This window comes from Neodiprion pinetum, chromosome 6 (genome assembly GCF_021155775.2).
Source record: "Neodiprion pinetum isolate iyNeoPine1 chromosome 6, iyNeoPine1.2, whole genome shotgun sequence".
In the NCBI taxonomy this organism is placed as follows: domain Eukaryota; kingdom Metazoa; phylum Arthropoda; class Insecta; order Hymenoptera; family Diprionidae; genus Neodiprion; species Neodiprion pinetum.
The window spans coordinates 28,544,303-28,832,660 of NC_060237.1; the positions used below are offsets into that span (position 1 = coordinate 28,544,303).

General features: G+C 45.4%; 6 protein-coding genes across 11 annotated transcripts; 4 read left to right on the top strand and 2 right to left on the bottom strand.

The window, feature by feature from the left end:
- Positions 1 to 963: 963 nt before the first annotated feature.
- On the bottom strand, positions 964 to 96,343 carry LOC124221759 (A-type potassium channel modulatory protein KCNIP1). The gene is made up of 7 exons (XM_046632043.2): positions 96,145 to 96,343; positions 95,895 to 96,051; positions 95,737 to 95,811; positions 19,686 to 19,874; positions 16,554 to 16,627; positions 6,120 to 6,332; positions 964 to 1,408 (listed from the first exon to the last, which is right to left on the bottom strand). The coding sequence occupies exons 1-7, from the start codon at positions 96,175 to 96,177 to the stop codon at positions 1,298 to 1,300; spliced, it is 852 nt and encodes a 283-aa protein (XP_046487999.1). The 5' UTR covers positions 96,178 to 96,343; the 3' UTR covers positions 964 to 1,297.
- A 17,919-nt stretch (positions 96,344 to 114,262) lies between these two features.
- LOC124221492 (uncharacterized) lies at positions 114,263 to 155,770 on the top strand. Of its 6 annotated transcripts, none has more exons than XM_046631563.2 (6): positions 114,263 to 114,884; positions 130,642 to 130,689; positions 147,777 to 148,009; positions 151,461 to 151,601; positions 151,707 to 151,844; positions 151,975 to 155,770. In XM_046631563.2, exons 3-6 carry the CDS (start codon positions 147,833 to 147,835, stop codon positions 152,182 to 152,184), a joined length of 666 nt encoding a protein of 221 aa, XP_046487519.1. In that variant the 5' UTR covers positions 114,263 to 114,884; positions 130,642 to 130,689; positions 147,777 to 147,832; the 3' UTR covers positions 152,185 to 155,770. The 6 variants fall into 6 exon arrangements, with proteins under 6 accessions (XP_046487519.1, XP_046487520.1, XP_046487514.1 ...); XM_046631560.1 differs by lacking the exons at positions 114,263 to 114,884; positions 130,642 to 130,689 and adding exons at positions 134,720 to 134,818; positions 135,411 to 136,254; XM_046631562.2 differs by lacking the exons at positions 114,263 to 114,884; positions 130,642 to 130,689 and adding exons at positions 134,864 to 134,898; positions 135,411 to 136,254.
- A 41,289-nt stretch (positions 155,771 to 197,059) lies between these two features.
- On the top strand, positions 197,060 to 207,639 carry LOC124221755 (uncharacterized). The gene is made up of 4 exons (XM_046632038.2): positions 197,060 to 197,773; positions 204,489 to 204,751; positions 205,091 to 205,348; positions 205,470 to 207,639. Exons 1-4 carry the CDS (start codon positions 197,719 to 197,721, stop codon positions 205,872 to 205,874), a joined length of 981 nt encoding a protein of 326 aa, XP_046487994.1. The 5' UTR covers positions 197,060 to 197,718; the 3' UTR covers positions 205,875 to 207,639.
- Positions 207,640 to 210,343: 2,704 nt separating this feature from the next.
- Positions 210,344 to 212,139, top strand: LOC124221209 (uncharacterized). The gene is made up of 2 exons (XM_046630971.1): positions 210,344 to 210,755; positions 211,152 to 212,139. Exons 1-2 carry the CDS (start codon positions 210,399 to 210,401, stop codon positions 211,470 to 211,472), a joined length of 678 nt encoding a protein of 225 aa, XP_046486927.1. The 5' UTR covers positions 210,344 to 210,398; the 3' UTR covers positions 211,473 to 212,139.
- A 17,998-nt stretch (positions 212,140 to 230,137) lies between these two features.
- On the top strand, positions 230,138 to 270,298 carry LOC124221409 (uncharacterized). The gene is made up of 3 exons (XM_046631385.2): positions 230,138 to 230,412; positions 267,521 to 267,558; positions 269,088 to 270,298. Exons 1-3 carry the CDS (start codon positions 230,322 to 230,324, stop codon positions 269,985 to 269,987), a joined length of 1,029 nt encoding a protein of 342 aa, XP_046487341.1. The 5' UTR covers positions 230,138 to 230,321; the 3' UTR covers positions 269,988 to 270,298.
- Positions 270,299 to 270,792: 494 nt separating this feature from the next.
- Positions 270,793 to 272,906, bottom strand: LOC124222341 (glutamine amidotransferase-like class 1 domain-containing protein 3, mitochondrial). The gene is made up of 4 exons (XM_046633162.2): positions 272,775 to 272,906; positions 271,681 to 271,970; positions 271,450 to 271,613; positions 270,793 to 271,336 (listed from the first exon to the last, which is right to left on the bottom strand). The coding sequence occupies exons 1-4, from the start codon at positions 272,904 to 272,906 to the stop codon at positions 271,128 to 271,130; spliced, it is 795 nt and encodes a 264-aa protein (XP_046489118.1). The 3' UTR covers positions 270,793 to 271,127.
- Positions 272,907 to 288,358: the final 15,452 nt, after the last annotated feature.

Consider the following 288,358-nt stretch of genomic DNA (forward strand, 5'->3'; position numbering starts at 1 on the left):
GTGTCGCGTTTCCTGTTGTACAAATTCCATGTGTTAATTTGAACTAAGCAACCCCTGGAGGCGGAGATGTTCACAGAATAATTTGCGGTGTGTACTTGTGTACCTTTGTGTACGCATGAGGGTGTTTACCATTTGATGCATCAAGAGTTCTGAGGACTCCGTCTGACGTCATTTCCGACTGTGAAATTTTGTGACTATATGAATCAGATAGACTATCGCCTGTTTACTGTTTTTGCAATTCGATAACCGGTCATTTCGTTCAATCCAACCCCGTTCAATAGAAAATTGCGACCAGATTCTACGGTTTGAAAACTATGTTTCGACTGTTTCATAGTAATTTATTGTTATGAAATGATAATCGCTGATCCTTGCACAATTAGGACTGCACAAATAAACAAAATAAAAAAAAAAAAAAAACAATTCGCAGTTCATGCGAAACGGATATAAATTGCAAACTATAAAGATATAGAGGTACGAGTGAATCTTTGATAGCGTGTTGCACGTGTCTTTGTGTTTGCTTGTCGGCATAAAGTGTGCGGCATGTTAATTTATTAATGAATCCCATCCATCCGTTATTCACCCTACACGTATATCCTCCTTACAACCGTGATACCGTAATACTAGACTTAAATAAATATACATAATACACGTAAAATATTTGGCACCGTCGTTTTCTCATCAAAACATTCGTGAATACCTTACACCTATATACTCGTATATGTATAACGTGTGCCCGTACCGTGCGTATTATACAGTCACAATACAACCATAATACACCTACAAAACACGTTTCCTGATTCTATATGTATAACATTCACCGTCATCGAAGGAAAAAATCATCCAGAATTCCATCTTGCGCAACTCTCGCGTCTGTAAATTCAAACTCACGCCCCCGGTCCCAAATTTAATATAACATCCAGATCAGAAATTTCTCCCCCCCCCCCCCCCCCCTCCCTCCCCAACTCACATCAATTAGCTTCGGAATCAACCTTCCTCGATACAGCATTTTTCACTTTCGAAGGAATTTGCGGCCAGGCTCGAATGATTTTAAATCGGACTGTCCGGGGGACGGAGAACGGAAAATCACACCGTTTTTCCCCATCGCCTCGCGGTCGCTGCACCCTTCCACAGCTCGAACCCGAGGGCCCGAGGACTTCCGGTAATGGGTCACTTCCGCCACGGGCTTGTCCGGCTCCTCGACCGCCTCGGCGAGGCGCAATCGTCGGGCTCGATTCCACGATTCTCGTTGACGGAGCGACGTTCAAGTCCAGGGCGCGTAGCGGGGCCGCACCGAGTGTCAGAAGGCCGTGTCCAGGGCTGCCATGCTCGCCGAAATGTCCGGGTCCTCGCGACACGCGTCCAGGAACTCGTTAAGCGTCACCACTCCGTCCCTGTTGCCGTCCATTTTCTGAAATACAAACGCGAGGGAGTCGTCAGAATCGCTCATCCTCTCGGACTGACACAAATTTCCCAGAGTTTTATCCCATGCACAGTTTAGATCAATCGAAGTTGCCTTATAATAAATCAAGAGGTCAATCGGTATATGCATCGAAACCGTCGATTAATCGATTAATCGCACAGCGCTAGTTTGCGCAGAGTTTCAGTTCGGTAATTTCTGTGTATGAAATGAATTCAGAACTAAACGGATTCTCTTAGAAGTTCATCGAATGCGTGAGTGTAAATCTTGAAAACACTCAATTCCCGGACAAAATAAATGAAATTGAAGAGAAAGTGCGATCATTCCGAGAAAAGTACGTGAAACTTTGGGGTTTTGTCTCATTAATGACATTCAGGGGTCAATTTGACCGTCTAAATCGGAGTATTGTTATCGGATATCCCAGTTCCTATTGTTGGCTTAGGTATAGTCAACTTTCGGAAATCACCAGGTCGGTGAATATGGTGAATTAATTTAGGAATATACTCACATTAATTTACCAGTTTGTGTGTATAGGTATATTACGACTAGCGATAAGCATCCGATTCCCCGATATGCACTGTCATACTTCAGACATAAATGCAAATGTATTACTACATTATATCCGTATGATAACGCTGCATCCTAGCAGAAGGATAATTGCGGATGTAAAGGACTTTAACGATCATGTAATCAACAAATCGCTACGCGACTTCCTTTCACTCGTTAGATTTTCACCTAGCAAGGAAGGTATTCGGTCGATTTTTCCGAATTGATTTCATTTGTAATATATCATGGTAGATTAAAAACTAAGCGACACATATTTTTTCTTATCTGCCATTAAACACTTTAAGGGGATGAAACCACCCTCCAAAGTAAGACGCGTCAAGGGGCAATTTGGCAGTTTCACTGACAAGAACGTAATATTTTTTAACCAGTCAAACTGGAAAAGTTTTCTCACAACGAGAAATGAAAAATGTAATTTTCTCAATAAAAAAAAAAAAAAAAAAAAAACTACAACAAGCTGCCAAATCGTCCCTTGACATATCTTATTTCGCTGAGTGTTTTCACCCCCTTGAGGTATTTGATGGCAGATAAAAAAAATACGTGCTGCTTAATTCTTAGTCTACTATAACATGTTACAAAATATCTGGGATGCCTTGCTAGAAGCAAAAACGAATGGATCACAGAGTTTGAAGGATTTCTTCTTTTTATCGAACTGCACGTTGTAGAAGTAGAAAAAAAATAATTGTAATGAATTTTTTTACTGCCAATTCTTGGATCGCAGTTTTTTGTACCACTGCAGACTTCGAACCGTGAACAATAATATTCCTGAATATTCGAGCACACCGTTACAGCTGAAAACACGTGTCTAGCTCCAGGTTAGAGTTCGAGTTCTAAGTTTGAATCGCTTCTCAGGAACATAATGAAGTTTCAGCGACTATTCAGCCTGTACTACGATCCGTTAATGATTTTCTCGAGTGAATACCTCGACGTTCACTCTTGCGTGAAATTTATACGGAACATTACGAGATAGTAATTAACGCACAGGCATGAGCAATGAAGTAAAAGCAGACTTTGAATATGAGTAGTAGAACAAAGGTCATAGGTCTACGCGTGTGGTTGTTACAATACCCGCAGCTAGAATTTTCACCGTGTTCAATTTTGGCCCAGCTGGTTATTTCGTCCCCTGCATCGGTCAGTTCGCCTCGGTCGTTTTGTCGCGTAATTAAATTGCGGCCACCTGAAGGGACGGACGAGTTTGCCGCGGAACAAGGGAGATGCGGATAATTTAAATTAAACCGAGGTCGCCACCACGGCCTATATTTAGATGCATTTCAACGTTGAACCGCTGATGACCCTTGGGCGTGTCTTCATCAGGAGTCAGGCAACAGTCGAAAGCCTGAAGATGTTAGGGAATCTGAAATTGAGTGCACCGAGTTCAGGCTAAACTTCATCAGAACTCGATGATATTACCCGTGACATCCTGGATATTACAGTCAACCCAAATTTGGAAGCACAAGGAAATTCCAAAGTTTATATTTGTCTGGAATTTAAAGTCGACCGAGGGCATTTTTCACCCCGGTCCATCGCGTCCGATGAAATCCTGTCGGGGTTTTCGAGGCGGCAGATTTTCCCGAGTAATTAGCAACCCTGTTGCAAGCAAAGCTTCTAGCTCGTCAAACATAATTAGGGAAAGCAGGTCCGCTAATGCATCTTCGGCTCTTCGCCGTTACTCCGTGGCACTTGATGACGCTCGAAGCACGCGTTAGTTCGTCTTTTTAAAAATGTGTCAGACAGCGAGGCTGTTTCTTTTCCATTACGTTATTACGTCATTACTTGTCGAACGCTAAAATTTATGAACCAACGTCCTTATTTCCATATCGAATTTTACCACCTTCTGGATGCCAATTTTATCTTCAGGGAACCGCGACACTCCCCGCTTCTCTCAAACTCTTCTTAGGAGTCGGTGGGACCCTTAAAACTTTTCAATTGCATACGCATCAAATGATATTCTGGTTTTTTTTATAGAACGTCGTACGACGCGTCCCAAGAGAAACGAAACTTGATCAGTCCATTCAATTTAAATCCACTTATGCAAATTTCCGGGTCCGTTGGAGGTTACTTCTCCAGGTTGACTAAATGAAATAAAAGTGAGTTCGAAAGTTTAAATATTCTATGGAGTAGGTAATTGCTTGTAATGATTCGTAATGTCGCATCTGACACTTTGGGATTTGTAAACCTACGAAAATATTGTGCAGTTGAACAGCTGATCATTGCATGGTAACTTGACCGTCTGCGGGATAAAAACAACTGTCCGTCTGCTTATCTTATCAGCGGGACTTTTTTGGGGGGAAAGATCCATATCACGAAAGCTGTGAAATTAAAGCACCGGGTTATTCGATTCCTAGCAATAGCTTCACTCCGACAGAACGTCTAAATGCGAAAGGTTGAGTCGTTTCAGAAATCTTTCCGCACACGTGATTCGGCTTGAAAAGACTGGCTGATGGGTGTAATAAAATCGCATTATCGAGAGCTTTTCTCTGGGCACTTCAGCCTCCGAAGATCGCTTTTCCTTACTCCATGCTTATCCGAAAATTCTACCGAACGATCATGCCGTTATACATAAATTACATTAAAATAATGACAAAACTTCTCGATATATTTTATTTTCAATGAAAATCTTAGCGCTCCGTTGCCTTTTTCCATACTTACATATATGAGGATTAATCTCGAGACCTTCGGCTTTTCCCGCGATCCTGCGGGGTTGAGTGTCGCCCTTTAAGTGACGGAGGTGGAAAGATTTATGGATCGCGATTCTCCGGCTGGCGGATATGGAAAGAAGACATGTGCATGTGCGCGAGCTAGGTTCTTTCATCCAGATGCGGGGGCGGCTTGATCGATGGCTGCGGTGTAGCGAGTCGAGCCAGTTAATTCCGTCATGGACTGGCTAACTAGCTGCAAATACTCGCATAATCACCGCGCTCATGGAAGAGAGACACACTAGACTCGTTTCTAATTGTCGAGACCTAGGTTCGCTGCCGGGATAAAACACGCGCCGCAAACTTCCAAGCACCGTTCTATCCTCCTCCCCCGGAACGCTAATTGGCCAACCTTGCCGAAGGCTACCCTTAACCGATTGACTCGCCCTCGTTTCACCCTGTGGTTTCTACGACATTGAGATGCGGAAAGCGTGTCTTTGTTGTTACCTCATTTCAAGAGCTTGTATCATCCCCGCAAGGTTTCAACATTCGGGTGAACGGCTGAGTCGAAAATCAACCGAACGGATCTGACACCCTTTCGGAACATGCTTCTATCCTTGACCGTTGATCATCGCGGTATCGACGTTTCTCTACCTACTGAGGATAAGACGAAGAAGTTTGGTGTGATTGAAAAAGTACGAATAACTCGACTAGGTGATGAGAAAGCGAGTGATGTAAGGAGACGGTGGAAGCCGGAGATTTAAAAGTTGAGCGTCTGGAGGAGAAGTGTACCGCTGGTACCTCGAGTTAAAGTAATTTATATACCGGGGCGACGAGAATCCATTTCCTGTAACCGGCTCCCCCTCCCTCCCATACAACGAAACCTATTTCGACGGTATCGTTTTAGTCCTGTTGGCCAAGCCTCGCGAGGAGAGGATAGAAAGAGAGACGCTGCGGGTCCGTCTGGTTTCATCTCGCCACCGAAACACGACGGAAGGATATGGCCGGCGTGTTTGTTTGGCAGAGTAAACCGCTCTACTTATCCAAAGCAAACACCGCGTTGTTCTGTCCCTCGGTATCCCGGAACCCGCAGCGCGTTCCGGGCGAAAGAAAACGGTGAATAAATACACAGCTATGTAAAACCAGTATCAATTCACGGAATAATCTCTTTTTTCACACACATCCTGCAGCTCGGACCTGCGAACTGTTAGACCGAAAATGCGAGCTTGTGGATCGGCTGAAAAAGCTTTTTCAAGAACTTTGAACATCACTCACACCACAGGGACCGATGACATCAGGGTGCGGGATATTTTCCGCATTGCGGGATTCTCCTCGCTCTCTTACGCGGCATCAAAATTTGTCTTCCACCTTTTTGACGTCTGTCTTTTTTCGAGCTTTTGTCGTGTGCATGTAACTCGGTGATTTATGAATATACTTGTACAAATGAATCGCGAGATGGGGCGGAACTCGTATCACGAGCCAAGAGCGGAGATAAATCATACCTGGAACATCCGGTCAACCTTGTCTCGTATTCCCTCGTGATCCAGGTTCGGGTCGGCGAATTTTCCCATCAGATCGTAAACTGCTGTGACGATGTCAGTCATCTCGTCCCGCGTTATGCAGCCGTCACCGTTTATGTCGTACAGCGAGAACGTCCAGCGAAGTTTTTCGTCCATCGAACCCCTCGACAGTATGCTCAGACCGGTGACAAAGTCCTGCGTGTGTACAAGGTGGAACAATTTAATCACGTTGCAGAGCTAAGTGGGAAAAAGGGTGTGTAAAAATGGCTGAGAAAGTAAGAAAGATGGAAACAAACAACGGTTCTCGGCGCAATGAATAGAGAAGTTTGGAATCTCCGTGTCTACGGGGTTTTAATCCAAAGCATGATTAATGAATAGAATACTAGGAGTTATCATCCTGACAATTAGGATCAGACATTTTCAATCCAATCGTAAGTCAAACCAAGGAATTAACTTGCACAGTCCGCGTCTAATCGGTGATCCAATTTCCTGAAAGATTTTCAAAAGAATAGTAAATTAGCAGTTAAAAGCTCGTCCTTACTCGTCCTAGTCAGCTGCATGCGTATGTATACATAATCTGGACCCACAACACGATCCCGGGTAAATCATCGGCGAAACCCTTGGTTTTACGGGCACATATAGCGAATTAGTAAGGATTATCGCTATGCTCCGGGTAATGAGCGGCGGGTAATCTAATCTAGTTAGGTGATTACAGCTTCGTAGATCGAGGTGGGAGGCGGTGACGGTGACTAGTAACGAGTGAGTGAGTGAGCGAGCGAATTTGAGCTTGAGCTTTCACTGGGTGTCTGCCTCGCCGACACGCAAAGTTTGAAAACCGCGGCGTCGCGTGACGCGATGCGGTTCTAAGCACGCCGAGAGAATTAGTCGAAACAATCGGGCCCGAACGGCCACGTTGGCACTAATTCATGCCGAATGGAAAACACTTTTCAACAGCATATTTATACGTGTTTGTGCCCTCGTCACGACAGGCGTTGAAGCTTGGTTAAAAGTCTTAAGCCCAAGTAAATTGCACAGTGCATAAAAGATACAAGAACGTGCGCGCAAAATATTCAGGACTTCGTCTCGTGTCTGGTCCTTATTTAGAATACGTGTCCTCGATTTTAATGCAAAAGAATTCCGCGCCTGTCTCGGAAGCCGTTCGAGACCTTCGGAGCTGTTTTATTTCACAGCCACTAACAAGCGCGAGGGATGATTTTCCGAGTAAAATATATTCCAAAGAGATATTACTTGTGCTCTGGACTAGTTGCAGTGCGGGGTGAAATAATAATTAAAAAAAAAAAAAAAGAAACAAACTGTTTATAATTTTTTATTCGTTATTTTTACTGTCAGCGCGACGGTAATGCTAGGTCTAAATTCAAATTGAAATTCGCGACGTTCGCGTCACTGTCTCAGCGTGGCGTGACGTTGAAATATCTCGAAATTGTGAGAACTGTTGCAGGTTACGATGCCAGGAGACCCTTGTTCCGCGGAATGAATCGTCCAATCTTAAGAGAATCACCGCTGTTCGAGATAATTGATTCTCTCACGCTCATTCAGCTTCCTCGACGCACTTTGCGCGCGATCCCAACGACCCCCTTCGCTGCAGTGTATTATACTATTAATTTTCTTACTCCCTTTCCCTTCCGCCGTTCATTCCCCCTGCTCCTCCCCCTCTGCTTTTCCTCCTCGCCCTATATTTTCCTGACGGTTCGGCGCGATTCGGTTTCACGGTTCGATTTTGCACGTGCGATTTGATCGGGGGTTGAAAGCACCGATGCGGATTGCCGCGCTTGCGTTCGATATAGGCGCAAGGGGTTGCGGCGATATACGCACGGAAATGGTCCAGAAGCAGTGGAAACAAAACAAGACCGTAACTGAAGGTAATAACTCCGAGTACGTCGAGCGACGAACGACGGACGAGAGGAACGAGATCGATATCGCGATCCCCATGGCAACGACTTCTGTCAGTTCGAGTACTTTTCTCCAAGCTTTAACCGTGAATACACATCGTGAATATACCGATACTTGCATTATATATCCGCCCCTCACCGCCAGCAGATAGACGTCAGCCGGTGCTACGTTTATTACTTCGTCGCACGTTTACGCATTTTCACTTTCGCTCGCTACGATCGTTATCCGTTTATTCTCAGACAAACTGGAACTTGGCCGAAATTAATAGAGCGGTTGCAAAGTCCACCCCGACACTCTTACCTTCATACTGTTCGAGCGAGGCACGTCATTTATTTTTATTCAAATTTCCCTTTTCCTCTACTCCGAATGCCTGAAACGTTTCACAGGCAGATAGCTGGCGATCGGTACTTCCCGCCAAAGTTACCGCTCATGACTGTCTTACAATCGAGTCGGAATGAGAGGAAGCGGTTACTTTGTACTAACTTTAACGCGGTGGAAAACCGGTCGTTATCTAATTTTCGAAGAAAAAATAACTCGCGATTATTCGGGCAGATGCGAATGAAAGAATTCTTGATATCAAATTTTGCAAGTGAATAAAGATGCCATTGAAACGGGTTTTCGATAGTTGACAAAAGCCGTTCGAAGCAAACAATGCGACATCCTAGCAACTCGGATTCAAGGTAAAACGATTTCGGTGTTCATGAATTATTTTCTTTTTCCCTTCTCGTGTTTTTCTATCAAGTCACGCTGGAAGCTTGCCCTTTTTCTTTCATCCTGGGAATCCTTTCAGACCGGGAAACTTCTTTCACAGGAGTCGAAGCTTTGACACGCGTGGTTGTCTTATTTTGTTTTCATACACATTCACGTCCACGTTATGATGTTTGTTTGCCAATTTTCATTCGCATATTTATTCTTCTTCTTATTCCATTTCGTCTTTTTTAGCTCGCACTCCGAAGCTCGTATATTTCCGTACGCCTTTCAACTTCTCGCAAAGATTCGCAATGCAGGCAGCGGATCTCTTCTCTCAACTGTTTTATGTACCCATCTCTAACACAGTCGATTGACTTGGCAAGGACTTCCTCTGAACTGAGTCTACTCGTCGACACCTCCTTGGATTCAACTCACAGTTTCGGTATAACTATGCAGTGAGGTGGGTAAAGTACGCGAGTTGTGTAACGGTGTCTATACAAGGGTATACATATAGTGTAACCTAGGGTAAATGGCCTTGAGAAACTTATTGCCGTACTCATTTTCTCGGTAACTACTCGTTCAATCTCTCCTCCCGTCTGATTTATGGCCGGCGCTGAAGTGAGCTTTTGACGCGAGGTTGTAATTTTTGAAGTAAGGGAAAAAAGCTCTCCAAAGTTGTAGCAAAAATTGTAGGAAATCAAACAGGAGTAAAGCTGTGGAAAGGTGGGGAAAAAACTGTCATTTATCCGTCCCGGCTCGAGGATGTCGAGCCTCCTGAAATAAAAAAGCTCGATCCTTAATCATCATAAAATATGGTCTCCGATTTATGGTGTCGCCGTCGCGATTCTTCCGCGAGGATTAAGCCCAAGAAGACTGGAAAAGCGAATCCTTGGAAAAATGGCCCGAGTTCTGCCCGAGTACAATATACGAGGGAGTGACCACCGCATCACCCTCGAAGCGGCGAGGGAGACAATTTCATTTTTGCGTCATAAATCCCGGCGAGGAAGCTCTCGGGTCTGTCGGATGAGCGGGCAAAATAATTGCGGAGAAAATTACAGGGTAGAGTGAACAGTGAGAGGATTTTCAAGAAAAACGAGAAGTATCAAAAATGGGACTCCGAGTGGTCTTTGAATGCAGCCAGCGGGGAGACGCTCGATGCTTCGGTACAGGACCCTAATTATAGAAAATTTATCATTGTTGTAATAACATGAGATTGTTCGTTATTGTTATAATCAACGCTACCACTGTTACTCATCTATTTCCTTGGCAAAATTAATTTTTCTTGATGTGGTAACGGAATGTCACGCAAGTTTTCAAGCAATAAAGTGGAAGGAGAAAGTTGGAGAAAGCGAGGGTGGGATTGTTTCGGAATAGCTGACGGGAAGCCTCGGCCTCTTGTATAAATTTTCGCTCAACAGTAAATCCGCGACATACGTCCTTACCCGACGTCTGTACTTAATCTTGCTTAACATCCGGAGGATCCGAACTCCGGCCCTTCCTGCCACAATTCTAGGCTCCTTCGAGCACTTGATCTCGCACCCCTTTCTGGCTTCTCACCACCAGCGAGAGTCTAGAGGTGAGCCGATGTTACTAGCACGAGTCCGTCAGCCCGCGTTTTGCAATGCGTCTTATTACCCAAGGTAAGGTGGCCAAGAAGGCAGACGCCTTGTACTTGCTGGGACGCCGTTACCCGTTTATCCGTTTCTCATACCGGGGCTCGTATAAATTTATGTGCGCTTCGTATTCCCGAGGGAAATCGGATTAAGATATTTTATCAAATTTTTTTCCCAAGAGTGAAAGGTTGTAGGTACATAAGTCGCGAGGCGTAAGGCCGGCTTTTTTCTTTCGGAGAATCTTTTTCTTCTTCATTGTTTTTCTTTTTCTTTTTCTTGTTATTTTTTTTATTTTATCTTTGTCTTGGCAGACCGGCGTAGCTGCTCGGATAACGAATCTTGAAGGATATAATGTCCGGAATGATAAAAGATTTCCATTATTTCTTCACGTACCCACTTGTCGTTCGCGATTTTTCATTGTCTTCAAAATTCCGACGAAAAACTCATTAGCCTTTACAAGAAGCGGAACATCTGCTGATGTAACAAGTTTCCGCAGTGCGTATGGGGCGGTGGTGCCAAAGTTATGAAATTTTTTACCGAGCTTATAACAAAGCTTTTTTTCACAATTGACGAGCTCGTGAAATATTCAGCAATCCCTGAACCGTTGAAAATCGTAAATTATTTCCGCTCATCCCCCCCCCCCCCCCCCTCACATAATTCGAATACTTAGACAACGATTTACGATGCTCCCGTAAAATTTTTTTCGTACGTACTTTTGCGAGAAAAAAATACGTCCGCTGCATCGAAACGGTGGGATCGATCGCTCCCGTTTCACGCTGATAGAGTTCGACGGACGGTTAATTCTTGATGAGAGGCTTTGAAATTGGAGTGAAAAAACAACGAACGATCAAATATAAAGCCGGAGGTCCTCGGGGGCTGAAACTACCCCCGATGACTAGGCTAGCCAAAGCCACCGCAACGGCGTGTGTGCTCAGGTAACACGACGGGGTGCCACAAACCGCAGCCGCAATCTTTCCCTACGGTAATCGCCGCTCTAAACTTGCAGTGGTTAAAGCCTTCTCTCATGTAAAAGCAGTCCGGGTCTGTACGCCAGCACGTGCTTGTTCGAAGACTGGAACGGATTCAAGGCGAAAGTAGAAAAGAGTTGAGTAACAATTCCTGGAGCAGTGACCTGTGTGTAAAGCAGTAGCAGTTATCCTTCATCTTTCAGATTTCATAGCGAAAATCCCAGGTCAAGGTGATCGCTGTCTATGAGGCTGATTACACGCGAAAGGGTTCGGGAGCTAATATTTAAAGATAGTCGTACGTCACTAAGATATTGGCGAATATACAAAATATTGGAATTATGAACTAGAGCTTAGATATCAGTAGAGCTGAGATTCGATTCAATTTATTTGATGATGGTTCGATTCATTGACAAGATTTATCGTTTCTATAAATTCACTGAAGCGTTTTTTTGTCATCGATCAGTTGATGTTGTTGAACGTCAAATATTGTAACATTGCACCGATAACGATTATGCTCGACAAATCGCAACAATGAATTGACTACTGAAAAAAACGAAAATATATAATATTTCAACGACTTTGTTATAGAAACAGATATTCTTAGTAAAATGAGCCATCGTTGGGTGAAATCCAGCAAATGTACCAGGCTTTGACAATTTGGATTGGATTTGAAATGAAGCATAGATATCCAAGCTTTTATTTACAACGCCACTATTTTCTATCTCAGTATTTTCAAAGAGATCGTCGTAGCTTACGAACGTAATAAATTGATAAAAATCCATTGCACGACTATCTCTTAATAGAATTAATAAAAAGTATCGGTTTTCGGCAAACCAGCTTCGCTGAGAATGAAATATTTTTCGATAAAACAATTTTCAATCAGGTCGTGAAGAATTGACTTTTTCATCACGATCCTATTTTCACAGACCAAATTCGGCGCCCAACTAATGGCGCGACAATTCGGCCTGGGGATAGTTCACCGACGGATAAAGCGCACGCAGCAAAGTCCCCCCATCCGTTTGATTTGGATTAGAGAGAAGTCGGGATCGACGAGTTGAAATCCCGGTCGTAATTCGGGTGTTCAATTGCGGGTGGAGCGAGGTTTCGATCATGTCCATTGCCGAGCTCAGGCCCTCCCGACTCCGCGTAAAATCCGGATGTTTGGTTTGATCACGTTGTAGATTGCGGTGGAGGGTGAAAGAGAGAGATGCCTGCCACCCTCCAGCTGCTTGTCACACCCGCAGACCCAGGCGTGACCGATTAGCCGTCAAGCAGTGGTCGAAAGTTGAGGGGTTTGCTCCGAGAGAGGATCACGGGGGTCAAACTTTGACCCATTTCCTGCGTCATTTGCGGCCGGAGGAATTACCGATAGGCTTAAGACGGATATGCGTCGACCTTCGAAGATGGGAGACACTGATCGAGCCGCCTGAGAATCTTCCTCCGAAATTCGTGATAGAAATTGACGACGATCACTGTACAGAAATAGCAAATTGATAATGGTTCACGAAAAGACTTTGGCACTTCCGCTTTGCGGATAGACTTTAGGACGTTCCTATATATGGTCCTCGGTACGAAGACAGAATATTCCAAGTCCATCCTTGGTTGGATTGCGTTAGTTCCGCCCGGACAAAGGGGGCGGAAAAAACGGGATCAGGCTTCTTCTTATGGAAGACCTGTCGAGGGGCACCGAACTGATAACTTTGGGTTTGAAATTGTTCGTGCAAGCGAGCGACATTGGCTTGGGTCTGTGGGGGAGGAACTTTGACGCTGAACGACCCTGTCCCTTATTCACCCCCGGTCGGTATTCCCGAGGCAAATTATTCCGCAGTAGGCAATCCGACGGTCGCGTTTGCTGCCCGGGTCAAGCCGGGTGAACCAACTACACGAAAAGGCTCTCAGGTCTCGGCTGACGATGCAACGTAGGATGATGCTCCACAGGTATCCGAGTAACTCGTTCCCCAAGAATACCGCATTCCCGTTCCAATTTCACCCTCCGTTTTCGAGCCAAAGTGCAGCCCGCCCGGCTCTCTCCTCATTTGACTTCTAAAATCAGGGTGACGAACGAACCGGTTGCTCTCCGAGTTCCTGGACGTTCGTTGCGAGCTTATCCTGGCGAGTGTTTTCCCTGCTGACTGTGCGAATTGCGAACGGTTTTGTGACTTCTTCTTCGGGGATAAGAGCAGCGGAACATGAGGGAAAGCTCGGAGCTTCTCTGTTTATCCCGGTGTCAATATATAAGCCAGTCTTTATTCGAGGAGATTTTACTCGGACTTTGGGCTCTTTGTTATTTATATCGCGTCGTTGGAGCGTGGCTCGAATGGCGGAAGGGCGATATGTATATACGGGTTTCCCAATTTCGACGCTGGTCCTTGGGTAAAGGGTGGGCGGGACATTCGGGGTTTGCACCCTTGTGGATATATAATTTGGCGTGTTCCTATACCGAAAAAAAATATAGTCATTTTGTCAGATTATGAGTATCTCGGGAGTTGGGAGGTATAAATTCGCAAAAATTATGCTTATCTCGATTCGACAGAATATTAAAGCTTTTGAGGTTTCTTCATTCTGGAAACATTTCCCGTCGATGGTTTAACTGCGTGAAAATGTCAAAGAACTGACGTTTCATTACGGATGTAACAACGGTAAAACAAATTGCAAACATTCGTCTAGATTATACCAAAGAAAAAAACAACTTTTGCAATTGCACGTGTTAATTTTAAATACAATTTTCAGCACGTGTATCGTAGACTCAATAATTGTAGGTTCGTTTTGTTACCGAGTCAATTATTCTGAACTGATACAATTATCGTGACGTATATCTGAATTATTTAGCGACGAATTCCGGTCAGTGGTATTGTTCATAAATTTTTAGGCGACACATTGCTCGCAGACTTTCAAATTGTATTTCCAGGGGAGGTCGAACATCCAGGGTGAATGTTTGAGGGGTTAAATTTGGTCCGGTCAGTTTCACCGAGAGGGATAAAATCGGCATTCCTTTATTCGGCTTTCGCGCCCCGTCCGGCGCTGCATCTTTTATTTATTTATTTATTTATTTCTTGGCAGCGCTGGCCCCGCAAGTGCAAATTCCTTCGGCCCTTCGGAGTGGCTTGGACGCGCGAGGGAGATGGGATGGGACGAAATGAATGGAAATAAAAAACCACCCCTCTACGCGTAACCAAAGTCACGTTCAATCATTTCAAACGAGGTACCGAAGTGCTCGCCCTGCCTCGAAAAGAGCCTAGGCCGCGCTTTTGAAGGGATTTATTAACGTCGGGCTTTGGAACGCAGGCAAGTTTAGAAAAAGTAAGATTACCCGCAGCCATGTTCGTCTGGAACTAACAACCGGGAATTAAATTGAAGCGAGTATTCAAATGCAAGAACGGCAATCCCCATCGCATATATGTAAATACACAATCGCGTATTCGAGCAACGTTATTGCTTCGCACAAAGTCTCGGAGATAAATTGATGCCAGCAGCTGGTCCTTTCGCAAATTTCGCGACACACTTCCTTCCCCACCCTTTTATCTCGGGAGTTCTTTGTTATTTCACGTACTGGCAGAATGCGTTTGACATTCGTCGAGGTAAGATTGCCCGAAATTATTCTCCTCGAATTTTTTTTTGCTCTCTCACAAAATTGACAATTAATATCGTGTGTCATACAAGACCGTGATCTATGGCGTAATTGCTATCGTACACCTGAGTAATTTTCTGCTGTAATATTTGGCTGGTGATTTCAACCAAGGCTCCGTTTTATTTCTCATCCAAGAGTTGAGCTAGCTTATTTCCATCGGTTCCAGAAACAAATTTTCGTCCGATTCAATCTTCTTCGGCTGTGGCGTGATTGAAAATAAATCGCGAGCACAGCTACGGGATACATAATACACACAAATGCGTATGGAATTAGAGAAGGATCCATTGGAAGCAGGGTACTCGCGTGAAACAATGAATTATAAATAAGACAGATAGATTAGTACCTAATATCGTAAAAGGTAAAGCTGTCTCGTGTCGGGCGTCGCAGGCGCGGAACTCCGGTGTTCAAAAGTTAGAAGATAAAAGCAAAAAACACGAGGCGTCGAGTTTTCCCGGATCCGCAGTAATGCAACTAGGAGTCTAGGGTCCATTTTTAGTGTTACGGAAAACCCGCTGCAAGCCGGAGCCCATAAATTGCTACGAAACTGTCAGCCCAATTATCCGCTTGTCCGAAGCCGTTTGTGTACATGTCCCCGTTTCCAAGATTCTGCAGTAGCAACTAGCCGAAGCACCTCGCCTATTATTATATTCACATCTACTCGGTTGTGCCAGTCGTAACGGAATCCACAAACTTGCGACCACAGTTCGGTAATTCAATGCTGGATTTCTTTCGTGCATCGATAATTCACTCTGCAATTACCGCGAAGCGAGTGTTCTTGACGAACAAACGTGCGAAAAATTCACCCTCTACCGAGTTTCGCGGTTCGGAGGGGTGGTGGTCAGTTTCACGGTGCACGAAGCTCGGCTGAGGATCAAATCTTCCTCTCTGGAAACTGAAATAGGGAACGTGGCTGAAGTATTGGAACGGTTTTCCATTACCCGGGCTGTCAATACTCCGTTTCAACGTTTCGCTGACGAATTATGTGCGCGGCCAGTCTCTTTGTCGAAGGTTCCGATGAATCGTTCCTCGTTACTGAAACGTCGGTAGTGCCGAGGCGTGAAGAGACCGAGAGTATAGAATGGGAAATCAAACGCGAGAATCGTGGAGTACTCAGCGTCACGTCACGCGATAAAATAGAGCTTGCGGTTGTTGTTTCGTCGCGATCTCGCTTCTCTGGCTTCTGGCTTTGGCTTTAATCGGGAATCACACCACAAACCGCGTTGCGTTCACGTCGCTGTTTTTACCGATCAACAGCAGTCGTATGAGGGCAGCGATTTCTTGTTAGATAAATAAACCCAGAGCGGCTTGAGCGTAAAAGGTATGACATCGAAGGGTGAGCTTCCGATTTTAGGGAAGGAAATTTCGAAGAGCTGGGTTATCCACCCATCCGGAAAGCAGGCGCACTGTTCCTTGGATTTTTCGATTTAGATCAGGCGAGATAAGCTTTTAGGGTGCACAGTTTTGTGATCACTTTTCATAAAGTGTAGGAATATTCAAGATACAGGGGAAAAGAAATGCGGCCTGCAGTTTTCGGATACAGTCTACGAGGACTTGTCCGCATTTCTCGCGGTAAAAAGGCATCGTAACGTTGTGTAAAAGTACTCACCTCGAAACTGAGTAGACCGCTGTGATCCTGGTCCAGGGTATTGAATACGTAGTGGGCATATTGGCTCGTGTTGGCTATAAAAAGAAAAGAACAAGAGGAAAATGTTGAGTCAAGATCGTCGTGCAATTGCAGTCTGGAAATTGAGTAATTCAAGCTCACGTGGAGGGTGGAGTTTCTGTATTTTCAGAGTCGAAACTTTCCCAGAAATTTCAGCGCTTTTTGTCGGGAAAAACTACTATATTCTACTCGACTCCCACGAGACTGGATTACAGTGCCAGCACTCGTTCCGATAAGACGTACTTTCTAGGTTTTCTTTCAACAAGTTATCGGAGAACGGCAGCGTCTACATAACGTCTCTTTAACTTACCCTTAGCGACGATAGTTTCTTGTTGGCCGAAAATCGAAGCCAGGATAAAAGAAAAACCACTAGGAAACTAAAAATGTAAAACTTCTCGCTAGTTGACAGTTGAGGTTGAACGAGACTTGCAAAAGTACCAAGAACGAAACTTTATCCTTTCATTAATTGGAAGTCAACGATACCAGTAGTGACGTACATCAAAGTGAATCAATAGTCGAACACGTTATTCTAGAGTCTCACAAAAACATGAAAGAGGTTTTAAAATGGGAAAATACGACCTGTTGCAAATATATAGACTTTTGATTTTCCGTCGGTATTGTTACTAACGTTGCGTCGTTCGCCTCGGGCGAATCGGAGATTGACCTCACAGAAACAGAACTAAAGCGCCACGTACGCATGGTTAGAGAAACCTTTGGGCCATGACAGTTTTTACCTGGATCAAAGGAGTTCGGCCTATGCGAGAGAAGTAAATGTATGAATTTTCCTGACGATCCAATACCACTACTGTGTCTAGGGAGTACCTAATTACGAGAATTCAACACATGGGTTGCATCAGCACTTTGACCAGCAGGATATGCGTTTGTTAACGTTGTTTAAATAGCGGCGTTTGTCCGTACGGCGCACCTGGGACAGAGGAATTTAGTCTATTCCGCATAAAAGTTTTAACTTCGCTTTTATTCTTTCGCCGAGTAGGTATCCGAAGTTCCCCCTTTGATGCCGCGACTAAAAGAGAATCCCGAATGAAAGGGACTCTGTACAGTTACGCCTGCAGGTTGTTAAATGCAATGAATTCCGGTACATCGCACACGCGATTAATTGTTCAGTTGACTCGTTGCGAATACTCGAAACTGGCGCTTCCAGAGCGGGAATTTGGACAGGGGAACCATCCTGAAGTACTTCAATGGTCGGAATGACTGGCTCTTCGGGAAAAGGAGAGTAACCGTGACTTTCTTGCCCAAGGAGATGGGAACCACGTTCAATTTTTAACACCGCCTTCAATCTTCGAGCCCCGAATTAAGGGGGATCGCATTTTATCGACCCTGGTGAACGCTTCATTGACTCTTGATGAGAGGCATTCAAACGCACTTGCCGATGCCCGGATTTTGGACGATCGGCTAGACCGACACGTGCGTAAAACGTGGAAAGTCCGTCGCATCTTCGATCGGTGCTTCAGGTTCATTGCTTTTTCCGGGTTCACGAGATACGGCGGCTTGGCAACAGCCGATGACAAACGTGGATGGAGAAAAAGGCGAGGGATAGAACGGGAAGAAAGAACGGAGCGAGCGACCTTCTCAAGAATTAGTTCCTTAATCCTTCGGTTTGTAGGATCAAACGCTTATCCAGCAGCCGTGGACACGGGTCAGTCCCGGAATCAACCTTAATGTGAGGTGGTTTGACCGGACCATCGCAGGGAAGCAATCTAAGATGGGATGTGAAAGTGGCTTGAGAATAAGGTAGCATTAATTTGAGAAAATGAGATACGCGGTAAGCGGCTGTCCCCTTCTTTCCAAATATTGTCAAATTGCAAATTTCGATTCGTAGCTTCGGTGCGTCGATCAACTTATAATGCGTATATAATTTGTAACGCGAATAAAACGATTAACCCGCCTGCGCTGTGTCTCTCTGGTTTTTTTCCCACAATATATCCATAATACCTATCGCAAATCCTCATTTATGCCAGATTCGGATATCATCACGTTGAGCAGAGAGGATTTGCTGATGATTCGATTCCCAATGCGCGTGCTAGTGCCATTGCACACGTAAAAACGAACTCACACGCGCACACTCACGTTTCACACTTTGTTTTATTAGACTGTTCGTTAGTTGATTCGATCAACGGATTTGTGTCTATCGAACTACGCCACCATTACTGGCTCAATTAAGAACATAAAAATTCTCCACTATAACAACGGTGCGTCAAATAAATCCAGCAATTCAATCAAGTGAAACAAGTTGTCCAGTATAAAAGGGCCCGATCATAATTCACCTTAATGGTTCGGAAAAAATGTACTCACTTAAAAAATGTTCTACAAAAAACTCCCAAAATTCCGATTTCCACAAGTCACTACGTACGAAATTTTATCTTCGTATTTTCGCTTGCCTGCTGTTGTTGTTTTTTTTTCTTCTCATTTCCCATTTACTGATTTGGAAAACGTGATTGCGCATTTCATGCGAATACTTGGAATAACAGAGAGTTAATGGAATTGAATTCGAATACTCGATGACAGTGTATATTGTCGATTAATAGAGAGATCAATCATACGGCAGAACCGCTGCCGGAATGATTTGTAAAAATGGATCGACGGTGCCAGCTGCCAGCCGGGAAGTAAATCTATACTGTGGTAACGTGACGTGACTCGAGTTCCGGTCGAAAGTATCGAAAATCGTCGAACGCGAATGGTTTTTCGTATACAAGCCTGCAGCAGCGGACTTCCCTCGACCTTTATTAGTTTCCGAATTGGTCAGTTTGTCGGGGATCCCCCGGCGACGAAACGGTGCCAGAAGCGGACCGTCCGGCCAGCCGCGAAACTCGGAGATTCCCGGTCTTCCAGTGCCTACAGAGTCCTTCGACCCATTGGTAACGATCAATGTCGAAGTGGTCGTTGATCCCGCGACCTTCCATCTCTCAAACTGGGTAAACAATTTTCCCATCCCATCTGGTGATATTTCCCCGTTTCGTTTCGAGACTGAATAAACATCCCCAAAGTCGACAGCCGGCTCGTCAATGCGTGGCGCATGAATTTTAACGAGATCCAACATGGTGACCGACTTACCGCCCTGCGGGAAGAACTGGGAGTATATGCACTTGAAGGTCTCCTCCCGGACGACACCCGTGGGACACTCAGCCTTGAAGCCCCGATATATGCGCTTCAGCTCAGCTTCCGTGAACCGTGTCGCCCGACAGAGACTGGCCAAGGAGTCGGGCCGGTACCTGGGAGTCTGTTCCTCCTCGTACTCTGAGTCTGGAAAACCAAATGGAATATTAAAGCGGGTCAATTTGTCGGTATCTCTGTTCGAGAACTAGGTCAAAGGTTCGGAGTTGCCGCAAACCGGAAACCTAGCCGCCACGACGCACTTTTCGCCTTGGGCAATTAGGGGTGGTTGACCCGTTGCGATGAAACAAGAATCGAAAGGTGACCTCGGTCCAAGAGGGGGTTGTACTTTAAACCGGATCAATCAATGCCGAGTCAGGTTTTCATGGAGCTTTATTCAGGTTATCCGGGATTTTAATACGCCCCTGTCTGTCAACGAGGTTTCAGACCCTGATCCCGATCAATCATGTTCAGTCCTAGGAGCGCAGTTCGTAAGTCTTACGTTCGATAGATGAAGAAGCTCGATCTCTTTTCGAGTTTGATCCGCAGGGGTTGGAATGCTGAATGCCGAATGCTGAACTGCGGATGCGGTAACTAAGAACACGCAAGAAAGGGAGGGGGGATAAAGTTAACAGGTGAAACATCGAAGGGGTGAAAGCCTTCGATTGATGATATATGTCTACATCTTTGATTTGGAAGCGCGGGCTGCACCCGAGGAGTCTTTCACGTTGCTAGGGGAGCCTCGAGTGGACTTCTACATCAAAGTGACTCTTGTGTGTATAAGGACATCTGGGCGCATTGCACAGACTCTCGTCGAAGTTGCGAGCCCTCGGGGCTGCTTTTCATATATCCTTCGCTTCCCCTGGAGGAAAATATTCTTCCGTCATATATCCACCGAAGGTCAACCTCCTACCCGCCTCAGTACTCGACTCCTCGAGAGACAACCGTGGGCAAAACGTCCTAGGAATAATTTAGGTACAAGAGTTTAACATTCTCCGATATTTGGGCCACGGCTAAATACGAGTCGAGTCCTCGTTTCGTGAACAGGAAAGCGTTTCCACATCGTATTTGAGATTGGGCCGTCTTGAGGAATCAGCAGAGTGAACCGGAGGAAGCCTTTGAACTCTTTGGTCGTGTCCGTGGAATAAAGAGTGTCCAAATTGCGGATTTTACTGAAAGGGTCGTGTACCATTCTTTTCCTCTTGACTTTCTCGTTTACGTTTAGCCTTGTTTTTCACCGACCTTGTCGTCGCAGCAATTAGCGATATTACCGAGAGGATCGCGGGCGAGAGCTGCTTCAATGGATACCATGGACCGGAGGAACTTTTCCGAAGCATATAATGATGCCTTGAGGTGAGTCTAGACCGAGATGAACGACGACCAATGGACCGAGAGGTGGGAATATTTACTCTTGAGATTGAACCCAGTACAGAGATGTCAAGTTTTGCGCACGGCGAGAGCCGAGGGGTATTTTCATCCTGTGAAAGTGAGGATTAAGTAATTGCCACCGTTGTTGAATGGCTCCGTGATTACTGATTTCATTTATCGAGAATCCTTCGTTATATACGCGAGTTCTAATTTGCAAATTGATCTACCAGTTGCAGCCCCTCCTACCGTGTCCCGCGGTCTGTTGCTTGTTTTCAGTTTGTAATTTGTGTTCCATTGTTCTGCCCCGCGGGGAAAACTGAGAGACCGAATCACGGCTGCACTTTAAAAGTTGCATGGAACCGTGTAACGAGATAATTAAAGGGTCAAGCAGTCTAGCTATTTCCACGAATTACGGAAAGATGTTACTCTGATACACTGCGTGTCTTGGTTCCCTTATAGATGACTCAGGGTACAGATGGAGCCTCGTTTGCACAGCGATGTCATTTCTGTAACGGATCAAGTGGGACTTGACGAGCTCACGTTACTTTGACGCACATTTTGAACAGTGGTAAATCAAACGGTGTTAAAGTAGGATGAGCTTTTACAAAGTTCAAAATACATTATACATTCGATGTTGCCAATATGCTTCATGGCGTGACGATGATCGGTGAAAAATCAGGGTTGAGTTTATGGTGTTTACGAGTTTAGTTCGTTAGCAGATATTGTCCGTGGTGGAAATATAGTGTGTGTAAATCGGTGGAGTTGAAAACTAATTCGAACAGTAAGCGTGCAAAAGAAAACGGCTCATTAGAAAGGAATTGGTAGCAATAGGTAGTCGTGACAGTATTTATCGGCGAACAGTCATCCCCTTTTGTCTCTCTCCTTGAGGGGTTTATTTACCGCTTCAGCAGAACAAATCCCGTCCCTTGTCAACTTTTTAGCGGATTTTCACAAGGCGGCGGGTCCAACGCGTTCGAAACAATGCGCTGCACCCTTTTTGTCCCGGGTCTGACGCTAGCCACTGCAGAAGTAAGTGTAGGTAGACGACATGGGGTGCAATTAGGTAAGGGTAGGTACCGCCTGCTTTAACAATGAGTGGATACAGCCACCCAGCGCGATACGACGGACGTGTCACGACCCGGGGATGAATCGGGCTCCTTTACAAACAGTCCCAGTGCTCCATACACATCGGGCACTTAACGTGAGACGTATTCCACCGGAGCGACGCAATCTCGGTAAATATGCCTTGAATGTGTACGTGTATAGCTAACCTGCTGCTGTGGAGGTAGACGTACAGTAAATAACTTGGCTCGAATAAACATGCGCGAATCTTCCTGCACCTAAGCACCATATATTATTTCGCAGAGTTGTAGCATTGCTCTACTAACGGATAACTACAGGTTGGCTGAGTGGACGCATTAATCAGAAAATAAGGCAGCTAACCACGCTGAACTTGAGGATGTTGGAAGTAATCGGCGTGTGAACGTGAGGGGATGATTTACATACAGAAAGAACTTGTCAGTTTTACCAAATATGGCGATAATATATGGAGGAACGAATGGGTTTTTTTTGTAATCAAAGAAACGTCATTTGATTCAAGAAAAATAAGGCCGATCAATGTTATACGTATTCAATTCATTTAGTCGAATCGACAATACGTTTCTTTTGCCATATTTGATAAATTCAACAAGTTTTCTTCATTGCTTGTACCTCGTATTGTTTACTGACGTATTGAACGAATACGGGTTAAGGATGAATCGGTCGGACCACCTGAATCAGAAGTTAGGAAAAGACAAAAAAACAGTTTGATAAATCTTTATCCATATTATTCTTGCCAACTATGGTGAATACGAATGAACCAACGTAACTGCTGTGAATAAGACAGAAATCTGTGCAAATTCGAATAACTCAAGCCAATATATCAGCAATTTAGGACAAGGTTTTACAGTTAGAATTTTCAAAATGGTTAAGCTCTGGTATTTTTGATCCGATTCTAGTGTTTGTGGGCTCATTTCACATGTTGACTAAAGTCCCACATATTGTCCGAAAAACCTTCAAGAAATCTCATGTTATAATACATTTAACTTTGCCATTGTTGGCCCCAAGCCTGGGTATGAAAGGAGGAGGGTTGGGTATGGAACCAACGATCCTACCTCATAAAAACTTCACTATTAGGATACTTTACGAAAAAGTCTCGGAACGCAGCTGAAATTGTTGATATCTTAGCCAGTGTTATTCGAATTTGCCCGGAATAATATCTATCAGTTGGAAGGAACGTTGTTTTACTCTCGCTTCCCTATGATTGGTGCCAAATAACGTTGTTGGGCAATTTCTTCATCTCTCTCATCAACTTTTGATTCAAATGTCCTACCGACGATTGTCCCTCATAATCGGAAGGTCGAATTAGATACCTAGAGCAAACTTGACTCCCGTCCAGGCCTGCCGAACATAGTTGAAGAGCCTCCTGTAGAGCGGTCTCGGTGGTCTCTTAGGCGAGGTTCCCTCTTCCTCGTCGTCGATGTCCTCAGGGTCCGAGGAGCCCGGCACCGGGCCAACGCCGGTCAAAGTACCGGCCTGATTTCTCTCCCCGAGAATGTTCACGACCTCGCGGAGGCCAGGACCGACGCCCTGAAGTCCCGGGGGGTAAGAACCGGGGGCGGCGTTGGGCCCGAGGATGATTCCACCCCCTGCGCCACCTCCCAGGCCCCCCCGTCCGCGCCCCCGGCCCCGACCCCCGCGGCCCCAGGCGGTCGCATTTCCCTGCCGCTTTTTGTAGGAGGGGAGACCCACCACCGGGCCGCAACCCCCCGCACTTCCGGCGACAGAGGAGCTGATGGTGGCGAGGCAGGTGGAGCCCCTGCCGCCCCCACCGCGCTCCAAGTCACGCCGTCGGCACACACCCTCACCTCCGTCAACGGCTCCGCCGCTGCAACCCCCGGTGGACAACACCACGGCAGGCCCGAAGATACGCCCTTCACCGGGACGAGAGGCGGCCGCCTTTCACTCGACGTTGGAGAAGGATCGCTTTTCGTCGATGCGGAGTCTCGTTTCGGGGCTGATCGCCAAACTGGAAGGCGGGGGTAGAGAACGGGATGAGCGGAGATCGGGATTTGGAAGAATGTACACTGAGTCCCGAAGGACAGCGGGAGAAAGGTGGACTGAAAGACGGGGCCCGGGCAGTTAGTGCCTCAGGCATTGGCCGCCATCTCGAGACGAGGAACTCGTTGCAGGGACTGCACGTTGAGACGCGCGTTAGATGGATCCGATCTCGAGGACCCAATGTTCATCCCCGGTTTTCCCGGACTCGAATTTGTCTCTTCACTTAACGGATTACGGAACTTCCAAATCCGAAAGCGTGCGCCGAACGCCGGGCTCAGGCTCAATCGACGATGACGAGGACGACGACTGAGCGAAGACGGGGATTTTAGGGCTTGAGGCGGTGCGGCTTCCGTGGCAATGACATAGTGTGACACGGCCCTCCGCCCCACTCCCCGGTCTGGTTAGTCTGTTAGTATCTGAAACAGGCAAAGAGGAAAGCTTGCGTTAGAAGGAGTTACCGAAGGCGGGATGTGGTAATGATCGTCGGCTGGTGTCCCTTCGACTGTCGCTTACGAGGAATGTACTCCGGGTGTATCTCACCGATTTTCTTCATTTTCTAATATGTTGTAGTATATGCAAAACTATCAGTTACCGATCTTTTTCTATCAGCCAATTTAGTCGTTCAAGGCTAAAAAATACCTCCGAAGTTCACTTTAAGTCTTAATGATGGTTTTTACCCGTTAAGCAGCTACATTGGCACTTAAGAAAAGGACGTGTTGAATAATTTTTGATTTACTACAACATATCGCAGAATGAAAAAAGTCGGTAGGATACACGTTGGACACTTTCCTAGTCAGGAAGGCTATTTTAGTGGTTAGAAATTAATTTTAACCTTGCAAGAACTTCCAAGTTCAGTATCACTAACTGAAAGTACAGTCATAACGGGTCGATACAGCGACAATTTAGGGAAACTGAGGTGCAGTCGCACCGATGAATCAGTAGGTAGAGTGAGTAGTGTCTCTGCAATGACGAAGAAGTTCAGCTAGGGCTTCTGACAATAAAATGATGGGAATTTCGGAGAGTTTTCGGAGGTTGTCCAGCTGCGAGAAACGTGACCGATTAATCACGAAGCGAAGCTGACTGCTTGCAGGGAATGGGGTGAATATATTCGCACGTCCGTAGGTGTTACATATTTCCACGATTGACTGACGAGTAGTTTGAAATTTATTTAAGGCAAGGGTGCGATTTTTCATCCTCAAAATAGCTTGCAGTTAGGGTTTCAAGTAGATTGCCGTCTCGGGGGTGGGAAGAATAATAGGAGGCGAGAAGGATTTATTGGCTCGGTGGCGTCGTGGTGGAGGCTTGAACCTGCGTTGTCGCTTATCGAACTCGGTCATAACCAGTCTCAAGACTCTTCCCAGACCTCCTCGAGTTCGTCTCGGTGGCATAAAACAAACGCGTCTCTACCGTTCGTCGAAAGTTCCTTTTTCCTCCCTTCCTCTGTTACTTCTCCCTCTTCACCGTCCTTCATCGCTGACGGAACAATGCTGACCTCATCCAACCTCCGCGATGTTGCTCCTGGTCCTTCGACCATGCTCGTCGCTGCAAGATCCCGGTATTATAGGAAATGCGTGGCGGTAAAATGGGCTTCGGGATTTTCGTTTCCTGGGTCATTTTTATCGGCAAGAAAGAAGCACCCGCCTCCGATGCCGCCCCTTTTTATCACCGCTCTTCTCCCTCCCGTTCAACCTCCTCAGCAATTTCAACACTCCCTTATGGAATGGCCGGTTATTTTCCTGCACTCGAACATCACGGAGGATATAATTACACGTCACGACCTCTGCAGGTTGCGTTTGTGATTGACGATATTGGTGTGTAATCGACACGGCGTTGCAGTTTCATCGGAAAAGTGCGCCACGCTGTTCGTGACTGATTGAAGTGACAGGTTTCTCTCTGTTTGTGGAGAGGCAGAAGCGAGCCTGTGTTTGTCCATATGATCGACCGAATGTTTGGCAATTAGTCAAGCTTTCAATATTGGTACAAGTCCGGCACCAAGCAGTTGGAATCGGTAAATCGAGGGCAGTCATGATGTTAACTCGTTACCAACTCCACCGCGTTGCCCAGACAACGAGTCTCGCGAGGGAGGGAATTATCACTGGCTAAGCGTCGGGTGATTCTCACGTTGAATTGTTGGCACGTTGCCGAAAACGATACAATCCTCTAATTTCTTTCTCCTCGTTTCTCGGGGTTCTTTTTTTCTCCTTATTCTTTTTTCGGAGAAGGTGAGGGGCTAAAAGGAAAGCCTACCCCGCAGAGTTCGAAGCGCAAGAAAGAATCGCGAATAGCTTTCTCTCACCCCCGCGTCGCGCAGATGCGAACTATAGCGGCAAACGTAAGCTGACGGAATATTCTTTCTGATCTGGAAACAAGGATTTTCCACCTTGTATATATATATATACATATATAATACAAAGGGATAAAGTCAACCGTGGAAAGAGCGGGGAACATCGAAATCGGAAAAGTTTGTAGAAAAACAAGTTTGAGCTTGTAGTTTATAAGTCTTATTTATTTTCATGTATCGCTTTTTTCACTCTCGAGATCAAGTCGCGGAGCTGGACGGAAACTCTATCTGCCACTGAGCCGGAAGCAGAAACGGACCCGGATGGATTACTGCCGGGAGGCCGGGGAAAAGACGGGTTCCAGACCAAGTGGCTAACGATAAGAGATCCCTCGGGCCAAAGTAACCGTTACTCATCGCCAGATCAGGGGGAATGGGATCCTTACCTGTAGGAAAGTAGGAAAACGTGTGCAAGACGCGGAAGAAAATTTCTCAGTGATTTTTCCCGGTACATAAATTGTACGTAAATGACCGCGTCGAAGTTGCTTGACTGTCAACAATTTTCCCTTGATTTATATTCGGCGATAGATTTTATCCCCCGCTTTTTTTTCAATTCTGGACGGATACACAACACGTTTCCAGTTTCCCCCGCAGCTTCAGATCGTGAAAGAGTCACCTGCTACCCTGGGAAAATACAAGTATTTTACACAACAACTTCGGCCGCATCTCGTCTCCGTGTTTACTATTTTTTGAGGATAGAGTTGAATATATTATATACGCTTCGAAACTTTGTTCACTTATCACGCGTATTGTTTTCTTCAAAAGTTAATATTGAAAATACGACTCGACCGAGTGTATACGTATTCTTTGTGAGAAAATTCATATTTCTTTTTCAAATTTTTGCATTTTTATCTCAAAAGTTTATACTTGTATCGATGATTCAATCGGATAGAGGTTTCTATTCGAGCCAGTGAATAGTTTCAACTTTTTTGAAAACCGATTCATCCTGCTCGAATCATGCGCATTAGGTATGCGCTGATTAAAATAATTAGTTTAAAAAATCAACTTTGACGAACTAGAAATTTGTGTTTCTTTTCCGTTTTTCGAAGCTGACAACATAAACACGAAATAAAAAAACATAAAATTGGGCTGAAACTAATTATCGTCACTGCAATCTGCGTTCATTTTGTCCGTGTTATTCTATCGCACGTGTAGATTGATGAGCGTTTTTCATCAGTGCATGGGAGTGAAAAAGAAAAAAGAAAAAAGAAACATACATTACCTTTGCACAAGAAACGAAGGGCGAACAGCATATTGGACCGGAGGATTTGACGTTGACGTTATTATCCCGGAGTTAACGCGTAACTATCGAGGTGTTAAAACGACACGTCGAGCTCGGCAGCCGTACAGCGGCACAAATTTTCATCACCTGTATGCAGCCGCGAAGCGACGCAGCGGGGGTGTTAAATTCGGGCTGCTGCCATACTCGTCGAAAATTGACGAAAACTGTTCGCGGTTGGAAATTTTCCGGCAACACAGCTATCGGCCTGCGGGGTTTGAAATTTCGAATATTTTCACGCTGCAATAACAAAACGACCAGTTTCACGCAGCACCCGCCTGTCCTGCTTATTTAAACAAATGGGTCGCTGGTAACGCCCTGCTGAGCCCGCTATTTTGTTCCTACTAACCAACGGCCCATCCATATTTTCCCCAATTCTCTCCTCCACCCGTCGAGTCTGTATTTCTATATCCTTCGTCGGGCCAATTTATGTGGACAATTCGAAAGGTCGAATTTTTGTCAAAGGTTTTTCACGTGTGACATTTGATCTGGAAATTTCACCCCCGTTACGAAACTTCGTTTACGTACAAGGCGAAACGTTGCTACAGCGTTGATTTGCAGTATAAACTGGTATTTTTACCGATATTTCGATCTTTTATTTGCCTACGGAAAATGTATTTGCATTTATTTCATCCTTTGTTCTTCAGCATATTTTTTAACCTGCAGCTTACAATAAAAAATTTGACGCGTATGTCTAACTTCTTTCAGACACTTTGATCTGTCCAAAAAAAAGGCACTCTGTTCTTCGGAGATGGAGGCAAAAAAAAAAAAAAATAAGCAGACAAGAAAAAATTACAGTCTTGGAGAATCGGTAAAAATATTAACAAGATTTTCTTGTCTCGGGAGAATGTAATTCGTTTTTCGTAATATCACGAAGGGGACTTTGTATCGACAATACAATTTATATCGAAGTAATGATCCTTGGAGGAATAAACTCCCCGGCGCTTAAATAAAAAAAATGAGGCCGGTGCTACTCAACCGAAGCGAAATAAGGGCTTGATCACGATGTCGAACGTCGCGTCGAGGGCTGGTCCTGTATCGAGGGTGGAACGGAGTTATTAAATTAGATGCATCCGTTCGTGACCCGCTGGATCGATCCGAGAATCCGATTCCATGTTCATACGCATTTACGCGAGGGCGTGACGTACAGCTGGTGTAAATATGCGTGCGCGGTTTTTGTCCGTTCATTCTGAGCCGGGCGACTTGAAATGGCAAAAGAAAAGCCCCCGGTTCAACTTTGACACGCATCGATTTCACCCGGAATCCGAAAAAAGATCAGCTCGCGGTTTGTCATCCGCGATAAAGCTCATCCATGTGAAATTGTTGTTCGGAATTGGATTGATCATGGAAGATGCGAAACTAACTTCTTACACTTTAAAAAATGTCGCATAGATTTGTAAAGTTGTACTTTAAGAGATCACATGGGCGGGTGAAAATTTTACTCAAACTTGTGCAAGTTGTAATCAGCTCGTAAAAAATCATACGAATTTCATTCTGAACTGGAATATTTCCGCCAACTTTACATAGCTTGGTGAAAATTTTGAACGAATTTGTACGGAATGTAAATTGAATCGGAGAAGTTGCCAGTCTTACGCTAAAACGTGTGAAATTTTACACCAGTAATTGATTCACGTTTTTGACAGTTTGAATCTTGATCATTGATCTAGAGCGATAATCGGTACTGTTGGAGATGAGATTAAATTGAGATTTTGAAATGGAATGAAAAAAGAGGGTCAAGTAGCTGACTGCACCCATCGAATTACTTCAGACGCAAAAAACCGTGGTATTAAATTTTTGCAGATAACCTGTACAGCCGAAAAATCATCCTTCGGGGAGAAAGTTAATCCGATTTTCGTACAAATAGTGTGCATCTATAGGATCGCGGCTTATTTCTGAAAACTGCAGAATGTGGCCTTCGAGTTGAAGACGAATTTCGAATCCTTTTCCCGGGGAATGTTGATTAAACTTTGATTAGAGTGCGGGAATATAATTGAAGCGAAAGGGAGACGCGTGAAAGCACCGAAGTTGAAATTCTCTCGCAGATCGCAGAGCTTCCAATTAATTAATTTCCCGTTTCATTCGCAGCCTAGCTGCCTGCAGAGATATCTCGAGAGATTTTTCCCCCCTCTTAAGCCATCGCTCGTGAAACCTTGTCGTGAAAATCAAATTTTTTCTCTTCCTCTTTTCCGTTTACCCGTCGATCGATCGCAAGCTGCAACTTCGCGGTTGTCTTTGTACGTACTTGCCCTCATTTCTTCCGCGATATCTGAGCACCAGCTTTGCACGTTTTACCGCTGCAGGCTGTTATTACGGAAAAGATGAAGTTCGTCGAAAGTTCAAGCTGCTTAAACGATTCTGCAACCAACGCGGAGCTTTTTCGAGCCAAGACACGCGGCTCGCTCGGGGAAAGCGACAGGTGTAAATAATGATCGATTCGCAATTTCCTCGCAGAAGTTCTCTGGCGTTCAATTCAAGTTCGCGAAGTTCGCGCGGCCGTCTGACTGCAGAGCCGATCAGGCTGGATTTTAAAGTCGGCAAATTGAGGGGCTTTTTCGGTGGGCCGGATCTGAGCGAGCTCCGAGAGTACTTTCCAGATTGCGGAAAGGATACGCCGCGGCCTCTCGGCGTGATTAATGAAAAGGGGGAAAAGCCCGAGGCTTGCTCACCGTTACGGCAGGTTAATTTTATGATCTTAGCCTCGGCGGCAAATCCACCCGAAATCGGCGTAACTTCGTTCCGTTTAATATCACTCTTCATAAAAGAATAAAGGAAGAGAGAGAAAAAAAAAAAATGTTAAAAATTAAAAAACGAAAGGGAAGAGAAAAAAAGAATCGCATGAATTAATTAAACGTTTTTCAACGCGTCAAAGAAAAATTCTCATTCTCTTCCTCTCTTGCCGCTGTATTCAAAGAAACGACCGCATTATGCTTTCCTCGGCTCTGTATACTCGCGGTGGTAAAAAGTCGCGATCGTTACCTCGTATCTTCATTTGTACCACGCTTCGAATTCGAGGTTTTGATGCCCGTTGGATCGAGTTCGGCATACAACGCTTCGCCGGGTGTGCAACCCTCATAAATATCCGAGAAACAGCCCTGGTCGCGTCCGCGTAGGTATTTATCAGGCTCCGAACGAATTTCTTTTCCTCGTATCGCGCTCCCTACGACATACATTTGCTCTCACGGCTCGCTTCGGCTCTGTATTCCATTTGAAACGGAGGGAGAACGAAGATAAAAGAAGAAGAATAAGACTATCAAGGCCAGCGTCGGTTTGCCATTTGCAGAATACCGACGTGATTTCGTTTTTATCGCGAAGAAAGGTGTATAATAAATATTGGTGTGATAAATATGGCAAATGGCGTAAATTACACGGGCCAAGAAAGAAAAATATATCTATTTTTTTTTCGAGTTTGTATTTAAACAGATGAATTTTGATTCTATACATCGAATAATAACCAAAATCATCATTTATTAGTTATAAAGTTTGATTTTGTCTTTTTAACGTTGACAAATACCACCGGTCACTCGGTTTTCGAGTCTGAATTCTAGATGTCGAACTTTGATCACTTGTATTGAAAAATTTAATTGCGAAACTGAATTTTGTTTAATTCTTATTTACAATACATGTTTGAGAAAATGGACAATTTTTTTTTAAATCCTAAAGATTGTTCTGGTTACTTACAAAAGCAAACTTTATCTACTAAAACAATTATATTTCTTATTACTTATGTGAAAGAAATCAAAATTTGATATTTAGAACCCATACTCAAAATTCGTTTTGCTCGGTGTTATAGATAGAAGTGCAATCTAGAAAGTCACGTCGGTGTTATTTTATCAGAAATTCAGGAACTAAACGAGGTACTTAGACTCGTCTTTTCGACGGAAGCACTCGCTGCTCGCGTGTCTATAACACGGGAGACAGGAATGAATAATTTATCGAAGTGAGGAAATAACGCCCCACAACACGACACGGACATTCTTTCACGAGAGAAGATATATTCGAATAAATGAGATAATGGAAACACACACACACACACACACACTCTCTCTCTCTCTTTCTCTGAGAGTCGAGGATCTAGAAACGGCGATGAGTTAAACGGTACTCCGGGTTGATAAACGCACCGAGTTACACAATTCGGGTAGCTAATTTACCAGGCATGAGGGGAGAGTTTTAAAAGGGGTCCTTTACCCGACGGCCTTGGCTTCCTTGTAATCCTTCCTTCTTCGAGGGTCAATGAGGTCTGCGAGGCGCAGGGTCCTTCTTTAAGGAATTTGGGCATGGCTCTTATCTTTTTATAGAATAAAGAAGAAGGTAATGAAACCGAGTTCAGAAATATAATGTAAGTGAATTCAGGCAGAAAAACAGAGCATATGCTCATCGGATAAATGAATCGCACAGTTGCGATTCTGGAGAAGAAGTGCCGGGGATTCATCTCGATAAAAATACATGAAACGGTAAATTTTATATTTGAAAATATCCGGTTGATTGAGATATTCTGAAACGGAAATGCAACTCGGCTTTCGTTGCAAAAACTGGTGAAACATATTTAATTATTTCTCTTACGATTTCTTGAAATTCTTATTTTTCTACCGATCTAAATAAAGTTTTATGATACGTGACCAGAAAAGTATTTCGTTTCGAATTAAATAACCGAGCCAGGAGCTTTTTATACGATTTCCGGTCGAATCGTCTTAACCGAAAGCTCGAAAAAGGGACAAAAATAGTAGGAACGTTGTTTCATTATTGGAGATTTTCTAAACGTTATCTTCTATTTCCTCGATTCTTGATTTGGACGGTTCTGCCAATACATCCTTAACAATGATCCCAGCCATTAACTAAGTTTCCAAAGTTTTATGAATGCGTTTAGCGCGAGACAAAAGGGATCTGATGTGACGAAGGCGATCGATGCAGCCTCCCGGGGCTGCTGATTACGTTAATATAGATCTGCGAAGAAAGGGAGAGAGAGACGCGAGCTGGAGCCAATTACGAAACAACCTGGTTAAATCTTCGCCGGTTTATCGTCCAATTATCGCGTACACGCGCCGCCACGCACATCAACCGCGTATCTGACACGCGTTGGGCTAACCGCTGAGGCATGTGTCGATTAAAAGCAACACAAGCCGCCAGAAACAATACGCATGACGGTGGCTTTCGGTGCCCACGAGTGGTTAACTCCCCAATCAATTAGCCCGCTGCAAGCTCCGGATCTTCCTTCAATTTATACCGGAAGCACTTAACAGTTACAGGAAATTTCGCCCAGATCCTCGATCTGCGAGATATTGATCCAAGAACGAGATGCGGTGCTTTATTATTATTATCGGATGGCATTGATTTTTAATCGCATCGTTATTGCGCGTTGGTTGCAGCTGTTTGTGAAAAAAGTCTCTGGAAATCGATCGCGGAGTAATTACGTGTACGCTTGGAAAATTGAAAGACCCAATCATAATATTTATATCTATACATTGATCGGGAATATTTTTTTTTAAAACGACTCGCCATTCTCCGGCTGCGAATTTCTTAATAACGCAGTTTCATTACAGCGGCTTTATATCTGTGCAGGTCTTTCGATGTCTTATAATCGGTTGACGAGGAGGATTAAACTCGTCGGGAGAAAAGTTTTTCAATTTAAACGACCAAGTTGTACCTCACTCATTGATTTACCTCTCGTTGCTCTTTTTCTTTCCTTTTTCATTCCGTGCATTTATTCCTGGCAGCGTGTAAAAAAAACAAAAAAAATAATTTCCCGTGCGTACATCACCTGTCGGGATGAAAGGGGTGAATTTTCATCCTCGAAAATTGGATTCACTTTCATTTGTCTCTCGTTCGTGTGAGTGGGAAATAAGAAAGAGCAGAATTAGAGGAAAAAACGAGACGGCAAGATAAGGAGACTTGGAAACATTGAGTTCGGTTGTTTTCCGACACGGATAGGTGGTTCCTTATTTTCAATCCAATTTTCCCCGATGAAGGTTGTACCAGATGCTGCAAAACAGCAACGAATTTCAGAATAATCCTCGGCATGACAGAGAGAGAGTCGAAACTTCGACGTTCTGATCTATTGTGCGAAATATTCGCCAACCTTATTCAGTCGTCATCCGTCTCCGGGTTTTCCGATTTCTGTTTTCCAGCCCGCGACGCCGCGAAAGGTTGTGAAAGGATTCGGTCGATTAACACGAAGCAATGCCGAGCTCCATGCAGTGGTCCCTGCTCTTCGATCTGCTGCACGTATTGTTCGACATTCAGATTTCAAAATATCTCGCTTGAGAGCGTCAGCGTTCAGCGGAATTATTCACCAGTCTGTGTACAGATTTGCTTCAGCAGCTTGATAAATGCACGCTCGCTTAGATTCCATCCACATGTATACAAACGATGCAATTCAATCCCGCGTAGGATGAATCGTCAAGTCTGGCATGCACGGAAAGCGGGATTGAATATAACACACAGTCATACTCAGATACCGTATCTTTGATCGGGGAAAACGACTCGACTGTAAAATCGAATCTCATCTCAACCGAACGTCAGTTTCAGCATCACGTGCACGACGCCTCAGTTCTAAAATCAGTCCCATACTGATTCAACTCCGAGTGATTGGACTCGAGCTGTAATGCCTGCTCGTGACATTTTACGACCTAATTTTCCAAGATGGGATCATCCGGGCTCGACAAATACAAGGTGCACTTTCACCTGATCCTCATCGTTACGAAACCTTCTCCTCCATTTCCTTCATAAAACCCCAGGAACTTTGCTTCTCTCTGGAATCTCGCTAGTGGAACCTCCGAAGGTTGTCAAATTGCAGGTGTCACACATACTCACGCATTTGCCGAGGCGTTAGTGCGGGCCTTGAGCACCCTTTAACGAAGGACCGTGAAAAACTCGAGTCTTAGAGGAAGAGGAAGCGGCCTCGTTCACCGGGTGAACCGGGGGGGTGTCCCTGTAGTGCGAGTGTTAATTTTGCTCGGAGGTGCGAGGAGCAGAGCTTGAAGCCGAGCGGCCGGGTGGCGCAAAACGCGAAATTAATAGGCCGGCTTCCGCAGGTAAACGTTCATGACGCCGGTGGCAACAGGTAGGGGATGCATTACTTATGTAACCCCGTCTGCGGCTCAGGCCGCCCCTTTCAGCCTACCGGTGGACTTTCGAGGTGTAACCAAGCCCTCGAAACGGTCCTCGAGAGTTTTCGCTGTCGCGATTCCTCGAATATCGCGATAATTAATAGCGCGGGATAATTCTTGCAGGCCCCCGAGTTATTCCCTTGGGTATTTTTAATCGTCGTCCGAAAGCTCGGCCGCCTCTCCAACTTCGTTTCATCGTCATCTTCCTCGCCACGTGATCTACGGCTACGGTTCACTTACATTAAAATAATTGCTCGCCGGGTTGTATAGCGAAGCTTATGAAGGAAAGTGGAGCTTGTAAAGCACGGTAATTAGAGCTGCTATTATTATCGAGAACAGGGCAAGGTTGTCTTTCGGGATAATTACTCATCGGATCACACGCCGTTCCTGCATCGACGTCACGCTGCTTCGTGTAAACAGCAATTTACCTTTTCGATCAACCGTATGTTGACAGTGTGAAATTACTGTTACTCAAGTGTCCAGGATCGAGAAACTGCTTGGCTTTCGAGTCTCTGTCAGCTGTAGAGCAGCTCGACTATCGCAGCTATTACGATAACCCCCGTTCTTTGAAGTCCCTTTCGAAAGGGTTTCGGTACAGGTATCTTTTTCAACGAAATACACACATTCGAAACGATAAGATAACTTGTACGAAATATTTTATACGGGCTAATTATCGCTACCGCTTCGCTGCAGATTCGATTATTGTCTGACCTACATTACATTGTATTCGCCACGCGTTATCCGGGCCGCTAAATTCTCCTATATATGTATGTTTAATGGGCAGATAGGTACTTGGACGTTAGTAAGCGCTCCGTTTGATCCGCGTCCTCTGCTTCATCATCTGAAAATTCCCTGAATATTCATGGGCTCGTCGCTCCACCGTCATGCTTCACTTCATTCACGCATACTTCCGCCGGTTGCACGCTAGGCTCGCCTTTCCACCGGTTATAGATCGAAATTCCAAACTGATGTATCGCGCGAGCGATCCACGTATACGTATATACATGTATATAGTCAATTTCCGATGATGACACGATAGCATTTGACACTTTTTCGAACGCAACCACTTTGCGGCCGTCTCTCTCTCTCTCTCTCTATCTCTCTCTCTCCTCTCGAATTATCCGATACTCCGTGAAGCGGATATTCTCGTCTCATTGATCTACTTACAATATCAGAATTTTAATTCGATTCGGACCAAGTATCAAAATTTTTTGTATCAATTCGTCAAGAAATTTCGAAAGTATAAAACATTCTTAATCATTCTCGTTTCAAAATTACAAGCATCGTCTTTCGACGTAACAAACGCTTTCGTAAAACAGTTTCTTACCAATTAGTGTAAGCAACTTCCAACGAGGAGGTTTCTTCAACCGTGCTAATAATTCCAGCAGTCAACGATAATGAGAGAAAAAGCTCATCCTTTGGACCCAGTTTTTTTTGCTCAACCAACGATCTGACAAAAATCCATATCATCGAAGCAAATGAATCCGTGCAATTCACGTTTTATACACTCTCACATATTCAGGCGGCAACATGAGCCAGCTGTTAACGAGGGGTGGGTTATTCGTTCTTCTCGCTTCCTCGCAGCTTCGACGCATACCTGTAAATACAGGATCACACCTGTGTGTTGTGTTTTCGTAGAGCGCCTGGCTCTACCAGGGACCATGAAACTTGTGCCTGTTGTGAGTATATTTGGCTGCGTGGGGTGCGAATTCTGCGAGCTTCTGTACGCTAGAGCCCCTGAATCCCTCGAGCGTGTTTCGAAGGGTTGAAGGTCGAGCACTCAGGGGGCGTATCTGGGCTCGAATAACGGTGAAAATTAATATCTGACATTTTGCGAAATGACGGCTCCCACTCGAACAGACCGAAATATACACCGTGTTGTTTCCATGTTGTGCGAAAGCGTTACGTGCTGCAACGTAGATATCGTTCTTTAAAATATCTCGAACTAAGTAATTTGGTGCCTGGAAAAATTTAATCGGTCGCACAATCGGTGCGATTGAAAAACGCTGGATCAGGCTCTAGATTTTTCAATATTTCGATTAAACGTTGAAACGAAATCTATTCTTCAGTGAGCCGCGTGGTGTGAGAGGAGAATAAAGGACCGACAGGGTTTTTAATCCAAAAGAGTGTCAAGTTCGCGGGTGAAATAGGGGAAACAAAATTCCGCCCTTCGTTCTTGACTGAGTGAAGAGAAAGAGAGAGAGAGAGAGAGAGAAAGGGAAATAAAACATTGATTGTCTTACGAGGCTCAGAGTAGTACTAGTACACTCAGTTCAGGGTCCCTCAAGTACCAGTGGAAAAATAATTCAATTCACCATCTGACACTTAAAAAATATCGTTCAGACTTAGCGCGCGAAGAAAAACAAAGGAAAAATATTCCCCCTCGCACGGTTCTTCAAACCCGTGAGCAGAATACGCGCGTGTATAACACACGAAATATTTCTCAGAGGTTATATCGCACGGAGGCAAGGTGGGGTGAAACAAAACTTTTTACCCCCCCCAATTCTTATGATTCTTTTTTAACTACGTTTTTCGATCGGTAAGATATTATAAATCGACGCTCTTTTTTTTACTAGTTTCAAATAATACGGGTCTGCAGACTTTGCTCGACTTCGACAGGATTCAATAACAGTTTGTTTTTCAAATCACCAAGCTCCAAAGCTCCAACTGCAACAAAGAAACTTCTGATTCGAGAACATTCTAAGAGAAACAGCGGCGGTGGGGCTCGGTTACGTCGAGTTAGTTAGCGAAGTTCGTTGTGGATAGGACGAAAAAACAGTGCTAGCCAACATTTGAGGGTTGTAGTTTCATCTGAGGGGGTGTCGAGGGAACCGAACGGTTGCCAAGGACAGGAGATCCCGGCTCGAGGAGTATCGTGCGGCGAGCGAGTCACGCGTGATCAATACCAAAGGACCAGAGGAGCCGGAGTAGGACAGGGGTAGTAATCGCGAAAGCTCTCGTTCGTGAAACCAGAGCCACGTCGCGATAGTTGGCCCGGATTCATGTCCTGTGGCGTCGAAGTCGAGCCTGGAATCATCCCTAACACCGGCTATTCACTACTCGGAGTACCGGATGCGTTTCGCACTCAACAATTTCGGGCTTCCGGCTGGTTGAGGTTACGGTCACTCCATGGTTCCACGGCACGGTGGAGGATGTCAGAATTCGGATCAGAGGCGGGAGATAAATCTACGAGAGGGAAAATGGTCTGTGAAATGTTGGAGAATCGATCATTACGATTTCAAGTATAAATTTATTGGAAACAGAGCGAAGACTGGAAATACTGAATCCCGTCGAAGTAGGTCGAATCAGCCGAGGTCGTTCGTCAGGGTTGTTGATTGCAGCGGGACCGCAGGATGGATTGAGGGACGCGTAAATTATGCTGCAACTGCCGCCATCGGGTTAAATTTACGATCGACCGTTTCGAGTCTGGAAATGCAGGGAGGGTGACCGGAGTGCCGAAGAATGAAAATACGAGGTTCTCAGGGAACGGAGAAGACAGGAGGTGTACAAATAATAATTGGAACTCGGGGAATATTGCAGGAAGTCGGGAGTTCGCGAGTGGATATTGATTGGTAGAGAAATGAGGTTCATCTAGCAGCGAACCGACTGTTGAAGGAGTACAAAAGAGGAGGAGGAGGAAGAGAAAAAAAATATAATAATAATAATAAACGGAGTGAAGAAATAAGTCGAGAGTACGAGGAGAACGGAAAAATGTAAAAAACTGTCTGGTGAAAATATTTCTTCCTCGTCGTTATCGGACTTGGAATTATCCTCGGTTCAGACAAAGAGAACTAAGGCTGTATCGAAAGGGTTCAATCCAGTATTAGGTGAAAAGGACATGGTGATGCAATTCTCACAGTTTTGTTACTTGCAATACGGTCCGATTTACTCATCGTCATATAATTTTTAGCTTAGGAACAACGGATGAACAACGGCGACTGTATTGAATAGACGAGATCGAATTGTGCCGTTTATTACACAGGTTACAGTTTTGCTAATTTTTTTGTTTGAATATAACTTGATAGGAGGCCAATTGTTTGTGACTGTACTCACTGTTAGGCTTGAATAAATAAATAAATAAATGTAATAGACGTTATTTCCATCACAGTGGACAAGGATTTGCGAAAAGAGAACGAATACCGAATTGAGGTCGAGAAGGGTTCAAGAATTCAAACAAGACACACGAGATTATAACTCGGTTTATTACAATTTATTTCGAATATTTCTCAGGACTATGATTAAATTCCAGGATGTAAGAATCATTGAAGAAAACGTACCTAAATTCGTGGACAAGCGGAGTATTATAGAAGGGTAGAAAGATGGACGAGAAGTTGTTTTTAAAAGAAGCAGAAACAAAAACAGAGAGATGAAAAAGGAAACGATATAATATAACATATTTCTTCATTTTGCGCGAGGCAGCAAAAGACGTGAGAAAATCATCGTCCCCTATACTTTTTGATGAGAAACTTTTTTATCAGAGCGTCGAAACTTGGATCTTCCATTAAAAGAATGAGACTCGATTTATCAACTGCTCAAACTTTTTTCCCCGACCCTCAAATCATTTTCTCGGGGCCACAGAGCCGTCGGGGGTCGCGTCCCGCCTGAGGTTTTCGAGCTTGCAGCAGCTTGAGCTTCCGCGAATTTGTAGCCTTAATATCGGCGGCGTCAAGGCCGCTCCGAATTAGCCCCGAGACTCATTTTAAAGTACAAAGGAAAGGTGCGAGGAGAACAAAGGCGGAGGACACGGCGAGACGTATCGTGGGAGGTTTTTATCCCTGGGGATGAGCCGGGAATCCTTTGTATCGGCAAGACGGGAGACGAATGCTGCAGGATACTCGAGTCCATATTTGCATTTTAACGAGACGAATCGTGGCGGGGGAAAAGCGCGATGGCCACCCTCCTGTATTATTCAAAGACGTCATACGCCGCGGCGGCGGCGGCGGCGACCATGTAATTTTTAAACCCAAAGCTTCCGCAAGCTCTGCGTCCGATAAACAGATTGGCTCGCTCTTACTTTCGACTGCAGGATAATAAATGGGCAGCGCGGTGTGAATCGAGATCTTAGGAAGAGTGAAAAAACCGATTGAAAATTTTCCAGCAGTGTTATTGGATATTTTCGTTTCATTCGCGTTCACTTTCATTGGGGAAAATCACACTGATAGTGATTTTTTTAACGGCTTTTTCTCCTTTTCCAACTTTTGATTAGACTCATTTATCCTTGAGGACATGCTGTCGAATCCCGTTTACACTGTAGTTTTGCTCACGAATATTACAATTGTAAGTACTACAATTTCTTATTGGGTTAACATTCGAATGATGGAATGGAAAACTTGTAAAACACAAGTTTCCAGTAGAGTTTCTAGTCGTATATCCGCATTTGAACTTCTTTCATTTCCGAGACCCAATGAATTCCCACAAAGCAAGGTTAACTGACGTATTTTCTCCTCGTTTTGATACCCAAACGAGTGGAATCGTACGAAAAATTCGTGGAGTTAGAGATGCTCTTCAATTAACCGGGGTAACGGCCTTGGGCTCATTCTGCGGCAGAAATTTGTCGGTTTTTTCCCAAAGGAATGAAACTTTTCTCCCTTTCTTGAGGCAAAAAAAAAAAATCGCGTCCGGAATTATTGCTTTTAAAATTCGAAAAAATGAAAGGCTACAAGGATACTTCAGCTGATATGTGAAATTGTTTTCACTCCGACAGTTTGTTATTTTGTGAAAACAGCTATTGCGATTGAAAATGTAGACAAAAGACGCGTTTCTTGATGGAATAAAAATGAAGCTATTGCAGGTTAAGTTTCTTGCTAAATTTCGGTATTCAAAGGGCTATCATTTGTAGTCCGTAAGTGATGGTGGCCTGTCTCGAAAAGACGTCCACGTACTTAGCGAAAACTCAAGAGGCGGAGTAGCCCTTAACCGTGTCCTCGGAACAAAGGACGAAACGCTCCTCCAGGAAAGAAACTCGAGATTAAAACGAGGAGGCCTACTCTGATAATTGTGAGTTTTTGGTCAAAGAAACACGGTAAAATTCTGGCAAAAGCGTATTCGGGTCAAACTATCAATCAGTCGTAGCGGTTTTTCTCGGGTCAAACGAAGACGAAGCCGCCCAGCGATCCAGGCTGCGTTATTGTCCTTGTGCCGAGCTGAGACGCAACAAAAACCCTCTTTGAAGATCGGAGCTTAGATGCGAAGCCGAGAGCTAAGGAGGAAGGCTCCTCCCCTCTAATTTCTTACCGGAGTAATTAATTGCTCTCGAGTAGTGATCTGGCAATGAGAGAATCCGTTAAAGCCTCTTGTTCTCCGGCTTGGAACCGATCCTTGTTTCGAGGAATAAGCCCTCTTCTCATTCTCGGTTCTCCTTTTCCACTGCAGGGTGGTGACAATTGCCATCGAATTATCGGACTTTCAAAGGTATCGAGCAGCCAACTTTTCCCAGGAGTTTGGAAAGCTTCTTGTACTGATTTTTAAACTTCACCACCCAGCCATTGAACGTGTCTGTCGACTGCAGTCACAGATATCCATCGACGCTTTGGACGATTTTGACGCACAAAGGCCAGACAATTTAACTTTCGTAACGGGGCAACTTAGATTGGCACATTTCAATGAAAGCCACCCTCTCTTCGATTCCGTCAATCATCACCAGTGGGATGGAGGGCCGAGTACCAATCGGACAATACTCATCGTCACTCTACGTTATTGCAAATTCTCTGGAACTGACTTGACGGCCAATCTCATCCTCTGGGTATCCCGATCACCGATCGAGTGACCATTGCTGTAGAAATCTGGATTCCAAGTTTCTGAATTAAAGAACAAACTCTATGCCAGTCCCGGATTTTGTTAATTATTGCTTGACGGCCAAAAATATGCACCGATTCTCACGTCGAGGAAATGCGCAGGACTCCGATGTTTCGATTGAACGTCAGTTAAGAAATAATATCACATGAAAAATTTAACCATTTCAACGTGACGGTGGCTGTCTTGACTTTCCACCGAGCGTTCGTCCTTGTTCCGTTTTTAGAATCCGTCCTGCCGTCTGAAGTTGAGTGTGAAACAATCACTGAAATCGATGAATAAACCCCACAAGAGGTGATTTATCGTCCGTCGCCAGTTGAACGCTGCACATCAGATAACGAGAAGGTATACACGAATCCCAGCAGTGGTAGCATTGATGCGGGCTGAATTCACGGCATTATCGGCTACTCGGTTGATCCCACACCTGAAGAAGTTATTGCCTCTGTCACGAAGCACTTTGGTATCCGAGAATCTTCTCCTTTCTTTAAGAAGGCGGCACTTCAAGATCACTTCTGATTGCAGAAGTAGAGGTCGTGGGACCCACATTCGAGAAAAACGAGACCAGAGAGTCGGGGATGTTTTCGGACCGGATGACAATGGCAATCTCATTTCGGACCGAACGGAGGACAGGAACACTTTCACCAAAATGGGCACTTCGACAACGGAATGGTTCTTCGGTGTGAAAACAGAAATTTGGACCTTGAAGTGGAGAAGCATAGCCGGTAGAACACGCGCCAGAAAGTACGAGAAGAGATAATTCGAATCCGGGCACAATCAGCGGCGCGAATCGTTGGCCAAATTGCGTGCAGCAGTCGCGTCGGTGATTATGAACGTATAGATTCTACTTAACCGAAGTTCGTACACACGCGTTTCCGAAGCACGCACATTCGTGCCGAGGAACTTTTACGCAGGTCCAATGTACCTGAGTTACAAAAGTGATTGGTATAAATAACGGGCAGTAATACCACGGGGGCCCTTGAGGCACCTTCGCGCTGGGGTTGCCATATTCCTCCCCTTGTATGTAGCCCCGTAGCCATGGCAACAGGTGGCGAGAAAGATCCCTGGCTCGACGGAGCCTCAAACCCTGTACCGTGCTTTCTACGCTCATCTCTCTCGTACACTTTTACGACGCTGCTTTTTTACACTCCTGCCGCTCAGTACTGACCCATTATAGAGCTTTGAAAGTGAGTCAGAAAAGTCCGATCAATTACCAACAGGAATCTCGACTAAGTGGTCCTTCACTTCTTCGAGCCTCGAATCTTGACAATTGACCTTCACGATGAGCTTTTACTCAAACGCGTTTCCAGAGCTGTGGGGTATGAGTGATAGAAAGTGAACGATTCGGGAGTTCTGGTCCATGAACGTGAGGCTTAGACGAGAAAGTGGTTCATACAGCGTACTAGTTGGTCAACAGTCAACGGGAAGATCAGACGTTGTTGCAAAATTGATCAACGAGGGGCTCGGGAAGCCGGACAAGAGCTGTGGGAAGAGCATCAAGTTCAGGTTTGGCTGATTGCTCTGCGGATTGAAGGATTACGAATGTATCGTCGGGTCGACCGGTGTTCGAGCCGGGGAATCGATGGTTTTAGGGTCCTCGTCGTAACGGGATTGGGAGTAGTCGATGCGGTGAGTCCGGGTAAAAGTTCCAAATTTTCAGAGTTCAGTCTGATCGTTGCATCTAATATGGAAATTCCGAATTTTTGAAACTCCGGATGGTCCAAATTCTGACCAGGTCGAAGTCTTGACTGTTTCAAACTTCAAGATATTCGGAGTGTTGACCGTTTGAAATTTTGACTACTCGAAGTTTCGATCATCCGATGTAACGATCAGTCCGAACTTAGACAATGCGAAACTTTGACTCGTGCACCAACCCAGAATGCTTGTTATTCTACTTCATCGTCGTTGTTGCCAGTCAATATCCTGCATGTCCTGCAGCGGTGTTCTTATCGAGGCTGCTGATTAACTCGATTTGCCGTAGATGGCGGCCCGACTAATCCGATCAAAGTTTCTTTCCGAAAGGCTTCTTGATGTCCTCTTGGTCACTCGGTACAAACGGGGAATCAGGACTCCACGTTGTATATGGTGGTGGGTTTGGCTGGTCATGGACCACGTCCAGTCCTTCAGCTTTGCGCAGCGCCGCGTACTTTGCAGCGGGGTTGTAAATGCATTTCGCTGCATTATACGCGCTAATGGAGACCTAATTAGGAGATGGCCTGAAATAACCTACACCGACGAATGCAGGTAGTTGTGAAATTTTAGTGCTCACGGTATACACGGACCACGGAAATATTGTGTATGTAATTGCTTTTACTCGTACGGAACGGTAATGAAATTCGCGTTGAAATGGCTCTGGGGCCAGTTCACGTGGTCGCAGTAATTTATGGTCGAATTTATCATCGCGATTCTCTATACAGTGAACCGTATGATTGCAGCTTAGAATACAGAACAATAACGACGTCAAATTTCGCGAGTAGTTGAGTTGTTTTTACTTCATAGCTTGCAGATGATGTAAACATTTGTAGTTGTCAAAGTTTAGAGCGTGTTTCATCATCCTGCATGTATCGTGTGAAACGACTTTGACCGGCAAATTTTCGACCCGACTGCGGTTTAAGATGCTCTCAAGAAATGGCCATTTGCAGAATACGCGTAATCCCGATATCACTGGAACAGCTGAATATTTCAGCGGCTTCTGATCTTCTTGAAAACAAAACTTTTCGAATGCCTTTTCTTGGATATCCTTGAAGAATCAAATATGCAGCACCAAGACGACTGTATACATATAATAATACGAGGAGAGAACTCAAGCCGTATCGCATTTGCTGAACGCGACTGCTCGCGTGCGTTTTCTTCAACGTTCCTAAGAGGCTCCGACGGATGGGAAAAAGTTAAGCCCCTACATCAAAGGTCGGGAAAAAATTATATCCCACTGGGCAGACTCGCACTCAAAGAAAATGCCCATCGAAGTTATACGTGTAAAGAAGCTGGTGAATCTCTGACAAATACCGCACTCCCGGTTTTTCTAAACCACATCGTTTCCGTTCCCATTAAATTCCAGCGACGAGATCGGTCTTCAGCGAATCGCTTCCCGTATCTTGGCAAATCGTTGAGACGACAGGAGAATCTTCTTCCTCCAAGTTTCAGGGATAAGAGATTCTGCTGCAACGCTGCATCGTCGTATAGCTGCTCGGAAGAAAAATCCCTCGGCCTTGATCCCGCATTCAGCAGCACCGCCGCATCCACACAGCCGGATTTTACCGTTCGACGAGATATAAAAGCGAGCCCCGAGTTTTCTTTATTGGAACGAGATATCCAACTTGGCATAAAACCCGCCGATAAGAAACGATCGGTAACTGTCAGGCAGGCGGGGATCTACCTACGTATACGATCCTCAGTTTCGCCTCGGTTGGAGGTCTCCAGTTTCCAGGCATAATATATAAAGAAAGCCCGAGTCTGGCCAGCGCCACCGATTTTTTCCCTTCGGTCGAGAAATTTACCTCCGTTGGGTAATTAATTATATCAGCTGTATAATTTCCTCCCCAATTTGTCAATGGTACCCTACTCTGCCGTATTCCTTTCACCCCCGATGTTCGGACTGTTGCTAATCAACGGAGGAGTCTACTGCTTCTAATTAGTGTTCACAGAATATTAATAACAATGTGCACAGAAAAAAAAAACGCAGAAAGAAAAAGTGAATTAAGAGAGAAGTTAATTTCAGTTGGTATATATTACGTAAATTTGCGCGAGATATGGCGAGGCGTAGGTACTCCTATTTTATCGTTACTCCCAGCTCCTGCTTCTCCGCTGATACGTATAAAACTCTCCGTTAAAAAAGAAAGTTTAAATCTGTTCTTATAATGTATTTTAATTTCTTAGTTTTTTCACCCCATCTTTTTTTTTTTTTTTCTTTTACCTGCTGAGTGAAATAATCGCGAATCTGGGCGGCAGGTTGCCCGGGATGTAATGTTTTTTTCTTGTTCGCGGTCCCAGCGCGGTGCGCCTGCGTTTTAGGGGTTGGCAAGTTTGGCACCTCGCCGATATTCCGCGTCAAGTTTGTTTATTTTCCTTGTTGCCATTTCGAATGAGCTTCGTTCCCGGATTAATATTTGATCCTTGGGGGCAGCTGCTGCGCCTTCTCGATAACCGGATTGTCGATATTGAATTCATTTAGTTGTCCATTTATCCGGATGTTGCAGCCTTCTTTTCATTCCGGTCTTTTGCTTTTAACCCCGTAAAAATTTCCGATAGCGCTCTACATATATCTCGAAATATGACACCTTTCAAATCCCAAAAATCCTAAGTTCAATTCCTTTCTATTTCCCGAGTGTGAAACGGTCCTGTACAAGTTTTGTTATTCAACTTATCTCAGGCGTGATTCTAAAATTTGCCTCCAAAAATCTGACGTCAAATTAGCATTAGAACTTTTGTCTCACCTCAATTAATTTCGCGAACTTTGATCCGTTCCTCTTCTAAAAAAGTATATCACCTGCAAGAACAGTTGGAATTCCGTTAGTTCATTCATCCCGAGAATAACAAGAGCCGAAACTTTCTGTCTATACATACACGACGAGTAAATAAAAAGTTTTTCCTCGACTTGTCGACGCCGACTTTCGACCCCCATGCACTGTGACTCACTCGTGAAATAAAATGGAACTCGAAGAATTCTTTCCACGTCTTTTGCCAACGCGAGGTGCGCAATTTGGTCGAGGAATTGCGTAACCGGTATCAGGATCATTACTGCCCCGCCTGTGGCAGCTGTGACACGATTACGGCAGGTACCTCGACGTTTCGTGGCTCGACGCCAGGCGTCTGCAGGCATCTCGTGACGGGCGCAAGAGGGTGGAGAAAACGACACGCGACACACGCGACCTGTAAATCTTCGCATCGGAAACAGTCACCTCAGTTTATCCCCACCGGAAAAGGAACCTTCGCCATATTCATCACAGGGTCACGGATGGAAGATTGATCTATCGGGTGAAGAGAGCTTGCGATGTATCAAAAAATCCGCTTGCTTCCGATACGCGAGTAAAAATTTTCTCCCGTTATTCAAACCGTCGTACGAAGAGAAAATTATTCGCGTCAGGTTGTGAACAATATAAAGTTCGACGAAATTTATCGGCTCTGTACTTTGTTATCGGTATACTATATTTCTTATCAATTCAAAAAATCATCAGAAAGGAAAGTATCCAATTTACTGTTGCCATGGGATGAATCTATTTGCACGATTGATCGAAATTGCGTTGTAGAAATTGTCGGATTGTGGACGGAGGTGCGATATTCGGAATAATTTACATTGCGGAACGAGCTCTGGGCGAGAGCGGTCGGGTCTATTGACATGCAAACGGAATGTAGTTTCCCATTTGTTCGTGTTGGAGATACATGCAATGTTGTATGCACGGCGGAAGCAATCAGAGTTGTTCAAAAGTCACATCTAGATTCAAGGGATTCCGAGTGCGTCCTTTATCTGCGGTGACAGCGTGCTATTACAAGCTGGGCTGTCATTGAGAACGTAATCGCGATGAAGTTCTATAGGCGTATACCTGAAGATCCGGATAAAAAATAATGAGCATTCTCCTGGGCGATCACGTGATAAAGAATTTCTTTCGAAAAAATAAGCAAGAAGTGAAACGAGGGGGAATAAATTTCTGACGGACGTCATCGACTCGGTCTCATTTTATTCAAGATTTCGCAGCGCGTCGTCGATCGGGATTTTATATTATAGACTGTTCGTCGATGTATTAAAATTGGCTCGCCTGACTCACCTGTTCTGGTAAGTATATCCGCTCGGAACAGTGGCCGGATAAAATTGGTGAGATAAGAACATTTCTACTCCGATATATATATGTATATATATGTATACGTATACATATAACTTCGGCTCGTCAAAGAGCACGATTTTAATATTCGGCTTTATCTCTCTCAGCGAATCAGACATCGGGGAGGAAAAAAATCGTTACCGAATTGTAATCCGCATTGCTCGAAAGGAGGGAGCCGAAGGCTTTTTCGTGCAATCAAAGTGAACGAGTTCCATCTTCAATTCCGTGAATACCGCTCGAATGAAACTTCAACGTTTTTCTCGTCACTCTTAGGCAAGCGCCAGAGCGCAAAACTGCAATATCGAAAAATATTTTCAGTACACTCGTACAATGTATGTGTTTGTTTGGGGCACGCGATTCTCCGGCTCTGTCGTAAAAATTTTTATCGATCCGTTTTATTCGTTTCGAGCGATCTTTATTTATTACAGTTCGGCTATCGGCACTCGCGTCATGTCGCAGAGACGTCAGATCAAAGTGGAAAAATTGAAAACACACGGGAAAAACGCGACTGCTTGCACCATCGCTCGCGCAATGAATAAAAAGGCCGAATAAAACTGTAGCGTGGAAAATGCGAAGACAAATTTCAGCTCGTATTACCGGGGACTCAGTTTTTCTCTCTCGTTCAAAATTTGGCTCGGTTCGATATTCGGCCGGCTGCCGGGCGATATTAAAAGATTATTCAATAAATCTGTCAGAGTATATTGATGGGAGCTTTTCCCTCGTATTACAGGGTAATAAAACATCTCAGTCTCCATCCCGCCCCTGTCTCTCGATCGCTCTGATGCGGGATGATACTCTCATAATCAGTTTATATAACCCCGTGAAGAATCTTCTTTTTTACACCGAGCTCGTGGCTCACCATCGTATATATCTGATCCGCCGATTTTAATCCTCGTCACAAGATAACAGCTCCGACTCGAGAGCGTCAGGTTGACGGGATTTTGATACGGGGAGAAAAAAGTCATTTTATCAAATAAATGTGCGCTCACGGGTGGCGAAGTAAATATTTAATATTTGTGTTAATTCAAGATCTGTTCGTCTAACCAAATGTTTAGTTGATTGCGTTGAGTTGATTTCACAAATAAATATTTACTTCGCCGCCCGTGAGCGCGCGTTTAGTTGATTCGATTACTTTTTTCTCTCAGCGAATGATCGGACGATATCTCAGATTCGCTGGTTAACACATGTGTTTACAATTGCCAAATGGGCGCGTGCAAGGAAATTCGGGAGGATGTCAGACCCTAGGAACTTTGGTTCGTCAAGTGAAATTTGGCGAGGAACGGGATCGGCGCATATTGACGTTGCTCTAAGTGCCGCAACGTTTACCCAGCAATAACCTAGAAATCTTTGGATTAACAAAGAGAGTGGCTGAAGATGAACAAACAAAACGTGTACAAAGTTGGAAGCGAGATACCAAAGGGCAGAGAGGAATCGAGGGGGAGAAGAAGAAGCAGTTTGTTCTTCGAAGCAAAGTTCTTCCGAAAATCTAAATTTTCTTGTACACCAACTTTCGCCCATTTTCCATCTCTCGTTTTTCTTTACAGCCCAATTGCTCGGAGTTTAAATTTCTCCGGTTTTATGTCCGGCGGTGAATCGCTGAATACAAAGTTCCGCTCGTCCTCGAACCCAAGCGTGTATAAACTTGCGGTAAAATCGGTCCACGATTATGTGAAAGATTTCGATCATTTAACTCCGTCTCCGGACTTAGGATCGGATGAGCGATTGTACGATTTGCCTGAAACTTAAAAGGGCTGAAATCAGGCAGAAAATGCGAATACTCGGAGAGGGTGTTTGGCCGATACAAAAGGTCACGAAGGCACTTGAAGAGGTGTAGAATGTTCCAACGAGTGCTTTTCCCCAAGTTTCGATTGCGAAGCTTGGTACCCGGTGAAAGTTTACCTCTTTTAAGATTTCATTTCATTTCCCGCCGCAGGAAAACCGGCTCCGACAACACGATATATTTCATACTCTACTACAGCATAATGTTAACTTTTTTCACCTGAAAAGCGGGAGAAAAAGTGACACGTTATTCCCTCTGAACTTTTTTCCCTCCTCTACGGTAATTCGACTTTATTCCCTTGTTACGTAATGCACTGTGACATCGGTAAATTCAACGAGGCTTGAGAATTTGACCGTAAAAAAATGAGTCCCAGAAGCGAAGAATTCGCGCATAAAACCGAGGAAACGAAACGGCGGCGTGGCTTTCTCACCCTACCGCATTAGCATTAAAATATGGGAAATATCGGTGGCGCCGACGGAGGCAATTAGGCGGAGACGTCGGCACCAAAGACTCGCGCGGTTATATCGCTAACGATCTCTCGCAGGCTTGAAGTGAGTACCGCACACCTCTGCTCCTTGACTAAATGACAGGCTATACAGACTCTCGCGCACAATGGAAGTAGTCAAATTTACACGACCAATTTCTCACCGCTTTTGATTTTTTTTTATCCACTCGCGGTTCTCTTACCGGACGATAATAAGAGCTGGCAAAGAGCGACACGTTGTCAGGTCGTTAGCTCAAGCCGGGCAATTGATCCGTGTCATTGATAATTCGAAGCGAATCATTTGTTTCAAGCGACTGATGAAAGAAACATCTGGGTAAAAATAATTGTTGAAAAATTATAGAACGACTTTGCAGGTGTTGGCCTTTAAAAATATAAATGTGTTTTACTTCTGAAGTAAACTAAATTTCAGATAATACTAAAGGTGCGAAGTAACGATTCTTCCTAAATATAAATCGTTGCATCAACGTTGCTAACTGCATTCTCATAATTATTCCTACTAAGTACTATCGTTCGCAGTTTTATAAAACTTTTCCCAAAACACTATATCCGACACGACAGATCGAAGGATTGACGTAATACCCCGAGTCGAGATTTAAGATTTGATACCGAGTTGGGATGAAAAATCTTTCCCGCTAATCCCGAGGGCATTAATTATTCCGGCACCGCAGGATCACTACTTTCTTATAATCCGCGTTTATTATTCCTGTTTCGTCGCGTTAACGGCTCTGCTGGGTGTTGATCTCGAGATAATGAACACGGATTACCGGGTGCGTTTCGCGTCTCTCGGCATTATTCATTCGGCTTTCAAAATTTAAATTAGCTTCGCACTGTTGTTGCTGGGAAGCTTTGTCAAGGCTGCTTTGTAAACGCGCCGCCATTGCGTCATTAGTTTCCCGGTTACTATAATAAAGCCCAGTGTTCAGAGACTAAGGATAGTTATAGCGGTTATGTGTATACAAATTTTATCTGTCGTCTATAAACCAACTTTGCAATTATCTTGCTGGTTAATTAAGGACCACGTTTGAAACGTACTGAAATTATATTCGCTCGAGTAATTCGACAGGTTTGAAAGAATACTTTTATCCGCTCGTGCCGACTCAAGGAAACGTGTTCCTCGTACAAGAGGTTGATTGCATCAGTTTAATTCAGAGAGTCAGATTCTCTGGATTGCTCCTCCAGCGGAATTATCATCAGAAGTACCTAAGCTTGAATTAAATTTCCTCGAAAACGAGTTTCCACAAGTGTCGTGAAATTCCAAAATTGATTTACGTATCCGATTTCCATTGCTAGATTAGCATTGTTTCTTTCATTCTTCCTGGACGCTGCTGTATTCTTTACGATGTCCAACAAATCGCAAAAAATTGAATCAAACATTGTTCGCAGCCCGCACAATAAAATCAAATGATACTTTATCTCACTGAAGATTTATGCCACAATACTCTGCACGGTGTTCATTACGAACAAAGTAAGTATTATTTGAGGTAAGCGCTTTCAGGGGTGAACTTTTTTCCTTCCGCACAAAGTCACGCTCTGAAAGCTGCAGCACCGCGATTTCCGTGTTGTGGGTGGATAGTTGCCGAGTACTTTTGGAAAAAGCTCGTTCTGAAATGGTGCAAATTCTCTCCTTAACGTTCCCTTTGCTCCTCCCCACATCGCAAACTTTTTTATTTTCTTTTACCCCCATCCCCCATCTCACTCTCTTCTCTTTCTTCAAAAGCCCTTCGCGCGTTCAAAAGACTCTTTATTGTTGGTGTTATTTAGCGAAGGTCGCGAGTATGCGTTGAGTGTGTATCGACGGAAAAGATTGATCGGAGCTGCGTCTCCCTCGAGCGATATACCCCGCATGTCTACCCACTTCGCAGTATCGTTCAACCCCAAACGAATTCCAAAACTCGTGACCCGGCAAGCGATGCGTCGTAAATAAGGATTTGCCGGACGAGCCAGTCTTGACCCTCCGACTGGACGAGCATAAATCGGCTCCGGTTTAGCGTCGCTCTTGTATAACACGCAACGTTACCGACTAAAAATTGTTTCCAATGATCCAGCCCTGTGTTTGTTTTTTTTTCAAAAACCTCCACTCTACATCGGTCGGTCGGAATTTGCTTTGTACAGGGTGACACGTGACGCTTTTCACTATATAATCTTCTTGTCTAGGAGACGGGGATTCCCCCTTTGCAAAAAACTTTACCCCCGACCTTTGGAGGGATGGTTTTAAAGTAGAATCTTTTTTTCCACCATCCCACGTCCGTGTTCGAAGTGCGGTATTTTCTTTCTGATCTAAATTAAAACTGCGTGGAGGGTGGGTCGAGATTCAGGTGATTAGTAAATGTCCAGGAAGGGAAGCTTCGGGGCAATGTGAAGGGTTTGATTGATTTCAGGTTGCGAGATACGAGCGTCGTCCATATTCGGCTAGTCATGCCGACGGACAGATCGGCCGATCCCATCGCTCGATGGCCCTCGAGGGGTGCGTGCGGCGGCGTCGAGGGGGAACGGCGAATCTACTTCGCGGTCGAATATCAACCCTTCCACAAAACTCACCCTCTTTCTTTTCGGGGGAGGAAAGGTCCTTCCGGGTTCTGAATACCTACTTTCTTCGGGGCGCTTCACGAACCCGACGTAATTACAGAGACCGGGGGTGAAGAGGCGAAGAGGCGAGGCGGCGAGGAGGTGAAGAGGAGGGGGGGGGGGGGGGAGGGGCGCCATTCACGAGCAAAAGGCAGAGTCGGGAGGCTCCGAAGCACGGCCTCATTCTGTCAATAATAATCCTTGTTCCGAATTTTGATCAGTATATTGTACACCGATATTGATGTAAGATTGAAGGCCTTGCAGCATTGTGCATCGTTTCACCCGCGGGGTTCATTTATCCCAGCAGTCACGGTACGTACGAACGAATGTACGGTGTACGTGATAATTTCGATTTATTCCGATGATCTGCGAGTGAGGCACACGGTGATCCAACCGTTGGATGAAGGGATGGGAGAGAAAGTGAATGTAAAACGAAAAAAAAAAAAAAAAACCGAGAGTCTGCGGAAGCAGGAAGGTTGAAAAGGAAGAGGGAAAAATACCGGAGGCAACTTGTGGCGAGAGGTGGAAAATTTTTAAGGTTTAGAATGTAAGAGCTTTGAAAATTAAGCTCGGTGCCGCTTTGAGACCCCGACTACTGTGCACACCGTGAAAATTCTGCAGATGGCCGTTATAAAAGCGGTGATGAAAACCGGCCGGAGGGGGTTTGCAGCCGGGGGCGAGGAAGGAGGGCATTCGCCGGTTAAAGTACGTAACGCGATGCGTAAACGAGCCGGGTGAATTCGTACACCGTGTATAAGCCGTGCAATAAAAAAGACCTGGTAAGGGAAGGGGGGGGGGGGGGGAGGGATCAGAGAGACGAAGAGAAAGGGATGAAAGTGTGTGCATAAGGTACGGAACGAAATATATAAATGGAAATGGAAAAAAAGCGAGGGAACGACCGCTGGTCCATCGTCGCGAAACTTTTGCATACCATGCATATACATGTGGAACAATTTTTTTTTTTCCATCCCTTCTGCCGAATCCTCCGGAATTTCTGTAGGGTTCGTAGGAAAAGATCCTGTTTTTAACGTCTGGAAATTTTTTTTTTTTTTTTCTTTCATCAAACGGTATCACATCCTTGCAGCGTTGATGGAGGACGATCTTTTTTTCAATTTTTTTTTCTTTTTTTTTCTTTTTCTCGGTGAGTGACGTAGCGAAGAAAGAGACCGAAATGGTGGAACGAAAATGTCGCAGTGGCTCCAGGGGGAAAGAATAACAACAGCGTGTGAAGGGAAAAGTACAGAGAAGGTGGGAGGAAAAAAAGGAGAATAATAAACGAAAAACTCGAAATGCGTATACGACGTCCTACTGATGTGTTATTCACATGAGAGCCGGGGTGAAGTGACGGGTCGCTGCTGTGACTCGGGCTGATTTTGTTTTCTCCGTCTTATTACAACCCTCGAAGAAACATCGCGGCTTGTGCGACGCGGGAGAAACGCATCCCTATGATTTCTGCCTGAGCCAACTGAGCCTCTTTTCACAACTGTAGCAGTCCGGGCTGTCGGCGTTTCAAAAACTTGGAGTAAAACACGGATTCGGTCAAGTTTCGGCGGAAATGAAAGATGAACGATAATAGCGAGGATTCGGTTCGATTCGCAACTCGATCCTGATAGAAACTGATACTGCACTGTATCGGGTTTTAGAAAACGTGTAAAGGGGTAAAATCCGAGGATTTTTTGATTTTATTTCATATCTTACCAAGTCGTAGGTTGAAAATTAATTATAATTAACTGGTCGCGTGTTTTACTTTTGAATTCGAAACGATAATCGAAACAGGTAGAAGAGATTGAAAAAACGTAGTTATTGTGACGTCAGTTATCGAGTTAAAGTATGTCTGTATACAGTAAAATTTTTGCTGCGCATAAATTTTGCAATTACCGTTTTCAATGCGAATGAAAAAATATCGTACAGTTATTTTGAATTACTCGCGGTAGTTATTTTTCGGCAAAAGTTATTCAGTTTTTGAGAATTTCCTAACGCATCGGAAGCCTCGTCGCTAGATGTTCGTATCCGTGAGAAACGGGAGAGACGCGGATTACAGAATACGTGGTAAATTGTAAATTGGCACATCGATGGTGGGGTGAATAATTGAGGAGACTTTAAGGGAGGTGAAACATGCACGAGTACAGAGAAATACGGTATCACTGCGGATGCGAGGTCTCTTAGATACCTTGCGAACGAACGTAATTTCTTGTACGGCTTACATCAAATATTCGAAACTCTGGTAATGCGAAAAGTTTCGACTTTCCTATAGGTTACACTCCCACGTTATCCTTCTGCATGTCTTGTGATATTGCGCAGTGCTGGAAAACTTGCAGACTCGCAGCTTTTCGCTGTATTCACAATATTCGCATTATTCGACAGCGATCCCGTACCATTCATATCGTGAAAAACAAATTGTTTCACATCATTTTATCGTTCGATATCTACTTTCGCAAAAATATTTCAACAGGTATAACGCATTTTCGACGAGTAACAGAAACTTCGGGATCGTTTCCTCAGCGCTTGTAGGGAATAATAAAATAAATACACCGACAGGGGAGACGGAGAGGAATGCCCCATATAAATTGATGCCAATGTCGTCTGAGGTAAATAGATAAATGGGGCAAAGGGTTAACCGCGTCACACCCCGGCGATAAATGTTGAACGACGACGAGACACTTCGGTATCTACCCCTCGTATCTTGGCATTGCGGGGGCCATAAATATTCGATGCCAAGTCAAACTGTAGGTACATACGTACAGGTGGAACATTTTCTCTGGAGCTTTTTTCTCTGTACCAATTTCTTTTCTCTCTCTTTCTCTCTCTCCGCGAACACGAGAAACGTGGCGCACGATTTCTGGTCCCTGCGATATTAGAGGCGCAGCCATATCTCGGAGTTTCGTGAATTTAATCATTTTCAACCCCGGTGGTTGCGCCAGTCTCCCAAAAATTTTCCAACCCTTGTCCTCCGGACGCATGTCAAGCTCCGGGATGTCGCAGGGCTGCCCTCTTAAGGGCGCCTCAACAGCGCGGCATATTTTCGTATTTCCCCGTGGGTTCATATTTCAGCCCTCGTATGGCACCTCCGCGTGATCTACGTTCTCCTTCGGTTTTTATTCCCTCCCAAAAACCCCCACCACCGCAGCTTAACTCGCGGCCCGGCATGGCAGGGAGAGCGTGCTGAGTCGACTTGAACGTACGGAGTAAATCAGCATTGCGCATCCGCCTAAGAAAGCTTCGAAATTTAACGCTGAGAGCGGTTATCGAGGATGCAGAGGATGCAGGATCGGTGCAAGCTTAACAGCCTCTGTTCGTGATCGAAGACGAAGGACGGACAGCTTTTTTTTTCTCTAAAAACGGAGAAGAAGGAATTACACTAAAAATTTTCTGTTTTTACCACTCTGCGGAATCGGATATCTGAAATCGAATCAACTTGGCTGGCTCCATTCTTCACGATAGCAGCTTTCACTCCGAGTGCTTCGTGCGATCAGTGCCGAAAACCACAGTTCTAAAACCCCCAGCTGCTGTTCTTCCGAGATAACCGCTTTTTTAATGTGATTTACAGCTTGGCGGCTTCCATTTTACGGTCTTATCGACCCTGTTCATTCTTTGTGTGTTACTATAGCAGGATATCTTTTCCTCAAAATCGTTCGAACGAATATGGCAGGGGTTTGTCTGTCAGGACGGAGCAAACAGAACAAAAAAAGAACAAGTCTGCGACTACGAATTGTAAAATCCACCTGACCCACACAGGTGCAACCCTCGAACTTTCCCGGTATCAAAACCATCCAGAGATCAGATTTGTTTTCATTTTCGGATTGATCCTTTGGAACTTCGTTTCGCTCGGAAAACATCCGATCGGCTTGAGTGGGAGAAGCGAGATATCTTCACCGTTGAAAACTTGGCGAGATTGTTTGCGGGTCCGCGAAATTGACGGTGAAATCAACGATTGGCGGCTATTCTTGAACTGGATACCCGTCGGGAAAGAATGATGAACTTGATCTTTGTGACGTTAGTGATAACGATGCATTTTTCGGAAAAAGCGTTACTTCGCAGCTTCGTGGGATCGTTAGGAATACAGTTAAATGTAAAAAAAAAGAATTCAAAAGTTACTCAATACATTTTGAAAACTTGATTTCTTCAATGTAATTCTAAAATTCCTGAACGATGATTTTTACATCAGTGTTTCGTGACGTTAGGGAAATGCTACGGACTTGGATATCTTTGAACATTAAAGTCCGCGAATCACGATCGCGCAAAAAAACAATAACAGTTAGAGTGTACGTGCAATTCTGAACAGAAACATATCGACGCATTTTGATTTTACTCAAACATAAATATATGGCCTGAAAAATATGGCATGCCATTTCTTCATTTTCGCATAAAATTCAAAATGTATCGGTGTGTGATTCTTCTGAATTACATGTAGAATACGGCTACTACGCCCTTTTTCAAGGTAACATAGAAGAAATTCACCGCAGTCGGTATTGAGTGACTTCAGCATTCCCTTGAACTGCGATCCAAGAAAGAAATTGCGTGTGAATCGGTCAAAGTGACTTTTTGAAACAGAAACCAGGAGCTGGTTTACAACCCATTGTTAAGAGACTTGTTTCCACAACATCGCCTGGAGCAGTTCTTTTGCATATTGGTTATTTCAATATTTAACGAGATAATAAAAAGGAAGAATTACATCTTCAAGGACCTTCGTGCCTCCCTTTGTTCTCCGCACATTTCTCACGACTTTTCCGACTCTTCATTGTCCAGAAAATAATTTATCGTCTCGATTTCAGGCCATCGCGTTGTACAATCGAAAAAACGGCCTCTTTGCACTCTGGGTCATTAAAGGAAACGATTATTTTCCCGTCGTCCTGTCGCGGCTGATCCGTAACCGACCTTTTCCACTTGGTCGACCCGCAGCCAAAGACTTTCGGCTTGAGTTGTATAGCTCATTCGTTAATTAACGGACTGATACGTCTTGACGGAGGTCCGCGGGACTTGGTGAATCATTTATAACGACGCCCTATCGCATCACGCATCCGTCGTCAAGTAACCGCGTTGGATTGATGGTCATTTTCCGAGCTCGATTTGTACATGCCCAGCTGCGGAAGAAATCCTCCGATAAATAAGTGTCAAGGGATGTAGAGTGAAATATTTTCTCAGTACTGTTTTTACAGTTAATTAAAATCTCGTTTCAATTTACCACTTTTGTTTGTATGTAATTCATCGCGCTTCAGATACTCTGGAAATATTTTTCACAGGGAAATTCCGAGCCGACCGAATCAACGGAATCCGTGAATAAATGTTGTTTTGACGATGATTTTGCGATTATAATTTCACCGCGTTGTTTATTCGCGTGTGTATTTGCTGTTTGTTCAGTGTGGAAAGTTGAAATTGACGGAAAACTCGGTGTAATTATTACGGACGAACTTCGGAGTGTTTGTAGAACGATGATTAGACGAGTTGGCCTATAAAAATATGTGCCCACGTCATTGATTGATCAAATGCAATTCTGATCAGGGGATAAAATTGTCAGCTCGCTGCGAGGATCCGGAGCTTTCGGCCCTCGTCGGCCGATGTTTGTCTTGCCGTATTATTTGCTTATTCTCGTTCGAGACGCGAAGCTTGTTGGCAATGAGATTTTCCCGCTCTTTTTTCTCGGTTTTCGACCCACATCATTGTTATTGTTATCGTACCGTATACGTTTCCCGTTCTCCGTTTTCGTCTGAGGCGCGTCTCTCTCAACGGTACATAATAATACAACAAATTGGATAAAAGAAGAACGGAGCACCGCCGCGTTTTCTCCACCGTTGAAAACAACCCCGGTCTTATACATTATTTTATCAGTCTCTGAAGGAATAATTCGGCTCTTTCCTTCTGTACGCCTCGCTCTATCCATGTCGTACTCTAGAAAAATACGACAAAGGAATACCTTTGACGCTATTCGTCGAGTATCCTGCGTCGCCGAATTTTTTCATTCCATATTTACACTCGCGAGGATTTTCTCAATGCGCTTTGTGAAATTCTGCAATTTCTTTGAAAATCGTTATTGCGAAAACTCAGAGAAGAAATTGGTTTGTCCCTTCCGCAAATTGGAAATATAGTAGAAAATCAAAATCTTGGTTTTTGCAATTTGGGGAGATTGATTGACCGCTAATCGATACTTTTTAATAATTTCATTACGATACAGTCTTACATTCAGTAACTATTCACCCTTTGTAACACTATCAAGCCACGAAGATCTCTTTGACGAAGTAAACAGAAAATATAGAGTTTCAGCCAATCAACCTTTTTCAAACCCCCCGCGAAATTAGAGTCTCGTTGAAATTATGTTCCGAAAAACCGTTTATGTTAGTCAAACAAAAATTGATGACACACGAATAGGAAAAAGTTGAATTAAATTTTTCCTGTCGATTGTCGCAAAACGGAGAAAAATTAAAAAAAAAAGTAAAGGAAAGAAAATTGCTGAAGATAATTGTTTCCTCTCACCGGAAAATTAAGGTGCATCATTTCTCCCTAGAGTAGAGATTACCTAGAGAGAAGAAACTGTTTGCGCCTAGTTTCTGTTTACTCTGACGGCGTGAAAGCCGCAGGTAAGAAGCAGACAACACCGAACGGAGAAGGGTGGTTACATTGGCTTCGTAATTAGAGCCAGGTAGCAGGATTTAAGACTTATTTACGATCGTGGCATCTGGTTCAAGATCCTGCAGGTTCGCATTTAGCAACGGGCAGCGAAGGGGTCGGTGGTGAAACGAGGATAATAAAGGCGAAAATGTGCGCGGTGGCATTTTATTTTCTTCCTCCTTTCACAAACCACTGTCTCGGGAATATTACTTATACAGTTACCATTGTTGCAATTGCTGCCATTGTCGTTTTTCCCTTCATGATTATTATCATTATTACTATCATATCAGCATTACAGCCACCTGCATGTATGTACGTACGTACGTACAATTTCACGGTATGCGAACCCCGCTTCTCTACTTCCGCAATTTCAACCGCCGAGATTACCAACCCCTGGCATATTTTTTATTTTTCTTATTCTACTTTTTCTTTCTTTTCCAACCTCTGCGTCATCTCCCGCTGCCAGCGCTGACTGAAGTCGCAGTCAGCTGACTGCGCTTTTTAATCTTTCCTCGCTTGCGAGTCTTACGCTTATATGCCCGTTATTAAGTGTACCTGTATCGAGAAGACGCGACGCTGCACGGCGCAGCTTATTGCCACTAATTTTAATATAAAGTTATTCGTCCTCGTTTCACCTGTCAGAAATTTTCAATACCTTAATAATTAAGATTTGAAAGCATTTAGAAGAGTGCCCGATTATTAAATTTCACCACTTTTCTTGTCTGTTAGATGAATGACATTAATGCGGATTAATCTCGTTTCAACTTTGTCATGGGAATTCTATTAAGATTATTTAATATTTAGGTATAATACAGTTCCTATTCGTACATTAATTAAGTTTAGTCAGTTCTCTCATTCAACGTTAATTGAAAATTAAATTGAGGATCTGATCAACGTATAAATGAAATGCGAACTGACAGCTTAATTTATACTTCGTTTGATAATTCGAACCATAACACTTGTTGCATTTGAAAAACTAGTTTTGTGCCAAAATTACCCAGATTTCTACATCCGCACAGTAATGAAATTTGAATACCTTTACACTTTTTTACACCTTGATTCCACCGATCCTGCACCATGGTAGAATAAAAAAGGGTTAAAATCACGTCACGGGATTCTTTGATCTCTTCAATTTCCTCCACTTCTAATTCTCCATCGCACGCTACATCCGACCTCCGGGGTATAAAAATATCCGGTGCAATTTTAGCGACTGCAGGAGGATTTCGTCGACCGTGTGTCAGGCGACTTAAGCCACCGTGCATCCCCTTGTCTCTGACGGCCGCAGACTTTACCTTGCATCGTAAATCTCTCTCCAGCATGGCGGTCGATAAGCGTTTAACGGTTCATCCGGGCCCCGATCCAACGTCCGCCTCACCTTTTAATCGCCCTTAATCGAGCCCGAGCAACAAGGGATGAAAATCGGCTGATTCGGCGCCTCGTTTTCACACACACGGAGAAACAGGGTAGCGGCTCAATTTGGATTTGAAAACTGCCCGAGATTTCCCGGTTTTTCAGGTTTTTTAGAAGATTGATCATTCTGAGAAGGCGATAAAATATTCGGGGCCAAGTGACCACCGATCTCCAACCACCCCTCGATTGCTTCTATACATCGCAGCCGGCACGAGTTGTTCGGCACGCGCTTTGAGGGCCCGGGGGCAGTTCGTTTGGCATCGTTTCAAAGCGTGTTTAATTGCTCTCTTCCCCCTTCTACCTTTTTTTTCTTTTTTTTTTGGCACATTAACGGCCGGCGGATAAATCGCGCTGTTTCCGCACCCTCGCGTCGCGCGTATCCACACCTGGGGTTTCCTGACGTATGGAAACAGCCGGAGTGATCATTTTTCAGAGAAATTGTACAATCGTAATTATGAAGTTCGGGGTAATGAATTTGTTTTCGCTTTTTTTTATAAGATAGGACAAAGTCGAGTCTAAACTCGTATAAAATCGGCTATTATTTGGAGGCAAAGTTTGACGGGACAGATTCGATCGTGCAGAGCAACGTTCGTTCGTCGTATCTTGGTAGTTGGATGTTGAAAACGGCCGAAATGATCGGGTACATTTGCGAGGCTTGGTTGGCCGGCGTGTGGCCACAGTTTGCATGCATGTTTTATACGGTTGCGGGGTAAAACGAACATCGAGTGAGAGCTGCGGTGAGGCGGGAATGTCTCAGCAGCATCGAGGGTGAGTTTTGGAAGTGAAAATAATAAAAAAAGAGAAAAAAAAAATGGAATACAAAAGAAAAAATAGATTTTGGCAGATAGCATTTGCGCGAACGAAGAAACCGAGGTGCGATTTAATTTCAGCGAGTTGAATTCCGACACCAAGCGGGTGACCCTCCAGGAATAATTAAAACGGTCCGCCGTTGGAATAAAACAGCCCTTGGCTCTATTTGAATTTACGTTTATTGCCCCCGACAATAAACAACCCGCCCCCCTGAATTCCAAAACTTTATCGCGGTCGCGGTAGGTACGCGACTCTTTATTTCCCGCTTTCATCTTCGCGGTCTGCGGGGGTTCCGCAAGCACTCAGGGTGTCCAGGCTAAGAGGGTTTTGCAAAAAATATCAGCCGTATACCGCGTTCTCGAAATTTTATGACTTTTGCGTAATAAACAGCCGCGCGGAAAGGAAGAAGAGAGGCGGAAAACTTACGCTTCCGAAGTTGTATCGTATACGTCACACGGAACTTTGGCAAAGAGGGAAATCCAATTTAACCTCAGTTTGCTAGAATTGTTTTTCTTTCGTTTTCAATTCAGAGAAACTCACTTGTTCTAGTAGACAACTGCGCGTATCGTTAGTTTTTCTTTTCTTTTCCTTTCCTTTTTTTGTTTTTCGTTCAATTAGGGAAAGAGGCGCCGAGAGTGATCGTCGAATTAACTACGCGGTCAGCCGTCTTCCTCTTTCTGTTAACATTTTCGCAGATGGATGTAATGGAGTCTCGAGGGATTCGAAGCTCGTTCCGAAGAAGGTTCGTGAGCCTCGGGGCTTTCCCGCGCGGCGGCACAGCGGAAGAATGAAAAAGTGAATTTGGTATCCCGGTCAGGCGTTCTCCTCACTTTTCACGGTTTCAATTTGACCCTTCACCGCGGCGAAACGATTCGTCAAACTTGTCTCGACTCTGCAGGTTCTTGGGAACTTTGCTCCTCCTTGTCAACCTTTTGCCCACGGTGTTTGGTGAATTTTCTCACCGCCAGGCTTCGATCCTTCGATCTCATGAGAGAAAGGAAACTCCGTTTTTCTTCGCATCCGTTCAAGCGATATCTCACGAGATCTGCGTCAACGCGAACGGCTTTCGCAAACACTGATCGAAACTCGAATCGCCTCCTCTTTGACCGCAACGAGGTTCGCTCGAAGGAAGAGGACACGGAGGATCCCTTGTTAACCAATATCGAGCCAACCCCAACCTTCGGTGCTGAGTAACTTGTTTCGGAAGTTGGGTTTCCGTCCTGAATTTCACTCCGATTGGGTCCGATGGTTGAATGTATTGGTTAATTACTGGCCGGCCTCGGAATTAATAACTCTCCAGGCTTATCCCTCCCTATCTGCTGCTCAGGAAGAACCTAATTTCACCGAGAAACGGGGCGCCAAAAGAACAGTATATAAACAGCTTTCACGGTGGAAATGGAGAAACTCGCATCCTATGAACGAGACAAGTATTTCATACCAGACGAAAGCTCTGTCAAAGACGTGTGAAACAAGTTTTCACCTTAGGAGGGATGAAAATTAAATAACAAGGAATGCTTTTCGAATTCCCTCAAAGATCTTAGGGAATAACCGCGTAGCAGCACACACGCGGTTATTATACAGAAGAGCTTGCAATCTCTGCAAGGTGAGAGTCTGTTTGCTCAGCGATGAATTAATTCCGTGCGACGGACGTGAGTCGGTCTGCGCACTTGTTTGCACTTTGGGCGGTTCCGGTTTCCCTCGAAATCGGGTGAATAATTAAGTATCAAATCTGGTAGTCTCGGTTTTGCTCTCTCTCTCTCTCTCTTTCTCTCTCTTTCTCTCAGCTCCGCAGAAACTCGGAGAGGTTATCTGCGCGTCAGCCGTCACCGCGTATAATAAAATCGTGCATAAGTTGAACCCCCAAGCCACCGCTTAGCCTCAGTTTCCTCAAATTCATCCATGAATGATTTCCAGGTTTCTCCCAGAGACGATCTACAGCAATTCCTCGGGCAGTTTCCGTCGCCGCTTCAAAGCTCCTGCAGTTCAGGTACTTCGCCCGAGCTTTCCCCAGAGCCGCGAAGCCGAGTTGCACCTCCTCCGACGCTATAATAATAATTAGTAACCGTCCCGGCGGATGCTTCGCCAACTGAAATTTCGAGCTACGCGCGCTGAGGCAATAACGTGTTTAATTTTCTCCTGCCAAAATGCACCGCAGGCATATTTCCCTAATTATTATTCACGCGATCGCGGTTTTCGGAAGATTAATTTATCGCTCGAGTACATCGTTTTTTTCATTCGCACTTCCAGATTCTCGCTATTGGGAAATAAAATTTCACCCGCCCGTATACGCGGTGCTTTAATGCTTCAATTACACATATACCGTGATCAACGTTGCTTTTCAGAGGGATTTGTCGTGGAGGTTTTGAAAGAAATATAACCCTGAAAAAATAATAACACACCGCGTGTATAACGACTTTATCCAGGTATAAACGGAATGAATTTTTCAGGCCAAGATGTTTATTCAAAAGCTCAAAACTTTTATTCTTATTCTGCACAAGTTCTTGAATTTATCACAGCTGTGCAGGGTAGGCTCGGGTTCATAAATAAACTCTGCAGCGTACCTCGGTGGTTCTGAATTAAAATTGTCACCGAGAACGTCTTACTTTGTTTAGAGTATTCCGATGAAGTTAGGAGTTTTATCAAAGTTTGAATATCATTGCTCCCGAAATTCCTACTCGAAATGTCGCCACTTTCGCTCACGCAGAAGCGTTTGCTAAACCTCGGCAAAGTACGATGAAGCATTCTCGACTGATCTGGAGGAGAGGAAAATTTGGTAGATTTGTAAAGTGGCGGATATTCGGGAGACTCGTAACGATAACCGAGTCCATTTCGGCCTGCACGACAGGCTTTGGCGCATTTCGCGACGTTGTTCCAGGCCAGAACAATTTGCATAATTCGGGTTGTTTGCTCGGTGGCGTAACTCCCTTCGGTTCTGCACCGATCCCGTGGGTCGTTGGCGTTTACAGCCCCGTGCATTATGCATTAATTTCGGTCGAATTCGCGTTACTAACGAATAAAGCGCGTCGCTTGACTTCGATTTGTCCTACCGTCATCGCTCGCGTACCGTTCTCCGTAAAAGTCCCTTTGCTAAAATCTCCCCCCTTCATTTTATCAATTTCTTAAGCCACTCGGTAGAAAATTGCTTCTGTACTATAAAAACCTGCTGCAAATTGACCCTTTGACATATTAACCCACGCTATCCGACCGAGACGCCCGGCTGCGCGGGCTAAATTTCCTCCAAGGGTATAAAAGCCCCGAAAGCTAGCTTCCGCGGGGACAAATAAAACCACCACAGCGGCAGCGAAGCGGTTCATCAATTCTTAAAAAAATATTTACCCACTTTCACCAAACCGGCAAAGTTTTATCATCATGAATTCGAATTTATCGTACAATTTCCCATTCCCCGTCACGCTCGTACGAGTATATACGCGTGAGTGTTTTTTTGCTTCACGCATACACCGACCGTTTTTAGTGCCGAAACGTTTATCCTGACATGAGTGGTAATTCGGCAAAAAAAGTAAAAAGGATCAAATGTTGACACGAGTAATTATAACGCAACTTCGACGACAAAGAATTTTTTTTCAATTTTCTAGACAAACAATCGGGCCTAATGGGCTGTTCCCGAAATTATTTGTCCCGAGATGATTAGCCGCGCGTAGACGGGTGAACTTTTGAGGAGAAATTTGGCTGAGACGGCGTTGTCTGCCAATGAATATTCAATCAGCCAAATTCGTTGATCATCCGTTATTGCCAGAGTTTCCCAAGGGGGTTAAAGCGGGGGATGGATTTTGGTGCCGCTTAGGAGGGCCGACAATGAGCCAGGAAAATGTTTCGCAAGGGATGATTGATTACACGCATATACGTATATACGTATGTACGAAGCGGAGATGCCCGGCATCGGGTGCATTATCCCGTTACCGTCGTCGAGCACTTGGATTAATTATTTCCCGTCACCCTTGGATCGTGCCCTCGTCCAGCTTTTCAAGAGGCCTCCGGTGTTAATTCGAGGCATTTACGATGCTCCGAGGTTTTACTATATAATAATTCAGTCCCTCTACCGTGGCAATAACTAGCCCCCGCGGAATAATTTTCACCGGAAATAACGAGACTGGAATAGGTGCGGACTGTCGGAGGTATTCCGTTCGCAAGTTCAACGGCAGGGTCACGGTCTTAAGGGCTTTGAGAATAGGGTGAGTACACGTAAATTTACGGTGGCTGCAGCTCGGCCTGGAGAACGATGCGGTAAACGTAACAACGAGGCAACGCTGTCGAATCAGAGCCGCGATTTAAGCACAGGGACATTTACACACCCCCGCCGCCCCCTCGAGCTTTTCGCCTCTCGAGATAAGCAGGAAATTGGCAACGAAGTCGGCGTAAAAAGTACACCGAGGTTAACCGCGAGAAGAATTGCGGATATATCTCACTGAAATCCTTCTGTAAGCTGTCTGCAAATCCCCCGAACTTGGCACCGCTACAGTTGCATTCCGCGGTCATAAAATCCGAGAAGGCGTCATCGCCGTGGTCGAGGGACTGAAATGGGCATCGAGAAGACGTTTAGGACTGTTTGAACAACCGCGGATTCCTTTTCTTTCACACGATATTGCTCAGCGGGCGCCCTTTTCATTGGATTATATTTTATTCCTCCCCCCCGCCCCCATTCGCTTTCTCACGACGTTATTCCTGTAGGTACCTGTTACGCCGTGCAGCCAATCAGGCGTGCGATCGATCGTGTACTTCAGGGGACCATCAGAGAGAGGAAGAGAGAGGGAGAGATGAGGGATGATGCGGCGAGAAGTTGGCTTTGAATCGGTATTGCGAAGAAGAATGAATTATTGAACGCTGGTGCGAGGCTGAAGGTCAGATCCATCCGATCCCACCGCTGTCACCACTTTTTCCCGATCTTGAAATTGATGCGGTTTTTACGAAGAATCGAAGGGTCGCGGAGTGAGTGACGTTTTTTTACAAGGTTTCGCGAGGAGAAGACCCATGTGGCGCGCGAAAAGGGTGGAGGTAGTATCCGAGGGGTGGCGTGTTGCTGGCTGTAACTCGTTTCGCAACAACAACAACCAGGCTGCGCGGCAGCGGTGCCATAAATCTGGGAACCTTGACCCGGGCGCTATTTTGCTCTTCCTCTTCTCGGAATTTATGTTCATTAAGCGCCTGGTGGAACTTTTGCTTCGTACGCGCAGGCCTAGGGTGCTCGTATATTTCAACTCGACAATTACTATTATTTACCAGGCCTGCGGAACCGCTCGGTTTATCGTAAAACAGCCTTTGCCACGGCGCGTTCATCCCGGAAGGTTTCAACGGAGTTGGGGATTGATCCTCAAGGGTTTCTCCTCTCCTTTTCGCAAACTCCGGGATCCATTCATCCCTTATCTTTCATTCGAAACGGACGCTAAGTGTGTGTACTGGTGATCGAAATTACCCACCAATAAACAACTAACCCTTCTCCTTGCGCGAACAAAGAGGAGACTGACGGTATAAGTTAACGCGTTTGTTATTCGCGCTGACTTTTATCTCCACCCCCGCGCTTCGCGCCGAGAGCTTAAACCAATCATGAGAAGAGCTCACGCGAGCAACGCAACACTGCGAAATTGGACTGAGGAATGAGATGAAACATTAAATTCCTTCCGTCTGAAAGAAACCAGATACAGGCTCCTAACTCTCGTTAGTTTAAACTCAATACAAGCGCTGGAACCAAGGGTGAAACTGAGCGCCCAAGAAGCTACTGTGGGAATCCAGATCTGCCCGGGTATTCCGGATTCCATTATATCCCGGCTTTCATCGTTTCGCTACACTGTACCGCGATTAGTGCTTGGGAGGCATTCCGTCTTCCCCGTAACTCCGTTGAGAGGAATTCCGCGCTCTGTGTACTTCGCGGATTTATTGACCGACTGCACTCGCTGTGCTGCGTTCTGCCAATCAGTCGGCATACGGTTTCATGCGGATGCTCTCGGATATTTTGCAAGGAGATTATGGGGACCGGGAGACGGGATTTGGTTGCAGACGACAAACGGGCATTCGACACCGTAACGCCGCCGCGCTGGCGGATCTCCCCCTTCTCATGTGCTTCGTAAATTGATACCAGAGTCCATAATCCCGGGGTGGATCGCTCGTTCAAACGAAGGATTTTCTCCTCGCGGGAAAACCGATCTCGGCAGGATGAAATTCTATCGGGAATCGTCGCCGTCTTCTTTATCAATCTATATTTTTTTCTAATTTTACCTGCACGCATGGCCTGACGGTGTATATTGATAAACGGTAGATGATGAATCCAGAAACTCAGTATAGCTAATTTTACCGTCAAAATTAAACAGGTTGATTGACCAGAAACATGTCATTTGAACTTTTTGTAAATACAAACATGGAAACCATAGAAACATTGAGAAAATAAAAATTGAAATATCGATGCTTCATTTCAAATGGTTACAAGATTTTTCAACATTGCTTTGATATTGAATATGAACAACAAATAAAAATTTCAAATGTACTACTGAAAATAAAAACAACGGTAGATAGCTTACGAATATATAACGGCAGTTTAGAGAATACTCAATGTACGATTATTTCTTCATAAAATGAATAAAAATTAACGTTTTTTGGTCAACCGACCACCTCAAGCTGGGATTTTGTTACTTCTAAAAAGTTGTATGCGAAAATGTTATTTACAGTATCCTGTGAACAATGAAAACCAGTAAATTTTTAAAAGAGGTATCAAACGGTTTCGAATGAGCAAACACTCTGGATATAAAAAAATAACGACCAAAGAAGTATAAAGGATACATTCCGTGTTAAATTTTTTCGAATTTCTCACCCTCGGTCCCAATCTCGTTTTCTGATTTATTCATTTCCTCGTGTTACGACCTCGGATTTGATACCCCCGAGCGACTGGAAATGTCATCCCGTTTCACCGCGTTGGAAGTGGGATAATAAACTTCTGTAGTATATTACTGCTACCAATTTCCATTTACAAAATATACAACCGGGCACTGAATTCAGTCGGACTCAAATACGGAGTGGAATAATCGTTTGGGTACTTTCAACGATTAACAATGTAGGGCTTTCTCCTCTCTACGTTCATTTACAAACTGCGCCTCTATTCGTTTCGATAAATCTCCGCAAACGCGGAGCAATTATCCATATTACGCATCGTCTAAAAGCAAGATGAAGTTTAATTTCGGACGTGAAAACGGAGAGAAGGCATAAACATAACACGTGAATCGTATTCAACGATGCGCAATTAAAGCGACCGAACTGAATTGAACGCAATGCATTTTGTATAAGTATTGTTCAGAGCTGGTTAGAATGCAAGCTCATATTTAAGCTCTTCCCCGAAGTCTGTAGCGTTCGGATCGTTTCCTATTGTTTTGGGTGTATTGTTAAGGAAGTGTACCAGTTATTGACCCTGTCCCAATCATTGATCTTTTTCGGTTGTATCTGTTCGATCCTTAGTTCTAAATTGACCAAAACCTTAATTTCTAGAGTTTAACGCTCTAGCAATGGGTTTTAGTCATCGAGAAATTGACTATTTACGCGGTAAATTTACAATATTGTAAACCAAAAGGGTCAACAATTGGGTCTAAAGGTGCCAATAACTGGTACACTTACCTTAAGTTGCGAGTCGGGTACATCCTCTTGAAAATTAAATGCACTGTCGTAATCCAGCGTAAGGAATTCTTGTGTGCTTTTCCCTCTTTAAAAAGCACGCGATAGTGGGAAGCTCGTTCCAGTTTTCGGGGTGTGGAGGGAGGGGCGTTTGGAAAACGACGCGGGCGTGCAGAAGCTACTTTCGTAAAATATTGACACAAGGGGTGTCGAGTAGGTGGAAGCCGACTACGTGTTAGGCGGGCGTCCCGACGCCCCGCGACGCCGACGCCCCTCGTTATTGCTTTATTTTACCGAGGATGCGAGATCGCCACGCGTCCGGACGGCTGTACAGTACCGGAAGTAGCGTGTCGCACCACCTTCAAGATTCACTTATCTTCGAGCCACGTGTCTGCGCTCCTTCACGTGGCGATGATGTAATTCAATTCGCCATGGATCGAGTCAGATGGCGAGATTCTTTGTATCCAATTAACGCTTCTTCCAATTTCTGACACACCGGCTGACTGCCGCGCTTCGGTTCATGTCGCCTGACATTTCAGGGATCATATAACGCCTCAAGGAAAGCGAACAAGGATCATATTTTTTCTCTACTCCGCCGTAATTTTCCCATTTCTTCCGTCCGACGGACTGTTCGATTGTTATCTCTGGGGCATCGCTGTCTGCACGCGCGTACGTTGAACTGATGTCGATCACTTTTGCCGAATTTGGAAATGCACTAAGATCTCGTAACTTGGCGATTGGTTTCTGCGAAATACTCGTACATGCGAATGAACTCGATGTACAGGTTTTATGAAATTCGTTTCAATCCGTCGTTCGTGGTTGCAGAAAAATATCAAATAGCTGCGACATTTCCACTATAATTTAGGCACCGTACTCCATCAAGCCTTCAAAGAAGAAGCTACCGAAGAGAAAATTTGTCTGAACTACGTATTCTGTACGTACAGACATAATTGCTGGTCCCCTATAAAAATCTCCATCGCTTAAAGCCTGACCAATCTGAGAAACGATCGACAAATCACACAAATTCACTCGATTCAGTTCCGTAGCAACGGAGTAAAACCTCCTTTACGAACGAGCTGTGAACACTGCAAAGTAAAAGCCAAACAAAAGTAACTAAATAAAACGAAAGCCCCGATGGTAAACGTTGAAAGAAAGAAAGTCGCGGAGTCTCGTACCTTTGGGAAAAGTCGTGGATTTACACAGTGACAATTGCGTATACAAGAGGAACGTCGCGTCGCGTCGCACACGCATCACTGAGCCTGATCCGATGGAACACGAAAAACTTTCAGGGGATGTTATCCGCGTATGACAGGTTTGCAATGCTCGGAAATGTATTTATTTATTCGCTGTCTCTCACTCTATATATTTATACATCTATCGTATTTATTATAATGGTATTGGTCAACCGGGTGGGTCTTAGGCAGACGCCAAAACCCACGCGGGGTGAGGGGGGAGGTTCTTAGGTCCTGTATAAACCGGGCAGATATCGATGCGCCTTTCGCATCACGATACGTTGAAACAGTAAAACTGGGTTGTACCCCCTCCCCCCATATTTCGAGATGGTATCGGGACGACGTTGCGTCCTAACGCACAGACCCGAAACCCAGGGATTGCATGCTTTTCGAGGGATAGAGAGATCAGGGAAGGGACGCGGACTCGCCGAATATTGCGCATTTGGTATTCCAGTCTCCCTGGATATACCCGCCAACACGTCTCTATTATGCACCCATCGGAGCTGATTAATGCGGAAAGTTCCGGGTAGCTTGACGTGGGTGAAGTGTTCAGGTATCCTTGCTGTACGCATTCCTCACATCCGCGATGCTGAAATCACCCAGCGTTGAATCCGGACGAACGAGTCATCTCCTCGATCCGAAGATAATTATTCATAGCGGCGTAATATCGTGAATACTGTCATTTTCTTAAGTTTGAAACGATTCTACCGCTCGGAAGAATAAAAACAGTGTAATGTAATAACTGCGACTTAAAGGTACTTCGTTACATTAATATCCTTACTTAATGATCTATTCATTTATTCATTTTCGTTCAATGAGTCCGTAAAAATTATCTCTGTCGAAACGTAGAATCCAAGCTTACATCAAATTGTAGAAAAATTACGTGCTAGAAAGTAACAGGAATTGAAAGGCGATTAATTTTCAAACAAAACTAATTCACATACTAATGTGTAGCTCTTCGATCCCTTAAAATTGTGTTTTCTTTGTTCTTTTTCTGCTCCGTTTCTTTTCATTCTCCTTATTTCTCAGTGAAATAAAGAGATGGGCTACTTTCGGAGAAAGGCCGTACGTGCGGCATAAACGCTTATATGTATTTCTTTGATAGCTTTTTCCCAAGTTTTACGACTTGGAGAAATATATTACATGCATTATATGCATATTTTTTCCTCCGTGTCTCGCATTGCTCATCGGTTGTAGTATAAAATACAAAAGCGAAATGAAACAAATTTCTGTATAACAAAATAACCCCGGATTTATCGTATGTACGACACACGTATACCAGCGAGTGATGTATTCGTGCATTATTATAGCGTTTGAAAGAAAATCCCTTCTATGTTTCGTCTACAACACCTTTGTAGCTTTATACGTACGCCTGAAACTCGACCCCCTCGCAATATCAACTTGAGCAAAATTTCCGAGCTCTTTACCGTTTCTCAGAATTCAAATAACACGTGGAATGACGCGATTTTTCCACCTCACATGGCTAAGCTTTACGACAGCGAGGAAAAAAGGGGGTAAAGAAAATCTCGTAAAGGGGTTTTAAAGAGAGTCGGCTGAAGTCTCGGCAAGGATATCTGCTTTGAAATATAGTTTTTCAAATGTGTTCTGAAGGTGTATAAAAGTAGCCGTTTACATGTTATACCGCTTTTCAACCGACGCATAACAACTTTGCGACTGTTAAAAGGAGGATAAATGCATACATCGCATCCTTTAAAGACCTTTGAATCTAGCGCATTGAAAGCTTCGCAAACGTTTTCACGAGTGTAATCAAACTTTTATGTATTTCAATTTTACCCGGTAAAAAATTCTTTTCCGTATAACTTTATAAGCGCGTATTAATTCTCAGATCAATTTTCCCCAAAAACATCGCTATGACATATCAACCTGCTTGACAAAATATCGGTTAACAGAAAAAATAAATCCCTGCCTTGTTATTGGCCGCACGTTACTTTTCAGCCAGAATTACGTATTCGAAACATCGCTGTCTCTTCATTATTCCAAGCTGCAGCCACTCACTGTTGAACGTGTTTCCAGCCAGCGTTCTCTCCTATCGGCAGAGTCTGCGGTATCTGCGGCAGAGCCTTACGGATGCAAATAAGGTGTCCAAAATGCTGATATAATAAAATACGGTGGTAAATTAGAGAGGATCAGGACGGAGCTTCCGTGGCTAGAGCAAACAGGATGCAGCGAGTCGTGCGAAAAACAAAAATTCCGAAAAGCGCCGGAAGTTCGGACGTGACGCGAAAGCTCGGACCTAGAGGTGTTGTTTTCGCTGACACGTCGTCGCTGGGATACTCGAGGGGCGGCAGCGTATGAAAACTAGACCAGGCAGAAGAACAACGCCCCCGGCAAGGCAAGTCTGCGAAAGAGTGTTAAACGCTACGTGTTGCAAAAAGCGAGAAGAACGGGCTTTGCACTCACAGTCGTTCTCAAAGAAATGCAAAACCTCTCATCACCGGATCCTTGGAAGGAAGAATGGTCCCTGAGGTCAGCGTGTAAAGTGATTGAGAATAAAGAGCGTCGAAAATGGACGCTGAATAAGGAATGATGCACGGCGGAGGATGTCGAGGTGAGCTTTTCAAGGATTCGTCAAAATTCTGTGTTCAACATTTTGCGAAACGTCGACGCTGTACCCGCCAATTTTATGATCGAGAATTTCTACTATCTCGATTATTTTCAAACCCCCCTGCGTGAGGGTTCGAAAAATTGTTGTACAAACAGCCGGAGCTTTCGGCTTATTTGATTATCGGCTGAAATAACAAGACATCGGGGGATGTTTCACCCGCGCATTGCGTGTACAGCGTTATATACCTACTGGAAGCTTGGAAACTTCTCACGGCTAACTAGCTCCGATGTTTATAACGTCCTAATTACCCGGGGAATACATGCGGATTATTATACAAAGTTTCAATATTCGCTTCGGGAAAATGAAGACGCCCTCCAGCTTGGCAGGCGGTTAAACTTTCTCAGTGAAATCTGCGTTGGCGGAGGATTTTCTTTTCCTTCCTTTTTACTTTTCTCTTACGCTGCGAAGTCACGGCAAATTGTGCATTAAAATACGCCTTCCTGTTATAATTGTCGCACATGTGACGTTATATCGTTACAACGAAGCCAGAATTCTCGCCTGTATTTTCGTATACGTAACACATATCCACCGAAGGGAGAAAATTTCCCGACGTGTGGGAAACTGTGAGAATTTCGGTAAGCTTACGACTAGCAACGTCAATCCGTCGTGCAAAAAAATTACCTGATATACACGTGGAAGAAGCTTCTGTTCGCGTGCGAAAGATACGAGCCTGCGATGAAGAAGAACTCGTAAATGTCAAACTGAAAATGAAATTTCCCGGCGGTAGAACAAGAAAGATGTTATGGCGGGTGGAGAGTTTCATTTGCATAAAAATATTTACCTTTCTTTTTATGCTACAGAGATACCCGCTTTTACAGACGAAAGAGAAATGTGCAATTTCGTTTCAACAAATATTTTCACAGTCCTCTTTTATCTGGATATTACCGTAGAAGAATCGAGGTAACAATTCAACGATGCAGTCGTGTATCTCGATTCTAGGTTTATCCGAATACTAATGGATAAAAAAAAAAGGAACTTTCAGTACCCACGTAAGTTCAATTAATATATGAAGGCAATTATGATATTTTTGTATCTGAAAAATTATGCAGTATTTGGGATAAAATTTCGCAAAATTTTTTCGTTCCACGCTGAGAAAAATTTCTAAGGGTCTCTTTTTGCGTGGATACAAAACCGAGGTGTAGTTTGTTCGCGAACACGCCATACTCGGCTTATCAATTCGCGTATCTGCAAGCTGTTCGTGTCAGGGTTGAAAATTCATTAGCGTAAAAAGTGGTACAGGATATTAAGTAATTACATAAACAAGTTTGTACCAAAGGAATTTCAGCCGGTCAGGGGATCTCGAGATATTGATCAACCGGCTCGATTCCAGGAGATAAGAATCGAATCGATGCGAATTCCCGTCCATCTTACACGAAGAAACTCTCCCTCTGCGTTCGTTTTTTACCGGCGCTGCACGCGACGAAAAACTTTTTATTGCTACCTATAGACGTACGGAAAAGTTTCGAAACGGTGTTTATTTCGCGTTGCGTGAAAACGAATGTTGTCGATGTTGGAACTTTACTGTTTGACGGGATTGAATTTATGTATGAAGAACGAAACAACAAAAAAATAAAAGAAATAAAGTTTCACCGTTCAATTTACACACGAATTTTGTTGTTGGCACAGTGTTTTATACCTATATCGAAAAAGAGTTCCACTCTTGGAAAGGTACATGCAAAGTTAAATTTATTTTATCGTTCCTCTATAGCTACACAACGTTTAAATGCGTAACATATTACTTCGATGCGCATTTTAGCTTCATGGCTTTACGTTAACACCTTTTGCTAATCCATTGTTCCTTTTCGATTTACTTTCAGGTATAGGAATGCCACGTGAAATCAGACGATCTGGATCCTACTTTGCTAGCTGAGAGACAATTTTTAATTACTGAACTCCTCCAATTTTAATTTTCAACCCCATACCGCCCGCGCCCTTTTCTCCTAGTCCCTCCCTCTTTCCTCTCGCACATTCATAACGCCAGTACCCCGAAACCCCGAGTTTACACTCGAGCTTGCCATCCAGGATGCTGCGTTACAGCCATAAAGGGGCGCGTAAGGGTTGAAAAATTTTCGGTAATTTTGGCCCCGAAATTTGACGGCGAAGTGCGCATGGCTCGACCGTTTCATCTCACCCGGGTGACCAATACACCTGTTAAAAACTTCTCGCATGGGGATGTAGAAATACTTGGCACTTCGAACCTGGCACATCAAACTTGATTTTCGTGGGCGTAAATTTTCGACCGGAGTGTGACAGCGCGTAAACGAGGATGTAAAAACGAGGAACAAAATCGTTACTCACGAGTGTGGATCCGGCAGATTTCCCATCAGTAGTAACAATCCAAAATTTGTCCTTTGTTGCCGTTTGTCGTGTCGCGTCTTTGGTGTACCGCGTGTTGTGCACACCGCGGTTCCCGGCGCTTAGCCTCGGTGCTAAGGTAAACAATGACTCTGACTCTTTGGAGGTGCGGAGGTGGCAGGCACCTCTCAAAATCGTACGTAAAACGCACGGAGTGTGCGTGTCGAAGCGTTGCGGGGCGCGGACTGAGCGAGGGAGAGAGTTAAGAGCAACGACGCCGACGCCGACGCCGACGTCTGCGGCCGCGCCGCGCCGCGCCTCGCCTAGCCTTTCTCGTCTCATCGTCAGCGCCAACGCCCCTGCGCACTGGTATCACGTCCCGATGATCGTCCGGGGTGTGGGGTTGTTGCCTGCCCGTTTTTACGAGAGTACCCCAAAACGTGTCCATTCTCGAACAACCGAAAGCGCTAGAAAAAGCTCGAAAGCGCAAACCCTTGCCACCTTGCCGTGCACCACCTCACTGAGCCCTCTTATGCGGATGTTACGAGGAATGGTCAAATTCCGGTGCGAAACTTCTCCTCAACTACTCTGAAAGCTCCTTCGGTTTTGCCAGGTGTAACCTGTTTTCTAGAACCTGTTCCGAGCCTCCGACGTGTACTCTGGGAACTTTTGGCGTCGGGCCTCTTAATTGAGGTTGTTGCAGCGGCTGACCCGTATCGGTAAGCAGCTAAGTTTACAAGCTACTTTGCTCGTTTCTTGGTCACGTGGCTCAAGGTCGCGTGGACGAGATGTTCTTCGAAACATTTTCAACGGACACTTTCTTGTTGCGAAGTTCGTCGGAGCAATCGTATGAGGTGAACCGGTTACGGCCGATGGTCTATAAAGTAAAGTTATTCAAAGGCGAAGCGAGGTTGGTATCGGTTTTCGTCGGTCCGATGAGCTTGGGTGAAGTTTTGATTATACCGTTGAGTTATGAGTGGGTACTAGCCAAGTAGATAGTTCGCCTCACGATGGAACTTCTTGTACTACAGATGTAGACCGTTGGGTACTCGTTAGTTGATATCGCAACCTTGAAAGGTAAATGTGCCAAAAAGCCTGTTGATTCGGAACCCAGTCGCCCAAATGCACTCGATCCGTCCCTTTGAAATCAGCTACTTCATACTCAAGTGCCGGAATGCATTTCTGCCTTGTCACCGTCCGGCTATGAAGGATCAAGTAAGTGGAGACGCGCTCAAAGATGCATTACCAAAGTGCCACCTAAGGTCCAAAGAACGCGAGAATTCGAGTCCCACCCTTCAGAATGGCCGGTGGTGGAATATGAGGGTCAAGGGTCGAGGGTGGGTGTTGAAGGCCCGGGCTCATAACGCCGTAATCCCGGTTCGCACCTGGCGTAGCCAAGGCGTGAGTGAAAAGGGATCTAGAGATAACCGATCGCCAATTTTGCACGCTCTCTGTCCTCTGCAAATCGATGCTTTCCTGACTTCAGACTCGTGTATACAGCCAGTCGGTGCCTTTTCGAGTTGCCTTCGATACCCTTCGTGATACGGCGATACGATTATCTGACCGGACAAGCGCCACGCACGGAACGCTTCGGCGCTCGAGTATCACCGGATCATTTTACTCGAAGCTTCGTGACGTATCTGCGTCTTCACGACGTGTTCCTGGAGTCTTGTTTTTGTCGGCGCGATCGGGAGTCTCGTCGGCCAATGAAACACGAATAAGGGTGCAGGGCACCTATGTCGGTTGGCTCGAAGGGCGAGGCATCGCGAGCGAAGAGTCGATAACCCCTCGAGCTCACAATCGGATGGTTTCATAGCCCAACTTGAGAGTGACCATAAACCGACTTCCACTTCGTGGTGCCGTAGCCTGTAGCACCTGAGCAAAGATCCGACGAATCTGAAATTCTGCGTACCTTTCGAGGGGCGGTTTCATCCTGGAGGAGGTAGTCGCATGAATATTTACACTGAGGAACGCGCAGACGACAAAGCAAATATTCAATCTCGGTATCAGCTGGACTCAGCTTTCAAGGCTTTTCGTAATATACCGCCAACAAATTTGTCCCATCTCGGGAGTTTTTGACGCGACATCGATGCTATCGATGAATTGTTTGAAGAACCACCGAATGATACATGGATCCGGGAGTTTCCACGGTTGCGCTATTCGCTCAGAAAAACCTCAAGGGCCTTGCGGTATCATCCGCAATGAAAACTGCCCCATCTTATTCGAATCGAAGGGGATCATTTGTCTGCCGTAGTTCATGAATTAAATCGTCACTTGTTCACCGCGATCTGGGCGCGTCTCTCGCGACTTCCTTTCGGGGTGTGAAGCTGTGGAACCACACGTACGCTTTGGCGGTTATGGTGCACGTACGTACCCTGCATGGCGGTGAAAACGGTGTCAATAATCACCCTATGATACGAGTCAAGGCACGTATCCTTGCATCGCGTAGACGGGCGCACGAGGAGGCGATCGATTCATCTTCTCTTGGCAATTGCTCGCAGAGCGTAGGCAAGACGTGCCAGTTCCAGATAACGCGCACACCAAATTGACAAAGGCCGCATCACGCACACTACGAAACCAGCCCGAGCCCTAGTGTAGCAAGTCAAGTCTGCAAGCCAGCCGCTCTGTGTAGCCTCGGAATGTTGTTTGATCGGCTTAGTCTGGAACTACGTCACTGGCTCTTGTACAACGGCACACGTGTGTACACGCGTTAACTTCCCATTGGTGCACACCAAGTGTCGATAGACTTCAAGCCGTGAAATGCCGAGGTGCTGTCCCTGATTCATCCACGGTTATGGAAAACTTTACGATCGGTATAATTGTTCCGTTCCCTCGTCGTTAGGCTCGAATTTCAAGCGACAAGGGACCGTGGATTAATTGAGATTCTTGGGATGACCCGAGGCCCTAGACTTTTTTTCGGATAATGAAGCGGTGACGTTCTCCTGTATGTACGCATCTGCATAATTGTGTTTCGGGCTGCGGGGTTCCGCTTCCCAACGTATAACACGACACGCAGGACCATCGTCGAGATTAGCGGAGTCCAGAATATGGATTTTCTATAATACCTGTCCCATATTCATCGCGCGCGCAGCTCTTCGTCTTCGGCTAATAAACTTGATTCAATTTGACTCTAATGGATTCAACGCGAGCTCGTACTTTGCTTTTTCAATCTTCATTATACGGCTCAAGTTGTCCCGAGTCAATGTTCCGCTACCGCATGGTTTGGGGAAACTCTTCTGCAATGAAAGGGACTGCTCGTCTTCCCAGGCTATCACTCGGTGACTGACCTTGCGTCAGCGGCCTGAAAAGATACGAGGATATTTTTCGATCGCGAGTTTTCACCGTCGCATATCATATTTTGAGGGCTTTGAGCAGTTGTCAGTGCATCAATTAATCGACGAACCCGGTAATCTAAAATGTTCTCATATTTTCGAGGTTCAAATTATGCGTACACTTTAGCCCAATAAGGCTTATAACGATAAGGAGGATTGAGGAGGAAAATCTTTCACTCGCTCGGTTGTGTCACTTTAAGATTCCGGTCGGATTTCCGAAGCCCTTAGCCGATATTTTCGAGTGTATCGTCGAATTCGAAGCGAAGCTCGACTTTGGTTACCGGCCACATGTATAGTCCAGAGCAATCTAAGCCCTGGCGGAGTCGGTGGAACGAAACCGTTGCGGTTGGTCGCGATTTGTACCTCTCGAGAAAGTTTTATTGCTGGGAAAGCAGTGGCGCTGCGGTGTTGAATAATTTGCTCGAAGCCTGAGGGGCCTCAGTCTGAGCGTCCGTTGGGTGGGGAAATACTTTTTCATTGATTCGGGAGATTTGATTACGAAATTTCCCCAATTCTGGTCCGACTTCAATACCGGGGTATTCCCATATCATGCCAGCTACGCTCTCTTCTTCACTTTTTCCCTGCCAAACGGACGATCGATTCTTCGTTTGGCCGGGGAATCGTTTTACAGGAGAGGCAGGATGCATCGTCAGATAATTTTATCACCGCTCCTGGCGAAAGTTTTATCGAACTTGAAGTTTGTCGGGCACATATGCGCTCCCCGCAGATAAAGGTCTAATTACTTGTTATGACAAAAAAAAAAAAAAACCTGGCTACGTGCCAGCGTGTCTTCGTAAATTGTGAAAATTCAGGAAGATTAAGATTACACCGGTTCGTATATTATGTATACATCCCTCGCGCAACCCACCGACCTCTTTTATTTCGATGATCGTTACCACTTACAAATTCGCTTTCCGTTCACCCTTTCTTTCACAACTTTGTTTTCACGGGCTCTCCTTCTTCCAGGTTCTTCATCGAGTCCTTCGGACAGGCGAGCATCCAGCCGCATTTATAATCCAGACGCACGCAGCAGACGCAGTAAGCTAAGTAGGCCGATTCTGTTTCATCGGCATATAAACTTGCTTTCATTGGCAGTCCTTCGCCGTCGGACGAGTCCCCAAAGGCCTCGAGGATACAAAACTCGGATACCTCAGACCGACGTATTGCAAAATTTATCATCGAGTCAGCGTTCTGTGGCCGTTGAGCAGTCGAAATCAGTACAAAATTGTTCCGCTGTTGCAGGTCAAACGAGGACTGCGTGAACCGACCGATCTTTGATTATCGGTTTCCGGTGGAGAGCCGAGAGAGAATGAAAGAGCGCTCCGCGTGTGGCAGCGGTGACTTTTTCGTCCACCCGCGAGCATCGTTTGGCCAAAGTTCGATAATTGGGAGCGATATTTGATCCTGCAGCTCTGCAGGTCGAATTTCCAAACACAGATAACTCAAAGTCGTCGGTTTTGATTTCCCACGAGGGTTAAATACGGGGTAACGAGTAATTCCGTGACAAAATTTTGTCAGAAATTTGGAACGGAGTGCGGACAAGTGGCAGCAATGCATTTCACCCGGGAATTCAGTCGAAAACTCGCATTGTTGTTGCTTATTTTGAACCGGCAAGAACCCGCGGTAGCAACGTGCTGATATCAGGGATGCGTAGGAGAGATTTTTCATCCTGTTTGCATGGTTCGTTTGCCGCGAATCCCGCGATATTTTTGTTCGAGCTGTTTTGTATGCGTACAGAATTCTCTGGGCAATGTTCGCGGGAGCGAATCGCGAACGGCGGATGAATACGCACGTATGCGCGATGGATATTTCTCGCGGGGTGTGAACAGCGAAATCGATCGAGCTTTTCGCAGGCGAATTTCGCTTCTTCGCGAATCGATGCAATTATACACCGTATATGAGCTACCGCAACACCGGTACATGCAAACAAAATGACCAACTCTTCGACAACCGGTGCTGAACGGAGCAGGACTCGATCAAGGAACGATTGAAACCTGTTGGAGGCAGCGATTCTCTACCTCTTTGAGCCCCTCTGCCATTTCAGGGTTTCCAACTTCCATTATCGGATTCCATCTTTCCATTCTAGGCACTGGAATTGCACAGTCGATTTGCCGGTAAATAAACGTGACGCTGTGCACGGTGCAGCTATTTTCCGTTATTACCACACGCGAGGGACTTTTCAGCTCGCGGATCGAGCCGCCCGTCATTCTTCATTTTATTCGCTCTCATTCACATCTCGACATTCTCCCGATGCCAGGTAATTGTTTGAACACTCAAGAGGGACCGTAGAAAAATTGATCATCGCTTCGGCGTCGCGAACAGTCGAGTTGTTCGCGAAACAGAGCAGCGGGGTGTTTGGGATAAAACGATTAGCAGCAGCTGGTTCAGCGATGCGCAGATTTGACGGTGATTTCGTTAGTTCCCCGGAAGCGTCACATCGGATTTCAGGGTTCCGTCAACTGTGAAACTCGAAAGCTGCGGCGAACCAACTGGCTCGAGTCTCGAGGAAGAGCGAGGAGATGCTCTGCCTGTTCTTGTTTGTACGGCTACTTCGCAGCGTCTGAGAGAGAAGTAAATCGATTTGCCAACTCAAACTTGGTTAAAACGGCTGTTATAGTCGGAGGCATGGTTAGCCTGGGTGTATTTAACTCCGACAGCTCATGCCGTTGAGAAAAACATTCCTCTGGAGAAGTCGACTCGCGGTTGACTCTGGAAATGAATTAAACACAAGCTGGTCTTTATTGGCGGTGCTGCCGGTGGCCGAGGCTTGAGGGAATTCCTAATTCAATTCGATAATCCGCATTCATGAATTTAGAACAGACAGCGGCTGATGGAAATTCTTCGACCCGAGTTACGTACGTCCATTTACTAGTTTATCAGAATTTCCTATTCACCCGGACAGACAAATTCCCGTCGGTTTTTGTTGCCGGACGAGTCATACCACTTCATATTTCAATATTTTACGAACTCCTTCAGGGTACAGTGTGGGAATCCAATAACTGATCAGATATTCAGCTCTACAGGATCGCGCCAACACCCGTCGGACACGGCAATATGATCGATTCAGCTCGGCGTTAATATTCATTCGATGTGAAACGAGGAAGAAACTCTTTCGGTGGAAGTGTTGAACCCTCGGACAGCCAGAGATATGCAGAGAGAAGGTGGCGGAGGGAAACGCTGGGAAGGAAATAACGAGGTACGAGCTACCTACTCGGATCGTTGCACTAATTAACTGTCCCCTTCGACCAGCTGTTAACGGTATTGTGCTTCTTTGAACGGTTTTCGCCGTTTGCAAACGAGCTGTTCTTTCAACGAGACCGTAGTTTAACGTCAAGAGCACGTTCTCCCGTCGAGTAACCGACAATCCGAAGCCCTCCCGTTTTCCAATTACTCCTCGAACTGGTAATCAAGCTCATTTTTCTCGCGGCAGATCCTCGCCACGTGTTTCTTCGAATTCGGCGCTAATTCGCGGCGGCAGATTGCCACGATCACCGAAACGAGCGTTCTCGCCCCGTTCCGGTCGTTCGGCGAGGCATCGATTCAATTCTTATGTCATTTCGCCCTCGTTTGGGAAAGCGTCCCGATTTTCTCACGCGCCGCACCGCCTCGAGGCCTCTCCGGGAATCCGGGGCGGGGGAAGGAGGGACGAAATTTGCCAGACAGCTCCGGCGGCAAATTTCGATGGAAATAAGCCGGGCGTCTTCTTCGCGAAACATCCCCGAGAGGGCCGAGAGTCATGGACGGAAGCAGACAAGACGCAGAGCGAGACTAATGAAATATTTCTCTTTCAACTCCGTCCTCTGCTCGAGGTCCGCGTACGACTCGCAAGCTCGGAGAGCTTTCGCGACCGCCGCGGCAGGTTCGTGCGTTACGTTAATTTTACCCGCTGAAAAATCTCGCGAGATTATTGTTACGATGCGAATGAAACTCAACCGCTGCAGGCGAATTGATAATCAAATAATTTTGCGGATGATTTTAAATTCCCTACCGCGTACCCTTATCCGCTTACCCCTAATTGGATGAACGCTAATTCGGAGAGAACGACGCACGGCGCGCAGCGTCCCGCGGGAACGAAAAGGATGAGGCTGAAAAGATTCGGCGAAATGGGTCTCCGGAGTATATACGCTCTCGCATCGACCATTCCGACGGAGTACAATTTTATAGACGGCTCAGGGTGGCAGAGAACCGACGAAGTCCCGACGGACTAGCTGCCGTGTCTTATTCCAAAGTCCGAAATAATTCCGACGACTCCGTCACTTTGTCTCCCCGATTATTCACTGCTTCTTTTCGAATCACGCTTTCGCTAATGCTGCGAAGCTCTGTTGAACTCGGCCTGGAGTTTCAAGCTCAGTTCTAACTACCGGATCAATGGTATAAGAGCTCGAAGCTTTAAGGGTCGTCAATTTTTCATTACATTAAAAGTTGAACTCACCCGCCGGAAGTTTCGTTATAAAACTGCGGTCGGCTGCTCCCGGCGTAGTTCTCCCAAGTCAGAAATCAAGTGACGCGTTTTTCTGACGTCTCGGATAGTTTTATATCTCACTCTCGCCACGCAAGAGCAGTTGCTCGAACAGCTATATATCTTATTCTTTCCAGCAATCGATGAGCATGTGTTGCGATCGGCAAGGCTGGTTATTCTTCTTCAAACAAGTTTTATTTCCTTGGGAATAGTGAATATCCACCAGGAATATCAAATACCCGTGCTGAATTCTAGATATATTTAAAGATACCCAACTGCGGTAAATTCGCTTTCTCACAATTCTGGAAATTTCACTGTACAACCGTATCTCTCCGTGATCTTTTATTCTCCATCTGTTTCCCCGATGAAGGTTTATCTATATTCGGAAATCTACTCGTCGATGATACAATTCACATCATCAAACATATCTTTCGGTGGAGAACAAAGTATAGCCTTTCTAACATCGTGCTCAATCACAAATTTTGTATAGAGGAACTTTGCAAATGCTGTATTGTACAAGACGCTTACACAGCATTACGATACTTTCCAAGCGGAATAAAGCTCTTAAAATCCCGGCAGTACAAAGGTGATAATCTTAACAAAGATGAACGGGCATTCTCTGATGAATTTTCTCACCGAACCGCGATGGGAGTTGCTGTGATTTAAACGAGTCCTGGCGGTAAAGTAAATCGACCTTACAATTCCAATTGCGCTACGAGCAGCCGTCGAAAATCTTTCCGAAGGACGTGATGTATCAAGTACTGACGAACCAGGGAGAAGCGAATCTCAGTTGGGTTAAGCACGTGATACGTCACCGAGCAGGAATCGATCGGGGCTTTGATATATGCCGCGGCATTTGATGTAACCCCCGAGGGAAATGGGTCCATCATTGATACGCCCGGATCGCGATACATTCGGGAGCCCACATCGTTTGCCGGTACGACATGCGTGGAAATCAAGATTAAAAACGCCGTGTCTAAGATCCAGCGATTAAGGCTCGGGAGCTTTTCTTCATACCGGATGCATGGATAGCCAAAGCCGAGGGCGGAGAGTTGAAGAGACAAAGGAAGTCGAGTGTTTGACGAAGAGAGGCACTGATCCCGATACGCGAGTGGGCTCTGCTTTTGGCGCAGAGAAGACTTTCGCGGATGAGAGAGAGAGAGAGAGACAGGGAGGTATTAGAGGGAATTAAAAGCACCGCGAGGAACGGAGGGAAATAAAAACGCAATAAACTCTGCAAGCGCAACGATAAGAGCTCAGGGATATTAAGCGGGAGAATATAATACGTGCTAATTGGTGCAATAAATTAAATTCGATCGGATATCTCCGTTCCGCGTAGGAGAGGAGGGGGATGTTCTGGGAACTTGGAAAGTTCTCGAGGCACAGAGATTTCAGATACGAGCTTTGCAAGCTTCAACGCCCTCGGGCAAATCAGAGCAGCGAGAAATTAGATATATACATATATAGCCCTATATAACTATAGATAACCTATTTTTTATTTTTTTTATTTTGCATACAGACTCAGAGCTCTGGAATTGTACGGCTTTTTCTGCTTTCTTTTTTGCGTTTTATTTTTTCTCTTATTCCGGGGCTCGAACCGATTTTGAATAAAATTTATTCACCCAGTCTTATCCAGCGACGGTGAAGCTGAGCATTTTACTCGATTAACGCATCGTTGTTTCTTCACTTTTTACCCCATCCCGTTTTGAAGCGGTTCACGTTTCAATCCGCAGATATTGTTGTCTGTTTGTAACAAATCGTACGCCCAGAGGTGGATCAAAAAATATTCAACCTTTCTCTCTCTACATCATTCAGAACCATGTGCCGACGTTTTCATTCTCTTTTTTAGAATCGCGCGATTTTTACCCGCTACAAAATCACTCCACACGTAATTGCCCCTTACTTTTACGCTCCAGAGGCGTGTAATCATAACGGGCGATAACGTCTTGCCAATTTTTTTTTTTTTTTTTTTAAACCTTCTCCTTTACGAAAAATTTTAACCTAAACTAATTTCGTACAGATTATACGTTTAATACCGAATTAATGCGGAGGATAGCGCGTTTGCGGGGAGCAATAAATCTCCAGGCGCGATTTCAACCCCCGGGAGGAGAAAGAGTCCCGGGGGGATAGATAGAGGATAAACTACTGTAACGTCGCGACGTGTACCAGCAGCTCTCCGCAAGGCTGTACAATTCTCGCCCCCGATTCCGAGTCATAATTATCGATCGTAAATCGCCCATTGCTCTCGGCGCAATTAAATACGGCAAGCACGAGTAGATTGAGCGAACCTGATCCCGCGGAATTTAAAACGACTCTCGAAGCGAAGCGTTACGCTCCGCGGTTTCCGCCCCATCGGCGTATATAAAAGTGAGACGCATGCGGCTCTGAAAATAAATTGCGTTTTATGGTGACGCGAGCCGGGGGTCGTTCGAAGATGAAATTGAAGATCAGTTTATGAGGCAGTTAACGGGCCCTCGGCTTCGCCGCCTCCGTCGTTAACTCGCGAGCCCCGCTCTAAGCCCGGCTCACATGTAACACTCGTCGTTAGGGAAACGCCGGACAGCGATAACGCCGGCGTATTATTGAAGCGCGGATTGGTCAGAGCGTCTTTGCCGTTCTCAACTCCTCCACGATTTCAGATGCATACGTGTTACTGCTGGACGACAGCGAATGAAGAAGCAGAAAATTGCACCATGAGCTGCAGCTTTGAGGAAACAGCTCGGATCGTATATGAAATAAATTGAAATATACCGGGAGTATTCTAATCAACAAAGTTCCCGCGGATCGCCATCTCAGAGCTGAGTGTTCACCCGAATGGCCAAAAAAATACTCGGTGTATTAATTTTTAACAATAATTTACGAGCGATCGAGTCCCGAGTGAAATACGACGGTGAAAATCTCTTCTCGTTTTTTTAATTACAACGTCTGATGATACTTTTTTCTTTTCTTTTTGTTTTTTTTTTTTCTAGTGAAATTCCTCCTCTTCGCGTTACTCAGTTTAGTTCGTTCTTTACTGCGCCCTTCATTTACCCCACACCCTCATAGGAATCCCAATAAAGATGCCTCGATAGGTTCGAGAGTATTAATCACGGTGACCGTAATTTCTCGCGATTAATGATCCTTAATTTTTATACACATCCAGTAATGGCTCGCGGCAGCAGCCAGAGACTCGAACTGCATCCCTTAATTATTCCGTAGCTCGTGAACCTTTGAGACCCCGGCTAACCTCATTTGATCAGTTCATGGTGGAAGTTCAGTCAAGCCCGTTTGAATTACTGCAGACTTGCCTCTCAACTGGGAATTAAAGAAACTATGCGCCTGTCTGCAACAACTTAACTCTACTCTGTAATCAATTATGCAAATTCTTCACTTGTTCGTGAATTTATTAGCTTGAGAGTAACTTTCTAATCCTGTGAAAAACTTTTAACTCAAGCTCTTGCAAATTAGCGACTTAATCGCTCGATAGCAACTGAAAATTCTCGACCTTGAAACGGACGATTATAAAAAATCATCGTACTACGTTAAGTTCAACCGAATAGTTCGAGCTTTAATCCCTCCTCCGTCTCAATTCGAATGTTCGAAACACCTAAACGTCGTACAATTTTAAAGACCCGTTAGCGAAATCTAATTTACTTCACGACGTGAATCAATTTTTCATTTTAAATCTTTCATAAATTTAGCAAAAAAAATTTCGCAGATTTTTTACCCAAACAATACATCGATGATTTATTGGCTCTGAAAAAGCATCCCGGACCTCGTGTCATTGGGGACCGCCCGTCTCGTTGATCATTCAAAAAGCAAAAGCGTTTTTTTTTTATTTTTTCCTCGGAGAGTCTGATCGCCGCTTCGCGAAGTGAAACATATCCCCTATTTCCGAAATCCGTACAGCGGCGAACAAAGAAAGCGATACGCCGTAGGGGGATGTTCGTAAGGGAGGTACAGCTTTATCATAATCACTGGTGTCCGAGCCGCTGCCTGAACTTCGCCGCGGATGCTCCTTGTAATACCTTCTGAAAATCTTGAGGAATTGGTATTCCGATCCGCCGTTTTCCCCGCCGATTCCGAATTTCCCACCGCGATAGCTACCATGTGAATTATTGATTCATTCGGTCCCCTTCTCTGTCCGGCTTTCACCCTCTTCCCGCCCTCCTCGAAGTGTGTTTCGCATATATTTGAATAAGACACCAGGCGTGATCACGTGCTGAAAATTAAACGTGTCGCTTACTTTTACCCCCTGCATTTTTCATCCCGGGTTTCAATCCGAATCGTGAATAGATACATCGGTATCCTTTCGCAAATTCCAACCCCTGTTTTCTTCATTTCTTTTTCATTACACTGTATTCTTATCCACATATTTTTGAGCAAAGGAAAAACTTCGGCGACTGTCGGATAAGAAGCGAACAAGGGGTTGAAACGGAGGCGGAATTTACGCAGTAGTCAAAATTGGTGAACATTGCTCAGTTTCGCGGTCGTTATTTCCTCGGCTGTTAATTACTTCACGTACTTCCTGCGGTTTGACCGCAGCCGAAATTCGCGAAACGAGCCTAAGACTCAGGTTCGTGTCTAATTCGCGTGGATAACAAACGCGTGTCAAAAACGACGAATTGAGGCATAGCAACGACGTATGAAGGAAAAATAGACGGAGAGGTGAAAAAAGAGGGGCGTAGAAAAAGCGGATGAGCTTAGTGAGCAGACGCCCGTTATTTGCGGCATACTTTTTTCCAGCTAACGTTGCTTGAACGCTCGTATATAATTTGAGAAGTTTCCTCCGGCTGATGTTCCTCTTTTATTTCACTCGTTTTTCACCATTCCCCGTCCTCTTTATCCTTCTCTTTCTCCCGCTCTCTTAATCGGCTCTCTAATTCCCGCCGGATTTGCGCACTCGTAACCCGAATCTTTAATTCGCTTTCCCGCGAGCTCCATGGGAGAAAATTCTCGAGGTATATTAATCGGGGAAAAAAAAAGGGAAATCGGACAGGATAGATAAAAACAATAAAGAATTGCTAACCAAGAGAGTAAATGCAGAGTATAAATTGCATGAATGCAGTTTTCGTTTATTTGGATTCGTAATCGAATTCAAAACGTTCACTGAGTTATTTCGAAGACATTCGACAGATAAGTTGAGTGAGTCTGATAATTTTGAAAGATTGTTCCATTCATCATCGAAAGTTGAGAAGACGTCGTTGATATTTTTTATTCATGTCAAGCTATCGATTCACTGCGAAAAAGTAATTCTTACGTTTCACTGTCTTTGCACATAAATCGCAGTGTCGAGATATGAGCAATTCATCGTTATGATTCTGCTCGTCGCATCACTGTGATTTATCGGGTTACTTTTTCAAGAAATTTTCACCAACGTACAGCCATTTCATTCTTAATTTATAGTCGTGCTTAAGCACAGCTGCGCAGTCGAACGTCTTACACTTTTTTTTTTCCCCTACACTTTGATACCTGAATTCAAGATTACGGGAAATTTCCGGAATTTTGAAGCAAAACGTCAAAATGAAACGCAGTGTAAATTGATGCAAAAAAAAAAAAACTCCTCCCCCTGAGGCGTCATCATAAATTCCCGGCGGTAGAAGCAACAGATGATTCTCCGCCTCTGCGGTGTCATTGCATCAGGCTGGAGAAAAAACGCACTGCACATGTAAAGCACTTTGCATAGCTCACTCTGAAAATTCCGCCGTGGCATTTTAGCGGGCTGCACTTTTTCAGCAAAGTGATTCAATAATCGCGGAAGCTTTTAAAAGCCGTAGGAAAAACCGAAACGACACTCGAGGCTGGATTTTTTCACCGTACCCTGCGTCAGCGAAAGAAGTAACCGCGTCTATCAACCCCCCGTGATGAACTCGAGTACAAAAACAGGTGTGCAAAAAAAGATGCGTTTAAATTCAGAGGGTACAAATGCAGGGGGATGCGAGAGGAAGGAAGAGGGATAGCCGGGACGTGCAGGGCGGATTTAGCCGATCCCCGACCGCGTAATTTATATGCTAATGTCTCCCGGTGACGGTGCGGAATCGACGCGCCCCATCGCTTCGCGTTCAAGGGGTCAATTCGCGATGGAAAACGAGCAAAGAAAAGCCCTCCAAATCGCGACAGCTTCGAAGCGCTCTGCCTAATCCCACTAGATCACTGGCAACTCGCCACAGAGTCTTTCGCATCCTCACGCACGCAGCCCGCATCAAAAATCGAAGAACTACGCCCATCTGCTGTCGGTCCGCGATATCCTCAAACGCTTTTCGCCGTTTCAGCGAAAGATTTTACAGGGATGAAAATAAAAAAGGAGAAGGAAAGAAAGAAAAAGAGAAGAAGCAAAAAAAAATGTCGCGAAAGAAAGGAGAAAGAGATCCGCAAGGTGGGTGGGGGAGCTTTCTTTCCGAAAGGGGTAAATTTCTTTCAAAAGAAACCCCAGCTTCGTTGGATTGAATTGCAACGGTATTACGCCGCTTCCAGCACGCCTGACACACCCATTATTTTCGCACTTTTTTTTCCGTCGACGTCTCGTAAAATGACAAAGCCGATAAATAGTTGCGCGACACTCCGCGAGGATGCTGCTCGTGACGTTCGCGTCGCTTATTATGCCGCATGAAATATTGATGACGGTGGCATCGCATCGTCAATAGAATACGAGCTTTTCCGTCCGGCTGGTTATGCATCCCCATATAACGAGGTTATACCCTGCAACGATTCGTGCGCTAGTGAATCCCTTGCAAATACCTCAACTGCCTATACATGTATTTTTAAATATAAATTTACTATCCATTGTCCGCATCGAGGGCTTTATACGTTTTTAGAATTCCCGGTTAATTATCGGTCATAAAATATCCATGTAGGTATCGAAAACGGAAGGTAAACGACGCGGAGTCTGCGTTAGGAGATCGAATAATTGAACCGTCGACACGAATCGTCCTGATTTTACCTCGCGTCAATATCAATATCATTTCTTTCCGACTGTTTTTCGACAGTTCAAAAACGAAATTTCTCAGTATGCATCTGAGTTGAGTAAAATTTCAATACCGGTAACCAATATGTTACGACCTTTGATGCCACGAATAAAAATTGTTACCTGCAAGTTCGGAAAGCGACTATCTATAGTTTATTTTTAAACAAATTGAGAATAAATCGTATCCAAAACTCCATGCAGGTGTGACCCTTTTTCGGTAATATATTGCATACAGAATTCGCGCATTGTGGCAAGAGTCGTGGGTAGGTAGGTTACGAATGGTATTTTTCCCAGGGGAGATTTTCCCGGATTTCAGACAGAGCATTATAGAGCAGCAAATACACCCTGCAGCTTGGTCTATCAATTCGAACCTGTGTCGCGTCGACGGTTTCTAAAGTATACGTACGTATGTCGGTGTTTGGCGTATACGTAACACGTATATACCTATACATCGAACCACTCTGTAGCAATGAAGAAAATCTTGCGTCTTTTCGCGTCCAATGTGCAGGTTAAAGCATTGGCCGCGGATGCGCAGCTTGCGAGGAGCTTCGGCTTCAACCCTTAATCGTATATTTCACCCATACCTTTAGAGCTTTCGACGCCGAGCACGTCGAGATCCCGGGACGCGAATAAAACCGTGGGTCCACGTCCGTCTGCAGCTAACTTCGTCCTCGTATATCAAGGTTCATCCTCACCTAAAATTCTTGGCCGAATTTTACGCCGTGAAAGCTCGTTGTTCGCGATTAAGATCATAACGACCGCGATATCAAGCTCTTCCGGCTTTGCGGTTGTAGAGACGATTACAATTGTCTCCCTTATATCTCCCGACGTGGGAAGATATTATGACAATTATATACATATAACTGTTCCAAAGTTATACCTTATACCTTCACTCCGTCAATCTCTCGAGCTTTTATCACTACGCTCCGGAAACGAACAGCTTTCGAAGAAATTGGCCTCAGAGTGGGGTGGATTTTTCAAAAACTAACTTCGGTGGAACACGGCCAAAGAGAACCGTAGGAACGACGCTACTGGGGAATTGATAGAAAGTTAAGGAAGCACGTTTTGAATTTGCGAGAATCGATCGAGACGTTGGAGGAAGAACTCGGCCTGACGAGAAACAGGCAAAAAAGCGCGTGAATATATTTTCAAAAACTTGTGAAAGCTATTTTAACCGAATCGTGCTCGAGATGTAATCCTGCGCCTCCGTGAGACAGAAAAGTCGTGTTATGATAACCGGAAACGTGATCCGATGCCAGCATATTGTTAGAGTGTATGAGGAGAGCGATGAGAAGGTATAAATCGGCTTCATCCCCAATTCCGAGGTCTCGTCCCAGACTCTCCTAGAGTAGAAAGTAAAAATTGTTTCGACCTTTTTGCTTTTTGTCTATTGAAATAACGCACCGAGTGACCTTGAAACAAAAAATACCGCGGTCAGAGCGTGCAAAAAAGCTCCCCAGGCGGCTTGTACGCACGACTATTTGGATTCTCAGACTACTCTTCTTCAAAATTTATAGGGGTCATCGGGAGCGGCGGAAATCAGATTTTTCTCTCGGAGGACTGCGGAGATATTGGATCGAAAAGTACGAGCTTGGCGAGTTTGAAAGCTCAAATGACAACCTCGCGTCGAAGGTTTCGTCCTGCTGCAAGCAGGACCGAGGCTCGAACTTATTCGGCAACGTTGCAGAGCTTGCGACAGAAAGTTACCTAGGTACTATTTGCGAAACGGATTGAGACGAGCATCTCGCTTCGTGCTGCAGCATTCTGAGGATTGTTGAACGCGAGCTTTCGTGCCGGGTTGACCCAGCAAAGCGGTTGTCCCGGATCTGGACTTGACTTTCTTGCGTGTTTCGAGACGTGCCGGGCAGAGTTGCGACCTCCTCTACTTGACGATGCCGGTCGCCTGGCTTACAACGTGTATAATAGGCATGTAGGGGCGAAACGCGTGTGCTTAGTAAAATGCCGTCGCCCTCGTCGCCCGAAGCTGTATGAGGAAAACTTTTGTAATTAGCGCAAGGAAAGGCGGGAAAATGTTAATTCGCGAATAGTCAGGGCTGTAATTGCTCCAGGATATCCAACCCGTCGGCACGTGAATTCGTCGGGGCGATGCGCAGCTTTGGTAATCCTGTAGCAGCGTGCATATTCGTTGATCCTTTTTCCTATAATCTCCGCGAAGTGAAACGAATTGGGGCCCGTGGGTTTGTCGCATCGTTACAGAGACGTTTCGCAACGAAATTTCACTGAACGGTGTTGAAAACTCTATACAGTGAGAGAAAAAAAAGAAAAAATTTTAAAAACAAGGAATCGTTTCTTTTTTCGAAGCCCGCAGTGCTTGAAGTAATATTTACTCTAAGATCCAGCTTTGAAGAAGTTTGACTGAAATATTAAGAATCTGCAGTAGGATTTTTATCTTTTTATTTACAGAAGATTAGTTCCTTATACTTTATGCGCTTCACAGCAGCTCTTGGTTCTTATCTTGACCCGGAAGGTGTCAATTTATGCAGCTCAAAGATACATGAACCACGAATGAGATAAGTTTAAACCTTTACTCTTGACCTCATTAAGACCTATTCTGACGCAGTTTGGGAAGGAATTCCTAGTAATGGTCACAAGTATTATAAATGTGTGTCGATTCTCTACAGTGTCGTTCGATACGAATTTCGTGAATCTTTATTCCGTTTTCGTTTTGATTACCTTCTTTTTACGGACTGCAGATGATGCTCCTCGATCGATCGATCTCATTGAGTCAGACTTTGCTTTTTTAATCCTTAGCAATCTTTGACGGGGGCAAACTAGAGGATGAATGAAACAAGGTTCAAGTCAAAGATCACGGTTAGGATGGCGAAGTGTAAAGTAATGCAGAAAAGTACTACGATTTCAGTTCGTCACCTACAATAACAATATTAATATTACTAGTTACGATGGAAATTCGTCTCCTACCGAATCCACCCTCCTTGACGTAAAATGAAGGACGAAGAGTAATGAAAATTTTCACGGGCAAACAATCTTCGGGCAGGATCGTGTCGTCGGATTATTATATTAATATAGCGTGGGCTTGGGTTGAACAAAAGAAAAAACGACATGATAGAAAATTTTTAAAGCGCCAGCCCTGAATTCCCGGGTTCCACCGTTTTTGATTATAAACACGGGTAAATCCCGTACGCTCAGCAATTTTCTGGGAGTATCATAAATCTGATTTACCTGAAGAACGTTTTCCTACCTCCCCCTCTCTCTCCTTGTCTCAGATCGGTATCGATAAATTACTCCAGAGCCGGCAGCCGACTTTGGCGAGTCAAGCTGTGTGCGTGAACTCGGTGAATTATTTAACGTTAGAGAGTATATCTCGTGTGAAACACGTTGCCGGATTTTAGGGGGGAGGTTTCAGACCGAAGACGCAACTATTTCCCGACGCGACGGGGGTGCAGAAATTTCTCCCGAACACAAAGCCTGGAACTTACGAGGGGGAGCCGCAGGCTCCAGTAGTTCCACCCCCTCGGCCTGAGGAAGGTGACGAACCCGTCGAGGCACGTGGAACACGTACGCGAGCCGTGGGGTAGAGGCGCATTTATCTCCCTTCCTAGGACAATGGAAAGGCATTTCTTTGGGGTAGGGACTAGCGACTGAACCCCGTCGCTGCATGTCGTATCGCGAAGTTTGAGCTACTAGACACATTAGAGTGTGGAAGAATAGAGACCACCAGAAGAGCTTTTGCGGTGCTTTCCGGCTGAGCTGACGTTGCTCAACCTCTTTCCCGATGACACTCGACTTTGTCACCCGCGCTGCAGGTATTTCACCTCCCCGACCTCCACCCCACCGCCGCCCAGCTCTAGGATGCGAAATTCTACGCGTCTTGTTTGTAAGGAACCCTGTTAAAAGATCCGACGATAATCTGACGATCGACGTACCGGATGCAGGGATAAATCGAGAAATGGAAATACTCCTCCTGCGATTATGCTTATACCCTCGGTTTTCAATTATGCGAGATCGGACTTCATGTACGGGGTATGTGGCTGCAGTTTAATAGACTTTCGGGTACATACTCGCGGATACTCGGTTCGACAGACGCGGAAAGCGTTCGAAAGTTCCTCGATTTATACTGAAAACTTGCAGAGGGAAGTATATCAACATTTCGGTCGGGGTAGAAGCGCTGGCGAATTTCCCTCAACCAGGCAATTCGCTTCGTGGTCTGTGCCGTTTTATCCAATCGGTTCGTGCGAATATGACCGAGCACATTTATAACAGGACGAAGACAGGATGGATCTGGATAAGCGGAGGATGAGAAGATTGAAACGGAACGGGACGTATACCAAGGAAAGACGATATTCAACGAGTGATATACGTAAGAACGGAAATGTGCAGAAACAGATGCTGCGGGTGTCCGCCGCACCGGAAACCACTAACGCGGTAAAATTATTCTCAGGAAAATGAATTCCGGAAACATCCCGCTCCTGTGACGAGATTGATGCACGCGTCTAAAGTGCAGGTGGAAAAGAATCGATACCTTTCGATTCGAGCCGCGCTCGTTTGGAATCATCGGCGTTCAAAAAGCCTCCACGTCGTAACTTTCTCAAGTCTGTCCGACGAATCGCTTCTCTTTCATCTTTATTTCGAGCTTTATACAGTGACGCCGTCATACCGCAGCTCTCGACGGCCGACGGAGAACCAGCGATTCAATTACACCTATCAGTCAAACTTCCGGGCTGCTCGAACCAGGCTCGAACAGTTTGGCTCCCACTTTGCCCAAGTTTAAAGTGGCCATCAGGCAGGCGTGTGCCGTTCGTTTCTGCCGGTGGAACACGTGTTCAAAGCAAGTGTATTTCAGCGCTGTTCCTGCACTCCAAAGACAAAAAGGATCCCCAGAGCTGTCGAGTTCGGTGCATCGTATCTCCCTACCGTATCTTTGGCATGCAGTTAAAGCGAATTTTATAAATCGCGAATGAGGGAGCGAAATAAAATCTGACAAAATTGTCACAGCGCTATGCGTCGGTTCAATTTCGATTTCGTTTCTCCCGCGTCAGCTGAATTTTTGGTGCTGGGATCGAAATTCATTATTCTATTACTTCTTCCCCCATTCCGACAATGGTTGTTGAATTTGTCCATTGGGAGCTTGTTTGCAAGCGGTGCGTTTTCATTACGTTCCATTTCAACGGGCTTGGAATTCCTTGGGAGAACGCTGAATTTCACGGTTTATCGCACGCCATGGAGTCTTGATCGTAGCGTCCCAACTTCGAGGGTATGTAAAGGGGACTATCCGAACGCAGAAGTGTCTCGGCGCAATGCAATCCCTTGGGAACAATTGACGGAGGGTCAAGGAACCGGTTTTCTCTTATCTAAAGTATACATTCCATTATAGGAGGAATGGGGTCTAGTTTTCGGCTTTTCATGCCGTTTAGAGCACCGCGGAAGGTCTAAATTCTCCTATAAACTGAATCCTAAATTCATAAGTTCGACACTAATACTTGTGAAAGAAAATTCTGACGATTTGCAGATTAGCGAGATCGAGCCATCTGTGCCGTATTCTAAACGGAAACGATGAACGTGGTTTTTATGTTCAATAAAGAGACGCAATTCCTCTTCTACCTGAGGTTATTATATTTTTTTTAACCGCACACTTCAACTTCCGTCTTTCAAAGGGTTTCCGTCGAATCACCGCGTGATTTATGCGAAGTAATTTGGAAAAGCTGAGTGCAATTTCAGGTGTGAAAAGCACCTTCCGTTAATTTAAAGTCGATCTACAAAAGCCAATGTGCTTCCAGGATTTCGAGGCGAAGAATTGAAGTTCTCGAATAATTTTTCAAGCCTCAATTTATTGTTTATTGTTTAATTGACAAGTCGGGAATTAGACGTCCCTTTTTGCGATCGTACAAGAAAGGCACCTGGCGTGCAGAACGCATTTATCTGCCGACGCCGCGAGCTTTCTGACCTACCATCGATAACAAGTGGGACAAACGGTAAGTTATCGACGAAGGTGTTGCCGCCCGTAGCAAATCAGCAGGTACGATCATCCGTCGATAAAGTAGGCGAGAAAAATCTATATTTCTGGTCTACTCACGTAGGGGGATATCCTCGTTGCCGGATGATTCCCCAGAGCTCGATTCCTGGCCGTCCGCTTTCATCCTGCGCCAAGCTGCAAAAAGTCGTAAAATATGAGCCGCGACAGTAGCATTGAATTAGAATTTAAATCTGCAGAGATATGCGATAAGCCCGTACCCTTTCTGATGAGCCTCTGAATTCCAGAAGTAGAACGTCTCTTCCGTTTTTTCCGCCTCCTTGCCATCGAGCCCAGCTCACAGCCCTCTATCGAGTCGAAGGAGTCCTCGGCGCAGTCCTCCATGTAGCTGGAGTCTATGTCCAAGAAAGAGGAACTCTGAAAAGAGTTAAATTAAATCACCGCGGGCTGTTGAAGTCGGTGCGGTTGGTGATAAACTTTTGGGCGAATGGCTGAAGAAGGGTACGTTACGCGAGAGGATGACAGCGCCAAGTCTTCCCACATCGCTGATGATTTATGTTCTTCAGCTGGTGGTTCACGTCTACGCGCGATGACGACAACGACGAACTCGCACGTGGCCAACGCGAATCTGGTACTCGAACTTGTTCCGTGACTCCAGCACGGCACGGCACGGCACGCGACTCGACGACGATGCTCACCCGCAGGGAGTCATTCCCGAATACTATTACAATTGCGGATATTTTCGGACCGCTAGGCGTTTATCTTCCCGAGCTCAAGTTCCACCTTCGCCGCTCCCCCACTTCTTCATGAATGAGCCATTTTTCACCATCTCTAATATCTATATATAGCCCTAAGCGCCGCGGGCTGCTGTCTGGAATATCAACATAATTGTATCCCTCTGATTCCGCAGTGTAAACGTAAACAAGCCAGACCGAGTATTGATACCGATGGGTAAACACACCCGGCTCACCGAGGCGGAGAATTTCCCTGGTCTAAATAAACGATCAACGTCTATCGAAGTGAGAGGGCGTCAGGGTCGGTCTTTAAGTGGTATCCGGACGCCACCGAATCCCATCGGGATGACACGGCCTCAAGAAAATTGGACAATAGTTGAAGCCTTTTTTTGAGAAATTCAAAGCCGTGTCGAACGAGATCAGAATTGTCACTCGAGCAACACGGAATGCCCAGGGAATCAAACGCGAGCCGCACAATAGTCGGATTAAAATAAAACTGTCCAGTTCGAGTAAAGTTTGGCAGACTTACCCAGGTATAACCTGCAGACAGACGACAATAAAGAAGGTCGGTGAGGGTTTGACGAGCTTCTTGCAAGGCGGAAACGAGTCTGAAGATTTCACTCAGCAATATCCGGACCCGTGTTTCGGCCTGAAGCAGCCCTCCGATACTTCGATGAGAACGATGCACTGGCTGGCGTAAGTTCCAAGGAAGCGAGCGACAACGGGCTTGATACAATGTAACCCTTGATTCACCGCAGAACAACGCGTTTTAAGAAAGGCTAGAAATGTACGCGACGTCGCGACGTCGACCGAATCGGAGGCGTCGTTGTTTTTGGCCTAAGGCCAGCGTCACCCACGCCTGGTGGACACGGTACGATTTCAATGCGATCATCGCACTAGTTCGCTATTGTAAGAGGAGAGAAACGACGGCGCCAGGTGGAAACACGGAAAACCGAGTGAATTCGGCGTGACAATCGCTTCGCAACAGGTTCGCTTCTCTTCCGGGAGTAACCTCGTCATTTTGTCTAGTTGCGGTAGAGCAACTTCCGATCGAAGAACATCGATATCGTGCAAGATAAGGCGAGAATAATTATTTCTCCAAATTGACCACCTGTCCATTTTGCCGAATTTTGTTCGCTGTTTGTAAAAAGAATCGTGTTAAAAGTTGAAGACCTGACTGATGTGACGGTGCCGAGGCGTGTAAAGAGAACGGTGTTGAACGCGTGTCTCGCAATGTTGGCGGCGTGAGAAAACTACCGTGCCTATTCGATGTCGGATCGCTGAGTCTTTTAGCCGTTTGCCGCGGCTAATAACTAACTGTTGTTGGGCGTTTCGTGTTTTACCCAGGCCTCGGTTCCAGATAGTAACTGTCCGCGGGCAATCATGGCGTTCCCCAGCTAAGGAAACCCATTTAATGTTCCTCGCCGGCTGTGACACTCTGCCGGGTTATCTTCTCGAGGTTTGATCGCAGCAAGAAGCTTCTGCAGTTATCCAGCCGCCATGGCGAACCTGAAACGATCGCGAAGTCTTACCGAGAAAATCACTGAGGTTACGGACGCGTCGACGTCTACCCGTATACGTCACCAGAGCTTGTGGATGGAAGTGAAAAATGACGATTCGATCGTGCGATGGCCAGGCTGTTTTTATTTTCATTTTCATTTCGAATCCCTTATTGGCAATCGGAGCATTTGGGATTTACGAGTCGGGTCGTCAACGTTGGCTACGGGTTTGAAATGTCCTCCGGCTGTTTAGACGAGTGAAATAGCCTGGTCCATCGGTCCAGCCTACGGAAGAAGAATCGGAGGAAGAAGAAGAAGAAGAAGGAGCTAGCTCTCAGGTGGCTGAAAATATTTGGGATTCCCTCCGCCCAGTTGTAAAACCGAGACGAACCCGGACAATGGGATCGGTAGGATGTCTCAATAGTCGGGATGTGAATAGCGGATGGGTTACAAGAATAGACGCATTGTCGAATGGGCCGAAGTCACGTCGAGTTTAACGAACCAAATGGAGTTAACACACCCGGGAAACAGCGCGGGGTGCGGCGACACTCCGAGCCCCATGAACGAATATGCCCGGATCATGGTGCAGTACAAACGGCGAGGGTACTTTTCCTACGGAAGCCAGGGAAACGGTCGGCGTGTTTGTAGTGCCCGTGCTACGGAGAAGAATTTCGTCCAATGATCCTTGGGGAGTCGGTAAACAAAAATACTGCCTTAATGCGTGACACCCGCGTAGACGCCTGCGGAATAATAAAGTCGAGCCGCAGGTCCGCGCGGAAATGGCCGACCGAAGGGCCCGACCGGTGAAAATACGAGGCTGCAGCCTCCCGGGACATTGTCTCGTATTCCGGTTTCCCACCAGTGCGGAAAACTGCACGGATTGCAGGCGTGTGCACCTATAACCAGGGAGAAAGAAACCCGGTGAAACGATCGTCGTGCGGTGCAGGAAAAATAGGCGACATATATGTTTATACCGGTTAAACGAACGCCGACTCGAAGCCGAATTAATTACACCAGAGGAGTAATTACTCCGCGAGCAATTTAGAGAATCGCCGATCTCCCCGCCTTGAATCTTGGCCGTCTAGTGAACGCAGATCCTGTTGCAAACGGTGCCATCGGCTTCTTCTGCACCGCGATCACGCGCCGCCTCTCATCAAATCGGTGGCTGTCAAAGCGTACATTTCCGCGGAAATTTCACCGACGATCGTCGTCGGTGAATATTACGCGGTGGACACCCGGCACGGCACGTTAGGTCCGAACCGAGGGAACAAAGTGCAGGTGCAATGCCGACTTTAACCTGCGGAGGGAGACCGCACAGGGAGAAAACCGGGGACGCACGGAATAACGACAACCATAATTGTCGCAGTGCAGATACAGAGTAACACAATGTTGCCGCTTCTCACCCCCCCCCCCCCCCCCCCCCCCCTGCCGGGGGTGGAACACTCGAACCGGGCGCTTCGCCGGGGGCCGATGCGACGGCGAGGATGCGAGGACGGAGGACGCGGAGGACGCGGAACGGGAGTTTTTTTAAACCGGGTTCGGACTGGGGGGCTGCCGTTTGTCGGACATACCTTGGGGCCACCCTGGCGTCTAATTGCGCGTAATGCGCCAGGGCTCGGCCACAGGACTCGCCGCCAGAGAACCGCGGGAAAAACTCGGGTCGCGTAGTGACAAAACAAAGTTGCGGGACGCCGTGCTATGTCCGGCACGCTCGGACCCACACGACGTCGATCTCTCATCCGGAGGGAGGCCAACGCGAGGTACGACGTCCGCTACGACCGCGGAACTCGCTCCGGCCACCGGGTACTTACTCCATTTTCTACCGGGCAATTATTACACACGACTTCGTCAACGGGCCTCGTACAGTGCCGCGCGGTTCTTCGCCGAGGAGGTAAGAAATCGGCTGCCGTAATTTCGGTTCGAAAGGACCCTGAACTTCAAGATCGGTTAACGAGTTCTTTTCATCCACGTCGAAGTAATGTCTGAATTATTTTTCGAAACTATACCTTATCGTTTCGCTCATTTTTACGATGTAGCATTACGACGAGTTATAACGTACGGTTGAATTATCAGTTTGTGATATAAAACGATGCACGCAACCGTTCCCAATACTTTCGAATTTGATGATTGTGTGCATTTTTGAGGGAATCGATATTGTCTACTAGTGTTTTTCGAGAAATCTATAGAGCCAGCTGTATTCCATGGATCATGGATCGTGGATGCCGACCACTTCTACTTTCTGAGAGTTGAGACGTAGATCAGCGGGATTTGTGTGTCTTGAATGAAATCCGATGATTGAAGTTAGCTGTGTATAATATAATCGTCTTGCAATACCGACGAGTATTACGGAGAATTATATCGACGGTTGGAGCTTCCGGCGATAGGAAGAGGATAGCTCATATATGGGTGCCCCGCTCCGTATTTGTGTTTCAAAAATTCGTCATACGTCACGGGCGTATCATTAGTCAGGAGCTTGTTAGCCGGCATATAATACCTATACACAAGCAGATGATTCTTTTTCCTTTTTTTTCAATCCTCTCATTTACCTTTTGGTCCTTTTTCCGTATAATGGTCGGCGTTTCAACACGCGACCGTTATTAACTCCTTCTCTCTTGCAGAGGATCGCGGCGGGAGGGAGGGATAGAGAAGGGGGGGGGGGGGGGAGGAGGGTGGCCGAGAGAACGAGGCGGTGGCTGGACCACCGAAATATGATGCGGTACACAAACCATTATTCATAATAGCTCGATGACGAAAAACTTGCCCGAAGAGTTATCTGGCATTGCTAAACGTTTGTGTCACGTCTTTCGGTGTATCTTTTGTTTCGATTTTGCCGCTAATGGTTCGCTCCAGGCCGCGAGGAACGGCGGTAATAACGTATCTTTTTCAACAATGAGAAGAGAAAGGGAATGATAACAAAACTGAAGAACGGAGGGTTCAAATACGATTCGGATATTTTGTACCCACCGAGGAATTTTGATTATCGCATAACGAATCGCGAGTAAAGATCTCAATCTTGACCGGAAATACCAGCTAGAAATTTTACGGCCAGTAAAACAGTGAAGAAACGGCTTCATCCGTTCTCTTCACCGATTCGTTACGAGGCAAAGCGAGTTCTTTATCAAATAGTACAATAACCCGCTGAGTCGACGCCTTCAGAGCTATAACCGGAAGTCTCGTTCGTCCCTCACCAGAGGGTGCATACAAAACAATAACATTGTTATGAAAGGGGCGCATTTATCTTTGTTGCGTCTTCTTTCCGAGCACTCCTTGCCGCTGCGCTGCCTCTTCAATACCCTCCGAAGGGGTTGATTCCGGCAAACAAAAAACGCAAGAAGCGAGGGTCTGACTTTCATTCATAAAAATATTTTGGAAATACTACGAAGGAATTCGATTGATAAATATGGGGTACACATCGAGGGGATGAGTCGACGATTTTTTTAGCTTCCTCTAACTGCTTTATGTGAGAGGGAATCAGGCTGAATTGGATTGGCTCGGAGAGACATTTTTATTCCACTTATTGTTTGTTCGGTATTTTCCTAGAAATTAATATGTCAAGTATCTATGAGATTTACGGAATTTTCGCTCGAATGGACTTCCATTCGTCAACAACTCATCGTCAGACTGAACATCCTATCCTTCCGGTCTTGCGATGGGTTGCACAATAATCGTGCAGTGCATCATTGCAAGCACGAGCGGAAAAACACAAGCTGTAATAGGCCAGCGTGTATAAAAAACAGTACGTGATTCTCGAAAATTCTGTAACGTGTATTCGTGGTACCGTAATCAATTTTACCAATAGGTTTAAATGACATCAAATTTTAGTGTTAATGAAATAACGGTTTGGACGAATTTTATTTTTAGACTCTTGACGACAAGTCTCTAATATTCAAATACTAATGTCCAAATGTTTTTTCTGTCTTCTGCGCAAAGTATTATGTGTTTGCACTGAGCGAGATCAAAGGGAAAAGGTGCCGAACCTATTATTGGTTTACGACATTGTGAAACAAAAACTGGAGGCGGACTCCTGGCTTCTGCGACGCGGCATTTGTCAGGTATAAATGGGGTAAACAGGTCGCACGCCATGTGTCGAGATTGTTTTTCTGAAGTGGCGATAGTCCCAGACTATGAGAAGTAAGTTTATTCACCAATCGTTGGTCTACAGGAAATTGAATTCTTAACGATTTAATAACATACACCTGTATAATAGTTGAAATAATAATTTCCTGTTTCATTTATTCGTCAACCTCACAGCGTAGATTACTGTCGTTGTTACGAGCAAACACAAAGTATTGTTCCGCTTTCGAGATTCCGTGATAATTGTCAGATGCCGAGGAAAAAACTTCATCGTTGCATTGTAATTGTGCGCAGTCGAGAAACTGCACGAGTTGACATCGATCCGACCAATCGGAGAATTGAGTTTCTCAGCAACTTTGTCAGGAATTGTATAATCAGGTCCGTTTAGCCATGACAAGATAGCTCGCTCACGAGTTTCCAGAGTGCAGTTACACTCTTTCTAATCAATTCCAAGCGCTGCTGCTACACTCCAAGCAATTAACTACAACGCGGTACTGGACTGCACCCACTACCTACTTTGTTTCGTAACTAATCATGCGTCTATCACAAGTAGTTAACTATTTCTACGAACACACGATTCAAACGGCGAAAAAAAGATCAGACGGTGAAAAACGTAAGAATGAGTAAAAGAAGTAGAAAATTGGCGCATCTACGTGAAACAGCGCCAAGTTCATGGAGGAGGAGACAGTAAAACGTAGGAGTGATTGGAGCATCGGAGCAAACGTCCGACGGCGGGTTTACGAGCCAACAGATGACAGGGCGCTCGACGAGCGGCAGCCCACAACCTTCTATTCGATTTACCTTGAGAAGAGAAAAATTGAGGCATTCGCCTGGCGAGGATCACTATCCGAGTCTGCAGGGCCGAAGAGCGGATTTAGCGGAGAGTAGACAATGGACCAATTTGTAAGACGGACGATTCTTTTGTCGAATTGTTCTGTTGCTCCGAGATGCATGGAGTTGGTATCTTACGGGCGGTGGTCGGCACGTATTTACGGACTCGGAGCAAACCACGAGGAGATACCGAGTAGTGGCGTCAAGACGCGTTGTCTGGTGACGCAGTCCGGAGCTTCCTCTTAGGCCAGACTTCCTGTCGGAAACAATCGTCGCTATTAATCAATCGCGGTGCTCATTCTCAAGCTGATTAAAGTATTTTCCCGGTATATCAAAGGCCGGAACTCCCCGTCACGATCAGTCAAGAGTCATGGTTCAACGCAACTGCGGACTGGACGGGGGATTCCGCTGAGAACCATTGCGATAACAATGCAATGTCGTTGAGACGTGGACTGCACCGGGACAGTCGGACGCTCGCGTACGTGTTCGCGCGTGAATGAACGTTTGGCATACAATCATCGAGGCGATGTCTGCCGGAGATTAAGGAGTAAACTGCAGCAGAGCGAGCTGGGATCGTCTGAGCTTTTCACAGCTTCCGAACACCCGCGGGAATATTAGACGAGGAAGATTTCTCGCCGCGGAAGGGGTACCGAGACTACTGAAAGTCATGGAAAGTTAAAAAAATCTACGAGGAACTTACTATATATTGGTAAAACTGGCGGGGACGGGCGTGCAGGCGACTGATCGGCGTCAGACAATGCCGAAAAGTGCGACATCTGCGGCACCACATCCGGCGGAAGAGGCCACGGCCGTGCATATCAATCGCGCTACTCAGTCATGCTAATGGATTCGTTTAATTAATCGATGCATAAGTGCACGCACTTAGCGCCTCTCCCGCCCCCCTCTTGGGTTGTGCGAGAGTTTGGCCAAGGCGCTGATCATGCACGAGGCGCCAGCTTGCTCATCACGCATGTATAACGCGGGCTTCTTCAGCAGCGATCATGTGAGTTCGGCGGTACTCGGGACTCGCGGCACCGACGTTCGCCCGAAGATGGTGATCATGACTTCCTGTGCTGAAATCCGGGTGACGTTTTATCGTGAGGATCTGGAAGACGACCCTGAGTGAAACTGAATTCTTTGGGAACATGGTGCAGCTGCGTACGAGAGGATCGATCCGACTCTTGGTTTCCATTCGATTTTCAAGATGCCGTTCGACCCTGCCAGTAAACGTATCGTCAGAGCATTATTGACGTGTGCAGGTGTCTAGTGTTACTACACTTGATGCGCGTGGCTCCAGGATGTATACAAAGGTAGGTTCCAGGAACGGTGGTCGCGGTGCCCAGCGGGAGGACAAATCGAATTAGTCTTATCTAGCCAAATGACGTGAGGTCACAGGCAGCGAGGTCGTCAGACGAGTGATGTCTGGTAAGTCATCGATCAGGTGAGCACGTAGTCGAGTTCCGCGAACTGCCAGACCTAGACAATACGTCCAACGACTTCACGGCGTCGCGACGCGCTGCGGCTTCCCCAGAGCTGCAATCAGGTTGAGGGAGGAAGAAGCGGATCATCAACAGCCACGTGCAAGCGTCGATGAGAACAAGTACTAACAAATGCGAATAATTTGAAAAAATTCTCACTTTCGAAACTAGCGAAGACCAATATCCACTGATTCGGGTCTCTTGGACCCAGTTAGAGTCGAGCTGGTGTCCGAGGATGGCGCGCCGCTTATCCCTACTCGAAGAGCAGGAGGCATCGAGGACGGAAAAGGGGGGAACAGCGTAGAAGGGGGCAGGGTAACCAAGGGGGGTAAGGGGAAGACTGCTCATCATCGGAACGCGGAGGAATATGAAGAAGGGGAAAGAGGATGAACGAGAGAAGCATTGCACCGTGAGGAGTGGACGTCATCCCACCGTACAACCCGCGGTACCTACTTTTACACTACCAACTGCTCAACCGAAGCCGTGGAACGACCAATCATGTTCCGATCCATCCATCTTTGATCTGACGATAAGATTATAGATCTTGCCTTTAATCCTTGGATCAAATCGAAGTATGAAGTACCATGTACGTTGTCTGCCTCATCAAACTTGTATTGTAATATCAAGTGCACGCACGATCAGTGCCGAGTCAAAAGTCATAGAAATGTACAAACCACCAATCGATAGTACGAATTGTATGTTTGTAGCCAGTGAATCACCCTTCAGGCATAACTGATCTTCCACAGAACTGAGTGAGATTTCTGGAAGTCAGTCCGATCTTCCAGCAAAACAGACCCGTTTTCTCTGAACTGAAGAAACCTCTGTTTCTCTTCATCATCCCAGCACCATCAGCGGTACGTTCAGGGAACTAACCAACTTGCTCCCTCTTTCCGAACACCTGCAATCGGTCGAATGTCGTTACAGTAATATGCCGCTATGAAATTTTATACCACAACGGTTTTGATACTCGTCGTGATACTGTTTCAACCTGTTTGTAAGTGCAGGAACGGTTGCATAATTCTTTTCCCCGATTGGTCTTCCCTCTCGAAGCTCGCTCTATCCGAAAGAAGAACATACCTATCTACCATGCCACGTCCACGGCTCCTCTGTCTCGGGTCCGACGGGTTGGTAGAGATATCTGGGATCGAGCCGTATCGATCAGAGCTGATCCCTCTCACACAGCCGAGTACCTCCAAAATGGCCGGCAACTTTCCGAGGAATGGAGGTGCCGGATGGCTGCACCGGAGGCTGGGCGGCGTCGCGTCGGATAACCAACGCCGCGAAAAGAGTCTCTTTCGATTTCCAAACTCTACCGCCGCCCTTGGCTTTGCCTTCGGCGTTTTTACGCGTATTGGCACGAAGTATGAGCGAGGAGCTGCTGTTTGGTAACCGCAGAACGCCTCCTATGCCGGAGACTTCGACGAGCAGAGAGCAGAGGAAGAAGAAGAAGAAGAAGAAGAAGGAGAAGAAGACGAAGAAAAGAGCGGGGTGCGGGTCGTTGCCCGGCGAAGGCCGCTAACAATGCCTAATCTTTTCCAGGAAGCTGATGCACAACGTGCCGAGCGCGCGCGGGCGACCGAGAATCTGGCACTAGCTTGGAGATACACAGGTGTAAAGAAATTAATGCACACGTAGGTATGGTGCAGACCCAAGTTTCGTAAAGCTTTTACTGTTTCGTCCATGGGAATCATGATACTACATATCTCGGTGCGGAAGCTCGGCTTAATTACACTCGTGAACATCGCGGTCTAAAGAAATGATAACATTTACCCAGCTTATTGGTTCGCGTGCGGTGCCAAATAGGTGTGCAAATTGAATAATATATTCCGTTCAATTTTCTAAAAATGGTTCCACCAAAGTTCCGAAAGAAAGAAGAGAGAAAAAAATGTATCAGGACTATCAATGCTTGCCTGCATGTGTTTGATGTGATAGGAATTTCTAGCTCTTTGCGGTTTCCAAAGTTAGCACAACGGCATCTATTCAGCCAATCCTCCAAAGAATTGCTCTTATATCAGAGATTACTCAGACTTCAGTTAATTTCTTTTCGGCATGTATATTACGTTTTTATTCAAGCATTCAAATTTTTCGGTTGGGAAAACGTTTTTGTTCATATCAGTCAGACGTTCAATTTCGATTAGAAACAGTTCTATCAGAATCTGGATTTACAATTTGGATCTGCATTTCAGAATACAGTGTCTTCTAATACCGTCCCTGAAAAGCAGTAAAAAATTAGTTTGCGGAGTTGGAGCATTGCGTGTCGAGTATTAATAGAATTGAAAACAAAGAAAAAACAATAGATAGTACAAAAGGTGTGGATTGCTATTTGTGTCTAAGTCATACTGGGGCCGACGTTGTCTCTCGGTCGAATAACTCGCGGTCTGGTGGTCCCGACGTATTGTTCAGGTCAAAGAAGAGAGATCCGTCGGAGGGAAAATCTGCTAGTCAGCATCTCTACTGGAATACGGTGGAATATCCGCGGAATATATTGCTAGGTAGAAATCATCGAAGGGACGGAGGAAGCTGTGATTTGATTTAAGTGACGAAATCCAACTTGCTAAGTACCAGAAGCCGAAAGCTGATCAGATGTCTCTTAAATTCTCCGGGGTTCTAGGAATCACTCTATAGCCGGTACGCGGGAACTTTTATTTCGATGTAAAAAAAATAGAGTAGCATGAAAAATCAGAGGCTGATCGGGGAGCTGGTAAAGAGAGAATTGGAGAGTAAGAGAGAGCCAGGATCTATTAACGAGCTTCGGGAGTGTAATATTAATTTGATTAGAGCGTTCTCGTGTAGATAGGCGATGCTTCTATACCAAGGTTCGACTGAGGGTGAGCAGGAGAAGAGAGCTGGTCCAGAGGAGAGACGGCGGCATCTTGCCGGTCACAATTCCACGAAGTTTGCGCTGTGTTTGCGTCCTCCGAGGGCCCGTGGCCCTTGCGGCCATCGCTATGCCCGATGATGCCTCCCTCACCTCGTTATACCACTTTATATGTACGAGGCGGCGATCGAACTTTCGTCAATCCACCCAGGCCCTCTACTTTGCTTCGACCTTACAAAGTTATTCTCGATCAGAGGAGCCTCGACTAAATGAGAGGGAAACTTCAAGCTGCGAGAATAGAAGGAAGTGTTTCGACCGGAAAGTCTTTTGACGCTGGAAATGCTCGGCAATACTTTGACACCCGTTGTGATTATAGTCGAATTCTGAAAATTTATCCGAAGACGAATTTTGTAGATTATATCAGCACCGAATGTTCAACGATTCTAAGAGAAGATCTGAATTCTTTTCCACTATGAAACGATAATGGTAACATAAAAGCATTCGCCACGAGCCTCGCCTTCAGATTCGATGGACTTGAACCATTCGAATAAAAAAAAAAATGTTATCGTGACCGCTGTTCATCTCTGTAAAAAGAATCGGCAGCATACAAATAGAATCTCCGCCATTTTGTCGATCACTTACTGGGCGATACTTTTTTGGCGAAAGTTACGCTGAGGACAAAAAAGTGTCGCTTATGTGTTGCGAGCAGTGAAGAAGGAGAAGAATCGGGGAATATTATTCCAGAGATCAGAGTTCTCCAAAACAAGTTCAATCTTTATTTCGATTTCCATGCATCATCGAGACGCGTGAGAGGAAATACGTAAGTGGGATATACCCTGTGATCGAGCAGACGATCGGGCGGTCAGGCGTCTTCTTCCCGCGGTGTCCGTCTTCGATCTTCGAGATTTAGGAGCTGAAATGCGAAGGCTTCCAGGAAGAGTGATGCGCTGGTTCAAGTCATCCAGCCTTGGTGTCCGCGCTCTTCTTCGTCTTATAGGTACCAACCGGATCACCGTATCCTTTTTATCTGTTAATTAATTCAATCATACTGGCAGTAATTAGTCGTGAATGCGTCGCCGTCCGACTATTTATGACCATCGTCCGGCTACTGGCCAATTACGAGCTAACAACAACGTCCTGTGTAACGTGGTATAAAATTTTTCGGATGTTTTTGCAAGGGAGGGAAAATTTGGTAGATATAAAAATAGATTCCCAGAATAGTTTTTATGCAGTTCAACAGGTAGTGCGTAGGCGGAGAAGCAACGAGAGCACATCCTGTGGAGATTGTCGGATTCCCGATTGAACAAGGACGCGTCTACAAGCAACTATGGTAACGGAAAATAAAAAGAACATAACGACGCGTCAACCCGAGTAAAAATCAGATTCTGAATTATCAGAATCGGGATCGGATCGTAGGTGGCGTGGGCGGCGGATGGTGGATGCAGGCGACGTCAAAACGTGCGGGGTTGTTCCTGGTAGCAAGGCGCGAGGCCGGTTCGCGGAACCGGAGAAATGGAGCGGAGACGCGAAGACCTTCCCCAAGAGCCGAGTCATCCCTTGATCGATACTCTTTCTTTCGGGCACACGAATTTTCGAATATTTTATCAAGCGCCCCACCGCGATCCGCCCATCTATGTATACAACGCATTCATCGACGCACTCTAAGATCTGGCAAGTTGTCCTGTCCCAACTGCCTTCGAACCATCGCACCTAATTCTCTGCACGCTGTTCGAATCGCATCAACTGGACGGATATCGAATCAATAGAAACTGAAATCCCCCTTCCCGTGAATCAGCTCATCAAAAACTGCGCATTGCACTGTCTAGCGTGTATCGTCGCGAACCGATAAGCTGCGACTGAAAGCTGTCCAGACTGAAAATCAGTCGAGTCAGCAGCTGGAAAAATTCAACCTGTCACCATATCTTAGCACCTCCTTCAAATACCTGCACTTTGAATGATAGGCAGAAATCTGAAAAAGGAAGGGATGCACTTGCAAGGTAAACGTAGAGTGTATAACAATCCAGATTGGCATGTACACCGTACACGTACATGCTGATCTGATCAAGTGGTGCGCCTCTAACACAACTGCGATTGCCTTTTGCAACGTCTTTAAAGTGGTCGTGTATGGAGTAATTGAATCAGCTGTTCATTTTCAATCAGCGATCAAAGCATCACAACAGAAACACACTACCGTACAGAAGAACTACGATACCTGATCAGCTTTCAGACGATGGACTAGAGTTGAGCGTGCAGAAAAAGCCTTTTGCTTCGTGTCCGCACGTAGGGCAGCAGGGAATTGTTATATAATTTGCCGTGTTCAGATGTGAATGACAGAGGTTTTTACCACCGACACCTTGTCGATCACATTGGAACTAATTCGGAACCATTATTCACCGCGACATCGTTGTATTACACGACTCATTACTCTCCCGAACCGTTGATCATTCGATTCGACACGCTAAGAAGCCCGCCAACTTCTTGCCGTACCCTCCACCCGCTTCACAGCATGATTCTTCACGGAGATATACTCGGCTCTGGACGTAAACCCCGTAAGTTAGAAATGGCAGAGGTTTTTCAACACTTAGCTTTAAAGTTGCGGAATCCCTTTGGTTAAAATTGTCTACATATCTTTATAATTTATGAAGCTTGAATGCAGTTCAGAAAGACACTTCTTCAACTGCTGAAACGGTACTCCAATGTCAGATACTTGAAAATATCATACTGCCGGGTGTATGTTACACCTACCTCCACTCTTCGTTGGTCTGAATTCTGCCCTGCATGTGTTAAAAATGATTGCAGAAAAAAAACATAGATATGCGGACAACCAAGTGCTGACTAACTCAACAGATACGACAAGCTGCTTTTGGTACGAAAGTGATGAGTATCCTTGAACGCGTGCAGCGGGGGTTGAAGCCATCGGTAATTGGCCGTACGATGCGCATATAATTACGCAGCTACCTGCGGGCTCCACGGTAGGTGAGGCTGCGGATTCGTTCCACCGCCTCCAATAAAACGAGACCTGTTGAATGCGAATGCGTTGGTAGAGCGCGGATGCAGATCCACTCGCGCGCAGTGCAGCCTGTGATGCGGAGGCGAAAGACCTCAGCTGTAGATGGTTCGGAGGGTCCCTGCCAATCGTGCGACCAATCGTGCGACCGACATCTCCAACCTGCCACGCCCCTTTTCCTCTTTTCCTCTTTGCCTCTTTGCCTCTTTGCCTCGTGAGCCGCCCCGGATCACTGGCTGCCCGTCTCGTCCTGAGCTCCTGGGGTCGGCACTTCGGAGTTTCTTCACGGTTCCGGCCACCAGACACGCACGTATCCAACCACCTTTTAGTCTGGCACTTCCAGCAGCCTTTCATCCATCCGCACGGTTCGTTGCCGGTGGAAGTCGATCTGGTGACAATTGGGCTGGCTGATCAAGAATCATGCAGCAATTAAGTGAGATTCAATTACACGAGGGCTGATGATGCCATTGTCGGTTTATCTTGTGTGAATTTTCCCGATACTTGATGGATCTGATAGGTTCAAGATGACCAATGGCACCGTCTATCCACTTCTAACACACTCATTGTCAAAGTCCAATTTTTTGTCAACTGTCCAATCTCCGAACGCTTCGCGAGAAGCTGTTCCAGTCGATTCTTGCCCACGGTCTTTTGGGAGACCAGGTAGCCATGGTTATTGCAACATCGATCCAAGATGGCGGACCTGTCCCGACAACAAAGGCACAGGCTACTCCCTTCGGACGAGTCAGGTGCGAAATGGAGCGCCAAGGATACGCTCTCCTCTCATTTTGGCTGCCGGAATGTTGATTGAATGCAAACTTCTGATGGTTTATTTTTTGCGTTTCCAACCAAAACACGTAGTGGCCTGGCGTCTGTTTTCTTCAATCTCATCTTCTCTGCACGGAGTGCCGATCTAAGAAGCTGTAACGAAATCACTCTCAGTAATTAGTGAGCACTGATGAAAAAGGGAACGTTGTATGAAGAGAGGGAGACACATTTCTTGCCATCGTTCGGTGAGTTACGATTATTCACGAGTCAAGCCGTAACGGCATCCCCGAGAGGAAGTTGCCGGTCTGAGTCCGGTTCCAAGGATCATTCGAGCAGCAGCCAGAATAGGCAGACATCTACTTGGAATTCAACCGTTCGCAGAAACGTTTGTGTCGACGACCTCAAGATTGAAACCGATACCCATCTACGCTTACATAGCACAGCAAGCGACTGGTGCTTTTCGTCATATCGATTTCAGCGCGTTCATTTCACGAGGGATGAATAATAGAAAGGAGGAATATCATCAAACTTCACTTTTTCTACAGCTGACACGAAGCAAAGGTTTTATCTCGGTATTTACGATATTCTTCAGATTGACGAGGGCAATTCAGTTAAAAGAAACAAAATTAGAAATTCTTGTAGGCCACTTCATCCTCTAAACCTACCTTGGCTCTATTGCCATTGTGGTTTGATGTTTGCAGTGTTAATAACCGTTCCGCCGTCCTGAAAGCTCGGCACAAATCATTCTGAAAGCCGTATCACATTCCCACAAGCTACAGCGGGTCTTGTAGAAACAAAGGTTGACGGTCTTTCGTAGATCATTTTCGATCCGTTCCAATTTCGAGGATACCCTATATACGCTGTACCTACGGCTCTCGATCTCTGGCACCGATAGGCATAATAAGCTAACAAGGGGTTTATTACATTATAATACGCATGTATAACATCCCTCGCGCCACGGAGCCGGGTCGTTGATAGACAACAGATAATAGATTGTTCGGGGAAGCAAGGTACTCTCTAGGTTCAAGGAATCATTAGACTATAACTCAATTATGTAACGCTAGGCGGTGCAGAGGGGAAACTCTCGAGAGAAGGGCAAAAAGTGTAAGGGTTGAGAACTGCGAGTCATGCACCTACACTTACTGAACGTAGGTTGATACAGGTATCCTCTCGGATCTGACTTCCAATTCCTCCACAAACTTCGGCACGAGACTGCAGCGAATCTTTCGTCGCCCAGCTGCGGCTTGAAAGAACGATTTCGATAGCCGTGGATCATTGGAATTGCGAAAATGACACGTGATATTGATTTTTTAACTTCGAGTGACTGAAGACTTACTTTTAGATCTTCGGAATTCGAAATTTCCATCCCCAATCATTCTTCCAGTTCAAATTCTTCCGAATTATAATACAACGACCAAGTCATTGACCGCTAACTTCAAAGCTGCCCGTTACTATTCTTGTTTCTCAAGTAGAACTTACGCAGAGCTCTCTGATATGAAAATAGATTCAGTTAACCCACGTGTGTTCCATAAATCCTTTAGATGTATTGAGAAAATCTAAGCGCTTCAGAGGGGATACCGTCATTCCAAATCCTTTCTTGAAGATTGTCTGCACATCAGGTGAATCCAAACTTTGGAAACGTTAGTTTAAAATTTGGCAAATCAAAGCTTCGAAACCACCGGTACGAAAATCAGAGATTTGCCACAAGGAAAGTATAAAAAGAAGAGGCAAAAATAAAAAGAAAAAATTAAGGAACCTGATTATCCAGTTTGTGTGTCGGCGTGGAAGCTTGGAATCAGATACATATTTCTGTACGACAATTCTTAGAAACTGTTCATCAGGCGAGAGAAAATCTGGTTAAAAATAGCCACAATCAACTGACACACTGGGTGCCAGTCGATTCTGTACAGTAAAGGCAGCGCTGGATTGGACCGATAGGAAGCTATATTTAGAAAGAAAAGTCAAGCGAACTTCCATATTACTCCTAGAAGGTGAAAAACAACTCAGCTAAACGCACCCAGGTCGAAACTAAAGAGTCGACGAAGTGCTACAGGATAAAAATGAATTCGTTCTTCAACCATTGCATGTAGCACTAAAGCTAACGCAAAAAAAAAAAAAAAAAACAAAACGTTCATACCTACCAGTATCGAAGTAACGAATTCAAGTAACAAAAATTCGGACAAGAATTGTACTGTTCGCAATTAGATGTCGAAGTCCAATTCAGTAGCCATATGGCTACTAAAAATCTTATCGGTTCTAAATATATCCCGGCTAATTAGTCACCGGGAGAAACGTGTATTTATAAGTTCCTGTACATATCGAGCATGTTCCGCTAGCTGGAACAACGTGCCAGTGGTTCTCAAGTCCCGGCTGACCATGAAGGCTGGCGTTTTTCACCGCCGCTCGATATTTGCATGCATAATCTATACTGCAGTGCTTCAACGGCGTGCTCAGCGATTGCAGAATCACCCCTGACATGACCTAGTCCGTTCAATTGTCGCAATTAGTGGGTTAATTTACTTCACACCGTCCCGGTCGGTCTCTACTTTTCCAGAATGAACAGCGAGACGGGTTTATATCGATAGAGAGACAGTGGTGATTCCGTGGGCGTTGTCCGCACACGAATATCATATTCGCAGCGTAAAATTTCGCTCTCGGCTCTTCGCGGAAATTCCAGCGACGAGCGTGGTAAACAGGAAATTTCGAAGACGTGGAAAAAGAATAAACAAGAAAAATAATTCGGCGGTCTTGTCTTGACATAAACAATTTCTTTTCACGATGTTGGTTGGTACTTAACGAGCCCCGTAGCACCACGGCGCAGTTGCAGGGGCGTAGCATTGAGAGTTGGAATTCACTTTCTACAATGAAAAATAAATTTTTGAGAAACAGGTAGACAAGCAGCGGCATCGACTGAGTTTTGCGGCCGTATAGCCGTATAAGAGGATGTATTGATTGGCTGACTTTAAGTCCACGAATTATCAAAGACCATTTTGTTCCTCGTGTTTTCTCTTACGGGAGCACCGAACGTCCACTGTACACCTGGTGGCCGTCTGCGGTATTCACAGAGTCAATATTCTGAGGTTTAACCTTGGATGAAAGGTCAAGTTTCACTTTAACAATCTAACAACAGGAGAATCTTTGGTAATGCGGTATGCGCAATGAAACGTCTTATGCAATACAGATTTACGGAATCAGCTCAGAGAATCTACGGAGCTCTGGATAATATTGGAAATGGGGAAAATCCAACATTGACACAAGTTATTGCACATGTATTTATTAAGAGCTTGAAGGAACATCCGCGTATCTTATCTCTAGTGATATGAACATACCCAAGGTACCGAAGCCTCCGTAGCTAGCTTGGGCGTGTCGAACTAATATCTAGATACAATCTTCGGCGTGAATCCAGTCGGATATACCGTAACGGTAAAGTCCACTCTAGGCTAGCACTCGGTCGGGTTTGGCAACTTCGGGGTTGCGTTTCGGGTTGCGATTCATTCGCATGTATTGTATTTCCGAGTCGAGTGCGTACTTTTACGGCTTCGTAGGTAATCGGTAGATTTCTGCACAAGTATCCTCGTGACACGGCATTGCGGTGGAAGGTGCACGCGGCGCATGTTGGGGGCCGCAATCGACGCCACGACCACGAGCTCACCAACTACCACGACCAAATCTACATAGTTCTAGCCCACGCGAGGCAGCGCGAGGCCAGCCACGAGCCAGCCCAGCTATATCCACGTCGTTCTCTCCGCAGGCGTACGAACGCACAGTTTGTTCAACGGTATCCCCGTGGCTCTCGAGCCGCCAACGTAAATTCTTCCGCTCGGCTTCCAGACCAAGCCAACAGTCGATGCCTGAATCGCGACTGATACCGTGTGCCATCAAGTGATTTCATACAGTAAAAAGTGTTCTCGCTTTCGATTAAAACCCGATTCTTCACTCATCCGTCTCCGTGCAATTTCCGCAACTTGCTGGTGACAAAGATTTTCAATCACTTTGGAGGATCGGTCACCCCAGGCTTCTACTTTGGTGATACAATTTCAGCTGGTGAGTAGCACGATCATTTACGTTGTCAAGGCTGCTTGCCTACGGTCAAGATTTTCTTGGCAGCTTTGGTTACCAGTTACGTCATTGTTGCCGGAAGACGGCACCTAACTTAGAGTTGGATAACCGAATACCTGGCGTTCTTTGACCACGCGATGTACGCATCGCATTAGGATCACGATTTGCAAATTAAACAGCTGTGTATGAAATGTCTGGCTGAAATTAATTAATACGTTGCAAAGTTCCTGAATAACTGTCTAGAGAGTGATTCTACATCGCGTTTTGGTTTTCTCAACTATCAATAACCTGCGGTAGTCTATGATATCATTTTACTCCAGCAGTTACTTGGTCTTTTAGAGTTTAGTATACTACCATGTATCACTTTGGTACGCGTGAATTCATCAAATAGTTCAAAATCTCACCCAACCTGATCTTACGTAGGTATTGACGAAGGTAGCCGAGAGGTATCAGCTCTCAACCTATCCAAAATCCTTCGTACAACATTAAACTATTTTAGCATCATCGATGTAATTTCACAGTGAATATAGTAGTACAATGAGACATCTAGAGCAGACGAGCCATTGCCTCCACTTAATGGTACCAAACGGATGTTTGTCGTGATTACGCAGAGAGGACATTAGATGTAGTGTCGTTAATTAATAACACCAACTGACAAAATTACTTCGATCGTCTATCACGTGGTTCTTCATGATGGGAAAATCGTTGTTTTTCAGTCATCACAGTTATTGGAAATTTTGTTTAGCTTATGGAATGCCCGTATCTCGGCAGTTGGACCTGTTTGTTTTCCACGTTCATATCAGTGACCACTGTAATATATTTTCGTGTATATGAGTTAGATCAGTGATGGTAGCCGCTGAAATTTCGGTGTCAACAAACTGTGGGTAATTACCGTGGCGTCGTCGCTGTTGCTCCTTAAATAACAGGAACCTTTGCCCCCATTTGATGGTGTTCAAACCGTCATTACCGCTACAGAATTTACTGGCTGTACAGACTAAATCTTTTACTTTGTGCCTATGGCAGTATTGGAGAATGGGATGTTATGTAAGCAGTTGACCTTGGTAGACGGTCAGCTGTTTGAGCTCCAGCTTAAACCAGCACGTCTTACTGAGTGGGGATTTTCTCCACTTGCGTTGACAAGGTGGAACTCGGCACGAACTCTCCCCACCGAGAAATCTCGGTTCTCTGCATATCATTTTTACCTTGAATCATAATTGGCATAATGCCACGTAACAATCACGGTGACGTGTACGTTTATAAATTGCCAAATCTCTTCGTGAACTGCGATTAGATTCGACAGTGAACCTTGAGTTTTGCCATATACGGTGCTACGTGTGATCATATTACTTATTGTATATAACGAATGAACAACGTAAGAGTACAAAGCCCTTGGTTTTCTGCTTAGCTGTCTCTAAGAGTGAGGAAAACAGGACTCCTCGCTTATGGGACATTCGCACCCTTCGCGGGAGTATCGATTGTAATTTGTTCGTATAGTTGATAGCAAATGGAACCGTGTTTCCGGATTCTGCGGGTCGATGTTAAGGCACGTGGAGCCAACAACGCGGCTGGCACGTATTTCCATCAGGCCTGGTAGCGACTGCTTGCGATCAAATCGATAGTTGGACTCGAAGCAAGGGCGAGAGGAACGGTATTATGCAAGGCGCCAGTCCGTCCGTGGCAAACGTGAACTGCTCACGTACGTTAGTTTTCTGTTGTACAGTTTCAAATAAATTTAACATTCAATCCTATACTCTTCGTCGATTTTCTACGGTTCTCAATTTTCCACTGTACAAACGAAAAAATATCTTACCTCGAGGTAAGTCACGGGGTTAAACTTTTGCGCCCAATGTGTGCAAAAAGAAATATCAGGCGAGAGAGATCAAATTAGCAATTCCAGTACAAACGATTCCTCTTTGGCGTTCTTTGGCTTAGCCATTATGTTCACGAGTGAAGACTTCAACCATCAAGACAAATAATCCGAATCCCCACGAGACTTTATTCATTGCACTTTCACTAGTTACACGACGAGGTCAGACCTTTCTCCAGCGATATTTCTCTTATTTCTGTTATATTACAACGGTATGGATTCTAAGCACTTGGACAGTTCAAGGCTGAACAATTTCCGTGCAACATTGACGTTGACAGAGGTGAAATGTTGAGTGTATCGCTGTTGAAAACTCATCAGATTTATTCGTACCGATCAAAATGAGAAGATTGTGAAACATTCTACGACCATTTGTATTCCACTATCCGGCAATTGACCGGTACAAATGAATTTGATGATGTGCAGGTTTGTACGATGTTGATAATCATGGTACATTAGTACCACATTTGAAACTTATCCAAATAAACATCGTTCAAGTGCTTTGCAATCAAACCGGTAATAGAACGGCGCGTCTATTCGGTTGATCTACATGATAAATTGGTTAGATCCATGCGCAGTCGATGTTGCAGACGGTTTGAAGATCGGTAAAGAAATTTGCTGCTGACCGATGAACGACGACTCGGTATTAATACGAGATTCAGAGTCAAACCATCGCTCGGTTTGTTGTGCTTACATGTATGTTAATGTACCCCTCTACTTTAGCTCGTTACGTCATTTTCGATCTTTACACACTAACGAGTGTGCCGTTCTCTCCAGAGATGTCTCTGCTAATGCTCATTGCCACAACGGCGCCGAAATATCATTTCGTCACTCCATTGATGTTAGCATTTGAAATTCAACACTCGCCTTCGTCAGAAGTGCGTCAATCGAACGCGCAATGATTCCAGTGAACCCAAATCCATCAATGAAATATGCACTGGAAGGTCCACCGATTACTCGTGTTGATAAGACCTAGATTCGAAATTCATATGACTGCAAAAATAGATGTTTCTTCAGCGTCTGAATTTCATTTAAGGAAATCTTATGATGCTACGAGCTTGCCTTTCGTTGTGAACCTTTCTGTTCGAGATGCTGACATAACTTTTCAATTCGACTTGGGGAATCCTCAAAGCATATTGTAAACTGCTTTAGAGCCATTACAACCAGTTTCTCGCCCACCTACTTGAGGATTTTTATGTTCTCCGCCTTCAAGGATACTATTGTAAATGCAGTAGTATTCCCGTTCAGCCGCAGCTCAGACGGAAAAGACAAGAATGCCGTGGCATTGGTGATTCAGTAGCAGCAACGATATTGCGTAATTATTGCGATCCCGTAGAGAGAATCTCATTGACAAACTACCACGACCTTGGAATATTCGATCTCGTAAACTGACATCCATTACGACGCTGGTCAGCTCTGTGTGGTAGAAACGAGTGACTCGGAGAGTTCATAAAAATTCAGTAACGTATTCATGTGTTATTTCAATATTAATGAATGGATTTTGGATCGTAGATGTTAATGCAAAACGCAGAACTTTCCAGTAATTCCATCTAATCAAGCAGAAACATTACGCTGCACGTAACACACAAAGGTTGCGAGAAAGGCATAATGGGGCTTCGGAGGTCTGAATCAAGGAGCATCCAACATTAACAGTCGGTATTGCTATGCTTACCAAGTGACTTTGGGGTTACATAACCATGGATGCCGCGTTCGGATTGCTGTTCGTAGAATGAATCGGGAAAATGAATCCTTTGTAATTCTTCTGAAATTATCGAAATAGAGAAAGACAATAATCACATCTGCATGTTTGAACGATTTGCACGTTAAGTAATTCGGAATATATACGATTTTCAACGAATGACTGTGCTGTGAGGATCGTGAATAGCGCGATGACTTCATTCCTTTAAAATCACGGCACTGCTTCTCTATTTTCAGAGGGTAAAACGACAGCTGTATACTTACACGTCGTGATGAGAAAAACTTGAGGTGTAGAACATATCTCGAGTCCATCAATATCCTAAAATTTATCACGTATTTTGAAGGAGAAATTTAGGATAAGATTTAATTTATCTTTTCGTTTATTGGTTTCGGAAAGTTTTCAGTCCAGTCCTGTAGTATCCAACTCTGCATTAGTAGAATCTCTTGTATTGTCACGTCTTGTTATTTCTCATTATTAGTCGAGTGGAATCAAAAATTATAAAGTTTCGGCGCTGGGCTCATCTACCTTGCAGGATGTCGGATTACTTATTTTCTGCGTTTTTTTCGTTCGCCAACTAAGAGCATTGACTCGAAAAAATCACCGCGTTCTCAAGTCCAGAAAGAAAACTATAAACAATTATCCAGATATTTGTCCTTACCGTTGAAAAATAAATTGTAAAATAAATTGTCAGTAGAATACCTGATCATGACCTATTCAACAAAGTATAACACCATCTCCAGAATCCTCACGCCCACGACAAGTACTTGAATCCGTCATCAGATATATGACGACATAAGTATAGAAACAGATTGCTCAACAACTGTAGAAATTTCATTACCCTTGTGAAAGTAACTTTGAGTCGAGTAACTGAACAAACCCAAAGCATCCTCCCGCACGGCAATTTCAGCTGATGCAAAGACGGCTCCGTATCTCGCGATTTTATTGCTTTGTAATAGGTAAGCTACGTGACGTGGATCACGTGTCAATTGCTCGGACGCCAAATGCCAGAGCCCAGCCTCGATGTTGCTTTCGAGGGCTGCAATCATCCGATGGAAACATCGATTCTAACGGATGAGGATTAGAACAGTGATCCAATTATGGATCTGGTCGAGCAGAACCATTTCTATCCTGGTACGTATGGCCGTAACCTGCATCCTGGCGCACATCTTGTTCCGTCACAGCGTTGTAGGCGCGTGCCGAAGTGCTACCTGGCTAGAGAAAGTGCCCGAAGCACAAACGGCGGCGTAAAAAAAAATACAGGTTCATGTTGGCCTAGTGTAGATCAAAGCGCCCACGCAATACGCGTCGATGTCTCCGGACGTGCAAAATACCACGAAGAAGAATGTGCTAATGTAACGGTGGCCACACTCTCCCCTATTAATCGGTATCAAACTTCCTGGCTTTGCGGTCATCGGGCCAAGGTCGCAACGCCAGTTGTACCAGAACCGGGAATTCACCGCGCTGACATTCGATTGCTCACCTAACTGGGACGACGTCACTGCAGATTGCTCAGTAGCTGCGGACTGGGACCTAATTTCGATGGATCGGTCGGGGTTTTTGTAATCTTATGAACGCCGAAAGTCGATCCGTTTGTTTTTCATCAATCGGTACGTGGGCGGGTAATCACCGAAATTAATGGGGATCGATGATTTTGTAATCGTTACCGTAAGTCAATCCGAATAAAGTCCAGATGGTCAGTTCGGGCGTCGAACTTGATATCGGAGCTGCAGAGGTACATCGCAGTAACGGGTCTTAATCACCTGAGTTCTGGTGAATTGTCCAAGTAGCCAGAGGCCTGCCACTCTCCATGCGTAGACACAAGCCTGTTATGTTTCCTACTCAAATCCGTTGTACCGAGACAGTGCATTAGTGATCGCATTATCGTATTTATGTTTCAAAATATCAGCTGAGTATCTGAGATACTCAACAAGTTGTGGTTCGTGGTTCGGCACACGTAGTCCCTCAAAAGGCTGGCATTGGTTATTTGGCATTATTAAAAACTTTTTATTCAAGTCACGGTTACGATGCTCGAGTTCGAATAACGAAAGTCGATAAATATTACTTTTATTAGACGGAATTCCTTTCGATTTCTATACACCAAATATTTTTCTACCTTCGTTAAATCACGCCTAAAACGTTTTCACATTTTTCAATAAATTATAGTATACGTTTTCTCGCGATCTGTATCGGCCAAGCCGATGAAGTCATTTTTATCGTGTAATACGCACCGGTGATTACAAATCTTTACTGGGATTTCTTGTATTATCTACAACGTTGGTATTTTGCCCTAATTTGCCCAACTCACCGGATGGGTTGAGTCCATATACTCAATTGCCGGTCATTATAACCGAAGTGTACTGATATTGCCATTCAATACCAAAACGTGTCAATCGAAAAACATTCGGGCGAACTAAGAAAACAGTCGGTCACATGTTGATCGAAATTATTTGTTTTTATTCCGAGTTCAATTTTTCAAACAGTGAAAATTCATGACTGAGTCACGAAAGATTGAAGCATTTTTTTGGAATCGAGGAAACCGCATCGGTTTTTGATAAAATCTCTTATCTTAACTTTGTGGGTCTTCTCTCTCCTTCCGGAAATTTGAAGCTGCACGATAAGAACCTAATAGGACAAGTATGGCTAGAATAGTACCTCAAGGTTTTGGCTACACAGGCTTGGCTTATTGTTTCGAAAGAAAGCATAGTACCTAATCATTGTTTCGTGAAGAACATTGCAGTTTGGTAAGTTTTGTGCGAAATTTGTACGGTAAATAATCATTATATCCGGTGCTCACGATATTGTGATAGCGTATAACCAAATACGGCAAAAACCTTGGTCTTACGAGTATCATGTATGACGAAGCGAGAACATTGTTTGAAATTTCATTGACGCATAATCTGATAACTGCTGAGCTAATTACAGGAAAACCCATAATTGCATGAATGAGAATTTGTAATAAGTTTTTATTTGAAATATGCATTTATATAAATGTAAAGAATGATTCATTCTAATGGATCGAAAGTTGTCATTATCCAAAATATTCTCTACATAACGCATTGTACTCAAGAGACAATCCTAAGATTCCATAACGAGAAATAGTAATGTTCTTTGATGGAAAAATTGTTCTGCTCATTCATCAACAATTTCTCGTATCGTATAAAAGTTTTGTCATCTGTATAGAGAATCGATGTCCTCGATCAGCGACACGGCTCATACTGCAACTGCGGTAATTATCGGATAAATTTCCGCAAGTGAATGAAGAAATCCTTTAACAGCTTGCCGTAGACATTTCTTTTTTCACAAGTTTTATATTTTTTGCATCTTACGGACATCACGGACGTCAGCGATTCGCATTGAGAAAAATTATCCATATAGATAGATATGTATAAATATGGAATATACGGATAAAATTTGTGAAATGATGTAAGCTTTCATATACTGAATTATTCTAAACGCGTATTCCATTATATAAGTATTCATATTATACACGTTGCCTATAATGATTAGGAAATACAACCGTGTGATAAAATTTTTTCAATTATCTTGACGCTCGGTTTATTATTTATTTTTATTTTCTTGTTTAGAAAAGCGGAAGTTTCCTCACGGCTTATTTGCATTCGCTTATTCAGCATTACTAGAATCGAACGAACCGATAATGTTAATGTTACATTTCTTGGATGCGTGTGCTTCCTCAAACGATGTCACGATACTTTGTGACAGTCGAGGAAACCGCAGACCACTCGATTGCGAGGCAAGTACGCAAGCCATTCGCTCGTCATGCTGAAAGTCGCGTGCCCGCGGTGCCGGAGCGTCGACTTCTTCATTCCCAACATATTATAACGTGGACTTCCTTTCCCCGCAAATCTCGATATCAATTCGCAGAAAATAATCTCAACACTGCTCCGGCTCGCCGAGGATACGTCACAGCAAAACATTACAGAAATTCGTACATTAACGCTCTGGTGTGTGTGTGTGTGTGTGTGTGTCAATATCCATGAATGAATTTGTAATCGCGCTTACCCAATACGCGTCCGAATGATTCAAGGACAGGGTCGATGTCTGTATTTATTTACCGTTTCGCTGAGTTTTAGACCAGATGAGAAACCGAAGTATCTGTAATCGAGTTGCGACGTCATGATTCACGCGTCTCTTGGCCCGATTTACTGGCTTTCTCTAACCAGACTCGTACTGACCGGCAGGCACCTGTTCTGGGACCCCGTTGAAAATCAGGCCCTGAACTCTCGAGTGTCCCAAATCAAGGCCTCCTCAGCGACCGTTGAGGTCGTTGAAGACCAGCCGTAATCCAGTTTCGACCATTCTTTGTCTTTCATGACGCCGTAAGATCGAATTCGCTGGTTAGCGGCTACGTATTTGTATACTGTCTACGTGACTTTTGTCACCGTCAGTTATGAAACTAATGAAAATCAAATGCCTGCACCAACTAATTACTCACCGTGAATAATAAAAAGCAATTCTCATCCCGACGAGTGATATCACGCTGTACAGGCATGTTAAATAGCTCGTCAAAAACTTGTCAAAGCGATCGGTCGTTTGGCCCAGGTGTTGATTGCCTCGATATGAGGTGTTTCTTTTCAGACAACCACTGAGCAGAAGAAACAAATAAGACTCAGTTTCGATTAACAGACCATACAGAAAGGGTTCCGCACAGTGCCTAATGCATGGCGTTTCGACGTGAAAAAAAATGATCTACAAACCTTTGATCTGTCCTGATTCGCGATCGAGCGTTGGATCCAAATATCCATACGAGTCGTAACTCGATCGGCACGGATGCAATAGCAGGTCAGTAACGTGTCTGCGAAGGCCGTACACTATGTTGCAAAAGACGATCCGCATACACACCGAATTCATAAGCGTTTCTCCGGGTTCTTCGGCTTGTGTGCGCGGATACCGTGTGACTGACTTAGGGGAATCACAGCGACTCGCGATGTCCTTTCGCGCTATTATTCACCTATACGTGTCGAGCCGCGTTCATTGTGGTTACCAGGTACATTTGTATTCAGGTGGAGGTTGGCACACGTTGGAACACGGCAACACACACCGGGCGCGTACGGCAGGTGTGAGATGCGTAGGAAGAATTACGACTCGAAGCCGATGCAGCGAACGTTACGGGTTCCGGAAATCGGTAGGACATTCATTCATGTTCGCGAGAGAGTTTGCCGGGTGGGTCAGTGCCCGAAATCAGGAACCAAACCCGGTACCGACTCCATGATCTGGGTCGGCCAAACGGCTCCGGACACACGGAACGACTCTCACTCTCGCCTGCAGGTCGATCGACAGATCGATGGATCGATCCTGCTAGCCTTAGCCTTCGGGATCCGCCGGCGATCGTTTGCTCCCTCAAACGAAAATCGGCACGGGCAGGTCTCTCGAGCGACGGACTTTTTGACGATCCTGATCGCAGTCCGGATTTGAGAGAACCAAGTCGATGTCGCTTCGCTCCAACTTCACTGCCAGAGTTCACAGCCTGGTCGATTACCGTCGTGACTCTCGATGACTCAGCTTCTGCGGCACGCTGCTGGGTCTCACTGAAATCGCCGACTCGAGCCGGCTCTGCTGGCGTCGCGAGCCTGTAACGCGAATCGCACGGGAACACCGTCGCGTCATCGAGTTACGTCACATGACGTCACTGAAATCGAGGTGGCTCTCATTGTCGGCCGCAGCTGAACGCTACGTGACTTGTGACCGCGTGCCTCGTGCGTGCTGCGGCGTTTTCTGTCTGCCTTAGTGCCTCGAGCACGCTTCCGATTGTGAGAGCACTCGCGGTGCTTCTATCTCGTTTGGGTACGTATCGATACGTTCGAATTACGTTTCTCCGGCGAAACCGATCGGTCCCAACCGTTACGTCCGTGACGTCCCAACTTCCTTCATCGTGTCTACAAACTGTATTTATAACGTATGCTGCATACGTTTTATGTACATTCGATCGTGAGGCTAATTTGCAAATCCGATGCCCAATTGCTTCGGACTACGGAAAACTGAAAAAGGCGGACAGCAAGTGAAGTTTGAAGGAAAGAAGTTGAGGTTTTGCTACTGTAAATATATCCAGGAAAATCCAAAATGAATCTGGAGTGACCTTTAAAGTGGTTGAGGAAAGATTTCTTACTTGTAGGCCGTTTACGTATGATACACGGAAATTCAGTCATTTCCTTTCTCGTATCGGGAGTAAAGATTGATTGACGTCATATCATGGTGGCAGATGAGAACGTCTTTTTTTCATTTGCGGTAAGATTACAGGGAATAACATAAGCTTTGATCATCCGATCTTTCAGATTTGTAATTTTCCAAGTTCTGTCATCAATATTTGCCGGCAGCTTAATTACACCTTTTCGGGGAACCTGCGAAAGCAGGTGACTAAAATTAAAACAGATTTAAGTATTTAATTTTGGTAAATGTTTACAGGGATTGTGATATCTTGTCTTTCTTTGAAGAAGAATCAAATTTTTGAGGGTCGCAAATAAAACGAGTAATCTGACCGCATACAAAAAAAAAAAAAAACTCTTACCATCTAGTATGGCTGACCACATTTTGTGTCCATTAATTCCGTTGCATTCTCCAAGAAATCACAGGATGAATTTCATTCGTACAATATGCAGCAGGGTATGGAATATTTCTCGTGATCGGTCAAACCGCAGCGAGTGGTTTGAAATGAGGAAGAATATCACAAATGCCATGTATGAGGCTTAATTTGTGTTGCCGTACTGAAAACGATTTGCATCAAGCGTTCGATAGCTGAGATCAATAAATCCCCGTCTCAGAATGTGGTCGGGCAAAATATCATTTCAGATTTTGGTTCAGCAACACCGCGGGTCAAGTTTAGATTCCAATCACGTTTTTCAAGGCTGTGCCACAGCTGGGCTAATGTTTTTTCAAGAAACAATAAAAAATATTTGAAATATTAATGTTACAAAAATTGTGTTTGTAAATATCGATTACGGTAATTTCTTATGCTAATGGTATAATCTAAGTGGTTTCCCAGGTGAAATGTATCGAATTTGACCTGATAAAGTTGTATGAAATTGTACTCTTATAATTTTGTGTAATTTTGTATAATTTCATATATTTTTATTCGAATTTGTAATATTTTATCCGAACATATGATTTAATCATATGACATTATGTCAAAGTTATGTTTTTTTTTTATAGGCCATTTATTTATCGGCCATGTCTCAACTGTAAATTCGATGCCTTTGAAACTGGATCTTGGAAATTGACGAAGTAAAATAAAATCTCGATCGGCCTGTTACGGTGTTTGAGAAAAAAAAAATAATATTGTTCAGCAACTGCATCAGGAAACTTATAAAGCTTGATGTAGACGAATATTCGAGCAGCGTGAAAACATGAGGATTTCAGGAATCCTCGATAAACCTTGATCGGCGCCAAGCCGTCTGCTCGTAATTCGAAATGGCGAAGATTAATTCGAGCCCCGAGGTGAAATGAAACGAGCTGATGCAATGATGGTCCGATCTTTTCATTACGACCAGTTCGGTGTCATTATAAACACCTTGATGCTGATGTGTTATTTTCCACATCGCCATATTCACAGGCAATTTGACACCGATATCTACTCAATAAGAACGCCGATGATTATTCGGCGTCTATGCATGTGAAGCACGTTAAGAATACGCATTTCACGTGACAGCATTTTCGATTAATTGGGTCATAAATCAGCGGGACTTTTTTCAAGCAACAGGTTTCAACGACGGTTGTGCCAGCCTGACTGCAAGACGATCGCGACGCATCTTCTGAGTCAACATACTCATTTGATGTTCAGCCAATCTCGTCGCGGAACAAGCGATCAACCGTTCGCCCGATCAATACCTATGACGAAATCTTAACTTTTCAGTTCTCCTTACTGTCACACAGGTGTGCAGAGGACCCAATCCAAGTCATATTTTTATTTTCCTGGTAGTGGTTCCAGGTATTAATAATCTAAAATCCGATGAGTCACTAATTCCTCAGCGTAAGAATTATTTGGCATGGTGAGAGAAACCGAATGGGGTAAATTTCCCGAAGTGACGAATCCGGAGTGTGTAGAATGCATTTGAGCTCTCGACGTCATTGATTGGAACAACCAATTCACGAAGCTGCAGTCTTAGGTTCGGCGGGTGCCTCAGGGCGGGAGTCTTGAATTGCTCCGAGATGAATGGAGACTTCGTAGAATCTATAACGCGGTGAATCAACGCCTGTAAGAAGTAATAGAACTATTACGCCATGCGGCCTTTGAGTATGCCATGCTGACTCCAAACTAGGTACAAGCTTAAAAGTTAATAACGTGGTGTTTTCGCCCGAACGCGAGATGAAAGTATACCTATGTGTTACATACGCTCTTCTGCAGAAAGGAGTGGCTCTATGACGTCCGAAATCGTTGTTTGATTTTACCCATGCATGTCCTCGAGGAATCCCGGTATTTGCAAGCTACACGTCACTAGGTACGATTTCTTCCGGGTACGAGTATCAACGTACACTTACTTGCATTGTCTGTGCGTATATGATTAGACACATTGGTTTTTCTCTTACTGATCAACCGTATCCAAACCTTCCTCCACGTCCGATATTTTTCGCCAAATATCCCAGGTACTCGGAGAGGTTTGAAGGTGTCACCATTGGAGGTACCTGAGTCTTGAGCAACGGTTTTTCGTACGTTGCACAACATCCCGCAACGTCATTGGGGAGAAATTTTTGTCGAATTCTTGAACCATGAATGTACGGGTTCAAATTTAATATGCAAGTCGCATTTACCACGATGCGGAAATTTTTTCCGACATTCCACCGACGCGTGAAGCCAAAATTCAAAATCGTTTATTTTCTGATATCAAACGTATATTAGTGTCTTGTTACGATCATAGAATTTTTGTTGAACCAAATAATGATCGATAAAAAATTGTAAATAATTTGGGCCAACTAAAATTTAATTATAATAACGAAAGATTTATTTCACCATATCCAAATATACGTTTGTTGAAAATTAATAAACTCTTTTCTCCATGAAGATTCTATTTATATGTTCATGTTTTCCGCTTGAAGATCTTTTCACCTTGTTAGGGAATCCAAGGAATATACGAGAATAGAACCAGACCGATCGTTCTGATAACGAGCCTGGCTAATAAACGCGAATCACAAGTGCGACCAGGCGAGGGGGCTCCGTTGATCGTGCTAACTGGATCAAAAAATACACGCTCCAAATGGCGATTCGATCGAGGGTCAGTCATGCATTCGAACAAATCATCGTGTCTCGTAGCCCGGGATAGGTTGTTGTTACCCGGGAGTATATCGCGTCTGGAAGTGTACATTTTCCGTAATAAAAGCCCCTACAGACATCGGCCGAGACTGATGGAAAAATAAATATCTCAGAGAAACGTTCTACGTTAATTGCAACATGTGCGACACCCGAAAAATCGGTAAAATTCAATGAAAGAATCACCGTTCAGCAGCCACCAAGTGTTGCAAATAAATCGCTAGGTTCTTACCTAACTCTTCAATGACCAGAGTCTTATCTTGATACCGTATAAGCAAACTCCTGCGGTTTGACATAATTACTACAAGATGTTGACTGTTTTCATCGATACCTAAATTTTTCCTCAACGAGCTCAATACTTGGAATCAAACTTTTAGGGTTTTTTCGAAGCTTCATGCGACGTGGAAGTTCGATAACGGTTTTCCCGAAAGCCACAAGTAAGCCCGATTGGGAGTCACGGCAATCTCCAGACTGGATCGAAGGAGTTTCTCAAATTGGGCCGCATTCGCATACCGAGAAAACGCATTCTGATCAGGTATCACTCCACCTTGTGCGAAGAGAGAACAAGAGGATGCAAGAGGCAGGCTTTTGCCGGACCGAGTTCTCCCTGCATGTCCAACGATTGCGGGGGATCATTTCCTTCCGGTGAATCATCCTACGATCTTAACCTCTTAAGGTTCGACCGCGTCGCACGGTGTCCGATTACTGTCCCACGTGCGCACCTGCGCCTAGCACGATACGCATTCTTCGACCATCACACCATCACCGTCGTCCAGAAGTTCGCAGGCTCTTCCCGAGGGAGACGCTTATCTCTCCCCATGACGTCGGAGCAAGATGTTCGCGCTGCTCGGTACCTCTCCATTCACTTACGCGCTCTGCCACCGATCCGAATGTACCAAGGTTACCGGCTCAAGGTTATCCCTTCGGTTCTTCGTGTGCGTAACATCTGGGAATTTCCAACTGCTTTCCATGCAGGCTCGACTGGGTCATGCTTTTCGACAAGTATAATAATTATGCATTTGTGTGTTTCGCAGGAAATCTGACATGCAACTATCTTGTTTACTTGTCGGTTTGTTTCGTGTTTTTACGAGCAACGCGATGTTTTATGTCGACGGTATAAGATAGGAGAGTAGTTCGGCTGGGTAAATTATTCTCACCTAGCTCTCGCCTTTGAGGTAATAACGATTCGGCCGGCCAAGACGGATGACTTGGTTAATTTGCCGAAAGTTAGCTGCCTCGAGTAATCAGTCCGCCAAAATAGTTAACCGGTTGACCGGCCAATCCTAAAAATTCAGAAAATCAACAAGCACGCAAACTTTTCACCTTTCGAATTCGAACTTTCAACTGGAATAAGTTTCAATTATATCAATTTGGTTATATACCAATGCAAACTCAAAAGTATGATCAAGAGTATCGTTAGAGCATTACCGAGAAACGTGCGTTCAAAAAATTCGTAATAAGTAGGTGGAGGACAACGCTCACCTTTCGGACAGAAAGCTGAAGGTATGCCGGCAACTTCCTGAGGTCGCTTAGAGTCCCGCTACGACAATCAGCGTGGGGAATACGGATCTGTAAAATGTTCCATACCCGTCGACAACGGTGAGTCGTTGAGTATATCTGCAGATACCTACCGGTGCATGAACGCAGGTTCCGCGACGCCCACGAACGAGCGGTTTTAACTTGACTCTCCTGAATCGCCTGTACGCTCTTTAATTCAGGGATCATAAATATATATGTATTTTTACCGTTGCTTTCAAATTCTTCAGATTAATGGAGTCTGAGGCATTCGATCCTTGGAATTGTCTCGAAGATGAGTTCCGATGATGTACTTTTTTAGACATTCGTGACCCGACGACAAGAGATCGAAAATAAAGATTGTTCCTCGTGGGAATTACAGGAAAAAATCACAGGAAAAACTTTGTGTGTGCATAAACCGAGTGAATTGCCCGCTTGCACTCTCTTACGATCATGTAACTTCACCGCAGACGGTCAAGACCTGTTGATCCGGCTGAAGGCATGGAATTTCCGACAATTCTGCAATACCATCTTCGATCGTAGTGTCAAAGCGACAAGACTCCGGAGTTGTATATTAATCACACGGCGTCATTGTAGCGGATATTGCCAGAAAATCATCTCGCGCGTATAACGAGTCTTGATTCCAAATCGTTGTTCCAAGTCGTCGCGTTATTAGAGGCCGATTGTTTTGGTGGTTCGATCACCGGCTACGTATGCTAGACGTACCTCTCTAGAGATCGGTGTCGATGAATTACGGAGAATTACATAGTGGATCGGTTTATTGCAGCGCAAAAAGATATATTATGCAGCGCGGATGTCGGGACATTCCTAAATACGTATCCTGTTTGACGTAACGCTTGTAATATGGAGCGCCTTATGCCCGAAGTACAAAGTACTCGAGGCATTTTATCGGTGCGGTATTACACTGTATAAACAGCGGATGTGTGGAGAAGAATCGGGGTAAAATGAAAATCGGATCATTCTTTGCGGTTGATCGTAAGACGTCTCTTTTGGTATTGCGCGTTCTCCTTGCATTCTCACTGTTCCACCTACTTCCGCCTGATGAGTGATTGAAACTTATCCTCGAAGTCTCAGAATTTATTGCTTCTTGGTTCTTCTTTGTTATTTATTTAATGAGCTCCGTCTCGCAATTGTAATCGTTGTGCACTGTTAGAAATGCGATGTTGAATATACCACCGAAAACATTAAAATAATATAGAAGTCCACACTATTTTGGTGTTGAATTTAAAACCACTTGGTGTCAAGAATCTAACGATTTACACCGATGACGTCTAATTTTATACCAATCGGTGTGGACTTACTTCGTGAATTTTTTATCGGTGTGTATGTTTACGCATTCACGAATTGTTTGAAAATGATGTATCTTAACGGTGGTTTCTGTTTTCAGACCGCACTGACGACACTTCTTGACTGTGAATTTCCTCATCCGAATAAGGTAAGAAACATTTTCATTTTCAATGCTCTCAATTATATGGATCAAATTGCGAAAGAGCACCGAGCACGACTGTATTATTAATGTTGAATGAAAGGAAAATTAAAAGAAACGGATTACCGTACGTGACGCAATCTTGACGATGTGCTTTAACAAATAGCACCGATGGGAACTGATCGTGAGCAGTAATTTCCTGCCAGAAATGTCAGCCTTCTCGGTATAACTCGATAATTTTCATTCAACTCGAATATGTTAATATTTCGCGTAGAGCGATGTACATATTTGCTTTAATAATCACTACATGTCCGGTGCTCGATTACATATTCGAAAAAAACGTTATGCGCGTGCTGTTTCGAATCAGGGATTCCGCTCACGCGTTCCGCTTGTGAGACTGAGGTGATTTCCATCCCCCCCGCATCGAGGGAGTCCCAATATAAACCGTGACATAGTGTATTTATTACCGAACAAATTATTCCCCTTGATGCTGTAATATGACGAATGTTAAGATAATTTTACGTCTACGCGTAACCGAGATTGACGATTCACCGGGAGTTCAAAGTTCTCCCGGCTTCCGTCACAGGACTCGTTCAGGCCGTAGCCTCAATCTGGGCTCACTGGCCGTCATCGTACCACGTCACTATCCCGGATGATTTATTATCTTCGCATATCACGATACTTGAGGAGTCAATTGCCGCTCCAGATTGAAGAGCACAGGAAAAATTATCGCGTAATCAGTTATCGCCGATCGAGGAAAAGAAAAAAACTTTCCGGTATCCTGTGAGCAGGACTTATCGCGAGACGATTAATCCGGGCACACCTGAAGCCGGCGATCTCGAGAGATTGAAAAACGGAAGCGGTTCCGTGGCCCGGTTTGACCCCGTGCAATTAGCTCGCTACGACGTTTTCGGCGAGAGGGCGTTGTTCCTGGAATTGTATGGAGAAAAATAAGGATACCGTCCAGACGCGGCGATCATTCCCATTGCCCTTAGAAACCGCAACGGGTTAACGTTCACATCCTCTTCTCCGCAGCCTCGCTAAGCTCTGCCGATTCACCGATGCCGTCAACTTTTTGGCCCCGTCGACGGCGCCTCGTCGAAGAGTCGGCATCCCGCCCCCGGAAACTGGCGTCTGTCCGCGACTCGAGACGGTGACCGGAATTACTCACTTCTATCGCGAACCAGGAGAATTTGCATCATAGTCGCCTAGACTCGAGATCGCTTCTTCCATACTTGGCCTTTTAAACGGCAAGTCTGACGATTCAATTGACACGGAACGCCGGAAACGGCTGTTCGTCACTCGAATAAAACTAGCAGCGGAGAATAAAAAAGTCGTTACGAGATACGTGCGTTCAAGCGGATTCGCGTTCTAAGACGGCGCGAAAAGTCGCGTAGTCCATTCCGCGGTTCATCTTCGCGATTGTGAAATATCGGACGTTTCGCTGCTTCCCGATCGGTCATTGACGCGACGGTTGTTACCTCGATTAGGAAATTAAGAATTTCACACCAACGGTACGATGACAAACAAATTTTTAGATCGTTAAATATACGGGAAAACGATTGTTTCACCAGGCGGCAGAAGTTGGACGTCGCATGACGCATTGAATTCCTCAAAAAGTTTCGCTCGAAATGATCGAGAGGAGAAAAAAGGGAGCGAGACGCGTCAGCTCTGCAAAAATGCATTTTCTCATCCACTTCAGCGTGCACTAGACGAAGGTCGGAGTCAATTGATCGAAGTGATTCGTAAAAGCCCTGCGGTTTGCCACAGCGTGACCGGGTTACGCACACACATTCAACCTGCGGTGTGTGCGTTTCAACAAGTGGCGCCAAATAAAGGGTACGGTACGTACGTTTCTTGTCGGCAAAAAATTTTTCCCTACTGATTCACTTTGCCGCATGCCGTTAGAGATGTAAATACATACGTATAATGTACATACGGGCACCGTCTGGTTTTATTTTTAGCGCGTGATCCAGTGCTAAGGTATTGCAGGGAAAGTGTTGTCGCTGTTCAACGTATAAACCATGTTCCAAGATGGATATGCCTACGTGAGCTAATTGCACCGAGGCAGATCCAACGTAGCGAAATTTTACCGTACAAATTGCACTGAAAGTGTACGTGCCAAGTAACACGACGATTTAGATGAAATTATTTTTTTTCTTCATCGTACAAAACGAAACCAGATGTAATGGATGCGATTAACCGAAAATTGACTCTGTATAACGCATTCGAGATAAGCTTCATATTCCAAACAAATAACAGATTCCACATATTTCTCAAACGTAGTTATGATGTTATTAACGCCCGTAGCTGTTTAAGAGTGACGGTATATTGTGTTTCTTAACTCTCTTAATTGCCATATGATTGCCTTGTAATTATATACCGAAAAAAGTGAGAAAGAGTAGAAAAAAATTAAAAATGAAAAAGAACGAGAAAGGAAACGAGTGATAACGGTTCTTGTCATGTGACACCATCTGGATCTGAATTCGTTTCAATCATCGCGTGAAAACATTGTAAGAAAAAATCATCGCATAATTAGTACAATTAAAAGTTGTACAAGCAAATGTATACAATGTGTTTGAAATCACTTCAACAGATTGTTTGTCATCTTTTTCTTTTCGTAAGTTGACGAAAAAGTTCTTTTCTTAAGTTAGGCGTGCTGCGAACGAAATCTTTCTTTCATTCAGAAATCTCTTTGCTTTGAAACGTACTTAAATGTAAGCAGAAATTTTTCCGAAAACCGGAAATCAAAACAGCTGTGAAAAGATATCATTGAAGGAGTTGTCGTAATTTTTTATCGGCCAATCTACAACGGCTTTCTGAATACCAATAACGTATTCAATGCCGTAATATAGAATCTTGCGGTCATGTAAGGTGGAAACCTGTCACAATCCTTGTTTTCTTGAATTTTAGGTGACGATTTATGCAAAAACGTGTTCGAATCCGATAAGATTTATTTTCGTGATTTGCATAAATTGTATATTACATCAATAACGATTGGCGATTTCGTGCTTCTTTTTCTCTCTCTTCTTGTTCTTCGTCTTCTTCGATTGATTCACAAATTCATTTATTCGCAGAACTTAATTAATTTCCGTCAGCGATCAATAATTCTTTCGCTAAATGATCAAACAGGCGTGTAAAAGTTTTTTACAACTTTACCACTGTCTAAAACCAGAAACCCTGGTTAGCAACTGTTTTACTGCCAAGTTATGGCTCAGATTTAACACAAAATTTGTACTCAACCCGGAACGACGATGAACTTCTGGTATTATGAATGAATTCGCATAAAACGTACCGTCGTTTCCTTTTAGTATTCACGATACTTCCGTCGACCAGCAGGTAAGTTCTTTGAAAGCAAAAAACAATTCCTTGGAAAAACATCGTTGGTTCTTGGGATACAGATAACTACTATGTTCGAAAACCATCATACTCGACCCATATTCAGAATCTAAGAAATACACAAGTCGAAGCGTCGAATTGCGGCGCTTAGGTTCTCGTTCGAAAATTCGCACGTAAATCTTCGTTCACACAAGCAGCCTACAGAGTCTAATCCCATTGTTTACCTGGTTCATCGGTTCAATCGTTCACGCACGCAATCTAAACAAGACGAGAGACGAGTGTGATCCAAAGGCTTGTAGAATGGTTGCTAGTAAATCACGCGACGACTCGTTACTTTCAGTCGGTTGATGACGGTGATCGAGTGAAATTCCGGATCAACGATTTTACAAATCGCAAAATTTACGGGCCGTTTTGGCGTCGCGTTGTCCAGTTCTCGTATGAAATATATACAAGGGGCTCTCCGCAGGCCCTAGAAAAAAGTGAAAAGGCAGTCAGACAGCAGTTGTGATGATCGAAAAGTGAACAACGGAAACGCGAGAAACCGCGTCGAAATTGCGACCAAGTTCATTGACCGGTACTTGCTGTTAATTCGATGTAACATAATATTATAACGTTTGAAGTTCAGTGCGTTCGTTTACAGTCAGAGGTGAAAGTGAAGTGGAAGGTGAGTCGGTAAGTGATCATTGAAATGCCGCGATATGGTCGAACTCTGAACGAGACATGGCGTCTTTACTTTTATCCGTACTTCACCGCTCTCCAGCGGCACACAGGAACCATTATCGGAAGTGCGTCGCCACCAGTTAGTATATTTTGGTGAATTTCGATTACTCGGGACAGTTGGTATCGAGCTTGACGAAATGGGTGGATAATTCGGGCACGGTAACGTAGAAATAATTTGAAAACAACAAGTTGACAAGTTGGTTAGATTTCTAGATTGTTACAGCAGCAAAGCTTTAAGATCTGACGATCTGTTGCCAAAATTTTGAACCTGAAAAATTTGACGTATTTCTCCCAAAACATGTGAGACTTTTTTCATGTTTATTTTTATTCGTAGATATCGCTAGATTTTTCGTTCGAGATTGAAAGATTTTTGAAAAAACGTTACGCGATTAGTATTTTATTTTTTCCCGTAATAGAGATTTCTTTTCCGAGGCATTCCGGACTTGTAAGAATTGATATTGTACCGAGTTTTTGTCTTGGAAGTTTACGATCGTTTCGTGTTGATATGATCCAGCGTTTTCTTAATTTCTCTGTAATTATCGTAAATTTTTAACGATCGATAAGCTGTAACAACTCAACGCTCGAAATACTCGAGTCTAATTCATTAACGTGTCCGAATTACAAGTAAGCCTAAGAAGGAAGGTTGTTTTTCATGATGCGATTACAATTAGGTCTCGGAATCGGTATTTTTTCCGATTTATTAAAATCGTAGGAGCGCTAAGCGAGCGAGTGAATGAACGAGATGTCGATGATTGCGATGAAACGCGGAGTGTGGAAAAAAAAAAAGACAATTGATGCATGATATTTATCGAGCTCGGTCATTCTCGTGAGAATCATTAACCGAATACTAGGGTAATTAGGCGGTCGGTGATAATTGTCTCACGCATACTACTCACGAGTCAAATTGGCTGGTCAGGTCTAAACGAGATACGATGTATAACCCTAAGCAAAATATTATGGTCACATGTGACTGGTTAAACGCTTACCTACAACCGCTGGAATTCATGTTTGATTGACTCGAGTTAAATGGTCGTTAAAATTTATTTGTTTGTATGACGAGTGTGCGGCGAAAATTATCCGCAGGTCACCTCGATTTTTCTCGAAAAATCAAAGCAATTATACAATTTAGCTTGTCAGACCGAGACACCGACGAGATATGATCTTTGATCGACCGAGATCTCGCTCGATCGAAGCTGACAGGCCGATGGACACCGCCTGAGCTGCGTTTGTTTTTCAAACGGACGGTTATGACAGATTTTCAAATAAAGAGTGACAAAAATACTTTCGAGACACAAAAAAATCTCACTAAATTTTCACCGCGTGACATGTGATCGGGCCAAGCTGTCAGCGAAATAATTTCGGAGTCCCAGAGTCCCGAGGGGAGAGAAACGCTCGTCGAATTTCCGTACAACCTTACCCCGACGAATTTCCACCGATCGGACATTGGACACAACAAATGAAAATTGACTTTCCCGCTAAATTTCCGGATCGTCGCCCTCTTCATGCTGATTCGCGGTAAGCACGATTAATCTTCACAATTCCTATCCTTTGAAGCGGTCGAATATAAAACCTGCAGCAGCTGAATCGATCTTCAAAGTCGATCGTCTAATCTGCCTAATCGTAACCTTTGGGCTGTTGGACTGATTTTCGGGTATCACGAATTCGGAGTGGGATTATAATCGTTGTTAATCTGACGCTAAATTTAAAAAAATTCCATCGCATTCCATTGTACAATAACATTTTCAAAGCGCTGCGGTTAATGCGATTGAGTTGATTCCTGCAATCTGGAAAGAAAAACGGACTACGCTGGGATAGGGAGGAAAATTACCTGAGGTTTTCAGAGTGTTTGTAAGACGCTTTTATTACCTGGCCCATAATCCCACTCACCTCTTTTTTCTCGAACTGCGAATGCCTAAGGTTTTAACCCTTTGCGGATGCCAGCGACGGCCACTAGGCTAAAAATAATCGATGCAAGACTAATCGAATAATCGAGTCCAAGAAAATAATCGAACACGACTCGATTGAATCGGTAAAAATTAATCCTTTATTTCGCATTGTTTCGAAACGGAGAAAATGAAACGAAACTTTCGGAAATTTCAGTCCGTAGTAAGACTGACGGGAAAGTTTTTTCACAATGCATAGTTTCATTAAAAGTATTATTATATCAAGTAGGTACTTGGTAAGTAAAAAAATTATGTCAATTGATACTTTAATCACATAAATTGATATCGTAGTACGTCATTCATTGGAGTAAATAACAAAATTCGATTGTGAGAAAATATAATCGAATCGGTCGATTGATCGAGTTTGAATAATAAACGGTTATACTTTATTTATCGGAAGAAAATAATCGATTATTTTTGGTCATTCTTAACGGACGAAGCCGAGCATCGTACGTCTCGTAACTGTAAACAGAATCGGGCGACTATCTGCCGACATGTCTCCGCAAAGGGTTAAGCCTAACTCAGGTATAACGAAACCTGACTAGTGAACCTGACATAATCCGATTATCCTAAAGTTTAACTAATTGTAGAATGGATAGAGTGACCCGGTGGTTACTCGACGTAATGATAAGTCTTAAAATTTACGACAGCTTGAACGCTCTAGAGCCCAACTGTTTGATCCTTGTGCAGTTCGGAAACGCTAAATCATACTAACATTCATTACCTGGACTATCTTTGTCTCCGCGTTATTCGTCGTGACTCGACGCGATGGCTTTATTGCAAAATCGGTTCACGAGAGAGAAGAAATATGAACGAACTGCAGAAGGCTGCTGACACATCGAGTCAGAATGCCCATTTCGGTTTGAAGAGCGTAAATTCTGCCGCGACGGAAGCCTAAAACGCACAAGCGAGCCTCAATTGCTGCAGAAGTCGAAGAGTCGCGCAGGCATCGCATAAATACATAGATACAAACGCATATCCAGGTATGCGAGATGATCGGCGCGCAGGCCGACGCATCGTGAAAAATACCAGGGTAAACAATTCACCGGAGTACAATGGTCACTGTAACAGAGTCCATTATTTCGCCTCGCAGAATTCTTTCTGCGTTGTTCCGATCGTCGTTAGTGAATCGATTCCGTTTCTCTTCGAGTCGAGGCTTTCCCCTCGAAAACGATTTTCCCGAATTCTTCGCCGCCTGGTAGGTAAGCTGAAAAATGGTCCCTCAGCGGAGGCGAGAAAAATACCACTCCAACGGCGTAATTGGCGCGTGGGATAGTTTTCTCACCCTAGGATAGCCGCCGGGCGGCAGCCGATAGTTTGTACAAGAATTAGGAGAGTCCTTAGGGCCGCGGGGGGGCGCTTGGGGATAAAGGAAGAGGCGGACAGGGTGGTCCCGCGGCCGAAACGTCGGCATAAAGAAGGCCGGCCGCGTGCCGTCTCGGGACTGCGGAATGTCGCCGATGTCTCTATCCGTTTCTTGCCCTCCTCCCATTCCGCAACAGCGGGACCCTCGGACCTCACGCATCAACGATTGCACCACTCTCGAAAACGATCGGCGCATGAGATTTCTCTTCGAAGTCATTTTTTGCGCCGAACTTTGCCTCCGGAATATCGTTGCTCTCGTATCCCCGTCGACGAGGAAGCGACCGCCAAGGTCACCAAGGTGGATAATGCAGCGATAGACACCTTTGCTGACGCATGATTACCGCACCTGATCATGGAATTCCCAATGGTCCCGTGTTCCTTGGCACATTCCCCCATTGGTTTCGTCTTGTAAAAATTTCATCAATTCGTCAGTGTGCCTCGCCTCCCACGCGCAGTTCCTGGTTCTCTATCGGTCTGCATACAGAGCAACCGAGAGCGTAACTCGGAACTACGTTAAGTGATGAGCAACCTTAACCAGAAAATGTGTATTGTCATCTACCGAGACAATAGGTACAAATGTTGCCACGTTACGCGAATGTCGCGGCGTCGGTAGAATCGGTTTATGTTAATTAGTGACTCAATTCGACACATTTGCATATATGCCGAGTGTGTGTTGTTAGCTTGAAAATTTGTAACATTTCCCTGGAATCGTTCCTATCACGTTTCACTAATTTCATTCCTGTTAGATCCGATGGGCGTCGCCCATGACAAATTGTCCGAACTTGATGTAAAAAAAAAAAAAAAAAAAAAAAAAAAACCAACAACAACAACAATAACAAACCAAAAAACATATTTTTCAACTTTTAACTTTTATTACTTCGACAATTTTTTATAGGAATTCCCCGGGAGGAAAAATAATTTTAGCGGAAATGTGATCGACGTCGGTTTGCCTTCGGGATAAAACGCAAGCTCGACAATTGTTGCGATTTTGATCTAGAAGTGTAATAACTACGTGTCATGTATTTACTCAATAACTGCAGGAAAGTGATTTGTATTCAGTGCTCGCAACAGGTCTTTCCGACATCTTAAATAGGGGATTCATACGTGTTAATTGGAACTGGTGTCGTCTACCCACGTATCTGCAAATACGTATAAAGCCTCCTGGAAAAGACAAAAAGGTTTTACCCAAGTTGGTACCGAGTCTTCGAAGCCGCGTCACAATTGCTCAAAGACAGAAAGAAGGAGAGAGAAAAAAAACGAACGAAATTAGCCGTCATAATTGTTTCGCGCAAGGTATTAAACGCGCATGATACAATTTGCTGAGTGCAACTTGACACCTCGGTATATACACACACGTGTACAACAATGTCAGCGTATCTCGCTGCAAAAATTGCTATTCGTTTCCATCCTACATGTAACATGCTTTATCCCGTTTCACGATAACGTGGAATCGTTGTACAGTGGCCGTAACGATCAGGCTGCAAACAAGCGTCGGATATTTTTCATCGTGAAATCCAGAGGAGGATTAGAAAAAAAGTAAATTAATAAAAAATTGCGTAATCAAAACAGAAGGCGGTAATCGATACGGTCTGCAATTACACTGAAGCATCAACGTCACGCGATTAAATCACCGTGCTTTCGTCACTGATCACTGTTATCTTACTAACTGGCTCCGCTGTTCTCAGCTGTTCGAACGATATCGCGTGTTGTGATACCTGATTAATTTCACACCCTCGTATGGTTTTCAAGAGACCTGTGATAAAAAATATGTAGATGCGAATATGTCCAGAAAAAATATGTCGAGATACAATATTCGTACCGAAGGTATTTGCTCTATTTCTACACCTTTGACCTTGAATAAATCTTCTCATTGTAACGGGTGGTTCCCCTAGATATTTGATTGACAGTTTCCTCGTGGATCCCTGTCACAATGCGTAATTTATACTATTCACTAGTTATTTGTCCGACTTGGATACCGAGCGTTAATTTGAAGATCGTGCAGTAAGAGCTCGTGAATTTGCGCAGCTTGCAGTAACGCACGGTGCTTTTTTCCACCCTGAATCGACCTTCATCTCGGGCTTCGTGTAGAATCATTGCCACAAAGTCGGTGCAAACGTCGATCCGTTGCATCGTTGACCTTTTAAGTGATGCCGGGAAGTTTAACGTTACGTACTCATAGACCACATTTGTCTTTCCGTCACAAGGCTGCGTCGTATCGTATTTCGACAACAGTTTTGCTTACACGACGCGTGCAGCGTCGATCTATTCAGTTTTCTCAGCTGCTTACCCCACAGGGGCTGCAAGTCTTGGCAGGTTTGAAGTTGAAAATTCGGAGGGGCTTTTACAACAGTTCATCCCCCCCCCCCGTTTCGCAGTTTCAACGTGTCACTGGAGGCATTAAAAAAAACAAATTCAAACGTCCGTCAAGTCTCGAGGATAACGGAAAACGACGGAAGAACTTTGATTTTTCCAAACGGTCAAAGACTCCTAGGAGAATTGATGAAGTTTATTGAAAATTACCACCGGCAGCAATTGAATTCTCTACGAGAGTTCTGAATTGACTCTATAATTGCACATTGTTGTTGTCAGAGAGGCAGTGGGACTTTTTAAGGGGGTGTTATTTTATTGTTGCTATTTCGTAGAATCTACGCGATTTCTTTGTTTTTGCGTCAAAAGCAGACTTAGAAAAGAAAAAATAATAATTAATTCTAGTGTTTTTGTTCAGAATTGTGTATAGAATATAGCTGTTCAACCCCTTTTCAAATTTGAGATACGTGAAAATAGATATACCTAGGTACAGAAATAGGTTAGGACATCCTCTTAACTTGAGACTCAGGACATTTCATATTTATGGCTGTGTAATTATGTCTGGTCGAAAATCCGGGTGGAACACGGAAATGGCCGGATTATCCCTTTCCGAAAGGGAACAAAAGGTTGTACGGACAGTTATCCCTGTATACTATATGCAAAAGTCGGCACAATCTGCGAAGTACGCTTTCGTCACGCCAAAGAATATTTCGGGGTTTATTTTAGAATCTACTTCTTGACTGATGTTATTTTGATTAAATATTTATGTCGTTGCCCAGGCCACTCAATACTAATGATTTGTACAGTTCTGCGAAGTCGCAGCGAAAAATCTACCTGATCGTGAAATTAGAACATTCTGAAGTTTTATTGTAGGCCAACACATCATTGGCAACTCTGGTATGTTCCGATGTCCCGCAGTTTTATATGCCTGCAATCAACTGGAACAAGGATGGAAAAATTTTATTACACCGGAAAATGGATTGAAAATTAAATAATTTCCGTATCAGCCGATGTCCCGATCATTGCTAGCGTAAGTTCCAGCGCGATGTTGGTACAACGAATGAAGGAAGGAAGAAAGTGATGAAAAGTCGAGGAAAAATATTCCGCAGGTCACGCAACTGCGGCCAGCCGTTTGCTTTCTGCGGTATTTAGAGCCGACAAGAAAACTGAATGATTAATCTAGCCGCTTGTGCGTGATGAAGATTAGTCTCTGGTTTATTGGTGTCGTTGCAATGTAAACTGTTATGCAAGTGAGAGGACTGGGCATAACCGTTACCGGAACAGGGACCAACGTCATTGACGTCATGACCCCCGCCTCGCGTCTCCATGGGACTGATGCTGCGGGGCCCCGACGAAAAAAGCGTGCCAAGGGCCGGAAGCTCGGTCGACTCTCTTTTCGCCCTACCGGAGGTACGCTGTGACGTGAACGAGGCGTGATCGGACCTGAATCCGGAAGAAACTACGTGAAAGTTTCACGCAACATCTTCGATTCGTCCATGCACTCAACTCGTTGTCAGATTATTATACACAGGCAGAAGATGTTGGCGAACGCTTCAAGGTCACGGTCAATAAGTTACTTAAAAACGACGGTGAACCTGTTCGCCTTTTTTCAACAAGTTTTGCTAATGGGTTTTGTGGACGAATACATTAAAGCAAGGATAAGCGAACGAACGGCACGAGACGTTCAACCAAATTGATTGTGCATACTCAAAGTGCGAAAGATGGTAGACGCTTTTGAACTTGACGAAGAGGATTTACCCGATATGGAAACGATTGTGGAAAATGACGTTTTCTCGTATAAAAAATCGTCGATTGTTTAATTCCTGAAGGATTCGTAACGGAATTTTCTCATTCAGGAAAACAATAGCTCGTAATGCGATTTACCGCATCCATGAAAGATTACACGTACAGCTGAAGCCACATGATAATTGATCCCGTCCGTCAATTCATCATTTTAATCGCACATGTGTAAATACGAGCGAGGAAGAATGTGCGAGGATATTAAGCCAGCTGCGGTCTTCGGGACGCAGTTATCCAGGAAACGGAGTTCTCGTTCGCAGAATCTTATCGTTTGTGTGTCATAGCGGCTGGTGTTGGTTCCTGCGAACTGCAAAGTAGGAGTACTTGATTCATGAATAGAGCGTGTTCTCCGGATATCCGAGAACGCGGTTGGCAACCGAGAGAAAGAGAGAACTCTCCGTTTCGATCGAACCAGGGTATCCCGCGATCCGGGAAAGCGTTCAAATCGCCAGATTCGTCTCTTTCTACACCGGACCAAAATCTCCGCGGTTCCGGCCAGGGTCCTCGACCGTCTGGCGAGGCGCTGCTCCCCGATTCTTCGACTCAGTGAAAGGAAACGTCATCGACACCGGATCGTTGCGGCGGAGGGGGAAGGAGGGAGGGTGGGGGTGGGTGATGGATAGAAGTGGCGGGGCAGGATCGCCGCGAGAGGGGAAACTGGTCCAGTCAAAAAAAAGGTTCAAATTTTTGGGCGTGGAAAAGCTTTCAACGTTTCTCCGTTCCGCTCAAGGTCGACCCATATTCACCTATGGAGAGGTGCGACCAACCACCGCTGTTGCTTCCTTCGGTTGTTCTCGCCTAAGTTTGCGAAAATCGGTTATCTCCTCCCCTACCGTCCCTCCACCGTTTCGCGGTGGAAAAGCCTGGGCGAAAGAAATGCACCCGCAGCGGTAGTTGGTTGTCTCTCGTTCTGTGGTCAGAGGGGAGGAAACCTCCGGAGGTAAAGAGGAACACGCAGGGGTCGGGGAGGTGGGATAGGAAGATGAGTATAAGGGGGAGGGGGGAAGACGACTGGGTGGGGGAAGCCGTAGGCACCGGTGCGAGGAGCGACTTATGAATGAGCAAGAGTGATGAAGAAGAAACCAAGTATCGAACCTATTGGATCTGGACGGCGGAGAGGGGGGCCTGGTTACAGGACTTGGGACCGTCGGCCGGCGTCAGGGCGGTGGGGGGGTGGTGAAGTTGACGAGGATAGGAGGGGGAGGGGGTAGGTCAGACTCTGCTGGCCACGTGCTTCACCGGGTTTAGAATCGTATATAGGCTCGGACCGATCACTCGACCAAGACCATAATACGCACTGCACTGGTGTTGAAGCAACGCGTTTACGGGACATTATTACACTCGAACATAGTGATAAACTTTGTAGAGTTACGAACCGCGCCGGTTTGTCGATTTTATATACAAACATACGTACATAAATTTTGATTTTTTTCTTCAACTCTGGTGGTGGAAAAAAGTTTTCACACTCGTTCGTGCAAGCGTGTGTGTATGTATCGTTGAAAAACCGCGATCGGAAATTCTTCCAGTGTTGTGGGGAAATTGGAAAGAATCTACGTATTTTTTAACGGAACAACGTATCGTACAATTATTTCTGGAAGCAACGAGTCCGCGGACCAAGCCCTGACTCCGATTCTCTCAATCCCTCCGCACACACGCAAAGCGCGGAGTTGCACGGTGCCTCCTCACCTGACGCGTTCGTGTCTTTGCTCCCGCTCCTGCCAACGACGCCGCCTCCACCGACGCCGACGTCGTTCCTTCTGCTCTGCCGGCCGTACCGCCGCTCTCGCCGCCTCCTTGGATATGTAGTAGAGGTGATACTCAGTCACTTAGTCAAGTCAGTCGGACTCCTGTCACTCGCCGCGAAGCTGTCGTCGGAAAACAACCACTACTACCACTACCGACACCACCCCTTATAAAAATCAGTGCTCCGAGTGTGTCGGGACCAGTGTCAATCGAATAGTGTATCAGTGCTGATCGTTTCTTTCACACTGGACAGCCACTGTTGGACTTGTGATAAACAGTTTTTCTTCGTTTACGAACAATATACCTTGTATAGTATCTCGCGCTAATCGATTTACCAGTTTTCACATATTACACGCAAGATATTATATACGATATACATATATATATATGTATATATGTATGTATATATAACTGTAGTCAGCGATTAAACTATAAATATATATATATACATATATTTATATGTCAGTGCCATTGTAAAGTGCCATGATATAACTATGGCTGGAAATAAGGCTTATATTTTGGATTACTCTTCGGACTTTAACACCCCAACGCTTAATAGCGATCTCACCATGGATGTGATACTGAGCCGCGATCAGAGGACCACTTCACACAGAGTTATCGATAGCTGCGCTAAAATTTCGAGTGCCATTCGCGCAAGGACAGCCGAAAGCTCTAGTATTACCTCGTCCTTTTCTTCGCACGCGAAAACTAGTTCCAAAAGGAGGATGCGAGTGTACGCAGGGCACCCAAGATTAAACGTCAAATGGCTGAGTAAGTTGCTACACGCTTATACCCTGTCTATCGTACTTTCAAGGATCGCTCGATCCTCTGATCGTATCACTGCCGCTCACAATTACTCCCACCTTGTCACGATGCGTTCGTCATTATCGATGACTTGAAGATATCGCATTTGTCACACACGGAACTGTTTTTGAAACGTGTAAAAGACCTGCATTACTCCTCGACTCGCGGATAAGTTACATTTATAAATGCATTAGAATGCAGTTAACGCGTATCTTACCTATACATGCGTATAACCCACTTCTCGAGTGAAATTTTTCTACCCAATCTTCATTTTGTGCTGTTAAATTTTTTTTTTTTCGAAGTATAACGTATGTATTGGAAGATTTTTCACCACACCCTTAATCAGTTCAAATAGCTTTCACAGCATTTAATTAACTTTCGTTTTTATTTTCCAAAAAATTCAGTACTTCAAACCGCAGATTATGCTTTCAGCCTTCATTGGCGCCCGACATTGTAAACCCTGCAACTGTGACAGTGACCGACAAGCGATTATAGATACTATTGTGAAAATATTTCGAGTCAGGTGATTCGGCATTCTGCAGTCGGTTGTATTATTAGGGTCTAATTGTTAGACCGCAGTGTTATTACACCGCAATCTATAAGTTCCATAATCCGGATGTCGACCGAGCTAAGCAGGGATAGTTGAGCGACTAATTATGTCGTGTAAAATAAAGTTCCTGCGAGAACAAATTGCGAATTAGTGCATAGCAGCGCCGACTTCGACAGCTCGTTACACACAACGAGGGCTGTATAATGGACGTGGGTGATTTGAATGTTTTTACGATACGCATTCCACAAGTGTATATAATTTTAACCCACCCCATTCCGCGTTAAGATCACTAGTGCGTTTGTTTCCTTCGTACAGAGATTAACGATCGCGTCCCGAGGACGGGGTTGGATTAAAATTGCAAGTAAAACGAGGAAAAAGTGAAAAATACGTCCTTTTTTATTTTAAACATTTTTTTTTTCGCTTTGCGAATCCTTGATCTCGGTCTTCAACAGCCAAAAGTTCTAATATTCATTCTCACAAGGTAACGAAGTCGAAAAATCAAAATTTTTTGAAATACCTCGTATCCCCGATACTTTTACAGAAATGAGAGGATAAAGCTGAATCGCATATTTCTATTACCAAAAAGTTTAACGCGTCTGACTGCCGATTCAGGCTGCTAGCTTCAGCCTTGTGAAAAAATGAGCACTCAGGACCGTCAGATTTCCAACCGTCATACCGCGGCTAGGAATCGATCAGAATTTGAACAATTGGCGCCCGGTTTTTCCAGAGCGGAATAGCGAGTATCGACGGCTAGTCGAATTCGATCCGGCATTCAAATTGAAAGTTTGTAATTCCGTTCGGCGTTCGATCGAACGAGACAGGTTTCACGCACGACTGACACGCGATCGCCGCACGCACTTTGAGAGCCTCGGGTGTCAAACACTTGTTCATTTACACAGCGGCATATCACGTGTTATACGGGAATTCGGAAAACCCGCATTTTCGAGCCAACGAACGCTGTTCCTTCGTGCGCAATGGCCAGACGACTCGCTGAAAAGTCTGCACTGCTCGCACGAACTTCGCGCACCCCAACGCATTACCCAACTACCTGTGGCTGAACCAGCTCTTGGCCGTCCCTCTACAAGTGGTTCATTCGGCTCACCCGAACTCCTCGTGGATACGTAATTTACGCACCGTGGTAATTCAACAGGTGTTGTGAATTCATTATTTATTTATTCTACGTATTTATATTTCTTGTACCCGTTATTCGCTTCCTGATTGTCTCATTGTCGTCGGTATAATTATCGTTAATCGTAACACATTACCATTTTCCTTTTCTTTCTGAAATTGGATTTTCTCGAGTTATTATTACGCACACGTTGCAAACAACGTGTATCATCGTCATAGTCGGTTATAAATATCGTTTGAAAAATACATAAAGGTAGGGGAAACGAATTGGAATTGCATGTATGTGTACACGCACAAACGAGCACACGTTCGTCGGGGGAGGGGAGGAGGGGGGGGGGGGGGGGGGGGGGTAGCAAAGGCGCGCAAGTACACAGAGCGTAATAAATCGACGAATGTCTGTTGCGTACGCGACCTACCGCACCGCGGGCACCTATGCCGGGCCCCTCCAGAGGGGCCTAATGGGGCATAATTGTCGCGAGCAATGCGAGGACAGCGGACCATTACCGCATTTTTGCAACAGCATGATCCTGAGGGCGGGAAACCGCGAGCGTAAGAAACGCGGAGGCGAGCCGCGTTCCCTGCGACTTGCGGATGGGTATAGATACGGAGCGTGATGTGTGTTTTTCCGCGATGCTTCAGGTTCTCAGGAATTTCAGTGGAACGCCGAGCTGAACAGCGGCTAAGATCACGCTCGGCGATCTTAACTCTTGCGTTGAGGTAGGACCGAGAAAATGCGACCGGAGCCTCCGATCTCCGCGACCAAGGCCCAATGTGTCGGTCCCCTGCACACGTCGACCTTTGGCGAACCCCTTTTTCGACTTATTCCGCAAAACAGAAAGATACAGAGGGATGGGGGGTACGAACGAGAAGCACAAACGAGGATAAGGACGGAACAAAAATTGGACCGAGAGATACGCGGTCCCTGCCCGCTCTAATGCGAAACGCGGTTTAATTCTCCAGCGCGGTGTGTCGCCGGGGCCTGACTGGGGCCAGACCCCTTATTAACGGTCGTAACGGAGGAAATAACGAGTGATCCTTTCGGGCGGTTGGGGGCTGGGGGACGAATTCGGAGGGGAACTCGATCTCTGAATGGCCGTTTGATCACAGGACGCGGTTCGCGGTACAGTCGATGAAAATTTCGCCACGCGTGCAGGAAGATTAAGAGAGCCGGAAGCTGGATATGCTCGCAATTAGGGAGGGAGGGGATGCATTTATAATCGGTCCCGATCAACTTACGCGAGGAACTTCAAGAGAGGGCATTGCACCTGCGGCGCGTGGAATCGATCGAATTTTGAATTTCCCTGATCGATAATGCAAAGCCACCGTTATTATGCCAACGCTCGATGGTCGAGATCCTCGTATTAATCTGTCTTTTTTTTTTCCTTACTCTTTTTCAGGGCTAAGTAGCCTCTTGGTGACGTTACTTGTCGCGTCGATACACGGTGCTCCGACGATGACGACGGACAGACGCATCCTCCAGGGAAAATGGGTCAACCCCTGTGGACTCGCACTCACCGACGGTGACCCCGACGGTGAGGTCCCCCAGCTCAACGACGCTCAGCTGTTATCACAGGTCGTCATTCAGGCAAAGACGGCCCTGATGCACGCCGAGATATTCAGAGACGATTTTGTGAGTACATTAAGTGTAGTAAATCGAAAAAATTAATTTTACGAAAAAGTCAAAATAGAATCAAACTCAGTATATTGATATCGTCGCTCGTGTTCCCGGCTTTCTTCTGTTCCCTCTTTTTTTTTTCTTTTTTTTTTATCCATTTACCAGCGTCTTTTATACTAATATAACAAAGTAGATTCGTGCTCGAAAAATTTCTGCTTCACTTGTACGCTCATCGAGGACTCGAGCAGCCGTCGACGAGGCGAGGCTCAAAGAAATCACCGATGACGATGAGACTGAGAACGCGATCGGCTTCCGTTCTCGCCTTTCGGCAGTTCTGTACAACTATCAGAGATACCTACGTAGGTAATCGTCGATTTCTCTCGTCTCGATCTAACAGCTTCGCGCGGTCGTTTCACGTCACTCGGTGCCTACAATTAAATAGAATCCGCTTTGGCCCGATTAAATAACGGCATTCGATGATTGCCCATACCGTGACAGCGTACAGGCCATGCGTCGTTGTGACACGTGTGTACTGAGGTATTACATCGTCGAGGTGAGCTGTCTGCTACGGGAAAACCCAACGATCAACACCGTTGGCGCAAGCGAGAGGGTAAAAATAGAAAACGTAGCAAAGTACCGGGAATAAAAGACGTAATAAAATTATTCACTCGGGATCCGATCGCTCGGCTACTCAATGTTATCACGCGTGGGTGTATTGTACCTTTTACATCCAGCTGTTACAGCTTTTCGTTATTGACAGATTATTACAGTTCAATCGTTGTACGCGTATACAGTCGCTAATTTCATAATGTGACTCAGCCCGAATGCAAGACACACAAGCCGGCACGCAAACTCCATTGAGTCATCGAAGTTTGCGTTGCTTCCGAACGGGATCGAACGCCTTAAACGCATACGATAGGTACAAGATATATCCAACGGCGCGCCGGTCGAACCGACGATGGATTTTCACCTGCGAAGCTAAAACTCAATCTCAAGAAGGTCGCGTAATAATTCGACCTCGATAGTATTTTTTCGAGCTAAAATTTACCACGGGCGCCGAAGTCGAAAGCGAAACCTCTCGCGGGTGAGTTAATATCGGTACACCCTTCGACCTATCGAGCATCGTCTCGCGAGGGTAAATCGACGGTCGATGCGTGGAGAAAACAAGAGGCTCTCCAATTAAAAGGATCGTCATCTCGAAGGGCGACCGGGTGGCGGAGTCGAGTAAGATCGGGGCCGGGAAGGGCCGGCGGAAGGCAGTTATAGCTGCACTTCCGGTCGGACAACCGACGCGGTGGCCCGTGTGGCGATCGCAGCGCTTTAACGAGCAATAATCTTTGAAACCGTTAACGAATGGTGAATTTCGAAGGAGGAGGTTGCCGGGCTTCGTATATATACGTACAGCAGGTTATACGAGAAGGAAAATAGTCGGATCGATCCGCCGATCGAGCGGACGGAACGCGGAGCCGAGTTTCGCGAAGGCGATGACGTAACGCCGAGACTAGACGGCATGTCGCCCAACGGATGGACGGATGGGTGGATATAGGTGGTTGCATCTCGCGATATGACCCAGCCGCACCTGCGGCTTCTTGGGTGTCGCGATCCTCGTCACCGGGGTGTAGATAAAGCGGAGCTTTCGCGATCCCGAGATACAATATCGGGTTATCCGCTGACTTCGAAAACATCGGAGGGGGCCTCGCCTCTCACGTGTCGAGTCCGGGTGACGTAACCCGGATGCTGCAGGGCCTGTCCGGCACAGGTGTCCACCTCGACACGACGAGCCGCACCGCGATCCGACACCTCACGTTGAACCTGGGAACGAACGCGTGGTTTGAATTCAATCGACCGGTGGGCTCGAATCGGGCCAAACCGTCGTCGAGGCGCCCCGGAGCCGCGGATGTGATGTATGGGTCCCCCGGCACTCACGGGAATCGTAAAATATCGGAAGTGGTGAATTCCAATAAATCAGAATCGGAAGCTGCCCCTCCTTGCGCGGGTCGAAGGAGCCGGCGCACCGGCGATCGGACTTGCATACTAACTCGCGGACCGGATACACCGCAGTCTCGTACCAACGCATCGTCGATATTCCTCGGTTCCGTCGCCTGTTCCAGAGGTACCGGTAAACCTGTTACTTTCGCGCCGGGAGGAGAAATCGGCGAACTCCGCGAATGATTTTTTTCATTCATTTATCTTTTTTTATTTTCATTTCATCTTCCATTTCGTTCGTCCCTTGTTTTATTCTTCTTCTTCGTCGTTTCTTCGCACATCCGCTGTTATCTAATTTCGTACCAGATCGATCCTTCGTCGTTTTGAAACAAGAACCGTGACCGATCGACCGCAGCCTGATGCCAGCTGGCTGCCGATGCGCAGCGTCATGTCGGCTTATCTCACTCGTAATGACAACAATCAACACCCGCGACTCTTGGACGACGGTTACGGTTACGATTGCCGATTGCGTAACCCAGGGGCAGACGGCCGACCCGATTTGGAGCCCTGGGAACCGGCGTTTGGTGTTTTGGTTGCGGCCTATAAAGTTACACGTTATAAGCCTCCTCCGATCGCGTCATAGCGCTGCGATGACTCCGGCCGCGACTTGTGCCGCACGCGTTTTACGATTATAATTTCGCGTCAGCGGGTTTCTGCAATAAATACACCAGCTGCGGTCACTCGGCCTGCTCGACGTCTCCGATACGTTTTACCGCCAAAACCGACGCCGATTCCGCAAGGTCCCTTTGTCCGGACAAATCGGCTTCGCGCATTGAGGTATTATTTCTAGCACCGGCCGTAAATCATCGGGCCTTTCCGATCCTCGGTAATAACCGCGCGCGTTCCGCGTAACCGCCAAAATCAATTAATTTTCGGACTGATCGTTCGGAGCGTGCGTTTGGATACATGTATGTTGGTATACGATCAGCTGCGGAGCGGTATAAACAAACATTTCCAGATTCCTTCCAGGAACTTGGACCGAGATTTTCGGAACGTAAAATCCTCCGCGAATTTTTCCCTCGTCTCACCGTCAGGCGGGAACAAGGTTTAGTCACCAATTAACGGAGAAGCCTGACGTAACGGAGACCGAAAAAATATACGTAGAATGTGCGGTAGGTGAGTAACCGCCGTGTGTGGAACCCGAGAAGTTTACATTAGACGAGAAAATTTTCACCCGGGAAAACTGAAACTGAGTTCGGTTGGTTCGGCTGGTTTGTTCGACTGCAGTCTCGTACCGGGAAGTTACTCGGAAATCGTTAAGCGAGGCCTTCCCTAGCTGCGGGGCAGCCGTCAGTCAGACGCATTAGGGATTTCTATTCCAACAGCTCAGGGAATCACGCGAGTTTATTGCAGATATAGTCTACGGTACCTAACGACCGAACGCTCGAGCTTTTTTCACCTCCGATTCTGTCCGTCTGACTATTTTCTCCCCGATTTTATTCTCGTTATAAATTCCCCCCCTATCATTCTTTCATTCCAGCTCAACAAAACTTTCCGTACCACCTTCGCAAAGATCCACAGCGACTGGAAAATGTATCGCTACAGCTGGCTACCGAGTAAACAGGATATACCCAAGGAACTCAACGAACTCCTGGCCAAGGAGGACCTCGAGAAATTGGAGGTGAGTTAGCATTCGCGATCTCTGATCAAGCCGTCGTTCAGCCCTTCTGAATTTTTTCATCCCCTATTCCCCCCGATTTCACTCACCGATGCGGTTCGATTTCAGCTCGACAAAGCGCTGCTCGACGCTTACACGTATATGCAAACATTCGCGGTTGGATTGGAGCAGATCGTCTGGGACCAGAACGACAACGACTCGGAATTTCATAAGCAGTTTGCAGACACCGAGTTCAAGCTTCGCACGGTAAGCGTTTGCACGTCTCTCTCTCTCTCTCTCTCTCTCTCTCTCTCTCTCTCTCGGGGACGGGTCAAGCGTTTTCAACCCTAAAATCGGCGCTTCTATAACCTCCCGTTTCCACGTTTCTGTTCATCAGGTTTTGTGCGAGCTGCAAGCGGCGCTCGTGGAACGCGGAGTCAAACCGCGGCCGGACGTTACCCGCGCCGTTATGGGGGCGGATATCCGAGGGTACAAGGACGAGAGCACGAGGTCCGTTCGGGACTGGGTCATATTCCGGGACTACATGAACGGGCTCGAGTACATAATTCAGGTGTTCGAGTACCTCGGTGACCGTCTTCGATCCTGAGGGTGGCGATCGGGTGAAAATCAACGCAGGCCGACTCGGTGGCGTTTTGCTCATTTCGGTAGGAGCTTGAAGAAACTCGAGTTTCTACCTTACCGGGAAACCCTCCTCGCCCGAAGTAACATCGGTAGGGCGTTTTCTGCCGACATTAATTCATAGTTAGATTTTAAACGCGTACATATATTTATACATACATGCATACACACCGAAATCATTATCAATCCGTATCGCGAAGACGCTTTCAGTGTACCACAGAAAGAGAAAAACTGGATCGGTCGATTTTTATTCTGTATTATCGTCGTTTCATTTTAATTTTTAGCTTTTCATACATTGTACACTTTTACTACGAACCGTTGGCAGAAACGGAACTATTCAAACCGACAAGCATCGACATTTATGCAGAGAAAAACATACACAGCCCGAAAATTATAAAGACGAATTTGATTTTGATGTTTTTGTTTTTTCTCTCTTTTTTTTTTTTTTTTTTAATCTAATCTTCTTATTATCGAATAGAAAAACAAAGTACGTCACGATACGCGGAATGCAAGCTTCCGCCCCTGGAAATTAACACGCGATTTGTATCATCCCGTGTAATATTATACCTGTTCGACACACGTATACATGCATGCAAATTGCTAACTTTTTATTCACAAAGTAGTCGTGTATACCATACGTATTCGATACACGGAAATCGTTTCCTGCGGCAGGGAAGAAAACGAAAGGAAGAAAAAAAGAAAAACATCAGAAACTATAAATTAAAGTAAAAAGTTAACCTAAAACGTTACACAACTTTCGTCATTCGTATACAAATCGCGTATCATTGAATAATTGTAAGAAAAATTTATACCGTACATATGTAGTTCGTACTGCATTGAGTTTGCATGAAGACGACACGGATATGAAGAGGATTTGAATTCCCAACACCCGCCACCAAACCCTATACTCGTCATTATACCCATATCGATTGAAGGATGTATGATCTTCCCATTTTTTTTTTTAAATCAAAATGTCTCATTTTATGTTGGTGGACCTGGTATAATTAGAGTAGTTACGGAGTATATTTCTATCATTTTATCGAAATGATCCGAAACCTTGAGAGTGGATGATTTTTTTTTTTCTACCGTGGAGGGCGAAACCGAAGTCAATCAATTTCGGCGGAATTCGCTTACCTCAATATTATCCTAGATTCATTTACATTAGAAAAGCATGCTGCTATATGCTTATTTTAATTCGGGTACTCAGCATCGCAACGTGCTCAGGGATGCACTTATGGCCAGATAATCCTGATAAAAGAAACAAAGCGAAAACAAAGAACAACTGCACGGTATTTCGATGCCCGTATTCCTTATTTTTTTACTTCTCCTTTCGTTTCTTTTGTTTTTCTGTTTTCCGTCGATTTTTACCCCGCATAATTAACGCCTTGAGGAGTGTGCGAATATTGGGAGCGAGAGCAAAAAAGATACGAGGGAAACAGGAAAGAAAAGAAAAGAACGTAGAAAACGAACAGGGCTTGTGTTGAAAACTTGTAAAAGATTAGAAAGAAATCGAGACTGTAAAAATATCGCTTTACGGGAGCTGGCCAAAAGAAAAAGGAAAAACAAATCGAAAGACGTGAAAATCTCTTGATTTTACTCTTAACGAATATTTATTAATTAACTGTAATATTATATTGTATTTATTCAGATTATTTATTTTATATTTGTAAATATTTTACACTCGAGCTGTATTTAAATGATAATAACAACAATAATAATAACGACGACGACGATGATGATATTTTGGTATGAAACTATTTACCACGAGTCATTCAAATCTTGCCTTATAAGATCACGGTAGATATCTGGATAAAGAAAAATAAAACTGCCAAACTTTTATTTGCAGGTTAATTTTTTTTCCCTCTGCTTTTCAGTCTCATATCCGAATCTAATTTCTCAAACAATAGAAATTATATTCACCCACTTCCTTAAAATACTCTATACAGAGAAGTGTGCAGAGATCCAGACTCCAGAGATCTATCGTCGATTTTTGTTTTATGTCTTCTTATTTTTCACAAAAATTTCGCAAGCTTTTTATAACTGTATCATCACAGAATTATATTTACTTCATAAGGCGTGATATAAATCGCTTATCAGCGTGACGGCATGAATTTTTTTAAACGTGACTCGACTTTATAATCTGAAAGTTTAAAGAATATTAAAAACTCTCTCAAACCCTTTTTGAGCGAACACAAAAAACGAGCTTCTATACATAATATATACAAATAGCCAACATTTGTCGACACTACATATACATTATACTAGAAATCTTGCGTCACAATTTATTTATTCCACAAACTAACACTAGCCGGTAAATTACATTATACGTATTATATGTTTTCCTATATGTATTGTATTGTATTTGTATTGTGCGCACATACATATATATATATATATACTTGTTCAAACATAATTTTATCAGTTACACATTTCAGTTAACATAATTTATACGCATACATTTTTTTTATCATCGCGTCTGTGATATTCATGATTAGAAATATTAAGTATTATTATACTATGTGTACATTTAAACAGAAATATTATTTAAATTATCAATTGATATTCTTATTTGTTTCATACCACAATGTTACGTCGTCATCGTCATCCTTTTTCCATCACGTCACGCACAAACCTCACATCGGTTTCACTAATGTTTTAATTTTTTTTTCCCCATAGCGTCGAATGAAAATTTTCAGTCGTTAATATTTTCTGAAAGCAAAAAATGTTGCGTATTATCATTTATCATACTCGGTAATATTTCGCAGCAGCGCAACCTGCTCAGCGACTAATATAGGTAACCACACGACGATGTTCCTACGAGAAAATTCAATCGGTATACAAATATAAATTAGCACATAAATTACATTATCGCATTATAAACCAAACTTGGCAAATTATTTCTTGCTCGATACTGAACATTTGTTTTCATATATACAATGTATATATACATATATATCTATATATATATATACACACACATATATATATCGTACAATTGTATTGTCAACTATTTCACTACGACATTATATTTGGAACAGATCAGCTGGGCTCCTCCTTTCACATTTTCCAATCTCCTGTGATAGTTTTGGAAAATGAGGAGAGGCAGAGAAATCAGATGTTCGCGATGATAGATCTCTTAGTTGAGAATCCGTTCAACGTAATTGCCAGTATTTTCATTACCTGTAATTTTTATTCGCTTATTCATCGAAACATGTTTCACACCGAAGGCCGATCCTGAAACTGAAGACCCAGCCAATCTCGTTCCACTTATTGAACACGCAAATTGGCACACGTATTATAGAAAACTAACTCGACAGACGCGTACACCTGTAATATGAAATTACGTTACATCTATAGTAATACCTACGAATAACGATACATAATACGCTGTACATAGACAGATAGGCCTTATGACAATATAGAAACTATTATCATAATTGCATAAACGTTAAATATATATACATATAATGATTGTGGATGTGAATGTATTCGGGTGAACAAAAATGCGCCCAATCTGTTGTATCATATAAAACCAAAGACCATTCAACATCGAACCGTGATTAGTTTTACCTCAACCCTTTACGTCTCCGTATTTCCACGAATCGCTGTCTCTATCCTCGTTCGGTTCGATCGAAGTTCCAATGACGGAGGAATTCTTTCTGTTTTTTTTTTTTTTTTTTTTTTTCAAAATTTAGCGAATCGAGCAAGGACGGAGTGTGAAAACGTCGGATCGGTGGGAGGAACGATGGAAATATCACGGCTCTATATGTGGTTTTCCCATGATCGGTTCACCGCGCCGCGGGTTTCTCATATTATCTTCGAGGTGTTTCTTGGCGGCGTCTGCGGCGAATGGTGTTTGAGAGGAAACGAGCCTAACTGGTAGGTTGGCAGGTACCTAGGTATACACAGGCGGACGCCCACAAGCTCGGAAGTATTTTTACGCCAAGGTGCAGCGTGTGACGTCGATCATCGCCTGGAAAACCAAGAGCTCTGTCTCGTGCCGCCGTGTTTATTCTAGTTATTAGCTCGTTGTCTTAGCTCATTCGTTTGACTCCAACTTACTTTCTCATGAGGATTCTTCGCCCCCTTCCTCCCCCTCTCCTCTTGTTTGACGTTCCTGCATCCCACCAGCTCTCACACACTCGTCTCGTCTCGTCTCCCTGCGCACCGTCCGACCATTTCCCGGCGTGGAATCGTCTCACCGATGATTTTTATACGTGTATGTACATCCCGTGCCGTCGGTGAAAATTAGCGGATCATCCGCGAGCCGACGACGCAAATGTGCGATGTAAGTGAGAAGAGCCTTGCCTTGTACACGTATTAGGTTATATACGTATCGCACGTACACGTACCTGCGATACGTGCGCGCGGCGAGTTCCGCAGGCCCCGCGGGCAGAAATATTTCAGCCCCTTTTCAGCCCGAAAAATAGGAGATCCTCCAGTAATTAGGACAGTGCGCCCGCATCGGGCCCCGAGCAGGAGTGGAGGAAGACCGTTTAGCCGCGGTGCCCGGGTTCCGCCGGAGGCTTTCCTCCTTCCTCCCGGCCGTAACATTCCTGCGGCCCCCGCCGATGGCTCAAAAACAACTTCCAATAAAAGCTGCGTAACCGCCGTTCGGCGGCTCCGAATGCGAGGAGAAAACAAAAGGGCAACCGGGATCCGCCGCGTTTCTACTGCGGTTTCTACCCACGTATATTTCTCCGCTGCAGCCGTGACGCGTCGTCGCTTAATCCAATCCGAGGCCTGCGGCGTGTCGCGTCCTGACAACCGACGAACAAATATCTCATGAACCGTAGCTCGGGAGGAAAAGAAGAGGGAGCGGGAGAGAGAATCGAGCTTGTTTCAATTTCTGGGACACTGCGATCCCCTGAAAACTGTGCAAACTGTATACAGTCGGAATATACACAAGATTATCAAAAGAGAAACTGTGAATGAAGAAAAGGGTAAAAATATAGAATAAAATAAGACAGAGATGAGTAACTGAAGTAAAAGTAAGCAATAAGACTGCAACCAAGAAAATAGTGGTAAATGATAAGACTACACCGAACATAGATTGCGCCAATAAAACAAGAGGTGGAGCATAAGAAAAGTGTCACAACCAATATTGCATAGTATACCAAAGCATTGGGAGAGGGAGAGAGAGGGGCGATAAACGACTAACGAGCCGGTCGAGGAACGAGATGGAAGACACGAGCCGAGAAGGTCTTTCAAGAGGCTCCTAACTGCTCCTGATTGCGGGGCGGCGCTGAGCTAATAGGTTTCATCCTCCGCTATACACACTCTGTCGCCCCCGCCGAAAAACACACGAACCTGGCGAGGCGTTTCAAGGATTTATTTTCACTAACAATTTTTTTCCTCACAGCGCGGCGTCTACGGACAAACGGCGCTCGGCGATCGACCGGCTTGGCTCAGACCGCACACGCAATAAACCCCGAAACGTGATTGCACTGTGCGAAAAAAAATTCCTAAACGAACGGGTCGATCTCTAATGGAAAAGGAAGAGGAAGTGCGGATCGCGATAATTGAGATGTCACGGCACGGAGGATCGAGAGGCAATTGAGTCGTCATAAAAGGGAGCTGCCGGAGCTTAGAACCTCCGAAGAGATCTGGGAAATCGCGGAGTAGGTACTCCTGAAGTTTGTATACGTATACGTGAGCTGTACAGGAAGAGCCGAGGTTCAGAGAAAAGCACCACCTTTCGTGGGAACCACGGCGTCGCTTCCCAGAAGTCCGATGCGGGAGGCGCGCGAGAGATGGAGACGTTGAAAGGTGAAAAACGAGGAGAAACGAAAAAGTGAAATAGAGAAAAAGGAGGAAGAAGGTTGGTATGTAAATTTCACTAGTTGGCAACAGTGGCGTCGCTCGCGTGAATCGAGTCCTCGCCGACGGGTCCTGCAGGGTATCCTTGGCGGGCTCGAAGCCGGAGCGCAGGCTGCCTAACTTTTCGTTAAGTTTTTAAATTCGTGTATACGATTCCGAGGGCGGCGCGGGGTGCGGGCCAATGAGATGCATTTTGTACCGCGATAAGGAGGATGGCTTTGTGCGTGGGTGGGGAGGAGATAGCGGGGGACACGTGAACACTTTTAGTGGCTAATTGCCGAAGATAGAGTCCCGAACCGGGCCGACCCGAAGGACTTGACCACCGGTTGCCGGAGCTTCGTCGGGACGTCGCAGGGCACAAAATCGAGTCGCGAAATGCATGGGAACGCGCTCGAGTCGGAGGCCAAGTTTGGCTCATTCCGGTATTTCACCGCGCCATTAAGCGAGGCGGCGATAAGAGCGCTGCGGAGGGCGGAAACGACGCGTCGATCACGTCCCTTCATCCGTCGATACGAGACCGTACGGCAAAAGAATTCCCATGCATGGATAATGTCGCCGGGAGGCGGAGGCCTCGAAGAAGGCGAGGAACGAGCCTCGGAGCTATCGGGACACCGAGGTGACCAGACGGCGGGGTCGCGACTTCGTGACCAGAGACAACCACTGATTTACATATTGTCCAACCGCGCGCTGCTGTGGAAGGTCTTCCTTTTGGAATGCCAACGCCGAGGAGAGGAACCCGCGTAATAGTGTCCGGACCCAGACGCCTGCCAGGGTCACCCTGGTCACCCGGTCGCCTCGACAAACCCCCGAGGACTCCCGGCCTATCCTCAAGCCACCAACGATGATCTTGCCGGAGTCGAGAGGGCCGCTCTTTTCTCGGGTGCATTCTCTTCCTCGGCGTAGCTTCGCCGATCCTCCGGTATTCTCCGAGCAGGGAATCGAACAGGTACTAACGACGCCCGAGGTGCAGAAATCGATTACCCCATGGATCCATGTCGAGCCCACTCAAGCCGACCAGGTGAACGGCGAGGACTTGGCAAAAGGCTGTAAAACTAATCCCCGCCATGGCGCTCCCTTCCCCTCACACCCCTCGTCCCTGAAAGCAACTGAAAATTATACGATCCACAATTCCCCGGCGATAATAAACTGTTATACTGCCGTGCGGAGGGTCGCTAGTTGTTTGCCAAAACCCTAAACCGGCGGCGACTGACGGGGTTGAAAGTATACGGGTGGTAGCGTGTAACAGTCACTTGACTAACTCTGCTCACCCTAAATCAAACCGCCACTCACCCCGGTACTGTGTCTCTGCCGCTTTACGGTGTCTATTTTTGCACTAATTCTCTTTATGTTCCGGTGGATTGTAATAAACTGGGAATAACAGAACCTCGAAACTGTGTTTCGAGTCCGGCAGTTTGGGATGGTTGGAAATCACCGGACGAGAGCGACATTCAAAACCTCGACTCGCGTTGCATTATCTCCGACGACCATCGGTGAGCAAACCACGTTTACGGTTCGCTGATACGCCCGATGAACAAACGAATCTGGCGCAAACGAAGTCAAGGAATGGTAAAAGCCCCGGAGCTAACTAACAATAAGTCTGGGAGTGACCAGCGGCGGAAATGCTCTTCATAACTCGGGTGATACTCGGCTTGTTAAATGTGGTCGTTTTCGTTCAGGGATCGTCTATGCAGCGAGCCGAGGTACAGCGACAATTGTTTCCAAGCACACGGAGTGTCTCACCTTGCGTCACGTAGGTAGGTTGCCTGCGAAAGTTGCGGAGTGACGGTCGAACGAGAAGCCTTTCTCACCGGTGGTGACACGCTCGTCAAACTTACCGTACCGGCTAAAGGCTATGTGCCAAACCGCAACAAGACATGCCGCGAATTTAGTGAACGATCCTTGGAAGGACGCGGTTCTATCTCGAGGCCGACGGAGGTGTTCGCCTGCAGCCAACACGCGCGACCTGGCCGTTGGGAATTCCTAACAGCTTGTCGTATTAGGCACAGGAATTTTCAGGGGCCATGTTCGACTCCTGCAGGCGCCCTCCATCGCCTCGCCGGAACGTGCAACGGTGTACTATTTATACATCACGTCGTGTCGTCACGCGCCCAACGACCAAAAAGAACGTGATCCAACCTGCCCGCAAGATCTGGCCTGAAACGGACCGATATTTGTCCGAAATATGTTAACAGCAGACCTCAGCCACGGTTAGCCACTATTCAGTGACGTGAAATCCTTGTATAATGTAAAGAAAAAACGAATGAAAAGCTAACCACCGAACACGCCCCTTAGCGTCGGGGAATGACCGCAGCAATCGACTTTGGGTATTAAAATCTGATGCGACGATAGCTTTATTATGCCGATGGACAACGTGTCGCATCTTTTTAATATCGTATTGTGGTAGATGATGCTTAATTTATGCAGTTATAGGTGTATAATCGTGGAAAAAAATTTGTGTCACTTATTAGCTGCTGAGCCATTACCGATGACAAAGTTGATCAAGGACCGTAAATTTCGTCCATTTATTTCCTTTATTTCAGTTTGCTACTCCGCGGAGATTATCTCGAGACAACGATATACACGATGACTGAAACGTGTGAGAAGCCGCAACGTCAATCTGATTCCGTGACGTATTTGCAGCTATTTTCGAAATGAGTCATCGGCAAAAAAGATTCGTGTCCGCGTAAAGTGGCCGTAAATGTCATCTTGAAAAGAATAAACCATATCTACCTGTGAAGCTATTCATCAAGACCCGAAGAAACTCTCCAACATATAAACCAGGTGAGAAATCAGCACCGAACAATATCGTCCAATTGTGATTTTTATACCGAATCTGAATTTTCTTAAGGAAATATCAAGCTTCCACGCTTTGACGGATCAGGTATGTACTCGGACTGCGAATTTGAGCAATGCCCGGGACGGGATGATCGGCTTGCACGGCGGGCCAAGGTTTGGGATTCTGGAACTCTGGGACTTTGGCCCAGAGACAAGCTAAAGATCGAAATGCGAAGTCCGCCAGGGTTTGGGAAGAAGAGGAGAAGATGAGGTGAGGCAAGGTGGAGGGTACGCGGACTCGAGGTGAGACCGTCTTGGCGGCTGGATGAAAGAGGATCGCCCGCACGTGGGAAAGTGCGAGTTTCGCCCGTGGCCGTGGGGGGTCCCAACCCTCCCCCTTCCCCCACCTCCCTGCTCCCGCTATATTTCTCTCTGCCCCTCTCCGCCCGGTGTCCCCGCAATGCGGAATCGTATTTCTTTGGAGGACCTCGGCGGGTCCGTCGGCTGTCCGACCGTTCGTCGGTTCGTCCAGCCCAATACCGATGCCTCTCTGTTCTCCCTCTCTCCCTTTATACTTCGTTCCTCTTAGTTTTAGCGGTTCTCTATTAATGCGCGAGTATTTGTATCCCGCCAGCTCCGGTTACCGCTGAGCCTCGTCCTCACAACGCGGACCCCGAAACGCCGGAGGAGACGGTCCCCGAACCCTCCGGACCACCGGCGATACGGTAAAAGGATTGCTTTAATTTTTCCGACACCCACGTCAAATACATCACCGACCCAACCGGGGTGTCTGATTGTATATCACCTCCCGATCTCACAGTTACCGATGGAATTGACCTTCCAACTCCTCCGGGCGAGATCTCGGTCACTCCGTGTTCGTCAAGGTGTAAAAACGAATTACCAAATATTCTCACTCCTTTCACGTAGAACATCAACTTCGCCTCCACAAGGAACAGCCGTCTTAATTAGGATGTAGATCATGCGTCGTGATGGAAACACTTTGTTCTTTTACCAGAAAAGCAATCCTCGCATTGAACTCGACACCATCGAAAGAACCATGTGCCAGAAGGTTCCTGTATCACTTGTCTTGCGTGGAAAAGGTAACGGTGTAAAAAAAACATGGTCAGTGCTCGGAAGTGGGGTGAACGGCGCTTGCCACTTGCAAATGAACTCAACTCGTTGATTGTTTAGATAGTGCCAATTTCTGGAGCGAGTGTCGTCCCTGTCTCCGAAGGTGTAGAAAAGGCGAAAGACAACGGAAAGGTGCCGACGCCAGTGGCTAGTAGCTCGTGCACGTCGGAGGTCCTGAATGGAAACGCGGTTCCAGGGAGAGTGAAGCCCCCGGGAGGGCCGTCGGAGGGTCCCATCCTCTCCCGTAGCTCGGGGCCACTTCACCCGCTTCATTCACAAATACCTCACAATGCCCTTAACTAACAGTTTTCGCCGCCTTTGAGGGGATACTAGAATAGAAGTGAATTCCTAACCCTGCAAAAGCGGTTCTTAGTCCTTTCGCGCCGGTTGGCTCGGCGCGGCTATGCGCAGGTCTCGCATGGCACCCTCGGGGTTTTCGCTCTTCGGGTTGGGACCTGCGGCGGGCCCGGAATCGTCGACGATTCTTGGGCCCGACGCTCAGGCGCCACTACGCGTCCTCGCATTCAGCTCCGCAGCCTGCACGTGAACACACGTCGCCCTTACACGGACAGACACAATGCCGAGGGCCATTCGACTATTCTCACCTATATTCCCCGGGTATATAAGGTACGTAGGCTGCTGCTGCCCTTCGCCCGCCTCCCCTTCGCCTCCTCCTGCCATCTTCGCCGCCGATTGTCGGGTCCTCATTCTCCGCCACGCAGCCCCTCCTTAAGATTTGCCAACATTCTTTCACACGCTAAGTGGACGACAATAGGCTTGTTTGGCCTATGATTTAGAGCCGAGCACCGTACAACGCCCCGACAACCTCCTCCCGTGATCCCGCCATTCCATTCCACCCTCCCTCCCCCTCCTGCACTCTTCATCATTTATCTTCAAATACGAAAGCCACCAAAACTGGCGCATCTCTTTTGAACTGTCCTACTCGCTGCTTTCTCAAACCTTCATCTTCTCTCTCTTTATCCTTGTCTCTCTGTCGCTCTTTTTCACTTTCTTTTCCTCTCTTTATTCTCCTGTCACTCCGCCACCTTCTTCTCCTTATCCTCTGATCTGGCATTAGTTTGTATTTAGTTTCACTCCGATTATACCCTCGAAATTCTCCTGACAAAATAGAACAAATGATTTCTGTTCGGGAACGTTATAATTGTTCCACATATCTTCCTACGCAATAGTGTTTTACTTTGAGTAATTTTTCACACTGTCACCTGATCATCATTTACTGAATTTCATACGTGCCTTTACGAGGAACCAATCTTATCCCTAGAGTTTATTATAAATAATGACATATCCGGCGATTGAAGGAGCAGCAGTTCGCGCGAGCTTTTTCGACCTACGACATGGTTTCCATGGTCCCTATTCAAATTCTCCTTCCAGCTTAGGGAATTGAATGTATTCTTTTTTTTTGCAACAGACTATCTTTGAGCAGCTCTATCGGAAAGAATTGCAACCCATTGAGCACGATGCGAAAGTATTCCGAGAGAAGAATTTTTCCGACGTAAAAAAAGGATGATCCCTTGGACCAGCCGACTGCCTGCCCATTGATTCCCACCGTGTAACGTAATCCGTGTGATAATCCTTGCTGCCCGGGTGAATGACAGAGCAAACAACTAGCAGCCAAAGACTCCTGCGCCGGGAGTCGAAACGTTTGGCACGGTTGTCCCCCTAATTAGAGCTTGTCGTCGAAAGCTACCACGGTCCCCGCGCGACGAGGAAAGGTCTCTCTCGAATTCAAGTTAGACGACGCCTGCACGACCACACTAAACAAACACTCGGAGTGCCTGTCCCACAGTCGGCGTCACGGCCCGCCCTCCCGTTTCACGCTTTTTAAACATTGCCGATCGCCGCGCGTAATCGGCAGACAAATTGCGATTTCATGGCTCATCAACCGACGGTGTGCATCCGAAACCATCCGCGCCGACTGTCGGAGAGACGGAACGCAGCTCTCGAGGACCGTGAACCTTGCTACCCGCAAGTGAATCTTTCTCGTCTTTCGCGAATACGCCTCCAGCAACACGTCCAAGGTTTGCCTGCCGAGGGCCAAAAAGGACATTCGGCATCGGGAACACCGAGCTGCGAGCGTTTGTCGAATGGAAGGGTTCGTTTCGGTCGACTCGCTGTTAGCAAGCAGATCGAATGCGTGGGCACGTCCGAGTCGCACGTCGGTTCTCTCAAGCCTTGGTGTACAACGTAGCAAAAACCTCCGAGTCGGGCTAATAGTAATTGTATGCACGGTGACCGTCGGCTTGTACATTGTTCAGACCGCGTGGAATCCGCGAGGCGAGAGAGGCACGGGATTTAGCGGAGATTGCGACTCCTTGCCAATAGGAAGTCATATTTCACGCTCTCTAAGGGAGCCTTCAGCCGAGCACAATTCCGCGCTAAGCCCCGCTTTGTGCCCGGGTGCCGATACACAAGCGTTTCACCTCGCCCTCTGGGAATAGTCGAAGGCTTCGTGACCTACCTGTCCGGTCCGTCCGGTGGTCCCGCTTCCCGTGGGTAGCCCGGGAACGCCGTGGGCGGAGTCGGTTCATCAAAATCGCATCTAGTTAGGACAGCCGAGGATCCTTCCGAGGTGCTTCTCTCGGCGAGAGGATCGTCCATTGTTGCGTGCCGGTCTCAAAGTCACGAGCCGACACCGGCGCGGACGAGGTGCCATCGACACCGGGCCCGCAAGAATCTGCGGATCACTCAAGTGCACTTCCTCTCAAGCCGAGCTATTGTCGAGTCTGTCTCGCAGATCCTAGAGCCGCCGAAAGCTCCGAGGCATTGATCGCGTTTGGGACCGAGTCCAACCGCGACCCCACACGGCGATCGTGAACGGGTGTTCCCCGGCAATGCAGGGGCGTACCGAGATCCCGGCGGGTCCTGTGAATCTCGGTACGCGGTTCGGCGCTGAGGTCATCTCGGCGTCGGCATCGCCGGCGAAGGGGCGAAGCCGTGAAATCACCTCCGGCAAATATTTGGGCCGGCGAAGGTGCCGAAGGAGCCGAGGAGAGCGAGGAAGTCCTCCGAAGGAGCCTAAACCCACGTCAGGCACGAGGCCCCTTAATGAAATTACAGGGAGGCCCCGCCGCCCAATTAGCGTGAGAATGTGGACAACGCAAAGGGGCTCGTTCGCTCGTCCGTGCCTGCCTGCCTACCTGGGTAGCCGACGAGCCTAGCAGCTCCTATCGAGCGATTCCTTCGGCCGCGTTTCGGGGCCCGGCGCGCCGCGCGCTCGCTATTGAGTTGTTGGGCCCGCGGGGGACACATACCGAAACCTCGTGTAACACGATCGGACACGGATGCACACCGTCGTGCAAACAAACAAAACTTCTTCTCTTTCTTCCTCCACCTCGTCCTCCTCTATTCTTCGTGCCCACGGGCCCACGCCGCCGGGAGGAATGAGAAGGACCCGAAGGAGAAGAGGAGGGCCGTCGGGCCCGTCGGGCCACACAGCCGCCGCATCTAGGTGGCCTTCGTAATAATTCAACTCTCAATTTCATCCCGCGACGATAACTGGCTCAGTAATACTTTCGTATCCCGATACATCGGCATGTAATTCCTCGCGGCTTGGACGAAGACACCAAAAATCAATATCAGGATTTTGAGGGCCCGCTATTAGAACCTGATCCGCAACCGATTCACGGATCCGGGTATCACCGGCTATTCGCTCGCGGCGGGAAGGAGGACTGGGACCGAATGCCTGAAGGAGAAAAATACCGGGGAAGGGTGACACCCTGGAACTCGGCGTTATCAAGGCTCTCATCTCAATCCCATTTGAAGTTAAAACTGGGGTGAGCGAGGGGGGGAGGGCAGAGGGATCGAGGACGTGCTGCTATGCCGGGGTGCCGATGCTACCACCTTTCTACCGCCTTCCCACCCCGCTCCGTCCGGCGCTGCAAGTTTGGCTCCGAGGAGAGAGAAGAGAGAAGAGGCCGAGAGTGTAAGGGCCGAGAGAAAGAGAGAGAGAGAGCGAGCGGAGGTCACACAAATATGTTTACTTCAACAAAGCGTCCTACCCCGATGTCCCTCCACCCCTAAAAGCCGGCACTTTGAACGAGGAGGCGTCCATCGTATCTGATTCTCCAAAAATCGGTAAAATCACGATGTTGTCAGCCGAGCAGCGGACGCGCCGGCGGCTTCTCAAAGCTCAAAGGTGGCCCTGCTAAGCAGGCCTCCGTCTTTGGGCAGGCCCTTCTGGGACGAGGAGCTTTCCGTCGCCCACAGCCGCGCTTAGGGCCGCCACTTCGTCTTCCCTCCTGTGCCTTCCAAGGACCAAGACAACCGAGGGACACGGATAGTTGGGTCGACTCCGCGCCGCGGGGGGCCTGCCTTGGTCTAATATAGGAATCAGCCAGCGAGGTGACAATATTTCCCACCGCCGGTAACACCCGACCTTTTGTCAAAAGACTCGCGTTATAATAACTTCTCGCACTCTCGTTTGCCCCGTGCAGAAGGTCGTAAAACCGTTGTCTTAACTTCACCGCGGTTACATGGGTATAAGGTGCCGTAGATTCTCTGATGAACCTTGTCAGTGATGCGACTGCTGGTTCTTTTCTCCTACCGTACGTAATTCGTTTTCGGAGAGAGCGAAAGTTGAAACATAACGGAAGATGGTACGAAGAAACGAACCGTACGACTTATCTCTACAACCATAAGGCAACAACGTTTCACGTCGGCTCGACATCGAAAAAGTGCCGCAGCTGTCGTAAATCGATATTAATTCCATCGTATCACGGGTCGATCTGAATCGCGGTTTCGATTTTTTACTTTTCGTAATACGATCGGCTCACTTGCTGTTTGGCAGAAATTTAAAATATGAGTGTTGCGTAGGATGAATGAAAGGCCAAGTGATATTATTTCGATACGGTACAAAGAGGATAGGGAAGCCGATAGGATCGTTCGATCATTCTCAATTCACCACGAGATTCATGAGTGGGAAACCAATGCAGACCTGAGAGCAATAGAGAAGCAGAAGAAACTGAACGGAGGAGGAAAAGAAGACGTGAAACTCCAGCTCTCGTATATTTACCCCATAGTCGAGTGTTTCACAACATTGTCAAGAATGGTAACGCCCTGCAGCCTGAAACCGCCACTTGGTGGTTTGACCAAGACGTCGTTCAACTGCAAAACCACGATCTCCTCACAAATCAAGCTCCCCTTATGCGCCCTCAATTTTCCTCGCTTCTCAGCTCCTTACTCGAAAAGCTCTTCAGGTAGCAAAAGGAAAACTCCCGTCTCGGGGTAGAAAATCGCAAGCACCCTCACTGCCGTGACGAGATAATTCAATAATCGCGCGTCGGCATCCATTCAGCTACCAGGGTCCGTGCTCCGAAGCCAAGAGGACGCGGGACGCTGGACGGCGGAGGCGGGTTGCGGTCTGGGTCAGAATCTGGTGTCGCGTTACTCTCGAGACCACAAAGGATTCTTATCTCCTGTATCGCCCAACTTGTTAACATACCTAACCTAGTCTAACCGCACCTAGTCCGGCCCTAGCTGTGCCGGCGAAGCGGCGGTGGAAATTGGAAGAGTGCCTGGCGTTATCTCAGGAGGAGTTGTAGGCTTACCGCCGCCACCGCTCGAGACGTCTCAATCCAATACTATCCTTCCAAGTCCCATTCAGCGGCGATCCTTTCCTGCTCCGGATCTTCGACTCATGTTCGCGCGTTCCACCCGACGCCGTTTGGCCGAGTCGTTTCGTCAAAAATTGTGCGCCGCATACGCTCCCGGAGATATGTATCTCCTAATGCACCACGCGAAAGAATGACGTCTGCGCATGAATATGCAGGCTCCACTTCGAATCTTTAAAACCTGATGCCCCGGGCCACTCAATGGCTCCACACCGCGGCTCGAGGCTCTCATCGTGAAAGCTATCAACGCGAAAACCAAGGTATTTGCCGCCTCCTTCAACTGTCTATTAGTACTGAAATCCGCGATTAATGGCTCCTGAAAGCGCGGGCTTCTGGATGAAGTCGTTGCGGATTGAAAAACGGTATTTCAACATTTTTTGCAGCTACTTGAAAGTGCCCACCAAATCTGTTGCGGTGGAACTAACTTGAGAATCCTTCGAAAATATAACCACTATCAGCTCGGACGATGACTAAATTTTAGTTTACATTCTGCCGCGCAGATTTCTTGACGTGGAACATGAAGCGGCGATAAATTTCGATAAGATATGCCCCAATTACGAAAATGACTCATCAAGTAATTGTGCGTAAAACAAAGCACCAGCGCAGAGATGGTTTCAGGACGATAGCCGAAGTTAGGGTGCTTTTAAGATTCGAGGCACACACAAGACCCCTGCCAGCTACTCTCTGGTTAAAACTAGCCCGGGGCGAGCTTGGAGGAATTTAGATAACGCATACTTTCCCATGCTGTCCACCGCGATCACTCGACAAATTTACTACATCCCTCGAGGAATTTGGGCAAATGGTCGTTTGTGAAAAGTTGAACGTGCCGAATAAGAAATCGACCTTGTACCCGGTGCCATGCGTTAAACTGCGATTTGACAACATTCCAGTTGGACGAGAAGGGGGATGGAAATAATTTCAAGACCTAATTTGATCCCTTACGTCCTGGAGAGAGAGAGAAAGAGAGAGATTACGAAAAGTGGAGGACACTGAAATGAATGATGGACTTCTGATGGGGATGTGATTTATTTTTCTCGTCGTCTTTTTCATAATCTACATAACACACGCATAAATATTGGAGATTTTCGTCCAATTCCATCGACCCAGTGTAGGGTCGTTTACCTGTCACAATGGATGAGGAACGGCTACCTGCATGGGAGCTGAAAAAAATTCTTGCCACATCCCGACCACCACGTTTGCGTTCAGATTCTAATCTCCGTGTGATATTGTCGGGAGCGTGAACCCAGCGAGGCAACAAGTGGTTGGTTCGACGTTCGGCCCTCATTCCCTTTTCTCTGCTCCTAACATACCGCAACATGCCTCATGTTCATGCGTGTTCCGTTGCTCATTGGCCGGCGTTCATCCTCCAGAAAACATGATTCTGGTTCTGCTAAAAAGGTGACGCTCCTGGAATATATTATTTTTAAGAAATTTATTTTCTTGCGAAAATTACTACTGTAAAATGTTTAAGCCTCTCGATACACTCATATTTGGGTACTCACATTTGTTTGCAAGGTGCGTGTAACAAAAATTAAAACTCCCCCAAGAATGAAAGAAAAAGTTTAATCGGTAAAGGTAAACATCGTAAAATTCCCGGCGCACTAAATAAGTTTGAAATAATACTTAAATATCGAATCGACAAGCTCTTACCAATATATTGGCAGATTTTAACCGTTACATGGTGATTGTTTTCTTCCATGATTCGTTGGGTTGCTATTGAATTACGTTCAAAATCTATCAGAAAAAACAAGAAAAGTTTTCAAACATTACTTTCTAACTTGACCATAAGTTTTTAAAAACCGTACCTTCGTCGACCGTTATTTACTCCCGAAATTCGTTGATTAAAAATTCAAATTTCTACTTGGTCAACCTCAAAGATCGTGAGTGGTAGGAAAGAGTCCCCACGGTGTAAGGCGAGCCAACTAAAGTATCCAGGATGAGCCAACTGACCGGTAAAGCAGGGATATTCTTGAGCGTTAAACGTCGAGAAATCTTGTGTTGAAAATTTCCCATACATCGAAGGATCGTCATCGATCGGATACTAATATTTCAAGCGGAATTACCTCGGTGCTCGACTAGTCAGCTTCTTCAGCAGGTAGTTAAGATCGGCAACATAGTCCCGGGAGCAGCGGCAGCAAGCAAGGGATTCAGTGCGGCTGTAGATCACTAAGAACCGCATATAAATTAGATTCGCGATAATGTAATAAATTGGCTGGATATACGCCCGTGTCCTTACTGTCAACCCGACGCGATATTTTACGTACCGAATTGCTTGGCGAACCAACGGGATTGTCCGAATATAAAATCGGTCTTCCTTCTCTTCTCGTTTCAACATTTTTTTTCTGCTTTTTTTTACACGCATCGTTTTTGCAGCCGGCTCTTCGATCCAGCTCACGCGCACAAAGCGCATCTCGGATTACTGCACCGCGGCAATTTTCATAGATTTTACGTGCTAATGTTATCGGTATCCATTGCTAACTGACCATTAATTATTGTCTAGTCTCCACTATTCTCTATTTTCCAACTTGAAACCTTAATTTCTGAGTGATCGGCGTCGATTTCAGATTATCATAATAAACTCATCGAGTTTCAGGTAAGCGGAATCCGGATATTCATTGGCGTTATTGAATTTTCGGCGCTGGTTTTGGCAATTCCTAATTTGTTCATGGGAAATAATGACAAAGTATTTGGATACCAACAACGCTGCTCTACGTGTTATTGTCAGCTCGTACCGCGTCGCAGTATTACAGCGAATGGCGCGGGTGTTTAGTCACCGAGTGAAGATACATAGCCAACTTGCACGTTCATTCTCCCGCGGCAGGGTCCGACGTGGGGTCCGTCGTGTCTTTGCAGCGCGAGTTTACGGGCAATAAAAATATTAGTAGGTGATCTTCTTCTGGCCCTCTCGCAGCCATGACGAGCGAAGGTGGTCTCATTGTCCCCGTTTCAGAGTCGAGATCTCGTCTCCGTTCCCCGGCCGCAAACGCCGCGGCCACCCGGCGACGAAATTATTATTTTGCCTCTTGGCCCTATGATATATACACATATTTCACATTTTACGATTTGTGGAATGTTTTCGTGCCTCTTACAACTTGCCTTTATTCCCCGCTCGTCTATGTACCCACGTGTCGATGGAGTGGAATTCGATAGAAGACTCGAGAAACTCAAGTTTTGTGACAAAGGAACCTTGTCCACGTTCGAAGACGAGAAGTGGACGGATTTTCAGATGAAATTGACCGTGCAGGATCGCGTCTAAGGAGATGTCGAGTAATTAGAAATTTGAGGTGAAATCTTGCAGGCAGTGAAACCAAAGTAAAAACACTTGGGAACCAATTCGAAAGCCGGTGCAAGAATGACGAGTATAGTAACGATGGATTTCACATCTCGATTCGGGATGAACGCGTGATGACGTTGGCCGAGACCAAGGGCGATTTTGGAGTTCGCAGACGGCCACCCAGGTGGAACGTCAGGATTCGCGTCTCCGCGTATGAACGCCTGGAGCGGCAGTCTAGCAAGCTGTTCTAGAGTGAAATTAAATCGGTAATCTTCGGAGATTTTGTCAAGTTCACGAAGGATTACTAAATCCGACGCTTACCCGCCGCAACGTGGCGTTATTTTTGTTATCATTTACTCTCTCATGCTCCGCACACTATGTTCGATTGTTCAATTCTTCTCTGCACAGAGCTGCCCTCTCGCAGAACTCGGGTCGATGATCGATGGCTGCGTATCATAACACGCACTGTTTGTCGTACTGTTGATGAAGAAACTTATACGAGTTGTTATTTTGTCAGCCTGCATTCCGGACAAATGGCCTCACCGATTTAGATGATACAATCACGCTTATAAGCAGTCCAAGCTTAATTTCACGGAATTTTCCGTACTCATTAGATCTGCATGTTTGTGGTTTCAAACATTTCGTTACCTCAATTCTCAGAAACAAAGATGACTTCAACGACGATGCTTGTGTCCAGTGCATTACAAAGACTATTTCCATTTACCAAGAAAATTAAAAATGGATCGGATGAGAATATACCGAAAGCCATGATCCATTGTTCGACGAGTCATTCGTAGCAGAAATTTATGCCGCATGCCTCGCATGTTTCCACACTTTTGAACTTCGCAGAGGATGGAAACCTGCTGGTACCGCAAAGTTAATTCGAAAATCGTTCTCTACTAGAAAAAAAATCGAATCCAGAGACCTGTGAAATTCATGTACTTTGAAACTTGACTACCTGATGTACGTATATAAACTATAAACCATGGATCTTCAAAAATGAACCACCAGCATCGATCGCTTCGGCGATGAATAATGTGATCAAGTCACGATTTGAAGCTCCACCTCGCTAGCGCTCGGAAAGTCAATGAAACTCGGTAGGGTCCAGAAGTAAGGTTGGGACCGAAGTTTGTCGACTGAACGGGTTATTCGGAGCAACGCGTTGGCCGGAGCAGTTCTTCCTCCGGGGTCCGGCTTCTAGTTATGCGATTATGGTAATCTTTGAGGGTATTATTGGGGCGGTACCGCGTTCCCGCCACCGTCTTGGTATGTCGGTTCCGGGCGGCCGCGGCCGCAAGACAAAAGAGGTCACGGGTTCGAGTACCGGAACGCAGGACTACCGGGGCCGCCATAACGCGACCAAGCCGAGGAAATGCCCGGTTCCACTGATCTCCCGATATTCAAATTCGCCACTGGATGGAATGCGCGGCAAGCTGTTCTCCCCGAGATACACCGACCAGAATTTACAAGAGACTCGAATTTGAATTTTCGCAACGAAGAAGCCAAGCGGTTTTTATTCTGCCTCGACGAAATTTAGTGCGGAATCTTTCCAGGCACGGTAACAGATCGGGCCCCACAGAAGGTACGAATCAAGTTTCGCTAAAAAAATTTTATCGAGTATCAGGTACAGGGAAAATGAGATCCTCTTATTTGAAAGCAAATGACAGGCTTGAGGTATCTATTTTTTAGGGGTTGAGAGCGAAGCTTAGGCGACATTTATTCCGAAGGCATAAATGCGCACTAGGTCTTCCTTACCAGTTTCCCGTGCGCTAATGAAATATTTACTCCGTGAGTTAGAGAACAAGTTCTTAGTCTCAACGAAGCGTTGCAACGCGGCCGCAACCGGTCGACGACTTACGCAGGAGGTGACGTATAACGCTCTACGTCTTGCGATACAGGGATTCTAAATACGATCTAGGAGATAAATTTCCACGCGGTGACTGCGCTCCAGGACAATTTTAATTTTGGTCCATTGCTGATCCGTGGCGAGAGCCGAGCACCGAGTCCGCTTAATCGACCCTCAACGATCAGCAGTGAAACTGGATTAGCATTATACCGGCATTGTGGAGGCTCGAAAACGGCACGTCCACCGAGTTTACGGTGCATAAATACTTTTGTAACGACTCCAACTTTGAAACGCGGCTGATTCTCTCTTGTCCAGTGAATTGCGATATCTGCACCAGCTTAGCTGCATACGTGGCTTCGGATCGGTTTCTGCACACCACCTTTCTCCGAATCATTTTTCTAACGGCACTCCGGGTGCGTAAAAGATGAATTTCACCGGGCTGGTCGGCGGAGTGGATTTCGATTTTATAGAAAGTACGCGGGCCACTCAAATCCGGGAATGATTGCGACGCGTGCACCGCACCGCCGTATATCTTATCAGCCTACACACGATCGGCGGTAGAAATCGCCGGTTACCGGATCCGAGGACGCGCCGCTGCAAAATCTGCCGTTTTACGACGCAGAACTTGACGCAGATGCAACACTTAAAACACGCGTGTCGTTTCAATTCCCGGACAAAACGAACCGCCTCTCGCCGTTCCGAGGCCCTTTGCCCCCCTCGCGATAGGTCCGAGATCGGCTTCAAGGGCATGAGACTTGTGACGGGCTAATAACCTCCTACCGATCAGATAGTAAAAGTTTTATCGTTGTTTTCCACCGCGCTTATCCACCCACGCAAAGCCGTGTCCTGCACGAGTTGCGCAACGCCCGCTGCCGATCGTCGATCGGTATCGTTGCACGTATGTCGATCGGGTCAGGAATCTGTTTCGGATTGAGGATCAGGTGACTCCCTTTCGTGACCGGCGTCGTCAGGACGTGTTTTTAATTTCGAGCAGGGTAGGCGGTGAATTTATGTCCGAAGGGTCGAAGTCCACGATCCGGAATGGCCAATGACGATATTCGAAATTGGAGTTGACCTCTGCCGGAGCGAAGCTGTCGCGGGATTGACTCTTAGTTGGAGCTGAGAGCTCGTAAAAGCGATCCTTGACTTTTAGTAACAATAACTTACCGCGGTCTCGCACGGCACAGTGTCTGGTGGACTCTTGGTTCTCGCGGAACGCGGGTACAGCGGCGGTGAACAAAGAGGTCGAACGATCGAGGAGACATAGGCAGGAGATAATTACGGCCTCCAAGCATGGACCGTCGGATGCTGCAGGGGCAGAGTTGGTACATTGTCGGACCGAGACCGCCTAAGATCTACGCCGTGGGTTTACGCGCCTTCTCGGAAGCCAGTTTCGTTTTTGTGGTCTACCCCTTTCCCTTCATCCCTCTCGAGTCATGCCATCCATCGGCGCCGCAGTCACCTCTTCTTCCACGGATTGCCTCCCGGTGACAAATAAACTCGACCAGGTGCGTTATTAGCGCGGTTTGAAATTCTCAACTCTCTCCAGTAGTACCGTCGCAGGTGCAGGTATCAAGTGCCCTGCACCGTGCTCTCGACGCTGAAACAGCGTGCGTATCAATCTTCGCAGCTCGTCGCAGATTACCAAAGCGACCGTCCCTTGATCGACCGAATCTTACCGCGGTGCGGAATTTCCATGGATCCTCGTGTAGATTCGGGGCAAACATCTACTCCGGTTCTACCGGCTGATTGGTATTCCATGAAGGCCTCGAGAGAGGGTCCTCATCATCTTAGATTTATGGTCAAAAATTTGCCCGGCATTTTCATTTTTATAATCACTCCCGAAAGGTTGGGCCCATCGACGATGCGGGAACTGGTTATCCAGGTTCTGCAACGCTGCTGGAGCAACGCTCGAAGTCTTTTTACCCATCGTGATCTTCAAGCCGGAAGAATTTTTTTTTTTAATGTCTTTACCGGAGGTCAGTCGGAATAAGACTCAGCACCTCCAAAGTCGGGCTTACATACTAGAGGTCTGGGAGCTAGCTGTTTGGAAAGTAAGCATAAACGGTCACGTTGAGTACGTTGCTGACGACGCGAGAACACGGCTGCAGCCGATCTCGTCAGGTGGTCAAGAACGAAGCGGATAATCCATGTGATGGGAACATGCCGATGCACGAGTACGGGTTGAATCGGTGAGTAAAAGTGATCGATAAATAGGTTAATGTCGGACTCGCAGGTTCTCTTCAAGGCATGGATAAATCACAATGAAGCGCAAGTTTGATCTTGCAGTAACGCCAAGTAGCCAAGGCTCAATGACACTTGGCTGGAGGTATTCAGAAGATTGACTTTTATCTCCGGCTTAGGGTCGGCCATGGAACAATGACGTCACGTGACTACATTCCATTCATCCACTGTGAGCCTGACAATACAACGGCTCTCTAGAGCATATGGATACGCTTTACATACTTTGTCGCGATGGTAAATGGAACCAGTCTCACGGTGCGCGCATGGTACAGGCATCCGTGGCAAGAAATGAGTAATTACATCACAGCTCGTAATCTCAGATTAAACATTGCCCAATGATCGAGATAACCTCGACCAGTCATGTTCATATAGTTGCAGGTTCAATGTTTGGTTCCAGTTAGGAGAACTTGGTACCCAGAGAGAAATCAGCAACTCTTATCGCCTCATCACTTGACCGATTGAAAAGACTGCAGAAACTCCCAGTATCACAATCTAATCGCAAGTGAGCGGTAATTACAACTTGATCACGTATCGTTGATCACAACTTGAAGGTGTGTATGATAATACGTTGTTGGTGAAACCTGAACGTCAACAGTGCGAATCTAATCTCATCGTCAGATAGTTGGGGCTACACCTCCGCTAACCAGGACTGGGTATTCCCTGGCCCAATGCACGACTCTTGTCGTGAGACACCATCAAATCTGAATATTTCCACTCCTTCACTGTTTATCGCAGGTTAAACAATATTCTGTTTGCGGTGGAGCAACGCGGCTGATAAGCATTGAGTTGAGGAGAAAAAATAAAAGAGTTCATCGCAGGTGCTGTCGTTCTCCTTCACGCCGTTGTTATGAGCAGTGCTCGACTCCTCGCACAAAGCAGAATGCTGACCGTGTATAATAGTGACGCTGCAGTCTCCCGAAGGAACGGTATTTCGAGACCGAAGTGTCGACTCCTCTCGAATGTCAATAACGCTGCTTGCTTCACAGGAAGCAGAGTCTCGTTCCTAATCTTCGATAACCTGCGTACATTCGCCACGAGCTGTGTCACCGATAATATCCATTGCAGTATCAATCAGCTATCGGTACCGCTGACGAATGGTCGTCGCCGATGGGTCGCAGTCGGTGGTTTCAACGATCCCAGAAATTTCGGTAACCAAATCTATGTCCGATCGATGTGCGGGTTACTGTATACTGAAATCCATCAACATTGTTTGTCTAATTTCGATGCATTGGTGCTCGGTGTTAATTTGTCCTAACCCACTCGAAGAATCGATATTGTTGAACATTTTTTTAACCTCGCTTTGCGCCTTTTCAGTTCGTCGCGCGTTCATAGATCTGATTTTGCATCAGCTTGGTCGTGCCCCAGGCACCTACCAAGCTTCGTTCACCACCGTGAAATTCTTCGCTCAACACCTCGCGTGGATTCCATCGCAGCCAGCTGTGTCTCAATTACTGAGAGCCCGTCTGCACAGACCCCACAAACGCATCGCATCCGTACAATCACTGCAGGTTGACAGGCGCGTCGTTTGGCCGAGAAAAGTAGCGTAGGAAGTGCACAATGCTGCGGTGGGATGAAAATTAAGGATCGAGTCGAAGATCAGAGGTCTGACTGTAAATTATGACAGAAAAGTTTTGAAGCGGCGATGATGTAGTGCGCAGAAGACGACGAGTCACCTCCAGCGATTCATTCCAATGCCTACGAATGTAATACCTGCTGGCTTCTATCATAGCCTTGACGATGAAAACCGGCGGATGGACGAATTCACGGCGTTTATTGACCACCGGAGCATGGGGCCGCGGGTCCGGCAATCCAGGTGTCAGGATATATCAGAAATGACGTCATTCACTTGGCGGCAAACACGTGTAGCCACCTAGTCTAGCCGGCTCGCCAAGTCCCGGGGCTATCCTGACAGTTCTTTGCTCGCGAAAACCGCTGATCACTCGGTGAGTCATCGGGCAGCAGCAGCAGCAGCAGCAGCAACACAGCCCAGAACGGCAACTCTCGAAAGAAACTACCATAGGTCGAAAATTTATTTATCTAATCGCGAGCGTCGTTAACACGTTTTATGTGTTACCTGTCGAAATTTATTCGGCCAGGCATCTGTTCCGCTCAGTAATTGACGCGTTGCTCTGCAGGGTTATTCGGGATTTGCGAACCAGCAATAAAAACCACTGCGTGTCATATTACAGCCGCTACGTTGAGACCATTAACGGATCCCTCAGATTAGAGAAAGCTGCTGCAGTACCGTACACATGGTGTTCACGATGCACGGAAACGATCGAAACTTCTCTGCATGGAAATTGCGCTGTGACAGTCTTTGTCTTTCCGGCTATGTATTCTCGGCGGTTCGTCGGAGCGAATCTTTCATCGGTACAAGAGCCTCTCTATACTGTATACATCCACTTTTGCTATTGAACTTTTTTGTCACCGATGCCTTCGGGGCACGGTAAACAGCTGAAACGCGCCGCACTAGATTGCTAATTAAGAACAGGTATACGAGCAGCGCGTCGAGCTTGCGCAAGACCTTCTCGTTCGGCGTGCCTGTAATACCGTAGCTCGACCAAGTCTTTCCACTCGCTAGCGTAGTGGGTACCGATTGATAAATTCTATCAATGATTCATGAGTAGAAAACGTGCTCCCATTCATTTGCTCGTTAGGGTTAAGCGAGTGGAGGAGGAGGAGGCTCGAAAGGGCGGAAACCTAGGTGGTAGACGGGATCGACTAACGGTTAAGAAAAAACTCATCCTCCTAGTGCAATAATTACCGATCAGTCTTCAATCACGACTTCGTTTTCACTTTCGCGGCGTGAATTGAGGCTCAAGAATGAATTCGGAGTGCGAAGATTGCTCGGTGTGAAATTGCGAGACAACAATGAACACGCGAGGGGAACAGAGAGCCAATGTGTGGGCGTTCGGAGATGTGGGCCAGTTGGGCCAGCCGCGTGAACCCAACAGCACCACCACCGGCATGATAGCCACTGCATTGGATTCACGGTGCATAATCTGTGACTCTCACACGCGTCATACGTTCTCCATTGCAGTTTTTTACGGAATGTGCAGTCGTCCTTGCTCTTGACGAATCACAGAGTTTGATAGCCATTGAGTTATGCAAGTTTCCACGTGGAGTCGAAAAAGGAGGTCTTTTCCCCCGATTATGACGCTTATATTACTCCGTATTCTCTTCGGGATCACAGATCTTGATTATGTCGTATACGTTGTATTCGCGAAATTGAGATTGACCTCCTCTGACGCATTGAATGAGGAAAGAAACTTTCCGCGTTCTTCGACTGCCTGTGTAATGCATTTCGCGGTGCACTCTCTCCGGTGATTCACATCGTCTATTAACCCACGTGTTTTCGATACCGCTGCAGACACGGTATAAACTGTCGTTTGACCGCTTAAGAGCAACGTTTAATGTGCCCGCGTGGGTTTCGCATTGTACAGCGGCAAGTATAAACAACGATCGAGAATCCGCGGACGGATTTCCTTCCGCTCTTCCGGTCGTGTGTATTTTCATTTCAGTCTCGCAGCTGCGGCTGGAGGACTTCGGTAATTATCACCGTAAGCACTCGCGGACCGGGATTGGCAGAAGCTTAATTCGTCGGGATCCGCAGGAACTGAGCGTCATATGGGCTTAAGGAGACGTCCTGGATGCGTGGGCTTTCAGACAGGAGGTGAAGATGGTCTATGGCGAGATATGTGGAACACACCCGGTCCCACCGTCCGTGGAAGAGGAACTCCGGCTGGCTAACTCGAACGAACGTGGGCCGCGAATTTCCGAACCCTTTCGTCATCGACCCTTTTAGAATCGCATATCTCTACCCCGACCAAGCCTTATTTACAAAGATTCGGAATTCGACGGGGCTGGTTCGATGTGTTTGTCGTTGAACAGACGCGCATATTTTTCATTCTAATTTCTAGACGTCAGCTTTTGGGGACGGGATTTGGATTCGTAAAGTCATGTATAAGGAAATATCAGCACCACGAAATTGCAAGAGTTACACAAGGAAACGATCAAATTGTTTGAAACGTCCGGCGAATAATTAATTGTTCAGGAAAATGGAATTCCATTAACCTTTGAGAATGTCAGTCAGGACCGGACGGTAATAATTAACAAAATTATTTTTAAATATTCCGATAACGATCTTTTGCGTCGTTATGGGAAGCTTGAATTTGGGAATTCCCGACCGCCAGTTATAAATTGCATAAAACTGGTTATATTTAGGTACATACAAGGAAATAATTTCTGTCGAGACGCGAACCGTCTTGATTAAAATTCTATTGCAGCATTATGCGCAGCATCCGTTTGCGCGTGATTCATCTCTCGGTACACCCACACACCTGTCGTTCTTACAGTCATTGGGCCTTGCCCTTTGAGGCAAACGGTCAATTAACACGTCACCGTGCCGGCCATCCACGCTCGCGACGTCATCGATTTCGATAATCGAGTCACGGCTATGAAGATCCGCCAACAAAGCCCGCGAGCTGAGGAGCCAACGCCCCAGTACGAAAGGAAAGCCTGCGCTTAGCGTGGGCGAGGATGAAAGTTGCAGCGACAAATGCAGCCGCGTTCGAAAGAAATGGTACATACCTACAGTGCGATGCACGTGGTGTACTGGGTCCATTGAATGATCTGCACCTGTTCCCTGCACCCACCGGAAGTTCAGCAGACAACAGAAGAGGAGTTGAACCTACCGGGCGAGTCGAGTTGCCCGCGATAAGAGAACCTGCTGAATAATTGCGAAGGAATTTGCAATCTGCACTAGTGTCCTGCGGTATCATTCGGAAGATCGGGATCAAGTGGCGGACGTGTTCCCTTGGTGCCCCTGGATCTTGTCGGCAAGAAAGCCGCTGCGAGTTTACCCGCCTGCCCACAATGCCACGGGCTAAGAGTAATACGCAAATGGACTGCAGCGCGCGATATCCAATATGTTTATCGATTTCCAACTGACGTTGGAAATATTTTTATCAGACGCGTTCAGTGCGGTTCGTAAATCTCCTTTGCAAACTGGTACGCACCACACCTCAGAAGTTGTAAGTAAATTTCTCTTACCGGTGAAAACGAACACGTATAATTTACTCCTCCATCATTCCGGGGGCTTTTGTCCTATCCGACCTAGGTTATTTGATATTCGTGCTGAACTTATCGCCAAGAAAAATGATGGAACCGCTTGTTTCAAGTGAGACAATTGTTACGCGTCGTCACTCTCTAGCTTTGTGTAAGTGTTCAAGTTTCAGGGTGCAAAACAGTGGATTTGACTTTCAGCCACTGTTGTTTAATTGGACACTACTGAAATGTCGAATGGATAAAACATCGATTTGCCACTGAATCAAGCGACGTGATTACATGTGGTGACATTTCACTGGCTCTGGTGGTACTATATTATTACTTACTCTCGGTCAGTGACAATTCGCTGATAAATGTTGAAGCGTGAGGAGAAGAAAAAAATCTATGAAGTATGTACCTATAATTCAACGCGTGTTTATGCAGAGTTGGCAAGTCAATTTGAAAGTCTTATGGTGAACTGAAAGGGAAACGAGTGGACGCGGTCGCAGTTCGTTGGACAGGGTTCAGGCCTATTGAATCCGTGCGTTCCTTTTCCTCGGTGCAAACATATATATATATACACACATACATATGCCCTGATAGAGGCGCACACGTGGGAGTGCAGCGGCAGAAGTAGGTGCATAACGATAACTTATGAAGCTGTAATATCTCGTCGGGGATGTAACTAGCCGAGAACTACTACCGCGGGGCTTGTAAGGGGCAGAGCTGTTCGTGCTGATAGGAACGGGTAGGTGCCCATTATTCCCGGGCTCGACAATAAATTAATTGATTGATATTAAATCAGCGGCGCGGAGCGAGTTGGGCTTGGAAATCTGTTATTATCGATAGTCAGCGTCTGGTATCTGGTCAGTCGGCGTTACGTCATGTGCACTCGCATGCGTAATGGGCGTGCGGGTGCGCGCGTGTGAACACGCGTGCAGAGCGTTAACGCTTACATGCGTCTCTGAACGTACGAAGAACGCTGCGTGGCTGCAGATATCTGGACCCCGAGGAGCTCCAGGAGGAGTGGTGAGCGTCTTAATTTATTACCGGCTATTTATCATCTCGTGGGAACGAGTCATTTTTCCTTATTTCATTTTTTTGGTCTTATTTTTCTTCGTCTTCTTCTTCTTCTTCTTCTTTTCGATATCTCTTATTCTCACAGCTGATCGGGCGCCGCGTCGATCGCTGTTATTACACCGCGTCGATGTATCGACAGACGGCGTTACACGCACCTGACCAGCGCAACACAAGTTCTCTGTGATTAACGCCCGCACGAGTTGAATCGGGTGAAATTAAGTCGCCGTAAATTATGCCCAGAAACGTTTTGTCCGCCGGTTGCACGAGTGCCTGTATAATGCAGCGACTGCGGGGATACAAGAGCGTGTTTATTCTTCAATTAGAAAAATTACCATATCCAACACTTTACCCAGTGATTATTCATGCAAACAAACAACGATGCGAAAAAACGACACTAGACATAACTGAGTTGTGTCTTCGTGCGCGAAATTCTCACGCGCGTTTGGCTTTTCGATGGATTAGCTGAGAGCTCGCGACGCTTTTTTCTCCGTCTACGTCTCGTCGATCCGAGCTGCGAATCTTTGCGAGGGGTGTTGCTCAGCACGCGACACGGCGTAAAACGATGAGCTAGAGTCTCGGCGATTCGATGCCGAGTGTATAAAAATGAGGCGAGCTACAGGGAATGGTCAGCGGTCGTAGATGGAATCGTTTCGATACAGCCAAGGCATAGAGGGCGAGGAGCTGCGAGCTGCAGAGCGTTCAAAAGCGTCTGGCTACAAGATCAATGAATGTCGTTAATGCATGTTAGATGTTAACGGCAATGACGTCCCTCCTGCCAGCAGGTTAACGAGGTAGGGTGGGCGTCCAGGAGCCGAGACCACGGAGCCCTCGCTTATCCGGCGTGTCGTCCTCGCGACCGGCCCGAAGCTGTTAGGTCGTTCAGCGCTTTTACATACCGAAGCTCACCGGGACCCGTAATTTACATATCTCTCTATCAAAGCTGGCTCAACGCTTCGCCCCGCGTCCTTTCTCGGGCTTGCAGGGGTTCACAGTTCGAGTGGTCGTCAAAAATCGGTCGGATGGACCGTCTCGAGTTCTCGTTTAGCCGAAGGAGGAAAATACATGTTTGCGAATTACAGCTTTTGCGAACATATACCTTGGTCAGAAGAGGTTCTGAATCGTTGGACGGAACTCGATGCAGGTGGTTTCAAGTCACGATTAATCGCAGCTCGAAGGTTGAGCACCTCGGAAATCGGCCCGGCGTTTAATCCGCGATGGTGTTTAATCCTGTCCACAACTCAGCAGCTCCGCAGCTTCTTATTAACGAGATCAGCGGCGACTGCGGGGTTTGTAATAACCCGTAGAAGAATATATCGTTTGAACTCTATGCCTAGTCGCGAAATGACTGGTGGTAAGTTTGGTTCGAAGACTGCGCGCTTATCGCGCACAAATCGAATAGCGAAACGGTAGGTATAAAAATTCTTGCACTATGACTCGTGAGTGTCTTGGAATCTGTTCCGGCAGGTTTCCGCGTTGGATGTAATGGACTGCTTTGCGGTTATCCTGGAGTTTAATCCTCGTCGGGACATGCTGCAATGACACTTCGGCAGTCTCGCGGTCAGCGCAAACCGAAAGCTACACCGTGCGTCGGAGTGAGAGGAAGATTGTCGCGCTACTTTGAGTGTGAAAAACCTCTCGTCAGGACTAAAAATAGCCTAACGATAATCAATTCGCTATGCATCGATAAGAGGCAGCTTTGTGAGTCACTGAATTATCTCTACCAGATTAAATAAACGCGCCTCTAGGCGCTGGAGGAATTACGTTAAGTGTATTTGATGAGTGCGATAATTCGATCGCGTAGTCTCCGTCACAGGTGATCCCGTGAAGAAGCCAACAGCTTACCTGCCAAAAGAGATAAAGAGATAGAGGTATACGATAAAGGGACGATCGATACTCTTCGAACGAATCGCAGCGGCATCTCTGAACTCCGCCAAGATCAAAGTCCTATCAAAAACCGCGTGGTCATATCAAAATATCAACTCTAAAGTGTCTGTACGTAGAAGAAATTTTATGACCTGTATTCGGTTGTGATTAACTCACACATCGAATTTCAAGATCAGATAACCGTCACTGTTCGCCGGATGACTCACGCGGTGCAAGTGCCGAGGGACTAGAATCGAATTTCTTGCAAAAGTGTAGAATCTGTGAATGGTAAGAAATCAAAATCGTCGAGAGTCATTTTTCAAGATCAAAGATTGTGCGACGGTGAATCCGGAGGTTGAAATCGGGTATTCCTGGTGCATTCTACAGGTGTCTGCTCGATAAGCTGGTCAGGAGTACGGGGAGCACCCGAGTAGAAATCATTGATCGGATGAGAATCATTCGACGCACTACGGTACAATAGAAAGGTTGCGCAAGTGGGTTGAGCAAAGCGATCATCGACTACCGCAGGTACTTAACCGTGCCGGCATTGTTTCGGTCTGGCATTAGCCATTCCATGGGAGGTTCGGCATTTCCTAGCACGTCATCGCGGCAAGGTTCGCGTGTCAGTCATCAAAGTAGGAGGAGACGAGGGATGCAGGTAATGAATCAGGACCGCGAAGATCTTAGAGCGGTAAAATTATATCGCAGCGATGCGTGGAACCGAGCGATTTGGACACCGAAAAAGAGAAAGAATCAACCCAAGGAAAAAAGGAGACTCGAATTCCCCGGTAGTTATTGGAACCAGCGACGAAATCACCGATGTTACGGGATAATATCAAGCTCCGGTAAAAGTCGGGCAGATCCTCGAGGCGAGGAGGAACGGCGGGGGAAATTCCTCCTCGGGATTTCGCCGGTTTCGAAGCGGTGCAGTTTTTACTTTTAGGACATTCCGTTCGGCGTGCTCACCGCGAAACGTGCACGCGGGGCCCGGGCACGAGTGGGTAGTCGGTAATTACATAGGGCTGGCAGTTTGGCGAGTTCGCGAGGAGCCTCCCACTTAAACACCCTCCGCCCTCCCACCCTCCGACCGCCCCACCGCCCCTCATCACCCCCGTTCCAACTATTAAATATTAATGTGTATTTAAATAAACCGCCAGCGAACAAAGACGCTCACCCGCGATCATCCCGCGCAGCTCGCGTCCACTCTGTGTGGTTTTATACCGCGCGGCGTGACGCTAACGAGGGTTCGCAACTTTTGAAAACTGGCCTGGCACAGCCGGCGAACAGACAGACGAATTTCGCGCTAATACGCCCCCCTCCGATAAATTCGCAAACGAAAAAACTAAAATAAAAAATAAAAGAAAGAAGAAAAAATTCAGCCAGCGGCCACGCCGCCGGTGTGAGTGACATGCGCTCTAACGCGGTGATTAAAAATCGCGGATTACAGGCGGACGTTGTGATCTCGGCGGCGGCCGATTTTCAATCCTGGTCAACGATGGACCGCAATAGACTCTCGGAAGCTCTTTAGCAGAGGATGAAAAAACCGTGCCGACCCAGATAACCGCCGAGTTGGTTCGAGCGCCGAAGGTATATATGGGCGAGGGGAATTTGTACGAATGCGGCATATATTATGATAATTGTGAAATGATGAATTTATAATTTGCGCAAATGATGCGGCGGCTCGACGAATTGTCGGCATCGGAAATTACACACCGCCGCGTCTCGATACGTCCGCGCTCTCTTTCCTCCCCTGCCATCGCCGTAATATGCCTGCTGTGCAGGAATTTTGTATTCTTTATTTTTTTTGCAGCCAATCTTCGAAAATTACTGTGAGAAAATGGCGAAAAACGCGGTATTATTTGCCTTGTTTAGCGAACCGCGATCCAGGTTGTAGCAGCGGTCTACCGGATGCAATATACGCTTCTTGGAGCGAAGATGATGATCCTCCCCTCCCCTCCACTCCATTCATCGCGTTACCGTTGCGAAAATTTCCAATCGTACTTTCTTGCCGAAATTCGAGTAGGTATAATTCTCAGCCGCGAGCTACTGCCGCTCGTTTAATCGTCCGGTATAGTGATGTATTTAATGAATTTCAAATAGCAATGAAACGAGTATTAAAACTTTAACGACGTCGATAAACTGGCGCAACAAATTGATCGTAATTAGACGACGTGATAATAATCCGAGCCCACTCTCTCTCTCTCTCTCTCTTTCTCTCTCTCTCTCTCTACATACATGTATATCCCCGCAGAATGAGTCAGTCCTCGTCGCCGAAACGGCCAGTTCCGATCCACACACAGAAATCTTCCTACATAACTTTGGGTGGCTTTCGGCATCTGCATACATGTATAGTCGGTCCAATATGCGCTGAAATAAGACGGCCATTCGGCAGATAAGATCACACGTGTCAGAGTACAACCGCCTATTTTACACCCAATAAAATGTTTCCGATTTCTTGAACACGAGCGGTTCCCCGCTGGCCCGAAGAAACCGGCTATCTTTGTTCAATCGAGTTTCGTGGGTTAGCCTTGCGCCGAGGTGAATGCCTCCGCGATTATAACAATCACCTTTCGACGCTACCGATCCGCTGATTCGTTTCTCCGAAACTAGACATCGATTTCAAGTGGATCCACGCTAGCTACGTTATTCCAATTTCGTTACTCAATAGCAATTCGATAACTGATGATACAATGTGTCCAGTTGAAAATCGATCACAGCTTAATTTCGTACCGATGTCGTCGAAGATAGAAGCGAAGACAAGTGACAAAGGAACGATAAAAAATTCTACGGGAGTATGTAGGTGTCGATATTTCCATATATGTCGATACTGTGAGAACCTATATTTGCCGAACGCCGATACGAACAGCAACGTGCGTACGTGATATCGGGCAAATATTTACATCGGCTCAATTTTTTCCCACCTCTTCCTCCGGATGCTGGCACAACGTCACCGTAACGAGACGCCATGTATCGGTGACGTATCGTCTACGATCCGTTACATCTTTGCGGAGGGTATGACGAAGTGAGTAAAAATGTTACCCAACGCCCATGCCGCGGTCCGATTACGTTTCTGCATACCGCTACATCATCGCGTGCCCACTTGTTTGACACGAGGCGTTAACGGCGCTATTAATAGACCATGAAAGAGAGTCGTTAAAGTATGCGTGAAATTAAAAGGTCGCAACGGAAATCCTGGAAGTATGAATTGCGCCAATGCCGCGTGACGCAACCAGCGCGAAATCTTCGGCAATTTCCTTCACGGACCACGAAAGAGTGACGCATCTCATCGTTGGCGTCCGCAGAGGCTAGAGTGAAATGGCCATTGGTCGAATTTGCCATCGCTGTACGGGAACTTCTTTATTTTCATCGGTTAAAGTATTATTTCTGCGTTTCGTTCGATTCTACTTTCTCTCACAACTACGCGGACAGAACTGCATGTCTGGGTTGAGGTCAATGCCACGACAGTCTCGTTATTAATCACACCTTCGGATCATGGCCTAGTTTTGCCTCGGTATTGGTCAGTTTTCTTGGGCACTATTACACCCGGGGACCCGGTACCGATCAATTTATCCGAGCCATTAGTTTACGGGAGGAAACGCGTTCTGACGCGTTACCGATACCGCGAGAATTTCTCGTACATCACTGCTGGAGTACAATACCGCTTTGTCCTGCACTTTGTCTTAACGATCTACTGTACGGGGGACCCACTTTCTTGTCTAGGTGTAGGCGGGCCGATGAGACTGGCTGAACTACGACCGGTTTCATTTTGGATCTCAAAACCGATGCCGGTATACCTTGCCGTGTAATTGTTTCGGTTCACGAGATCATCCGGATTGTTTTCCTCGAAGCGCCTCGGCCGAAATGGGACTTGGAAGTCCGATTAGCCAAATTGACCAAAAATATCTAACCTGTCATAATAAAAATCAGACCACTTTTACTAATATCAGTGATCAGAGAGAGAGAGAGAGAGAGAGAGAGAGAGAGAGAAACATGAAAATAAATAAATAGCACAGAAGTCAGATACTATAAATTGAGATAAATTGGTTTTCATTGACATTCATGATTGAAGCGACCTTTTTTAATTTATGCAAGTATTTCCGCTTCGTATACCGCAGTCATGTACTATATTGCGGTTTTCGGAACCAGCTTATAGGTATTTACTGAAAGATGCAGATTGTGAGTTATAGCGGTTGATATATCGCAAAGATCGATAGATCCTAATTATTGTGGGAGTTGTAGTTTGCGTTTGAGTGTGTCGAAGCAGAGGCGAAAATATTGATCGTATCCAAGGAATATTTACCTCGAGGTCGGAGGCTTGGCCGGCACTGAATGAGTCAGCTGTCAGCGGGACTATCGGCGAATGAACAGGTGTATTCCGCGGTGAAATTTGCATTCGTTTAGCCCAAAGCAGATTGAATAAGGCGAGAGAATAAGGCGAAAAGCGATGAAGAAGGACGGTTGTAAAACAAGAATGAAAAATAAATTATGGTCTTAAAAAGCGAGAAATGCGAGAAACAGGACGTCGGCGACACGGAATGACGAACATTAGAAAAGAGAAACCTGCGGAATCCGACCTACCTCAAAACATAAATCGACACACAATTGAAAGATGAGAAACAACGTGCCCCGAAAGATATAAAGAAATTAAATTTATGCCGGTCTGTCGAGATACCGGTCTCCACTTTTCACCACCGCAATTAATAGCATCGATTCAAACCATCGGGCTGCAAAGTTGCAACGAAATTCTTCACGGTATAATATTTCTGTCAAATAAATTTGTGCGGATGCTGTTTCGATTCGGGGAACGGTCTTGCTCTGTTCTCCATTTCTGATTTCTTATTTCGCGTTTGTCTCAATCTGGTTCCTAATTCTTTTGTGTCCTCAGATTTTTCCAACGATCTTCTGAAACATGAAATAACGCCGATCCAGTTCGGAAGTCAGATGCGGTATAGCGCGTACGTGCGATAACGCGGATGTGGTAACGCGTGCGGGGCAGCAATTGCTCGACGAAGTGCGCGTGGCGAGCTGTGCAAGAACCGGATCTGTTCGGGGAAAACCCTGACCTTATCCTACCAAGACACCGATGGTAATTATGAAGACCGCAATTCGTTAAGACCTGCTCCTACCTTATTTATTCTACAACCGCAGATAAAATCTAGAACACAGGCGAACTCGGAAATCATTTCCACCTTCTTTACTGTCCGCAAAACGACAAACGTCATTCGTCTAGTTCCGAGACTGTACCGGTTAATTCGATGAAAACGATCAATTCTACGCACTGATTGTCTTTAGGACATTCGGTGAAATTGATTCGACAAATCGGACGTAAACGAGCACTCTCAGAAACTTAAAGATTGAGCGAGGTATTCCTTACAGTCAGCAAATCACGCATCGAAGCTCCCTAATGAAAGGGCTTGGTAATTTCCTTTATTCCTAAAGCGTACAACTCTGAGGTGAATGAAAATAATATTTTCCGGCAAAGCATGCGCGTGTACTCGGATGATTTTTAAATATACGGTACAATCCTCGGGACGTTGCATGGGAGGATACGCATCTCTCATACCAACCACCACCCTGCACCCCCCGTCAAATATGTACACGATGATTCTCACCCGCCGAACGGCGTGTCGCGCTTCGAAAGAGATTTACTATCTGCAAATATTTGAGGACACGTTTAGCGCTGGTCAAAAGTACACTGTGGCTGATCGAGGAGCGGGTGTCACTTTTTCTCGATAGTCGCGTTGCAGCGCAATTGCATCGACGGTACAGTAGGCGCTTTGCCACGCTTTCGGGGCTTTCCTCCGCTTGAATGGACAGGCTCGACCTACCCAACAACGCATTGTACGGGCACAACAGGCTCCAGGCACAGTCCGTAGGCAGGTAGTCGGTATCTCGATTCACCAGCCAAGACGCACTTCGTTTGTCAACGAAGCCCCTGCACCCCCCTTTCACCATCCGCGGCATAAACTCTCTTCAAGGAACAATAGTAGGTGAAGCTCGTTACGTCACTCTGGATACGTGTCGCTCTTTCCATCTATGGAGTCAGCGGTTCCGTCTTAACATTTATGTATGCTGCAATTATCGTCACGTCAGGGCTGCCGCGGTGTAGAAGTCGAAGCACCAGAAGACATCGGGATTATAACCGATGTCGAGCGACGGTGGAAGTTGAAAATCAAAAGTCCTCGATGCTGGGATCGAGAAGGACGAGACTCCTGACGTAGGAACGTGTCGCGAAAATAGCTGCGGAATCCGGCCCATCTCCACTTGCTGACGACACGTTTCGTGCGATTGCTATTCATGCATGAATATACCAGTTTCACGGACCGAAAGTGGGAGAGAGAGAAAGCAGCGATGAATGGTGCGAGTGCAGGTATACGTTTGGCGATGAGAAAGAAAGATCCTCGTGGATACCAGATATTACAGAGGCCTCGAAGTGCCTGTAGGTTGATCCAAATTATGCAGGTACCTGGTTATATTGTGTAATCCGTGAATGAGAACGGCACGAATTACCGGCTCGAAAAGTTTCTTTGATATCCCAGCGGTATTTCAGCTCACCTTCATTCGTTGCAGATCATTGACTCACGAACAGGAGTTCGAGAGTTGGTTGACTCAGCGGTACGAGGTATCGATCCGTCTGCAGATTACCTGCGCATAGTCGTTCGATTCTCAAGGTGCAATAGTGTATAAATATATAAGGGATCAGCTGATATAAACTATCGATGAATTATTCCACGGCAAGTGTATCCTTCTGGTAAGGATACGATCTTAGGATTCGGCGGAATCCTGGTGCGGTTTTCTATTGTCTTTGAAGCTGCCGGGGCCCTTTGCGGTTTGATCTTTGGAGCTTATTGATCGATTGAATAATGGGATGTTTGGTCAGCTAGACAGAGCTGCAGGTTAGATCGGTGGTGTGATACCTGGGATCCTAAATCGCGGCCAATTTCTCTATACCTTCGATATTAGCGATGCCTCGGGGGCTTTGCCGGGTCTGATTTATCAGCTGTAGAAAAATTAATACCGGGTCTATGTATTTTGTCGTACGATTAACGTGACGCAAGATTCGCGGCACGAAGAGGGGGCCGAAATCACGTCTCAGTCTCGGGATCAAATCCGGGCTCGCGAATGTGGGACGCACGCAATATTGCGCCGCATTGTGAATAATGTATTAAAGAACGCGGAGAACACTCGATAATCGAATACTAATTATGCCGATACACGCAAGAATATACATTGTGACGCTATCCCAGAAACCTGTCAATCCGAATCGCACGTTTGTTGTCGTTCGGCTGATAACGTTTGTTGTTCGTTTTATACTCGTTTTACTAGCCGATAGAAATACGTAATTGCGTTGCGTCAGCTCGCAGCGTAAAGCGGCGGCGGCCGCTACCGGGAGACCATAAAGTGCAAAAAGGCGCAGTCACTGAAATTCCTCCACTTGTTCAAAGTATCTGGAAAAATCTCCCGGTATGTCGATAAAATTATACTTCAGCATCGGGGCTCCGGGGAGTCCGAGACCAATCAACATTCTCCTTCCGTAAAGTGGTCAATTAAATCGAGGGAACACATCCCAAGGAAAGCTCTCGCGTACCGATATCCTTCAATGAAATTCGTACGACGTTCTTTCGACTCCTTTATTCCCGTCCGTTCTGCTTTGTTTCTTTATCCTTCGTTCTCCGGTAATAACTTATTTTTTGCTCGCGTCTCGATTGTGTTTTCATAATTCGTACAACTTGGAAAATTGAATGAATCCATTTTTCACAAGTTCGCAATCATCCAATACGACTTTGAAGCGACTGCAATCTTCGAACAAGATCTCACGCCACTAAACTACGTCGAAGAAGTGATGCTGAGAAAATGTCATCACTGAAAAAAAAAAAAAAATCGACAACGGATTGCATATTTTAATTGAATCTGCAAAAGGGATCGAGGAGCAAAGGAGTGCTGGTCCTTGGTGGTCCGATGCGTGTGTTGAAGCATGTTCGATTCAGGGAGTACAAAGACAGCGGCGAAAAGCGTAGATCTTCCTAGAACAAACCCTGTGGCAATTGGCGGGGTGGTCCCATGCTATGGGTGCGGTGCGAAAAAGCTCAGGGTTACACTTCGGTGGGTCCAGGATTCGGAGGAATTCACGATTGGCTTAGATTCCCACGGGGCGGCACGGAAGTGGCGTCGTTCTTGGCGCATCCCGTCATCGTCACACCGTTACAGCAAAAGGCATGCTTAGGGAGTTTGCGGTGCGACTCAATTTTTTTGTTCCCACCTCTTCTCCCTTTTTTCGACCAAAAATATTAATAAGTTACAGAGGGCTCGATAGGTTTCCAGGAACGAACATCTCCGGGTTCGCCCCGACACAATGGCTCGCTCCACGGGAGTCCCAACCCGGAGAATCTGCTCGACGAAGATTTGTCCGGATAGAGTTTGTCCCGTGGACACAGACTTCGGTCCTTCCCTGTTCCACCGAACGTCCAGCCGCCATCAGATAAACAAGCGTTTGAAAAAAACCGACGGATTCTTTGCTCTGGTTCGCACGCTTTATACCCTCCAAACTCAACGTCATCCGACCCTTATGCGGATGAGAATCGAAACCTCCGAAGGACCTGCCAACCTCGCGAGTAACGTGCTGAGACGGAAGACCTCGCCGTGGCTGTGATTTTCGGGGCACTTTCACCAAGCATAACACCCTAGGTGCGTGCCATTTACGTCGGAGGGAATTACCCGGTCCTAATCCGAATTCCGTTCGACGTCGGCTAATTTCTTTAATTGACAAACCGTGTTCTCCGGATTATAAGGAGGTGTTACGGTCACCGATGCGTTATCACAATCGGCGTACAAGTCTGATTTCTCGTCAAATTTACACCCGGAGATAAACAGACCTTGAAGCTATACGAAACCGAACGACTCACGGGTTAATCATGACGCAATTAACACCTGTCCGAGCACCTGTCGAAGCGTCTGCAGGTAGAGGCTGCTTCCGTAAAAGCCGCATGCTCACGCGGGTGGGATACATCTCGGTGGATAATGATTCACTTTCCAATCGTTAGCTGACTTCAGCTCAAAGGCATCGGTAACACGCCAAAAACCGCGACATGTGTGACGCTCCAAACATCCGTTCATGCAGGCAGTAGCGCTGAGTCAAATCGGGGGTTTTCTTACAAATTCCTGTAAGATCTCGACGCGTGGTATATGGCTAGCAGGTGGTCCACGGTGTTTACATCGTAGCGATAAACAGAGATGACGGCGACCCGGAGATCTGGAGCTGAGAGAAGAGATTCGTCCGACGATAATTGCCGGCCCTTTTCAGGTGGCTCGCTGCCGTTTGACACGTGTTAATCCAATGACGATTGACCCGAGTGGGGACCGAGTGGCTCGTGGAGAATCCACGCGGTATCGTTTTCCCGCTTGTGGGTACCGTTGACTTGTCGCAGTCTGAGAGCAGCTTCCGCAATGACTGCCAATGAAGCGGCTGCTTCCAGTGCTGACGTTCTATCAAAATTTCGCAAGAAATTTACTTGGTTGGACGTGGCCCGGCGCCTCGTCTGATTGGTAGAACCGCCCACGCCCAGCTTGGTTATATATTACTCTTGTACCACGCAGACTTCATTCATGTCTACGGTCTAGTCTATAGTCTCTCATTAATCCGATCCGGTGGCTTCGGTATTTCGGAGGCCAGTGTACGAGCATCGATCGAACGAACCTTGGCAGTTGACAGTCACATTTGTCAGTGGTAGAGTCAGTGTCCGTGGAATAGTTGAGTGCCAACCCTCGACGTCTTTGCTACCCTTGGATAAGCAACACACGGAGAATGCGATTCGGTAAGATGAAATACACAATACTGTATCAACCGCTTTACGAAATTGCAGCATGGGTTAGTTTGTCGACTAACATCGTTCGGAAGCCTCAACTTCTACTGTAGCTTATCAGAAAACCACGCATCGTGAACTTGCAGTGATAAAAGAATTCCAGGCACACTGAATACGCGATTGCGAAGAAAAAATAATCCTTTTTTATCCTAATTTTGTGTCCTCGTCATGTTTGCCCGCATCTTTGTTTAAATTTGATCGAACATTGCGTGAAGATTACCGAATGATAACGATTGCGGCGCGTAATTATCGACGGGTTACCGGAATTGATTGCTATCCATAAAGAGATAATTTTTTACTATCCAAGAATCCATGTTCAAGCATTTCACCGTGACCTGATTTTCGACAGTAACATGTCTGAACAGATTTTTAGTTGTTCATCAGGGTGTGTTTCCGCTGAGTATTATTTAACGGCTAAGCGTGAAATTGCAGGAGCGTTGTGCGATCTTTGGACTTCGTAAATAACTGATAGAAAGTAAAATACCTACACTGACATTATCTAGCAATGAATCAGGCACTTGGCGCCTAGCGTGGCATCTTTGGAGTTCCGCGTACCAGACTGTCGTGAAGATATTAATCAATCGATTACCTATCGATAGAAGGCACGGTTCTCTGACAGTGACGTGATTGAAATGGTATTTCGCATTCTTGGGTAACTAGAGTATGAATATTACGCCCAAAACGCGGGGGGGGGGGGGGGCTAATTAATTACCAACATACGAAGAGTCTCATCTCAATTTAGCGAACAACAATATCACGCGAAACACTCGAACTATTTCGCGATCCACAATTAAATTATCCACTGTGAAATTCTGAGACGGTAAGTTCTAGGAGTCGCGGTACGGCTTCCGTTTCCGGTTTTCGGTTCGATCGCGACATTCTATAAGGAACGGGGATAAAATCGACATTATATGTGATATGTATATCATATAAAATGTTGGGCGATATTGCTAGAGTAGAATTTTTTCCTGATTGTGAATAAAAATAAAACCAGTAAAGGAAAGTACGATTTTATATTTATAAATTTACACGTGCTCGTGTACAGCGGTAAAATGTGGAAATATAGTCGCGCGACTGGTGATTGAAATTAACAAACCGCGAAGGGAGTTTTCCTTGATGGCAGTGACGACATTCCCACTTTATAAAAATTCTGTAGAAACTAATCATCCGATGATGATTGTCTACCGAGTTCGCTGTGGTTGCCGGTACTTATCGCTTGTTCTTGGTGTCGTGAGATTCCTTATGTGACGCCAAATGAGGCAGCTTATTACTATAACGTCCGGAAATTTACCAACGAATTACTTGAAAATGTGAATGGTAAAGAATCACGTGCAAGAGGTGTGCCCTTAAGTGTTAGCACTTTACTATGCGCTGGGCCTCTCTTGGTCTTGATGGTCTGCAGCCGAAGCAAGGAATTATACGCACTCTCCGCTCCTCCTTAAACACCTTCGATGCTTTTGATGTTTACTCGAATTGTTTGCGGCCAATTATTGTTCTGTGCCTCGCGGCGCTTGTGAATATATCTTAAGCCGTTGCGTCCTCTTATGAGTTATAGGTTTTGCATATTTGCTTTGAAATCCATTTTCCTCTTTGTTTTTGCTTATTTACACTGCGGGAATTAGATTCTCACGACTTTTGATCGTCTTCTGCTCATTGTAAGCGAAGTGAATTAAAAAGATGAAAAAGAAAGCTAAGTGGAAGAAAATCGTCAAACGACAATGCGATTTCTCCGTTTCCGTGAAATGATATTTATCTCGTTTTTATACAAGCTCCTTGCGGCATGTGTGGCGAGAATGAGTTCATCGCCGACACTACCGTGGTTGACAAATTTATACACACAAGAATTAATTTCCACCGATACGTAGGATTCTTACATTCCCAATTAGTCGTTCACGCGAACTCGAGAGCAGAGAAAGTATAGGTACTCAAACGGCTCGTGAAGTCGAAGAAGAATTTATACGCAGTTATCGCTTCTTCCGGCAGAAGACTGCAGGAGGATTATTTAGTCCAGTTAAATCTCACCGCAATTGCGCAAAGCTATTCACAACTCCGACTTATCACGTTCCTCAGTTTTCTTTGTATTAAATAATCCCGTACGTCATAAAAGTGACAAATAACCCGAAGCAACTGCTTATCGTTCCAATTCCGATGAGTTCTTACCGCACGTCATTGTCTTCGGACGAATTCTCGTGATCAGCAAGACTGTCATCAGGAACTTGGGAAATGAGGCGTTGCAGCATAAAACCGCGACGATGATTTCAATGCCGCAGTATTGGCGCTTTGCAGCGTTGGAAGATTTTTACACGAGGTGAATTTGTCGCTCGATCAATTCGATAGCAGCCGGTCAATAAGTCCGTTCAATCACAGACTCGAATCGTTCGACGTCCCTGTTAATTGGCATCGAACAAGACGACGCTGGGTGCCTTGGAGCATAATGACGGAAGAAAAGTGACACGAAAAGTACGGAGTCGGTTTTGGGCCCGTGGCCCCACTTTCTGCCCCCGGTCAATTGATCACGAGGCTAAAATAATCCATGACTAATTCGCCGGCGGGGCGCTCCGGTGTAGCTAGTTTATAACTATTTCTATTTCAACGTTTTGTCATCTGGCCGTGTGGCTTCACCTGTCACATCGGTCGCCGTCGCCGGAGAGACGCGTTATCAGTGACGTCAGTCTTATTCCTTCCCGGTCTCTTATCTCAGAGAGAACCTCTCTCCGTTACTTTATCCTATCTGGCTCGTTTACACCGCAAGCTCTCGCTCACCAATGTCGCATTGCCAGAGCAGCGACCACATCTTCTTACACTTCCTCTTTTCTCGCATATTGTTGACGTTTTTTTCCTTATCTCTCCTTCTCTCTCTGCCTCTCCCTTAGCTTCTCTCGTTCCTTTGGAACACCGCTAATTGGATCACCGCATCGCGTAATTAGTCTTGGCACAGATTTCCTCTCTCGTTTTCCCAGCCGCTAGCGATCCCTAATTTGCGAGAGTGGCTGATCTTTCCTTACGCGTTTATAGCTCCTTCGGTGAAATTCAGAAAATCTGAAGCTTCGGTTTTCGTGTGATGGCTTAATTAGCCACGTAACATCGGCGCCGCGGGTGACGTCGTAGATTTATTGGATTCCTCGAGGGGTTTCGTTCTAAGTGGATGCTCGTAAGCCACACCGACGCTACCAGGTTAATTGTTTTTCACCAATATTGATCTAATCGTAAATTTTCCGGCAGATAACGCGTTACGCGTGTATCCAATTTCCATAACGCTGCGTACTACTGTCTACAGTGCCACAAAAAACACAGTTACACTTACATTAGTCATATCGTCGCTATTCAGAAGCAATCTCTGCCTAGCTTTTAGTTTTGACACCGAACAACACTAAAATGGAAACAAATAAACGGTGTGTAGATAAATTAACGCCGCTTTGAGCCCCGGGCGTGACCGCCAGGTTCAACCTTTAAGTGCATTTTCAACAATATTCTCTTTACTTTGTAATATCCGTTTATATACCAACGTATTTTCACTGTATGTACACGGTAACTAATCCATGTTGCAATAAATTGTGTAACGACTTGAGCAAAAATTGTGATCCACGATGACTCGGTTCAAATTCGACGTGTCACTTCAACGAGTCTAGCCATCACAAAATTATCTCTGACTGTATATATTCGGCCACTAGGACGACTCGAGTATCAGAGGAGAACCAACCAGTTGACATAAAAATCTTTGATCGTTCTGTGACCCGCATACGGTTCTTGGCTCTGGGATTATCGGATCGAAATCGCCCGCTCAGACATTGCAGCGAGAGAAATAGAGGGAAGGAAAAAAAAATAGTTGAGCAAGACAAAGTTTCCCCACTATCAATAATACCGAACAAACATCGGGCAAGGGAAATCACGGCGATTCTTGAGTCATGCGGATGAGAGAGCAGCGGCGGCTCGACGAAGAGCACAGCTGTAATCAATTCACCGGGTTTGAAACGCGACAATTATCAAGGTATCCAACAAGAGCGTGCAACATCGTGGCTGCGCCTCGACGGCGTGTTGTTCGTTGTTTAATAATACGTACCTGTAATGAAATTACGCTGCCCCCGGGGGTCCGGTATCCCCCCTCGCGAGGGCGGCGTGTGTGTGACGAGGCGGCGGCGCGAGGGGGAACGGGGGCGGAGGAGGGAGCGAGAAGAGAGGAAGCTGGAGGGAGAGAAGAGGACCCGATCGGTCGCTCCGAGTGAGTTGGCAGTGAGTTAAGCGAGTCTGGCGCGCGCCCGGCTCAGTCACCACGAGATCGTCTTGCCGAATGGTCAAGTCGCGCCTTTTCAAATCTGTATCACGTCACAGACGCGCCGGCATCGTGGCCTCCTTTAAAAAACGGAAGCGAAGGAGAAAGGATTTTTCTGAAATTTGAAAATTTAAAGAACAAAGAACTACCGGAAATCGGCAAATATCGTGCCGAAATTTGGGCGAAAAATATAGACGAAAGATCGAGGGACGCGGTTCACCGATCTCTCGATCCTTGACGCCATATTTCGGTGACAGGGGCGCGTTGAAATCGGCAATAAATCGAAAGAAAACCACCCGAAAGTGCGCTGGGAAATCGCGGCCGCGGTAAATGGTATCGGGAATCGGTTGGAGTTGAGTGAAAATCACCACCTGAGGTGCAACGATCGATCGCCATTGGCGAAAAATGTGGACATTTCTGCTTCGCTGTTACGTGTCAATAACGTCGATCTGAGCACGGAGGCGGTTGATTTTGGTGTGATTTAAAAGAAAAAACTGAAACTTTTGCACGTACGTGGATGAGAGAAAGTAGCGTAAATAATAGAGCGACCATCCCTCGTGGATCACCGAGCGCCCCAGTGGATGCGGCGGAGTCTAAACCACCCCAAGAGGATTAAGCGACGCTGAAAAAGCGACGCTCCTGCGACAGAAGGACCTGCGAGAGATGAGCTTCGCTTTGCTGGTGGCTGGAGCATACGCCCTTGCCACACTAAGGCGGTGTGTGTACATTGTTAAATCTTATCCTTAGCTAATTGCATAGTTTTAATAATGGGCGTGCCTTTCGTCGCTCCCCCTTGGTTTTGATTTCTCTAATTGCGCCGAATCGCTAATCGCCAGCGAATTTATAATTCGAGATATGACGGGATAAACGCGTGCGGTACAAGGTGTCGAAATGACAGGTGCAGGTATGATGGCGAGCGGTATCAACTCTGCCGCAGTTTCTTTTATACATCCGTGCTGAAATTCTTGCGATGAAAGTTATAGACGCCGCTGCAGGTATATAATGACGTATATAGATGTATGTGTATGTATACCACGCAGATTATACATTTATCATCAACGTAAAAAGTCAATAAAATCTCGAAGAAAGGTAGAAAAATGGTAGGATAAAACCGCGGGTCTCTTGGCTGTAGAATGTGCGTAGAACCGGGCAGCTCGAAAACGACACGATCCGCTTTTACCCGATAAACGATATACAATACACGTATAATCTTCTACGACGAAATTGTATGGGCCCTCCATGTAATAAATATTTATCGACATAATTTGGTTGCGTGTAACTAGCGCATGGCTGGGCCAGGGGCAACGGACCATTAGTGGGGGGAAAAAGAACGACGCGTAATTTTACTACGACCTTTCGGTTTCTTAGTTACGCCGTGGAACCACCTGATTAGCAATTCGCACAGGTACCGGCAATCCCTGTAATTTGAAACCGGAATCTAGGGTCAACGCGGTTCCTCCGTGCCTACTCGGCCGAACCGCGTCCTGCGTCTCAAACTACTTTTCCTTCGAGTTACAAATTTTCTCCTGTTTCTGTATTTTTTATTGTTTTTCTTCGTTTTTTGTTATCTTTTTATTTAGCCGGTCTTCTTCCACCCAACAGATCAACGGCGATACGCGAAACGTCATTGCCTCGTATCAGGCTGAAACGTCTATTTTTTTTATCGCAGCCCGATCACGATAAGCGTGATTCGTCATTGCTATAAGAGCGCATTACGGAACGACTCGTTACGTAAGAGTAAAAATTGTAACATTTTCAAGTACGCGTCGACGTTACTAATTTACGAAATCGGTAGTGAGGTACGCGCGCAACCGCGTCGAGTGATACGTAATGGTTAATTAACAACGGCCCGAACTTGTCTTTCCTTATCGATCGAGGTCGCGTTAACTATCTCTTCGCTGTACGATCTGATACTCTAGATAAGACGCGGGTACCTAACAGTTTTCCATACGCTTCACCGATTGGCCGTATTTTTACAACGAAATTTAGTAAACGAGTGACTAAGCCATAACTGAGTCAGTGTCGGTGTTTATTTGGCTTCGGTCTCGGAAGTAGCATAGGCGCCTAGAGAGGAATACTATCTCATCGTCCTCGTTGTTTATACTCGCAGCAAGCAACCTGCGGCGAACGATCGCGATGCGTGAAGAGTGAAACGTTCGTCACCTTTTCGACAACTTTGGGTCCACGCTTCGCTCGCCGATGGAATAATTTACAAAGGTATCGGATCAAAGCGAACGGGTCAATTACTAGTTTCGACGGAAGACGAAACGCGGGATCAATTCTCCGTCGACGATAAGACGGGCAGGGAACGGCGATAAATGATTGAATAAATTTCTGTCGGACCGATCGTTTGTGTGCGGAGGTACGACGAGGCGTGGGCGCGCATAAAACGACGGCAACACTCGAGGGGCTCTCCTCCGGTACCGTATGACAAATCACATGATTACTTAAAACAACGAAATATCGTCCGTGGTGTAAAGAGACGTATGTGGATGCGCGCGGACGAGTGCGGTGTGTGCCCGGAGTAAACGGGCGTGTTTGCTCGAGGCCCATCATCACGGAGGCCCTTTTCCTCACGGCGCAAGTCACAACACACTAGTAAAGTTACAAAGCAAAGGCAAACATATCCGAAGATGGGCCTTAACCAGTTTATCAAACAACCGGCCCGGCGTGCCGGCCTCCGGGGTCCGGGGCCCGGCCTAAAACCACCGCAGGACCAGGGCGTCCAGTCAGTCAGTCTCGCGCGCCGCAACGGCGGCTCGTATGTCGGGGTTAGCAAGGTGATCATCGCCTCCCGGGTGGGCATCCGCTCTCCATCTCGCCGGCCAAACCCTTGTTATACTCAACTTCGGAATCCGGGCTATTACAGGCACGCGCTTATGCAGGTGGTGCGCTCCCGGCTCTTGCGCTGCTTCTTCGAGCTCGACTTTTCGCCACGCGACCCTTCGCCGATCCCGTTTCGTCATGCGCGCCGCGTGGAAGGGCTAAGGGACAAGGCTTCGACGCCATTCGGGTTATCGAGTGTGAAACCCTAGACGGATGGAAGGACTTTTCTCCGAGTACCGATACCTGTCACATAAACTGCGCAAAAGGGTCTACCAAAGATTCGCATGTGTTACAGTGACTAATTCCACGGACACTTATGACCGTCGTTTCAATTGTACAACATAATTAATTCACTACAACTATAGGACGATGTTCTACACGGTATCGGATAAATCCTCATTCCACGTGCGAGTTCTTAGTCTACCCTTTTCTCAGTTTAACACGATGTAGTCCGACCGATTTTAGGCTCCGATTGATGTGTGACCCAATTTGGCCAACTTGGTTGTACAGAGTTCTTAAGCTACGCAATGTCGAGTCGGTCGTTTCTCAATTCCGGGGAACAAGATCATCTGGTTTTACGTAAGGAACAATCTTCACGAGACTGGGTCGCGGACCCATAAGTATCCCTCCATTTATCAATCGAGCATCTGTGCGCATGCAGGCACAGAAATAGACACGAGCTTTTTGTCGCGTCAGATTCCCGTTTTATCCCCGACTTGTCACATCGGCGAAGATTTAAAACCATGCCTACCGTTGGTTCTGTCTTTTTGCGCGTAACGGCCAGTCCGCGGCAACATCGAGTTCACCGCGGTGGATGATCGTTTTCTGAAGAATTCTTACAGCCTACTCGTAGAGAATATAATGCCACGATAATAGCTCCGCAGTGTGAATGAAACATCTCCCATGGTCCACCGGAAATCCGTTCTCCTTGCCGAGATTTCAAGTCGCCATTTTGACTCCCCAAGTCCGAAGGAGACTCCGACAAGGGAGGAGGCCTTTCGGGTCTGTCTGGGCCTGTGCAATGACCGAGTTTGAGTTCATCGGGGTTCACGGAGCGGGAGAGCCACGTACGTGCGTGTGGGACAGGCGGGCCACTCCACCGTGAAATGAAAATATTATGCCACCGCATACTCGGAGGTCCCGATGCAGGTTGACAAGGGTGCCGTGGCCGTGCGTTCGGTGCGTCTGTGTGAGCGAGGCATCGCCGTGCCGACGATGATGAACCCGGAGGGTGCGGAGGGTGCGGAGGGCGCCGCTCTCCGAGAGTCAGGCGCAATCCAGTGAACACCAGCCGTGTAAAAGCACATCTACGTGTCGCCGCGGTAGTAAAGATTAAAGCTATGGGATCGTTAACGTAACACGAGTTGTCGTTAAAAAGCGAAAAAGGGAAAATAAAGGCCCCGAGAGGCGCCCCCTTCGTTTATTAATGCTACTTACATTATCGCTGGTTAAGACACGCGAGCGTTTATACGACCTTTCGAACAGCCACTGCTCTTCGAAGATATTTTTGTTGTACCAGAAGACAGATTCAAAAATTGATGATTGTTACATTGAACATAGTAATGAGAAAATTATTGTTTTCTTTTTTTTCTCCGTGTCAGTTGTTCGGATTATTTTGGAGCAGTAAAGGCAGTTTACACTCAAGGCTTGACGAATACATCAAACCTGACGAGTCTTCCTCGTCAAATTTTTTCACCGATCTTTCATCGCTTTCGATTGCAATACTTTGAGCATGACCACGCCGAGAAGAGTTTTAGATTTTTTTTTTCTTTTTTTCATAATTACCAACATACTCCTGCGAATCGAGGGTCAGAAATACTTGCTGGTGGTACAGCAACGTCGACCGGAGCGGACAGCAACTTTTTGCGACAATTTGTTAATCGGAGTTTTCAATGCGTACCTACTTGGTGCGCGCATACCAGGCGAACCGGGGAGGCGGCTGCACAAGCATGCGGGAAAACCGGGCCGTAAATAAATTCTGTTTCATAAATTTCTGTCAAGACTTGACGATCTCTCGCGGCTGTTCATCGTACCTTTTACATTTAACAAAGCGGTATTTGACGAGGAAGAAGAATCCACGCTGATCCGACGGTGCGCACACTCCGGCTTAATGGGCGGGAGCGCGAAAAAGATTCCGACGAATCGTCGACGTCGAGACGGAGGCGTGAGACGCCGTCCGGGTCGGTGCCGATATTAGTGATTAGACCACCGGGACCGCGAGGTCGGGTATCGAATGTCGTTCGCCGAAAGGAGCGGGAGATCTTAGGGGGCGCGTTCGAGGTATACCGATAAGTAGACAGAGACGTAATCGGTTTCGTCAACGTCGTCGGAGGTCCGTTGTGCAGGCGACGAGACGCTGACGAGGCGCTGAGTCCTCCGCCATTGGGAGAAGCAATGTTTAAATTACGGGGACCGGAGCGAGCGGCTTTACGACCTCTGGCCAACGGCGTCGTCGCAATCAACCCGAGATACCGTCCCTGTCATCGATTTCCGGTCGCGATATTGCGCGCCCCGCGCCGCGGAAGCGCCCAACTGCAATTACTGAAACGGCCGAGCGTCGGACAAATCGATGGGCGTGTTCGAGCTCTCGATTATTATACCTGCGTATACAGACCCCGTTGAGCTGTGAGAAATCGGCAGTCATCCGTGACTCTGTGCTGGAGTTGCGAAAAATTGCAATGGCTAAACGCTTTCAGCTGTGAGGCTACCGTCCCGGTCGTAAAGTCGAGAGGCTGCGGTCGCTCGCCAACGGCTCCTAGAATCGAACGTGACGCTGATGGCACGGCAACCGTTGCGCCAGCCACGGTGCGAAATGACCGTCGAGGGTCAACTATTTACCTGGTTTTTTTTTTTTTTTTTTGTTTTTTTTTCATTACCATTTTTTCTAGGTTCGAAAGTACCGCAGGGAATTGCTCCGCAAGAATACCGAGACGACAGTCGAAGATTTCCGGTCCCCGTTTCGGTTTTTGTAAACACACCGCGGCGTCCGGAGATTAGGTGGAATCGGAGGCAAATATACTGTAACATGAGGCAATTGCCGCGCGTGTTTTCGAAATTTGTACATATATATTGGGTGTATGTACCTACTCGGAGGTATGCCCACTTATTACCCACGTGTACGGCTAACATTGGGTATAAATTATGCATCGTACATATTGGTGGAGAGCCGAAAGCAGGATCGACCGTCGGCGGAATAGTTGGTTACAAGAGATCGGCGCGCGCTTATTTCGTTTGGTTTGTTGATAGAGTGCCGGTAAATATATGTGTCAGTACGGTAATGATATTTGCACCGAACCGGGCGGCGTAGTCGTTACTCGGCGTTGTTCGCGGTGCAGCGGCGTCGGCTGTCACCTCTGGAAATAAATGATACGTGACGTCAGCTCCTGACATCACTGATCCATATCTTCGTTCTTGACACCGCGCGCTCTGGCTGAGCGATTCGATCCTCGGCACGTACTCGTAGTCAGCAGGTTGTCCGACCACCGACGATCTCAAGGGAGTCCAGGTGAAGAGAGAGGCTATCCAGCGACGCGAGAGGAGGACCAGCAACCAGCCCACGGTCCGCGATGTGGGCGTGGGGAGTCCCGGTGCGGTACCAGACGACGTGCAAATCTGCACGCAACACGCGTGCGAAACCTGTGTGGAGCGGGACGACCCATTGTGCACGTGCTCCTCGCCTCCTCGAGGCTCTCACGCGGATTACCAACTTGACGAAGTGAAAAAGCCTAGCCACGGGGTTCAGGAGACGGGGTTGTCCTCTTCTGGCTCCTACAAATTTCTCGGTGCTGTTCCAAACGTTGTGCAACGTTCGGTTCGACGGCATGTGGAGAAAGCGCTTCAGAGTCCAGGTGTCGCGATACGCGCTGACGCGGCCCACCATTTTCTTCGTCTTCTTCATCTTCTTGGACGACCTGCAGCGGTGAACCGCAAACCGCGACGAAGCTCATCTCGCTTTATGGAATTAAGAGAGACACCCTCTCTCGAGGTTGCAGTTCTCAACTGAACCCGGCGTCGAAGGCGAGTCTTTTTCGAAGGCCCTAGAAAATACACTCAATTGCGCAACGCACCCACGCCTCCATCTCACAATGCGATTCCTCCGCCCTCGCGCTTCGAATAGGAAGTAGGCTGCCCGCCGGGGACTAGAATTTATTGTGCAATTTACCACTCGTTCGTTTCGCGTTGCATCTTAGCTGCAGTACAGGACACGCGATCATTCGCCACCGCAAATCACCTCCTCGAAAACCCTTTTTCTCCGTTTCTCGATTCTCATCCACCGTGGATAATCCTCGTACGGATTCGCGACAGGGCGCGTAATTCGGTACGGTGCCACGGGCGATAATTACCTTCGGCGATTGATCCGTCGAACGATTCGACACGTCCGTGGCGTCGGTTTGGCCCTTTAAGCTTGAACCTCGAACGAGGTCCCCGCAACAAGAACAACACTGTGCCAAAAATGCGATCCGACTTTAAAAATTCGTTCACCCTGAGCTGCCCAAGTTCAGGGTTGCTCGATTTGACAGCTTGTACAGTATACCTAAGACTAAAATTCTCGCCCCTCTAATCCCGGTCGGACTGATCCTCGAACGCCTTTTCTTCTTCCGTTTCAGATTCCGTGGCGCAAACGGCCACTCTAACGACCTTCGCGTTGTTCCTGACCTCGAGCCTGACGCCACTTTCGGCAGCCCCAGCAGGCCTCGGCCACGCTGAGATGCGGGAGGAGCCCTGGATCCACTCCTGTGGTGCACCGGTCACCGACAGTCCGAACCAAAGACACAACCTCTACCGGACCCTGAAGCGGGTCCACACGCAGTTCAAAGTGGCCTGGGACTACTTCCACGCGAAGAACGACATCGCGCAGATATACTCGAAGGTGAGTGCTGCGTTGGAGGGAATTACCTCGCGAACGCGACACGAGGCTTCGTGCGCAGTGTTCCGTTGTCGAGGATATAGGGTGTCCGCATCATGCGGAGCGAGATAGCGCGTTGACACAGCTCAATTCCGCCTCGCCGAGGCTACTAAATGACAGCAATTATTGTTTTGTCTACGGCCGGTCCCAACCGGCGCAGAGCCGTATTTTGTTCAGGCCTTTTTATCATTCCTGAGCTCGTGGAGCGCGCACGGACTCGTCGGTTCGGGCCCGATGAATGCAGCCTCAGGCTCTTCTCTGCGAGTCTTGACTACAACCGCGGTATCTTGTTCCTCGTTGCAGGTGACCAAAGAATTGAAGACCCAGTATAGCCTCCCCTGGCTACCGAAGGGACAGCTTGAATGGTATCACAAGGAGGCCTGGTGCCTCGAGAAGGCGAAGAAGGCTCAGATCGCGCTCCCCAAACTGCACGACACCCTTCAGAGATTCGCCATCACCTTTTATCACCTCAAGTCCTTCGAGCTGGACTCCCATTTCAACACAAACGCCAGGGGGAAGAGAAACAAAATCATCGAGGCCATGTACCACAATATTATCAGAGTAAGTGACGGCGACAACTTCTTTGCTTTGTTCCCGAAAGGTCCTTTTCTCTAACAGGAAAATGGGCGCCCGCTTCCCAGCCGATCGGCGCTTCTGACAAATGCTTTTCACCGAATTACAGATGCTCTGTGAAGTGGAGACGGCGATAGTCATCCTTGGTATCGAGTTGCCGTCCTCCTACGAGGCGGCGATAGTCACCGAGAGTCCGGACTGGACGGAGAAGGGCGACTTCACGCGAATGCTGGTGCAAGACAGCGGCGTGATCCAACTTTACAAGGGGTTCCTGAGGGATTGGATGGTGGCGTTCTCGAACCTGGCTGCAACGCTGAAGGACACGAAAGTCTGTGATCCGTTGAACCCTCCACCCCTGGAAACAATCAGGAGGAGGAATAAACAGGGGAAGAAGGGGAAGAACGTCAGGGTGCAGAAGTCGGGTCGTCGGAACAAACGTCCCGGTCAAGGCCGAGGGCAGAGGAGGGGTCCCCGGAGGAAGTTGACCGGGAACAAACAGAGGAAAACTGAGTAAATTTTCCTCCTCCCGCTTCTTCTTCTTCCTTATCCTCGTCCTGTTCTTCGCCTTTTTATTTTTCTCGTTCTTCTTACAAGACACCTCGCTAAGTACGTGACGACACGAATTCGTGCGAGGAAATTTAATTCTGGCGGGAAGATGGACGTGATAAAATATTTTCGTTCGCGGAACAATTATGATCGTAAATTATTCTCACCGCGATATAAGACTACGAATTTCACTTATTTTCGCCAATTATTTATTTCATTTTAACTTATAACCGATCATTTTATGATAAAACTATCACAACTAGCTTAACGATTTTCAATCCTCAGTCCTGACCAGAAGGGAGTTACTCTTCTACCTCTTTTTTCTTTTTATTCCTTCGAAACGTTGTTTTCAAAAGAATAGAAACACAAACGAAGAAAACAAAGAAAAAAATAAACAAAAACCCCAGGACTAGAGACCAGTATTACGAGATCTACTTCAAAGTGAAACAGTATTAATGTACTTATTGAATGACAATTAGTACGGTAAATAATATAGTAATGATATTAATGGTTCCAGACATTTCAGTCGGCGAATTTGAATACATCTTCAAAAATATAGGCAGATTTATCAATAATAGCATTAAAAGTGACGTGCCAATTATCAACTATGTGTAAGATTAAATAATGATTTATTAATCTGTCCTAAATTCGTCATGACTTGTGCTGTAACGCGGCTTCTGCGTTACCGGTAAAAAAAAAAAAAAAATTTTATTTTGCTGAATTCTCATTTATAGAGCGTAGATTGATATCGTTGTATATATTTTAGATAGTAAAACTATTTATTCAAGCCCTAGCTTTAAACTAAGCGATTCTTAAATTAGTAAGCTGTGATATCAGAACGTACGTGAACGTACAAAGTTCCTACGTTTTATACGTATATAGAAAATGTCAATAACACTGTAATGTAATTATTCATGTTTCTCGTCGTTCATCTGAACAGAAATTGAAAACTCCTGTTTCATCATTTTTCCAATCACCAAGGACACAAATCTCAACTCGTTCAATGCATTACAATCTATTCTAAATAGACACTTAATTATTCACCTAAATCGGTACTTACTCACCGAAGCCTTTTAAATACCAAACTAAGCGTACAATTCCTTATTATTTGATTAAATTAATCGAAAGCAAATTTATTGCTACTGCAAAGATAAAAGTGCAATTTAGAAACAGAATTTAGATATTCAAATTCAACAGATGTAAACCGCTAGATATGTTTTTAAAAAATAGTGACTTTAGGCCTTAGAAAAGTCTCACAATTGTGCCTTAACGAACGTCCGACAAAACAAAAGGATCTATCAACCTAGGATAAAAATTATGTATACGCTCAAAAGTCGTTAAGCAGTTAGAGATATTTTCATACACCCCCTCAATGTACGTGTAATATACATCAATTTCCAATGTATACATAATAATACTTTGCGTAATTCGTAATGTACTTATAGCAATTACTATTGTAACAATATTTCTTCGTACATAATATTTTATAAATCTAGAACCACTTTAATCGCTACCGACTTGATGTACTATATAAGTATTTATACGAATTATTATTCTAACTGTTATTATTATTTTAAATTTTTTACAATACCAAGTATTTCGTCAGATATATTTATTGGGCCTGAAAACTTACGTAACACATACGTCTATAATTATTACTTATTTATTATGCATATATCACGTTACCATCGCATATATTTATTTTCATTCCTTTACATTATTATACAATGATTTTTTATCATATTTTTCTTCGATTGCATTTTGTATAATAAATTTGATGTTTTGTATGAATTTCTTTTTTTTTTATGGTTTCTTTTTTTGGTTTCTTTTTTTTTTTATATTTTTCTACCGGATCAAACAAATTATCAACACTTTCCCCACTCTTCCGGATTGAGTTATCGACACCGGATCATCGCATCGACACTCCCATCGATTAAATGAGCTACCAATTATTGTTAAGGAACGTTATCTTAGGCCCGGTTATTCAAAACTCAAGATTATCTTTGATCAAGTAATGCTACAAAGATGGGCGACGTTATCAGCTTTCGTAAGAAATACCTATACTGGGTCCAGCTCACTTCTTCGTTGGGTCAAAGATAATCATCAGCGGTGAAAGTTATGTCCGGCAACGTGTCTTGTCCCATGTATTTCCCAGTGAACAGTATTATTCATTACAATAACTCGTCACAGCTGTCAATCAATGTAAAAACGAATCACAAGCAGTTAATACGTATGTGAGGGGCGTTGACGGCATGAATAAATATCACAACTTAAAATTGATCGGATTATATCAAGATGTTAATTGAGCAAAGAAATATTTGTAAAGCTGAGCATACGTATGCAATTGGACACATGTTCCGGACTCATCGTCTGTCGTATTACGGGAATGGAAACGATTACACACATGCTAATCGAGAAAATGTCGCGGCGATATTTTGTGATTTATCAAACGTATTCAGGAATTTTTAACGTAATACGTACTTCATGAGAAAGAAAATGGTGATTTTCCATAAACCTTGATCGCAGACTTTTCATGTACCAGAATTCTACGATCCTCGGATATTCGTATTTTTTAAACTTGAAATCATTTCATTTTTTCATCTGAGGATCCTCAAGTACCTGGCACAGTCTCGACTGATATAACTGAAATGTGCGGTAATAATGAGATAAAGCTCTTTTACTCCAATTTTTCATTTTCAGTCCTACTTTCATTTCAAAATTTCTGACTTTCCCTGAAAAAAAGGATTGCGGTTGATTTGCGAAAAATATTGTTTTATAATCGCAATTTGCAAAAGTAACCGGCTAATAATTCATCCGCATCATTTGCAAATAGGAAAGGATTAGATGTAATCGAAAAGTACTTTTGAATCATCGTTCTATTGAAAAAGAAATTATCCAGTCACTTGGAGCAAGGGGAATCCTACGATGATCGTCATGGTGTACAGTTTATAATACGGAGGAAGATAAAACAAACACTTGAGATCGTTAGTGTAATTTTTCGGGCCGTGACAGGAATCACGTACGTGATCCACATGTAGCACGGCATCTTACATCTATAAATGGAACGTAAGTTTATCATACGCGACCCGGCTCACTACGGAACGTGGAAATCGGAGTTATAAATAAACGTGCAGACGTTCATTCACAAGTTTTTGCGAATATTGCGTTGGCTTCGGGGATCATTCTACGTCATTGAACGAGATTCCATGCGCGTGACGCTTTCACCGAAGACAGGCTGAAATAATATTGACCCGATCACCGCTAGCTATTTGGCTATCGATGTACCTTAATGATAATGACTATCGGCTTTAATTCGAAATTAGCGTACTTGTTACATCGCGTCGATGGCATTTCCAGAAACAGAGGCTGAATAATTGCGGTTTTCTCATTTTCCTCTACTGCATAATCAGCTTTTGTGCTCTTACTGCAAGCGAGCATCATTTGCCACTCAATTTTGTCGGAAAATCCCAACCATATTGTCGTTTAACTCGGATAAGTTCAGAGAACGATCTGCTCAGTACAGATTACAGATGCAGATTTATCCTTTGCGAAGAGTTCCAAGCGGAATGACGACAAATTGTGACAAAATTTTACGAGTATCTGGCAAATTCTCCGCGTCATAACTATGTAATAACTTGAGAGGAGTTTCGAGAACCGCGATGATTCCTCGGAAACATAAGATTCATTCTCTTTGCAATCTCTCTTCTCAATCCTTACCCGTGCACCAGGATATCCGCTACAACGGTACCTAATAGAACGTAACTAATGTGTTTCAGTGGCAAAAAACACGCGAGTGAAAATTCCTCCGACCTTGGCCCAGAGTAAGAGGATGTACCAACGAGATGGGCTGCTTCACCGTTAGTTAGACTTTGGATCGTGAGAGGGGAGCCGGTGCATCATCGTTTTCCCTTTCCTCTTACGCGAATGGACGAAAGTCAGTAAAGGTGAACTTGCTATTTGAATCACGGGGAATTCATGGCCTTGGGGGGGGGGGGGGGGGGAGGGGTGACGATAATTATTATAATAACGACTACTCCGTAAATATTGCATCCCTTTACCGAATTTTACCGCATACCTGGACACGTCACCTGATCACGATGCGATTGCATAAGCCACACGTGCCCATTGACTCACCTGGGGCAGTATATTAAATGAACTTTCATCCGAATACCTACAGCCCCCATTCTGAGAATCATCGTGACGTAGAAAAATCGTTACGGGATTTGAAGAGGATCCCCGGACCGGAAGGACCGGCAATATTTTTCCGCCTTCGTCATAGAGCTCCGAGGCAAGACTCGAGCAACTACGCTTGCACGATGTTTACGTTATACGGTGTCCCAGGAATTGGAAAAAAAGTTGGAACTATCATCCCGATCGACTATATAAGGAGCACGCCTCGAGTTTTGGATATCAGTCAACAATCGTCCATCCACGGGACAAGCCACTCGACAAAGATCCCAAATCGAAGACTACGAAAACTCAGTTCACAGTCATGCTCGGCAAATGCTCAGCACTACTCGTCCTGCTATCAGTCATCGCCGTGGCTCACGGTGCACCCAGGAAGCACAGAAGGTCTACCCTTCCTCCTTGGCACCACCCCTGTGGAGAAAACTACTACACGACGACCGAAGAGAACATGGTCGATGACTGCGAAACGGGCTGGAAGAGCGGACTACAGCTCCCGACTTCAAGTAACGCTGTTGCCCTGGATAACTACATCAAGTCAAAGTACGAGGAGCTCTATTCGCAAGTCAGCAACCTTCCGGAACACCAGTACAAACAGAATTGGGTGCCTGGCAAAAAGGACATCAAGATCGTCATGGATCTGGTGAACGCCGACCCTAAAATGGTGAGTCTATCTATGGCGAAATTTTTTAACTTGAGCATTTGACCCACCACAGCTGTCCACTTAGTGCTTTAAAGCTCAAGTATCAGGAGTTGAGAGGAATGCGACCGGCGGGAATGGCGTGTGCACAATGTATCCCCGATTAACTCTGAATGTTACAAAATATATTAATGAGCCAGTAATTATTATAAAGTATCGGGAAAACAGAAGCACAGCTGGGTTGATGCAGCCACGTGTTGAGATCGAGTGACTCCGCTCATGTTCGCCTGATTGTCGGCCAGCATTATCGCTATTGCCGTCACTCCGCGTGCCGATAAAGAGCCGCGGCTCCAGTATCTCTCTCCAAAGTGCGTCGACGGTCGGCTCGTTAACAAAAATTCTTTTTCAATTCGCTTCCAGGTCGCCGAGCACCTCCCAAAGCTCCACACTGACCTACAGAAGTTCGCCGTCGCTTTCGAGGAGCTCATCGAGGACGAGACGAGGCAAGACGTGCACAACGCACTCGTGGAAACGCGAGATAAACTGATGATGGACCTCTGCGAGGTCGAGGTCTCCTTGACGTCCATGTGTCTTAAGGTCCCGGAGCGCGTCAGCGAGAACATCATGACCGGTACCGACAAGGACCCGGAGGGTGAGACCAAGCGGTTGGTCCGAGACTGGGGCATCCTCTTCAGATACAGGGAGTACCTCTCGACGTGGGGGAAGATCTTGCACTACTGATTCGGTTCCACTTCTCGCTCGTCGTTTCGCTCCGGAAGTTCTTTGGCGGAGGAGGAATGCCTTGTGAACCAGGGGAACACGAGCTGGCGGGTGCGGACGTGCGGCGGGTGCCATCCTGATCCTCTGATCCTCCAATCGTCGCTGTAGAAAAACCGCAGTTCCGAGTTGCAACACCAACCGAGACGACGTAGCTGCGCGATGAATCACAAGGTGATGCAAAAGTCATTAAGATTAAAACTTCTCCGGGTGGTATAGCATAGAGACTATGAGTTACTGCTCAGACAAGACGAGGTGCGAATGAAGAACTAATCGATACTGGAAATACCCAGAGTACTTGGGTGTCGAAATTAACAGTGTTGGACAAAATGTGATTGGAGATGGAAGGTTGACGCCACTGGACTAGGCAGGACCTTTTCATCCCAGCTTTTTTTAAGTTATTCTATTTATCATGCCTATTTATTTAATCATTCATTCATCTTTGTGACACCGGATCGCGTGCCTTAGAAAATTATGTATTTGACGACGACGATTTCAACGGTAATTCACAATTCGGTCTCATCAAACAATCTATTTATCGATTCGCCATCAGTATTATATTTATGGCCATTTATACACTAGACTTGACAGTATTTTAAATTATTCATATTATTTATAGTGTGCATGCTCGTGTGGGTGTTTTGCGTTCACGTAGTGGACGCTGAAATGATATTACTAGATTAATAATTTATTCTATTTTTTTACAAAATTTCCAAATAAATAAACGTGATTCAAAATCAATTATCGTTCGAGTATTCGTTATTAAAACAACAATGATCCTGCTCCAAAACTTCTAATAAATAAGTGTCAAGATCCTAAATAGACGCATTAAACCATAACCGAAGCCATACGAACATGTTATATTTGTATAATAATTAAGATTATGTGACCAGTATTAGCGACAACAAATTATTCTCAACCAGCAAGTAGAGAACAACCAAGCAATTACTACCCAATGGTAACAGGTGGTAACAGGTTCAGTACGACGAGTTTGGTCACCGACTCTGATACCGATTGGAGGTTTCGATGGGATCTTTGAACGTGAAAGGTAACGGCCTTACCCAGCTCATGGTAACAATACGGAGCCGCAGTAGCGACCGCTCGAACCGTACCGGCAGTAGTCGTCAGCGAGCGCTGGTACTATGAAGGTGGGAGAGTCGTGACGCTTGGTTAACAAGTTGTCTCGACTAATGATAAGCCATAGTGAGAGTGTTACGTAAAGAGGCATGTTAAGCGACCATCAATAACCGCGGGAAACTTGTTTTAACTAGAAACATGAAGTCGGGTCAATTGAGCTTAGCGGTAAGTACCTCTTGATTAGCAAATACTGTTTCAGTTCCTTGTTCAAGAAGTCACACGCGTTAATATTGCCTATAAATTGCATATTATACACCATTTCGCGTTTTAGAGGTCAGAGATCAAGTGAGAAAATCAGCTATCGTTACGCAAAATACGCAGTCCGGGACCTTCCTCAGGAGGTTGAAAATGAGTCTTGTTACTAAAACTACGCTGTATTCTCGCTTTCACATAATCATATTCACCGCAATTCACAGGTAAACACTCATCGGTATCATGTTCCCACGTTTGCGCAAATCATGGAGAATTCGTGATCGCTTCCTTCATGTCGGAGGCGCAAAGTAAACGTCAGCGTGAGCGAAGAATAAAAAAAATGCCATTCAGATCAGACCAGACATCTCAGTGTCTGCGTGCCATTAGGCGTGGGTCAGAAATGTTTGAGCTTAAACTTTTGAATAGAGCGAGGAAGTTGGGCGGGTGTTGAATGGACGGGAACAAAGATTTGCGGCTCTGTGGCGAGCTAATAAATTTGTTTTGCTCCATTTAAGCAGCTCGTGTAGGATCAGTCGTGCGTTTTCTTTTCTAGTCTGTCAAAGTAAATCGTCACAGTCTTACTTTATAATTAACCTTCCTTCACCGCTGACCCAATCCATATTCTATGCGTATAACTAGCTCCGATTAATTACAGTCCGGTTTCCAACGACAACAATACTCCATCCACCATGTGTAGGTATAACATTTTTTCACTCTCCATTTCATTTCTGTTCTCAAGTGCGGCACGTGTGTCGCAGCCTTATTTAGTCCCACGTACCTACACCTGGTCCAGGTTAATTTACGTCCAGTATTATTCTACGTGAACGCTAACGAGACCCCGAAGTAAGCTGCAAACCACGCATCTCATAGGATCAAGGTATATCGTAATAATACTCGCCATTGGCAAGGAACGCTTTTTTAAAAAAATAAAAATAAAAAAAGAAACTAACAGTGATCTCGTGCGAGAAGTTGCGACAAAATACGCTAAAAACGTGAACTTTCGCTCGTGAGTGTGGTTAAAAAGAAAAACATTATCTAATAGGCACATATTTATTCATCAGCCTACTTGGTGTACGTCGCACGGCTGCTAAAACGGCTTCTGGCCTTTGACTCCCGACGCGGAACATCGGGCGGTAATATTTTATTGCGGGGGCGAGGGAATGTGGTCTTGACATGTAACACACCGGCAAAGCAGTACGTCATGGCCAGGCATGCATGAGCATAGAACGCAGCACACATGACAAGGATGGCGTGTACAGCGGTTAGTTATACATAATAAGAAAGCGCCTTCGTCGGAGATCATCCGCGTATAATTTCTATCACTTTCTTCTCGGGGCCCGACCGCCGACCTCGGGCCACAATAACTCACTGTCGAAGACACGGAATATCAACGGCTTAGCCGCGATGTCCAGTAATTATGTTCGGCAGTTCCGACGCCGTGGGATCTGTCGGAATGGAAGGCAAGTCGAAACAATCCGTGGATAGCCTCGGGACTGGTCGTACTCCGGAGTCGGAACACCTTCTGCAATGTTGGCACACTTCATTGTTGGTCCTGGCTGACAGTGAGCTGCAGCTAGCACATTGCTATTGTGCCGGTGATCTCCTGGCATTCAAATGCCAGCTCTTTGTTTGTCGGTAGGTATACATATACCTATGCTGCTGAAACCGTATGCCAGTTCTGTGGGAGGCTCATGCAGACCTTCCTACCTATGCTGTCTGAGCATGGGAGTCTCAGCTGGACTCTATACTTATCCCCGCACACCTTGTACCTAGCCATCGCACATCAAGATGATCAAACGCTGGCCACAAATTTCATTGCAGAATGGAAAGGATCGTTGGGACAGAAGCTGCAGCATCGGAGAAGAGGGGATCGGATTTCGGGATCAATACGACTCCTGAGTTAATCGTTTACCTGACATTCCAATCAGAATGCAAAATACGGATGAAATGTTGCCAGCTCGATCCTTCGGGTACCAAGGGAACCGCACCCACCTCAATCTTCCCAGTGCGCGAGTAAACCGCGAGCAGATAATCTTGTACCTTCACCGGATCGGCTTGCCGAGCGCTGATTCTTGTGTGCACCAACACCATCTCACTTGAACAACTGCAGAGGTATGTCTGTGATTAATCCTGTCGGTACCGTACAGCGGGATGACGCCATGCTCGGAACGTTTTCTGATTGACAAATTTACATAGAAGTTACAACGTACGCCTAGAGGGCTTCGTCAGCAGCTCGTGGTGATTTTTTGGAAAAAGGTACTACTTTGAGAGTGGCCGTGTGGGACCGCGAAAGTTAGGGAAATATCTGACTACATCAACGTCTCGGGATTGGAAAGAGAATTGGAAATTAACGGAGTTAAGGCGAGTTGGGGATCGGTGATAAGGTCTCGGTTTCTGACGAGTAATTACTACTTAGGTACCTGCGACGCCAAACGAAAGATCACGTGCTAAGGATCTCGCGTTTACAGCAGATAAAGGCGTGACGAAACCTTACTCTGCAAGTACGCGTGCACTTGCACAATTGTAACCGCAGTAGATGGCTGGGAGAGTTGCAAAAATTCGTGAGGAATGTGTGAGAAGATCAATAAGTGGACTGGCGTGAGTTGCTTGGGTAATATTCGAGAACCCGTCAGTTTCCTGAGTGTGAGTAAGTCAAAATACGCGGGCCGAAGAATAATGAATCTTCACCTTGAACAACTTGTACACTTTCATCTATCGATACATTCTCTTCATGCGAGAGTACGCAATTATCATTTTTAGTCTCGGGTTGACGCTACTGAGGTCAATCATTACCGGGAACAAAGGGATGCATTTCAAATGTTACAGTAAACGCAGTGTACTATCCACCGACCAACCACTCTTAGTTCTTGAGACCCACGACGCCAGTTTCAGAGTAACAACCGGATCGTTACATGGGCAATGAATTGCATTTTGCGCATTATTATACCGGTCTGAACTGTACTTGAGCACTTTCTAGATCCCTGAATGTGACCTCGCAGATGAACCACTTTAGAGAAAAATCGAATTCACGAACGGCTTGAATTATCAGACGCAGCTGCCTCGCGGTGCCAAAGTCGACAGAGAAAAGAGGTCAACGACGGGCGATTAAGTAAAAAAGATTGTATCCACTTGCCAATCCGAGTATTTTGAGGAACTACTGAAAGAGAAAAAAGTTTCGTCGCATTTCCGCAGCTGTTAATTCTAGGAAGTTGAAGTTGCCTTTTTGGAATGCTTAAGGGTCATATTGTCATGGTAAAAGTCATTCAAATGGTTCTAAGACTAAAAGTTTCAGCTGTAAAAATGGGGAAATAAAAGGAAGACTATAAACTTTTGATTTTTTCAGTAATATTTTTGTCACTCTATTGAAACGCTGGAATAAAGTTAGACCGAAAATAGTCCCAAGACGCTGCGATAAATGCTGAAAAATATAGAGGTTCATGAATGGTGCAGCAATGTTGTCTTTCAACTTTGGGCTTACGATTCTGATCAAGGATGCAACGCCCACATCGAAGTCACCGCTCGAAGAAATAGTCTCAGTCAGGTGCAGCGCTGATGCAATTTAATTTTCTTATTCGGTCGATAACCACAGCCACTGATTGTCATTCGAACTATCGGGATTGAATCTGATATATGCATGAACTGTGCAATTGACTGCATTACATTGTCGGTCCTCGGATCAGCTCATGAACTGGGTATTAAGTTACAGGGATTACAAATCATTTCGGGGAATCGATTGACGCAGGATTGTAGGCTAAGAGCTTGAGGTTGGAGAAAATCAGCTGGATGGGAGGCAAAAAGCTTTGCAAGATATTTCGGTGCCAGCCGCGTGACTAGGCACGCGTACTGTAGCCCAGGATGAATCGAGTAGATGCATGTGATTCGATGTGAAACTATGAATCTAATCGTTGGAAGAGCCGGCGCCGGTTCATCGTATGAATAATGCAGGTAGAGTCATGTCTGTCGATAGTGGTAAAAAGTAATTCAGACTCAGCTTACGTCGAGAGGCACTGGTGCACACAAGTCACATATTGGACCGTGCTTCCTTATGTTTCTCATTTCAAATGCCGCATTTGGCGACATCTAGATTAAAGTGTTGCGAAACGCAAAAGGAACGATGGATTCGTAATAATACGGTGGAAAAGGTAGTTCGATTCACACACGCATTGCGCAAGACCGTGCGATCAATTATCGATTATAATTAGAGAAACCATGGGTGGAATTTTATTCGCATTCCTGACATCAGAGGTTATCGCCAACATATTTTGCATCGCTGCTCGTCGGTCCGGCGGTCATAAGCTGTTGATGACTGCCGAACTTTCTCGCCACGAATTCCGTCGCCACTTTTGCAAATCGCAATTTATATAAACACTTATTTTTTTGTTGTAATTTTATTATACCCACGTCGCCTGATTCCCCATTCAAACGAGATTGTTAACCCATTTAACTATACTAAACGATACTGCATGTCTATCTTGATTGAAATCTCGGTCCTATTGGCAGGGCGTTTTTATAAGACCAAACATCGTGAGTATCGCCTATAACAGCTCATATCTCAATCGTGAAATATTTAACAGCGCCGTCGGTCGATGGATACGAATTCAAAAATGCTTGTCGTAATTAGTCGTGCTCACCGGAACTCATTCACCGTTCGGCGTACGATAGACCATTTGCAGCGTGTGTTGAAATAGAATATAATGTAGTGGCTAATTTCGTGGGTGTTCAGGAAATGTCACGGTGTACTGACATGTCCTTTGTTTTTTCATCGCGACAGGGCTGGTCGAGGTGACAAGGTTGAGTCGAAGTGCTACACGTCTACGGATGTAGGAGCCGATTGATATCACCCATCAAGGTACGCTGGCGTGGCGCCCCTCGACCACTGACCTAATCCACCCACGCCCCGAAAAACACAAACAAAAGTAGAGCACTCGAATCGAGCAAAAAATGAGGACCAGAAAAAAAACCAGCATGTGGACCGAATCGGCCGCTGGTCCCTGGGCCGTTGTAAACGAGACTCGTTACCTCAGGATTCCTGACCAAGCCCTGGCTGTTCGTGAGTGCCGGATACAGACGTTCAAGCGATCCGGGCTTCGCTCGACGCGTCACCGCGCAAAACTGAAACCGAAAGTTGTGTTGTGATTACCTTGACTGATTTTTTTGACGTGACAATTAACTGCGCCAGCAACAGACTCCTCAACTGATGTCTTATTTACAATTGTTTGGCAATTTTCCATCTTCTTCTATCCTCGAGAGAATTGCTTAGCTAAGCAGAACATGGAATCATGCTTCTATCAACGCCGTGGATTAAGTGGCAGCTGCCAGTAAACAAAGACTCACGAGTAACATCGACTGGCTGTACGTGTCGGTGGTACCTATACTTCGCGTATTATTACTACAATCTTTACGGGATTGCAGTTTGTAGAGGTGCGGATAATAGGGATCGACCAACGTGAGAAGGGAGCGCCCGGCATTTAAATCGGCAACGCCGAGGTATGCAAGGGCACACCAAGAATCGCGCCTTCGATCACTGGCCACATCCACATCGTAAATCCGACACCATGTCTTTGCGATCTGCGATTTCCACAGCAGGTGCATCGCATCATTCCTAACGTAAAAGTGGGCAAAATTCGCCATCACGAAGAACAGCCAGCGTCGCTTCCTGGTTGGGCAAGAGGAAGTGGTAACCATGCTTTATCTCTAGCACCAACGTCTCTTTACCGGCTTAATTCCCTCCGGATGAATCTCTAGAAGAGAGGCAGAACGAATCGTAGGCGAGTTCATTGAGCGGAAACTGGATCATATACCACGTATGGAAAATTATGCGCAACTAAGGGCCTGTTTCGTTAGTTTATTCCGAAGCATCGAAGCGGGGAAATTAATCCGTTACCAAGACGTAACAAGATGGAAATAATAAGGTGGTGTAATCGCGACCTAGAATGTGTGACGCGTCAACAGTGATCAGCGATGCTGTTCGGAATTGTCTGATCTTAAACACGAGCGTATATTCGAACAGTGTCATCGATATTTTGAACAATAGGTTTCTTGTTGCGCTCTCGACTTCTCATCGAATTGGACACTGCCGGAGTCATATTTTCATTTCATCCCATTGCTGAACTGAGAGAGTGAGAGGAAACAGGAGGTCAAGGTGTGATCTTTGATCGACCTCCTTTGTGATCACCTGCAATCTCGTTTCTTACTCTCCTACTTCCCTCGGTAATTCCTCAAGAGTACCTCCGGCTCACCGGCTCGAAGGACACCCCATAATTGTTCCACGTATCCTACAGGTCCTGCATACCCTCGAGTGCCGCATCCTTTGACGATGTATAAAACGATTCTCTCGCATAAACAATAGTGCCGATAATCACGAAACGTTGCAAAACTGTCATCGATACGCCGAAGCCGGCCAAGGATCTCACTCACACTTTCCAATCCTCCCGAGTCTCCAGTGAATTATGAGGTTCCCGGGGTTTCTTTCGATCACCCGACTCAAGTCCGTGACTGAGAACCCAAAGCTCTTCACACAGTGATGCCGGAAAACTTAATCCAATTATCATTAGGTAGAACGAATTAATGTGAAGTGGGCTATGTACCGCGGTAAATGAATAGCTGAAGAATATAAATAATTGCGAAGTGATCGAGGTGCAGAGATTGGCAGGTACCATGATTTGAGCGCATTTCTTGTTTTCTCGAGAATGATCATTGTGTTTATTATTTAATGGAAGCTAATGCCTCGGTAATAAGTTTTTACGAGCCGTTACCACGATGTAGTTCCCAGGTAACGGCCACTCGCCTACATATCGTACGACAAAGAACTGCAGTTTCATTGGCCGTTAGGCAGACACTTGGTACCCACGATCTTTTGAACGATTGGACCGAAAAACATAAACGAAAACTAGAACCAAAGAAAAAAGAAACAAGTCCATTACTTTCTTCACGGCTTTTCCCCCCAACGATATGAGAAATAATTATCAGCCCGATTGAAACCCGCGATTGTCATTATAATGGAACCTGGAATCGAATTAGAAAGGAAAAAAAAGAAGGTCTCGATACCTTAAATACCGGCAATCGGCGGCGTTCTCGATAGATTTTTTGGAGAACGGGCATTCTAGTCGGGCGTTCCATGCATGGCTCGACGTCGGTACATAACGAGAGCAGAATTTCACTTCGACATCCGCCCTGAGCTTCGTCGGCACGTCGCTACGTCGCGGCGTTAGGAACGTTCGATTCCCACTGACCTATTCCGCTCCGGATCCTGTAGCGTCGTGATTTAGCAAAGTGCGATGAACCAACTTGGAGGCAACATGAGCCTGCAGTCGTGCAGCCGCGCATCCGTGCATCTGGTCGTTAGTCGCATACATCAGCACAACCGAGTCTCTCACAATCACTTTCTGCATTAGCTCAGGCCTTTTCACCACCTCGAAGCCCCCCAAGCACACGTGCGAGTTCTCGCCCGAGTCTACAGAGGCACCGGAGAGACGTAAGACGGATACACCTACTCATCTCACTTCCATCGCGTGAGTTATTGCACACTGGACGTGATTGACTCTTTGTTGAGCCGTTGTCTTGTTACGATGAATCTGGTCATCCTTGATCCTGGGCCGCGTGATCTCAGACTTCTAAAATAATTTATCTGGTACCAGCCAGATATGAATGCCTAGCCATTCAGAACCTGTAACCAGGTCGTTTCGGTCGGTAAAAATTGTGTATCCGAACGCTTCTGAAGCGTCCTCGCATATCCATTTTCATGGATCGCTGAAACCTCGCTCTCGTGGATCTCGTAACACCGCAGCTCTCACGGGGAATCGTTAAAAGTTGTTGTCGGCTTGCTGAGATCCTCATAAAGCAAGCCAAGGCTCGACGTACATGATATACTGGTTCAGAAACACGGTGACTCACGACTTTCAGAAGAGTCATAAGTGATTTTATATTGAGGAATGGAAAGCAGGATCGAACAGGACTGGCCGTCGAATACCTGTAGCACCTGAACCTCGGGAGGAGATGTTTATTGGATCATCACGAGGTTCAAGTACGAAGGATCAGAGTGTACAGATTTCTAAGGTAATAAGCACTTTCATTCGACTTTTCATATTTGTTACTTACTAGTACTACAAAAACCGACGACGTGTTCATTATACACACATGTGGTGAATTTCACCTCAGTTTACAGTTTTCTACACTGTAACCTGGATATTAAAAGTGTACTTTTTCTCAATCAGCATTCTCAATCCGCCCACAGCACCGAATTCATCCGGCTGTTATATCAACCCTAAATGGAGAATATTCTCGAGGCGGGAGAGTTTGCCCGCTGCAGTGTCCAGAACGTTTGTAAGATACAATTACGCAAGGTGTACCGTTCAAAAATTTCTCCGGATGATTTAGCAAGGTGTGTACAGAGTAGGAAGTATAAGTACTTCTAACTTTTTCCCTTGTTTTTTTTCCGGCGTCGATATGCGTTGGGGCCCACCACCCGCGACCCGGTTCGACGGCCTCGCCGATCGGTTACGCCGATTTGTTTTTCGTCAACGAGGAACCTGTCTACGCGGCACAATTACGATCGTTGAGAGAACACCGGGCCTGTAAGGTACAGACCTTTTCATCCGTAGATCACCATCGTTCTGTAAAACAGAAAGGCTGCGTATGAAATATGGCTGGTTTCCTCGGTGACTCGGCAGTGTTGTCTCAGGAATTAAGAAGGCTTGTTTCAACTCACTATCGCCCTGACCAAATCTTCGCTGACGAGAATCACGGGTTCTTGTTTCACTCAGAAACCGATCAGCCTCCGCCGAACCACGTTCCATTGTCAGCAGAATCGATTTATCTTACGTAATTCAATCAATACACCGAATTGTTGGTTCCTTTTCACCAGTTAATAACTTCGGTTAGATAACCTCATACTATCTCCTAATGATATTACACTGCTTTGTCCAAATAACAAAACCCAGCCCGTTGTTGTATCACAATCTTTTTCGCCGTTCGGGATTAACCCGAGGGTCTTTAATGTCACGTTCTACGTGTTTCGCGCGTTCACCAAGCCTTCGTAAAGAAAGTCAAGTAAAGAGACGCGTGATGACGGAGTGTCGAATAAAAATTTCTATAGAACAAATGATCGAACTCATTCGGCATTGCAGCAAAATCCTTTTCGACCAATGAGCAAGGATATTATCCTGATTACTTCGAATGTATCGGTGTCCATCAACTGGTTAACGGGAGGCCCAGAGTGGGTTGCGCAAGAATTGAGCAGCGTTGAGATTTGGTAGCCAGATACGATTGGTAAGAAGCTGATTGCCCGTTAAGCAGAAGAAAGTTGGGCTGGGCTGATATACAAGCGAGGAGTGTGACATCGACGACCCGCCATGTCAGTCGATTTAAAATCCAATTGTTACCAGTTTGCGCCCACGATAGCAGCGGGAGAAGCGGCAATATTCCATGTGTTAAGTCATAATGAAATATGCTCGATTGACTAGCGTCAAGTTTGGAGGAGGTGTTATTCTTGTATTCGGCAAAACTCGGGGTGCCTGTGCAAATCACTGCGCCATGACACAACAATTGACTTGGGAAAATTAATGAGCAGCCTGAAGAACGGCACTGCTGAACTGGGAGTCTATATTTTGCGTCAGAAGCCAGGTGAGCTGTCTCCATTCGCATGCACGAAGTTGACTTTTGTTTAGTTTCATCTCTATAATTTACTGTGGCGTGATATTAAAAGGTTATATCGCGACTGTGAGAGCTCTGCCAGGGTGAGAATACCGCTCCGTAAGTACGAATTTCTAGTTCATTCGCCGCTCGGAAATCAGGTAACGAAGATCAGCATACCAGAAGCAGTGGGGTGGTCCAGTTGCACAACGATCCCACCGAGGCGATACCAGCGAACCATGGTCCCCCGCAGGAGAAGGTGGTGAAGTGAGTCGATGCCCGTGATCGGGAACAAGCGTGGGCATCAGGATCAGAACACAGTGCCTCCTTAGCCACAAAAGGCTCGGAGGTGACGCAAAGTGTTAAGCCGACGAGGATTGGAATTCAAAAAATCCGTAGTGCAGTCGTTGTCTGCTGAAACCTCGTCATTCATCACGGTCATCGGTTAATCACCTCGGTGCAGAGAATACATATTCTGACAAAGATTTCGCTCACGTAAAGCGAGAGGCTACGCGTTCACCAGTTTTTTTGGGATTCTCGAAGACCATGAGGCTCGATTGGATCTGTCATCAGGGACCGTCATGGAGCGAGAACAATGGACCGAATCATCGCACTCAAACACAGTCAACGGACAAAAAGCATGACTTCGAATGGTCTGGACCATTCATGCAAATGCCTCGTTCCTTCTCCGGGCAATTATAACCGTGTCAAAGATCGCAGTATCGGACAGTCACGACCTGAACTTAACGCGTACCACTCAAGGCGGCGTGATTTTGTGTGGTGTAACAGTTTACTTCCGCGTCTTTTGGTGGCTGAATTTGCTTACTGTTGGCGCAGAGGTGAAGGGGTGTGGTTGTAGCCCGGGTGTTTTACCTTGCCTGAAAAATTTCGATGTGGTGAGTTTCGAAAGCAGCTTTGTTAGGTCTGTTGGTCGATGATTGCGATCACCCAGGAATATTACATCGAGGCGAACTATTGCCAGCTGAGTAAGCCTGGCCATGTGGACTGGGTGAGATGAACAATGGTTGCAGCGGTGTGGAACAATGAGAGCTCTTTCCTAGAGTAGCTAACAATTATAATATACGATTCCACAAGTCATTCCAAGTTAATTATACACATTTTACACCTGGGAAGTGAGACGATGTAGAGCAGGCTGAACTTTCAACCGTATACTTTTTCACACATGAATAGGGATAGCGTTATAGTCACGTCTGCGTGTAATTCGTGCTTTGAGATTTGCATTTGAGATGTTGATTCTGCGGGGTTACTTTCCGCGTGTGATTGTTCGAACGCTTGTTTCTGCTGACGAATTATGAATTCGTGCGTCAGCCTAACACCGTGTTATATTATACTCGGAGGTATAACAAAGTGCGGGTCAATCCATCACATCGTTCGGATAAAATCGGCATAAATTTGCATGAGTTTACAAACTGCGTGGTTTATTAATTATTATATCTAGTTCGAAAGCTGAACCCCGGTCAATCCTCGATACAAATATGTTTCGCGTTTGCGGTTCTAACACACATTGCGCGTCACTCACGAGACGGCGGCGAACATAAACCGGGCACAATCGCTTGATAGTCCATAGCAAATCCATTAACCACGACTCCGGATAGTCTCAGCGGAGCCTTAAGTGCGTGAAATCATTTTCGAGTCATTTGCATAGGTATACAAATGATAATTGGCCAACTCTGGGCTCTCCGGTTATCCCGGTCCAGGTCCGCTAGGTGATCGGAAACAGATTCCGCGCTCTTGTAACCGCGGTGCTAACATGCGTCGTTGCAACTGGGACAATAATAACCGGCAAGCAGCTAGATCTAGAACCGCTTGATCAAGACCCACTGACCTTTTATTACAGTTTGTGCAGACGTACGCAGGCTTTAACACCGGAACCCCACCTCTATAAAATTGTTTGACAGTCATAATAATCGCGAAATTGCACAACGGCGACAGTAAGACACGTGAAATCGTGGAGGATAAAGTCTGATCCGATGATCTTTCCCTCCGTTGCTTCATCGGGTCGCGAAGCAAAACTCATCAGGGACCGTGTCGCAGTGTAGAAGATTTCCAACAGCTGGTGGCGGTCTCTGATCGCTGGTGTATATCTTCATTTCTCAAGTAAAAATACAGGTAAATTGTTTACTATAACGTAATAACCGTACCCAAGAGCACGTCTGCGATCTTCTCACCTCGCTTCAGGCGCTCACTGAACGTACAATAATTCAGTACCCGTAACCAAGACATGGTATGTGTGTGGGTGGAAAACTCATCAAAAGATCACGAGAACGGCCAATCAAATTGCAATTAAGTAATCATCGCATAAATCATATTCTGTGAAAATTCATGCAAGCCCCGGTAAACTGAATACATATACTTCACTCAAGAGCTGCTGTAAATTATTTATTACGATCCAGAGTGAATTATTATCGGTACGTATCTTTTCGCTTCCTCGTCATCTACTGCAGGCGTCGGGGATTCTTAGGGTCGATAATCTCTTCTACTCGTATGTCGAATATTTTACCATATGAGGTTTTCACACGGGTGCTGATCACTAGCGGTCTTAAATTTTTCTTTTACGGAATCTGTTTTGCTTCGTGGAAGCCGCGAGAAGAGGTTTGCCTACATAACGCAGATATAGGACAGAGATAAGATGGAGCATTGTTTAAGCCCAGTCACTCCTTCCAGTCTCGACTCAACGTGGCTAGACTTTCATGTGCGCTGCTCATTAAACAAGATATACTCTCTTGTTGCGGAACCTCGATCCTTCTCCCTTGACAACGCTTTCGGAAAATCCTAGTTTACTCTCGGGATTAAAAAGTAAAAATATTCTGACGGTATTTATTCATGAATCCCGAGAATCCCCCACTCGTTGCCAATCAAAACCCACGTTTTAAACATAAAAGCCTTGAATGGAAGTAAGTAAACACTGATCGCGGAGCATCGCGATGCCCTTGCAGATTGCGATCGGACAGATATCTGGATAGTGGATATGCGGTACAGAAGACACCGACTTTAGCTTGTGCAAGTCAAGCACAAGCCAACCTTCTTGGCTTCTATTTGTATTAATTGGCAGATGGAGTTATGGCATGGGTGAATTGAATGGGGTTTGTATCGGGGACAAATAGATCACTGACGGATAGCGCAGCGGCGCAGTGTAGAGTCTTGTTAGTCACTTGAATCATCCGTGTTACTCTCACGCCAGCTCAGGTGCTGGTCTTGAAATGTACCAGCAGGACTGGAAGCGTGCTGATCGAGACGTGCTAAACTACTTATACGACTCTACTCGAGTCGGCTCACACTCGCAATGACATTCGCAGACGCGGTTGGAAACTCAACCACGTGCAATGACACACCAGGTGCTGAAACGGAACGGCACATGGAGCTCGGTTAATTAGCCCAAGAGGTAGAAGCGTGGTCGAGATTATGTTAGAAGCGTCTGATCCACAGTTGATACCCTGAAAAGGAACCAGCCGGGCTCTTATCTCCGCTCCTCGAGGCGTTGGTGATGTAACTCCATATCCTGTGAACGCCGATTATTGCTGAGGATTACGCACCGAATCGCCAATTATTTTCCACGGTTGAAACGCAGCGTCCCATCGGCATCTGCGATTATTTATACATGCATCTACTCTAAAGAACGACGAGATCGTTCCTCCGATTTTTGCCTATCGCCTCATATTTCTTGCAACACGATTTCTATTCAGCGATCGAGCCGATATGTTAGACCGTCGCGAATCAAGCGCATCCAATTTGCTTCGCTCTCAATTAGCCAACAAATTGACATCTCTTCTTACCCCTGCAGAAACGGTAAGCTCCGCGACGATCGTTATAAGCCTCACTCTCAATCCGATTGCTATTAACAAACCACGTTTCACCTTTTCACATTCTCTCGCGTCGTTTGTGCACTGATCTCATCAACTGCAGCCATGAGAATAATGCATGGAAGGTAGAAATTTTCTTTTCATCAGAAGTTCTTCTGCAAGTAAAACGCGCGCATAGAGAGGACACTTTCTAATGACGATGTTTAGTCTTCATTGTGTCGACGTTATCGTTTATACTCTGTATCGGTGCAAGAACGTCTTGCTTGATGAATTAAGAAAAGGACCTACGGTGTTCAACCGAAATAATTTAACAATGAGTTGAAAGGCCGTTGAGAGCCGGCATAGAAATGAAGGCAACACAAACGCGTGAGTTCCACAGCTCACAAGCCGGGATCAGGAGCATCAAATAATAAGCTTGTATACGCGTATCGCTAAAGGAGTAAGTACAATTAATTACCAACTCCTGCCCTCGATATTACTCTTGTGTGTACGATGAATTGTCTGACATATTTAACGGGTCACAGTCATTACTATATACGTGGCGAAATATTACGGCCAGTCGCATGTGTGTTGAAACATAGTGACTCCGATCGGCGTGGGAGATTGTGAGGAACTTTTCCACTTCAAGGCCGACGAAAGTATGAATACCAACACTGCATGGGTATAATATGCCATGGTGTTTGCGCCCGGAGAATGAAATTCAAGTGCAGCGACAGCTTTCAGTTGACGTCGATGACACAACTCGCACATCGCATGACAATCGCAAAGTCCTCCCTTCGCTTCGAGTGCCAGGCTTCGAGGCGTTCAGAGCTGCTAAATTGTGTCATAATTGACGCCTCAAAGGTTCGACAGAATCCCCGTTATCAAACAAATTACAAAGCTGAGCATCCGCAATTGCTACATTGGCAGCCAGGGGGAGGATCGTCGTAAGACAGTCTATAGCGCAAGTAACCTTTTATTCCCATCCGTAGTTGAAAAAAATCGTTGAGTCACAAATGCCAGCTCTTGGTGCCACACATTGGAGTGCTTTACAACGCGGTCTCCAACAGTCATGCGACTTCGTAATGGAGCCAGGCAGCGGATCATGTGCTCTGGGTGAACGATGATCAAAAGGCACATTAGCCGAACCTTTCATTGCTCTGGCCAAGTTGGGCGGGAAATTAACGATGAAGAAACTACGAAAAGCAAGAGTCAAAGGGCGACCTCGTCCTTTCGCCCCTGAGCTGTAAGTAATTATCAATAGCACCTTGGCCGGGTATGCGAGTCTCCGTAACAGTCAGCGAATCGAGTTATCCGGTTACTTCCGCGTTGAACGTCAGAGAGCAGTTGAGAAGTTGAACAGTTCAGATCAGCCGGTATGCGAAAGGTTCTAATCTCCGGTTTCGAACGGAGGAACGCAGCGTGCCACTTCTAAAATAAGAGGTGAAATGGACGTGCCTACATAGACCCAATTACCCATGCGTGAGCACACGTCGTGCAATATCATTGTAACAAGGCCATCGTGACCTTGCCATTTCGTGTTTCTTAATCGTAACACTCCACATTGCTTCAGCTCGTGCCCACATGAGGTGAGAGCGACAAAAAACTCTACGTAGAAAAAAGAAACAGTTTCCGTCTGTTCCGGCCGTTCGGTGGTGCCTCGATTTAACCCGTGACATCAGAGCTGTATCGGTCGACCACACCCACAATAAGCGTTAAGGAAGCCGGACGACAAGAACGCGGAAGAGTAGCTTCGCCTAGCTGCAGCTCTATGAGATACTGGATCACATAAATCCCGATCACGAGTAACCGCGTCGGCAAGGTCTGCTGAATAATTAATGAGCACCGGATCGCTTCGAATCCGCAAGAATTAACTCTGGGACGTCCATTCTGCTACCGCATCGAGTGCATTCGCTGATCGTCGGGAACCGCTGACGGGCTTCCAGCGGATATCGATAAATTCATCATCGATTCAAGTCAGCAACCGTCTGCGATGGATGGAACGGCTCAAACGATTCTCAGACAAATTCCTGCAGACCGCGATCGTTTATAGTGGGTACTTTACTTCTTTACGCTTACCAGGCAAGGATATCTGATAGCCACTTCGAACCTGGTCACCACCCGCTGAGATCCCTGGGATTTATCGCAGCGGGTGATTGAATCTGAGTTAATCTCTTATGTAAATATCTTCTCACAGCTTCGCCTCACTTGTACATGTGACTCATGCACGTATCGTTTTAACCCTTGAATACACGTATCCTTGTTGAAATTGGGTACAAAATAATCCGAGCTTATTTTTCGGCGTGTAAAAATCAATGTCGAAAATTCTCAATTTTACCCTCGTGTCCTTTCATTAGCACGGCGTGTAAATTCGCGTCTTTAATTTCGAGGTGAAATCGTCATTTGCATTCCAAATTTGCAACTTGCAATTTCGGTGAACCGCTATTGAGAATTAAGAAAGTGAAAAATTTTTTATCGTTGGATTTTCTCCGCAGTACCAAACAGATAATGAATCTCATCTCGTGTCGAACAAGCAATTGCTTAATATTTTCAGGGATTACAAGTCGCGGACAAAGAGGCGGTCTCATTCATGGATTTAGATCTCAGTTCGTTGGGCTGTCTTAGTGACATACTAATGCGAAGATTACGTTATTGTTCGCTAGACGCGCAATATTATTGCTCCAGATCGCAGCTTATACTCTGGTGCACTTTCTCATCTGGTTCATAGATCGCAACAACCAAATTACACGTACAATAACCCGATCCTACGTCGACATCGCTCCGGCTTGTACAGTGGCCTGTCAAACATATAATTCTAGACTCCGTTGTAGCTGCCGCTTGACAAAGAAATTTCGTGATGATGATCAGCCGAGGCTGGGGAGATATGGCTTGTGCCAAAAACTCACGGTGACATTTAACACCGTGTGAAATACTCCGGGGATCCCACATGTTTCAATGTAGATTCTGAGTAGATAATCCTCGTATTTTGAACACAAAAATTTTTCTTCTTTCAACACTTCCTGCCAGTAATTGCTATACCGCATTTCCTTATCTGTTCACAGGATGCAAGGATATTCGATGTCGCAAATGCTGTTCACTATTCTGGTAATTGTGCAACGCTAACCCTTACGAGATATTTCAAATTTGGCAGGTATTCGTTTGAAGTTGAAGGAACATTGTGAAAATTGTATATTATTGAGTTATTAGCGTACATCAATTTTTCGTACTACAGTATCGAACTGAAATTAATACTGGTAAACGAAAAGCCTCGTCTTCCTGTTCAGCGTCATCGGGGATTTTGAAAAACTGAGCCAAGCCTTGTTAGCTGAAACAGATACGTGACCGGTCAATGGACGCTCGAGCAGCGTGCAAAGTGTTGCGATAAAAGTCACCCGTGCGAATCGCTTTTCACCGCGTGCTACTGAAACAGTGAAATTCTTTCGAAACGTCGATGGCGTGTGTCATAGATGTTGCGAAAAAAAAACCACATTTGAACAACTTTGACTCTAGTAACATGCGTATAGTGAGTCGCTAGTCGCAAAATAATCGACGTCTTCCAATCATTCGTCGTTGCTAGCTCAGAAATTGCAACAGTAAAAAAAGCTCGGAAACCGGAAAAAAAATGTATCCGCCTGCCATTTTTGACAAGGTATCCTTATCGCCGTGGCGCCAAAATTAAACCAGTTCCACGCGTCCGGCTAGAAGTGCGCCGCTCGCTGTATCGAGTATCAAGTGAGGGAATTGCGCAGAGTCGAGAGCGCTTCTACGGCGAATGAGTGAGTGAGCGAGGGAGGGACGCCCCCTTCCCTCTTAGCGAGAAGAGGAGCTTTCCTGATTCCGAGCGTCGCTATAAAGCCGGTGAAAGCGGCCGGCGGCCCTCCAGACTCCCGTATAGCCTGACAGCGGTAGGAACTCTGTCGACTTTTAGAATCAGATTCACAGGCGGGCCAGTAGTCTTGAGTTTTGTCACTCTCCGCAGTTTGCCCGAAACCTAATTTCGTATCCGCGAAAATATCGCACGGTTATAACGAGTTCATCACCTGCCCACGTGACCATGACACCCAAGACCGCCTTCGCGATCATTACCGGACTCCTCGTGGCGACCCAAGTTCTCGGATATCCGCCGCAGGATCGACTCATGCCAGGTACGTGCGAATCTGTTTACTAAACACAGCGTAAGGTGGTAAGAATATTAACCCAGTATCGGTATTTTTGGGTAATTTTAATCGGCAGAAATGCTTCAACGGTGGCTCGAAACTTGAAGAGACTGAAGTCGAGACGTTGACGTAGCAAAGAATTGATGCAAAAATTATTGTTTTCCGATTTTAGAATGACCTATTTTCGAGAAGTTAAGTTTGCCAATGGATCAGCTTGTTTTTACTTTTCATATGGGTTACTGAAACTCGGATAAGGCGAATTTTGCGAAACAGAAGTGTTTCCTGTAAATACATCGCTACGTTAACGTTACTAACTTTGACCTCATAAATAATTCGAACCATTTACCCATCGCCTGTAGAGAAAAAAGTGCATCGACATTTGAAGATATGTTGTTTACAAAAATTCATCGAGGAATCAAGGTCGATTTTTATGTTTTTATCTGTGAAATTTACTTTCATAAAGTTTGACGAGGTGTGTTTTTTGAAAACTATTCTGGCTAGTCAAACACATTTTTTTTATGAAGTTTCTAAAACATGGCTAAAAGCATATCAGTGCTAGCCTGATGTGTTTTGACCAATTTACGGGTTTCAATAAGAATTCAATCTCTTCATATCGTAAAAGTGCCGAATACTTGCCCTACTTCTGATAATTAAATTTAAATTAAAATCTAAATTTCTGATAATTTTCACATTATATTTATTGACATTTAAACTAAATTTGTCAATTTTTTGGAGACGAAATAGTGAGTATAACCTAATGATACCGCCCGATAGGAACGTGTGTGAAAAAAGTGTAGACATTATATCTCAAAAAGCACTAAAGCGACCCTGCTCAAATGCTTACATAATCTTTATTATACTTATATATCGCGTGAATCAGGATAATCATGATTACTGTCGTAGTTTTTTTTTTTTTTTTTACAAACCATACAAATGAACAAAATGCGAGGGCTTAAATTTTTTTTCGTAAAAAAAAACCATCCAAGCAATCGTGATTATCCTAGTAATAATAACGATGCTGTAAAAATTTGAGCAGATAGGTTAAGTGCTTTTTGAGATATCAAGTCTACACTTTTTTTACATACGTTCCTATCGGGCAACATACCTATATTAGGTTCTATTTAGCATTTTGTCTCGATAAAGTGTAAAAAGTTAGTTTAAATGTCAATAAATATAATGCGAACATTATGAGAAATTTTATTTCAATGGCTTGTCTCAGAGAAATACCCTAAAAACCTTTAAAAAAACAGCTTTCACACTAGACGACCTCCTTAATCGTGACCAATCTAGTGTAAAAATAATGAACAACTCTTAAAATGTAATCAAATCAGCAAATTGAACAGATTATTGTTGTAAGCCGGTCTATTTCCTGTTACGTCTTCCTGCAGCTCTGGTGAATGTAAGTGAAGAGATTTAAATGCACGAGGTTGTAGCTCGCGTCGATTCACGTCCGTAACCCGCAGCGCCGTGATTATACGTATTTCCGCGGTTGTTGTTATTGTAATTGTCCGTAACTTAATAACAGCCATGCTCTTTCTACCTGCCAACAGTTACTCACATAGCCCCGCATCCCCGAGTCTCGCAACGTAGAGTATTAAAATGCACTTCCGTGTTCATAGATTGCAAAAGTAGACGTTAACGCCCGAAAGGGCGGTTGAAAAACTCCACTTTCCGCGGCAATCTCTTCAACGGCTGATCGCAGGATTTTCATCGCCGTTATACCGACGCGTTTGTGTCGCCAATTCGAGCGCTCGCTATCGCCGGCATTGCGAAATCGCGATTACTTTTTACACGCGTATACCTTTATCCCGTCAAATTCCGCGGAAACTAAAAGGCATTTACGAAATCCACCGAAACCTTGACTCGGCTTTAATCACCTCAACGCGTGCTAGTTATTGGACTTGAAGTTTCTCTTGTGTAGTGGTGCAGCACACTGTTCAGCTAAACACGGTTCAACCGCGCAAAAGAGACACGGGTTATGCTATTGCCCGCAACGTGTTAAGTCACGTGCGACACGTGACTGCATCCTCTGCACGTGACTATCCTGCAGACTTGGAACTCGAGTCTGCGCCACTCCGCAGAACACACGTGCGTTTCTTCAGTGCCTCATAATGCTCATCGGACACGGATTCTCATGTCATCTTGTTCCAAAAACATGTGCAGCGTTCCAATCTGCAGCGTTTTTCATAAATATTACACTTGGATCAAATCGGTCCAAAATTGATACTGCGATTTGCAAACTTCCTCTCCACCGCTGGCATCAACTTTTTCTTTTTTACCAAAACCATATGCTGCGGCAATCCATTCAAATTTGATCGATTTCAAATCATGAATATCGAACACAATTTTTTCTCTCGTACTCCGAAGTGAGTTTCGATCGGATCGATTCGACAGTTTCTTCTGCTTCTCCTGCTTGCCTGAGTATTCGCGCATTTATATATCAGTAATGAAAACTTGCGAACTGTTCGAAACGCCGATCGGTAAAAATGCTATCTCCACCTACGTCCATTGAAATGCAAAATATTCCGGTTGTCTAGACCGAAATGGGGACACGGTCAGAAATCGGTAAGCCCGTATAATATCTCGGCGGTTGGTTTAATGTTGTACGTGTACACATAGTCAGGATCTTTTGTGACAAAAATAACCAACACTCGACACGTTAGTTCAGAGTGGTAGCGACTGGGCGGATAATTGTGTGACATTCAGTGGTTCGGTGAGTCCAAAATCGAGTATCATGTTTCTGTCAACGAAGACAATGATACTAACGAGGTCAAGAGTCGGGAGTCGGTCTCGAGAAAAATTTACCAGAGTGTAATATAAACATTGGGATGAAAAGAGTAAGAAAAAAAAACGAAAAAAAAAAAAAAAATCAAGATGAGGTGAGTATCAACCGATTCCGAAGTCGCACTTGAAGGTGTTTGCACGCTCGTTCCTCTCGCGTTGGCCTCGCTGCCAACGGTATCTCTTTGCAACGCGTCTGCAAAACGTCGAGTAGATATTTCAACCGCGGAACCGCTCGGCGTTACCACTTGTCAAATTGAAATCAACGCCGTCCCGGACCTGGTATTAAATTCTATCGTCCTCAGAGCGCGATGCTTGGCCTTTGACACAAGGTGCCTTATTGTGAGCGATTTTCGTCCCTGGTGATCGGGGCCTCGGGCACTTCCTGAGTGCCGGTGGTTGGGGTCCATGGGGAATTGCGCCGTTCCGTGTACAGACTGTGAATGAAAACTCTGTATCGATAACCGCGGTCGGATTGACATTAATTAAGGTGTTTTACCCGCGTGCAGTTCCTGCAACCGCATAGAAAGTTGACGTTTAAATCAATAACTAGCATACGCGTGCGTTAGACGTAGGTGCTTTAATCTGTTAAATATCGTCGACTCTTACCGGCAGTAAAATGTAGGTATATGAGTTACGTTCTGTACTCGGGTGGATACGTTAAACGAGGGTAAGAGTCACGGGGAATTATTCATTGCTGGCCCCCGCGTATCGAGAGGCATACATATACGTAGGTCGATAAGCCGCGGTCTAATCGATACGAAGAATGTTAAATTAGACATTAGAAACGCGCACGCCCAGTTGTAATAAACTCTCCGGGTGAAACAAGTTTCATTGTCTCCTGGGATGCAGTCGAACTGGCTCCACAATTTCTTCAACATGCCTGTCGTTAATTGACTAACCGTTTTCTTTTTCCTTTTTACCTCTTATTTTGTAATGCCCTTTTCTCGCTGTTATAAATTCCATCTGAATGCATTTTTACACCCGTTTACGTGTAACTACCTGCACGCTCACATGCGTCCGCATTCAGGTTGTAAATTTTTTTTCTTCTCTCCCTCTTTTCAAATATGTAGGTATAGTACATGTGTATACGTATAGCAACGCGATTGAATTCCCTGTCAGCTATTTCCACCGTCAGATATACGTATACATCCTATATGTATAACATAAATGCAACGCATGACTTTCGTTTGCTCAATCGATCCGATCTCGAACTATCGATCGATTCGCCGTACGTCAAGGAATAAAAAAATTATTCCCAATGAATTTCGAACCTGATAGGTATTTCCTCCGCCCTGCAGCTCACGCACAGTGCCAGCGATTTATACTCGGGATCTAATCTCGGTTCTGAACCCGATCCAACGGTGCAGTGACAAATATATCCAAAGCGAATGCCCTTAGATGGGAAAGGCAATTATTCAGCTATCGGAGGAACATTAAACCTGCACCTCGATCTTTATAAAACTACGGTTAAAGCGCAAGGCTCGGTCACCTGTCGCAGATAAATCAATTGTTGTTTAACACCGCTCGAACCTCGATCGTTGCCATAAGAACCGCATTCCGTGACCACCGAACGCTACGCGTTTTATACCCGCACCTTCGAACTCCTGCGCACATAGCCACACAACGGCAATCCGTAATAATTACTCATTAGAATCGTGCCGCAATCAAACTATGCGCACACGTGCGATGCATTGAATGCCGGCTTTCCTCAATATCAATCCTCAACTTCGTTAAGGCCTACATTTCTTACGCAATTTTTTACGCGTTACATATTTCATCAAGCTCAATTCATACTATTAGGATATCATTGTATCACCATCTGCGATAGTTATTAGATTTATTACGAAATTTCGGAAGAAATCGCACGCTTCTTTTTATGTGTTTGTATTTGAGAAATCCTCTCTGCAATTTTTGATTTCCAAGGAATCATATCGGTTCTTATTTAAACCACGAATTCTGTCAATAACCAAAAAGAGCAATACCATGTTAGAATACCTTTTACGCGTGGCTCAGGATTACCTGCGGCACACTGACAGTCAGTCATTCGTGCATGTCGAATTCTGTCCATTTGATTTTCTATCAACGGTAAAAATGAATAATAATAGTCGATCATTATCGTCCGTGACAATTCTTGACGTCTCGTCGATGGAAAAAAGGAATCTGAATAATTCAATTCTCAATACGAGAATCGATAAAAAGTGGAACCATCGATTCAGGGGTCAGTTTCTTGTCGCCGTGCATAAATAAAATTCCGACAACGATCCGACAAAAACTTTTACACTCGATGCCCGAGTGCAAGAAACCAGACTTGCGTAACTCGAACGTAACGCCGAATATTCCGTAATCGGTTTTTGCAGAAAGGATCTCGTCCGCAAACACGCGACCTGCGGATACACGTGACGGCGCTCCCGCGTCGGAAAGCCGTCACGTGCAGCCGATGCAGTTGTAAATCTTACGCTATAATGCAGCAGCCTGCGTTCCTGGACCTGACCGCCACTCCGAGAGTATCGAATGCCCTCCTTAACAACCGTCGTCTGCTGCACGTGAACGCGATGCATGCGACCTACGACGATCGGCCGACTGAGATTATGCGTTTTAAAAGTGCAGCGGTGATCGTTAATGCGATTGTTATTCCGTTGCAACCGGTGTATCGGGGTAACAACTTAATTGCACCTTGGATGCGCATTAGGTAAGCGTAATTAGCGACGTTGAATACTCGAGATCTCATTAGAGATGTAAAGAAACGTGATCTTTTAACGTTTGCACGAATGTTCCACCTGACTTTTGGATTAATATCGCACGCGCAATTGCGGATTGAATAGCCGGCGATTTGTAGAAACAATTAGCGTGGGAACGATGATTGAAATAATCGAGAGAAGAGGTTTCGAAAAGGTCATTCTCGAGATATCCACAACGAAATATCGAAGTCGGCAAACTCGATATAATCGAGGCTCGGAGGGTGAAACGCGAATTTCGCAATTGCGGGAAAACCCATGAGCTGCGAATTGCAAGGATCGAGGAGCGGGGCATTCGCTGAGCATTCTGGACTCAACGCCGTTTAAAATTAACAACTTGCGCCGCGAGTGCGACGATTTAAGGTGAATTTCAACAAACATAAACATCGACAGAGGAGCCGGATAGCTGCGAATGATCGCGTTAGACTCGGGGAAAGTAGTCGGCGAGTAGTTCGCCGGTTTGGACGCTGTTAATTGACGCTTGAGGTGAAACATAATGCGCGATAGGCGCCTGGCTACCTGCGCTGTAACAAAACCAACGCGTGCGAGGCGAATGAGATCGATAGCAACAACCAACGGAAGACCGAAGCTGCAGTGCAGTTTGTAATATCACCTGCGGATAGACGTTGGGCCCGTGGAATTGTGCGAGAGAAAGAGCCGATTGCACCAATGCAAATGAATCACCCCAGCCGAGCTTTGCGCATTATCCGAGACCCCGTTGATCTAGTCATCCTTGAACGAAAGGATCTGGACGAGTCACGTACGTATCCATATTCAACTGTGCGGTTTAATCGAGACAAAGAGTTGCGATATTTGCACTCGCGGTAACTTTAGCGAACATCTCGCTCGTGTTTCACGGAGGTTTCGAAACTAGGGGTGAAAATTTACAAAAATTTCAAGCACTTTGTGTGTGGTGGCCAAATTAGCGCACCTTCTGCATACGGGAACGGCGATCCCGGGCAATTCCTCGCTTTGTTATAGCCTGTTTATTACATAGCGCCTCGAGCGTCGTTGTTTAAACCAACTACCAGTCTACGCAACTGGAGCACAAAAACGTTCAATGGTTAATTGCGAAACGCCAAATGAATCGTTATTTTTACCCATTTACAGCTGTTAATATTTATTCCGAAATACTGCACTTTTAAAGTCTTCTTCGATATGCTTTATGCTGTTATAATTTATGCGGTCACAGATTTGGCACGACATTTTGTTTGACTGTAATTGTGCCCGTGCCTGCCTAAATATTGAACGAATTTTTACTCCGTGCTGTGAAGGAGAATCATAAAGTTACCTCGATTATAACGTTATTCGAATGGCATCGTAAAAATGTCAGACGGGCCATAATTCTTTACGAAAATTAAACCGCATCGAGTATTCTCGAGAAACATGCCGAAACATAACCAACCGCGGTGTCTGTGATTATGACGCAATGTTTTATCGAAAAGCGTGAGTTTATTTTCAGGCAAAAATTCTATGCAACGGAGGTAGAAGAATACAAAGGCTTTGACTCTTTGAGCATAAAACGTTAGACCGACAGGTAAATTCCACCACTCAAACGACCGAGGACAATAAATATTTTCGAAACGACGTACCTGCGGCCTTAGATTTTATAATCTGGCGCGTTACGTTCGCGCGTCGAGTTTTAGGAGCCGTTAAATGGGTTCGAGGTGGTGATAATTGCAGCCATTGCGAAACGCAACAGCCTGGATGACTGAAAGGAGTCAAAAATTTATTATCCTGCTCGCCGGCATTCCGCCGCGGCGCTATCACCATATATGAGATTATTATTACGGCGTATAAGAGGAATAAAACACAATGAGCCTCGGGTTAGCCGAGAAGCCGACGGGTTAAAGTTAAAGTTAAACAAGGTATGCCTAGAAAATATCCCCGCATCAACTGACTCACGCATTTGCAGATGTGTGCCATTCGAATGGCCATATAACGCGTGCTTGGCGGCTTGCAGCCGACTATTTATCGTCAGAAATACACTTCGGTCCACGTCCCTGATGCAGCTTAAGCGCGATCGTGCGAAGGACTTCTGTCGTTTAATGGAATTTTTATTCATTCATTCTCAACCTCAGATTTGATTGTACAGCGATTTAATTACCCTCGAGAATATTGCAACATCGCAAACATCGCGGAATTCTTAAGACCAGCCACCAATTTTGGTGGGGATAAAATACTTGAATTGTCGATCGTTAGAAGGATCAGAATATCGAATTTGTATAGACGCAAAGATCTTGTTCGTAAAGTTTAAAAATGTGGAAAGTCCAAGAAGTGAAAATTGTAAATATAGAAAGTCGAAATACCGAATGAGAAAATTTAGAAAGGTTAAATCTGTGTACGATTCTGTATGATGGACATGAATTCTGGCGATTCTACAGTTCGGCGTTCTACGTTCTGACCTTTCTATTCCTTTACCTCTCCACACTTCTACTTTCAACATTTTTGAATTCTCTACATCAAGTTTTCGCTTTCTCAAAAAATCGGTGTCGCGGCCCTTCAATGGCTTGATCTTTTTATATGTTCACCCCCACCCGCGAATTTCACCTTGCAATGGCCGATTAAACCGATTCTTAACCTCCGTTCCATGAAATTTTTCGATTTTAAATTAACACGTGATTAGAAACTCATTTTGATACATTCCGGAATGAAATAAAACTTATTCATCGATGTAGAAAAAGACTCGTATGGTCTGAGATTCGTCTCGACCATTATTTTCATCGCGTGTTGGGCAGGCGCTAATCGCGTTCCGCTTCTGTATAATATGATATACAACAGCAGGATACACTGGTAAATCCTGAAGTAGCGATCGATTACAAACAGCTGTCGTATCGAATGAGATGAGATTGCTAGAAGAAAAAAGCACCACCAGAGAGAATACTCGGTGTGAATTTCCGTTCCGGTAATAAAAGCGACGTGTTAACTAACGCTTGTCGTTAGAACGAATTTAAGTGTAAAAGAACGTTAATGTTTTTTAATTACCACGTTGACCGTTGTGCAACAATATAATGATAATAATGATAGCAGCTTTTTCTATTTATGCAGTTATCTTGGCTGTAGGGACATGAATTATATTTACCTCATGTTTTATTCCACATCAAGTATACACGTTTTAAGCGAGCTGTGGACTGATTCTTTTTTTCTTCTCTCTAATTTCATCAACTAGTTTGTTAAAATTTGTAGAATTTCTCCAGGATTTTTCCGCGTCCCGAGCAATTGCGATATTCATTTATATGAAGAATTTAACGTTTCATTACACGGGTTATAGCGATGTGGATTAAAAACCACGTTACATATCGGCTGGGAACACCTGTTGATTGAATATCCAACTTGACGTGTATACATTTGACATGATCACGTTGTTTCAGAGAGATATTCGTTACAAGTGAAACTCGATATGCCGACCGCCCCGCTGCTGCTGCTGCTGCTGCATTTGCGCAATCAAATAATAGACAAAGGTAGACAATACAGTGCGAGTATGTATGTATGCCTATATTTCGTGCCATATATGCACGGATACGTGTAACGAAAAATAATTGCTGTATACGCGGTTTTTAATGAGTGGCCAGTCGCTTTTGCCGTGTGTAGGTATATAAATATCGTTCTTGTAACGTATCGTGGTACCTGCATATAAGCTGAATTATAGACGAAAAACCTTCACCTAATATTCACCGAAATAATTTCGAGACACGAGTGTTGGTTTAAAAGGTATCAGGGGATAGAGACGAGAAGAAAAAAAATAAAAAGAAATAAATGAAAATAAAAAAATCTAACGATCGGAAAAAAAAGTGATAATTATTTTGTTAACTCGTGCATAAAACCGTGAACGATTTTTTTATCAATCGTTTCTTGATCAAACATAGGACGTGTACGAAACGGTGTAACATGTAAGGCCGGTCCTTTCCTCGCCTGGAATTGAAAAATAAAAACAGTGTAAATGATTAACTTGTTACACGTCAAGTCGATAATTGCAACGAAACTGTTATTTCAAACTTTCATTATTCGACAACCACTCACGCTGCAAAAAACTCCCGTGGCAACCTGGGAACCGCGGCTATCAGAGATTTCAGTAATCGAGACCCTGACAAGAAAAGTTATGAATAAAAATTCCCATCTCAAACCGCAATTTGAATCTACTCGTTTATATCAAGCCTCCACGTCCATAATTCTAGGCTTCCGAACGATAAATATTGCGCCTTTGTAAAGTGGGCTCGGGCCTCTTCTTCGTTTTCTCAATCTTGGCTCTCAGAGCCGGGGAAAGTAAACGCCTGCTTCTGCCAAGTAATCGTTCCGCGGTGTGTGCAATTTTCAATTTCAGACAAAAAAAAAAAAAAAAAAAACCTGTCCCGCAAAAAAAATTCGATCCGATCCAGCCGTTTACATGCATAAATAAATATTTCAAATTTTCGTACCGTGCATTATATTTCTATCTTGTGATTTACGAAACATTCCGAAACTGTAACGAAAAATTCTAAACTCCGGATCAAGTGCAGGAGGTATTCGAAATCACTTGTTCAGCCCTAACCGCAACCGAACACCTCGTGTTATATTATACATTATACCTCTATGACACGCGTATATATTTCAAAATGGTCAATTACCCGCGTATTAGCATACCGCGACACAACGTCAAGTACTTTGCATAATAGCATAAGGCACCGCGGCGTTCTTGTACATTAGTTTTCAAACTATACATGCAGTGTATTACAACGTCAATGCTCCTCGTGTCGAGATCAGCCGAGGTGAATAGGCTCGACGACCTAATATACGTCTTCTGGATTATTAATAAGCATACTTTTACAATTTTACAGTATTCGAGTTACACTTTTTCAGGATTCAAATCTTTCACCGTTCGTCACGATTTTTTTAGCTGCACGAAGATAATAAAAGAGCAGATTTTACCGAATACTGTAGAAAACGAGGGACACGTCAGGTTTTTTGGTAAATGTACTTCGTAAAATGCGGAGTTTACTATAAAAACAGTATGCGGAGTAAGAAGCCGCTGAATTTTTAGTAAAAAAAATAAAGTTGTCCCTCTTTTCCAGCGGTTTTGAGTGAATTCCGCTCTTTGATTTATGATTAACAAAAATCAACCAGACTTTCATTTCTAGAAAATCAATTTTTAGTCGATACTTTATTCGTATAATTACATTTACGTGTTGTTAATTCTTCCTGGGATATTTTCCCTGGCTTCCCTGATCCTGCAAGTGTCACAGGATATTACAGCGTCACGCGTGCCTGGATCTGAATGGAAATATTATGCAGAGTATATCGACACCCACGTCTATTCTGCCAACTTTCTGAGGCTTGTAACAGGCGCTAAGTTACGTAGCGTCACGCTAGGTTGACTCGCGACACGTTAACTCCTCCCTTCGTCTAAGTTAACGCCGGGGAATGGTCACTTACACCCGTCTCGAGACACACGTGCGGTCAGTCAATTTGCATGGAAATATCAGCGGAGTCAGGCTGATCGGTGCAAGATCAAGGGAACCCGGTTTTCTCGAGCCGCACGTGACACGCGTGCGGCCGTCACGTGGTTCAAGAAATTTGCGGGAAAAACCCTGAAACGCTTTGCTCAAAATTATCCCTCGTGAAATTTCGAGCGCGAAAAATTAAATTATCTAGGTATTTGTTATTAATCACCGGTTTGCCAATCGAATCGATTATAGCTATACAGCGATTTTCTCACGGTGACATCGATTTCGCGTCACGTGGGTAAATAATGCTTCAATTTATAAACGAGTCACCTTGATGATATTGCAAATGGTGCGATTGATCTGACAATGAATAAAGAGAGAGAGAGAGAGAGAGAGACAGAGATACTTGATTCGTGGGACAAGCTGCGGCTATTATTGGATCCGATATATACTCATACAGCAAAATCTCTCCGCGAGAATCGCGTTGATCAATTAAATCGGCAGACTCCGCGTCTCAGGCAGCATCGATGCAGTGTCGAGTGTTATTATACCGTTGCACGATCGCTGTAAAGAGGCACGCATGCCTGCAGACGCAAATCACTAATTACTCTTTGTGCCAATTCGCAGTATAGGCTATCCGCGTCTTTGAAAGACACTTAACGCAGAGAAAGGTCATGTGGCTTCGATTCTCACTGAATTGTAATGACACGTTCTACAATCGGATTGGCATTATTTGATCAGCGCAAAAAGGCGCAGGATTGTATCGCAATCGTTCTGCAAACTCGCCATCTTCAATTTCGAATGATTTAAAGCGACTTTGAGGGACTTTACGGGCTTTGAACGTAACCATTAAACAATTGGCAATAAATTTCGAAGCAATCTCAAGGCCGAACGAAGTCGTGGAAATTACTCGGATGGCTGAGTCGCGATAATTCTTAATAAGCATCTTCGTTTGCGCGACTAGACAATGTAATAAATGTCGCGGGAACCTGGCCTATTCTGACTCTATGTAGACTCAAGGACTACCACCATCCTTCAAGGATCCGTCGGCGTACTGCACCACTCTCTGCGTGTCTCCTGCATTGATAAGAGAAGGTAAATGAACGCGAATATAGATATGATAGATTTTGAAAGTAGAAAATAGAAAATCCGGTAATTCACCTGCAATGTTTAAATATCCAATTGCCGATATCAGATCTGAGATGTTGAGTAATACCGAAACATTGGCAGAAGGAGATCGGCAATGATGCGTTAAGTCTATAGGTCAATAATTTGCTTCGATTGAATGATCGAGAAAATCATTGCGTATTCTGCAATACAACCGTCAGTCTGAATCCTCGGAATTACCGTGATTACAAAAATATTTGTAACAAGTTACCGTTACATGCGATAAATCCATAAATTATTTCACTTGCATAAGATTCAATTTCAGTGAAATTTTCCCCAACGAAAGGCAAGAAATTATTCGACAAGTTTGACGACCTGGATAACTTCAGGTCACATTAAGGGGCGCGGTTTACGTTTCTCCGTTAAACCCGCGGGCATCGACGATGCCAACGATATGTGTATAAGCCAATGCGGTTCGCTTTGTACGAAAGGCGGTAAAAGTAAGTCAGACGTTGATAATTTTTGCAACGAACGTGAGGAAACGTGAGGATAACGAGGAGGTCGAATCAAAGAGGAAACTATCGCGTTCGACGTAGGCCTCGAAAATTGGCGTGACTTGTAAAAATTCGTGAATTTCGAATCCGCCCGTCCAGCATGCGATTCGTGAGGTTGTTACATTGTGTTATATTGTTATATGAGCGAGGCGTGAACGCGTTCAAGCGCTTTGTTATGTTCGGCTGAAAAACCGAGGTAATTAAGAGGACGGAATTGCGCCAGAGGTGGGAATAATTAAGAAGCGGAGTGCAATATAACGGGTATAATCATTGCCACACGTAATACAGTACGTTTCTACGTAATCGGATTACCTTGGACGTTGCCAAACTAAGGTATATATTATAACGCCGGCTGAGGTTGTGCTACGCCTAATTATTATTCACCAGGAATAGCCGACTAAATAGTGTGCGCATATTTATACGGAGGATAAAAGCAGAAATAAACGAGGGAATGATTGAAGTGAATGTGCGCACTGTGAGGAAAAAAGAAAAAAAAAACAAAAACAAAAAACCACCTCAAATATTTCATTGTTAGACGTACAATAACGATAATTTTTGTTATGAATACATGACCGAAGTTACAGTCGATCTCACTATAACTGTATATGCATGTATATATATTGTAGTAATATTGGCTGTAAAATATTTTATATACCTATTGACCGTAAATTTTTTCACCTCGCCGCAGGTATAATAGCTGCGCTTGAAAAACATTTTAAAGGATGATTGCTCCGACTACGTAAACGCGTTAAATTGTCCAAAGTTGGAGCGATTGCAGGCCTGACGTAAATTCTAGACGTGTACAGGTGCATAAGAAGTATGATTTATTGTATTGAACACAGCGTTCATAGGCAGAGAATAAGAAACGTTTCGAGATAATGACAACGACGCGAAACGTTGGACAGCCACTTATTTTCCGCCTCATGAAACGCCGACGTTTTTGGAATTCGTTACGATGTATGCGCGGCCTGTAACATATATGTGCGATTAAAACCGCGTATAAACTGTACGCGATATTTGACGTTTCACAAATTTATAGACAGTATAACATCGACCGCGTTCGGCGGCGAACCCGCAACGTACTTTGGTCAAATTTCACATCGATTTCTCGATCGCGGAGATCGGCGACGCGATTTAACTTCGATGTGCAATTCGCAATAGCCGGGTTTTCTCTTTGTCGAGTCATTAGATCGCGCCGCCTTGTGAAATGTCGTCGGGTTCCGTGCACTCGTACTGCCGAAAAAACACGATGATGGAGGAAAATATGTAAAAACTGTAAAGCGAACTCGATGATTTTTAGGCAGAGAATTAAAACCGTTTAAAATTACACTTCTTCGCCTTCCGGATCGAGTAGTGTATTAATTAGGGCCCGAATAAATATTTATTCGATATTACAAGCATGCACAAATAATACAGGTTTAAAAAACTAAGATATCGAAAAAAATGGGAACCGCTTTTTCTGGCTCAAACATCTTACTTTACGTGGAAAACCAAATATGGAATGAAAATTATTTAAACGGTAATGATTATATAGACTTTCGCTTACTCGTTAGAAGGAGGAAAAAATCAGGCAGAGATCTGAGGAAAACGAGGTATAAAATTAGGGAGTTCGAATACTGAGAAACCGCGGTTTTATTCATCATGAGAGTACTTATTACACCTGTTCGGAAAGCCGAGATCGATGTTGCTCAAACCTTGCGGAACACCTTTGAAGTTTGACAAATAATTGGATCGAATCGAACGGGTTCGTGAAACGTTGACATTTTCACGTGGCGCAATGTTGTATTATACACACACACACATATATATATATATATATATATATATACCATACGTTGATATAAACGTGACGCTTGGAAATGAGAGTTCTCTGTGTTTCGATTTGTCGTCAATTATAGGTGGGATAAAAAAACGAAGTCACTGATCCGTTGACTATAAATCGCCTTAAAAAAAAAAAATGAATAAATAAAAATGGCAAATTTTCTCAGCGCATCTTTTGAGGTCCACGCATTTTTTTCACCATTGCAACCGGCAAATTTCCGTCGATAGGAATTACACAGATTTCTGTACCGCAGTTACTTTCATTTAATTCCATTACACCGCGCATAATTCAACAATTTGAGGCATTATATCGATTTGCACAAGCTGATTATATGAGGTTGCGGCTCACGTGTGCAGCGCTCAGACCGAGCGCGTAGGTCCGATTTCGCAACTATTTCCCAAGTGACCGGGGGCATTGCGGTATGAAATATACGCGACCGGCTAATCTTGTCAAGAAATCTTTCCGCGAAACATGCGTTTAGGCTGTAGTTAGACAGTGGCTGTTCCGCGCCTACGCCGCGATTATGTATCCAATTCGTTTTTTCCTTCGCCAAAACTTTCACGGTAGGTAATTAGAGAGCGCTTCTTCGTCAGGCCACTGATTTATAATATATATCCTATCGCAGGATAATAATTTCAGCGGGTACTTGCGATGGCCACTAAGCTAAAAATACTCGATGCATCGATTAATCGAGTCGAAACAAATAATCGAACACAACTCGATGCAACGGGTAAAAATTAATCGATTGATCGATTGTTTCGTATTTGTTTGAAACGGTGCGTATGAAACCAAAATTTCATAAATTTCAGTGTGTAGTCTTGATAGTGGAAAAGTTTTTTGATACTTCGTAGTTTCATAAAAAATATTTTTCAATTCGAGGTGAAAATATTCATTCATCTTTCACTTGTTGTATCAAATGGATACTTAGTAAGACGATGATAATAATTGATACTTTGATCATATAAATTTATATTGTATCGTATCGTTCGTGAGAGTAAAAAACAAAAAATGATCGTAAGGAAAAATAGTCGAGTCGATCGATTTTGAAATCGCGTTTGAAAAATAATCACTCATACCCGATGAATCGGGAAAAATGCTTTTTTTTTCATTCTTCTATTTTTCCGCAAAAGCGAAGAATTATTCCGTGCGTGGTAAGACAATGCGCGTTTTCTCACGTGACGGGAAATTGCAGCCGCGCCTTTTATCGCGTGCTGATTTGTTGCTACTGCCGTGTAACGGACGTCTCGAAGTTGTCAAGGCGTCGTCGACGGTTGTCCCTGACATCGCTAGTCACAGTCCGTGTCCTCCGACGCTTGAAATAACATACGTGAACATTTACGTAGTCGAGAGTTAATCCGCGGAGGTTCGAAAAGAACGAGAGAAACAGAGAGAGGGAGAGGGAGAAGGGAAAAAGAGTCTTTCCGCTTCCGGTGCGGATTCATCGATGCGGATATTCACGCTGCGTTGCGTTCTAATCCTCTATATTATTCAAAAGAGGACGATAACCCGATGCGGAAGATTTCGTAACACCTCGTCGTCGGATTCTCGACTTCTCAAATCGAAACATATCGCATATGTAAGGTTATACATGTATAGCTTCGCTGTAACGCGCCTTGATCTAACAACTCCCGCAGCTGCCACCTGTTGCGATTATAATCCAAACATTTTCTTGTGAAAGATATTTAATTGAATCAATCGAGCGAAATAGAGTGCCGATTTCGAATTTCGACACTCCTGATTCATCGAAACTTTGCCTTACTGTTCAGACTCGGTGACAGATTCCGACACCTTAAGTCCAGCCTCTCAGCGTCAACAACATGCCACTTGGAATAAAACGCGGCCAATTTTCTTCCTACGGTAGAATTTCGACAGGACAGAAGGATTTTATGGGGTAGAAAGTCGTGCGCTTCCAAATTTTTAACCAATTCTACAACGACTCCTCATAATTTCACGTACTTTTCAACGATTATCTCGGTTGCGGTATCTTTTCACCGCATCGTTTCAACGAAAAATTCAAGTACAAAGAACGAATAAAATATACCAAGTAAAAATCAACCACTGTGAAAATCTCAAAGCATACGTAATGCTGTTAACTTGACTGAGCTGCGATACAAAAGCGACGGCTGGGTGATAAGAAGAGTCCTAATCACCGCCAATAATCGACTCGCGGATTACGCAGAGAATCTTGTAACCTCGTGTACTGATGTCGTACTTACTCTGCAGAAATATACGCGTCAGTTTCAGTTTCAGCTTCGGATTCCGAGCAGCGATTCTCTCGCCGATGCCTATCGAACGACGGTGACGATCCCGGCTTGTTTAGCGGTCGAATCTCGCGGCCGATCTTCGCACGCTAGACTCTCAGATCTCGGATAAGGCTCGCCTGCATCCGCGTTTTGTACGAGATAATGCAGACGTAAGATCTGAGCAGGTTACGCGGCGTCGAGCCGGCGTTACGATAACGGAAGGTTCGGTTTTGCCTCCGTAGGTGAGACGGACAAACGAGGCTGTAAAGGTATCACCTTCTCCTCGGCGAACCTGTTCAGCTGCTTCGGTAGTTTTCCGATTTCCGCGTTTCTTACGCATCTTGACCACCGCAATTTCCAAATTCAAACCGAGTCTCGAACGGTTACGCGATCGCAGGTCTATAATTTTATTCAAAAGTACCCCGATCCGAACTCCAGGTATCCAGGTATCCTTTTACGGGAGACTCGAGTCGGTCACTTCACTCGATGCGAGGCAGTCGAGAAACTTTTTTCGTCAATGCTTCCTCTCTGACAGATCGGCCAGATCAGCTGATGGATCGAATTGCGGAATTCGATCAGGTTTTTAGCCGATCTTAAGCTGACGTTTCCTGAACCTTTACAATACGAAGAATTAGAATGAGAGAGATTTGTGACGAATGGAAAGCTTGCGCGGTATGACGGAGAGTGATATTAAATTTTGTCACACGGAGACATTTTTGGCGCTGATACAATCGGCTTGCGCAATAATAACGCTTGAACTTGGCTTCTGCATTCATCGTCGGCCACTTTCTCTGCAGTTACATATTTCTCACTTCCTCGGCTTTTCGTGTTAGGCGGCGATTATAAAGCTCTTTCGCAACTTTCGGCGAACATTCTTCCTTCCGTTGACGTCGGTTGGTGTTATAATAACTTTAGAAAACCGATAGAAGTCGAGGCGCCTCTTTTTATTCTTCGCATTCGTCTTATACGATCTTCTTCCGCGTGAATAATTACTTTCGCATAAAATTAACGGTGAAAATTTTCTATCCTATTATGAAATCAACGTTGGATAATGACTCGGCCGCGCGGCGTAGCTTCTACTAGAAATAGTTAATTCTAATCCCGTCGCTTTTAAGGGACAGACGCCGCGGCCATATAAGTATTTACAACTTACACGTTGACCCATTTCAAAATCTTCCAGCCCAAAGTATTTATATAAAGTCAATTTTTAAACGTCAATTCATGGAAATCTCTCTTCTACCTACCTATCTCGATAACTGTTTTCTCGTTGGTTTCTTGTCCGTTGAATAAGAGCGATTAGCAGCCCTTCGAGCAACTAGAAGTCCTCAATCGTCTGCAAGAGTTGGGCAAGATCTGAGTCGCGCTTTCCATTTAATATCGCTTCTCCGCGCGGTTGAAACCGCGAAGCGTGGTTTGATTTCAATTCCGCAACGACTCTCATCTAACGTGGTGTACTTAATAATCCGATGTCGCGTCTTTTTTCCATAAATTAACATCCGTTCGACCGATCATCGAACTTATTATCGCAACTTATTTTCATCGGTCAGCTTCGACAAGGTTCTGCAACGCGATCGCTGCATCGGCGCTTCTCCTTTCACCTCGTATTGTGAATCGGCCGATAATTTTCATCGAAACGATTTCTCGATCACAGGGATCGCGTGAGATCCACTGCTCTGGGAAATCGCACTCTCCGGTTACAAGGTGTACACAAAGGATTACGCCGGCATTATCCGCGCAACTTGCCGCGAGGTGTGCAATTCTACGGAGAAGAATATGATTGGCTGTAAAAATGTGGAAATGCAGAAGCGTCTTCTATCCTCTTCGCGATTTTTTCCCAGCTTCTGATCCATCCAGTGTTTCATCCATCGCGCACATGTTTATTTACCCGGCAGATCGTGGCTATGATTCTGCAGGTGTATATATGTACAATAATTACTTCAATTACACGCCGCGCGCTGAGCGATGATGTTGGCAGAATCCGAGTTTCACTTTGATTCGAAATAGCTGGAGATATATTTCACGTCATTCTAGACACGAGAAAACTGCTCGAATGACTCCGTTGAGCTCGATGATACATCTCTCCTCGCTTGCACACTGTCCGGCTCAACATATTTTTCATTCCAAAGTCGGACGGATAATTAGTCGAGACGGGTTTGCGTGCTTTTTGTGTCTATGAGAGAGTAATTTGTGCGACGGAATTTTAGTTCCGAATTCGTAAAGTTCCGAAAACGCGTAATTCCGAATCGTTTGGTAACGAAGCTTGAGTAAAACAATCAAACTTTTACGAAGTAACAAAGTTCCGGATGATCGGAAGCCCGACGGCTCAGAGTTCCGAAAACTCAGGTTACGATAAAGGAAAGTACCAAAAGCGCAAATTCCGAAAAATAATTTTGATAGAATAAAATATGCCGATCACTCGGAATTTCGATGATTCAAATTTATTAATTTCTCATTTTCGCACTTTCGGAACTTTGACTTGTCGGACGTTTCGTAAAAGTTTCATTTCTTTACTTTAAGTTTAGTTAAGTAAGTCGCCACCAAAAAATTTGGAATTTGGTACTATCGGAACTTTTCAAATTCGGAATACGTGACAATGTTATTATACGGTTGAACTCAGACATCGTGGATCAATCATATCGAGGAAAGACTGCAGTCGGAGTTTTGAAGTAATCTCTGCACTTCCTCAAACCCACTTTCGAAGTCACTGCATCGTGCGCCGATTGGGTATGCGTGCAGGTTGCTGTTGAATGTCGAGAGAACGACGACAGGTCTCACCTTCCTTAACCATAAATCAATGCAGATTGTGCGAGCGGTACAAGGCGTGTCAAAATTAGCATCTCTTACACTCCGTTTAAGGGAAAAACCAATCCGTATTGTAATTTTTTTAAATACCCAGTCGAACAGCAATCACAGACAAAAAAGAAATTCCGATCAAAGCCAACACCGACGTTGGAAGTCTGGAGAAATGTTTGAAATACCATCGCAGGAAATCTATGGAAACTGGAAAATAATTCGAAACAAATCGAAAATCCATTTCATTCAGGTGCCGACCGATCGAAGTTGGAAAAAATCAGTGGCATTGCAATTATGGAAAGTAGAAAATCCAATTTATCGAACCTCGAGTCACTGACATTCTTTATTACATTACGAAAATTGAACCTTTCATTAGTACAGCTATGAGTGAAAAAAAATCTGGTGATCTAGATCGAACCTCATCTGTTTGAAGGCCTCGATCTTGATTTATTCATTTCTATTTCCTTTTTTAAGCATCTGGTCAATTTATGGTCTCTGAGAAATGCGTTCAAGATTAGTGCATATTAAAATATAAGATACAGCTTCTGTTACATATAAATATAATATCCTCGTCTTACCGTTCCGAATTTAGCATGATGGTACAGAATGAGTCTGAGTTTTAATGTAACAGTATTGGTAAAAAAAAAAAAAAAACATCTGTCCGTCGGCGATGATTTGCATCATTGCAATATCCTGTAATGCACGATCATGTTCGTGTTGAAGAGATTCTGTCGACAGGGTTCATAACACGTTTGCCCGAGTTCATTAGCACAATCCTTGGTTCTGGTAAACGGTTTCGAAATACACGATTATTCGTAAGAACAAGGATGAAAATACATATTCACATTTTATGGTGCGGATTTTATTCGTAATTTTGAAACGAACAATAGTAGGTTATGCGTGTTGGAAATCGAAGAAGAGATTCATCGATGTCTCAATACTGACTTTTTTAGATTTTGCGCCTAGTAACTTTTGCAGTGATTACATATACTTTTCACAACATGAAATATATCCTGGATATTTGAAATTGATTACCCCCTTAAGATCTGCGCGGGTGAGTGATAATTTCTACGTTCAAACGACGAATTAGCGCCACTTTTGTAGTATAACATCGCAGTGTAACGCAGGCTGTAAAATGTATGATCCGCCTAATTACAACGAGCGTCAATTTGGTTCGTCTTGCTTTCTAGTACAGGTATAATCGTTACAATACAATTGTACGTGATCGTTAAGCAAATCCCATCAACTAGTGTGACCGTAGCTGATTCCCGCATTCGCGCGTGTCTAATAACCACGTATTGTGGAATGGCCTGCAATTGAATACCGCGGGTACGTCTGCGCTCCGCGAATTTCACAGCGATGTAATTTCGAGCGTCTAAACTGTTCGGGACTTGGACACAGTCGATATTTCTAATTCTATTTCCCAACATTCCAGCTCTCCTTCGTCTCCGTCATCTCCTTTGAAATACCTCCGCCATTGCGCAAAGGCCTTTCTGCACAGCCGATGGGTGCAGCGTATGCAAAGCGGTGAATTGTCGCGTTTCTGTTGCAATTTCAAGAAGAAGATGAACTGACGCGATTGTCGAGCCGCGATTCTCGCCACTCCGCATTGTTCGTAGATCGTTGCTGGACGCCTGCGAAGCAAGACAACAAGTTGCGAAGGCTCGAATGAATGAACGAATGAACGTGAAATGAATGCCTGCAAACGACCGGAGACGTGAATGGCGATTGTCGGTGCAGCCAGTCGCCGGATGATATCCTAGAACAGAAATAATTATCCTAAATCATATTCGCACGATTCCTGCCGAGAGTTTCGAACCGAGCTGCGCGTTCTTATCTCGCATTAAAATCTCCAGACAAACAGTACGCAGGCTGGATACGTGCGGAGTACGAATTGGGAAAAATATGAAACGCTGCCGGAGGCCGGCTGCTTATGCCAACAGCCCGAAGGCGAAGATTGAATCTCGCTATAAATCTGACAGAAATTGCTTTTGTAAACTGGACGCGTATGGCGTCCCTCAAACCCGTGAATTCAGAAGAGAAAGGTCTCTGAATGTGTTTACTACTGTTTTAAAGAAGAAAAAAAGAAAAATTCAATGAACATGTGTTTGCGACAGGTTTACCTGTTTCATTTATCAGAGAAATAAAAACTGAACTATGACGGGTGTTTTAATATTTTTGTAAAAATTCAAATTTACCGATTACCGAAATATGTGCCCACTTCGATCGGTTTTTTATACAGTTTTTTTTTTGTTTCTTCTGTTACAGGTAAGATTTGGATTCGGGAATCATCGACGGATGAATCGAATATGCAGATTGCAGAGCGTAATATGCATTGAATCACCTTATGCGCAGTTGCACGGCTGCGTGATAATCATGCAAATCAAGGGTCACGGTATTGTGCAGATTATAAAAGCACGCAGAACACAAACATCGCTATTCGTCTCGGCACTTGAGAGCTAAAGTGTAAAATTTACATTCAACGTGTATCAGAGTCGGAGGCTCCTCATTAACCGCTGACTTCTGATCCTTGTCTCCCTGTCTCACTCTCTTTTTCTCTTGTTCTTCTCATTCTGCATTTTTAAGACCCGGGAACAACGTGCATTTGTGAGTCGGTATATTATATTTTCACCATCGATTTCACTATTAACTGAGTGACGCAAAGCGAGTTCGAAAATCGAGTGATGATTTTCTTTCTTCGTTCATCAAACTTGACGAAAAACAAGAAATACACACGTTGACTGAAATTTTTATCGGCGAACTTTTCGACGTCGTCTCCCAGGCAGTTTGGTCCGCTATTAATTCAGCCTCCGTATATCCGCTTCACGTTCTCTCTTGTATTACAGAGGTATATGTATATAATCCCTCCACACATCAGGCCTATGTAATTAATTCAGACGTAAATGCGTGCTGCACGTAGATGTCCGACCGGCTCTTATTACCCCCATTAGTTGAGCATCTGTGTAATGTTGATACAATTTAATCACGCGTGGTGCATGAATTAACGACCCTCTTGCAGACTATTACGCGAGAAACTCGCCGCTCTTTGATCATTTACTCAATCGTTGATCTCAATGATCGATCGTAGGAATTCGTTCTAATCCGTTTGCCAAACACATTTGCGATACAATACTTTTTGGACAAAACGCTGCTGAGTTAAATTTGGAGAGTAAAATTTCCCATCAATTACGGTTCTCTTTGGGCATCGTGAAAATATTTTTCAACCTCTTCGTGATTCCGAGGGTTTTCATTTCGTTCGAGCCGAGAGGTCGAGAGGTCGACGCGTTAATCAGAGTTGAACGAATCCGTAAAGGTCGAGGAGTCTCGCCTTATCGTTAGAAAGTGCAATCTTAGCGCACGCCTCGTTTTAATTAGTATTCAAATGAGAACGAGCCGGGTTGATGAATATAATGGGCGCATTTCTGCATAACAGAATAATACGGAAGTGCATCGGCTGCTGGTACTTGCAGAGTATAAAATAGCATGTAACGTGTTGTAATTATATCGAGAGCCGCGTGGTTTAGGGGAAAATATGCGACTAAGGAGTCGAGACATCTCAATTTCAACTTCGTGATAAGTACAAATCAAGTGCAGATTTCATATTCAATCTCATGTAAATTTCGCAATTCGTTGGGCCAATTAATCGACCCGGTATTTCGCGAGTGTAAAATAATAATATCAGTTTGCAACACGACTGCGTCGATCATTTCCGCTGCGAGTGAACTGCATCGGTACACGCCTCGTGTACATAATATACGAGAGTTAACGTCAATCCGGCAAAACTACGTGAAAGTTAATTGTAAATAGAATCAGAAACGACCCCGTTGCAAGCGGCGCTAATCCGATCAGCCGCTCATTATTCAAATGGAAGTTCTCCGTCTGCGGAGTATGATTGAACAGCTGCGGAGATTCTGGGCGAAATTACACGAGTTACTCGAAATGTCGATCATTCCGATTTATCGTTACTCGCGCCTAATCGATGCTTCATATTAGAATTTACGGTGCACCAAGCGGCGATGATCCGAATGATTACTCTTTCAAATACGATCACTGGAGGTTGGATCGATGCAATTTTTGCACTGAACCGATCTTGGCTGTATCGAAAATGCTTGATATGATAATTGGATTCGGTTTTAATGCATTCCGGCTAGACCGAGGCTGATATTATACGCACAGGTGTCCGTGAATCCGATATTATAACGTTTTTTCACTCGTCTGCGTCAATTATCGCTGACAAAACTACCTATCCTATAATCGTAAAATTTGTTATTTAGATATTTGGGTACCTACTCAGAGTGGCACAGGGACTTCTCTTAGTCGAAAGAAATCTATTTATCGATATTTTGTAGTTGATTCGCGTCACCGATATTCTCACACTTCGATTCTCGACGTTGAATAAAATTATTTTTTTCACGTCTCCGTTCGACCACTGCTGGATAAATTTTAGGATGGAAAGTTGGTCACGTCGTGAATGTAATACGTAAAAATTAACGAGCATGGTTAAATCCTTGTACACCTTCGAATCCTGGTTTTTAGTCAAATCGGACAGCTTTCTCCGATCCTAAATCAAATTTGGTGCAGTGACCTGAAGAAATGAAGTAAAAGAAAAAAAAAAAAAAAAAACACCTTCAGTCGAAATTAAATTAAAAACCATGCAGTGAAATCTGCGACTGTAGAAATTTAGCGGCATACATATGTATCCCAAAATGATAATCATCATCAGCGAGACTGTATTAAATGCTGTTGCAACGAAATGACACGTAAAATGCGTATAATCGTATCGCATTAATATCACCGCCGGAAGCGATTCGCAAGGATTATACGACCGCGACTGATCTCTGGATCCGTGGGCAAAGTTTATTGGCATATGCGAAAGGCGATAACGTTCTAATCTCGGGTTTATGTCGACACCCCGTTGCCGCGACCGGAAGACCTGAAGCCAAGGTGACGGCAATGCAGGTTGGTTTTTCAATTAAGACGGTGTGAAGTCCGTGCAAAATCCAGAACCGTGCGATGCAATTAGCTTGCAAGCTGTCTGATTTACTGTGCAGTCGTTTGCCGCGCCGGCAGATATTTATTAGCTCGGATTAAATTGACTCGCGCGAGTCCTTCGGCGGCTCTATCTTGTATAATTAAGTTGCGAAATTTTTCGCGCGCAAATCGCAGCCGCACGCAGCGATTTTCCGACTGTTGCGAAAATCGCTGCGCGATGAGTCAGGCATCATACGTGCGGAAAAGCCGCGATCAGAACCGATTGTGAGACGCGGAAGCTATTACATCGCGGCTAGAATGACTGCGGCTGACTCCGCGCTGCGTAAATCACGATTCTGCAATGTGGCTGCGGCTAAATTACAAGCACGTGCAGAGACGGACCTCCGTCTGCGCGGACGGCGACGTGACTCCCTCGGGATCGGGCTGTGCGATGCAAAGCTCGCACGAAAAAAGCTGCGGTCTTACACTGCAGCCGAATCGTTGCGGCTAGCCTGAGCGCCGATCATGGAAAAGCTATCCACTTTACGTAATATTGACGACTTTTCTCAAGTCGTAGTTGTCGCAAAGAAAATAACTTCAGGGAAGTTGATTGCTGGAACGGGAAGATCGACAGTTGACTCTAAATTAATCGAAATTGTTTTTTATGCACGAACGTCATTTCTTCAAACTGAGGAAACACAACGATCGGTGCTTTGAACGAAATTAATTTCAGACCTACGCACAGATATTTATTATTTTATTGACCGTCAGCAGTTGATGATAAATAAAGAAGCATTGTGCACAAATATCACCATATTTTTGGAAAGATTCAAGATTGAACGTCGATGCGGTGCATGTGAAAACTGCGGGATAAGTCTGTACCTGATCAAATGAGTAAAAAATTGTATTGATAGTAGAAAACGAATGTTGATTCACTTTCTTACGTTTCACTAATCGATGAAAACCTGCTACAAGAAGAAACGCGATCCTCGTATCGTATCTAAGCCCGGTACTATCCGCCGGTTTCGCGTGATCAAGCGACCGTTTAAGTCTCTCTAAGTCCACACCGCGTTTTTCGCGCAGCCAATTTATTGCGCAATCGAAAACCGCAGAGTTTCCGAGAGCGAAGGTGGAAATCATTCATACTGAATATTTTTTGTTCGCTCCGAATCTTGGAGTGGGTAACTTGTAACAGCAGATAGCCTGTAACGAAGCATCGGCAAAAAGCTCTGCTTGCTTTCACGGTTTGAAGGAAGCAAGCAGCCGCTGTATCAATTGGATTTTTCTTGAAATTTCTTTCATCGGGTAAACGAATTCAAGCTTACGTTGATATCGTATATACGTAAGCCGGTTTTATGGATTTCGAGACGATTCGCGTGACAGGTGCTGCACAGTCGCGTACGTGATGGAAAAAGACGCACGTAAACGAGTCAAGGTTTCATTTACTCCATAGTTCTTGTATATCCACGGTAATCAGCATCGTATAATGAAAAGTATAATACACACACACAAACACACACGTATTTTGACACACTGCAAGCTACACGTTCGGTTATATTCGCAGAGAAAGTAGGTACGTACATTGGGCCGGCGATTATGCAGGGCGTGTAATTGCCGAGCCGCGCCGAAAACTATGTTAAATCGCAAAAACGTGCCTGCACCGCAGATTCCGTGACGTAATGCTCTCCTCGGTTCTACGGTATCAAAAACTGTCCCTTCCTGCGACCACGACGTTTTACTTTCTTAGTTTATACCCAACCGTAGCACAGTCAGCTCTTCCGCGAGCAAAGCGTCGATAACTTTTTGCGCAGCCATTGTGTCAGTGCGTTTGTGAAACGATTTTTACTTCGAGAATCCAGCTCCGCCTCGGGTGCCCGAGATCATTAGCCCGTCGTTATTCTAGCCTATTAGCATCGAAGTTATCACAGGCACCACTTTGCGCGCTGGTCGACTTAAAAATAATTTTACAGATTGAAATTTCCAGCAGCATAGGGCAGGGCATAAACATGCATAATATGAGAACATGCGACGCCGGTTGTAAATCAGAAACGATCGTTTTACTCGCCCGCTGCAACCGACGTCCTAATTGAATCGGGAGTCGCTACCTTTCTGCCATAGGTATCTATATTCAAGCTATCCAGCATGCGTATTTATTATGCGAACCTCTTGGACCGACTCGAAAGACTCCGCTGGAGTCGTAAACGCAGTTTTTAACTCCCACCACATCGCCAATCACTCACTGACGATAATTTTAGGCCCAGCTATAGCTAGTTCTAACGATAAACTGCGCATGTGTTAGTAGGTTGAAAAAAACAACAACAACTGAAACAACAAAAAACGTGAACATGTGTGTGCAGAATCAGGGAGCTGTTCATTTCCGTAATAAAAACAGCCGGAGATGGAATACGGTAAAAAATTTTAAATAAATCTTTCTGTGCAGTAGCCGGCTAATTTGCGTTCGCGATATATAATTTGCAACAGCTGAGGCGTACCCAGAGAAAGAGAGAGACGATTGCGGAGAATACTCGAGCGTTGTAATTTTGATGTAACGAACCGAGGCTTGTCCTTGCTCTGAAACATGTGTATCGATTGTGCGAGTGCCTTGAGATTTTTCACGGAATTAAGATCGTGCGAGCTGTATCTGTAACGAGTTATTCCGTAGAAATATTCGCCTGCAGGATAAAGATTCCAAGTGTTTCGCTTGTTCGATGAATTATTAAAGGGGGATTAGGATCGACGCTTGTGTTTACCGAAAAATCGCATCCTCGGTTGCTGTTGAAAATTTCACTTCGTTACGCAAGGAGGTTTTACCTACCGATTAGTTTCTGGTTTCATAGCGACGCGTCCGCCTAATTTGTCAAGTTCTTATCCACGAGCTGCTATTAGCGCACGCCCAGGTTACCACCGCTGCAATGTTCAGGTTAATTACCTAATAGTTTACCCAGCATCAAACTAATCGCGGAACAAACACGTCGAGCAGCCGCATTCTTTCGGCTCGCAGGACGACGGCTAAACGTTCGGACAGTCCGGATTCTCTCACAGAGCTTTTCCACCGCGATCTAGTCACTCCATATCTGCTCGGTGTAACGTACGAGTTCCTCATTGCTCTGACCATTTAAGAGTGCGTCAGGATCTGCGTCGGCACGTAATCGCTCATAACCGGATCGGAGCTGCCGCTCTGTCTGTGCGAGTGCCAACCCAGAGATCGGTCCTGAAGTGAGGAGAATACCTGCCGGCCCACAAATCACGTCAATCTCACCTCTCGCGACTCGGCCAGGCATGCGAACAATCGCAGGTTCATTAATTATTTCACTCGTGTTCCGACTGCTCGAGGTTTCAACTGAATCCGAGGTGCCGCGGTGCAAATTCTAGATCGATTCAATAAGTGGCCGTAATGATCGTCGCCGCTCTTATTCGCCTTTTTCTGTTCGGAATGCGAGGAAAGAAAAGAAACCGACTGCTCCTCCAAACGCGCAATTTCAACTGACGTATCAGCTGAAACCAGCAGCTTCCGCGACGAACAAAGACGTGTTTTCTGCGGGTATAGCTGGCTTCGCCGATCTTGCGAGAAGTGTGTGCTTGCATTTTTTGCGGTATTTCAGTCCTGCAGGCGGCTGGCTACGGGAGTAGAAAGACCCGTGAGAGCGCACCCGGAAATGTTTACCAGAACGTACGGCGTCACGACGGGCATATTTTGCGAGGCTCGCGATTACGCTCTTGGTATCTATTACGGCTAGACGTATCTACGAAGAGACCGACTCGCCGCGGTTATTGCACGAAATTACGAGACATCTTGCAGACAACGGTGCCATGCCTGCCGGATAGGCGTGTAATAAATCCCGCTCTCTCGCTGTACCTCCGTTTCTCTCTTCGTCTGCAATCTTGTTATAAAAGTCCGTGTGATTCGTTCAATTATCAACCTGATCCCTGCAGAATTTTTATTTTATTTATTTATTTTTTTCTTCTCTCACTCAAGTGCGGACCACCGTCGCTGCACACGCACCGTCATGACTCGTCAGGAATATTACAATCAGTCTCATCCCGAGTCGAGTTGCGATTCCGTCGCGTGCAGAGTCCAACGATGGGATCACGGTATAATCAATTCTCTCCGCCACGCAGCTTGTCATTGCATGCGATCTCGAATTCCCTGAGAGACTTGGCCAGTTGTGAGGAATAATCATACCCAGAGAGTGCAACTACTTGCAGAACAATTTTTGCAGTTACTGTACCACGATTCTCGTCGCATTTGAATTCGCACCTTCTTTCAATTCAAATTCTGTATGATGAACATTGCTATACGATTGAATCTGATTTTCATGGGGATCAGTAGGACAAACATCGATATGCATCGTGTTTCCATTTTTTTTTTTTTTTTTTTTCTTATCCGTATAGTACAGGAGCAAAAACGCAACCGCACGTCTTACGATCAGAAGTTTTTTACTTCCGTATTGAATAATCCTTTCCACTGAAGGAACAATTATGCGATCACTTTCTATGAATTACAGGTCAATGGAGTCAGTCTGAGTACTGATACTAATGAGCTGGACCGATGGAGGATCGTTCTTTAGTCAAGTGGCGCATTATAATAATATAGCGATGCAAAAATTTATCGTCCCGGACTGACGATGAGAGAATCTGATTTAAGAGAGGCGAAAGAAGAGAAATAAATTTACCGTCAATAACAATATTACCAATCCCACCGATCTCTCGATGCGAAAAGAGATCTCGATGGTCGAGGGTCTTAACTTTCTCCGAGGACAAGAGCAGCCCGTATTTTACCGCGCGGTGAAATTAGCGACGCCCCAAGTGATTTTTCTCTGTATATAACCAAGAAGTGCGGAGGTACGGAAAATTAACCACAAATATCGAGGTCTCTCGGTCGATCGCGTGCGTACAGTTGACGATATCGCAATTACGATCAATCCGGTTTTATGGAAAGTGCATGAGAGATGAAAAAGCTGTGAGCAGTTCCGAAGAATGACGTTTACGAGACACGAATCCTTCGTCATCATCGTTCAGAATCATTAACGATTGTCTTAGTATATAACCGGAAGTGAAAATACGCGCACCCACGCTTCAAGGTGTCCCAGGAGGTGGAACACGGATGGATTCCTTACCAAGGCATGGCACGATGGAAGCGAACAAACGCCACCGCACAGTGCGGATCGTTTGGTAAAAACGCGAAGTAGAAAGTGACGTGTGACTCTCAATTATGTCGATATAGTATGCGTATAAGTATCACGGTGGTCCCTCATTTGTCGCATTATGCGAATGTGCTTATTTTCGACGAGACTGATATGTGATCAGTTTCAAACGCTTCGTAGTGGATGTGAATAATTTCCCCGTGAGCTGCTGCTGGCGGGTTACAACAAACGAAAGTCCCTCCCTTTCAACTCTCCCTGTCCTTTTTCCTCTTTTTATTTGCCTCTCTTTCAACCGTGGACAGTCGGCTACATAGCTTCGCTGGTAGATTACACAATGATGATAATGATGATGATGATTCTACGATTGTCGACTTCCGATGAAAGTCACTTCCATTCTAGACGTTGCGTTCATTCTCTCGTTATCAAATCCAATCAATATATTGTACCGCATGTTCGACTACGGACAAGTCGACGGGGTTTGATGTCAATCGCCATTATGCCAAACGAAAAAGAAAGCTCTCCTGTCTTTCTACTAAATACACGACAGCCACTTAGAAGTCTATCGCAATTCTCCGGCACCGTGAGTTTATCAACGGATGGTAGCTCGCTGAAGCGTGATGGGCCCAAGGATTACGAGTCCCTGTCGTCGAGGTCGCGTGACCAGCAAAGAAGAACGACCGCGTCGTCAACCGTCGGCGTACCTAACGTGAGTTGCGGAAACAATTGCCTGATCAAGCACCGTGTGCACCGTTCAGAGACACACAATTTCTCTGTTCGTATTAACGACAATTGAGAAAAAAGCTCCTCCTGGAACGAAAGTATATATACCGATGGTACCGCATGACACGTACTGACAGTAACTCATCCATGCTGTTATGACCGTGTAACAATGACATTCATGCATAACAAAGTACAACAAACCGGCGCTCTTCACGCGATAAAGCAATTGCTGCAATAAACCCCGGCGGCCAGTCGCCGACAACGAACATTTATCGAAGTCATGTCACTACCGTTTAGCAATTTGCTATTCTAGTCGTGAGGCTCGAGCTGGTGTAACCAGAATACGTCGACAGGCTGATATTACCCTGACTTACGCATTCGTGGAACAGTTTTGCTCGTAAGGTGTCCGGCAGACTAGAAGTTCGGGAAAAGTGAGTCTCTAAAAACTTATCGCTGCGTTCCTTCTTTCTTTTTTGATAACGTAGAACTTTTGCCTCGAATATACGGAACGACAGACCTCCGACTATTGTTGATAGTTGATAACCGACTATCATTGTTCACCGTGTCCCGTGTCATACGTCACATTATCGTAACGCATTAGTCGATCGCTCTACTTGTAGTATGCGCCTTACGCGAGTGTCTCAATCACCGATCGTGTAGATAAGTTGCGCACCGTTCACGCAAGTTGTGTAGAACTTGTGACGGTGCAACAATGTGGGTCGGTTACCTATTGATTACCGTTTTGACGGTGGTGGGTGGAATTGGATTGCTCCCGGAGTTACTCGCCGGTTTCTCGACTCCGTCAATTCTGTCAAAACAAAAATTAAAACCGATCTGCAGAAAGTGGTGGGCGGTTTGACACGAGCTTCAAGACTCGACGGCGGTGCCTTGTGTTCATCTGATCCTCCGACTGGTTCGTCGGACAGTCGTGACGGCATCGAACCACCCGGAAGTTGACGGTGCAACCTTTCTCCACGTTCCGTAGAGTCGCTGTGGTTCGCTCGGATCCACGGTAGCGAAGTTAATAAACCACGGCAGATCATAGATCTTTATTGGACGGTAGATCGCACGTGCAGATAATCATGAGCGCCGCCATAAATCGACGGGATCTCATCCGCGTCTTGGGTTCTAAGTTCAGTGAAATCATTTTCTCGACCCATCGAGACCCGGAAAAGAAAACGACTCGGCAATGACACGTGCAAATAATCTGACTCGTATCGGAATTTCCAGCTGGCTCGATTCCGCATATTATAATTTGTACAGAAATCGATAATCGTTGACGCTTAATAATACCGATCAAAGGTCGCGGTCGCTGATCCAATTTTCGGCTCGAAGTATCGGCAAAACTTCCGTCTTTCAAAGATTCACTGACCTTGTAATAACTCAAAGTCATCACAGAGCCTGCAATGATCGTGTATCCGGAACCTTTCAATCGGTCCATTTAATGCTGCGCGCATTATACTCGGGAATTATACATTACATATCGGGGATGGGGAAAAAAATGTTATACGTGTGCTTCTCACGGACTCTGTAGAATCTCGAAAGAGAATTCGTCAAGACGAAGGACGTTGTGCCGTTGTCAGGACCCCTTTTTGCCCGTCAACAGTTTCAGCGCCGAGAGAATTCTCGTCTACACGGACCGCTGGTAAACGATCTCGGGTCGTGGCGTAAGAACCACACCGGTAACGTGTTTCGAGACAATGTCACGTTCCTCAACGGCCACAAGCTATCTCGACCCAATTTAAATAGCGGTTATTGTCCTGCAATCGCGAGAAATTCGTACAAACGCAGCTTGGCCGTTCATTCAATTCCACCTGTTACCGTCCCAAACGTGAAATCGAACGTCGATCAACGGGTACCGTTCGTATTGATTGTGTGAATTGTTAGAACACTTTGCTGGTTCGTTAGAACAGGCCTCGAGAGATCCATGATTTGAATGATCAAGAAACAAACCGATAGTGTCGGATAGTTTTTAAATTGTACAATTGTCTTGATTCTACATTGTTCGCTGACTTTTTACCGAGAACCTTTCATACCCAGAAATAATTTACGGAGTCTTGACGTCTTTTCCAATATAAATAGCGTCATCAACTTTTAGAGAATTACTGAATCCTCGGATCTCACGCTGAGCACTTAACGGTGCTCCAAGATTTACCCTAATCGTAGATCTGAAGTTTATTTCCTCAGATTTCGTATCGCGCAATTTATAGGGTATCAGCATCATGCTTGAATGACTTTCTATCGTAATTCGTAATAGACACGACAGCCTTACGTCGGCCCGGAATCTCTTCTGTATTGACGTAACGTAAACCGTTGCAGAAAATCCAGTATGGTGCAAGAACTACTCCGTATCTACGAAATTTTGGTAGATCCACGTGGATCGTGTGATACCACGAAAAGATCGATTGATTGAAGGTGACCGGGAGATCTTCCTCGTGTCTTCAAGTACGTCCAGTGATCCTACCCTGAAATCGACTGGATACCCGTCGATGCCGATTTGGCGGATATAATCGACATCACTGACCCAGTTGAAGCGGTATTTACCAGAGAAAGATCGAGCCGGCGGCAATGTGCGGTCTTAGGTACGTCTACCTGCGTACCTGATTGGCCTTGGCAATGTAGAACCCAGTGTCCGGTGCCCGTTCCCGCCGATCTCGAGAGACGGTATCTCGACTCTCGCTCACCGGGTCCTCGCAGCTGGATGGCACTTTCACCTGGTTTATAATTATACGTTGATCCAGCCTCTCGATTCATTGGACTCCTTTTCGCGCGTACCGGTATAATAACATTCCGGAGTTCTTTCGCTTTGGAATTTTTTTTTTCTACCTCTCTCTCTCTCTCTCTCTCTCTCTTTCTCTCGTCAAGTTTGGAGAAATGGAGGGGAAGAACGATATGCAATTTAAGCCACATCTTCTTTTTGGCGTCAAAAGTAGTTACCGCTCATTTTCCCACCAGACATGCGCCTCCTGCGAAAGTTTGTAATTCCTTAACGCAATTATTGTTCGACTACGATACTTACGTTTTCTGGAGTGAGAAATGCTTTCACTGGTTCAACTACTTCGGGAGCATCTCGCTGCACGTTTCAATTTACGTCCGTACATGTAGTATCAATTTTTTGGTTTACGATCCTCGATTAAATGTGAGTAGGTATACCTCATTGCCCGCGGCGGATCAAGGGGCTGAGCGAAACGTGCTAATTAATGATCGTGATGTATAGAAGTATCGAAGCCTAATGAAGTCATGTATCGTTCAACGTTAATCATTAGTTTTAACCGAATAATTGCGTACCTATTGAAATAATTACATGTGTATTTATAAAGAGTCTCGCGCATACGACGGATGATGAATCTTTATAAAAGTTCCCCTCTTTGGGGATGACACGATACGAGTGATGAGTCAATTTGTCGCCGTAATGATCGTGAACTATAATGATCATCAATTTGCATGATTATTGACTCATTAATAGATTATAGCTTACCTGGGTCAGAGTTGCATTAGACATTGTCTGCGGTTAGGTTGAGAGACGAGCTTGATTGGTGTGTAAATCAAAGAAGCTGGATTCGAGATTCTCGTTAGACGTTTATAGGATCTTAAGACATCTTTTAAGAATTGCGAAACAAGGGGTAATTACGAAGTTATAACCGGAGTTATACGATCGTAGAAAAGTTGGTATATAATAACCGTTGAAGAACTTAAATCGCGTATAATATAACGTCAGTATGGTTGACGATGTTATTACGTGTGTATCACTCTGGCCGTATCATTTCTACGATCATGTTCACGTACCTAGCAGCTACCGTTAACGTGTTTACTCACTTTTCCACTTATTCAATTTGTCGCATTGCAATTGTGTAGACCAGCATTCATAATCGCCGTACAGTATAAACGGGGCCCGTACGGGAATCCAGGGATTGCGGAAACGTTGATTATTTATAAATTTAAGAAGAATTTTTCGCTCTCTCGGAACGGAGAAATGCGAGGCGAACAGTCCTTCGCTCTGCAGAAATGAGCAGGAATTCTCATTTAACCTCGCTAATTGCTTTATACGCCAACGTAAACGCGGCTAACGAGTTTACAAATATTAATTTAATGCGCACCTGCTTAAGCTTCGTTATAGGTACAATGATCACTCGAATGGTCGTGACGTGATTACCGCGCACCTTGTCATCCGGAGTATAACATGATCCAGACGTGGAAATACTTGCTCTCATAGCCGTTCGCCGTCTCCGCCAACTCTGCACGTACATCCATCATTCCTCCCTGACATCCATTACGCATCACTCGACGGTTTTTACCATCCAGAACACTCGGCGCCTGGTTGCAATTACCCGGGTTATCATAAACACTATCGTTCGTGTCATCCCTGCGTCAAAAAACCTCGAGATTTCTTCACTTATCTTGATGTTGCGATCGTAATACGAATGGAATGGGAAATGGACTAACTGTTGACACGCTTGCGACTAGAATCGTCAATCTTAGGTACTCTCAAATGCTGTCTTACTGCGATCGCAGAAAGCACATCAAGTTTCCCAAAGACTGGTTTCACAGCTGTCAGCTTATAATCAGCTTATCACGAATAAAGTGCAAGATGACTGAATGTTAAGAGAAAAAAAAGCCACCATCAAAATTGTGCCACTAAAACTATCATCCTAATGTAACATTGCCTTCGTGTTCCCAAGTCATGTTCCCAAATTCCCAATCGGTGGTAGAAATTTCGGACTCTTGCCACGTCGAAGAAACTCCATGCTTGTCAAGAGCAAGTCATTCTGTCCAAGGTGCTAGGCCTTAAATTTCTAATTCCCGTGGATCAATAGCCAGATAAAGCCCCTCGGCGACCAGGATTAACCTGAGGCAGTTTTCTCGTAATGGAGGGAAACTATAATTGACTCACCCGCAAGACAGGATTGTTCTGTGAGAACGAGATCTACGGTGTCAAGGTTAGAACGAATCGAACGTTTTGAAGTGCTGTCGATTTCGATTGATCGGTCGATCATTCATCGTTGGTCCCATCTACTCGAGTCGCGGATTCGTATCCGCAGATACGATCGAAATTCAAGCAAATTCGCCCCCGGCTGCTGAATCTCTCGGGCGAGCGCAAACACCGGCTGCAGAGTACATATCGATGCTACTAACTTTCTCATCTGAAAATGTGAAGGCTGTCGATTGTTCGGCTTCAACGCTGCCGGTGCTGCGGCTGGTCGTTACAAAGCCGGTTACCGATCTGTGGCTCAGATTTGGCCCGTTGCTAAACGCGATTTTACGGGAGAGCAGAAAGGATTCGATCATCCGAAATCCTACCGTTACTTTTTCGAAAAACGGCGTAAAATTGCCAAGGTACTTGTTAATACCAATGACGGGAAATCATCACCGAGCGGAGTATTTTTCGCGATCTGCGACCGAGAAATCAGTGAAATCTGTGGGACGTATAATAATACCTAAAGCGAGCAGGATTCTTCGCCGGGACGTTTGGACCCTGTTGAATTGTCGAGTGTAGACTGAACGCGATTTACTTTCTCTTACGGTAAAAAGCCGCCGCACACCATGATTAATTCTGCAGGCCAGTGACCCGCCATGGCCAATTAACATCCTGCGAGTTCAGTGTGTAATAATTAATCACATCGCGATAGCTCGGTTCTCGGTTCTGCAGCGAGTCTCTTATGCATGCGTGACAAGCTGACAATTAGCCTCGTGTAATCCGTGACATTATAAACACTAAAAACGCGCGCCTTCCTATTAAAAATGGTGTTATTTAACGGAAATACCAGCCGCATCGGAAGGGCGAGAAACGTGAACCCAACTCCCGAATCCCTGCAGCAGTATAACATAATTGATACACGTGGGCAGCTGTTTCTCGTTTGAATGATTAATTCACGCATGACTATTGAGAAATTTGTACAATCCCAGTGTCCTCCATCGGGGTACTACAAGAACGGATGGCTAATTGACGAAGTGCTATAATTCACTCAAACACCGCCTCGGGCACTTATTCGGTACAACAACAACCAATAGTTCTAATTTGCTTCTACACACTTCCGTCCCACGTTAAAATTCATGAATAAAAAATTATTAGGGGGGAAAAAATCCTCGAGGCATTACACTAATCAGTGAGTCTGAAATTTTTTATTCATTCCTTCGTATGCTAAATCCACTCATTACAACAGTCACGCCCACGTTCACGCATGCCTATTATATACAATATATATATAGAAATTCTCTACGAGAGTAAAATGAATTCTTGCCATCAGGTCAGAGCCATTGTTCTTCAATCGGGTATACCTTACCAGCTTCTATGCGCGTGGGCAGCCACGTTTTTCGACGCATCCGTTCTCTCCGTTTCACTTGAATTGATCAGAAAGTGAGAAGAATTTATTCACTTCACGGTCATCGCGGATTTTAATGTCACCAGCGTCTTTTTTTTTTCTCTTTCACATTTCTTGTCCCGAAGTCTCCCGTTGCCGTCGGGTTCGATGTAAATTTAGCACATGCGTCGCTTCAAATCCTTGACCCTCCGAGTGTGCAGGCCTCTGTTCTCAACATATCTTTGTATCCATATGGACAAAGGAAAGACTCTGCGTCCTCAGTTTATCTCGTCGACCTCGAGGGAGAACCATGTATTTTTTTTTTCTTTTTCTGATTATTTTTTCTTACGTGCACGTGATTTAATTTAATAGTCCTGTGTCACGCGATCGTGATATTCCAGAATGAAAACATCGAGCTCCCTTGAATGCTGAACTTTAGGCCTAGAAATAAAGCAATCGAATTATGTTTTCTCATTATCTGATGGTTCTTTCCCTTTGTTTCAGATGGAGCACCTGTTCCTGAGGGTGCTGGCGCCCATGAGGTAATAAGGGTAGCTTCTCCGCTTAAGTGCTATGGAGTACATAATTATGGAACGATCTCATCCTGGACGAAAAAGTCTTGGAATTGAAAAACTAACAATAATCCAAATAAACTTAATCCATACATACTTGTATCCAGGTCAGGATAGATGTTTGAACCGATTTAACCTGTCAACGAATGGACAAAGTAAATACCCATAGTTCCCCTGTGTCACGAGATAACGTTGATAAATCACCTCCGCTAATTGCGATCGATATCTGACAAATTTCGCAGAGGCTGAAGCCTCCACCGGTTCAGCGAAGCAAGTTCACCGCGTGTATTGACCTGTGAAAACGTATTTCGATCGACGTGCACTACTCGGCTTGAGCCAGCCGATTTGCGCACAAGAGCGGTGTAGTTTACAACGTAAGCGAGATTTCTCCACCCGCATATTCGTGTTATAAATAATGTAGGTACTACAACCACATTGATTTCCCTCGCTCCTCGAGACTCGCGCTCTAGCGGAGCCGCCAGCTCTTAATTCCCGTGTCTAATTTATGTACAATTAGCACCAAGCTGAGGCGAAGCTTGTAAGACATTATAAACAGGCGTAGAAATTGTTCCATCATCGACGAAGCCACGTAAAAATATGAATAATAATTTATATAAAGTGTATATAAATATAATAATCTTACACTTGATAGAAATTTTGTAATCCATAGAAAAGGTGAATCATTTCTGCAATATCACGTAATTAACTATTATCTAGAATAATATCTTGCTCGCGCCGAGTTTCATTCGAATATCGTGACCGAGGCCAGCAAACTTTTGATCTATTCGGTATTTCGGCATTTTTTAGAGTCCGTGAGAAATCCTTCGTGCAATAAGCCGATCGGTGGTGTATATTACGAATGAAGTCAACCGGTGAACGAACGTTTCTGTCCTCATTCGTTGAGATTTCTCATACACCTGCTTATGTGTGTAGTCACCATCGCCTTCATTATATTACATGAATAGACGCATCTGTAAGAAGCCACTGCCGATTGTCCAAAATGACCGTCAACTCATTGACGAAACGGTTATAGGTATCTACCTATTTGTTGTGGCTGCAGGTGCCGGTTCCAAATTCCGTTCAACTCTGCTCCAGTTTTAAGTCATTTCACAACCAGTATGTATATCCCTCGCACATATGTGCGCCCTAGAATCGCACGGTTACAGTTACAACGCACTATCGGTACGTACCGAGCCGTGGAACGAGCTCGTGCGCAATGTCAGTGGCTGACATATCAGTAACAATGCTAGGTGTGTCCGACGCGTGTTGCAATCGATCGCTGTTTGAACCCGCGCATTTAGTAACGCCGAGTCGCGTGCCCACATACACGCGTCCATTACGCTCCGCCGATCAATCGGTACGGAGCACAGGAGAAGATGGCTTAAATGTCAAGGCCCCGGGGCTTTCGGGTCAGCAAGGCCCCGCAGGCCATTCGAACTGATCCCATTTCTCGGAAAGAGTCCTGCAGTGTGGGGCTAAGGCATCTGTTTCACTTTCAGGATTCCGTAGCAGCCGCATCCGAGGCCGGAGGCGACGAGTACGACGATTCTGATATGTACATGGAACCGGATGGGGCGGAATCGAGTCCCGGTGACCAGACGTCTGCGTCGGCACAGCACACGGTGAACGAGGAGGCGATTGCCATCGTGGACGAGACGCTGCCTGAGGTCCTTGGTAAGCTGGAGGACCGGGCCGAGGTCCTTCCATCGTCGGAGAACGCGGGGCTGCGCAGAGAGTTCGTGGACAAGAGCCTAGAGTCGGAGAGTCAAAACTTCTTCCCGAGTTTCGCCCAGCTCTTCACCAACCATCGACTCCCTTACGAGGAACAGCAGCAGCAGCAGCACTACAGGCCTAACAGGTTCCTGGGATACTTCCAGAGAGAACGCGATGCCTACAATACACCCGCTGAGGACCAGCCCCATCCTCTTCTCGGCTCCGGAAACTTCGGCGTCATTCGGGGAGGGACCTACTACAGTGACGATAAGGACAAGGACGAGTACTCCGTTGGGGAAACCCTTTTCAACCCTTATTTCCACGGACTGAACCCCCGCGCGAAGTCGAACTACTACAGGAACCCGAAACCGCAGCCGGTTCGCGGTGGTGACTTTTTCGCAAACTTCCGGGACTTCGCCGACATCACGGCGCCACCCAAGTCCAGCTTCTCTCACTTGTCCATTGTCTATGCGAATAAGAATGGGACTGCGGACCGCGTTGCTGAACCCAGAAACATCATCGAGACCCTCAGGATGCTCGAGGAAGAGTCCGAGCTTACCACCACCGAGATTCCGCAGAAGAAAATCAGCAATGGCAAGCGGAAGCTGCTGAAGCTTAAAAAGTATCAAGAAGACAAGTCCAGGAAGTCTCGCATGGCCGTCGAACCTCTTCTCGCACTGAGTTGAACGTGAAAAGCGAAACGACGGTCCCAACTACTCCGGGACACACGAGACTTGCTGAGGGATGCATCCCACGTAAACTGGCCTTGATCGGAACCAAAGTCTGACCCTTCGACCCTTTGACCTCGACCTCTTCATCCATCAGGAGCAGCGTCGTTTTTACATGAAACGCGAGTAGAGAGGATTAGGAATCGGGAACCACTCGCAAGCTTCGCTCGCAACAAAACGCAACGACGAAATGTCAGGACTTTAAAAATCATACAGATCCCTCCAATGTTCTGGTTGTTTCAAATATTGCTGACTCGCGCCGCGTTGTTTGCGAGCAACAAAATCATCATTGACGTCTTGACCTCGCAGTTAAATTTTAAGCATTACGATCAGTCGAGTAAAGCACACTCTTCATACTCGATGCCTCATTTATAATTTTATGTATATCATCGCAAAACATTAAGATTCCTCAGGATGGATCGCTCTACAAAATCGCGAGAGTCCGTCGTGAGGAAATGATCATTATACCACCATTACATACATACGTCGATGCCTGCAACGAAATCAAAATCGCCTAATTGCATGTAAATGTAAATTTGTATAATCACTAAAATTTCGCTGCAGACGTTGGCTATTTGTTATATTATTTGTTGTTGACTATTGTAGTGTGACTAGTGTTACATGATGTAATGTAAAAGTGTAAAATGAAAAACTGAAAAAAAAAGTGGAAGAAAAAAAAGGACGAATTAGCTAATAAACTCTTATCTATATATTTTATAAATCGACGAGCCAACCCAACATCAGCCCTTACTTCCTTCTCCTAGTAGCGTATGTTTATGAATGTTTTAGGCTTCCGGCTAACTTGTTTTCGGTCCGAAACAAAATGCGAGCTCGAATCCATACGAATTATGTGACAGTGACTCGGAATCTCTCACGTCGGTTGTATCGCCGGTCATTGTCACATAATTCGTACAGAAGTCGAGCTGGCGTTTCATTTCGGACGGAAAACAAGTTAGCCGGTGGCCCAAAGCATTAATGAACATTACTGTACAATAAAGCAAATATATATTCATGACATGCACAATTTTTAGCAGGCACCATGGAGGCATTCGATGGACTAACGAGAACGGCAAAAATTGACGAATTCTCAATCCAGCTCTACTTCATCTTCTTTTTGAGAGCTTTTACCAGCCGCCCAATCCCATCATGTACTTCGGCGAAGGTCCCGTTGTACATCCAGGCAGGTGTGCTAAACACGTTGTGCTGTTTGCAGTGAGTCACCTGAGTGACACTCCGTTCCTCATGCTTAGCGCCCATCTTCTTTACTTCAGCGATCGCCGCACAGTGAGGCCACTTCTCTGGTGGGCCTGAAAGTACCGAAGTTTCAATATAAAATAACTGGTGTAAAACTACTTGGTTTAGTTCTACAATTATTCTCCTTTGCAGGGTGACTGCTTCTCCGGATTGCAAAGACACTCACTACTTTTACCGAGCGTGATCTTCGTTCCGCAAAGTACTTTCGCCACGAGCACCGGGGCGATGCAAATTGCTCCGATCGGTTTCTTGGAGAGAGCGAACTCTGTGATGACCCTTTCAAGCTCTGGCAGAACCGTGCACTCTGCTCCTTTCGTGGCGAAGTCACTCCTGTAAATCCGAGGTCAAATACCGATCCCTTTCCCTATTCCATGATCACTCTTTACTTGGCACTCACAGGGTCTTGGCGCAGCCGAAACCTCCAGGCAGGATTAGGGCGATTCCAGAATTGCAGTCGCACTCGCAGAGCGGACGGACCTCTGACCTCGCGATCCTCGCAGCCTCGACCAACGCATTTCGAGCCACACCGCTACTGTCAGGCTGCTTGCAGAGGTGGTCCATCACCCCGCAGATCTCCGTATTGGGCGCGAAAAATTCCGGCTTGAAACCGTTGAGGTTCAAATTTATGGCCAGGGAAACCGCCTCTGTTACTTCTGATCCATCGAGAGACCCACAGCCGCACAGAACCTGCGGGACCAGAAGAAGACGATTACTCGGGTGTTTCAATTCCTTCTCAATCGTTGGCGCAGCCGTTAATTGTTCACGACCGTTGGGGCTTATCTCATTAGAGCCGGATGCTGATACCAAGGCGACAATCTCTGCGACCTGAATGTTCACGCGTGCAGCGGCGAATTGCGCTCGTGCTAATTAAGTACATTCAGTGCTGCGTAGCTGCTGGTTCCGATCTCAGATTTTCGACTGAGATTTAATTAGTGGTTATTTCACAGACTCCGCACTTGATTGACAAGGTATTCGCGCTCGCATGCGTGCTTGTGTCTGCGTGAAGCATGTAACTTATTCCAGGGCATCGATTTCGAGCAGTATGTGATACCGTAACAATGCCGAACTAGAACGTGCGTGCTCAGTTGTGAAGGTGGCCAAACAAGCCCCGATACCTATCACATTTCGACCGAAATATTGTAACAACGTACGGCACGTGTATTTTTGCAACCGTGAGAGGGTGGAAATCGGGACAATAAACCACATTAAGAGATGCCTAATTGGTATTCATGATTCAAAAATTATTGATTCCGTAACGAGACGATGTGGTTGCTGAAACGGACGTCGTAATCTGACAAAAAATTTCGGTTATCACATTAGCAAACGTATAATAAAATAGATATACTCGTATAATAGCGGTGGGTGATAATTCATAAGCCAGTTGTAATTCGATCCGTAACACCAGACGCTCATCAATTATTCATTGAATTTTGAATAATATGCACAGGTCTGTGAAAAGGACAATAGGTTGTAACGAAAGACGCAACTCACCACTGCGACAGGTTTGGGCTCGCAGTCTTTGGCCCCGAATTTTTTAAATATACTGATGTGGAGGTTGGAAACGTTTGACAGTTTGGCATGGACATTTGATAGTAAAACGCTGGATAACCGAGAGCGAAACATTGTTTCTCATCGAATCTTCATAATAAAATAACAAGGCAGGCTACTGGAGACCCAGCGTAATTTTATCTGGGTGAAAAGTCCTAAAACTGGTAATTTGACAAGTTTATAGCGCATTTCAGACGATTCCGTCACTTTAAATTCATCATTGACAGTTTATTTTCCATTTGTTTTTCTCTCTTGGTTAGCATTTCAGAAAACGAAGCAATGCTTAGCTGCGGTGAAAAAAAGTATCCGCAAAATCTTACCTACGGTCGATAAAACGGATTTTCACCACGTGACTTTCCCGTCAGTCACTTTGATCTCGCCGTTCGTTTCACCGTGGATACTACAGGATCCGTTCGCCTTTCACTGTGGCTGGTAAATGGTGGATGGGCGCGTTGGGCAGCTAATGGTATAAAAGGTACCGCTGAACAAGAAGCTTTGGGACCTAGACGCAAGTCAGAGAGGAGGGCTAGATCCTTGGGTATATTGCTAAAGAACGAGGATGAAATTGAAGAGGGGAAAAGGCGCGCGAAACTGGAGCGAAGAACTGAGGAGGCAGAACTCCTCTCCTTGTGTGCAATATCCGTGTGCTTAATAAAAAATCGACGAGGAAGCGAGCCCAAGAAGCGCTTACTTTATGGCTCGTATAACCTTTACAGGCTCTAGGAGCAATTTTTGCCAGACTATGAATACGAAACACATAATGGAGGCCAAGATTTAACAGTTGAGCTGGCAAGGCGAAACCGTGTTCTCCCCGTATCTTTTACCCTGCACCTGGAATATATTTCCAAGATTATTGAAACACTCGCCTTGAGCATCCGATACTTTATAAAGATTATGTGGGAATTGGTCGAACGCCCATATTTATCTCAAGCCTTTCCCGCCACTGAGGCAGCACGTTTCGAAGATGTACTCCACACGGGAGGATCTTCAGCGTTGAAAAATGAGAACGAAAATGTTGAGACCGACGGTGAAGCGCCTGATTAACCATTTCATCCATCATGTACGATCGTTCGCAAAAAAATAAAAAACCAGAGACTCACACTTGTCTCATTGTTTCAGTATCAAAAGATATATTCGAAATCCTCTGGTACAGTCCAAGCCTAGAACCAGTACTGAATCTGACTAACCAGAGGCAGCATGGCAGCACTGTGTCAGTTGCTGAACCCACATAGCTCAGAGATAATTAATGCAGGTGGAGGAGCTCGGCTGTCGTATAGAGGCTGATACCCCGCGTCTCAATGACTGGGGTAATACGAGGGTGACGAAACATAATCCGCAGTAAGATATACCTCCCTCAATCTCGGGGTTGAACCCACTTATTCTAATTATCAGCTCGAGACGAGTGTCCCCGTGAGTCCTGTTCAACTCGTCACTTCCTCAATCTCGGGAGAACGTCTCCATACTCGATGCAGAAGCCGTGCCCACGGTGAGGAGCTTCACAAACACGCGTCCGCGGAAAGTCAGACGCGTTCGTGCGTGGAGTTCAAGGCGTGTGTGTCGGTGCTTAACGGGCGGGAGGAAGTCGTTGCGTACCCGAAGCTTACCCATAATCTTATGTAAATCTGCAACCCTTATGCGCCCAACCCTTACCGGTGTAACGGGCAGGGTTCACCCTCGTCCTCCTCTGCCGGCGTGGACCGCGTATGGAAAGGATGCGGGAAGGGCGGAAGCGCGGGGGTTATATGAATGTTAAAATAAGTTTGAAATTGTCGCGGACAAGTTCGGCCCCTCGGGAGGAACGGCGAGTAATCTCACCGCGCTCCAGCTTCCCGGTACCAGGTTCCACGCTCCTGGCTCCAACCTCTACCTTCTCCGTGCCGTTTCGCTACTGCAGCAGCTCCCAGTGCAGACTCGCTAGTTCGCACGCCTCTGACCGTCTAATTCAGAGGTTTTGTGTAGCGCTGGATTAATACAGAAAGTTCGGTTTCGAAGTTACAGGTTTACGAATACCTACGCAGTTTCATTGCAAAGCAAAATTCTGCGGACAGTGCACCACGTGTGCCAAACGGATGTGTGGAAATATGACTGGGCTTAGGAACCAATCGTCAGACCTAAGGCCCTTTGACAAATGATCGTTATGTGGGTACGGATCTGCAGACGATCCGTTATTAATGACGCGCTTGTCGACGGGGGCGAAGGCTGTTAGACTCTTCAAGTCGCAAGTGCGCTTTGATCGGTTCGGTACGATAGCTTCTACAGACAGCGGATCTAAACTTACGGGTACATTTGTTAATCGAAGAAAGTTTTTTCGGCCAGTAATCCAAAGCATGGAACAGCAACGTCAGTAACGGTAGCGGTGGCGAATTCTGACGTATGTCACACCGAGAGATTGGCACCCTTGGGATGCGGCTCATTCAATTAGTCACTCGGTTACTCGCATCACGTCACATTTACCTTACTCCCAGGTGGCGGAACTCCGTCACCCGCTGTCAGCCAGTGATTGCGAGAGTGTAAGCTTTGCCGAAGAACGCGGATGCAAGGCTTGACGCCGATTTAATCAATCCTCCGCTCCTTTTTTTTACACCTCATTTTACACCACCCTGTATTGTCTTAGTGCTGCCACTGACGCTCGCCGATCTAATCAGTCGATATTAACCGCGATGTGACAATTCTCTTGCAATATTCCGTACAACCGAGGCTGAACCAGAACTGCTTACGCATTCCCAACGCAAAGCAGAGGCAATCCCTGGACAGCCAGGCGGAGGAGGAACTGCCTCCCTTCGCATCCAGGTAGGTACCAAAGATCCCGTGAAATTTCCAGACAAGTCGACAATTACGCATCCGACATACCACGAGAATCGAAACTAGGGAATATTCTTCAAAATACGAGTACTCAGTTTTTCGGCACGCGTTCTTTGGAGCCCAGAGCAATCACAACGCGATATGTGCAGGAAACCACTGCGGCTACACGCATTTCATTCCTAATTAGGGTAATAATTACTACTCTGCTGAACGCGCTAACGATGCGGACAAATCGAAGGTCATCAACTCGTCAACGGGGTGAAAAATTCAATAGTGTGCATAAATTGCTTTCAGCTCCTGGAATTGCAGAATATTTCGGTGCTTGTAATACGCAGATTCCATAAAACAAGAAGAAATCGAGAAAAGTTGTGACCGAAATCCAAATTCAGTCAGGTTATTATCCGCTATAATGTACACTGATGAATTACTCTTCGTTGATTTGCTCAAAATTTACATACTGGCTGAGGTTAACCAGACGAAAGTTCTTCTGGGATTGCTAATTATATAGTAACGCGATGAAGTAAAATTTTTGCTTCGTTACACACTGGTGTAAATTCAGCCCGATTCCATGTCAAGGTATCGTACACTTCAGCCACAGTATCGGGAGCGATTTCCACACCTTCCGAGTGAAATTGAACGTCTCTTAATGCAACAAGATTCAGCGGCTATGACGTCATAGTGATGTTCCGCGTCCGATCTCGGCAGAACGAACGAACGAACGAACGAAAGAAGGCAGGAAGGAAGGAAGGAAGGAAGGAAGGAAGGAAGAGGTGAGGGGCTGGAGGGCGGTTCGGTCTGCCCGGGGGAAGCCAGCCGACCATCCGATATTAAAATAACGCCACGAAGTGCATTATTCACATCCATATCCGAGCGCTCGAGCTCGGGCGAATATTTTAGTGAGAAGTGCGTACCACCGACTCCAACAACGGTGCTCATGTCGCTGGCGGCAGTAGCTCCGATATCAAGTCCTCGGGGAGCGGGAATCGCCGACCGGAAGTGGTCGTCAACTTCGTCGCAGGCTTCTTCGCGCCGTTTCCGGGGAAGAGAAAGGGGCGAAGACTCGCCGCGGATGACTTTTTTTTTTTTTGAAAGTAGTGGGACATCGGCGACTTCCGTTTCTTCAGCAGCCTTCGGCGGGTCTCGGAGGCCCGTTTTGGGGCGAAGGATCGACGGAGAAGGTGCGGATGATAAAAATACGCCGGTGACCACCCCTGACAGCGCGATGAGCTTCGAAATGGCAGTGAGATGATTTTTCCGGGCAGAGAGAGAGAGAGAGAGAGAGAGAATGAGAGAGGGAAAACCGTCTGCTCTCCCTCGGGATCGCAGTCGAGGCCAGCTCTTCTCTGGACCAGGAAGCTAGGGGATGGAATGGAGGAACTCGCGGCGGCAGGGTGCGGAAAGCGTTGGAAGAACCCGCTCGAACCAAGCGGATCACTTCTCTAATTTTCAGCCCGATCAAACGTTATTTTACCACCACAAAGCTCGACCGATATATCGGTCTCGTTCGTATGTACTGAAACACAAGTTTTCCGTAACTGATATTGGGAAGTTTTCGCACACCCAGCCCACGTTGACCAACCGAAACTCGAATCCCGTTTGACACGAGGGCCGTGCAGTCAAAGAGCGAGAATTTCGGGAAGGACGAAAAAAATATCCCCCAGCTTTCCTTTAATTTTGTCAACGAAATTTAACTTGACAAGAAACTTAACATCTAAACGATATACGTATGGGGCATGCCGCGTAAATTCAATAAACGGTTAACCATGCCGTTTTTTCACTTCGCTAGGGAATATTCCTGTGTTGGTACGGCCTGTGAAAATCTTAAAAAAAAATAAATAAAAATTTTAGATTTGTTTCATCACTCGTCCTTACTATGAATTTTTAAACCCATCTCAAAAACATCCGAAGTAATTTAATGATCTTCCGGTTTACCGGAAATGAATTAATTCTCAATTTTGAAGCGAGAAAACCTACGCATTTTCGGCCAAGTTCTGTCAGTTTCAGATTTTTCCTTTGACCCGTTTTGAGATCATCGTTGAACTTTGTGGGACAGACCGACAGGTTCTGCCCATTCCATGGTGAGAAACAGTATGGCGAAAAAACTGTTTTTCCGCTTGTTTTCTACTTTTTAATTCAAAGGCAGGTAATTGAATAATTCGAATAATTTTTTGCACGATTCTCGAAGTTCGTACATACACAGGAAAAATCTTGGAAAAATCTGCGAAATTAAAAAATATCATGATCAAACGTTTACCGAGTTTGCGTGGAATGTCCCATACATGTACACCTTTACGGTTTCCCCACAGAGAATGTAATAATAATAAAAAAAAAAATGCATGTTACAGGTGATTTCGGAGAAAACAATGTTGAAACAAGTGATCTAAGCTGAAATGCAATTCTCATAAGTCAACAGTTACAAATCAAAATCTCGAGTCGTTCAAAAACCTGTAGAAAATATTGAGGAGAATCAAAGAAATAAAACGATCGTGCGAAGGACTCAAGAGGTGTCAATCGGGTGGTTAAACGTTAATCGGTATAATAAGTTATATTAAATTGAAATTGTTCGGTACTAACGTTACACAGAATTAATTATATCCCAAGTTGAAAGCATACAGAGATAGGGTTAATTATAAAGCACACAGGTGAACATTATAGGGTTAGACCCGGGGGCGGGAGCTGAAATATACATCTCATTATTAGCTGCCACCCTGCTGCTTCGAGCCGGATTAATAGAGCCGGCTATATTAACTTCTGATTTATCATTCAGGTACGCGCCTCGGTCGTGCGGAGCGAATTAACCCCCAACGACGTGAGTATGTAGATACAGCGTCTCAAACGACACTTTATGGGTAATGGAGAAGTGTTTCCAGCGCCCGAGATTATAAATTGGCATCTCAGTCCTAGACGCAACAGTGCGATTCATCTCTACGCAGCTGTTTACATGACTTCAAGTTCCTACGTGTTGCGACTGTGCTCCGTTGTTGTTGTGGTCAGATCGACGTTGGCGCGTCCTGAGTTCGATCGACCGATCAACAAGATTGTCAGTGCTTGCGCGGCCGCGGACAAAGTCAGATCGGGAATCGAAGTTTCAATGCCGTAGAAACACGCGTGTGAATAAATCGAGTGCTGTGAGTGTGCAGAATGGTGCCAACGAAGATACAGGTGCAAGGATGTGCGAGGCTGTTGATCCCTGAGACCTTCAAGCTTCTACAACGTCGGGGTGAGTTCTTGTTCGATTGTTTTCAGGATTGATTGATCATTCTTCCTCTCTTTTTTGTCTTTTTCAATTGAAAAATCCACTTACCTTTCAACACTTGGTCATAAACTTACGTGTCAAAATCGCGATGGATTTCGGAGAGAAGTCGAGGATGGTCTAGGTCTAGGAAGACTTCAAAATATCCTGTTACAAGATTGCTTTGAAGAGAAAAACGCGGCGCAAAGGGGGAGGGTTGGTAGTAACAGAGATAATATTTCACGTATGCATCTTTACAGTCGGACGGTACGCTATTATTAAAATCTCCGTAAAGTTGATCTTGTTTGAATAAATGAATAAATGAGTCGGAGCCGACGTCGACGCGAAGACATAAAGCAGTTTATACGGGGTTGAAGTCAGGTCTTCCTCCAGCGGGGCTAGACTCGCAAAACGAAGCGAAACAATATTGCGAGAAGGAAATCTGTCCTTAGTGGCAACTAAAGATTAACATTTCAAGAAGAACGAGATATCCTTCCACCCAAGATGTGCGGCAGGCGAAGAGATACGTCACTTTCCTATTCATAACCCTTTTCGAATTAATATATTATACACCGGCCGAAAGTGTTAGACTTGGACGATGCAGGAAAATATCTGCAGTCCGATGGTCCCTTTCGCAGAAATAATTCAAAGAATATACCCAAGTCGAAAGCCGAGTGATCAACGGACCTGGAGGATATTAAAGCGATCGACGCGTACCACGGTTTGATTTCTCCTTTCTTTTATCCTTAAGCTTTCATTTCTTCGCTTTTTCCATTTTTCTCTCTGCCTTTCTTTCTTCTTATGTATTTTTTTATTAGCCAGTCTCTCCGCGCCTTTCCCCATGGGGTGTGGGGGTGGAAAGTTGGTCGAGTTTTTTCCGCGACTTTTGTTAATGTTCGGAATTAAGGGAGTAAGGCGACTTTAAGTCATAAGGTCCCGTGGGAACGACGCCGAGCAAACTGGCGGGTTCGACGCCAACTTCTACAATTCTTTATTTCTTTATCAACTCTACGGGTTCGAGTCGGCAGTCCCGTCTCGCGCCTTGCGCTCCGAACGGTTCATATAATTACTTTGTTCGACACAATTCCCTTCGTACAATTCACCTCTCAGTCTCCTCCTCTTTTTAAAGTCGGACCGAAAAGCAAGGGGTTGACTCCTCGGCTAGTAGCTCGCTATTCTTATGACCGAAATTCCTTAGAATCCCCTTCACTCATTTTTCTTATCTTAATACACGTTCACCCGGGAATTATTGCGCCGCTGATAATTAACGCTGTAAACAGGTTTGCGTTTCGGTGGGTGGAAATCGAGTGAAAAATCGTCAACCGCGACCGCTAATGAGGGAAAAATTGAGGCAACTTTATTAAGTCTGGTGGGCAAGGGACGGGAAGTTACTCTGATTAAGTTACAGCCGAACCTTTTCCCCGCCTTCGCCTGGTTCGCGACCTACCGAGTCACCCCCGACATAATTTTATTTATTACGCAATTTAAAAAAATCGATCCCTCGACTTTCAGCGGATCTTGTGTCTCTCGCACGCGCTTACGAGCGGTGTACTGTGTCCAACGTCTAATCACATTACACCACGTGCGCGGGGAGGAAGAAATCTGTTAAGAATGAAAAAAGAAGAATTTTGGCAAATTTTCCGGAACCTTGATTCTATTGTCGAAAAAGAATCTCGTCAATCGTGCGTGATCAACTCGGATGACCAATTTTCGAAGGTTATACGAAGATAAGAAATTAAAAAAACAAACAGGAAGAGATCTTTGAGACACTAAGCGTTTTCCATTTTACACGTGTAATTCTAACAGTCAGATTTTTCCACTGAAAGCGAGTGTAAGGTGAGATTAACGTGCTTTTTAAAAAGCTTCGTGCAGGTCGCAAATCTTTTCCGCTATATCCAGAGTAGAGGGTTAAACGAAGAATTTACACCGGCCTGTAGAGAATTTGAATAACTGAATAAATATAACGGCTTGCGTTCAACTAGCAAAGTTGACGGTGTCACGAAATTCTTGAACATTAAAGTTCTTTAGGTGCGATGCACGTGGTTGCAATTCTTAGCTGAAAATTTGTTCAGCAGTAGTTTAAACCTTTTATATAGGTTTAGTCTATACTGCGTCATGGTTTCCTTATCACTCCGTAACACTGTAACACCGATCACATTGCAATTTTAGTTAACGAAGTCAAAATCTGAACAACAGTGTATGGACATGAATTTTTATAGTCTGTTCATTGTCGAGTATCATCGGTTCGGTGATATAACTTTTATTGAATACACGATATTTGTAACCCAGTTATTTTTCAATTAACTTTGACACAGTAGTGAAATATCTTGGATTTACGTAGGTGGGAATGAAAACTGGCGCAATAAAATTCTTAAAAAAATAATCCTGCTCTCCTTTCGGCACCCCGGCAAATCCTCTTTGTGCAAACTCCGTGCCTACTTGCAATTCCGGAAAGCGAGAGATTCGGGTTTGGATAGACGAACACGCGTCACGCATAATGGGACATGATTGCGCCGTGTACGCGTAGCACACGCATGATTACCACGCGACGCGAGCCTCGTTCTTCAGCCTCCGTGTCAGCCGAGGACCACGATCGGTGGACAGAACAGGGCCGTCGATCGCTCGCCCTCGTGTAACTAATCAACCGACTCCCGGTGCAAATCGCCTCCCACACCTTCCTACTTCTGCTACAACTCTGCATTTCGCAACGCTTCAGAGAATTTCCCAAACTACTGGATCCATGCATCGATCGTTTCGGCAGCGTGCCTCAAAAATCTTTGAAAATCAAGGTATTCAAACCTCGTTTGGAATGTCAATAAAAATTCGCAAAGAAAGCGTGTGTGAAAATTCACGCGGAGTAAATTCGTGGAGCTAACGTGTGTGAGTTGTTGATATGTGAAGCCGGGGTAAAAGAGTGCATGAATCGGGAACGACCGTCGCGTCGCGACGCGTCCAGCTCGGGCCGAGTCCAACTGGTGGGTGACATTTTTTCGCGTGTTTGCAAGCGGCGTGATGTAGCGTACCGATTACGCGCTGCAGTCGTAATTTTTCCTGAAATAATGAAGCGATTCGTTCAAAACGGCGTGCGAGGCGTTTGCGGGCCTGTGTGAGTGCACACAACACAAAAACAAGGCTGAACCAGCCCCAAAGCACATCGAAGGCACACCCCGGCTCACCTCTCGAGTGCTTTTCACTTTTTATCGGCACATCCATCAGATTAACGGCATGATTGGACGCCGCCAATTTTTTTTTTTTTTTATCTTTACCCTCGTTTTTCGTCGTTTGTTAGTTGACCGTACATATTTTTCAACGCTGCTTCGCGATCGTAACACAAGTTTGACTTCTGATCTTGAGTGTCGCTAAATGAACAAACAGCGATACGAGATCGTGATTCCGGCAAATAATTTTTCATCTCTCCGACGAAACGACAAAGTGTAAATACGACGAGTAAAACACGTCAGGTATTCACTCGCGACACGCAAGAAATCAGTCTGATTTTGATCCTGAGTAAGGCGCGCGATGTGCGTTCATCTGCGGTTCTTACAACATTGAAAGACTGGACAGAAAAAGTGCATGTATGGCCTGACATGGCATACGCTGTGCGCACGTGCGAATGTCTAGGTGCGTGCAGTTGTATGGTTTAACAAGACGCTAACTACGGGGGTTGAACGGAAACTTGGCACGGGCTAACCGAGTTAACTTAACCCGATTAACTGAAGACTAAGGGCTGACTTGACTGAAGGAGGGTAGTAACTGACTGCGGTGGGGTGAATAGCTACGCTGTCAGCCTCTTCATGTTTAATTAATTAGCGATCAATTTGAAGGCAAAACACGTTATCAGAATTTTAACGGCGGTTCGAGGGCGCTGGATTTTATTTCTCCCTTATTTTTTAAGCTCTCTTCTTCATCCAACGAGCGATAATTATCACGGTCGAAAAATCGTACGCTTTGTGCGACCCTGAGATACTTTCCAATTTCGCTTCAACTACCCTCGGTTTGAGTCACTCACTTACTACTTCCTCGCATAAGGTTCAAACGAGGAAGAGGACGAGGACTGACGGTCAGACGCACGACGCGATCGCTAATCAGCCCGAGATTAGATCCTTGCTTTAGTGGGCAGTTAGTCGGGCGGTGTGTGCTGCAGTGCCTCGGCTACGAGGTGAATTTGAAAATTAAACGATAAAGCAGCGTCTAACCTTCGCGACTATGGCAGTCACGGCGTTTAGGTGCAGGCACGAGATCGCTAGCCTGAGAGTCTTTAACCTCGAGATTAAAGCCTCGGGATTTACAACGATACCCGTACATAATCAACCTAGAAAGTGTCGTCGACGACGCCAAAGAACGATCAAACGATGGTCCCTGCGACGACTTGAAATTTGGAGTCAAGATCTGTTCGTATAAGCGAACAAGATGGAAATCTTAAGGTGCTTTGTCATATTCTTGTGAATTCTGCATCGTTCGACTCACGTAAACGTCATCTATCGTATTTCGAGATCGCAAGCCGAAATGATCGGCACAAGTTGTCTAACCGTTCCATTATAAAGTCCAGAACTGTATAAACCTGGTAATCACTTTCCAGAGCGCGGAGGTTGAATTCGAAATAGTCACTTGGGTGTAGGACGCAGATAGGTCGAAAGGTATGTGCAGCTACAAAGTGTAATAGGAAACTAGGGCAAAACCTGAGGGGCTTTTTCTGCACCTTACGCTTGTCAGAGCGAAAAGCTTATTGTGCTATCCGTGTGCCGCGTGAACGTAGGTACACTCTACGGTGTATAGTTAGTGGTGAGTGCGTTCAGTCGCGATGTCCACGGGGGCATCGCATACCCCTAGATACCGTCCTGTGTGCTCACCAACACCCCGCGAGCCCTGCAGGCCCTCCTCCTCGTCCGTAAGCCCTGGTAATAAAACATTTCGCGTGCGAGCCGGTATAATTGTCGGGGCCGTGCGGAGGCTCCGGTTGTACGTCGGTGGCGAGCCTAGGTTTAGGGGCCCCGGGGGGCACCGCACCCCCTTTTTCATCCCGTTGTTATTTATCACCTTGTTTCCCGCACTCGCTTCTACTCGGTTCCCGATGTACGTCCCTCTGCCCGCCCGCCCGCTCGCTCCCGTTCCTCTCCAGCGTGCGCTTTTGTGTAACCTAGTGATGCTCCTTGTCGTGGTGGTGGTGGTAGTGGTGGTGGTGGTGCCTCCACTTTTACAGGCTCGGACCTCCGTCAAGTTGGCCAGAGACTTGGCCGACCCGAATCAAGAATCGCCCTCACCAACGCTTGTTTTGTTTTCATCCGAACCCGCCCCCGTCATACTCTCCCTCCTACACCACTCGCTCCAAGTGCGGTTGACCTGCAAGCGCTGGTTCGAGAGTCCTTTACGAGAACGAGGATTTTAATTCCTTTCGCGAACAAGGTCTTACACGTAATAGGAGTACGAATATGATCGTCAATTCAATACGATTAACTATATTTCTTCAAGCTGAACCGTTAGATGAGAGTACAAGCTGCTGGATATTTATTTTTGATTTAAAAGATAGCTAATTTGATAATTGACTCGATTAATCAGTCCTGAAGGACGTCAAGGGCTAGAATTAAAATCATACTGGCTAGTCCAGTGGCTATAACCTCGAAAGCATTCTACTTTATTCAAATCCAAGTTGATCATGAGGGTCACATAGTAAAAAATCGAGTAGACATCTGACCCTGGCAATGATTACGTAGCTTTGAATTTTGACTTCGTGCCAATTCGTCAGCATGGATCAGAAGTAAAACCAAGAACTGAACATTTTTTTGATCACATGATGAGTCGGGTGAATCGCCCGATTCCCACAGTGAGGTAAAATCACGGAACGGATATTGGCGTGTCAAGCCGCGAAGATCTGAAAAACTGTTCGTTTTTGCAGTAGCTTGATGAGAATTTCGGTACCCACGTGAACTCCCGCACTCCCATGAGAAGCTGAGCCTACGTCTCGGAGGCCAGGGTGTCGGGGCCATAGGCCACCACTGCACGGGTCTCTCCAAGTCAAGCCAGAGGGAGAGTATGGTAATGAAGGACCAATCATGCGGTAACCAGTTGCCCATGGGAGGCGGTCAGAATTGGCAGGTAGCGGTCAGCTGCCGTCAATGTGTCACTTATCTGCGTAGAACGCTGAACCCTCTGGACAGGATTGAGTGGAACACGTAGCTTGACGGCGCAACGTTGCGAGCGAAACGGCCTATGCCACCCATCACGTCGTCGCGCCCCAAAAACCACGATCCGAATCACCGTCCGATGTCAGGCGTGAGAGTAAAAAAATAATAACCCTCCATGATGGCAAGCGATCGGATCAAATCCTCCTTACCTTCCACTCTCGATAACCATTAACGGAAGACTATCACTGTCTCCAAAGAATGAACTCGACAGAACAACAGAGTGGCACTGCAGCCGCATGCCTGAATGATGAAAAAGACAACAGCTGGGCGACTCCGTCGAGGACTGGATGAGTCGGTTTTGAAGCATGTCGCTGAGGACGGTTGTTTTCGTTTATATTGTACCGTGACCGAGGCGTTTATTGACATTTCCAGAAAACAGAAGTGCAGCAGTCGACTCAGTAGTTACCGCAGCGTTGGTACAGCGCGGAATCGGCTACGTCCTTAACGTCCCCGTGTCCCCAGACGGTTCGCGGCGGCATTGGTACAACCGTCGGGCTTGCCGATGCTGGTTTGGAAATCTCAGCGTAGAGACGTGATGCGTCTAGAGGGTTGCAGACATCACGTGGTTCCCGCTGGAGGGTAAGGCTGCTTCAACCTCGCTGGCACAACCTCCTCCCGCGAGGCTTCCACTGTAATTAAGCGAGTGCACGTTCCACCCCCTCACCCTCACCCTCACCCTCTTGCTCCACCTTACTCATATGGGAAGATACACGCGTCGTTTTCCTCATCGTTCAATGCTGTACGCTACAACGGAATACGTTCGTAAATGTTGCGTACGTGTAGCGGAGCGCTTATTCTGTTTTCCTTCTTCGACTACCTCACGATTCGTGCGAGTGTGAACAGTTGCGTTGTAAATTTTTAATTTTAGAATTCAAGAGTCATTTTTAAACTGTATAATAATGGTGGTTTAATTGCCAGTCTCTGATTCGAGGCTCGTGGCTGGGAAAGAAGAGAATAAACTCCGTCTGAGGTGGACGGTTTGAATTTGTAATTCCGGCCGAGTATCTTTTGTGTGATTCGAATGAGATATAACGGAATTAGTATTTTATATGCATAAAAAGCCCGTCTTCCCTATTTTACCGGAGAAACGCGATCGTCATCTAATTGCAATTCGATCCTCGATAACGAGGGTTCACGAACTCCCCTCCCGCCTTCGTTTCGGTCCCCACCCCTTGCGCCCCTCCGCGTCACGCTGATCCTGGAGAAGGCGAGGGATGAAAAATTGTTATCTTATATTTATGGGCTCGAGATTAGACCCGGACGCCTGCAGGACGCCACTAACCAGGCGTCGGAATGATAAATACCCGGTGAATTAGCGCGCCGAGGTGTAAGCGGTGAACGGGGTCAATCCAATTACGCAATCGATACTAATTAGCTAATTGTAAGTACTAGAAGTCTGAGTGGAGGGTCGAGAACGGGGTACCGAATACCTACTCCTGTCCGACTAGCTGGTTCATTTTACTTCCTACGTGACGGACCATCACTGATGGCGTGATCATCCCCTTGCTAAACTGACAGTTATCGTCCTCGTACGTCGTCCCGGTCATTCCGCTCGACCACCCGGTCGCCAACAAGGCGTCACACACCCTTGCCAGCCCACTAACCACCACTGACGATGCCGATAATCAGTGCCTCGAATTACCCCTTCTGAAAAAGCTGGTCAATTCACAGCTCAATAGTCTGTTCTTTCAACTATTAGTAACCACAGTTACGAATTCTGATTGCGAAGAGGGTCCAGAAAATAAACTTTCAAAGGTGTTGCCGTGAGAAAAAAACCTTTTTCCGAGTGCAAATTTTACTGCACTGATTCGAAAACTTGGTGTGTGATTCAGCCACGCGATTTGAAACTGTGGAATCGCCGCCATCTTGTAGAGCCAACGACACCCGTGACGTCATTTTTCGGATTTTGTCAAACAATATCTGCAAAATTTGTCCAAAATGTCGACGGTGGAATTTCGAATGATATCATTGACAATGTATAAACTTCAGAACTTCTTTTACCACCGATAGATTCAGGTATTATAGAATATATGCGGCAAAATTTCATGAACGCGAAGCAATATAAAGAATTAACGGAGTTTTCACTGCTTTTTGCAAGAATATTTGGTGCAATGGCAATTTATAAAAGAGTTGTCGAATCATTGGATAGTTCGACAGAATGAATTTACTTGAGTATAGAGAGTATTGAATCTTGTGGCAATGAAAATATTAATCATGTTACTCTAGTAAACATTGAAAATAATTTGAAAATGTTTTAAATCAGGCAAATTATTCTACCACACGAATTGCAATTATTCTAAAACTCACGTATAATTTTTTACGTTGTGAAATTCAAACAAGTGTTAAAGCCAGAGAAATTATCTTTATGAATCGCATAATGTTATATTGTGAAGATGTGTAGCCTTTTACATTCAAAAGGACGCAATTTTATAAAACAAAAAGGAAAGTTTGTTGTTCTAAATTAACAACGGAGTACAAAAATGAAAAATGAAATTATCAGTGACAAATTTATTTCCGGAAAATTTGAGCTTTCGTACATAGTAATATTTAATATTTTACGCACCATCGCATGTGGTCACGTAAAATAAGATATAAGAACAGCAGACAGATGAATTTGCTGATGCCGAAAATGATTTAAATAATTTGATCGTAAATTATATGACTGTATTTTAAACTTATATGTTCGTAGGCACATTTCGACGAGTAAGAATAAAAAGTAAAAACTGAAAGTCCCGCACGTGGCGTGTGAATTGTTGTTTATAGTGTAATAAATTTGCACGATTTGGTAACAAAGAAAGGGCGTTCTCCTGTTTAAATTAATGAAACAAACGAAACAGAATGACCAGGAAGCGGATAATCAAGTCGTAGATAACCGCAAGGGGGTCGACTAAGTAAAGGGTTGAGGGTTTCGGTTAGGTGTTAAAAATCAGAATAAAAGTCTATTAGCTTGATTGCCGGTGGTACATCGTTCCCGATGATGGGGCGATAGGCGAGGATGTGTACAAAGAAAGAGTTAAAAAACTATAAAAATGATACTGTAGAGTTAAAAAAACAAGAACCGTAGAGGCGATAAGGGGTCACTCTCGCACAGCATGTGCGTATTTTTATTTTTTTGGTAAATGAAATTGACGAGGCGTAAACGATACGAATCTACGCGCCCCCTTTCTTCCATCCTCTTTTTTTCCCTCCGGCCTGCCTACGCGTTCCCAACTCTTAACCCTTTTATTACCGGTAAAACAAACGCGAATGTTTTGTCACTCGCCAAGCCCAGCCGCTCCAGCCTGCCAGGTAACAAGACACTAATGATCGCG

Excerpts from the sequence above, each read along its gene's own strand:
- LOC124221409 (XM_046631385.2), top strand. The coding sequence starts at position 230,322 with ATGACACCCAAGACCGCCTTCGCGATCATTACCGGACTCCTCGTGGCG. Across the intron at positions 230,413-267,520 it reads GCAGGATCGACTCATGCCAG|ATGGAGCACCTGTTCCTGAG; the intron begins GTACGTGCGAAT and ends CCTTTGTTTCAG. Across the intron at positions 267,559-269,087 it reads AGGGTGCTGGCGCCCATGAG|GATTCCGTAGCAGCCGCATC; the intron begins GTAATAAGGGTA and ends TTTCACTTTCAG.
- LOC124221759 (XM_046632043.2), bottom strand. The coding sequence starts at position 96,177 with ATGTGGGAAGACTTGGCGCTGTCATCCTCTCGC. Across the intron at positions 6,333-16,553 it reads GCGGTCTACTCAGTTTCGAG|GACTTTGTCACCGGTCTGAG; the intron begins GTGAGTACTTTT and ends GTACACACGCAG. Across the intron at positions 1,409-6,119 it reads AGGTTGACCGGATGTTCCAG|AAAATGGACGGCAACAGGGA; the intron begins GTATGATTTATC and ends TTTGTATTTCAG.
- LOC124221755 (XM_046632038.2), top strand. The coding sequence starts at position 197,719 with ATGAGCTTCGCTTTGCTGGTGGCTGGAGCATACGCCCTTGCCACACTA. Across the intron at positions 197,774-204,488 it reads CCTTGCCACACTAAGGCGGT|ATTCCGTGGCGCAAACGGCC; the intron begins GTGTGTACATTG and ends CTTCCGTTTCAG. Across the intron at positions 204,752-205,090 it reads TCGCGCAGATATACTCGAAG|GTGACCAAAGAATTGAAGAC; the intron begins GTGAGTGCTGCG and ends TCCTCGTTGCAG.
- LOC124222341 (XM_046633162.2), bottom strand. The coding sequence starts at position 272,906 with ATGTTTCGCTCTCGGTTATCCAGCGTTTTACTATCAAATGTCCATGCC. Across the intron at positions 271,614-271,680 it reads TTCGGCTGCGCCAAGACCCT|GAGTGACTTCGCCACGAAAG; the intron begins GTGAGTGCCAAG and ends TCGGATTTACAG. Across the intron at positions 271,337-271,449 it reads GATCACGCTCGGTAAAAGTA|GCCCACCAGAGAAGTGGCCT; the intron begins GTGAGTGTCTTT and ends CGGTACTTTCAG.
- LOC124221492 (XM_046631558.2), top strand. The coding sequence starts at position 134,740 with ATGGCGTCTTTACTTTTATCCGTACTTCACCGCTCTCCAGCGGCACAC. Across the intron at positions 148,010-151,460 it reads AGATATTCAGAGACGATTTT|CTCAACAAAACTTTCCGTAC; the intron begins GTGAGTACATTA and ends CTTTCATTCCAG. Across the intron at positions 151,602-151,706 it reads AGGACCTCGAGAAATTGGAG|CTCGACAAAGCGCTGCTCGA; the intron begins GTGAGTTAGCAT and ends GTTCGATTTCAG.
- LOC124221209 (XM_046630971.1), top strand. The coding sequence starts at position 210,399 with ATGCTCGGCAAATGCTCAGCACTACTCGTCCTGCTATCAGTCATCGCC. Across the intron at positions 210,756-211,151 it reads TGAACGCCGACCCTAAAATG|GTCGCCGAGCACCTCCCAAA; the intron begins GTGAGTCTATCT and ends ATTCGCTTCCAG.